This window comes from Eretmochelys imbricata, chromosome 6 (genome assembly GCF_965152235.1).
Source record: "Eretmochelys imbricata isolate rEreImb1 chromosome 6, rEreImb1.hap1, whole genome shotgun sequence".
NCBI classification, from domain to species: Eukaryota; Metazoa; Chordata; order Testudines; family Cheloniidae; genus Eretmochelys; species Eretmochelys imbricata.
The window spans coordinates 120,739,679-121,016,348 of record NC_135577.1 but is presented as its reverse complement, the minus strand read 5'-3'; the positions used below and the strand labels follow the sequence as shown (position 1 = coordinate 121,016,348).

The window sequence follows — 276,670 nt, the reverse complement described above, 5'->3', positions numbered from 1 at the left end:
ATCCTCGCTGGTGGAAACTGATGTAGCTCCATGGAGCTTACTTCTGAAGTGTTATCACTATTTATTCCTAATGAACAAATTCACCATAATTCCATCAGGATACAAAGTAAAAGAAAAGGGATTGATGTATCTTACTGGGTTTTGTGCTGGATTTACTTTCTAACAAAGAATCCAGTCCATCAAAGTTATTTTGTAGCCCTTTGTTAATAAAATCAATCTTTTTCTCTCTCTGATGAAGTTTCATTACAAGATCTGCTATTGCAGCCATGATTTCCTTCTCATTCGCCACAAATTCCTATAATGAGACAAAGTGGAAAAATCATTTTCTTGTAAAGAAAAAGAAATCACAAAACATTAGGATGCTTTTGTTTTGCATTTCCTGACTTTTCATAGATTGTCCAAACACCAACTGTATAGCTCTGCTGGGTTGGCATACCCACTCTTGAGATCCAGAGACAGCTCTTATGTAGATTTTTCATGAGTTTCTTATTGCAGGTTGAGTTTTAAAAAACATTAAAGAAAGATGACAACCTTTAGGTATGTTTGAACCTAGCATGGGGGAAATAGAATCTGAACCAACCTAGGACAAAGAAATTTTACAATCATTATTTTTATGCAGTGCTAGAAAATTTCTAATTTCCTGCATTTTACCCTGTGGCAGAGTAATGGTAGTAGACTATTTACAGTGCCAAATCTTCTATTATTCTTTTTTGCATGGTAACCAAATTATTTTCAATGCTAAAAAATACCTTGTCAAAAAATGTTGAAACCCACCTTTTGCATGCTACTGTCCTCTGACCATCCCTTCAGAAAAAGCTCTAAAATAAATTCAGTTTTAAAATGTTAGCAGACTGTCAGAGAAACAAACATTCTAAAATAGTCTTCCTTTTCAAATACTGAGAATATGATAATTTTTGTTTTTAAATAACTGAACATTTCCTTTGATGACATGTTACTCACGATGAAGGACTGTCAGATCACTCAGAATTTTTACTGTTGTTGATTTGTGGTTTTCGGCTTCATGGCTCATTGTCAAAATATCTGCTTTCATCTGTGCATTGCACTGCAGAGAAAATCATTGCAGCTATGTAAACATTTGTGTTTGGTCTCTTCTTCCTGATCTCTTTAGCTATTTTTGTGACCTACAGATATACAGAGGGTGGTGTACTCCCCAGGACAAAACTCTTTCCATTGCTACACTTTTCCTCAACATCAGGCATCCATTTCACTTTCCAGAACAATGACATTAATGATAACCAAAATAAGTGAAATCTCAGGACCAGATCCTCAGCTCTAAACCAGTCAGTCAATGCAGCTGTGCTGATTTATACCCGCTGAGGCTTTGGCCCTCGCTCTTCACTCGCAGTTTAGTTTCCCTGTGTCTCTTTACTATATCTAACTGTCCCAAGACAATAGTGAAGTACAAAAGCAGGTTCCAAACTCGTATCTTTGTTGTACTTCAGGTACCAGTGGCTCTGGCTTTTGGAGTTGAAACTGATTTTCTTCTTTCTATAGTTCCTTTGCTACATCATCAGCAGTAGAGGACGTAGAACAAGGGTGGGCAAACTACAGCCCATGGGCCACATCCGGCCTGCCAGCCGATTTAATCTAGCCCTCCATCTCCCACTGGGGAGTGGGGCCTGAGGCTTGCACGCACATGCCGCAGCTCCCGGAAACAGCAGCATGTCTCTCCCCCGGCTCCTACGCAAGCTGCCCCCGCCCCAGACGGTGCCCTCGCAACTCCCATTGACTGGGAACTGCGGCATGGGAGCTGCAGGGATGGCGCCTGCGGACAGAGCAGCGTGCAGAGCTGCCTGGTCACGCCTCCACGTAGAAGCCGGAGGGGGAACATGCTGCTGCTTCCAGGAGCTGCTTGAGGTAAGTGCCGCCCAGAGGCTGCACTCCTGAGCCCTTCCCATGCCCCAGCCCCCTGGCCAGCCCTGATACCCCTCCCACCCTCCGAACCCCTCAATCCCAGCCCAGAGCCCCCTCCTGCACCCCAAGCCCCTCATCCCCAGCCCTACCCCAGAGCCTGTACCCCCAGCCGGAGCTCTCACACACCTCTGTGCCCCAATCCCCTGGCCCAGCCCGGAGCCCCCTCCCACATTCTGAACCCCTCAGTCCCAGCCTGGAGCACCCTCCTACACCCCAAACCACTCATCCCCAGCCCCACCCCAGAGCCTTCAGTTCCAGCCAGAGTTCTCACCCCCACCCGCCCCCTACTCCCCCGCCCCAGCCCAGAGCCCCGTCCCACACCCTGAACTCCTCATTTCTGGCCCCACCCCAGAGCCCGCACCCCCAGCCAGAGCCCTCACCTCCTCCTACACCCCAACCCCAATTTCGTGAGCATTCATGGCCTGCCATACAATTTCCATACCCAGATGTGGCCCTTGGGCCACAAAGTTTGCCCACCCCTGACGTACAGCAACCAGCATTTGGGTGTCAGCATGAACAGACCATCTTGAAATTGTTCCTATACTGAGCATCAAGGAGAGGGATAACTGTACTATGGTAAAAGGGCTGTCTTTCCAAAGAAGGCTTATGTTTATATGACGGAAAATAAATTATAAGGTCACATTTTCAAAGCACCTCTTAAGTAGCATCTGTAATATTAGTGCATGCAAATACAGGCAACTGCACTCGTAAAACCAGGCTTCTGTGCATTCAAACAGGGGCACATACAAATACAACACACAATTCAGAAAGCCCTTTGGAAATTTACCTCACTGTGTCTAATGAAGGTGTAGCTTCAGCTTTGAGTTGCGGCCTGACATAGATCAGCAATCAAGACTTTGCTTTCACAATAGTCTAATGTGCTCAGATCTTTTCTGGAGAAGTAACTCCTTTATTCTTGTAGGCTAGTTTGACACCTAGCACAAGACCTAGCAATGGAAGACTTAGGGTAACATTCCCAAAAATATCTAGGAGCCTTAGGAGCCTAAGTCCCATTTTCAGAAATGACTCAGGCACTTATGAACCTAAGTCTATTGACTTTCAATGAAAATTGGGCTCTTAAATGCCTAAAGGTATGCCTACAGCGGGAAGATGTAAACTCTAGCTTGAGGAAACATAAGTTGCACTCTGATAGAGCTAGTGCACTAAAAATAGAAGTGTAGCCATGGTGGCGCGCGGGTCTAACCACCCCAAGTACAATCCCATCTGAGACCATAGGTACGCATGCAGGATGGCTAGCCCCTGTCACTGCTTGTACCGCAGCAGCTACACTTCTATTTTTAGTGTGCTAGCTTGATCGGAGCTAGCGTGGCCATGTCTCCTCAAGCTGGAATTCACACCTCCAGCTTGAAGTCGCTTCTAACATGGGACTAGGCCCTTTTGAAAACTACGTTAACCCTGGAAAACAATAGGCAGCAACAAATGCTTAGCCAGGATAGAACTGACTGATCATGTCATCATCACTCGAGTCCAGAGCTGGATCCATCAAGGAAAATGTAGGGATTCCTACAGTCCCTGAAAGAAAATGCACCTGGAAAGCTGAACATCAGCATGCTGCATGCAAACCTTCTGTATAGTCAAAACAAGTCAGCTTTCCTGTGATCTTTGTTGTAGAGTGGCGGGAGGCACTGTTAACCCTCTCTGGGCAGTAACCACAATGAATCCCAGTGTTTCTCACCTCTCATCACAACAGTGCACCATTCTAAGAGGGGATAGCTTACCACCTAGTTTCAGCTTGAGACCATTTCATATCACTTAGTGGGGTTGGGTTTTCTGGCACACAGTGCTCCAGCCACTGCTCCAGAACAAAAGAATGAGCTAAAATGGCTGTGTAAGTCAAAAGGGATTGTCTCCCTTGTCGCAATACCAAACAACACAGGCTGCTTTTATACCTCAGTTTTCACACAGTCTTCCACAGCTAGCAGGGAAGCCTTTCCCTATATATCTGACTGGATGCACCAGTGCTTTTTCTACTCAATGATGAAAGATCCCTTCTCAGACAAAATGTCAAAGGGACAAATCCTGCCTTTAGATGTTCCTACGTGTCTCCCAACGAAGCTACCGGGAGCCTCACAGGTGCATCAGAAGGCAAAATTTGGCTCCTATTTTGCATGCTGAAGCATTTATAGTGTTTATTCTGTTTCATCCTTCTCCAATTCTATTTTTCCCTGTGAAAAGAAAATTGAAGAGAGACCTGCATGCTGACAAGCTGTGCTGTAAACCATCAGTATATTTCAGTATACTCACTAATTTCAGTCTGCAGTTTTCTGTCTTCACAATGTCGAGCTTCCTGTCGACCTCATAGATGTCCCTCTCTAGCAACTTCAGAACTTCTGTATGCTCTTTCAACTGGTCAAATGCCAGGTCACGCTTTATTCTTAATTCATTCTTCAGCTCAGCCTATTAATGAATAAATCCTTCATTATTTTGCTTCATTTGTAATTGATCTTGTATTTGGACTATAATTGTTGTAACCTAAAAAATTAATAATAATAATAATAATACTTTTCACATATGGGGCACCTTTCGCAGAAAGATTTCAAAGCTTTACAAAAGCTTTACAAAAGGAATCCTAGTTATCTTCATCTTACACAGTAGGGAAAAGAGGCACAGAAAGGTGAAGTGGAATTGCTCAAGGTCAGCAAGCCAGTGGCACAGCTGGGAATAGAACCCAGGTCTCCTGACACTGTCTCATACACTAACCATTGAACCTCATTTCCTGTCTATTTAAATCAGACATGGGGTCACACTGATGAGCTTAGCGACACACACACAACATATTTCTATTGATGAAGGCTTTGGTGGTACACAAATGTTTGGAACACAGATTCTGGGTAAGCTATTGCCTATTTAAAGATGCTTGGAGAAGGAGCATTTCCTTCTCGAATAAGGATTAGCATCTGTGACTGTGGGCTTTTGTTGGTCAGCAACCACAGAGCTCCATCCTTGCAGTATCAGGCCAGCCAGGCACAAACCTTGCGGTTTTGTTTGTGACTCAGACACCTTTCTTTAGTACTGTGTCTTTCACACAAACCATCTGTGACTCTGAATTTCTCTCCCCTTATGCTGTTATCTATTGATATAGTCAAGATAGGCAATGCGCTGGAGAGATCATGAGACAAAGATACCCGACAGTTTTACCAAGAAGCAGCAAAGGCTCTTGCACCAGCCACGGTCAGCTTCTGTACAGGACAGAGCTCACACAGGGCTCAATACTGCAGTCCCTTCCTCACTTAAGTCATCCTTTTAATTCCATTGGGACAGCGCTTATGACTAAGGGTCACAAGATCAAGGTCAGTTTTTTGCATGACAAAGGACAGTGCTGCTCTGAATCAAGCTATGCAAGCATCCTCCAGCCAGAATCTCTGTGCACGACCAGTTGCACAGCAGTACAAGAGTCACCGAAGAAGAAGACATTTTGATTACGAGGCACGGGATAATCCCATAAGATACTCCAGATAACAATTCAAAGTTGAATTCTTTAGCCAGGTGCTACATTATGCAATCCAGTCAGTTGAAGAATATTTCATGCAGCTGAAGGAACTCTTTCCAAAGGCCAATGGCATTTTGGGATGTATAAGTAGGGGCATAGCAAGCAGATTGAGGGACGTGATCGTCCCCCTCTATTCGACATTGGTGAGGCCTCATCTGGAGTACTGTGTCCAGTTTTGGGCCCCACACTACAAGAAGGATGTGGAAAAATTGGAAAGAGTCCAGCGAAGGGCAACAAAAATGATTAGGGGTTTGGAACACATGACTTATGTGGAGAGGCTGAGGGAACTGGGATTGTTTAGTCTACAGAAGAGAAGAATGAGGGGGGATTTGATAGCTGCTTTCAACTACCTGAGAGGTGATTCCAGAGAGGATGGTTCTAGACTATTCTCAGTGGTAGAAGAGGACAGGACAAGGAGTAATGGTCTCAAGTTGCAGTGGGGGAGGTTTAGGTTGGATATTAGGAAAAACTTTTTCACTAGGAGGGTGGTGAAACACTGGAATGCTTTACCTAGGGAGGTGGTGGAATCTCCTTCCTTAGAAGTTTTTAAGGTCAGGCTTGACAAAGCCCTGGCTGGGATGATTTAATTGGGGATTGGTCCTGCTTTGAGCAGGGGGTTGGACTAGATGATCTCTTGAGGTCCCTTCCAACCCTGATATTCTATGATTCTATGATTCTATGGTACTGGAAGGGCGGAGGGAGATCATTAAAAAGCACAAGAACAGAGAGGAAGAAAACTGATTTAGGAAACTTTAACAAATAATGTTAAACAAGGTTTAAACCATTACCATGATCTTCTTGAGTTTACCAATCATCCTGACTGACCGATCAATGGATTTTGTCAGTCTTGTCTCTTCATCTTTTAGTTCTACAAATCAGGAAAAGGTTTCTTTAGACGACAGAACTAGATGTTCCATCAACAAATGATCTTCTGTATAGGGACATTATTATTCATTATTAATGTTTCAGTAGTGTCCAGATGTCATAATCTATCTGGTGCACAAAGCCCTCAGAGCTTTACTGTACTTTACAGTTCATCTGAACTATGGTAGACAGCTCTGGTACAGTCAGACCTCTTATTTATATATAATTTTAATAATTTTTTCAAATACAACAAATATATCAAAATACCAGATTCACCATAATACACAAAGTTAAGTAAAGAGGATTAGGATAAAGATCGGCGAGGGGAAACGAAATACCTATCTTCAGGGTCTATATTAATCTTAAACCTCTACAAAGTCATCTTCGAATTTTTCAGGCATTCCTCTTTTGTGGAACGCCAGTTGCTCATTAGCTTTGAGGTCACCCATATTACCAAGTCAGATCTCTTTCTAAGACAGAAGCAGAAAGCTTCGAAGTGCATCGGAGTTATTTAATACCTACCTGAGACTACTTTTTTCAAGTCTTCATATTTTTCATGCTTCTCTTCCAACTCTTTCTGTCTTACTTCTATGAGAGGGATACTCAGAATTAGTTGTTGTTCTTTTTGATATATCTCTTCAGTTTTACCTTTGACATCATCCTTTAGTGAAAATAAATGTTAATTAATGATCTATTAAAGTGGACATAATCACTGTAGCAAAGGAAGACAAAATGAACAGATTAACTGGAAACTGCAGAGCTGAGAGACATAGATTTGAAAGTGAAGAGTGGCAAAATGAAGGCAATTTGAATATCCAGAATGAGGAGACAGCCTAATTAATTCTTTTGACATTACACATCGTGAATCTCCAGCCACATTACAAAGTGATTTAAATAGAAGCAGTGAATTCAAGTAGCAATACTTGTATTGGCACAGGAATATGCTCTGGGTGCACAGAACACCGCAATAGAAGAAACAGCAGGTAGAGCCATGGGTGTTCACATTGCTTTACAGACAAATAAGACTATAATAAGATAAATAAGTGAGCAGAGACTGCAGCAAGTATGACTGAAATGACTAGGGTGTGCACAATTGGAGAAGAGTACAAAAGAGTAGAAGCCCCAGGAAGAGGCACAAGTTGTTGCAACACCAAAATGATAAAAAGTGAAGACACAGGAAGAAACGGAGACAGTTAAAGAAGAGAAAAACCAGAGAGAGAACCACTGAAGGAGAAATAATAGTTATAATTATTTTTCTACCCCAAAGGGTATATCATTATCTTTGACTTGACTCAGTCTAGTCCACATGCAAAGGGTAATCCTCACATGTCACATTTATTGTGTGATGTTAGAGCAACCCTATTAAAGACAGTAGAGTAGGAGTTAAAGAGCATTTATCATACGTTATGTATGTTTTTGAACAGCACAGCTGCCAGGAAGTGCACATAAGGAGAGATCCAGTGTGTAATTATTTTAGATCCATACACACAAAGGCATTGAAAGAGAGAGAGAAGAAGAGGCTTGGGATATTTCATACATTAAGGATGTCTGGTTTATCCTATTCTTAACCATTAGACTGACGGCTGAGAATCATACAACCAGGAAATGTTACCTAGAGACAGAGGAAATGCTACATACACCGGATGGGAGAAGTGCCTGATGTTTCTGGAAGCTCCAGTCAGTTCTCATTCAGAGTCTCATATTGTCCTCCTTTCTCTTTGAAGGAGGGCTGCTGGAAACTATAATAGAGCACTCAGAAGATTAGTGCACATAGGACCAAACTGCCCTGGATTACGCCTCACACAACACCAGTGATGTCAATGGATTTACAGCTCTGTAACTCCGAACAGAATTTGGCCCATCATGTCAGCAGTGAGACTAATATTTTCATAAAGCCTGTGCTGTTTATCTAAATATTGTGGGACAAATTTCACACTGATCAACTCCAAGCAACTGCTTCAAAGTTAACGGGGTTGCAAATCACGAAAGAATTTGGTCCACTATATTTTATTTTACATTTTTTATTGCAGATCTTTTACACTTTTTATGGGCACTTTCTCGGTATGGAATTCCATTTGATAGATATGAATACATACATATGGATAAGGACACACATGTGGAGGGCATGCCACAATTTAGTAGCAGTATGAGTTGTTCAATCAACTTCCTGTACTAGATGATATATCAGCCACAAAACTCAGACTGATGCCTTTGTTGTTGGTTTGTCTGGAAGACTACTAAGAAGAAACCAGTTTTATTTTATTTCTCACTTAGGTCTCATCTAGCAGTTCAGGGAACAGGTGGGATTAAGGCAGTTTAAACCAAACAATGATCAGACCTCTTTGCCTTTGGCATCTAGCAATCAAGTAACTGTGGGAAAGCTCCCTGCATGGAATCCACCACTTCATTGCTCTTATTTTCAGTGCACACAAAGCCTTGTACCAGTTGCAAAGGAAGACTTTACCCACTGCTAGTAAGTGCTAAGGGCCCAATTCAAAGCCCAGAGATATCAGTGGGCTTTGGATCAGGTCATAACTGCTTAGCAAGAAAAAGAAAACCCAAAAAACCCAACCCAAACCTCTCCTGTTCTAGGAACGTCAGTACAGCATTCAAAGAGTTAATATGGCACTGAATCACTTTTTCCTGAAACTATTAGTAATCATGGGCCAAATTATCTGCTAGTGGCAATTGGTGTAGCACCACTGAAGTCAATAGAGTGGTGTCAATTTACACGAGCAAACATCATCTCCCCATTTAAACAACTCTTTTTAAGAATTTTTTTAAAAATGACATTTACCTCAAGCCATTGTATGTCTTCTATTAAGCTGTTTTCATACTTCTCGCATTCAGCTTCCCTTTTATTTATATCATCACTAAGGTGTTTGACCTGTTCCTCAGCCTGCAAAATTTCTTTTCGGAAATACTCATTCTGGTTGCAGAAAACAAAATTAACAGGGACAATCATTTCTGCAGTACACACTGGCTCACTTGCAGTATTAAACAATAACCGCTCTGAGTAAAATGGATGTAGTCGTCATTTGAAACACAGTGCTGTGTAATCATAACTGCTTTACAATTTTATTAATCATTGGTTAAAGCCAGATTCTCAGATGGTATAAACTGACACAATGCCTTCAAAATCATAACGTACACCAACTGAGGATCTGGCCCTTAAAGTTTAACCACTTTGCCAAGAACCGCATGAAAGGTAGGGGATTACAATGGATAGGCTTTGTTGTAATGCCAACTGGTTAACATACCTCTCCACTTAGCTCAGCATGATGTTTTTTACCAGTCTCAAGTCTTACATTCATTTCATTCATGAATTTCTCCTCTGTTACCCACAAGAGTTCCTTCTTCTTTGCTAGGTGAAGTTGCTTCCACTGAAGCAAAGCTCTAGTGGCAAGTAGATAAACAATATCACCCATTACATGACATTGCATTGTAACTGACTGGGAAATCAGAGCTGCATTGCATGTGTAAAGTAACAAAGCAGACTTGATTCTGAGAGGATCCCACCAACAGCATAAATTCACAGGTTTCCAGGCCAGAAGGGACCACTGTGATCATCTAGTCTAACCTCCTGCATAACACAGGCTGTAGATTTTTCCAAAAATAATTCCTAGAGAAGATCTAGCCATGCAATGGGGTAATGATGTGGATAATAAAGAGGATGGAACAATATGGCCAGAGAGCTTCAGTTCTTACCTCTGTAAGGAAAACAGAGTCAAACAGCTGGGAGGCTCTCACGGAGAAAAGCCCTAAGAGAAGTATGTAGAACTTGCCTCTCTAAAAATAACACATGTCCCTTTTGGTTTGGAAGAGCAGCACGTCTTGAGCACAGCTGAGTAAAACTGGGTTTTAGACCAGAATTTGAAGATGGTTCAGCTTGTGAGTATTTCTCCCCTCCCTACCCCTTAGGTTCACTTGGAGTTCTGAGTTTGCCAAGTAAACTTCAAAGCAAACTGGGAAAATTTTATCATCCTTTCACACACAACTCCAGTTACAATAGTTAATTCAGATTTATCCAACTTGGGGCCTCTTCCATAGCTAGCTTCCCCCTGCCCATACACACTAAAAGAGTGAGACAGGAAAGGGCCTCCTGGCATCTAAATCCAAGCATCAGTGCTTAAACAGAAAAGGAGTACTTGTGGCACCTTAGAGACTAACCAATTTATTTGAGCATGAGCTTTCGTGAGCTACAGCTCACTTCATCAGATGCATACCGTGGAAACTGCAGCAGACTTTATATATACACAGAGAATATGAAACAATACCTCCTCCCACCCCACTGTCCTGCTGGTAATAGCTTATCTAAAGTAATCTTCAGGTTAGGCCATTTCCAGCACAAATCCAGGTTTTCTCACCCTCCACCCCCCCCACACAAATTCACTCTCCTGCTGGTGATAGCCCATCCAAAGTGACAACTCTTTACACAATGTGCATGATAATGAAGTTAGGCCATTTCCTGCACAAATCCAGGTTCTCTCACTCCCTCACCCCCCTCCAAAACCCACCCCCATACACACACAAACTCACTCTCCTGCTGGTAATAGCTCATCCAAACTGACCACTCTCCAAGTTTAAATCCAAGTTAAACCAGAACATCTGTGGGGGGGGGGGGGTAGGAAAAAACAAGAGGAAATAGGCTACCTTGCATAATGACTTAGCCACTCCCAGTCTCTATTTAAGCCTAAATTAATAGTATCCAATTTGCAAATGAATTCCAATTCAGCAGTTTCTCGCTGGAGTCTGGATTTGAAGTTTTTTTGTTTTAAGATAGCGCCCTTCATGTCTGTGATTGCGTGACCAGAGAGATTGAAGTGTTCTCCGACTGGTTTATGAATGTTATAATTCTTGACATCTGATTTGTGTCCATTTATTCTTTTACATAGAGACTGTCCAGTTTGACCAATGTACATGGCAGAGGGGCATTGCTGGCACATGATGGCATAAATCACATTGGTGGATGTGCAGGTGAACGAGCCTCTGATAGTGTGGCTGATGTTTGATGGTACCCATAGCAGTGCCGCTGATCTGAAGGTTTACATTGTCCCCAAATGTGAAATAGTTATGGGTAAGGACAAAGTCACAGCTTCCTCAGCTCTATCCTAAAGGATGACCCAACACTCTCACAAATCTTGGGAGACAGGCCAGTCCTTGCCTACAGACAGCCCCGCAACCTGAAGCAAATACTCACCAACAACCACATACCACACAACAGAACCACTAACCCAGGAACTTATCCTTGCAACAAAGCCCGTTGCCAATTGTGCCCACATATCTATTCAGGGGACACCATCACAGGGCCTAATAACATCAGCCACACTATCAGAGGCTCGTTCACCTGCACATCCACCAATGTGATTTATGCCATCATGTGCCAGCAATGCCCCTCTGCCATGTACATTGGTCAAACTGGACAGTCTCTACGTAAAAGAATAAATGGACACAAATCAGATGTCAAGAATTATAACATTCATAAACCAGTCGGAGAACACTTCAATCTCTCTGGTCACGCAATCACAGACATGAAGGTCGCTATCTTAAAACAAAAAAACTTCAAATCCAGACTCCAGCGAGAAACTGCTGAATTGGAATTCATTTGCAAATTGGATACTATTAATTTAGGCTTAAATAGAGACTGGGAGTGGCTAAGTCATTATGCAAGGTAGCCTATTTCCTCTTGTTTTTTCCTACCCCCCCCCCCCACAGATGTTCTGGTTTAACTTGGATTTAAACTTGGAGAGTGGTCAGTTTGGATGAGCAGCAGGAGAGTGAGTTTGTGTGTGTATGGGGGTGGGTTTTGGAGGGGGGTGAGGGAGTGAGAGAACCTGGATTTGTGCAGGAAATGGCCTAACTTCATTATCATGCACATTGTGTAAAGAGTTGTCACTTTGGATGGGCTATCACCAGCAGGAGAGTGAATTTGTGTGGGGGGGTGGAGGGTGAGAAAACCTGGATTTGTGCTGGAAATGGCCTAACCTGAAGATTACTTTAGATAAGCTATTACCAGCAGGACAGTGGGGTGGGAGGAGGTATTGTTTCATATTCTCTGTGTATATATAAAGTCTGCTGCAGTTTCCACGGTATGCATCTGATGAAGTGAGCTGTAGCTCACGAAAGCTCATGCTCAAATAAATTGGTTAGTCTCTAAGGTGCCACAAGTACTCCTTTTCTTTTTGCGAATACAGACTAACACGGCTGTTACTCTGAAACCTGCTTAAACAGAGAATGCAGAGTGATGCAATTTACATCTTGGCAGATCTCATCAATAGGGATGCATTTAGCATAACTCTTATTATAATGTGCTTTCAGTGGTCTTTGTAGAACATGCTTCCACCCTCCTCCCCACCACCACCCCTCAAACAAAACAAACTCAATGGAAGGCTCTATTTAAAGGCTGAAAAATATGCAGTCCCCAAGAAAGCAGCTGATATAATCCAAGATGCAAAATCATTTTAAAACAGACCATCCTCTTTCCCAGTCCACTGTGCTCATGACAGCTGGAGTCCTAAATGTCTACCAGACTGGTGGCATGATTTTCAAAGGTGCGAGCATTCTAAGTATCCATTGACTTTAACAGGAGTTGTGAGCACTTGGAACTTGAGAAAATTAGGCCACACAGACTCAAGGTCTAATCCTGCTCCCAGTGAAATCAATGGCAAAACTCCCATTGACCTCAATTGTGTAAGATCAGCCCTAAACTGGAAAACAACAGCGATAGCTTACAAGTATACAGTGTTTTTCCATCTGGAAGGATCCCAAAGTGCTTTACAAAATTAAATTGTTACCCAAACCAGAACAATTTAATGAATTGCTGATACAGAGCCACCTACTTGGTAAAGTTTAGCAGCTGTTACCACACAACACCACCACAGGCCAGGAAGTGAAGAATATCTCATCCAAATGAGACAGCAGAGGAATTTAGAAGACAGAATACAATTACCCCAGATGTAATTTGGCCAAGACATTGAGATGAATCACTCCTTATCCAGCAAAAAGGACCACTGGAGCTTTGGGTGGTTAGGACCTTGGTTTTAGGTCTTATTTGAAAAATATAAACAAAGTCACTGTAAATCATTAATATGTTGATCTGTTCCTTATGAAGATGGTGACTTGTAATTTTACCTCATCTCACTTTCTCTCTTTAAACATTGCTCTAGATTCTCTAGTTCTCTTGCATAGGCATCCTTTGTGTTTCTGTAACAAGAATAAAGGTTCAAAGTAATGCTAAACCTTTGCATACTACTTTATTTTATAAGTCATTTTTTGAATATACAATTTTTAAAAGCATTTTCCAAGGCAGCAAGCTAAGCACTCCTACCAGCTGGGGACTCACTTCTCAGAAATGCACCTATTTTGGTGTGCAGTCATGGATCTGTGCTTCATATGGTTTGTTGTTGTAGGCGACATGATTGCAAAGTTAAACAGGCACTTGGTAAAGGCTATGGCAAAGCCAAGAGTCCTGACTTATGCCAGAATCAATAACACTGCAAGAGAAGGCAATCAGAGATCCTATTAATCAAGCCCAAAACACTAGGGCAAAAGTTTAAGAACAGAGATGCTACATTGGTATGATTTAGGTGCAGTAACTAATACAGAAGAACTTGCACAGATTGGAGCCTCAAGGCAGATGGATGCATGCATTCACTTGCACACATTATATATATTTGCTATGTAAAAGTCCCAAGGCAAACACTAGCATGCAACAATTTTTTGTGGACTCAACACATTCAAGAGGATTTTAGTTTAAGAAAATAAAAACGCTGGTAGTTGGAGGCAGATGTAATCCTGCTCCCATATGTCTGACTGCGTTTTCAGGAGACACTGTTACCAGTGACCCGCTCTCCTTTGAGATACAAGAGGGAGATGGAAAAGCGACTACCCAAAGCCCCAAGAAGATTTGGCAGTAGGTGGTAGTGGACACTCTCCTGTGCTTGAAGGGCAGGGCTTACACCAACCCTCAGGCTGCCACCCCAGTACACTTCAAATGTATACACTTCAAATGTATACAGGTGGGGTGGCCCCGCAGAGACAGCTGAACATGCCCTAACTGATATTCTGTCCACGTTTGGTTAGCAAAATAATACTAGTATTTTGCTATTCAGCAATTTATAAAATTCTGTTTGCTCACCCCTCATCAGCGGATTTATTTTTCCTGGATTTTTAGAACTATTCTCTGAGAGAACCCTTACAGACAATAGTATTGTGTATAGGTGGCTCTTTAAAAAACAAACCAAAACAAAGACTTTACCCTTCTTCTCCTTTGTTTGTGTGTGTGTGTTCCCATGCTCCTTGTCATATACATTCATAAAATATCAGGATTGGAAGGGAACTCAGCAGGTCATCTAGTCCAACTCCCTGCTCAAAGCAGGACCAATCCTCAACTTTTGCCCCAGATTCCTAAATGGTCCCCTCAAGAATTGAACTCACAACCCTAGGTTTAGCAGGCCAATGCTCAAACCACTGAGCTATCCCTCCCCACTCAATTTGATAGTTGAAAGTAGCTATCAAATTCCCCCTCATTCTTCTCTTCTGCAGACTAAACAATCCCTCAGCTTCTCCTCATAAGTCATGTGCTCCACCCCCTAATCATTTTTGTTACCCGCCACTGGACTCTTTCCAATTTTTCCACATCCTTCTTGTAGTGTGGGGCCCAAAACTGGACACAGTACTCCAGATGAGGCCTCACCAATGCCAAACAGAGTGGAATGATTGCGTCCCTCGATCTGCTGGCAGTGCCCCTACTTATACAGCCCAAAATGCCAATAGCCTTCTTGGCAACAAGGGCACACTGTTGACTCATATCCAGCTTCTCATCCACTGTAACCCCTAGGTCCTTTTCTGTAGAACTGCTGCCTAGCTGCTTGGTCCCTAGTCTGTAGCAGTGCATGGGATTCTTCTGTCCTAAGTGCAGGACTCTGCACTAATCCCTGTTGAACCTCATCACATTTCTTTTGGCCCAATCCTCTAATTTGTCTAGGTCCCTCTGTATCCTATCCCTACCCTCCAGCATATCTACCACTCCTCCCAGTTTAGTGTAATCTGTGAATTTGCTGAGGGTGCAATCCACACCATCCTCCAGATCATTAATGAAGATATTGAACAAAACCAGCCCCAGGACCGACCCTTGGGGTACTCCGCTTGATACTGGCTGCCAACTAGACATAGAGCCATTGATCACTGCCCGTTGAGCCCAACGATCGAGCCAGCTTTTTATCCACCTTATAGTCCATTCATCCAGCCCATACTTTAACTTGCTGGCAAGAATACTGTGGAAGACAGTATCAAAAGCTTTGCTAAATTCCTACAGAATTGCTAATAATAATACATTACACAGCAGTTTTCATAACAGACTTCAAAGTGCTTTAAAAAGGAGATCAGTATCATTATTCCCATTTTACAGATGGGGAAACTAAGGCATACGGAGATGCAGTGACTTGCTATGGGTCACGCAGCACTCCAGGGCTAAGAACAGAACCCAGGTCTCCTGAATCCCCATCCAGTGCTCTATCCACAATATCATGCTGCCTTCCTGTAACACTGCACATAACACTGGGGCTGATCTTGAGAAATACTAAGTGCCAATTAAGTCAATGGGAGTTCACAGAATTGTATAATAAAATGTAAGACATTAGAGATGGAAGAGACTTCCCAATCCAGCTCTCTGAGTGCAGGATTATTCCATAAGATATAGAGCTCGGTCCAGTCTAGTTTTAAAAGTCTTAACCAATGGGGCTTCTACCACTTCTGTAGGAGATTCCTAGCATTATTTTGGATAACCAAATAATATTGAGACAGTGATAATTAGTTCACCTCCTCTTCTTGTTAAATTTATTCCTTATATTTTTTAAACTGCTGACTTCGCTGCATGAGTACTTCAATACGAGATTTTCCTTCTCTTTACAACATTGTTTGGCTATTCCTCACCCTTTATTTCTCAATTTCATATATACACAGAAGGTATATCCTGTTGGGTCAGTTCAAGTTAAATACCAAGATAGACATCAGACTATATCTATTGGGTCTTTTCCTTTTTCAACATAAAAAGTGAGAACAATTATTTTCCTACATTTTATCCATAACTAGGGCACCTGCATATTTATGAGGTGCAGGAAATGCTCCTGAGAAGGATTCAGGGGGGATAACAGCAAGCAAGGAGAGGCTGGCAGCACAGCTCCTGCCAGAACCATGCTAACAAGAGGCAGCATGAAGCCAGGAAAATAGGTGGCAGTTAAAAGACAAGGGGTGTCTGTGCAGATGCGCTCCTTGCCTCTGCGTAGGCTTAGAGCACTGACCTCCCCCACCCTTTTCTGCAGAGAGGGACAGACCATGCCTTCTGGCAGAAAAATAAGCTCTGAGAGTTGAAGTGCAAGGAGTTGCCACTCCCCCATGTGGGACTTGCCCATTTAGGACAGTTATTAGAGCATAATTCTGTCATTTCACAGCGATTCAAGGATCAGGGATAATATATTCTGATTGCTACATGCTATACAGGGCTATCATGCTAAAAATAGCAGTGTGGATGTTGCCGCTTGGGCTGGAGCTCAGGGTCTTAAACCTATGGAGTCAGATGTGCTTGAGAGCCCAAGCTGCAGGATTCACACTGCTGTTTTTAGCCCCCTGGATGAGTTGCTCTAATGCAGTGGTTTTCAAACTTTTTTTTCTGGCGACCCAGTTGAAGAAAATTGTTGATGCCCGTGACCCAACGGAGCTGGGGATGAGGGGCTTGGGGTGTGGAAGGGGCTCAGGGCTGGGACAGAGGGTTGGGGTGCGGGGGTGAGGGCTGCGGGGTGGGGCTGGGAATGAGGGGTTCAGGGTGTGGGAAGGGGCTCTGGGCTGGGGCAGGGGTGCAGGATGGGGTCAGGGCTCTGGCCTGGGGCCAGGGATGAGGGGTTTGGGCTGCAGGAAGGGGCCCTGGGATGGAGCAGGGGATTGGAGCACAGGCTTACATTGAGTGGCTCCTGGTCAGCGACACAGTGGGGGTGCTAAGGCAGGCTTCCTGCCTGTCCTGGCACCGCGGAACACGCTGCGCCCCAGAAGCAGCCAGCAGCAGGTCCGGCTCCTAGGCGGAGGTGCACAAGCGGCTCCATGCAGCTCTCGCCCGCAGGCATCCACCCCCTCCCCCCGGCCGGTGCTTGGGGCAGGGGCATTTCATGGAGCCCTGTGGCCCCCCCGGCCTAGGAGCTGGACCTGCTGCTAGCTGCTTCCGGAGTGCAGCGTGGTGAGGGAACAGGTAGGGAGGCAGCACCACCAATGAGACTTTTAATGGCCCAGTTGGCAGTGCTGACCAGAATTGTTGTGACCCAGTGCCTTACATTCCGCAACCCAGTACTGGGCCATGACCCACAGTTTGAAAACCGCTGTTCTAATGTACCAGCCAATAACAGGCCCCAAAAAGCTGTGCCAGCAACCACAGATCACAAGAGTGCACCAATGCTCCGTGAACACTCATCCCAAGCACATCCTCTACACCAGGGAGCAAGATGCAGGCTATACCACCACGTCTACACAACCCAGGGACTGCACCACATCAGAGAAAACCTCAGCCACCCAATTAGGGCAGGTTTACAGCCCCTTTGCCCCACCAAAAAAGGGCTCTAGCCTGGACTGGGATCTGAGCCATTACACTTGTTTGATTTTGAAGTTATGTATTCAATACTATTTCTATAATATTTCTCTGAATCAGTGTCTTGTTCTTAATCTTCTTGTTTGTGTGTACTTTGCCTGGCGATAATAAATTGCAGACGGCGTTATCGGTAACTAAAAAAGCAAGACTTCTTTGCATGTAATTTTATACCAATTTGCTGGTATGGTTTATAAACTCATTTGGCTTTCTCTTTAAAGTATCTTTGAATACTTAAGTTTTAGTCTTTCCCAAACTCACATGGGCCCATGATTAAGCTGCAGCCAGGTCATTAATACAGTCAATATTGAAAAGTGACATACTGAAAGATATCTTCGAGTCTCTCAACTTCATCCTCCAAGTTTTGCTCCTCCACCACACGCTTTGACATAATGTCAAGTCTTTCATCCAGCCAACTGGATAATCGTTCAAGCCTACCAAGGGAGAAAGATCAGTTATATCTTCAGTCATAAAAAGAAGTGATTTTACTCTTCAAAAAGAAAAGCTTCAGAAATAAAACTGCCTTCTCTAAAAATCAGGACAAAAGAATGGCCACAGTGGGTCAGACCAATGATCCATCTAGCCCATTATCCTGTCTTCCAACAGTGGCTAATGCCAGGTGCTTCAGAGGGAATGAACGTGAACAGGTAATCATTGAGTGATCCATCCCATCGCCCATTCCCAGCTTCTTGCAAACAGGGGATAGGGACACTTCAGAGAATGGTTGTGCATTCCTACCCATTCTGGCTAATAGCCATTGATGGACCTATCCTCCATGAACCTATCTAATTCTTTTTTGAACCCTGTTATAGTCTTGGCCTTCACAACATACTCTGGCAAAGAGTTCCACCGACTGACTGTGCATTGTGTGAAGAAATACTTCCTTTTGTTTGTTTTAAACCTGCTGGCTATCATTAATTCTTGTGTTATGAGAAGGAGTAAACAACACTTCCTTATTTACCTTCTCCACATCAATCATGATGGGGCAACAAGATCTGCACGCAGTATTCCAGATGTGGGCATACATGGATTTATATAGAGGTAACATGATATTTTCTGTCTTATCTATCCCTTTCCTAATGATTCCCAACATTTGGTTCGCTTTTTTGACTGGCGTTGCACATTGAGTGGATGTTTTCAGAGAACTATCCACAATGACTCCAAGATCTCTTTTTTGAGTGGTAACAGCTAATTTAGACCCCATCATTTTATATGCATAGTTGGAATTATGTTTTCCAATGTACATTACTTTGTATTTATCAACATTGAATTTCATCTGCCATTTTGTTGCCCAGTTTTGTGAGATCCCTTTGTAACTCTTCACAGTCTGCTTTGGACTTAACTATCTTGAGTAGTTTTGTATCATCAGCAAATTTGCCACCTCACTGTTTACCCTTTTTCCAGATCATTTATGAATATGTTGAACAGTCCTGGTCCCAGTACAGACCCCTGGGGGACACCACTATTTACCTCTCTCCATTCTGAAAACTGACAATTTATTCTTACCCTTTGTTTCCTATCTTTTAACCAGTTACTGATCCATGAGAGTACCGTCCTTCTTATTCCATAACTACTTACTTTGCTTAAGAGCCTTTTGTGAGAGACCTTGTCAAAGGCTTTCTGAAAATCTAAGAACACTCTATCCACTGGATCACCTTTGTCCACATGTTTGTTGACCCCCTCAAAGAATTTTAGTAGATTGGTGAGGCATGATTTCCTTGTACAAAAACCATGCTGACTCTTCCCTAACAAATCACATTCATCTATCTGTCTGATAATTCTGTTCAGCACTAGGCAAATTGATTGCAATTACAGTAAAGAAGTGAGGCTTACTGTCTTGTAATTGCAGGGATTGCCTCTGGAACCCTTTTAAAAAATTGGTATCACATTAGCTATCCTCCAGTCATTTGGTACAGAAGCTGATTTAAATGATAGGTTACAGACTACAGTTAGTAGTTCTGCAATTTCCCATTTGAGTTCCTTTAGAACACTTGGGTGAATACCATCTGGTCTTGGTGATTTATTAGTGTTTAATTTATTAATTTGTTCCAAACCCTCCTCTAATGACACCTCAATCTGGGACAGTTCCTCAGATTTGTTTCCTAAAAAGAATGGCTCAGGTGTGGGAATCTCCCTCACATCCTCAGCCATGAAGACCGATGCAAAGAATTCATTTAGTTTCTCCACAATGGCCTTATCTTTCTTGAGTGCTCCTTTAGCATCTCGATCATGCAATGGCCCCACTGTTGGTTTAGCAGGGGTCCTGCTTCGGATGCACTTTTTTTTTTGGCTGTTACTTTTTGAGTCTTTGGCTAGCTGCTCTTCAAATTCTTTTTTAGCCTTCTTAATTATATTTTTACACTTCACTTGCCAGAGTTTATGCTCCTTTCTATTCTCCTCAATAGAATTTAACTTCCACTTTTTACAGGATGCCTTTTTGCCTCTAACTGCTTCTTTTACTTGGCTGTTTAGCCACGGTGGCACTTTTTTGGTCCTCTTACTATATTTTTTAATTACAGGTTTTCATTTAAAATGAGCCTCTATTACGGTGTTTTAAAAAAGTTTCCATGCAGCTTGCCGGGATTTCACTTTTGGCACTGTACCTTTTAATTTCTGTAAACTACATTCTTCATTTTTGTGTAGCTCCCCTTTCTGAAATTAAATATTACTGTGGTGGGCTGCTTTGGTGTCCCCCTCCCCATAGGGATGTTACATTTTCTTACGTTATGGTCACTATTACCAAGCGATTCAGCTATATTCATCTCTTGGACCAGAACCTGTACTCCACTTATGACTAAATCAAGAATTGCCTCTCCTTTTGTGGGTTTCAGGAATATGCTGCTCCAAGAAGCAGTCATGTAAGGTGTCAAGAAAGTTTATCTCTGCATCCCATCCTGAGGTGACTGTGACCCTCTGTAGCCCAAAGCAACTCCCTGGCACCCCCATATTTACCATAGTTTTGTGATTATGATATGCTTTGTACAAAGTATGCCTTGTGATGTAGCATTTTAAAAGTCTTGATCTGTTGAACATTAATACCCTGTTGGACTGTATGTGCTATCATTGTATGGGAAGTTATGAAGTTTTGCTATGTGTGTGTTACTGAAATATGGTGCAAGGTTGGTGTCAACTGATAGCAGTTTCCGGAACAGAGCTAGGCCTCACGGCTTGTTTAGCCTGGCTGCGGGTGACCGTTCCCACCCTCTTGGCCTGCTTCACATGATTGGCCAAGTCTTCCCCCAACAGCATGGGGATGGGATAATCATCATAGACTGCAAAAGTCCACATTCCTGACCAGCCCTTGTACTGGACAGGCAACTTGGCTGTAGGCAAATTGAAAGAGTTGGACTTGAAGGGTTGAATCGTCACTTGGATCTCTGGGTTGATTAAATTGGGGTCCACTAAGGAAGCATGGATAGCTGACACTTGTGCTCCGGTGTCCCTCCACGCGGTGACCTTCTTCCCGCCCACACTCACAGTTTCCCTCCGCTCCAAGGGTATCTGGGAAGTATCTGGGCCTGTGGACCTCTGGTGTGATTCCGGTGCAATGAACTGTAATCTGTTGGGGTTCTTGGGGCAGTTGGCCTTTACATGCCCCAGCTCGTTACATTTAAAACATCGTCCAGCTGACGGGTCACTGGGGCGAGGAGGGTTGCTGGAGAACGGGATGGCAGGACGATAAGGGGTCTGGAGGGTTCTTTGGGAGGTAGGTGGGGCCTTGGGCGGCCCCCGGTAATAGGGTGTGGTCTGGGGTGGTCCCTTCTGGTCTCCGCTCCAACTGCGACCAGTTTTCTTCTTCTCTGCCACCTCCACCCATCTGGCTCCAATCTCTCCTGCCTCGATTACAGTTTTGGGTTTCCCATCTAGGATGTATCTTTCTATTTCCTCAGGAACACCCTCTAAGAATTGTTCCATTTGCATTAGGAAGGGCAAATTTACTGGAGATTCAACACTTGCTCCTGATATCCAGGCATCCCAATGTTTCACAATGTGGTAGGCATGTCGGGTAAATGACATGTCTGGTTTCCACCTTAGGGCTCTGAACCTCCGACGAGACTGCTCGGGTGTTATCCCCATTCTGACTCTCGCCTTGGATTTAAACAGTTCATACTTGTTCATGTGTTCTTTAGGCATTTCAGCTGCCACCTCAGCTAAGGGTCCACTGAGCTGCGGCCTCAGCTCTACCATGTATTGGTCAGTAGAGATGTTGTACCCAAGGCAGGCCCTTTCGAAGTTTTCTAGGAAGGCCTCAGTATCATCGCCTGCCTTGTAGGTGGGGAACTTTCTGGGATGGGAAGTGGTACTTGGAGAAGGATTACTAGGGTTTGTTGGGATATTCTGCTGAGCCTTTATCTTCTCCATCTCCTTCACATACTTCCTCTCTTTTTCCTTCTCCTCCAGTTCTTTGTCCCTTGCTTCCATAGCTCTCCTGTGAGCAGCCGCTTGGTGTTGTTCTGCCTCCCTTTCTTGTTCCTTCTTCAGCTGCATGAGTTCTATCTGTCTTTCATGTTCCCTTTGTCTTTCCTCAGCCTGAAATTTGGCTAATTCGAGCTGTAGTCGAGCCGCGGATTTTGCCATTCTAACCTCTCTGTTTTTAACTAACTTTACACCCGAGGTTTAGAAATAAACAAACAAAACTTGGCTGTAAAATTTTGCTGTGCTGGAATAGAATACCTATTCTCTGATAGTGATTGTCAGCCTACAGAAAAAGACAATTCCCTTGTCTCTGCTCTGGGCCCAAATTAAAGCAAAAAACCTCCAACTACTTGGAAACCTGCTTACCCAGCCCAAAGAAAAAAAAAATTCCCTTTCAAACCCGTGCTCCTTGTAAAACAAAAAAATCAAAATCCTAAAAAAAAACACCCTGCCACTTTTGTCTCCAGGCAAATGGGTAGAGCACACCCCCCCTATTTACTTTTTGGAAGAAAAGAAAAAAAAAAAACTCTGGGTTGGAAGACTGTGAATTTCCCTGCAGGAGTTAAGTACCCTGCCTCCAGGCAAAGAAAACCTGCAATTCACAAAGATAATCCCCTTTTGTCTCTGCTTGGCCACAAAGCAGGGAAAACCCAAGCTGCTTTCAGTTTCAAAGCTGCTTCAAAGCCACAGGAAAAAAAAAATTCCTTTTTAAAATCTGTATTTCTAGTTCAAAAAATCTCAACTGGATCTCAAAATGATTTCAGGTTAATCCCACCACTATGCCACCATGTCAAGGTTCCTCCCCCACTCTGAACTCTAGGGTACAGATGTGGGGACCTGCATGAAAAACCTCCTAAGCTTATCTTTACCAGCTTAGGTCAAAACTTCCCCAAGGTACAAAGTATTCCACCCGTGGTCCTTGGAATGGCCGCTACCACCACCAAACTAATACTGGTTACTGGGGAAGAGCTGTTTGGACGCGTCTTTCCCCCCAAAATACTTCCCAAAACCTTGCACCCCACTTCCTGGACAAGGTTTGGTAAAAAAGCCTCACCAATTTGCCTAGGTGACTACAGACCCAGACCCTTGGATCTTAAGAACAATGAACAATCCTCCCAACATTTGCACCCCCCCTTTCCTGGGAAATGTTGGATAAAAAGCCTCACCAATTTGCATAGGTGACCACAGACCCAAACCCTTGGATCTGAGAACAATGAAAAAAACATTCAGTTTTTTACAAGAAGACTTTTAATAGAAAATAGAAGTAAATAGAAATGAAGAAATCCCCCCTGTAAAATCAGGATGGTAGATATCTTACAGGGTAATTAGATTAGAAAACATAGAGAACCCCTCTAGGCAAAATCTTAAGTTACAAAAAAAGGTACACAGACAGAAATAGTTATTCTATTCAGCACAATTCTTTTCTCAGCCATTTAAAGAAATCATAATCTAACACATACCTAGCTAGATTACTTACTAAAAGTTCTAAGACTCCATTCCTGTTCTGTCCCTGGCAAAAGCAGCATACAGACAGACACAGACCCTTTGTTTCTCTCCCTCCTCCCAGCTTTTGAAAGTATCTTGTCTCCTCATTGGTCATTTTGGTCAGGTGCCAGCGAGGTTACCTTTAGCTTCTTAACCCTTTACAGGTGAGAGGAGCTTTTCCCTGGCCAGGAGGGATTTCAAAGGGGTTTACCCTTCCCTTTATATTTATGACAGTTGGGAACACCCACAACCAGCCTTTCAGGTGCAACAAGGAAGCAGCCAGACACTGATAATGGCCCATTAAGAGGAATACACTCTCTCAAGGACTACTCCAGGAACTGTATACAATGGAGGCCTCTCAGAGAGAGCACATAGACAATGGAGACCGCTTGACGCACCTCTTAGCAAAAGGTCTTTCCAGTAAGCTGGAAGAACTATAAAGGAGGGGAAGTGACATCATCATTTGTCCTCACTCTCTCCACAACTCAACACTTGGAAACATGTCTGGAGAACAAAGACTGAAATGGGGAGGCGGTCTCAGGCTGGAAAGGAGAATCCCAGGTTTTGTATTAAGGAACTATACCATCAGGGTGAGACATCACTTGATTGAAATCCTGTCTAATTTATAGAACTCAGATTGTGATTTTATTTTTATTTCTTAGGTAACCAACTTTATTCCGTATGTTTATTACTTATAATCACTTAAAATCTATCTTTCTGTAGTTAATAAATCTGTTTTATATTTTACCTAAAACAGTGTGTTTTGCTTGAAGTGCTTGGGGAATCTGCTCAGTGCACAAAAGCTGGCACATGTCTGCTTTCCTTTGTAGAAGTGGCAAACTGGGTAATAAATTTACACTGGTCAGGCTGGGGAGCCGTGGGGAATTGGCTGGAGCCTCTCTATTGTTGGTTCATGAGTGGCTAGGAGAAGCATTCATGTAACTCAGCTGCTTGTGTCCCTGCCTGTGGGTGTCTGTGTCAGTGCAGGACCTGGAGAGGTTTGCAGCTTGGCACAGCTTCACAGTGTGAGAGGGAGCCCAGGTTGTTATGACAGAGGGCTCAGTGACACCCCACTTTCAGGCTGTGCCCTGGGGAACCTGTCACAGTGATATGTACCCAGTTAATATGGGGACAGGTGAAACTCCGCATTATTATTGAGTTTATTTGTATAGCTCCTCTAATATCCCTGAGCATTTCACAGTCTCTATCACCATCCTGATCAGTAGTATATCTCTACTGCTATATTCTTATTATTCAAGCATGGAATTACTATTTATAGAGATTCTATGGTACCATTTGGTTCATTTATGATTTTTACTTTATTTGACTCTACACTTTTGTTCACATATAGTGCCACTCCCTGACCAGTATGACTTATTCTGTCTTTCCGATACATTTTGTTCTCTGATATTATTGTGTCCCATTGACTATCCTCATTCCACAAAGTTTCGGTGATGCCTATTACATCAATATCCTCATTTAATACGAGGCACTCAAGTTCACCCATCTTAGTATTTAGACTTCTAGCATTTGTATATAAGCACTTAAAAATTTGTCACTTTTTAGCTGTCTGCCATTATGTGAAATAACTGAATGGGACTCTTTTTCATTTGGCTGTTTTCTTATCAGATCCTACCTGTATTTTATCATATTCCATCCTCTCCTCCTTACTAAGATACAGAGAATCTCCATTAATAGATCCTCCCCTACGGGAGATCTCTGTCCAAACCACATGCTCCTCCACACCTGTCGGCTTTGACTCAGCTCTTAGTTTAAAAACTGCTCTACGACCCTTTTAATTCTCAGAATTAAGAAATTGACAGTTTAAACCTACTCTGTTGCTGCCTCGTCCCTTTTTGCATGTAAGTGTTCCTCTTCCGCCAGTAATATTCGATACTGGCTACTTATAAATTTATTTTCATGTTTAAGTTTTCTATTCAGGCCTTCAGCTGTACTTAATTCTTCCTTAGCCTAGAAATAAAGACCAAAGATAGTTACTAAATATTCATTCTAATTCCCAGTCTATTTTACATATATCTAATAGTCATCGTAATAATACTTTGTACTGTCACATCACCTTCCATCAGAAAAATCTGAGAGACTTTTACTTAATTAAACTTCACAGCACCCCTGTGTGACCCTAAGAAACCCTCAGTACCAACTAGCAAAGTCTATAACATACTGATCTTCATAATTGTTATAAGATGTATGTACAGATACTATTTAAGGAGCTGTGTATATGTCCCAAAATTGGTGTCCAAGGTAGAGCTGACAAACAGGTTTGGGGTCAGACAAAGGACGTTTAGCCACCTGTCTCTCTGTTGACTATGTAGATTAAGCATGATAAGCCAACACAATGGAAGCCAAATCTGCCTGCAGACTAAGCAGGAGTATGTGAAGACACCTGGGAGCCAGCATCCCAGGAAAAGAACCTCAGGGGTCATCCTGACTATGGGGACAAAAACAGCGGTCTTTAGCGTATAAGAGGAAGGCAAGAGGGCAGACATCTTTTTTATCCTTCACCAAGGAAGCAAAAAGAACAGCCCTTTTTGTGTTCATGAAAGTTGGATCCTAGCCATATTGGTTAGTGATGTTGGAAGAAAGCTTTGCGTGAGATAAAACTGCTTTCAGACAGATGTTTAGCCTGTTAAAGTTAAGTTCAGACTATAAGAAGTGTGTTATACTTGTTTTTTTATGTAACCATTTATGTTTCCATCATCCTGACTCAGTATCTCTTAAATCTTAATCTTTGATAACACATTTATGACTATTTCCTTACAAATACAACTCAGCATAGGAATGTTATAAAGGACCGCATCCTGATTTGCACCAGTCAAGCTGTGTGTATACTGTTCCCTTGGGAACAGCTTACCTGGTAATTTCTGAGAGTGTCCCATGGCAGAAGCCAGATACTACTGGGGGACACTTCAGAGGAGCTCAGGGACTGGGTTGCATCTAGTATTAATCTGCAAGTCAAAGTTAGGGCTGTCATAAGCCCAGAGAAGAATGCTTGAGTGGCTGACAGGCTGGCAGTGTAAGGGAGCTGACACCCAGTTATTACAATTTAGACTCCCTCTAACTGGAAGCAGTGGGTAACAAGGTGACTCTCAGTCTTGGGCACCCCAAGAAAATATCACAACCTGGGACACGCAATAACCCTCATCTATTGTTTCACCCAAATCTTCAGCTCCATTGTAGCACAGCTTCTTTGGAACAGACCCTAGGAAACATTCACCAGTCCACTCTGACCGTTTTATGCTGCTCCAGCTCCAGACAAAAGCCACAAACCCAATTTAACTGGCTGGTTAAGTCAGATTTATATCTACTTTGAATCATGGGAGTGATTAACAAAAAAACAACTGCCAGAGCTGTACCAGTGAATTTGGGTCCTTAATTTTACCTGATGATAGCTACTAGAGAAATAAGTTCATTTGCCTAAGAGTGAGCCTGTAGCAAGGTGATGCCTCACTGGTGCGGCGCCTCCTGCTGGTCGTCTTGGGAATTAGCTCATGTCCAGCTCTGGAGCGTCCTCTGCAGGCCAGTGTCTCGCTTGCCACTGGACCCCAGTGCCCTTTACCCTGGGGTTCTGCCCCAGCAGTACCCCCACACTCTGGGTCTCCCCTCCCAGGGGAACCCCCAACCCCTTAAACCCACCTTGCCTCAGTGGCTACTGCCAGTCATCATATAGCCCCCGCTCACTGGGGCAGACTGCAGTCTGTAATGGCAACTCATCACAGGCAAGGGGGTAGGACCAGCTGTCTCTGCATAACCTGGGGCTGCACTTCTGCAAGCCCAGTACCTGTGTAGGCCTTCACCAAGGCCTGCAGCCTGGGGGGTTTACCAGGTGGGAGCTCCCCTTACCCTTCCCCAGCCCTGCTCTGCTTAGGCACCTTCATCTCCCAGGCAGCCAGCCCTTCTCCCTCCAGGTCTAGAGTGAGACTCTTCCCACTCCTGGCCCCCATCCCTCTTATAAGGGCCAGCTGGGCCCCGATTGAGCTGCCCGCAGCTGTGGCTGCTTTCCCAATCAGCCTTTTCTTATCGGCTTTCAGCCTTAGCCCTCTCCAAGGGCTGGCTTTTAACCCCTGTTCTGCAGGAGTGGGACAGCCGCCCCACTACAGAGCTGTTTTAAGGAAATGGCATGTATTGAAAAAGAGAGGATGAAACAGCAGTAAAATCCAAAGGTGAAAACATGCTCAATTTATAGACCATGGTCAGTTATACTATTTCACTTTTTGTCATTGATTCTTGTGCACTGGGACCCACTTATTTAGAGTTTATTACTTCACTCCTATGTAAACAACTCAAACACAATGCTATAGCAGGGTACATCGAAAATAATACCTGCTATAAAAATTGTCTGATTCCCAAGATATGTTTTCTGTGCCCTAAAACAAACATGGATCAAAATAAAAGAAATGTTATTTAAACCCTGAACATGCAAAGGATTGTGCCTTGTCAGGCCCCACTTTTGCAAACAATTGCAGTCAATGAGGCTCTGTGCAAGTGTGATGGCTCAGCCTCTGGGCCCAAGTGATTACTTGAAAAAAATTAGTCCAATTTTAGAATATTAACCTAGAGTGCACCCACAAATATAACAATAAAAAAAGTGACAAAAAGTAGTTCTGATCAAGAAATAAATTTTCTGCATACACACTACAACATAAAATAATGCTGCTTATATAAATTATACCTATTAACAGATCAGATCACAGGTATTTTGCAGTTATTTATGGCTAATAGATTTGCGCTGTATTCATAGTACTATACACCAAAATGGCTTATATACAAAAGCTAATTACAAACGACACACCATCATGTGAAAGTGTAAAAGAAGGCCAATTCTTCATGATTAAGGCTATGTTTTAGTCACAGGTATTTTTAGTAAAAGTCACGGACAGGTCATGGATAGTAAACAAAAATTCATGGCCCATGACCTGTCCGTGACTTTTATTATATACCCCTGACTAAAAGATGGGGGGTGGGTGGGCACGCCTTGGGGGGGTAGCCTGGGGGGCACCGCGGGTGCTTGGGGAGTGGGGAGCACAGTGGCGGGGGGGGGGGGCGTTGTGGGTTCTTGGGTGGGAGGGTTGGCGAGGCTGGGGCAGGCTCCCTACCCGGCTCCTGAGCTCCATGTGCTGCCTCTGCTCCACCCCAAGCCCCGGTTCTGCAGCTTCCAGTGGTTGGGAACCATGGCCAATGGGAGCTGCAGGGGCGGTGCCTGCCGGCAGAGGCAGCATGTGGAGCTAGGAGCTGAAGGAGGGGAGTTCCTGTAGCCCTGCCAGGGAGCTCACCCTAAGTAAGCACTGCCCTGCACCTGAACCCCCAGCCCTAGGCCCTCCCCCACATCCAAATGCCTGCTGCTGGGGGGCGGGATGGATGAGACTGCCCCAGCAGCAGCCGGTGCAACTGGCCCAGGGGCTGCCTGAGCTGCTCAGGCGGCCCCCCGAGCCAGGCACACTAACCGCTGCAGAAGTCACCGAGGTCATGGAATCTATGATTTCCGTGACAAACACTGAGCCTTATTCATGATTCCTGTTGGCTGTTTAGAGGGATTCTCAGGACAAATTTTTTTGGTGGCCTCAGAGTGCAGCCATCAACTCCTGCTGGTGGCCGCTGTCATACTTTTTCCTAAAATACTTAATTAGCTTTAGGAAAAACAAATAAATATGCACATACACGTGTCCAAATCATTGTAATCTATTTATTGCTAGCTAGTAAGCCTGTTATAAAAAGTGATATTAACAAACATACACGTACCACTTTTCACAGAAGGCTTACTCACTCCCGGCAAGCCTGTGAACAAATTAAGCCCTAGATGGGGGGTTGGGGTAAGAAGTAGGGGCCAGGGGTGACCGAGTTGGGGGGGTCCAGGGGAGACAGTGGGAGGCCAGAGCCCAAAGCCAGAGCCCAAAGCCCTGTGGCTGGGGATGGAATCTGAAACTGTGTGTCCAGAGCTGGAGCCCGAAGCCCTGTGGCCGGAGCCTGCCACCACGCCACCCCAGGGGTGAAACCCAAAGCCTGAGCCCCACCACCCTTGGGAAGGTGGGGGAACTCACCAGTTGCCTGTTCCTCCAGCATTGTGCCCCAGCAGTCTCCAGAGGGGGGCAGGGCCCAACCCCTGCTTGCAGCCCCAGCAGACAACACCAAGGCATTTAATCCAGGAGCAACGGGGGGCAAGGGAGGGGGGCTGCTTTGCCCTCCCCCACCCCCAATCACAGCCCAGGAGGCCGGAGCCGCAAGAAAAACCACTGGTGGCTGCATTTTAGAAACGCTGGCTGTTGGTGTAGTTTTTCAGGCATTTTCATAAACTCTGGTCCAAGATCTCATACATTTCATATATATTCATATATTTTAAAAACCAATGAAGTAGTAAAAAAATATCTTCTACTTCTTACCTTTGCTATATCAATATTTAGATGCTCTCTTTCTTGGGCAATTTTTGATTGCAAAAGGAGGAGGTCAGAATCGAGGCTATATCTATGAAGCAAAGCCAATGCAGACATATTAAGGAGTGAACATGAACAAAACACTATGACCAATAGCCCATTAAATATTACGTGGTCTTATTCTTATACCTTTAGTGTAAACACAACATACAATTTTTTTGAATACACCTTGAACTTTTATCAAATACAGAGATTTTTTACTCAGCAGTGGGCGCTTCCCAGGTACACACCTGATTAATATACAACTTATGAAGCTGATAAAGCCAGCCAGCGACAGTGGGTATGTCTACTCTGCAACCGGAGATCTGATAGCGGCATGTGTAGACATACCCGCACTAGCTGTGATCTAGCTAGCTTGCTAAAAATAGCAGTGAAAATGTGGCAGCACAGACTTCAGTGTGAGCTATACTAGACTGCCGTGAGACCCTGGGTATCTATTCATGTTGCTTGCTTGCACTGAAGCCTGTGCAGCTGCATCTTCACTGCTAATTTTAACCAATTTAGTTCTAAGAAGGCCTACCCAAACTGCAATTAGCCACAAAATTAGAGCTAGGAGGCCTACCCAAGCTGCAATCACACCTTTGACTGCAGTGTAGACATACCCAGTGATACCAGCCTCGTGGATGGAATACAAATTGAAAACAAATTCATACTTCTTGCTTCTGATGGACATTGTGTGCTTGTGTGTCTTAGAGAGTGCAGGAGAAGCATGACAGCTATTCACTTTCCTTGCTCCTCATGTAGGATTGACCATGGTCAAGCAAGAAGCCAGCTGGCCCATCCTCCTAGCTAGAGGAAAAATGTGAGAAGTAAGAAATCTGACAAAGGAGGAAAGAATTTAAGAAAGGAAGAGGAGAAAAACTGCTGGCTTCATAACAAAGAAATGTGGAAACCTGAGAACCTCATGTGGCGTGGGCTTTGGGATCTGTGCCATTTACAGAGAAAGAAAGAACATACTACGGCAGGTCTTCAGTTTAACTTAACTGACTAAGGCCCTTGCCCATTATATAATATGAGGTGGAGCTAGAGATAATGGCAAGAAAATGTAGAGCAAAAAAGGCACCTCACACAGTTTGGGGACTACAAAATATAACAATCATACAAAGGGAATGCTTTTGTCATACCAGCCAGTGAAATTCACTGCAGCATGTCACAAAGGCCCTGAGCCTGTGAACATGTATACATGTGCTTCAATTTATTAATGAATAGTCCCACTGAAGTCAACACTCATGGTAGTAAAATGAAGCATGTACATAAATGTTGACAGGTCAGGGCCATGTTCGGGTACTGGACTGCAGCTGGATTTTGAAAAGATGCGCGTAGTCATGCCAGCTAGGAAAAGGGTAGTCAAAATTCAGAGTTCAAGGCAATAAGCTCCCAGGATTAATATTTTCCCTACGGTTAGGTGCTTTTGCCTTCCTCCAAAGCATCAGGTATTGGCCATTGGTGGAGGCAAGATCTTGGATTTCAACTGGAAGTCTGATTTGCGAAGAAAATTTCCATGTTGTATTTTTCCTTTAACTAAAAAACCACTTAATTTCAAAATTGTTAAAAAGCTCAGAGAAATTACTGAGAATGTGTACATTTCACTATCGCCCTTCAGTCGGGGTAATCTGGGAGCCAAATGATGAGCTCAGTAGTACCATTTAAAGTAATCCATGGCTCAGCTTCCTCCCTGCCCCTTTGGGGTGTCTTTCACCTTTGGGAGTACATGGAAGGAGTGTCCCTGCCCTACAGAACACAGGGATTGTAGCTGTGCAGGAGGGCAACAGAGTGCATTGGTGGTGACGTGTACCCTCCCCAGCCCACACACGAGGAGCAGCTGGGCACAATTCTAGCCCTATGTACACTGTATGTGAATATTTATTCTATGGCAACTACCTCAAATTCACCAATATATCATTTGGGTTACTTTTTGTGTGTGTGTGCCCACTGAAATAAATGGAAAGAATCCCACTGACTTCAGTGAACACTCGATTGGCCCCTAAAATATTGCTATTTTGAATGAAGTCAGCCATTCTGTCTTTATAAACAATCACACAAACAGAAAGACTGACAGGTGACCTGCAATATTTTAGAAAGAGGGGTAGTTTGATTCCCAGGAATAGCACTGGATTGTGCAACCAATGAACAGATTAGATACCAAAGCTACATTTATAAATACAATAGCTGACTTGAAGTTACTTACCATTCCATATATTCAATTATTCAAATAATTTATTAAATCTGGCTGGTTACAAAAAAATACTGTTGTTAACTCCTTAAAGATTACAGAAATATTAAATGCCGATACAAGTTTAGCAAAGAGTACAATCAAATCACTTACTTCCTTTTGCAGAGTTCCAGCTTTTCCGTTATTTTAAGTTCTAATTCCATTATTAGTTGTTCGGTTCTTTCTTTCAGTTGTGCTATCTGAACTTTCTCATTAAAAATAGTCTATTAAAATTAATTTAGTTAGTACTGATATACAATATTTCCATAAATAGTATTCACATTATTCATTTACTGCTACTTTTTTTCTTTTTTAAAGACCATGTAATTTTTGCATACGATTTTTGTATAACTTTTTAATATTTATTCTGAAATGTCACAAACAAAACCATTAGCCAATATACAAAAAAAAGATATTTAAGGTACTAGTCAAGCCAGTACTTTTCTATATGTACTCTATTTTATCACTAACAGTGTTAATAAACTGAGTCACAGTGGTAACCAAAAGAGATTTAAAGATCTTTGAGCTACGAACACTATCCTTTAACTTGTCTTCGCTGCAGAGTTAACTTGAATTATAATTTGAGGTTAGCCCCTAACTCAACACCTGTTCACACACAAAAGCCTTAACAAGTGCAGTAGTGCTTTTAACTCAAGTTGGCTGACCCATCAGGAAGTATGAGCCGACCCATCAGCTGCTAATCCAATCACTCTGTGATGCTCATGTGTTATTTCACCATGTCTGCCCTTCAGGGTCCTGTAGCAACATAGCTGTGCCAGCACAACTCCACAGTGTGCTCGCAGCCTACAGCAACAGAAGGAATTTTTCCATCATTGTAGAAACATCACCTTCCCAGCCAATGGTAGCTAAGGCCATGTCTGCACTACAGTGGCCGCAATTCGCTGCTCCAGGCCAACGGGAGCTGCTGGAATCGGCGCTGGCACTGGCCTGGAGCAGCGAACCCTTGGCCTGGAGCAGCGATCGGCCAAACCTGCGGATGCGGCAGGTAAACAAACCGGCCTGGCCTGCCAGGGGCTTTTCCTGCTCAACCAGCAGAACAAGTTTGGGAACCACTGTGCTATAGCAATACTGGTATAATTCCCCCATGCGGACACTCTATTCCAGAACAAAAGTGACTTTATTATGGAATAATTACTGGTTAATAATGCCGGTTAATTTCCTCATGTAGATAAGTCCTTAGCTCTTTCATTCTTTCTTCATAGAAGCTGGTCCCTCCAGCCCTCTTCTCTCAACTCCCTCCAATTTGTCTAGCTACTAAATTCAAAGTTGATGCCCTTTACAGTAAAAATTTGCATTGAAATAAGAACTCTATTGCGAGAAGCTATTTTCTCCTTACCGCTGTATTTTGAGCTATCTCAGACTGCACAGCTGATAGCTTTTTGGACAATTCTTCAAATTCATCCTTTTTTCCTGAAGTTTTTGCCTTCTGAAGATCAAGTTTTGTTTTCATCTCTGCGTTCTACATTTAAAAATATAACCAGTTTTACAAGCTACTATGTATTGCTTAACTAAAGAAGAAAGTCTCTATATTTGTAAATAGGGCAGTCTCTGGAGCCTTTCAATAAAAATTATACTAGAAGAAAAGAACTTTCTACAGGGGCACTGTCTATAATTTGTGTGTACAAACCCTACAGGAAAATCCTATTAATAATTCATTAAAATACAGTATTAATTTAGGCTCTGACCCAGCAAAGACTTACGCACATGCTTAGTTTTATATGCTATAAACAGTCCCACTAACTTACATAGGACTACTCACAGTGCATAAAATTAGGAACGTGATTAGGTTCTGGCAGTACTGGGCCTATAATTTGTTCTACAGAAAAATATTTTTGTCAAACTAAAAGAATATAACATCCTTTAAGAGGTATTTTATGGCATTTTTCAAAACAGAAATCAAGAAAGACAAAATATAAAAGCTATAAAATAAAGATATTTTTCTCCTTTCTCTCTCCTCATATTAAAGTAATTAAACATGAGTCAAAATTCAATAGGCAATTTAAGAGAATATAAGAAATTGTGTGTATATATATGTATAAAAAAGCTCTTATATTCTCTTAAATTCTATCACGTGTGTGTGTTTTGCACCCCCTCTCCAATAGAAAGAGTTTGTTAGAAGTCACTTTTCTGTAGTACTGGTATGAAGACATAATTTGACTCCATGAGAGCAAACTGTGTAAAATGTTTAGCATAAATATTATTATGATTTATTATTTGTATGATCATAATACTAGGGAGCCCTACTCATGGAGCAGGACCCCATTGTGCTGGGCACTGAACAAACATCAACATTTCAGTATAATTCCTAAAACCATTTCAGTTTTGCAGCTATATTAACCTGTATACGCTTATGAGTCTGGAGTACAGTGCATGATATTTACCTTTCTAGCCCACATTTCGTTTTCATCATTAAATATTTTTATTTCTTTAGCTAGAACATCTTTCACTTCTTGCACAGCATTCGTTAGGTTGATTATTTCTTGTTCTGCATCCCTTTTTTTGTTGCAAAACTCATTTAAAAGTATATTTGTGTTAGCTTTTTGTGCCATCTGCTGGTTCAGTAAGGCTACAGCTTCTTCATGCTGGACCCACAGCCACTCTTGCTCCTTACTGGCAAAAATAAATCAGAGACAGATTATATTACATACCTGCCATAAGGATTAAAGTTCTGGTCCAAAGCCTGCGGAAGTCAGTAAAAACACTGCAGTGTAGCTCTAGACCTGAACCTTTATTTTCTACCTTTCAATACAGTAAAGCTTACATTCATGACTCTGACAACTATAGCACCATATAGATATAAAATATAGGTACAGAAGTGCATGTAGAATTGCCTGTCATTAAGACTATCTAAGCCTGTCCATTTTAAAGGTTAATTTTCAGTTGCTTATAACATTCTCAAAGTTTTACTTTTTCAGGTGTGAATATTTTCTGAAAGTTTAATAAAAAATAGATGAACTGTTTTCCAAAACAGAAGGAATGAAAAAAAATCAGTTTTCCTGCAGTAAAAAACTACGCTATGATCTCTTTTTGAACAACTCTAGCTCCTTGGCAGAAAGTGACAGGAACATAAAATCTGGCATGGACAAAGCAAATGCCCCTACATCTCAATGGGACAATGTGGAAAAGGAATCTCCATGAGGGGGTGTTTGCAGAGATTTTGGCCTGGTCTACAATTAAAGTTTATACCAATATAGTTATGTCACTCAGGGAAGTGGAAACTTCACACCTCCTAGCCAGGATAGCTATGCTGACAAAATCCCCAGTGTAGACGCAGTTGTGCTGACAGACAAGGGGGTCTGTTGGCATCACTAATGTTGTTTGCAGAAGTGGTGTTCCCATACTGGCAGAACTCCTCCTTCTGTCACTGTATGTTGCGTCTATACTAGGAAGTTATGCTGACACAACTATGCATGGCATTGCCCCCCAAAGCATTAGGGGACTATCTCAGCATAAACACCTAACTCAGAGCTCTCTCCCACAGGTGGTGATCTGGGGCTGCAAATGTAAAACTATCCTTATTTCTGACTGTCCTCTGACATTCACTGTTGCAGGCAGAAGGCTCTCCCTCTGCCGCTGTCATCATAGCCAGATCTGTAGACACTTTTCCATAAGCCAATCTATCATTACAGCAAGGGGCAGATGGCATCAGGCTCAGGCAGTGACAGCAGCTCAATAAACAAGATCTTCAAAAGCAGGGCTGCTACTGCAGCAAAGAGCTGCCTAGGAAGATTTGCAGCTCGCTGCAAAAGCAAGGGACAAGCACTCATTCACCAGGCTCTGATTCCATTTCATTTCTCCTTAATACTCTATCAATATGATTTACTGAACCTTGAAGCTAATACATACATACCACATAGCAGCATTCTGTGTTTCACAAAGGATTTGTTCCCGATTCAGTGATTCGATTTCACACGTGATGTTTTTCAGTGCAGTCTGTAATTGATTTATCTTAGCAGTACTGGATTCACGGGCCGCAGCAACAAGAGCTAGAAATATAACATGTGCAGTTGTTGCAAAAAAACAAACAAACCTGTATAACAACAATCTGAATATGGCTTATTTTCTGTAATCTTTAATGCATTACTGTAGGAACTGTCAACTATAAGTCCCCAGCTGCGATTCTCTTACTTTATTTATATTTATTTCTATTTTGTCTCCCCACTTATATTCTCAGAGTTGGTTAACTTGACACTACCTTCCAACTCCTTGGTAACCATTTCTGGAAGATTCTGGAGTTTTAAACGGAGATTACTATTTTTTATAGTCTCCTCTTCTAGAAGTTCAAGGGTATGTCTTCTTAATTTTTCCTGACAATTAACAAATAGATGATCACGAAAAGGTTAGATTCAACCTCAATCACTTAACAGAACAATATGTGAAAAAGTGCTTTGGGGCTACTAAACTCTTAATTCTCCCCCTTTATACATGGCTACCGTAGCCTAGGCACTCCCACCCTCCAAAAAACCTTGTCCCATGGAGGGCTGGCCAGAGCCATGTTTGTGTGGCAGCTCCAGACTTCTCATGTGGGACAGTCCTTAAAGGGACAGACCCTCTCCCCACTCTAAAAGCTGTGTTGGGGGAGCAGCTGCGCAAGAACAACATTGTTGGGGCAGATCCTGGCTCTCAGCTTCTGGTTGTTTTTTTTTGGGGGGGGGGGGGGGACATTATTTAAATGTCAGAAAAAAAACCTCAAATCCTGGGCTAGCACACTGGCAGGTCAGCTCCTGGCTATGAACCCCTAGGGTGTGTGTGTTGGAGGCACCCTTAAATAGGCACCCATCAAACCTAGGCTGGAGTCAGTGCTGAGAGGAGCTCTTAAAGGGGCAGACCCCCTGAAACTGTATGGGAGGGGAGGGAGGGTTGGATCAATGCTGTGCTGATACAGCTTCCAGCTGGAGGTGGGTGAGGAAGAGTGGCTGATCCATAAATAAGTGGTGACCTAGGCGATTGCCTACAAGACAATTAGGTGGTTGCCTAATGCCTGACCTGCCTTTTTGTGCCTTCCCTTCAGTTTTGCTAACGGCTATCTTCACCAGCCTAAGCAAGATGGAAAGAAAAGAGGTAGCCCAAGCCCATTCCTCAAATACTCAATTCTACATGCCTACACTTACACCCAGTACACATTGCTCTCCTTAAGTGTAGAAAGACTGAAGAGCTGGCAATAATATACAAGAAACACAATGAAAATATGAAGGTTTCACTGGAGAGGAATTATAGCCTCAATTAGCAGTAAAAGTGAAAAAGAAAACACTTTTACTGAACTGAGCTAGTGACACAAAAATAACTCATGAGTAAGCTGATTAATAAGATGAATAAGGCTAAGATTTAGTCACGGGTATTTTTAGTAAAAGTCATGGACAGATCACGGGCAATAAACAAAAATTCATGGCCCGTGATCTGTCCATGACTTTTACAATATAAATACCCCTGACTAAAACTTAGCAGCTCCTGGGGCCATGGGGTGCTGCTGCCCTGGGGAGCCCCAGAACACTGTTGCTCTGGGGGGGTCCCAGGGACCAATGGCTAGCTCCTGCACTGGCCGAAGAGGCTGACTGCCCTCAGCCACTGGCTACTCCAAGGTCCTGGTGTCTGGGCGTTCCCCAGGGCTGCCCCCAGGACTGCTGCTCAGGTACTCCCTGGGGCCTGTTGCCTGAGGCCTTCCAAGCAGCGGCCAGTGGGACTGGCCTCAAGGCTGCTCCAGCAGCAGCCAGTGCGGCTGGCTGCAGAGCGCCCGAACAGCTGGCCCTGAGGTCAGCCACAGCAGCCGCAAAAGTCATGGAGGTCATGGCAAGTCACGGAATCCATGACTTCTGCAACCTCCATGACAGAATTGCAGCCTTAATGATTAATTACTGAAGAGAAGGGTTGAAATAGGTGCGTTAGAGTAGTATTGAAGTGGGACAGGAGAGTTTTATAAGAGATTTACATTTACCAGCAGATCAATTAAAGAGATTTTTTAAAACACATTTTATTTGAAACCACTTTGGCTTTAAATGTCTACCATGTCCTTATGACAGATGCCAATCATCTATGAACAGCCATTCCCAGTTAAGAAATATCACTGATGACACCCTAACCATGCACATGGGAGTTCTCATCTCTCTGTAGTGAAGGACACTAAGAATTGCTCCAGGAAAGAGTGCACTGGGGTCAGAGGGAAAAACACCTAGGTCAAAATTACTTATTTGCTTTATTTTTTAATACAGGCTTCTCTGTAGTGCTGATCACTGTAGCATCTGGGCACCTCACAATCAATAATGGATGTATCCTCACAATAACCCTTTGAGACACAGAAGTATTCTTCTCATTCATACAGATGGGATTAAGTGAAAGAATAAGGCTCTTATCCTCCAAAGAGCCCTTCACAAGCAGACTTGGCACTCATGTGCAGCCCCATTAATTTCAGTGAGGTTCCACCTACACAAGCTCGTTGCAAGACTGGGGCCTAAATCATTTGCTCTAAACCAAAACAGGAAATCTGTGAGAGCGCTGGGAACCCAGATCTGGAGTCCCAGTCCATTGCATTGACCACAAGAGCATCCTTCCTCTCTTGACTTCAGTGCAAGTGCATACACTTACACAAAGTGTGGACTGGTCCTAGTCCTAGGGAAGTTCTCCAAAGCACTGGCAGCTCTAGTCAGGGTCCATGGCTGCAACTGCACCCATAGACATCGAGCCCACATGTGCACTTCCATGACTGCATCTCATGTCTCCCAACTGGCACCCAGATCCCTTCTCCTGCCAGAACCTGCAGCAGCTCCTCTCAGTGCCAAGCAGCGGCGGGAAGCCTCGAGCCAGCAGGAAGGTATAGAGGGTGGACAGGGAGCACTCCTGCTTGGGGGGAGCATGGCCAGCATCCAGGTCCAACTCTGCCTTCCTGTCCCTCCTGTCAGAACCCACTACAGCTCCTCTCAGTGCCATGGACCAACAGGAAGCCTTGAATAAGCAGAGAGCACTAAGGATTTAGGTGTGGGGGCAGAAGGGGCAAGTCAGACTGTTCTCCTTGTCCAGCCTGGCAGGGAGCTGTGGTGTGGGGAAAGCGGGGGAGCCTGTGCCATTGCCTCTGGGGCAGGGGTACCTCATTAGTACGCTCCTGCCCACTCCAGGCTGCAATGGCAACTTCCTTACATCCTGGGGGGAGATGAGAAGGGGAGCAGGGCTGGACGTGGAGCAGGGGGAGCAGGAGCAGGGCTGGATGTGGTCTAGTACACCCATTGAATTGGGAGCTTACATCTGCCCCTGCTCCAAAGTAACAGAATCCCACATTTTCCCTGGCTGTGTGATTTATCTTGGTAGGGTTGGATTAGTTGGGTTATATTATTAGGGCCAAATTGTGCACATTGCAAAGTGCACGCACAGCTTCCACTGACTTCTTCAGCTGGAGTTGTCTTCCCTTCTCTGATGGGAAAATATGACCTTCAGAGCAGAAAGTTGCTTACGATACAACAGTAAAATATTAATTTCACACATTTCACACTGTAAATCTTTCTCACGTACAAGTGACTCTAAATACTTTATACTTTCACGTTTTATGTTACCAGTTTCTTAATAGCTTCAACAGCATCTTCAAGGTGCTGCACAGCTTCCTCACTGAATGCATACGCTTCATTTTTCAGTTGTATTTCTAAATTAAAAACATTGTAAAATTAAAAGCTTCAAATTTTTTCCCTTAACCTTAAATTATATATTCATACTGCTACATTCTTTTATAAGTGTTATTCTAAAAGAGAAGGCTTTATTCCAAAACTATTTGCTAAATTGATTACTTTCATGGTTCTAAACTAGGGCAGCACCTTTTACATTCCTCAAATTAAAGACATAAGAAATTAAGTATAAAGTTCTAGGGGAACATATCATGACAGACATGACAAAATACTGGATAAACCTTAGTGAACTAAGTTAAGCCCTACTATATTAGGCTTAAGTAGTTTAGGAGTTCATTGTATTAAAATGCAAAGGTTTATGTATTATTGTGGGACTGTACAGAACTTTTTTAGGAAGAAGACACAATTAATGCAATATTTGGGAAGAATTAAGATCTTCAAAGAACTGTTTGGGACAATACATATGAATCTGGTTTCCTAGGACAATGGTTCTCAACCAGGAGTCTGGGGGCCCCTGGCGGGCCATGGGCAGGTTTCAGGGTGTTTGCCAAGCATGGCCAACTTTAGACTCACTAGGGCCCATGGCAGAAAGCTCCATCACCCAGGGCTGAAGCTGAAGCCTGAGCAACTTAGCTTCATGGTGCCCCTGTGGCGTGGGGTCCTGGACAATTGCCCTGCTTGCTACCTCTTAACAATGACCTTTTCAATGCAGAAAAACAGTTGTCATGGCACAGGAGGGCCATGCAGGTTTTTATAGCATGGTAGGGGGGCCTCAGAAAAAAAATGTTGAGAACCCCTGTCCTAAGAGGTACTCAGGGTGCCTTTTGAAGCTACCCCCCAGAGAGGTTCACATAATCTAGTTCAAACTGGATTCTCCAGTGACAAACTGGCAAAGAAAGATTTTTGTGGTTAAATAGCTTGGTAGTAACCTGATCCATAGCCTTCTTTCTGATCCAGCAAATGGTCAGGACCTCTGGTCCACAGAGGGCCCCAATCCTTAAGGAAAAACTGGAAGGACTTTGGTCTATTGAGGTGCCATAAAACAGGGGTACTAGTTCTGAGCTGGGGCTGTCATGAACTTGTGACCACAAAATGGAGGCTGTCTTCACTGGGAAAAAAGGTGTATTCTTAACTCTTAATATTTAACTTAAAGTAAAACCCTAGGCTCGCCCATATTCTTTATTTGATCTGCTAACTTGGGTGAAAACTACAAACTACCTTGTCTTCATTAGAATTTTACGTCAAGTTAGTGGCCTTCATGCCAAGTTCTAACTTACACCCTATGTACCCCACTGTTGTCTCTAGGTCCGATTTTAACAATCTACCACTTTTATGCTGGTGTAACTCCTTTGACTTGAATTAAGTTACTCATGATTCAACCAACGTAAGTGAGATCAGAAGGGAGGTCCATCGGATATAGTTGGCTTGCATGGAGGTAAATCACAGCAAAATTTGGCCCTGCGCTATACGCCCAGCAGTAAGCAGCAATTAGAGACAAGTTATTTCAACAACAACATTCTGTCTTTGCAATCTCTTTACCACTTGCAGATCAACAGATCTGTGAGCTACTTTCCCCAGAAACATGATAAATGTAGGGCATACTGTGCAAAAATAAAAATCAGTGTCACTAATTACATTGCTGCTTGTCAAGTCTTTTCTTGATTTTTCTTTATCTTTTTCCATTGCTTTAATTCTGTCCTCTCTCCCAGATTCCCTCTTGATTTCTTTTATTTATTTGGTCTTCTCTCTCTCCCTCATTTTTACTTCAAAAGCTAACGCTGTCCCCTTTACAAACCATTATAATGTATCCTTCCTATTCTGTATTGCCGTCCTTCCCTTCCCTCAGTATGTCTTTCCTTGTTTCCCCACCCTCTCTCTCTGCTTTCCATGGTGATGGCCTCTCCTCTTGCCCACCCAATTTTGCAGACAAAAAGGCTGAGCTAGGAGGCCCACTGGGCAGGCCTATAGGCAGCTGACTATGAATGCCAAGTCCTGAATGATAGATCTCTAACTTTATACGGGAAAGCTCTTTATGAACTGCTGCTTCCACATCCTTGGGCAAAAAAATAAAATAAAAAAAATTCAGCCATTTATTATCTGACTCAATGCATCTGCCAGTTTTCTGGCATACTTACATTCAGGACTATTTGTTAAACGGGATAGTGCCCATTTACAAGGTGGTATGTAGTTTTTTTTAAAGGAAGTAAATCCCAACCAAACACAGGCTTAAGAAAGGGAACCTGCAAAATGCGGAAAAGTACTCTTTATTCACAGGAAGATTCTGCTGATGACAAGGCAATATATGCAGGTCTCCATCCTCAGCCCCTTTCTTTGCTCCTCCTACACCTTATCTCTGAGTGAATCTCAACCATAATCACAGCTCATTTACCATCTTTATGTTAATAATTCACAGAAATTTCTCTCCCCTCTGGAACCTGAGTCTATCTAAACCCAAAATCTCATACTGTCTTTCTGACATTTCCTTACTGATATCCAGCTGTCAAATGAAACTTAACATGACCTATTCTCCCTCCCCACCAAAGACCTCTATTTTCTCGATCACAATCATTCTTCCTGTTACTCAAGAACATAATCTTGGCTTCCTCTTTGACGTGGCCCTGTCCTCTGACCCTCACACCCAGGCCGTGTCTAAAACTTGCCACTTCTTTCCTCCACAACATCTCCAAAAGTCGACTTTTCCTCTCATAAGAGTAGTCATATTGGGTCAGACCAAAGGTCTATCTAGCCCAATATCCTGTCTTCCGACAATGGCCAATGCCAGGTGCTTTAGAGGGAATGAACAGAACAGGTAATCAAGTGATCCATCTGCCCACATTGCCAAAATTCTTGTCCAAGACCTAACCATCCTGTGCCTTAACGACTGTGATCAACACTCTGACCTCATTCTCCTCAAATCCGTTCAAAATGCTGCTGCTAAGATCATCTTCATGACTCACTGCACTGACTATGCCACATATCCCTTTTAAGGCTCTCCATTTGCTCCCTGTTTCCAGTATATCAAACACAGCCTTTTTATCCTTACTTACAAAGTCCCCACCTTCGATAGTTTAGCCCCTCTCTATGTAACTGTTCTGTTATCATAATGTTGACTCCCTTCACTCTCTCAACAACACCAGCCTTGATCTCCCAATTCTCCCCTTTTCTGACACGCTCTTTCTGCCAGGCCGCCCTTTACACATGAGAAAAGCTCCCAATCAAAATCCATAAAGCTATCATCTTGTCTTGCTTCAAGTCCCTCCTCAAAACTCACCTCCTCTGTAACGCATATGGTAAATTGCAAAATGATAATGGCCAGGCAAGTAGAGAGCTGTGATCACTACTACTGGCTAGGCATTTGCACATCCTATTATATTTATATGTTACGCCATCTCATGCCACTCTGACCCACCTGTTTGTCTCATCCCTCTGTTACATCTTGTCTTTTAGACTGTAAGCTCTTGGGGCAGGGACTGACATTTATTATATATTTGTATGGTGCCTAGCACAATGGGCTCAACCTGGTTGTCAGAAAGCCCTGCCAACTTGCCTCAAACCTAAACTAAAGAAACCTACTCAGGGATAACAACAAGGATATGCAGCCTCCATCCCCATTCAGTCCTTGAGCTCTCAGCTGAGGCTATCAGTGGTAAATATGTTATGACACAGACATCTCACCACAAGGAACTAGTCCAAGACTAACAATTCATGTTTTTCATTGGGCACTAAACAGGTATCAGACAATAACAACTTTCCATCTCTATCAACCAGAGTCAGATTTGACTGGCAACCTAAAGGAAAAATGTTCCATAGCCCATTACCAATCACTAGAGCTGTCTAGCCCTCCTGTGCAATTTATTTTTAAAATGAATCCAACAAAAGGTTTCCACAATTTCCCTTGTAAGGTATTCCACAGTCTAATAAAACTTGAGTTTGGAATTTCCGCCCCCAATATCTAATCTATTTTTTTCTTTGTTCTAGTTAATACCATTACTCTTGGCTATACCTCATTGTTTACACTATTCTAAAACAATGCCTCTCCCTAGATAGTGGTTAATCTTTCCTCCTGAATCAATTTCTTCCATTCTTAGTTATTGCAAAACCTCCTTTCACTAAGGCTTTAGCAGCAAACTCCTGATTGCTGAAGTTTCCCAATGTTGTATCTATCTTCTAGCCCTTTCTGTTGTCCCAAGAGTGCGTTTTATTTCTTGTGACAGATATAGTGATAAATGTGTTTTCAGATGGCAGATTTATTTTCCAGGCCTTTCGGGAGCACCACAACCAGCTTCTTGTCAGATATCGCCTGAACAAAATTGACATTCAAGTCAGTTCAAGGACTTTCCAAACTCTTAAGGCCCAAAAGGAAAGATTCTGTATTTTGAGTATTTGTCAAAGTACCTTCTTCCTTCAGATGCCGTGCCATGTGCTCATTGCAGAAGCTCATAGGAGACCACAGGCGTCTGTCTCACACCACCTGTCTCAGCACCTGAATGCAATATTTGCCCAGTGTGTAAAATGTGTTCACTTCTCCAACGTATCAGCAGAAATGGAGGTCAAAGAAGGATTCTTTGCCATGTATGGTTTTCCCAATGTGCTAGTGCTATGTGTAGGTACAGGGGATTTTACACATGTGGAAACATTACCTGTTCAAGAAGATTTTAAAAGAATGGTTTGCAAAAATAAGAAGCAATAGAACAACATGAGGATCTAGAGACCTAAACAGATCATGACATATATGCTTGCCAAAAAGTCTGAGTCCCACAGAGAAACCAGATGGTTGTGTATGTGACAATCAAACCAAATAAATGTATTGTCTACACATATTACCCACCCCCACAAAATGCTAGTTTCTGAAAGATTAGTAGCTTTCTGATTTACATGCCTATGGCAGTCACATTAATAGACAGACACCTCCTGGGTCAAGTAGGAACAAGACAGCCCATAGCAATGACAGACAAATAATATTTTAGTCATATTTTATAGACGTATCTGAAATAATGTGTAACTGATACTTTGAATAATACCGATTTTCAAAATCAGGCCCTGCTACCATAATGAGCTCTGCATGGATACAGGGGTCTGCCCACAGGAACCTCATTGCAGGATAGGGGTCTCAATATGCCTGCCATAGTGTGGGTATATCTGAACAAATACATAGTGTAAAATACATATAAAGCATCCCAAGTATATGCCTCCCAAGGTAGCTTTTCCTACTTACACATGAATAAAACTCTATAAAAGGTTGTCCTGTAAATAACATTGGCCCAGAGAATACCCTCCTGTGGAAATACTTGTAGGATGGGAATAGAGCAATTGGGGGTTGAATCCTCATGGAGTTGCCCCAAAATCCATCTGGGTGAAGAAGGGAACCCCAGTGGGATGAGCCATTGTTTCACCCCCCTATCGCAGCAAATTACCCCCTCTGGATCCACAGGAGGCAAGAGACATATGCTCGAAGAGCTGTTCCCCTGTTCTGCCTCTGGGACCCCCAACTAGCTGGCAGTGGGGCTGGACAGGAAGACAACTCACCCCCATCCCACTCCCCTACCCCTTTCCCAGCAGCAGGGCTGCTCTTGGTCTGGATCCCACAGTGGGGCTGGAGAGGGGGGCAATTTACACCCCAGTGTCACTAACCCCGTTGACCTTCAGGACCAGAGATAGGGCAAATGACAACTGAGTATTATGTAATCACCCTTTGCTCTGGGGCCATGACCAGCCCGTGCCCCTCCCCCACAGAGCCATGCCCAGCCCGGTGTCCCGCCCCAGGAGCCGTGCCCAGCCTGTGTCCCCTCCCCCACAGAGCCGTGCCCAGCCCGGTGTCCCGTCCCGCCCCAGGAGCCGTGCCCAGCCGGTGCCCCTCCCCCACAGAGCCATGCCCAGCCCGGTGTCCCGCCCCAGGAGCCGTGCCCAGCCTGTGTCCCCTCCCCCACAGAGCCGTGCCCAGCCCGGTGTCCCGTCCCGCCCCAGGAGCCGTGCCCAGCCGGTGTCCCCTCCCCCACAGAGCCATGCCCAGCCCGGTGTCCCGCCCCAGGAGCCGTGCCCAGCCAATGTCCTCTCCCCCACAGAGCCGTGCCCAGCCCGGTGTCCCCTCCCCCACAGAGCCATGCCCAGCCCGGTGTCCCGCCCCAGGAGCCGTGCCCAGCCCGGTGTCCCCTCCCCCACAGAACCATGCCCAGCCCGGTGTCCCGCCCCAGGAGCCGTGCCCAGCCGGTGTCCCCTCCCCCACAGAGCCGTGCCCAGCCCAACGTCCTCGCCCAGGGGCCGTGCCCAGCCCGGGACCCCACCCAGGATCCACGCCCAGCCCGGTGCTCGCCCCCGCAGCGCCTTATTGGGGCCTCCTCAAGCGACCCCCTGGCTCCAGCCCCGCCCCGCCCCGCCCCGCCCCGCTCACCCACGCCGTGCAGGTGGCTTAGGGCCCCGAGCGCGGCCTGGGCCGGGGCCGGGGCCGGGACCCCCCGGCAGGGCGCCTCCATCGCGCCGCCGCGCCCGCAGCCGGCCCCTCGGTTGCCAGGGGAACCGGACGCCGCGAGCCCTCGGGCGGCCCCTGGCGGAGGCCGAGCTCTGGGACTCGAGGGCGGGCGTCGGGCAGCGGCCTTGGGGGCGGCTCCTCAGGGCCAGACAGGCAGGCCCGGCTGCAGGGCCAACAGACGACGCCGCCAGCCTGGGACGGACGGACGGACGGACAGACAGGCTGTGCTGCCAGCCCTCTTTGTTTTATGGCAAGTGCGCTGGCATTGTGGGAGGGCAATTTCCGTTCTGAAGTGACAATGCTCTTAGCTCGTGTAGATTTGCCTGTGTCTGAGCCACTGTTAATTTCCCTCATCCTTAATTGTATATTCCCAGACCAAGCCCAAACTCGTTAAGGTTGAAAATACATATACATTAATTTGAAACGATAGCATTCAATATTGCAATTTTTAAAAAATAGTCTAAAGCGATGACATTTGGAATTAAGGTTCTACCTACAACCTTAGTGCGAACCCTGTTCTTAATTATTGTAATGCATGTGTTACGAACCAACAGTCATGTGCCTCTGTATGCACATTGTCTTTTTAATGATGTACGAGGAAGATTAAATAATAGTGGGTAATTTGCAAGAAGTACAAGTGATGAAGAGTTTTAGAGTAACAGCCGTGTTAGTCTGTATTCGCAAAAAGAAAAGGAGGACTTGTGGCACCTTAGAGACTAACCAATTTATTTGAGCATGAGCTTTCGTGAGCTACAGCTCACTTCATCAGATACATACCGTGGAAACTGCAGCAGACTTTATATATACACAGAGAATATGAAACAATACCTCCTCCCACCCCACTGTCCTGCTGGTAATAGCTTATCTAAAGTAATCGTCAGGTTAGGCCATTTCCAGCACAAATCCAGGTTTTCTCACCCTCCACCCCCCCACACAAATTCACTCTCCTGCTGGTGATAGCCCATCCAAAGTGACAACTCTTTACACAATGTGTATGATAATGAAGTTAGGCCATTTCCTGCACAAATCCAGGTTCTCTCACTCCCTCACCCCCCTCCAAAAACCCACCCCCATACACACACAGACTCACTCTCCTGCTGGTAATAGCTCGTCCAAACTGACCACTCTCCAAGTTTAAATCCAAGTTAAACCAGAACATCTGGGGGGGGGGGGAGGAAAAAACAAGAGGATGAAGAGGTTTTAACGGGCTTTGAATTATGTCCTTAATTAGCAATACAAATCAAAAAGGGAACAGTGGTGGTGATCATAGCTAGAGACATACAAATAAATGAATAATGACAGATTAGTTAAGAGGTGGGTGCAAATAGGGCTAGCGAATTATTTGAGGGTTTAATAACAGATCTGAATTAGCCCACGAGATGAAAAATAGACTAATAACAAACCCAAACTACATTTAGTGCCAGTTAAGGGGGCATCAGGACATACTCCATCCACCCCAAGCTTTAAAAGCATGGCAATAAGAAGTTAAGGAGAAAGACTTCAACATTATTACGTAGCTAAGGCCCTTTGTTTTTCTGAGGGGGATGTGTGTGTTTGTTTGTTGGTTTGTTTGTTTAATTTCCCTGGAATTTATAGGCGTTTATTCAAAAATGTTAAAAAAGGGTGACAATCAGTAAAACCTGAAAATGAAGGGCAGTGGGGTGGAGGGGTGCCTGGTACTCTGGGGGGAGGGGGCGGCGGCAGGGGGAGGATACTCACCACATAGTAGTTGAGAATGGCAGACCACTGCAAGGCTATCTTGGCTGTGAACCCATCCCCCTGCACTTCTCAACTGCATAGAGGAAGCAGAGGAGGCCATGCTGAAGGTCCAGGACAGGAGGGGAGTAAAAGGCTGCACCCTGTGAATATTGAGCCCCTGGACAGAGCTGACCCTGGGGCCATGCTTAAGGGCTGGGATCAGGACGGGTCTCTGCTTTTTGAAACCTTGAAGTACCTGTTTGTTTGTTTTTTTTACTTTCACTAGTGCATTGAACTCAGTTGCCTCACGGGATGAGCTTCTAAACGCTGCAGGATGTGGGGAAGAAAGGGAATGAAGGAGCAGATGTTCCAGCCCTGGAAGTGCTACATCTGCCAAATACGGGACAGGGAGATGGTGGAAGTGACACCACTTCGCTCCAGCCATTTTGTGAGTATTGCAGCTCCACCTCTCACCGCAGTCTACCTACTTAAGTGTTCTAAGTTTGCTGACTAGAGACAAATTAAGCTGTTGCTCTACTGGCAACTGTTCTGTAATTATGTTTATTTTATGCCTGGGGTGGTGTTTTATTGTTCTGTGTAACATCATTATCAATTACATATGTCATGCTTCTTCCAAGTTAGCATCTGTGGAATAATCAAAAATTAAATTGGGTCTGAAACAGCTGATGTCTAGTTTGGAAGCGTAGATTTTTAATGTAAAGAAATCTGACATTAAAGTTGCCTCCACTACCTATGAGAAAAGGTGTCCCATTCTTTACAGTCACATCTATAGATTTCAGAGTAACAGCTGTGTTAGTCTGTATTCGCAAAAAGAAAAGGAGTACTTGTGGCACCTTAGAGACTAACCAATTTATTTGAGCATAAGCTTTCGTGAGCTACAGCTCACTTCATCGGATGCATACAGATGAAGTGAGCTGTAGCTCACGAAAGCTTATGCTCAAATAAATTGGTTAGTCTCTAAGGTGCCACAAGTACTCCTTTTCTTTTCACATCTATAGAGTTATAGATATTTAGGGCCTGATTCTCAGTTACACTAAGGCCATTTTACACCACTCTGGCAGTGTTAAAGGTCTGTAAAGTGGGTGCCCACTTTACAGACCTTTAACACTGGCAGAGTGGTGCAAGTGGGCCATAATATAAAGGGGAGTTAGGCCCACTAGACCAAATGATTCTGCGACTTAAACAGTGACATGAATTGGAAAAGAGTCCGTCATAAAGGGGTGTAAGTTGTAATATTGAACCAGTTTGGTATTGAGTGAGTATGAGAAATGAGTGTGACTTGCTCGCCCAGGGTCCAAAACTGCATCAGGAAAAGCAACTAATGGGAGCCAATGCCATGAAGTGTGGAGGGGCTATTTTGTACTACAATGTTGTTAAATGCTTTTCCCGTTATGCAGCCCTCTTCCATCCGCTTAGCATGTCAGTTATACTCACGTTGCACTCTTCCTGAATGCCACATTGGAGCGAGTTACATCACATTTTTATTGTCCAACCCTCTTAGGCCCTATGGACAATGTACACTAATGCAGAAGCAAGTAATGACTCCGGCTCATGGGAACTGCACCTGTTTTAATGACGTTAACCAGTTCTAAATTTGGGCCATTCCGTATAACCCAGGACTAAACACTCTGTCAGTGGAATGAGACCAGGGATGAATTTGGTCCCTGGCATCTCTGTAGATCTGATTTTATCACCCCTATTTTTCTTCTTTATTCTGTGGTATCTGAGATGCTGCATTTCTGCCAGACCCATGGGTGAAGGGCAACAAGGTACATGCCCTGTGCTAGATTTTCATGTGCATGTAAACACATTTCTATGCACATACTATTGCAGATGCATATTTAGAAGCTACGACTTAAATCTTGCTTGCATTTTTGCAGAGGATGAGTGACAGTTCATCAAATATTTCTGGTTCTATAATGGGAAAAAGAGAGCAGACTGGAAAATGAGCAGAAAGAAATCAATAGGAGAAAGGGAGGCAAATCAGTTGGCTGTAACAAGGATGCTGTTGATAAAGGACTAGATAGAGGTTGGCGTTGGTATAGCAACTAGGCTGGACATGGCCAGGCAGGGAGTAACCTACTTCACTCCCTCTGCACAAACATGAAGGCTGCCCAGATCATCGATTTGGGACATACGTGAAGCTGCCACTCGTCCCTGAGGTGGATGAGGAAGGAACAGAACAATGGCTAGAAGTGGATTTAGGTGGGTGTACAGCAGGAAGTGAGCTGCACACATCTGGTGCCCGCAGTAAAAAACTCTTTCTCGGGAACAAGAGGGGAACAACTGTGACGCTGGTAAACTGCAGTTTCTCCCAGGCTTCGCACACTATCCCCTGCAGAGGATTGTGATCTAGCTCGGATTGACAGCAGTTGGGATTAGGCAAGATTGTGCTGCTGAGCGAAAGGTGGCTGATTTGTACATGTGGCACCTCATGGGCATGTTTGCGAGCCAGCAGAGGTGTTAAACCTCTAGTTCTTGTAGCTGTCTGGCTAGAAGAGTCCTGGCAGCAATACATGAAGAAATGCCAAGTGAGGCTTTGTTTACAGCGTGCTCAAACAGAAACGCTGAAGACTAGGAAGTAGAAAGTCAGATAACAAGGAAATAACGAGCAAACCCCAGCACATACAGGAATAATCAGCCATTCCAAAGAGGTTTATGAAGAAGCATCAGCCACTCTCAGCTGCCTTACCCCCGACTCTGACTGGTGGAACAAAGCTTCTTGGCACAATCTCCACCTGCACCTGAGATCTCTTCCTTTGGACGATGATATTGTAATGATTAGTGTAGAGTATTACAATACACCAACCCTCTTTGGGACTTTTATGGGACCTGCATATACAGTCCTCAGACCCCTTTCCTGTTCCATTTAAGTTGGAGGGGAAACCCCGGAAGGATGTTAAACAGTGTAAACGACAAGGAGTCCGGTGGCACCTTAAAGACTAACAGATTTATTTGGGCATAAGCTTTCGTGGGTAAAAAAACACTTCACGAAAACACCCATGAAAGCTTATGCCCAAATAAATCTGTTAGTCTTTAAGGTGCCACCGGACTCCTTGTTGTTTTTGTGGATACAGACTAACACGGCTACCCCCTGATATTAAACAGTGATGTAGCGCCCCCTCTCCACCTGGTTACCTCCTTTAATGCCAATCCACTTACAGGTCTGGGTTCTTTTGGATCCCGCCACCCACTCAGCAGGGTGTATCTTCTTTCTTTTTTCCTATGAAATTATTTGGTGGTGCCTCCACCCCCCTCGTTCCTTCCTGGCAGGGTCACCAGGGCAGCTTTGGCGGAAAATTCTAACTACAGGGTAATCCCCACTTACTTGCCAGATTACTGGAGACTTCCAAGAAATAACACAAACACATACAATATATTCAACACAATAATTATATTAAACAGGAGACAAATACAACATAACAGGGAAAAACACTATTTTTAGGGTCACTGGTGCCCACATTGAAAATACCTGTGACTTGATGTAGCAAATGTAAAATTAGTGTCCTGTTGGTATGCGTACTTTGCTGAGGCCCTTGATGACCTATAACCACAAAATTCTTCTTTGCAGTGGTTTAGCAGTGTGGCTAACTGGGTTCAGTACAGCCCAAAGGACTCACAAGTGGGAGAAGGTGGTAAATCCCCTCACAGGTGTAATATGTAGCAGGTTATAAAATCCTCAAACACTTACTCCCTGGCTCGAGGACACAGTTCAGGGAGTAGGGGGTCCCCAAAACAAATTCCCTGACTAACTAACTAAAAGATGGTGCACTTACAAACTCCATGAATGATCCTCAGGTTCGAAGATGACTTTGGGCTCCTCAGTCACTGCAGAGGGGCTGCTCTCTGCTGGCAGGGATTCTCCTTAGGCAGGTCCCAGGATTTCCCCTCACCACAAAGGGGTGCAGGGCTCAAGGTGTAGGTTACACAACTACACTAACATCCAAACTGTAGCCTCCTAGCCCAGCCTCCAGACACACACTCAGCAGGCAGCTTCCCTGGACTAGCAGATGGAGCAGAGCTGACCATAGGTGACTGGTCTCACCTAGGGAGCTGGAGGGTGAATTCAGCCTGGCTGGGGAAGTTTCCCAGCAAACTCTACAAATTGGGAATTATCAGTGGGGAAGGAAAAACCCAGCTGAGCGATCTGCTGTCAGGTCCCTAGAGGCCTGTTCTCAGGGGGAACCCTGCATGCAGGCCTGGGACTCACCAGCTCCCCACACAGCCAGTCCTGCCCTTTTCCTGGCTGGCTCCAGACTGACTCCGAAGTGGCTTCTCCCCTTTTCTCAACTCCCTGGAAGGGCCTCTCACTCCCTATTGGTTGCTGGGCAGACTCTGAGTCTGCCTTGGCTCCCCTTCCCTACCAGGGACTGTGTGCCTCTCCCTGAGCTGCCAGCGGACAGGATCCCAGGAATCTATGTAATTTCTTTGTGGGTTACAGTGAAAACAACTAACAAATCCAGCAGAAATCAATGGAAACCACTAGCATGCTTCATTGCTTCTACTCGGTGCCTTTGCTATTCTCCTCCCATTCCAGCATGGCGGAGACAAGTCCTGTTACTGCTCCTCTGCTTAGCCAAATGGAACTTGTCCGGCAACAGCTGGACACCTGCCAGTCTTAGCAACCCTGTTGGAGCTTGCAGCATCACTTTCCATTGCTTCTGTGCTCCACAGGCCGTTAAAAGGTAAGTTCCCTGAAAGAACATTTTTCTGTGGTGGAGAAAACAAAACATTAAAAACAGCTGAGGTGAGAAAAGGGGCCGCTGGGGACTGGAAGTTACCCTGGGCTGATGTCTGGCACTTGCCATACTTGATCCACAGTGCCTGGGTCAAGAGGAAAGGCTGATAGTCTAAACGCGTGAAATCTTGTGTCCTACCAGGGCTAGAAATGTATGTTCCACACCATTTGAAAGTGGGAGGGGAAGAAGAAGGAGGATAGATCAGCGATTAACAGACCGGTACAGCATGCTAATTCCCTCCCAGTTCAGGGACTTTCCTGAACTAATGTGTTTTATATTCCTGCTATCTTGAGATTAATATTAGAAGAGAAGAGGAGGAGTAAAAGAGATCAGTAAAGAGCTTTGAGGCAAGTAAATCTGCAGGTAATAGAAAAGAATATTGTGAGTACAGAAAGAGCCAGGGAAGCAGGAATATTTTTAATTTTGGCCTATTTCAAGGGCCAGATCTTCAGCTGGTGTAAAGCAGTGTGGCTCCACTGGTGTAAATTGCCCAAGTTGTACTCATGAAGCTCCCCCATTCACCTGCTGACAACCTGGCCCATAGAATTTATAGACGATATGACCTGAAAGAAAGGAGTATGCAGTTTAAAGGCACACGTCCTATGACTGACATGGAGGTAGGAGTATTATAAATTAACATTCAACCCCATGTTTCCCCTGATTCCAAATCTCTTTACAAGGATTCCACTACAATGTACTTTTTTTTTTTTGTTCCCATCACAACTGGACGCAGTGGAGCATGCCTGTAATCCCAGCTACTTGGGAGGCTGAGGCTGGTGGATCGCTTGGGTTAAGGGGTTCTGGGTTGCGGTGCGCTATGCCGATCGAGTGTCTGACAGCCTGGCCAGTAGGTGGCTGAAGGAGTGGCTAGAACAACATGAATGATGTGTTGTGCTCGGTGCTCTCTTTGTGAGGGCTGATGGACCGAATGATCAAGGTGCCCATCACCCCAGCACATGGGCTGTTACATTGATTGAAATATAGCAGAATATTGGACAGTATGAAGCACAACTTTCTCTGCACTGTCCGAACGAATCACAAATAACTTAGTGGTGACCCATATCCAACCACGTGCTTTACCAAAAAGCTGCAGTGTGTATAACTCTCTGAAGGTCAGTAACTCTGTATTCTGGTGGATCACCAAAGGAAGTGAATTTCACAGCTGAAGAGTCTGAACTGAAAATGCACTATCTTCCATTCCTAAATGAACATATGTAGGAGTTGTCTGCAATAGCATCAGCCACCTTCGAGGCGGTGCACAGGGAGAGAGAAGCCAAATCCCAGAAACCGTGTCAGACTTTAAGTATCTTGCTGAACCGGGGTCTAAACACACGCCTAACTTTAAGCATGTGAGTAGCCCCACTGAAATCAGTAGGACTTAAAGTTTGACATATGCTTAAATATCTTGCTGAATCCAGGCCTTAATGATTAGAACCAGCACTTTGAATGGCTTCTAGAAGCAATGGGAAGCCAGTGTAATTCATGGGGCTCAGGGGTAGTGTAATTTCTTTAAAGTTCCCCTGATAAGGAGCATGTAGAAAAGAAGAGAGAGCAACACTAGAATTCCCATTTCACCCTGTCTGAGCTAACTCCTAGGTTCCTACTCTCTAGAAACCCTGCAACGTTTGTCTCACTTACCAATCAGGCTTGTCTGCTGTTGTGTTTTACTTTGAATGTAAAAGAGGGATAGAAATGAATGGAGGTAGTAGACTGGGTACTCTGATCTCCCCTCATTCCTGTAATTCATGTCATTAAGTGTTACAGTACATACAGTGTTATTTTGGGCAGCTACATTTTCATGTGAATAGCTCAACACTGCTTTTTGCACTGCATGATTTTTTTCTACTCATTAAAAAAACAAAAATCAACATATTAAAACCCCCAAAATACTGCACCATGAACCTGATCCTGCATGGGATCTGCTAGCATGGACCCCCCCTGTCCAGAGTCTCATTGACTCAATAGTCAGATACTACGGTGATGCTCATGGTACAAGACCTATAGAGAACAGGTCTCCCCAGGAACTCAGGGGTTCTGTGTTAGTAGATCCCATTGAAGGACTGGGCTTTGTAGGATTTTTCAAAGAATATGGCTTATGGAAACCAACAACATGGAGGACTTTTGATAAAGCTGGTTCTCATGGTCACAGGGTGGCATGGAAGGAATTGATGTTACTGCAGCTGGGTAACAATGTAAAAGGGAGATGATGGTTTCATAGGTCAGTGGTCTCCAAAGTGGGGTGCGTGTGCCCCAGGAGGTGCACAAGACAATCCATTGGGGGGCACAGCAGGAGTGCCGCCGCCGGGGGGGGGGAGGGGAAGGGTGGCCGGAGGAGCGCCGCCCTAAAATTGGCCAGAATGCCGCTCCTGGCACATGCTTCCTACGCTGGTGCTTGGAGCCGGCCCTGCGAGGTATCCTCAGGGAAGAGTGGGTGTTCCACAACACAGAGGGGTTGACAGGGGTGCCCTCACTTGTTTGTTCGCTTTCAGCGTATTGCGACCTATTGCAGTTTACGTGTGCCCAGTTAAGTGGATTTATGGATTATATTATCTAGTTTTAACTAAACTAACCCTCACAAAATGGACAAGTAGCTTAAAAAGATTCCTGCAAAGAAACCGCAGATTGAAGATAATACTAATAATGCAAGCACACGCGAACAACAAGAAAATGGCAGAGCTGACAGTTCTCCTACTCCTAGTACAAGCTCTTCGTCAGCCACATTACGAGGTAAAAACAATGACGGTCTAATCAGATCTGACAAGAAGTCGTCCAAAAAAATTCAAAATTATCAAGAAGACAATTTGAAATATGGATTTACATCCACTATCGTTAACGAGGAACCTCACCCTAAGTGTATATTGTGCCTTGAGATATTAGCTAATGATAGTATGAAGCCATCACAATTAGCAAGACATTTAAAAACTAAGCATTCGGAATATGAAGAGAAACCTCTACAATTTTTTCAGCGATGTTTAAAGTCATGTGATACTCAATCCAGTACTTTACAAAATTTCACGATAAATGTTTAGGAGCCTCTTTTGAGGTTTCTTACTTAATAGCAAAAGACAAAAAGCCACATACCATTGGGGAAACACTTGTTCTTCCTGCCGCGGTAAAAATGGATGAAATAATACACGGAAAACAATATGGCGACAAACTAAAATGCATTTCTTTGTCAGCAAATACTGTTGGAAGACGCATAGAAAACATTGCTGAAAATTTGAAGAAACAAGTATTAGAACAAATTATGCAGTGTGGGAGGTTTGCTATACAGTTGGATGAAAGTACAGATGTTTCTAACATGTCTCAGCTTATGGTATTTGCTAGATTCTGTTTCAATAATGAAATACATGAAGAACTATGTTTTTTGTGAGCCACTAAAGGAAAGATGTACCGGAGAAGATATATTCTCAACAGTAAATGACTTCTTTAATAAAAAAAATGTTTTATGAAAAAACTGTAAGTGTAACCACTGATGGAGTGGCTGCTTTGACTGGAATAAAGAAAGGATTCCAGGGTAAGGTTACAGAGGCAGCACCACACGTGAAATTCATTCACTGCATCATTCATAGGCAAGCTATTGCAGCAAAGAAGTTGGAGCCAGAAGTGCACAAAGTGCTACAGGATGTCATCAATGTGGTTAATTTTATAAAAACAAGACCTCTAAATAGTAGAATCTTTACAATACTTAGTAATGAGATGGGGAGTGACCATGAAAATCTTTTGTACCACACAGAGGTTTGCTGGTTATCTCATGGCAAAGTGCTTGAAAGAGTTGTCGAACTTAAAGATGAGTTACAGCATTTTTCTTTTACAAAAAGACAAGTGTTCCAAATTTGCTGACCTTTTCCGTGATGATAAGTGGCTGTCAGTAGTATGCTACCTAGCAGATATTTTCAAAAAAAATAAACACACTTAATCTGTCCCTGCAAGGTAAAGGTGATGTGTTAACAGAGAGAGAGAAATTAACTGCTTTTCGAAAGAAACTCGTGCTATGGAGAGAGCATTTTGAAAATGGATGTTTGGAAATGTTTCCATCGTTATGTGATTTTGTTGCTGAAAACAATGTAAGTGTGTCACCTTTAAAAACTCTACCTGCACACTTAAAAAACTTGGAAACAGAATTTTCTAACCTGTTTAAAAATCTTCCAAATGAAGAGTTTCAGTGGGTTTTGAACCCATTTGTTAAAAATATAAAAATGCAACACCTTCCGATTAGTTTGCAAGAACAACTGATTGACATCAGGGAAGATGGAAATTTACTAGCCAAATTTCAACAAAAACCTTTGCATAATTGGTGGATGGGAGTGAAAAATGGGCATCATGATTTAGTAAGCGCAGCCAATGATGTACTTCTTCCATTTGGATCTATGCATCTTTTTCAGCTATGACAGCCATTAAAACCAAGGTAAGAAATAAACTGAACTTAGAAACAGACCTTTGAATTGCTGTATCACAAAGTGTTAAACTAAGATTTTCAAAAATAATGAAGCATATTCAATCACATTGCTCTCACTAAAAATATTTTTTTTAGTGAGAGCAAAAAGGTTTTTTGTACCATTAATAAAATAAAATATTTTAAATAGTTTCTCATCCTTTAATTTCTATTTTTTGTGTATGTTTTATAATGTACATAATACATTAGTACAATAGTACATGTATAAAATTTATACATAAATAAATATACAAATATTTAGGTGTGTGCTCAAAATTTTTTTTACTGATGGGGTGCACGATCAAAAAAGTTTGGAGACCACTGTCATAGGTAAAGAATCAACATTTAAGTGTTTCTTAAAGGTAGAATTTTTAACACATGGTTCTACTTGAGTCTATAAAAACCGCATTGGGAGTCCCACACGCGTGGGGAACAGTGAGACAATGTCACATTTTCTTAATTTTCCAGTCAAACTAACCACCAGCACCACAACTCATCCCAAAAGTTACCCTGGGATCTGTCCTTCTCACACTCCATCACTGGTGGTAAAAGTGCTGAAGACCAATCTATGCCCTCAGCTACACCCACACGGTCTTCTCAGGAAATGCAGCATAGAACCTGTCCCCCTAGGAGTCTTTGAATATGGAAGTCAGAAATGCAGTTAAAGCACGGATGGCCGTTCTGTTCAAGTTTAACTACTGGCTTCAAATTAAACACTCTCATAACTGCACCAATTAAAAGAAATTTACTCCGTTGGATCAAAAGAAAAATATATCAATCTGGAGTTTTTAGCCTTTGATCTACAAAGATGTTGTTGTAATATATATGTAGCTGAGGTTTATAAAATGTTATAATAAGCTTAAAAAGGATATTTAAATATAAATGTTAAAAAGGGCGAGACTCATCTTGAAGATTAAATAACTCAAAACTGGAACAATGCAGGTGTATTTCTGCAATTGCTGGATCATTTTTTCCCTAGGAGTCGGATTCTCTTCTCATTTATGCTGCCGTAAATCAATAGTTACGCCATTCAAATTGTAGGAGTTTGTAAACTCTTTGGGGCAGGGACCACCTGTTTGTTTTGTGTGCTTGTACAGTGCCTAGCACAATGGTGGCTAATCCATGATTGAGGAATGTGTTGGCAAAGTGACTGGGCAGTTAGAGATAGGAAATAGATGAATTTAAGGAACAATTTCAGTTCACAAAAGACCAGACAAATGCTCAATGCTCCAAGAGCTCATGTTAGATATGAAGCTTAATTTTCTGAGAGGAAATATATACACCAGTGACATCAACATTAAAGCTAGTCAGAAATTCCCATCCCCTTTCCCCCCATTCTCTCTGTAGAAAAAGTCTTCTGGAGAAAATTTCAACTGCAGGCTAAAAACCAAAACCTATAAATGCATGGTCAAAAAGATTCTGGTTTTCAGGTTTAAATGAAAAGTCAAAATTTTTCACAGATAGCACACACTTCTCATGAAACTTTTCATTTTGTCAAGCCTCGAAGTTCTTGTCAAAAAACAATGGACATGGAAAATTTTCAACCAGCCCCAACCAATAGGGATTTGCTTTAATCTATTGGCTCTCAGAAACTAAATTTCAATTTATAAAAGGCTTTGTAAACCAGGTTTGAACTGAAGGAAGTGCTCATTTTGGCTCTCAGCACCTGTGATCAATATGGACTACTCCAGCTTGCCCACTTTATCCCTTGAAATCTGTGCTAAAACAGTCAAAATACTGGGTATGGTGAGACTGAACAATGGCCAGTGCCATTTTGACTGCTTTCCGAGTTGTGTTGTGTCTGATTTGGCCCATGTTTAAGTAGGTAATCAGGCAACTTTCAAGAGAATTCATTGACCATTACATGTGCCTGAAATGTAGTAATGACACCAACAAAATAAACAACTTTTGGCACTAGGAAGTTTGCTTTATTTCCATTGTTTACTCATCAGGATGTGAAACTGCTAAATGAACTAAGTACAGACAATCTTTTGGGATTGAACAATTTTGTCGTGGCAAAACTGCATGGAATAGGCATAAATAGCTCCCAGAGACCAACAAACAAGCCCTTCATGCTTTTTGCAGATGGAGTATTGATTTTACAAATTCTAATGTGACCCCAATGGCAACAAGAGGGAGAACTTTGTACGTTTAGTAACATTTATTTCTGCATTCGGTATCAAGTACATAAGTGCAAATATTCAGAGTCCATAAGTAAGTCCATTAGGAACTACAGAGAATGTAATACAAAGTGTAATAAATTTAACAAGCTGGAACTCTCCAGTTACCATACATGTAAATCAGCCCATCAATCCCTTACAACAAAAGTACTGGGTTTTTGTTTTGTTTTTTAGTTATACAAAACTGATTACTATAAGTACTGATTACTGTTTATTCCATTTGTGCTGGAAAACACTAAAACATTAGCCCACAATTCTATATAGTTAATAAAGATGAACCCAACCAGCGACCCAGTGACATAGAAGCAATTTTAACTATTGCATCAGTGCACTAAGCAGGAAAGCCCTAGCCACATGTAACATTAAAGTTATAGAAGCAATGCCAATAGAAGAAAAAACACTTAAAAAAATCAATATTATTTAGGCTCTCACCATCATGCACTTTATAAGCAACACAAAAACCACATCTAGTACACTTTTCTCTTTACTATACTTTAGTGCTTGACACAAGTGATTGCAAATATTCTAAGAGTACACAAGCAGCAAGGAAAAAGAGCTGCTTTTGTGTTTTAAGAACATGGTGTTGAGAAAAAAAAAGGAACAATAAATTTGCAATAAAGTGTAAAAGCAGAGCTGTTTGCACTCCAGATTCCCCCATTATTCACTACTGTTGTTGATGGATTCTTGAGGTCTGCTTTATTCTGCCTTTCTCTTAGCGCCTGGGATTTTCGCCTGAATCCTAGGTGTAAAAAATAGGATTACACTGTGAGATGGCAATTAATCAAAATCATTTCATAGCATTGTGACTTTTCTTAGCTAAAAGGTCACCTTTGCTTAAGCCTTCATTCTCGGTGCCTTGGTAAAGATGTGTGTGTAACAACTAGAAACAAAGAGGGCTAGATTGTGGGTTAAACTACACACCTGCACAGGAAAGAAATGGGAAAGGGGTAAGAAAGCCTGCCCACATGGATGAGCTGGACCTTGTACCCAGGAGCACAGGAGTGAGCAGTCAGGGTCTAACAGTTCATATATACCCAGGATATACTCAGTGAACTTGCCGTTCCTTTGATTTCCCACCATATGTTATCATCTGTAACAAACTAGAGATACGGTTAAAATACAAAATTTGGAACCTGATTTTTAACATCCCCAGAAGATAGTGGTGCTCAGAGCCAGGGGTTTAGTTTGTTTGGTCAATCTTTATAATACAGCAGATCTCGAGTGCTCAGGAGCGTAGATCAGAGCGGCTCTATACAACCCCAACGAAATGTGGTCAGAGGCTGGGAGAGAGAGGTGGCTGTTGGACAGTTCTGCAACCCGGAGCTCTCCAGCTATTTAGGTCACAGCAAACACTAACTGTTACTATAAGTAAAGGGCTACAATTTGTTTCTCTATGTGAGGTGAGTCCTAAGCCCGGTGCCCAAATGAAATGTTGGGGTGACATCCCCCACTGGGCACCAGCACCAGGTCCATGCACCCGTGAAGTCCCACTTAAGCCCCATTTGGAGAACTTAAAATGGGGCCAAACCCTTGGCCATCTTTCTGCACTTGATGAATTTTAATTCTTCAGCACATGAAGCGTAAGAGTGAGTGCACATATTGGCTTCACACTTGAACATACAGAAGGCAAATTTTCTTGAACAAGAAGATTGCTCATGACAACAGCATTGCTCATCTGCAGAAGCACCTCAACCATCCATGTCAATATCAGGTTAGTTTATTATGAGCCGTTATATTCACAAAGAGTGGATGAAATAAGCCCAGAGTATCAAGGGCCAAGTTGCCTCCAGCCCTTTTGGGGCTGGGCAGTGAGGAAAGGGAGCAAAGAGCATCTTCTCCCTTATCCAGCCTGTGTAAGGAACTCAGGGGAGTGCCAGGGCTGCTCCCTTCATAGCTACCCAAACGGGAAGGAGAGTGGAAAGGAGGATGCAGGGATGTGATTCCTCCCCTGATATCCACTGGTCTGCAGCATAGGACTAGGCCGCAGGTGGCAGTATGTTGCTCTCCAGAAAGGGGTGTGTGGCTTCGGGCACATTCCCTCTATGCACTGAGGAGGTCTGGTGGGCATTCTCTCAGTGGCAGAATTCCTGCTTTTGCTCCCCTTGGGGCCATAACCTTCCATGCCATCCCCAATGTATGGATGTGCCCTAAGGACACAAGTGAACCTAAGGTATGCTTCTTGTAAAAATCTGCTGTTCAACTCACTTTGCCATGACAGTGTTTATGTGGGTCCTCACAAGTCCCAAGTATTGATCAATCTGTGCCTACAAAGAGCAAAAACAGACATCTGAAGATCAACTGGGTCTTGGAAAGCTAGAACCATTCACACATCCAATCTGAATGATAGTTATTGTATAGTCATTTGACTTACCTGATACTTGTCATATACAACAGGTAGAGTAAACATAGAGACCACAGCTAGGGGAAAAACAAACAGTGTTAAATTTCTGCAGTTGAGATTGTTATTCACAGAAAACAAGATGCATTATCTAGTTTCCTCTTGAAAGAAAAGGCAAAAAAGCACATGATGTCATTTTGTCCCAAGAGATGATTCAAGAAGCTGTATTAAAACTGAACCCTGCCTGAATCTTCCAAATGTGAAATTTATATCACTATGTATCCAGCAGCTGAGAAGCCACTAAGCACAGCAACTGGCTGATATATGTCAGGGGCCAACAGAATAAGAAATAAAGATGAATATGTATTAGTAAGTAGAACAAAGATAATTGTCTAACTGTGGAGAAAGCACATTTCAGAGGTGAGACAATGCGGGACTATGCTGGTTTTTCTAACAAAAAATTGCCATGGTTAATACACGTTTAAAAACAGATCTTAAAATAAATGATGATCTTTACCCATGATCATAAGAGTCAGGCCATTGAAGAGAGCTCCAACGTAAGTCAGCAGCCACATTAGTACTGCAAACTAAATTAAAAACAAATCATTAGATCTCCTGACAATCACTGAAATTGTCAGCACAAGAATAAATGGCTTCATTTAACTAGCTAGCATATGGGCATATTATTATTCCGTTAGCTTCACTTAACTAGCTAAAATACCAGCATGCTTAGGAACTAGGGACATCTGCTGTAGGTGACTTTAATTTTTGATAGACTTTCAAAACCAATGCAAAAAAAAAAAAAAAACCCTGCAAATTTTTAGGAAGGGTGCAGACCAAGGTAAGCCATCCCACTGTTTTTTTTTTTTGTTTTTTTTTTACATAACCCCATCCTTCCTTCCACTACCATCCCCCCTGCAGTTCCCCTCCTCATCCTCTTCATTGCGTTTTTGCCTGATCCTGCAATGAGCTCAGCATAGGCAGACCCCTGCACCTGTGTGGAGCCTCACTGAAGAGAGGGGTCTTCCTGCACAGGGTACATTGCACGATTGACGCTTTAGATTGTAAGCCTCGAGGCAGGAACTATGGGTAAAATTTTCAAAAGAGCTCAAGTCCAAATGGCTTGCTTCTTGACAGTCTCCTCTTTGTTCTGAGGGGCATGGGGGCACCTAACACGCTTTGGGGTACTCCTAAAACAACAGATAATAAATAACCATTATGGCTGAGCAGTAACAGGGACATTCTTCTGCAGCAGAAAATGACATAGCTGAGGGATGGGATGGGTTGGTGGGCAAGGAAGAGGTGGAGAATCACATCCCAGTGTCTCATAGGGTTCCAGCGAGTGTATGGGCAACCGCGCTGCTAGCCAAGTCCCGAGTACCTTGCAGGAGGAGTGTAGTATGGTGGAAAACAAAGCGCTCTGTGGGCCAGCTCCTTAGAGGGAGTAACTCAAAGAAGCTCCATTGACTTCAGTGGAGCTATGCCATTTTACATCAGCTGAGGATCTGGACCAAAATCTTTAATAATTCTTATGTCATGGATCACTCAATTCCAATGTGTAATGTTAAATCACTAATGTATATAAAGTTATTGGTTAAAAAAAAAAAAAGAGAGAGAACAAGAGCAGAACCTTTATACTGTCCAGTAACACACATCTAGGTTTTGTCAAGGCACTATCATTATGGAAACTAAGGAAAGCAGTGCTCTGCTCTGCAAAATCTCTCCTCTCCAATGGGATTCAAAATGGTTAAGCAAATCTTACTTTTAAGGAATCCACCAAGTCCTGGACAAGGAAGAGTCTCCTCAGCTCTCTGACTGTGCTGTTCACGTACAACTGGAGACAGTCTGTGTATTTCTGAATCTGGTCCTGTGAGAGAGACATTTCCATCTCCAGGTAGGCTCTGCCAGAAACACAGATCCAGTTACGAAACACAGGCAAGTTGGCAGTTTGTTTACTCTCGTGCTGTTCTCCCCCTGCTGTTCCCTACTACCCTGGAGCTCATTTTCTCTGCAGCTGTAGCAGCCACAGTACTCTCAATACCACAACTACCCCCCTGCATGGCTATTTCACCCTTGGACAACTATGGACCTCATTGCCTCATCCAATAGTAAAATCTATGAGAGGAGGCCAAGGGGAAGAAACTTGACACGGCTCCTCCTGTGGCTCTTCCCGCCATATTTTGCCATTGGGCACGCGAGTTATTCCCCCCACGGGATGGGCCATGGAGCCAGCCTCTCAGACACTGTAGATTCCAGGACAATGGCAGAAGACCAGAGACCAGAGCCATCTGCTCACAGGTCTCCTGCCTCTGCATCAGTTCTGGAACACCAGTATCTCTTACTCCCCTCCTTGACAGCACAGCGCCAAATTCAAGGGCAGCTTGCCAGCATTACGATGGTCCATGTGGAAAAGGTACTCCAACACCAGGCCATATAAGCTTTCTCTCTGAAACTCAGTGGGGAGGCAGGGGAGAATGATTTGTGTCCCCTGGCCCACCCCATCCAATCACCCCTTTCCCATGCCCCATGGAGGGCTCTCTTTAGGATCCTTTGGAAACTGGGGATTCCTTGCCCGCATTTCCACATGAGAGAAAGAAAATCTATCTCAGGCTTCTGTCATCTCCTCCAGCTGACAATCTCTTGAGACTCTCACCTTGCTGGGGTGAAGCTATGACTTTCCCTCTGAAAACAAAAGTATTAACATTTAACACTTATCTTGTGTTATCCGTGTCCAAGTTGCTTTACGGAAAGCTCATTAATCTAGGCATTCCGTAAAAAACAAGTGTAGGACAGTATTCTTGCTGCTATGGGGGGAAAGTATATTATAGCTGGAACACCAGGGACAGCGATAACTTTTACTATAGTTGCTCCTTTTTTCTAGTAGCTTCTAACTTCCTAAATCTTTCAGCTTTCAGACTAAAATTTTCAAGGTCTGAGGGGTGAATTTTTTTTTTTTTTTAAATTTGAGCAAATACAGTTCATGGACTTTTAAGATCCCCAAGCAGCGGAAAATAACATTTTTCCCCCATTATGGGAAAGAAACCCACCATGTCTATAGTCTGAAAGTGTTTACAGCAGATACAGAACTCTGTCACTAACAATGAATAATGCAGGATATACCCCCCTTTGGCAATGATTGCACTCACTTGAATGGATGGCCTTCATCAGTCTTCTGCACGGCCTGTAAAACTGACTTGTAGATTCTGAAGCTAATGGTGGCTGAGAGAGCAGCTAGTGCCAGGTAGGCAATAACACTGACCACACTGAACTGGGTCAGAGAGAAGAGCAGTAGCAGGATGCTTCCGAACACTATCCCAGTCTGCTTGATGTCACGCCAGTACAACAGGTCAATAGCTGGGAAGAGAAGATCTAAATCAGTCAAACTCCAGCACGGCAAGGATTTCAAAGCAAGCTACTGTTGCAGATTCAGGTGACCAAGCACTTTTGCAGAGAAACAAAGGTTACATCTACACTGCAAGCTAGGGTGTGATCCCCAGTTTGCATACACTTATGTTAACTTGATGAAGCTACTTGAGTATAAATAGTGTAGCTGTGATAACATGGGCAGCGGCAGCATGGGTTAGCCGTGCCAAAGACAAACCCACCTGAACCCCTTCGGTAGATACTTAGCATTGCTAAGCCATGTGGCTGCTGCTTTTGCTACCACAGCTATGCTAGTATGTGTATGCAAGCTAGGAATCACTCCCTTTCAGTGGAGTTATTCCAGAAACACAAAATTGCAAACAAGATCAAAACCTGGCCTAATAACTCTATATTAGAGTGTCAGTATGGCTTAGTGGGCAGCATTTTTGCCCTTAAAGCAGATCATCGTATCTGAGTCTCATACCAGCCTCATTACTTTTCCACCATGACTCTTCCATGCAGGGCTATGGGTTATTACTAGGGCTAGTCCAAAATTTCCCATCAAAACTTTTTTCGAAGGAAGACTGAGTTTTTGACTCAATGAAAATTTTTCTAAAAAGTGTCTTCTTTCCTTAAAAATTTTAGATTTTTCATTAGAAATCCCAAATATTTTTCAGTTTTTGGTACATCAACAACAACAAAAAAAATTTCCATTGAAAAGTTTAAATGAGAACTGTTCTTTTTCCCCATTTTCATTGATGCTTTCAGCAGAGAAAAAACAACAACCCTTATTTTCTGACCAGTTCTATTTGTTACATTGTTAGGGAACTAATGAGACATTTAAGGAAAGGTCCAATTTAGTCTGGTGACCGTTCAGCTGGAAGTTAAAAACCCCATGAGACTTCTTAAGAAACTTAGCCAACCTTCTCTAGCTATACAACTTATATGTTTTAATTTGAGCAGGGCAAACACTGCAAAACGTTTTCTGTAACTACATCTTCACCTTTTAAAGTTCACTTTTCCCGGCTTGGACCCATTTTGTGTCCATGTACCACGAACATTGTAGCAAAATGATTTTACCAACAGGAGTATTCACCAAAAAATCAAAATTTAAGCAAACATTGTTGACTATTCCTGTAAAATTCATGATGCCAAATATTTATATCTGAAATCTGCTTCTAACAGTGGCCTTCATCCAATCAGGGAACATGCCATGTGACGTAATGTCCAATCAAAAACAGCTCTAATTACAAACATTGACTATTCATGATGAACTGCTTGAATATGGTACAGATCAAGTGTTATTTATACGTTAGCTGTGGAATAATTCTGAATAAAGAACAAATTCAGTAAAATTATGATCTGTTCAAAGAAAATTCACAAAGAGAAGAAAAAGGCGCAAAATTAATAGAATAAAATATTTGTTGCAGATTATTTGCCCAGCAATAATTATAATCTCCAAAGAGATGTGAGTCATTGCGGAATAAGCTATTACTCATTACCATTACAGTTCTCACTCTTACTCAGTATTGTAAAGTATATTGGGCTAGAGTACAAACTTCGCTATTTAAAGTCAAATTCTATTCACTTTCTATTCCATTCAAGTTCCATTCCATTCCATATACGGACCATAAATAAGAGAATCCTTTCATATTTCTAAATGCATGGATTCAGTCTGGATCCTTCAAACTTTTATGCACAGGAGTAGCCCTGTTGAATTCAGTCGGACTACTCACATGTCAGACCGCATGCAGGATTGGGGCCTAAATACGATGGATTCATTTACACAGTGTGTCCAACTAAGAAGAGATGGATTCCCATGGTGCCAATATGTAGGATATCTGCAGAACTAATTAGATTCACTACTACAAGTGTTTTGCAGAGCATAAGCTGCGAGAGTCTGCATCTGCTTGACTCTAAATATGGATTTGGGAAGGGAGATATTATTTGAAGCCCCCTGTTCATTTTTATACCTAAAAAGTCCTAAAACTGCTGCTTGGGGATGTCATTAGGGGTTTAATGCAAACCCACCGTGCAATACCTTTGATTATATTCCCCTCTCATGTCGTATGTTAATTCATATTCTGCAGACCAGTGAAGTGAGTGCAAGTGTTAACTGCCTAGCTCATGGCATTGCGCATGTACATTCATCTGCAGAAGAAATGGTATGCCCACCCACCAAGAGAAAACACTGCCTACTAAATAGGGAATGGACAGCTATATCAACGTCAATTGGGCAAAAACAAGTAGTTTGAATTGGTTTACACCAGCTAAGGATAAGTCCCAAAGTCAGCAACTAATTCTTTAATTAACCAATGCAATTTAGCACAAATTCCAGCTGTGGTCATGTGCCCAGTACTATCATAGGCTAGAAATGGATTATATTCTCACCTAGATACATAGGGCTTTCCAGGACTGCTACTCCTTTCAATGAGAAAAGGAGCTGAATGGCTAAAGCAATGAGAATATATTCCAACGTGTGCATCATCCTGACATAACCTGTTTTACAACTGAAATTTTTGCTAAGGCATATTAAAGAATTGGCTAATAAAAGAATTACCGGTAGTTACTAGTATTTGGCCTCAGCAACAGCAGGCCGCTCAGTCACAATCTAACTCTGAAAAGTTAAAAGTGGCTGGCATACAGAGGCAGAGGCTGAAAAGTTAAAGCTGCTCACAGATCAGTCACCTTCTCACTGCCTTTTCCTCCCTCAACAGATCATTCTGGATTTCTCTCTTTAAAGAAAAACATTGTATTTTAGAGAAGAAAGAGGCACTTCTTCGTGAGGACACATTGCTGCAAACTCACCGCAGGATGGACATATGTCAAAGGATGTCTGCAGTGATGTAGACATGTCAGTCCTAGGATGTGAGGGAGACAAGGTGGCTGAGGTAATATCTTTTACTGGACCAACTTCTGTTGGTGGACTAGGCAAGCTTTTGAGCTCCGCACAGCTCTTCTTCAGATCAGGTCAAAGAGCTCTGTGTAGCTTGAAAGCTTGTCTCTTTCACCAACAGAAGTTGGTCCAAATTCTTCCCTGAAGGCACAGACGAATGATCTGGGATGGTCAGTATAGTAGAGATTCATAGGGGTTAGGAGAAGGAATCTTCCTCTCCAAACTATGGAGCAGCAGCAGCCTCCAAGTCTCCCTATAGCCCCGAGGCAATGACTCATGGACACGTGTAGTGGTGGATCTGCTGGTCCCGGTCTCACTGATGCCCCAAACTCCTTCTGCATGGCAAAAGGCTGGGAGGACCCACAGAACTGTGATGCATGGGTTCCCCAAATCTTATCCCTCCTTTGTGCAGTGGAACAATGCTGGGTCAGTCTGCACAGCCTCCGAGCCTGTGGGATGCAAAAGGATTTGTCGTAAGGACTAGATCCTCAAAGGTACTTAGGCTCCTACCTTACACCAATTTCAATGGAAGTTAACAGCCTAAATACCTTTGAGGCTGTAAGTGAATAAACCAGGACAGAGGCTAAATTGACAGTAAGGACAGATGGTGTCACTCAGTCTCACGTCCCTGACACCTGGTCATGGAGTGAGCAAGTCCCTGACGGCTCCTTGGACAGGCACAGGGAAGAGAGAGTATGAGATGCTCTAATATAGGTACTTTTGGGGGCACAGGACACGAAGTGCTGAGCTCATCAACATGAGCCCTTCTCTTCCTCAAGCAACACCATAACTCCAGGGTGCAGAGCTAAATGGAGACTGAGTATTTTTGGTTTCCCCACTGTGGCAATCCAGCCCTTCCCCTGGGCAGGTTAGCCAGCTGGGAAGTCAGCATGCAGCTTTCACACTGGCAGGATTTGGCTGTTGTGAGCTGGATCAGGCCCATAGTAATGAATGATATTAAAATGAAGCTGCTTAAAAGACCAGGCTACAAAGTAGAGCTGCCTCTGTATGCCAGCCACTTAAACGGTCTTTTCCAATGTTTACATCTCACTTTTTCTTAAACAAGGGAAATCTCATTTCAAACAGGGCAGGTTTCCGTTTTGCCCAAGCCTGGCTCCCATCTGCAGAGATTCAGAGTTAGATTGTGACTGATACATGGGGAACTCGAGGAGGGATTGTGCTGCATGTTCCAGTGGCATCCAGATAGAATGCACCTACTGTGATGCTGACTGTTCCAGGACAAGTGGATGTCCTAGTTTTCCCATGGGTATGCCCCCTATTCTTGGCATGATCTTGGAGCCACTACAGTGGCTGCAAAGGGGGAATCCTCGGAGGCGAGGGGGCATGCCTGCTTGGTTTATGGCTGCTTTGCATCACCAGAGCAGTGCAAAGCAGCCATAGCAGGACCAACAATCTGGCCCCAGATATTTAGTCTGTGCCTCTTCTACAAAGAGCAAAAGATCTCACGTATGTGGCAGCCAGTAACATGGGGGTTGGGACATGGGTGTTCCTCTAGACAACAAAACCGACCAGAAGTGTCGAACACAAGAGAAGTCTGAGGCTGTGAAAATAACTGTAGCCAGAATCCTTGGACTCTGTTCACAGCGGCCCCTGCCCCTTGTTTAGCCATTTACCCCACCTCAAAGGGGGTGTAAATCATTACTGCCTCAAATAGAAGCCTTTACACTCCCCTGGGTGTAAATGATACACAAGGGGCAGTGCAATGGCTAATCAGCCCCCTTGTCGCCAGATGAACAACAAACAATGGCTACATCCTCTCTTCAAATGCCCTTTTTATTCTTAAGTGTAGTCAAGGTGAAATTCAAAGGGGAAGGATACCAGCCCAGTGTGCACACACACTATTTTGCGGCTCCAAAGGTAATATCAATTCAGTGCACAATATGTTGTACTCTGTCTGCTGGCCAAGTAGGTTTTCTATCATACGAACATAAGAACAGCCACACTGGGTCAGACCAAAGGTCCATCTAGCCCAGTATCCCGTCTTCCGACAGTGGCCAATGCCAGGTGCCCCAGAGGGAATGAACAGAACAGGTCATCATCAAGTGATCCATCCCCTGTTGCCCATTCCCAGCTTCTGGCAAACAGAGGCTCGGAACACCATTTTTGAAGTCTTAAGTTCAAATCTTACCTTGAGTCACCACTGAAATGGCATTTCACAGCCTCACCCTAGTCCCTTTTTGTCCACAACGTAGAACCCCCAGAAAAGCTGTCACAATTAGCAGCCTCTGTTCTAGAAAGCCTCAGTCAATACTAACACAACCAGTTTTCTGGGCCAGGATTCAGGCGCATGCACAGCCGTACAGACAAATTGGTGTAGGATTTACTGTACCAGCGCTATACCTGATCTAAGACTACGTCTACACTACAGCTTATGTTGACAGAACTTACATTGCTCATGGGTGTGAATAAACTCCTCCCCAAGCAATATAAGTTACACTGACCTAAGCACGGATGTGGACAGCTCTATGTTGGCGGGAGAGTTTCTCCCGCTGACATAGCTTCTGCCGCGTGTGGAGGTGATTTTATTATGCTAATGGAAGAGCGCTGACCTGTCGTCTAAGAGTGTCTTCACCAGACCCGCTGCAGCACTATATGTGTAGACATGCCCTAAGACAGCATTTAGGTTTCTGTCTTTCATGAGCACAAAATTCACTTATAAATTAAAGAGGGATGATTCATAATACGAATTAACACCAACAAATGAATTAGATCCCCAGTCATATTTCTAGGGAGGAAGTGACCTGCAGAAAGAGAATGAATGACTTTACTCCAGTCCACATAACCCGTCTTAAATAAATTGCCATGCTGTGAGCAATGGGTTTACTGCATGATTTTTATGACCATTCAATTACCCAGACCCAATTACAGTCGCAGGATTCTGAAAAGTCCATATTGAATATACATGAGGTGGTATGCTCCTGGCATGCTAGACTACTGACATGTGATTTGCATATAATTTGATAGCAGAGCCACATGCACAGCTCAACCTGATAGATCTTAAACAGACAAAGCTATAGAGCACCTCACCTTTGAGGATGATATTTTCAAAGGAGTGTAAGAGAACAGGCACCAAAATTGCATTCCATTTCAATGGGATTTGGAGCCCTAACTCCCTCGCGCTTCTTTGAAAACCTCAGCCTAACATTATAACCTCAGCTGTTAACATGCAAAAGCTGTTTAGCAGTAGCTCCTCATGATTGGTTTTTAATTTACTGTAACAAGGGTGACATTACTTTCACTCCATATCTTTGTATTAATTCCAGTAGAATCCACTGTAGGCCCTATTTACTTGTGGAGGTATAAAGCCCTCTATGATTTATCAAAACAACCTCAAGTTCAGCACCATTTCTCTCTCCTCATTAAAGGCCAGATGCTGCACCTCTGAATTTAAGAGGAGTTTTACCACTGACTTTAATGGGAGCAGGGTCGGGCTCTCAGGCTATGACAAATCAGTATTGTCACTTTCTTTGAAGAGTTTTCAATGGAGAAACGCATTTACTAGCGGTCTACTTTTAGAGTCTAGCTTGTTCATTATTCTGAGTTAGAAATGAACGCAGGAGAGCTCTGCAAAGCATAGCTCAAACAACACAAACCTTAGGTTTGAAAGAAGAAACTTTGAAACTCTCAGCCATCATTTTAAATATAACTTCATCTCATTAAGCTAACCTGAATTCTCCATTCTCTGCCATGCAGTCGCACTAGCAGTCCAACTAGGTGAACTTAGTAGCAACAGTTCCAGATGTCTTAACAGGTAGGAATTAAATGTATTGCTTGCAGTGTAAGTTAGACCTAAGTTCTCAAAAATAAATAATGTCACTAGCCTGTGACTTTTATCCCATTGAGGAAATTTCTTGGGTACAGGGCCTGAAACTTCTCCTGGCAGACGTCATTGCTTCTTTTGGAAAATGTTTTTTGTTATTGGGCATCTAGCATCTCAAAAGTTGGAAAACACACCATATACAACACTGATGCACTAGACAGCATATACTTAAACAGGGACCGAGGACAGGGACAAAGGACCTGAGGGCGCTGCTGTGAGCTATATTACTATGCACATTCATCAAGGGTTGTGATGACCTCATGGTAACCATGAGAACAGAGCTTTAATGGTTTGTGTGGTCACCAAAACACTCATATTGCTATATCCCCAGTTTGCCTGTGTTATCTTTTATATTTGAAGGACATCCCCAAATTGCATCTGGAGGATACATGATTTTAGTCAAATTATGTCTAAAATGTCCCCATGCCTTCAAACTCATGCATGTTTCTTCTTTGTAAAATATTGTTTTAAGAGAAAGAGACAGGAGTGGGGAGACAGAAAATGAACATTTTTGACTGATACGATTCCTGTGTATAAATACATTAGAGTCAATTCTGCACTGACAGGATGAGTTATTTTGGACCCACAAGGCATCTCCCTGCTCAAGTCTGAAAATCATACATATTTGTTTCCCCCAGTTCTTTCTCTACAAATCAAAATTGTCCGAGCAATTGTAACCCATGCGCTTTATGTTGCAGCGTTTGATTTTGTTCTTCCAGAGGGAGGGGACAAGAATCTTCTTTGTTGGATACTCAATGTCTGATGAGACCAGGGCAGGGTGTGGCAGTTACTGGATGTACTCTGCAGCTGTTAAATTTTTGTTGTGGGCAGCCCACCTGGCAGGTCATACCCTAGCCAGCCTCTGAGAGCAGAGTGCAATCAGAGTGCAAGGGGAGGTAAGGTTATAACTACAGGAGTTAAAGACAACCCTGTGGACTCAGTGGCTGATTGACACAGGACCAAGAAATGAGCCTGCTGTGGTCCCAATGCCTGTGGACATAGGTCAGTGCAATTCCAACTTTCCTTACTAGTGAAGCATCCACTAAGATACCAGTGGTGTTTTATGGCATTAAGCTGAGGTGCAGGAAGAAGGGGAGTGTATCATTATACAGAATATTGCACAAGCATTCCCACACCTGTCCCCGTTACACAGTAAACATGTGGGAGGGCAGCATTTTCTCTGGAATTTTAATAAACCAGTGATCTTTGTAAAAATTCTGGGTTAGCCTGCAAGCATAAGGAATGGCCCACAATAGAGGAAGACCACGTACAAGCCTATGCACAGCTCAGCATAGAGATGGCATCACAAGACACTTTCCCTCACATGTGAGCACCATAACCAGAGGACCCGTATGGTATGCATGTGGGGCAGCGGGGCTTATGGCTCACCATTCCCTGGGTAGCATTTTTGTGGATGAGAAATTAAGAAAAGAATTTCGATGCACATATACAAACGCTAATTAATTGTCCAGTGGCAGTAGTGACACTGGAAAGCTAGGGAAACCGAATGTAACAATGAAGGTCTTGTTAATTAACAGCCTTTATTGGACTAATATTTGACAACTGTGACTTATTACTAGGACAAAGCCTGAGCCACAGAGCAGCAGAGATCACTCACATGGTGGGAAATTTTAGCTCAGTGGGTTTCGCTGGGCTCATTATAGACCAAGGTCCAGGTGTGATCTGTCAAAGTTTTGCAGTCTTTGGATCCAGGGTTTTGGTTTGACTCCATCTCTACTTCTTACCAAATGAATTTTTAACCCCCTGAAAAATGGATGCCTTGGGACTATCATGATAAGCACATTAGAAACAGTCAAACAGACAAACCTAGATGTAACAATAGTATTTAAAATCCCTCCTATGCTCCAGTAAAACATACACTAATTTAAAACTTCAGAAAATTATTTCCATTGTTTAACTATATATATTTTACAGGGTCAGATTCTGACCTCAGAGAAATGGGATGACGGCATGGCCCTAATGAAGTCACTAGGAGTTTTGCCGTGGACTTCAATGGGGCCAGGATTTCAATCCTGGGGCACAGAGGGCACTGCTACAGATCCACTTACATGTTTGTGCATGTTGGCAAACTAGTGGATTCTCCACATGATGAAGGGTGATTAAAATCTGGCCAATAGTATCCAGCTATTTATGCATTGATTAGCAGAGGGTTCCCCCAGTATCAAAGCATATCCAAAGGCTACCTGCTCAGTGTTTTCTCTCATCACTTCGTTAAGACATCTTTCTATGCCAATATATCATTTCCCCACCTCTGCCTCCCCCCCCCGCCCCCCCCTGGCCACCAGTCATCTGTATTTAAATGTAATACAGAGGGATGCAACTTCTGAAGCTGAGACGTGCCAGCCATTCTCCGGAAGACTGCTACCATGAACTGCAGAACCGACAGAGCATCTTTGCTATTTTTATAAGGGTTTTTTCCCCCCATTCTTGTTGGACCCCTCTGGATCCCATCCTTTTCTCTTGGGTTACAGCCCTTCATCCTTGAGTCCCATATCACAGAGACCACCCTTCTCCCTGAGGGCAGGATGCCCCTGAGAATCCACCTATGCCAGCTCTCAATAAGCCAGAGAGGTCACCCTTCTTGCTCTCCCAACCCTTGGGACAAAAGACCAGGAGTGGGAGTTGACCCTGGGTTTGTAGCCTGGCAATAGTGTGCATTATCCCTATCCAAAAGGGCCTCCCATCCCTTTCAGAGCAATGGCTTTCAGGGCCTGGGTTATTCTGCAATCTTAGTCACTTGGTGTTATGAGAAGACAGACAAAGACATTCCTAGACCTCAAGGATGACAAACAGGAGTTTCAAGATGAGTTAGGGTTTCCGGCATTCTAGATAACTCAGCATGCATGACATACAGCATACTGACAGGAGACACAAGAGAACAGGCATACAATTAATGAATGCCAGATCTTGTAACCCCCTACTCCCCTGAGTATTCCTTAATCCCAAGAATGGTCCCTCTGATGTCAGTGGGATTATTCGGGAGAACTAGGATTGCTTATGTGATTAAATGTGACAGGATTGGCCCCATACATGGTAATACTAGGTGGTTGATAATAACTAAGGAACCAGTTTTGCCACTGCTCCTCATGTGACATTCTCGTTGACGTCAATGGGATTTCTTCACACAAGGAAGGCTGCAGGATTAGGAATGACAACTATTGTTTTTTAAAAAAAAAAAAACCCACCTATCTGTAGACAAGAGGCCCACTCCATGCCTTATTTGCTAATAAAACAACAAGCCTGCCTGCCACTTGCAGATTTGTGTACAGGATTTTATTAATAGGAACCTGCCTAATCTGCAATGGAAATGAAGGAAAACAGGCAGAATTCCTGCCACACCTCGTGTAATCAATGTTAATTTTAAGTAGAGATGGGCATGAACCAGGACCACAGATCCAGCCCCCCTCCTCATCCCTATCAAACTTTCAGAAGCTTAGATATGGATCCTCCACCAGATCTCAAATGTCAGGGCTCAGGCCCATCTTTAATTGTAAGGAAAAATTAACATCAGATTGGTACAGCATCCCATGCAACTAAAAAGGGCCCAACTTTGCTCTCACTGAAGTCAGAGTTAACCCCACCCGCCGGACTTCAACTGACCAGCTCCCAATGACTTCAGCCCTTGCATGCACAGCTAGCTTAGGTCCCCAGCATAGCCAGAATTACTCCTCCGTAGACCATTTTCAAGGAGATGTATTTTGAAATGGTGTCAAGTATCAGGGGACAGCTGTGTTAGTCTGTATCCACAGAAACAAGAAGTTTCAGAGTAACAGCCGTGTTAGTCTGTATTCGCAAAAAGAAAAGGAGTACTTGTGGCACCTTAGAGACTAACCAATTTATTTGAGCATGAGCTTTCGTGAGCTACAGCTCACTTCATCGGATGCATATCGTGGAAACTGCAGCAGACATTATATACTCACAGAGATCATGAAACAATACCTCCTTCCACCCCACTGTCCTGCTGGTAATAGCTTATCTAAAGTGATCATCAAGTTGGGCCATTTCCAGGTTTTCTCACCCTCCACCCCCCACACACAAACTCACTCTCCTGCTGGTAATAGCAGGAGAGTGAGTTTGTGTGTGGGGGGGTGGAGGGTGAGAAAACCTGGATTTGTGCTGGAAATGGCCAAACTTGATGATCACTTTAGATAAGCTATTACCAGCAGGACAGTGGGGTGGAAGGAGGTATTGTTTCATGATCTCTGTGTGTATATAATGTCTGCTGCAGTTTCCACGATATGCATCCGATGAAGTGAGCTGTAGCTCACGAAAGCTCATGCTCAAATAAATTGTTAGTCTCTAAGGTGCCACAAGTACTCCTTTTCTTTTTGAGAAACAACAAGGAGTCCGGTGGCACCTTAAAAACTAACAGATTTATTTGAGCATAAGCTTTTGTGAGTAAAAACCCCACCTCTTCAGAAAGCTTATGCTCAAATAAATCTGTTAGTCTTTAAGGTGCCACTGGACTCCTTGTTGTTTTTGTATTTTAAAAGGCATTCTCATTCTGACAATGAAGGAAGTTGAAATGTATTGTTTAAGTTGATTTATTTTCAGACAGGACATAAAATGAGCAGGAGCCAGCAAATGCCAGGCCGTTAAAATCTCACTTTTTTTTTTTTTTTTTTTAAATCTCAGTGGTTTAAATAAGCATGGTGGCTTGTTAAAACTGGAAGCAATAAAACATCAAAGTTGTACACATCTTCCCGGGTCTGCCCTCTAACCGTAGGCTCTTAATCCTGCGGTCCCATTGGGATCGATGGGAATTTTGCTTGAGTAAGGACTGAAGGATTGAGCCTATAGCTTGGCATTTTGGGACTCAGAAAAAATAGAAGTTAGTGGTGAAGCCTCATTTTGAGTACAGGAGGTGCTGAAGGACATCTGGAGGGTTACGATTGTCCTTGTTTTTAGTGGCTTTCATCACAGCAGTCAACTTTCTTGGTTTTAGTTTCAATTTCTTAATCAAAGAATTTGATTATTCAAAAGGAAATGAGAAGATTCTAAAAGAAGTTTACCAAAAAAACAACAACCCTGTGCTCCCGGAGTACAGGTGTTCTATGATTGATTTCACTCCAGAACATAAATAGGTCTCGGCTCTTTGGAGGTTGCCTCATGTCAACGAGAATCCACAAGCAACTCAGATACGCAACACTTCTGCTGTGGAGGGAGTTTCTGAAGATAGTTTGAAGCTGGGTCTCTTTGGTGAGACTTAAGCTGCAGGTATCCTCTTTCCTCTCCACTCAGGACCATTGCCTGTTCTTTATTCTATCTCCTGGATCTTAGCTCAGCAAGTTGAACTTACTCTCAGCTAAGAAAACCACCACTGCTGTGTATCTTGAAAAGGTTCTGCACACCCACAAAATGTGGAACAGTAATTAGACCTACTCTACACAGAAATATGTGCCTCGCCGGCTTTTCTAAAAGCCAGACTGAGATCCTGGGCCATGCTCAGAGATTGCATCTCCTGCACTCTGGTCCCTTGCCTGATGTTCTTCTGGTTGGCGAGGGTTCGGTTCTGATGAATGACATGTGAACGCCGCAAAAGATATAGAAGTTCAGTTAAGCATCAAAGGGACAAGTTCCAGCCTCAGATGTGCATATGCAGTTTATGCAGAAACCTGGGGGAGTTGCACATGCACACCAGTGGGCAGAATTTGGTCCTGAGAATTTAGCTGCTTATTATCCAAAAACTCACCTGAATCTTTGTCTTGAAATCAGTTTGCAAATCTCATGAGAAGAGAGTTTTGAACAAGAAAGATTAACAATAATTTATACCTGCCCAGTAGATTCGTGCTTTTCATCCATGGTGCTCAAAGTTACTTACAAACACTAACTAATTCCAGCAACACTCCGACAAGGTGGTTTCTATTGTTGCCATTTTAAAGCTGGGCAAACTGAGGGTCAGAGAATGCAAGTGATTCAGCCAAGATCCTCAATGGAACCAGAGGCAACTATGTGAATACAACCCAGGAACCCTGACTCCCAGTCCAGGACTCTAACCACTAGACTCTACTGCCTCTGTTTCCAGCACTCCATTGTAATGGTCAGGGTCAGGTCAGAAATACCATCAGAAAAGCCTCTCTCATGGCATTGCATTGTTAATGCTTCTGGTCCTGACTGAAATCAAGAGCAGACAAAGACAACATTTGAGAAAGGAAAGAAAGAAGGTTAGATGAGCTTTTCCAAACTTCATGGTCAGGGTTTGGTCTGGTCAAAGGTGTGAACTATGTAAACTAGTTTGCTCACCCCTCATTTGCACACACAGAGCTCTCCCCTGAAAGGTTTGTGCAGGCTTGTCCCATTCTTCTCGATGAAACTAACAGCTTAGGGCTCAGTTGTACCCGACAGGCACAGCCCTGCCTTGTGAGAGGAGTGGAGAGGCACCACCTCAGGGAGGGACTGTGTGGTCCCTCCTAAAACTCCTGGCGCACAGCACCCCCAAGGGAATGGGGAAACCCCACCCACCTACACCTGTGCACCCCCTTCCAGAGCTGCCAGGGGCATAGTGGGAGTGCACCTGCTGAACTATCACTTAGGATGGTGCAACGAGCTCCCTCCTCCCCACTTCGCTAGCTCTACTAGCTAGTGATGCACAGAGGTTGGTGTGGCCAGCAAGAAGGGGCTATCATGCCTGGGCCCTGCTGAGGCAAGGGGGCACAAAGTGGGGCAGTCGCTTTGTGTCCTCCCCCACACTGCAGACATGTGCAGGGGGGTCCAGGCACAGTCTGGCCTTTAACCTTGGAAGGTTTGGTCATGTGAACCTTTCCTGTTCCCAAATAAAGCTGCCCACCCCTAAGTGTGGGCTGCTAACCCTGACCAGCCTAGCAAGCCACAAAGTGCTGCTCCACCCCCTCCAGTACAGTGCTGCTGAAGAATTGTCTGTGCAAGTCTAGCACGGGCCTACTTTGATAACGCAAACCCCGAGGAGGGCAGAGCGTGGCTGCTTATAGGAGCTTATGCCTAGTCACTAGAGCTGGCTGAGATTCTTTTCACTGAAAAGGGGTTTTTGATGATAAAAAATGACTTTTTGAGTGATATGTTCGAAATGTCTCAGTGTTTCGTTGAAATGAAAAGCTGGTTTTGATTAGAATCAAAGTGAAAGTGGTTTGGTTTTTCCCCTCCCCCCTCTTCTCCAATGGGAGAAAAAAGGGAAGAGAAACAGAGGGGGAGAAAGAAAAACCCCAAATTTTCACTTTGCTTAAAAGCAAATGGAAAATTTGCACTTAATCTGAAACCTCTTCCATGCACGTTTTCAAGAAAAAGTTCATTTTCTTTCAAAAATGTGTGCTGAAATTTTTAATTTTCTTATTCAAACAAAATTAAAAATTTCAGCACACATTTTTGAAAGAAAATGAACTTTTTCTTGAAAACGTGCATGGAAGAGGTTTCAGATTTGTTGACTGGCCCCATTATTCAGAATGCCATACAAAGGCAGCTTACAGGAACACCACAGTGAAGAGGAGAGGAAAAGCTCCTAGGCTATCAGGACAGACAGGATGAGAGCTCCCAGGGTATTGCACCAGCCTTGGTCCAGGGATGGGGTTGTCAGTGTAACTCTTCAGTGTGCCAGTGAGATGGACATTGGGAACGGGTGACGGGGCACATATCAAGTTGAAGGAGGAAACAAATTGAGGAGAGGTAATAATAGTGACTCGCAGGGCGACGACTCACCGGTGCGGTGCCTCCTGTCGGTCGTCCTGGGAATTAGCCCTTTCAGCCAGGAACGCCCTCTGCAGGCCAGTGTCTCACCTGCCGCTGGCCCCCGTGTTCCTCCCGGACCCCGGTGCCTTTCTAGATTAGGGTTCTGCCCCCTGGCAGTACCCCCTCAGTCTGGGGCTCCCCTGCTAGTGGAACCCCCAATCCCTATCCCTCCCTTGCCTCAGTGGCTACTGCCAGTCACTGTCTAGCCCCCACTCCTTGGGGCAGACTGCAGCCTATGAACTACTCATCATCAGCAAGGGGGGTTGGACCAGCTGCCTCTGCCTATCTCTGGGCTGCCCCTCTGCAGGCCCAGTACCTTTTTATAGGCCTTTAACTAGGCCTGAAGCCTGGGTTTTTACTAGGCTGGAGCTCCCCAGCTCCCTTTGCCCTTCCCCAGTACTGCTCTACCCTAACAAGGCCTGCAGCCTGGGGTTTTGCTAGGCTGGAGCTACCAGCTCCCTCTGCCCTTCCGCAGCACTGCTCCACCCTAGATACCCTCCTCAGCTTCCCAGCAGCCAAGTCCTTCCCTCTCTAGAGCCAGAGAGAGGAGGTCTTTCCTTCTGGCCCACCGCCCTCTTATAAGGGCTACAGCTGTGGCTGCTTTCCCAATCAGCCCATCTTTTCCCCTGCCACAGCCCTCTTCTAGGGCTGTTTTAAGCCCTTCAGGGCTGGAGCGGGGTAACCACCCCACTACAGTGACCATATTGCGGGCTTCCGTCCTCCCACGTCCTGGAACCCAATAGTAACAGTGACCATATTGCGGGCTTCCGCCCGCCCACGTCCCGGAACCCAATAGGTACAGTGACCATATTTTTCATAAGACCTGGATTATCAAATAGCTAAAACCCTTTTTCTGAATTTGTATCTGATCCCAATAGAAGTCTGTGGTGAACCTGGGTATAATTTTCAAATGGGACCCTAAAATAATACCTTCACAAAGTTTGCTCATATAACAACATTTATGCACACAAATCAGGTCACTGCATCTAATCACCCAATTTGCAGGTGAAATGTTACAGGCAGGGTTGAAAGTTTGGCCCTTAATCTGTTTGCATGTTAATGGAGAAACAGGGTTTGTTTATTTCAGTCTGCTTAAAATGCAATCTACTCAAACTTCATAAACAAACTTTATTTTGTGCTAACCTTCAAAATGCATCAGCCCAGGTTAGGGACTAAATACATCCTTAATACTGATTTTGGTAAGCTTAGCCTTATAATTTCTGCAAAAAAAGAACACCTGAAATTGGAAGACTGTTCTTCCCTTAAACTACAACTTGACCACATTTGTTCAGTCTTTACAGGACACCCTCTGAAAGAGAAAAAGGGGCTAGATTCTCAGTGGGTCAGAGTCATTGTAGCTCCATAGAACTCTTGGCATCTAAGCCAATACACATCAGCTGACAACCTGGCTCCAAGCATCTGTATCTATAAAGGTTCAGCACAAGACATACAACAGATCCTCAGGGACAGATCCTTAGCTGGTGTAAACTAGCCTAGCTCATTTGGAGCCACACCAGGTTGCACCAGATGAGGATCTAATCCATGACGTCTGTTGAAATGATCCACCTCTGAAAATGTGAAAAGCATCGACAGTAACAATAGGCCGAAATTACTATTTTATGACAAGGTGGCTGATTAGAATGGTTTCAAAGCTGCTAACAAGATTACACTTTAAATGCACACATGAATATTATTACTATTGAACACTGCTATCAGCACTGAAAACAGAGAACATAGCCATGGAGAAATGCTTGGTCTAGCTTTTCAGAACCATTTTAAAGCCAGCTCCTACTTTAATTGAAAAAGTAAGATAATACTCAGAAAACAGGTGCCAGTACAAGCCCTGTTCATAACATTGTTCCAATGAAGCTAAGTAAGATGGACTTCAAAGACACCTGCATTCCTTAGTCACCCTTGGCCTTCAGGTGCTACAGAGATGAATGCTATAGTTAGTATTTAGTGGCATTTCTATAAAGACTCCACAGGTTCTTTACTTGCAATCTTTCACATTTGTTTTTTAATTGAGACTTGTAGGTCAACAGACAAGCAGACAGAAACTTATCACTCATGGATATCTAAGAAGTGGATTGTGGAAGGGGAAATGAAAGCAGAGGTGACTGCCTGGCTAGAGTATTGCAAATAACTAGCTGTGCAATGCAAGGCGTTTGGGGGTCTTTTCTAATGTAACTGGTACATGCCGTAAGTATTGATTACAGGGTATCCTAGAGCAGTGGTTCTCAACCAGGAGTACGTGTACCCCTGGGGATATGCAGAGGTCTTTCAGGGGGCACATCAACTCATCTAGATATTTGCCTAGTTTTACAACAGGCTACATAAAAAGCATTAGCGAAATCAGGACAAACTAAAATTTCATACAAACAATGACTTGTTTATGAGGTCTATATACTCTACAATGAAAAGTAAGTACAATATTTATATTCCAATTGATTTATTTTATAACTACATGGTAAAAATGAGAAAGTAAGCAATTTTTCCGTAATAAGTGTGCTGTGGCATTTTCGGATTTGTATGTCTGATTTTGTAAGCAAGTAGTTTTTAAGTGAGGTGAAACCTGGGGGTACGCAAGACAAATCAGACTCCTGAAAGGGGTACAGTAGTCTGGAGAGGTTGAGAGCCACTGTCCTAGAGCATCATGCCACATCTTCATAGAAGGTCAGGATGCCTGGTCTAGCAGCCCATATATCTGAAGCGCTAGATGCTGCCATCTTATGTTCTTAAGCCACTCTCAGAAACACAGCTTCCAACAGTCACACGTCTGGAATGACTTCAGAGCACTGCACAACGTGACTGCCTGGTGTTGTGACATCATTTCTGAAGTACTACCTTCTGCAGTCAGCTCTTCTGACTGTTCGTGTCTGGAGGCCCGCAGTGGCTGGCATACACAGTGGTATATCTACCTCTGCACCATCATACATACTGGATAGCTCAACCCCAGTCTATTTCAGACACATCACCTTCTAACTGTGAAAGATGCGAACAAAACAACAGTCTGCTGTAATTCACCTTACTCTCAATGATAATATTTTAAATGGGACATATGTCTAGCAGGGGAGAATGACTTTGGTTCTCCCTTAGGATTGTAACATCATCTGTGATTGATACAATCATGTCATACTTCCAGTATAGAGGGATAAAATTACACTGCGATATATTTGAATATTACATACCAACATTGAATGTATTTCCATTACCACAAAAAATATTTACAAAAAGCATGTTAAGATGAGCAAAACGAAAGCAACAACTACTTTATTTGCTGCTTTTCAGAATAAACACCGCCTAGCTTTTCACTACCCTACCCCAAAATAGTATTGATATATTACATTGCCTAGTCCTTAATTTTAGTTAATTACACACCTAGTTTTCTAGTAAATTAAAAGTTGTGCTAACTACCACTCAAGTTTTCCATAACTTCAATCAAAATTCGTTGTATTATTTTATCTTTGTCTGTTATGTACATAGACAGCCCTATGAAAGGAAAAAAGTTACCTGACATGAAGCAATAATTAATGAAGATGGAAAATTTGAACAACTTCATTTTTCAGAAAATAGATATTTGGGGGTGAGGTCTGTGGGGGGGGGGGTGTCAACACAGTCTATTGTTGACCATATAAACCCCCCAATGTTTGTTCTTCTTGTGTCTATTTTTGAGGGGGTTACAGTTCTGCAGCCATGTGAATTTGGGTTTGATCAGTAGAATGTTACAGACATAGGCAATATCCTATGGCTATTTTAGTATCTTCCCTCTTTTCATCACAAAAGTCCCCACTTCCTATTCCCCAGGCATAAAAAGCTACATCAAGGGAAAGGAAAAGATAAGTAAAGGATAGTAATCATTTATTCCAACTAGGTTCTTTCTCACCAACATGGGTCATATTGTGTCATTCAATTTTAAGTCAAACTGCCTACTGATTTCAAAGGGCAGACTGCAAAAAGACAGATGGCACAAGAATACTATTAATTATTTGTTAAGCAAAGATAGCATACCCTGTGTCCCTCTATTTTGTAATTTATGTATATATTTTTTTGTTTTTGGTAAAGATGGACAAAAAAATCCAATCTGGCTTTAAGTCAAGATGAGCTTGACAACTTGACTCAGCAATTTTCTCTTTTCCACAAGAATAGGTAGCATTTTAATATCTAGCCTTGTTTTAAAGTAACTCATGGAACTTAGTATACAGAATTCATGTTGTTATAATAAATCTTGGTGGTGAAAAATGGTTCTTTATTAACACAACGGAAGCTGTGATCTGCCGGGGGCTTATATTAGCAGGTGCCTCTGTTTACTTTGTAGCTGCCTGACTTTAGGATAAATCCCTCAGAATGTGGTGATGATTATGTGCAGAACCAAGGTTTAAAATATATCAGAAACAGCAATTGGATGGATCCAATTAACCTCCCTGCTCCCCAAACACATTCAGAAGGCTTTCCAGATCACATTACAATTACCAGGGTTTATATTCTTTTGAGGAGGAGAAATTACATCTGAAAAGAAGCACGGGCTCTTTAAGCAGATGCTGCTACAGTGTAATTCACTCTTAGGGATCCACCAGAGATCATTAATAATATACACAATATGTTCAAAGTAAAAAAAAAATGAACCTTGCTGTCATAAAGATTATTACAGAATTAATAAAACAAAGCCTGCCACACACATACATAAGATGACAAGACTGGATCCATCTTTCCATCTATTTTTCTGTAATCTGCTCCCCAAGCAGTGTCACATAGACAGTCTTTTAACAAAACAAAGGATAGATGCTCGCTATTAAGTGTGAAGCTGAATAAAAATGGCTGAAAAGCTGTCAGGCGAGCTGAAAGGTAGCCAGCCACACCCAATGCTAACATGGACCATCTCAAAAATAAATTTGTTATAACAGAACATAGCCTCTATTGTTCTTGTCAGTTACACAACAGATGACTAAAACAGCGCAATATTTTACAGCAGGTGGTTTAGGGGTGTGCTAGAAAAAATAATCATGGAATAAATTTAAAGGCTACCATACAGCAAACTGACAAATGTGTGGCAATGCAACAGTATTCTGAGTATTATTACAGTTATTGCTGGGGCTACATTTTCTTTGTGTTGACAGTGGACACAGATCTCAAAATGGGTGTGTCCCATCCAAAAGGATGCACTGAAGCTCCAAAACAGGACTGTCAGTAAACCTCAGGAGCCTAAACAGACACAAATTCACAATTACTGCCCTCTTCTAAAAGCCCACGGCATACAAAATCATGCTGGGCACAGTCTGGCAATGATCCTCAAAGATGAGGAAAGAAGCTACAGGATCAGGGAAGAGTGGCATTGATAGGAGCTGCAGCGTGAGAGGAAAATGTCCTGCGTTATATGTTTTTAAGATGTAAAGCTGGGGACTGGAGAAATAAAAGAAACTCAAAGCGTATAATTAGAGTTGTTTTTCAAAATTACTTCAAAGAAAATCTTCTGGGGAAATAAAAAGCATGCAAAGACCCACAGGTGAACAATGCAAAATGGATGGATGCTGCCTTTGCCTTCTCTCCCATGCAGTCTTTCTAGGCATGCAACACTAGAATAGATATAATACCCTGACATTTCCAGTTGCTCCACAGACAGTCCATCTTGGTAGAATCGGCACTGGCTTGCATCTTGAAGAATTAGGAATTGCGGCTCCTTTCCTGGGTTCTCACTGAGGCATTCCAAAGCATGAATAGGTTAGTGGGTATCACGGCTGCTTCCTTGCACTGGCTACAGACCGATGCTGTAAGCAGAACAGGGAGAGGGGGGAGGGCATATTGTACGCGCTGCAGTCTTCACTGCAGCAAATCAGCACTGTGATGTGGTTGCCCTAGGGAGCAGGCTCCTTTGAAAAAGGGATGCAGTTGCCTATCAAATCAAAAGCATTCGCTTGGAGGCTGAGCTCTGTTAAGTCATCGAAATGGTTAACTGAACCTGACAGCACAGAAACAAAAACAAATTGGGTGGGGTGGGGTGGGGTGGGGCTCAGCTTCCTATGTATTTACTCCCCCTGTGACTATTAATGTTCCAGAAATTTCTGGAGAACATTAAGAAATCCACTGTTTTCTTCAGATGGATGGAGGGCCAAATCCCCCTCATTTACACCTGTCCATCTGCAGGAGTCCTGCTCCTGGTCACATCTGTGCAGGGCCAGAGAGGGCATGGCTACAGCTCAGGGCAGAAGCCAGCTCCAGAAATGCAGCCCAGTCTCTCTTTATTTTTTTTTAAAATGGGCTGCGAACTGAGATTTGACCAAATAGTCCAGAGACGCAAGGAAACGACAGAGTAAATAAACCACCAAAATGTTCGCCGCTTTCCAAGTCTGGGTACAGGACAGAGCACAAATGAGCAGAGACTGGATTCCAGTCACCATGCCCAAGCCCCCCAGTCTGTGCATCACACAAAAAAGCAAGCGCAGAAAAGGGAGTGTGTATGATAATGGGACTTTGGAGAGACGGAGTTAGGAGACAGCAACGACCTGGGGCTATGTTCCTAGGAGATACATTAGACAGTTCTTAAACAAACGTTGTATTAAAGGTGGCCCCACATGATGTACATGTGGTACGAGCATCTTTAAATGTAAAGAGGGCCTGCTCTCTGCATAAGGCATGGAAGCCATGAATTCTTGAATTCTAATCCCAGCTTGGACACTGATTTCCCCTTAGCCAAGTCACTTACCTTCCTTGCCTCAGTTTCCCCAGCAGTAAAATGAAGGGTAGTACTTCCCCATTTCCCTTGCAGAGACATGGCAAGGGTTAATTAATCTAGCATCCTAGAGATGAATAGCACTGGCAATAAGCAGACTTAGCATTTACACAGTGTTTGGCCTTTTCAAAGCACAGTCCATATATTAATCAATCCTCAAAACATCCCCTAATAAGTGTTATTATCCCCATTTCACTGATGGGAAAACCGAGACATGGAAACCCATCATACAAGTCACTGTCAGCACTGGGATTAGACTTCAGGTGTACCCAGCTCCCAGACTGGTATTTAATCTTCTAGACCTGTGGTCCCCAAACTGTGGGGTGCGCCTTCCTAGGAGGGCACGGAGGAACATTTAGAAGGCCATGGTGGGGCCTGGGCCAGCCCACATAGTGGATGGGGAGGGAATGCCACCCAGCCCTGCTCTGTTCAGCTCTGCTCTGGCCCCAGCCCCAGCTCAGGCTCTGTTTTCTGGCCCCCGCCCTGGTCCCGGCCTCGGCCCCCAGCCCCAACAATAGCCCCACTCCCAGCTGTGGCACCTGGTTCCAACCAAGTCCCCGGCTGTGGCTCCCAGGGTGGGGGATAGGGTTGCCAACTTTCTAGTCGCACAAAGCCAAACACCCTAGCCCTGCCCCTTCCCCGAGGCCCTGCCCCTTCCCCGAGGCTCCACCCCACTCACTACATTCCCCCTTCCTCGGTGGCTCGCTCTCCCCCACCCTCACTCACGTTCACTGGGCTGGGACAGGGAGTTGGGGTGCGGGAGAGGGTGAGGGCTCCGGCTGGGGATGCGGGCTCTGGGGTGGGGCTGGGGATGAGGGGTTTGGGATGCAGGAGGGTGCTCTGGGGTGGGGGGGCTCAGGGCTGGGACAGGGAGTTGGGGTGTGGGCTTACCTCAGGCAGCTCCCAGTCGATGGTGCTGCGGCGCTAAGGCAGGCTAGTCCCTACCTGTCCTGGCTGGCACCGCACTGCACCCTGGAAGCAGCCAGCTGGTCTGGGTCCTAGGCGGAGGCGCAGCAGGTGGCTCTGTGCACTGCTCTCACCTGCAGGCACTGCCCTCCCCCCCGCTCCCATTGGTCAGGAGCTGGCCAATGGGAGTGCGGAGCCGGTGTTCGGGGTGGGGGCAGCACGTGGAGCCCCACAGCCCCCCTGCCTAGGACCTGGCTCAGCTGGCTGTTTCCAGGGTGCAGCACGGTGCCAGCCAGGACAGGTAGGGACTAGCCTGCCTTAGCACCACAGCACCATAGACCAGACTTTTAACGGCCCGCTTGGCAGTATTGATCGGAGCCACCAGGATCCCTTTTCGACCAGGTGTTCTGATTGAACCGGACACCTGGTCACCCTATGGTGGGAAGTGGGCAGCAGTAAGGGGGGGCATGAGGTAAAAAGTTTGGGGACCACTTTTCTAGACCATGCCATCACATTAAATATTGTTATTGATACATTCTAATTGTACATTAAACTCAGTCTCAGTGTAACAGCCACATAAATATCAAGGGCTAAATTCTCCAGTTTTCATCCTGGATACATTTAATTCCCACTGAACCCAATGTATTGTAAAAAATCCTTGTGTTGCAGATACAGCTTTGTACATTGCGCACCCACCCATCGGGAGCTGGGACTGGACTGCTTCAGAGAAACAGGCCTCTAGCGCTTAAGCTAACAGAGATCCCCTAGAGCTGGCAGTAGCAGGTCACTTATCTTCCTCTTGGACAACTTCTCCCACAGTCAAAGCCAATATCTGGCGAGAATCTTAATATGTAACCCGTTGATCTTTACTCAGTAAAATCTGCTAGTGCTACTATAGCCAAAGGCCTGATGACCTCATTGTTTAGGTTTTAAAATAATTTTCAAAGGCCAGAAAGGCAGACCTGATCCCTCTCATGCAGGAGTCATTGTAGAAATGAGAGGGATGAACTAATGGAGAAGATGATCAAAGGCAAGGGGGAAGTGAGGACTAAGGAATACATAAAATAAGGGTTGCATTTCCCTCAAGTTAGCCCCTGATTTACAGTATTCTCTGGCATGGTTAATAGAGGTGAGTGAGCCATTACTGTAGGGATCACTACCTGACTAATTTCTGTCTATCCCTCTAATCCCAAATCTTGGCTCCCCACAAGTAGTCAGTATGTTAGTTTAACGTCTCCAGCTGCAGGATGATACCCTGGGCAGCACAGTGCCCTGTACCACCGTGCTGTGGCATGGTTCTATCCTGATTCATAGAATCATAGAATCATAGAATATCAGGATTGGAAGGGACCCCTGAAGGTCATCTAGTCCAACCCCCTGCTTGAAGCAGGACCAATTCCCAGTTAAATCATCCCAGCCAGGACTTTGTCAAGCCTGACCTTAAAAACCTCCAAGGAAGGAGATTCTACCACCTCCCTAGGTAACGCATTCCAGTGTTTCACCACCCTCTTAGTGAAAAAGTTTTTCCTAATATCCAATCTAAACCTCCCCCACTGCAACTTGAGACCATTACTCCTCGTTCTGTCATCTGCTACCATTGAGAACAGTCTAGAGCCATCCTCTTTGGAACCCCCTTTCAGGTAGTTGAAAGCAGCTATCAAATCCCCCCTCATTCTTCTCTTCTGCAGGCTAAACAATCCCAGCTCCCTCAGCCTCTCCTCATAAGTCATGTGTTCTAGACCCCTAATCATTTTTGTTGCTCTTCGCTGGACTCTCTCCAATTTATCCACATCCTTCTTGTAGTGTGGGGCCCAAAACTGGACACAGTACTCCAGATGAGGCCTCACCAATGTCGAATAGAGGGGAACGATCACATCCCTCGATCTGCTCGCTATGCCCCTACTTATACATCCCAAAATGCCATTGGCCTTCTTGGCAACAAGGGCACACTGCTGACTCATATCCAGCGTCTCGTCCACTGTCACCCCTAGGTCCTTTTCCGCAGAACTGCTGCCTAGCCATTCGGTCCCTAGTCTGTAGCGGTGCATTGGATTCTTCCATCCTAAGTGCAGGACCCTGCACTAATCCTTATTGAACCTCATCAGATTTCTTTTGGCCCAATCCTCCAATTTGTCTAGGTCCTTCTGTATCCTATCCCTCCCCTCCAGCATATCTACCACTCCTCCCAGTTTAGTATCATCCGCAAATTTGCTGAGAGTGCAATCCACACCATCCTCCAGATCATTTATGAAGATATTGAACAAGAGGGGAACGTGGCAGCAATTGGATCATCAGTACCACTTCCTAAAGGTCTGCTCATTTAAACAGTGACCCAGACCAACCTACATTGCTTACGAGATCTCGTGAGATCAGAGCTTGAGATGGTAATGCTTCTAGCCATTTAGGTACATGGACCCAGACTCATAGCATCATAGAAACATAGGGCCAGCAGTGACCTTGAAAGGTCAGCAGTGACCTTGAGAGGTCATCTAGTCCAGTCCCCAGCCGTGAGGCATGACCAAGTAAACCTGGATCATCCCTTCCAGGTGTTTGTCCATCATGGGGATTCCATAACCTCCCTTGGGAGCCTACTGCAGAGTTTTAACTACCCTAATAGTTAGAAAGTTTTTTCTAACATCTCACCTAAATCACCCCAGAATGATATTAGCCCTTTTCGCATCTGCATCACATTGTTGACTTATATTCAGTTTGTGATGCACTACCAACTCCCACGTCTTTTTCAGCAGTACTACGGCCTAGCCAGTTATTTCCCATTTGGTAGATGTGCATTTGATTTTTTCCTTTCTAAGTGAAGCACTTGTCTTTATTGAATTTACGTGACAGACCACAACAGCTCTGAAGCACCTGTTACAATCTAGCACATCAAATCTCATGTACTCATGCCATTCATTGAAAGGAGGTGGGCGTGTGACAAGCTATATTTAAACAACATTTAAGGTCTTACACCAGGGGTTCTCAAACTGGGGGTTGTGACCCCCCAGGGGGTCGCAAGGTTATTACATGGGGGGTTGCGAATTGTCAGCCTCCACCCCCAAACTCCACTTTGACTCCAGCATTTATAATAGTGTTAAACATATAAAAAAAGCGTTTTTAATTTATCAGGTGGGGTCGCACTCATAGGTTTGCTGTGTGAAACGGGTCACCAATACAAAAGTTTGAGAACCGCTGTCTTATACCCTTAATGCACAGGAATTCAAAAATCAGGCTAAAACTGTCTTCAGCTCAACCCGGGGTGCAATGCTTTTGAAAGAGTTTCCAAATGGTATGATGTTTTCAAATTTAACTCGAGGTCTCTCAATCTCAAGGCATACTGTGTCACATTAAGGACAAAGCCATATCTTGATTTTATGACATTTATCACTTTGATTGTCTTCCTTAATATTGCTATGCAAACATTTTGTCTCATTAAACTGTTTTCAGAATTAGCACCAGAAATGGCCGTGATGCATTGTCAGAAGTTATGTAAAAATATCCCAACACTAAAGAGATTTGTGAAATGTTTGAAGGATATTATAGACAAAGGGCATCCAATAGACATACAGTTTAGTTATGGGTCTGCCAATATTTCCATGAAAAACCCTTGGACTGCATGCTGGCCCTACTCCGGCTGCTACATGCTGTTCTGGGGAAATGCTGGCATAGGGGCCATGCTGGGTACAGGGCTAGGGGCGTATTCATTGTATTAATCAGCACTACGGATTTTCTGGGCTGCAGAGCAAGTCGTAGGCAGCCCAGCAAAAAGGCCATAAGTTATTGCAGCCCCTGGGGCCACTCTAACTTACACCAGACTCTATTTCAGCCTCCACAATGGTCCAGAGCCTGGGCTGCACAAAGTCACCTTTGCCCTGACTCTCTCTGAGCTGTGTATCTTAGGAGATGCCATTTTTCAGGGTTTTAGCCCATAAACCCATTAAAAAGGTGTTTTGGGCTTACTGGTCAAGTTCATATCTGTAGCTGTATGTCTATGGCTAAAGAAACCATAGGTCTCAGTTTCCAAGAGATGCCTCAGTCTCCCAGGAACTTCCTTTGGGAGGTCTGGAATGTCTGGGATTTTCATATCACCAGTCAAAGTGTTTGGGTTGTTTGCAGTGACAAGAGTTTTGTTTGAGACAAGCTGCCTCACTGGTATAAGATGATTTACACACCTCTGTTTCACTCCCTACATAGCAAGTATGGTTCATGTACCATTGTTTAAGGCCAAAGCTTGCCATAGCATCAGGCAACAGCCTCGCAATAGAAGTCCAGTCAATTGATGGTCCAGGCTAGTCAGGGTAAACTACTTTGCTTTAGCCCCTCGGGTGGGATGGGGACTGGAGAGCAAGGGGGGGTGGGTAACAGGTGGTCCTTCTAGCCCTCCTTTCTGAGGGGTCTTGGGAGGAGCGGGGGGAAACTGACAGGGCTCAGCCTCTCCTTGATCCGCTCTGCTGCTCCAGCTGGAGATTGCCCAGACCAGGCTGGGCAGACCGGAGAATGGAATCAGACTGCAGAGCACCTGAGGATTTCATTGCTCCAAGAACGTCCCAGTTGTTGATTCTGAAAATATGTTCACCTTAGGATGCAGGCGCCATTAATTCCCAATTGCCCAAGTACTATATAAATTGTGGTTTGTGACCAAAGTATTTTTTTAAAACCACCTTAATACAGGGCCACAAACATCTCCCAGTAATACCGAATACAATTTAAGCAAAACAAAACCAAACAAAAAATACCCCTATGCTTAAAAATGACCTTTTAGGGGTAAGGTGCATCATGGTTCATAGATCACTACTGCTGAGCAAGCAGCTATGGCCCCAGTCCTCACTAAACTCAATGGGGCTCCATGTGGGAAACCAGCATCCACCTATGTGGAGCCCACTGAAGGATCGGGGTGTTTGTTTGAACCCCTGTCATTTACAGAAGAGATCCAGTACTTTGTCTGTATTTGGGGAAATCTCTGGGGTCTGGTGACCTACCTATTAATATTCAGCGCCAGTTTTCTACTCAAACCATTGGCTTTTGCTACATGGCATGAGGCACATCAGCACTTAATTCACCCCCATACTCTAAAGAAACCATCATTCCATTTTTTTCTTGTCAACTTAAAGATCCACTTCACTGAGCATCCTACATCCCCACTGTACTTCTAAACTCCAAACTTAGCTAAGATTTTAGCCCATGGACTAGAACAGGTCCTCTGGGTCTAATACATAAGACCAGTCAGGATTTACTCCTGCCTTTTCAATTACAGACAATTTTCCTTGGCTCTTTAATGCACTGTCTGCCTCACAGAGATAATAAAAATAAGGAAATTATTCCTGCCACTGACTAGAAAAATCATTTGATTCCCTCCAGTGAGGCTAACTATTGCAAATGCTTGGAAACCTTGTAATCAGGTGTTTCTTTTCTCAGATGGATGCAGTTGTTAACATTATCATTTCTCCTTCAAGGCTTGATCCTATAGGGTGATAAGTTCCTGCCACTCCCATGGACACATCGATTTGCCTAATAGGACTGGGACCTTTTCTGAAGGGGCCTGCATGAAGGCTGTTCCATGTTCCCCACATTCTCACCATGCTATTGCACTTAAGCCTCTTGCTGTTAAATTTATATAATTTATGCCATTGTCAGGTGCAGCAGTTGGCACTATGGATAACCTCATTTCATTAATCTCTCTCTTAATGCACCAGTAATCAAGAGGAAGGACAGCTTTGTGGTTAAGGTGCTGGCGTGGGACTTCACTGATAATTCCCTGTTCTGCCACGAACTTCCTGTGTGACCTTGTGCATCACTTAGCCCTTCAGTTCCCTCCCTTTCTCTGTCTTGTCTATTTAAATTGCAAGCTCGTTGGGATATCAGCTGCCTCTTATTATTACGGCACCGAGCACAATGGGGCCACAATCTCTGCTCAGACTACTGGCCACTATTGTGATTTGAATGATACTAATGACATATAGGAAGAGGAGTATAAAACACCTAACAGTTGGCTGGAGATCATGCAAACTTTTAAAGAAGCCTGGGGATTGCCTGTCAGGTGGCCAAACTCCTCTTCCCACTTGGACAGGGCTAAGTGCTGCACTGAGGGGGTGGAGAGAGGAAGAGAGTTAAGGAACCGCTTCCTTCCCCCAACATACCCAACCGTGGCAGGGAGGATACACTTCTAGCAAGCTCTGATGGCACACCAGGGCCCTGGGCACATTCCACATTTGGCAGCAGTTGTTAAAAGTACCTTTTTGGTGCAGTGGCGATGACTGCTACCGAGTGCATCCCTCCCACTCGGTCCCTGAGCCACCCTCCTCCTATGCTGGCAGCTTAGCTGGCCTAGTGAAGAACCACTAACCCTCCTCTATCACCATTTTCCACTTGCAGAGCCATGAGGAGGAAACGCAAGACCATGCCTGGAGGCGGGAGCACCCTGGTTCATTTACTGTCCCCAAATTCCAACCCACATGCCTCGGGGAGTCAGGGTAGAGAACCCCACTTGCCTCCCAGTAAGCCCATCCCCCTGGATTCTCTCCCACAACCCTCAGAGAGAGGCAGGAATTTACCCAGGAATAACTGCTGTGCTTGGGTAGAAAGCCAATGACTTTATATCCCCTCCTAGTAGGCTGGGACCCAGCCACAATCAGCAAAAGGGATCAGCAAGGGACCACTGGGGGAGCCCCAAATACAGCCCCAGCAATAACACAACACACTGAGCCCCCCACACTTAACAACAAAAGAATCCTAACGTAACCAACAAACTGTCCAAATGGCCCAGTCTCTGAGTCTCCAGACAGGGCACCTGGTGCCCCTTGCAGAGGCCACATATGATCAGGAGTGGTAAGTTCTGGTCTCTACTGCATCTCCAGGTGTCTGTCCCTGTGGTCACCATGCTGGTCAGGGCTTCCTCTGCAGGGTCTGGAGCACTCTTGCAGAAGTGTGCCTGGCCCGCTTTCTGGGCCGATCTCTCAGTCCAGCCTGCATTTGGGCCTGCTCCTTCTATCAGCATGTGCTCTTCTCCCACCCAACTGGGCCAGAGGCAACCAGGTAGCCTGAACAAATCCCCTCTCCCCAGGCTGGCTTGAGCTCCCTCTTTGGAGTGGCATCCCCCTTTTCCAAGGGGAGGCAAGGAAGTCAGGGGTGGGATTTCTTCCCAGGCTTCTAGCCAACCAGAGCTCTGGGGGTCGAGGAGTCAGCTCTCGTCCCACCACTCATGCTCAGCCAGTGCTTAGTCGGCAACTACTGAGCATGGAGGACTGTGCCTTATGGATTAGCACGTAAGCTGACACCTCTCTCTGCACTCCCTTGCCCAAGGGAGCCAGGACTCAAATGAGGGGGTGCTGGAAGGGCAGATCAAGTGTAGCTGTGACACAGCTCATCCAAGCTCATCCAAGCAGCCACGCATTCGAAAAATATGGTGCTCCTTCGAAACGCAGGAATACAGCAAGCCAGTGGCACATAGCTCCACATCCAGCCTTATAGGGAGGAGAGTGGAGCAGCTGCCTCTCCATCTGCACCTCCCTATACCTCTATTGGATGAAGCCCAAATTTTAAAGCTCCTAGTGCTAGTATCTATTCGGATATAAAGAGTAGGGGTAGTTTGACCATCATGTGCAGAAATAGAACTGTAACTGAGTCTAGTTAAAGAGTGCACAAGTACAAGGTACACTGTGCTTGTTTATGGCAGGACAGAGAAATTAGACTGATGGGCTTGTGGTTAAGGCGTTGGACTGGGAATCAGGAGATCAGGTACCATTTTCCACCTCTGTGACTTTGGGCAAGTTATGAGGGTTGGCATTTTCAAAGGTATCTCTGGAAATTAGGTGCTAACCTCCTACTGAAATTCAAGGGGATTGGGGCACCCAGCACCTTTGAAAAACTCAGCCTTAATCTTTCTGTGTCAAGTTCCCGCCACGTCCGTAACAGGAAATAAGAATTCCCCTACTTCACAGGGACAATATGAGAGTAAATATATTAATGGTAGAGTGCTGGAGGCCATATAAGACAATTGCTAAAAGTGCCATAGCAGTTTCAGCTATTTCAGGCAAATGGCAACACAATACTCATATTAAACTGAATTTAAATAGCAGTAAAATGCCTTTTATGTCATAGTCCAATCATTGGCCTCTTTGGGAGTGAGACATTTTGAGACAGAAAATTCTCTCTATGAATCACAAAGGGAAAGAACGGGTATGAGCAATCATGTGCTCTAGATTGTTCTCATGCAGCTTGGGGTAGCAGGGAAGTCACAGCAGGCTGCATCTCAGAAATAGGGAAGCCTATCTGTCGGCTGCTAATATGGGAAATTTGGCAAGGCTTTCAGATTAGTGATGAGGGAAGGAGGGAGCTCAGCAGGAAGCTGTCTAGCTATATCCTAAGATAATGCATCTCCTGGAAACAGAGAGGAGGAAGAGGATTATTACAATAACAGGGCTATGAGTAAACAAGGACAACAAAGGATAGAAAATACCAGAACACAGAGCATACACAAGTGCCCTGAGAGAGGGGCAGTCTAGGTGGAATAGGGTTGAGTGTGTGAAGAGAAATCATACAAACATTTTGGGCTGAGAGATGCTACGGCCAGTGAAGATAACCGGGCTGATTCTTAGATGATGTTATGGACCCTGAGGGAATTAGAAATCATAGAATATCAGGGTTGGAAGGGACCTCAGGAGGTCATCTAGTCCAACCCCTTGCTCAAAACAGGACCAATCCTCAACTAAATCATCCAGCCAGGGATTTGTCAAGCCTGACCTTAAAAAACAAAGATTAGATCAGGAAATGATCTTCCAGAGCCCGAGACTGTAAAATGGTTAGAATTGTGTTTCCCGGTGGAAAAAAAAGTGTGAGGACACTTTTGTATTACTTTGTGATGGTACCTGGGAGAACAGCCATAAAAAAACAAAGCACGGGCACGCGCTTCCACAGGCAGCATTGAGTCACTATAACCTGGGATGTACCCATTCAAGGGGGCCGCTGGCATGAAGGCATACCCAGGAAATAGTGTGAGCAAAGCAAAACAGAGAGAGATTCCAATCCTGATTCAGCAAAATAAATACTGAATTTCCACACCATTGACATTGACCCTTAGGGTCTTCCATGGCTCAGCATGAAGTTGAATTTGGCATGTGCAGGCATGTGCTAAATCTGGCACTAAATTCAAACTGAAACGAGGAAGGAGAGAAAAGAACAAACAGATAATAGGGGAGGCAGTAGAATTTGCTGGAAGTACAGAGACCTTCATGGTGGAGAGAGGTAACCAGGGATCTCCCACATGAAAATCGATTCAGTCTCAGGGTATTTGAATAAAAAGGGGCATCACCGCCCCCTTTGTAATACAGTGACAAGGGGGTGCCAGATTTGGAAGTTTTCGAAGTTGATTATATGAGAAAATTTCATTTTCTATTCTGTAGGCAAAAGGGTTAAAATTACAATCACAAAACCATATAAAGTATAGAGAACAAAGCTATAGTAGTCAGGGAATTCAGAGTTGCATAAGAATACAATAAACCCAATTACTAGCATATCCTATTAAACCCACAGAGGAAGCTTAGCGCAGTAGTCTATGACTTGGGAGACTGGGTTCAGTTCCCTGCTCAGCCACAGACTGTGTGTGACCTGGGACAAGCGTCTAAGTTTCCCATTTGTAGAACAGGGATAAAATACTTCCCTACCTCACAGATCTTTTGTGATACTGCTATAACTGGGGCCATATATGTACCACAGATAGATAGCATTAAAAACAATGGGACAACTTGAGAAGCAGTTGTTACTAATTATGAGTAAGGGTAGCAGAATCTAGCCCTGAAAATGCATTCAGTTAAAGTTTTCTGTCCAGAACTACTGGATAAGGTAAGTATGTGAGTTTCCTGGTGCATAGGTGAGAAATATTGTACTACTTCTGTAACCCTTTCTATGTAAGAGTCATTATATGGTGCTGATGCAGGTTGAGTGCAACTCCTTTGAAGTTCGTGGGTGTGACACATCTATCCTTCATTCAGGATAAAGGTAAGAAGTAGGGCTGTCAAACGATAAAAAAAATTAATCACGATTAATCGCACTGTTAAACAATAATAGAATACCGTTTATTTAAATTTTTTGATGTTTTCTACATTTTTAAATATATTGATTTCTATTACAATACAGAATACAAAGCGTACAGTGCTCACTTTATATTTATTTTGAATACAAGTATTTTCACTGTAAAAAACAAAAGAGATAGTATATTTCAATTCACCTAATACAAGTCCTGTAGTACAATCTCTTTATCATGAAAGTTGAACTTACAAATGTCGAATTATGTAAAAAAAAAAAAACTGCATTCAAAAATAAAAAAAGGTAAAACTTTAAAGCCTACAAGTCCACTCAGTCCTACTTCAGCCGATCGCTCAGACAAACAAGTTTGGCTACATTTGCAGGAGATAATGGTGCCCGCTTCTTGTTTACAATGTCACCTGAAAGGGAGAACAGGCGTTCGCATGGTACTGTTTGTAACTTTGTAAGTTACATTTTCATGACAGAGACTGCACTACAGTACTTGTATGAGGTGAATTGAAAAATACTATTTCTTTTGTTCATCATTTTTACAGTGCAAATATTTGTAATAAGATAATATAAAGTGAGGACTATACAGTTTGTATTCTGTGTTGTAATAGAAATCAATATATCTGAAAATGTAGAAAAACATCCAAAAATATTTAACTTTCAATTAATGTTCTATTAACAGTGCGATTAATCTCAATTAATTTTTTAAATCACAGTGAATTTTTTGAGTTAATTGAACGAGTTAACTGCAATTAATTGACAGCCCTAGTAAGAAGCAGTTCAACTCCGTTTTGCAGTAAGATGTTTGAAACAACAGGAGTCACTACCCAACACAGAGACAGCATGCAAGGTCAGTCAGGAGCTGAGCTATGTGGGGGAAAGGTTTTGCACGGTATTGGTGGGTGGAGCTGTGTGTGTCTACAAGCAGAAGCATCCAGATGCAACCAGAGAGAAGCCGCGAAAAGCCAAGTAGACACCAAGAGAAGCATTGAAAATATGGTTCAGCGAGAAAGAAAAGAGGGGAAGCTTTTTGGGCAGAGTGCTGGATGGAATGAGGATTGGAATCGTGAGCAAAGGAATTGCCTCCTGTTTGAGTCCTACTGTGTTCAGGGGCACAGGACCTTGTACACTCTTTGTAAATAAACAGGATTATATGAAAGAAAAAAACAGCTCCATCCTCTATTGTCCCCCTGATGGAAACAACCCTCAAGAACATAAATCTTGGCTAACTGCTCAGGCCAAAAGGGATTACAATATACATAGAAGCTTCCTAGAGTAGTTACCATTTGTATAGGGTTACCATATTTCAAGTTCCCTAACAGAGAACACTGCCGGGGGGAGGGAGAGCTTGAAGAGGAGGGAGTACAGTTTCTACTTTGAATATTTAACATTTATAAATAACAAGTGTAATGGCCTAAAAAAAATGTAAATGAAACGTAAATGTACCTTTTTACATGCAGTCAGACCTTTCCTACTGTGCTTCTTCCTGTTGTGCCCATGCATATTTCTCTGTAGAGCCTCTCTTTCTCAGCAGTGACTGATTGCTCATCAGGTAGCCATGAAAGTCTTTGCAAGGTGCGTGCCTGAAGTTGCACGGAACAAGCAGGATCATTTTCAGCGACTCGTCAATGCCATGTCACCCTTACTTCTGCGCGGGGTGCCCAGCTAGTAGCCACCGCTCTCCAGCCGCCCAGCTCTGAAGGCAGAGCCGCCACCAGCAGCAGCGCAGAAGTAAGGGTGGCAACCCAGTAAACACGCATGCCGCTGCTAGGGTACGCCGGGAACTGCAGTTCTACCAGAATCAATGTTGGAAAAAGAACGAGCAAGGAAAAAATCAGACATTTGTTCATATTTCAAAAATCCTTCTGGACGAAGATCAGAGGACTAAAAAAAAGAGGTCATGTCCAAGAAAACCCAGACAGACGTATGGTAACCCTACATTGGTAAGTAATACAGCTGAGGGAACCTTAAACTGCAGCAATGCTAATTGGGTGTTCAACCTTTTGACAGAGACCACTGTACATTAATAAGCTGTCCAATTAAGATGAGACTGAGGTGGCCTGTGTATCTGGAGCATGGGTGAACTTAACAGCGCCACTGAGGGGTACTCAGGCACTCCAGAGGCTAAAATCATTGATATCCGCAGCACTGGGGAAAAGTAAACTAGTAAAAATCTCCCGCAGAAATAGGAGGTTTAGTGTCAGATCACAACAATGAGGAAAGGCACGGGAAGACGTTCATAGGTGGACAGACGGAAAAAATTGGACCTAAAAAAGTTTAGAGAGGAAATGAAAACAAGGCTAGAGTTATACAATTAATGGTTTAGAGGAAGTAGATCAGATGCTCCAGTTTAGCATCTGCCATACAGAAAAACACAAGGCCACTCAATTAACTTCAAAAGCAACACATTTAAAACTGATCCAAGGAAATGCTCTTTGCACAATGCCTAACAAATCTATGATACTCCTTGCCACAAGAGGTCATCAAGACTAAAAGCTTAGTATGATTAAGAAAAAATCCAGTTACACTAAATAGAGTAAAATACATTTTTAGATGCCATATAAATCCTCATTCTCCAGGCCACAACAAAACCACTAATAGATGGGGGTTAGGAAGAAACTTCCTTTAGCGGCAGGATATTTCCAAAATGTCCACTAGGGGTTCTAGCACCTTCCTCTGAAGCAGCTGGTAGTTAGTTGCTTCCACTGTCAGAGGAAGGAGACTGAACGAGATGGAGCACCAGTCTGACCCAATGTGACAATTCATATCTTCCCAAATGCTTTTATAACTGGAATGCAAAAGGAAGAAAATACCCTTCACCCTAGGAAAATTTCAATTCAGTGATGCCTGAGAAGTTTCCCCCAGTCAGTCTACTTCCTCAGGAAGAGGAATTCTACTCAGTACACTGGTCTGTTGTGCATAAGGTAGAGAATAAACTGAACACAAATTTAAATGGAATTATTTAGACTTTGTTAGCCCATAAAAATCAGCAAGAATGTACACTGAGCAAAACTGAACTAGGGAATAGTTTTATCAATCATGGTATATTCAACCACATAAGCTTCAATAGTGATTGGTAGATGATACCGTAGGAGCAGTAGTAATTGAAGAAGGCAAGTGAACGAATGAAATATGGAATTATAACATGTCATATAGGGATAGCGAAACAACATTTAGACCTGATCACTGTATCTAAATGGAGCAAAGTGGCAGATTGATTCATTACATTTCCCATTTCACTACCCTTGAGAATTCCCTAGATACAGTGAGCTGGTGTGTTTGCAGGAGCTGACTGTAACATGGAGGGTTCTTTTAAATGTAATAAATCATGCATTTGTTTTTTAATTTGCACATTGAACACTGTTGGACTCTGAACATACATTTAATCACAGTTGGAGTATAAATCTACAAAATGCCATTTAGCAAACCCCTAATTCTGAATGCATGTACAATTTGCACTTGTAGGACTCTTCCTAAATTATTTCTGAAATAACAAGAAATGTGTGACCCAGCAAAGCTATGAAGATGTGAACCTAGCATTTCAGCATGCATAGCAGTGTACAAAACCACAGCTGGACAAATACTGAAAAGTATTTGTTGGAATTTTTAAACAAATTTGCTCCACTTTCCATTTTACTTTCTGAAAATATCCCAGCAAGTGGTGGTTTGCTGAAACTGCCAGTCCTAAACAAATACTGCAAAATATTCCTGGAAAGCGAGTTTTCAATTCCTCATCCCATGTAATTGCATGATGTAAACACCTGATTTTAAGAGTTACACTCTTGCAACCAGAAGACCAAAAACTATTAGGTGTCTGTGTCCAATCTAGAGAGCTCATATTTCAGATTTCTTGCAACCACATAAAGACCAAGAATTAATTTATAAACACTTTTAGTTAATTTCTAGTTTATAAATATATTTGAGAAAACCACGATCTGTTTGTGGACTGTCAGGAATGGAAAAAGAAGAGGAGAAAAACCATCAGATAAATTACTTAGTGTGAGTGTAAGGGGAGTGTTGTCCCCTTACTAACATTCAGTGGGAGTGTTTTAGTTGCTAGCTCCCAGTACTAAAAATGGGGACGGGTCAATGGGGAATCAGGACCTTGAGACTGACAGCCACCAGGAACAATGGGGAGAGGCCAATGCTCCAGATCAACCTGGCTAATCAGGGAGTCAGGAGGCCAGGGAGGTCCCGTCCTCCATGTGAGCTGGATTTGCCTGGGTTAGACAGTGGGGCCGAGCTAAGGAGAAAGCAGGGGCCCAAGCTGTCCTGGGAGCAGAGCTGTGCCAGATCCAGAGAGAGCACCCCTGTCCTGGGAGCAGAGCTGCAGACCCAAAGCCAGAGGCACAGCCCAGAGAGAGCAGACTTGCCCTGGGAGCAGAGCTGCAGCAACCAGAGCCAGAGGGGTCAGAAAAGCACCCCAGGAAGCAGGTCAGTGCTGGGAGCAGAGTCACAGAAGCAGCCTGCAGAGCAGACCTGTCCTGGGAGCAGAGCTGCAGCAACCAGAGCCAGAGGGGCCAAAGTAGCAGCCCAGGGAGCTGGAGGCAGAGCAGCAGCAGTGCAGAGACAGAGTGGTGCAGCTGGGGCTGGAGCAGTCTGGAGCTGGGTGCGGTGAGCAGCTGGGGAGAGCGAAGGGGACCCTGGGCAGCAGGCCCAGCACAGGGGGTCGCCTCAGCCAAGAGGCTCTGCAGGCCAGGCTTGGATCGTAACCCCGACAGGGCGGGGGCGACACTGGGCAGAAGGGTCCTACCACTTAGAGCCTGAGAACGTGTGGCCACCACCAGAGCAAGTGTCCAACCCACAGCATCCCTGCAGCACAGCCAGGGCCTGAGAAGAAGGCCTGGGACTTACAGGGAACAGACTGAACTGCCCTGACATTCCAGAGACACTGTTTGTGATGTTCCCTGCCACAGAGCGGGCTGATGTGTTTCCTTTCACCTTTCCCATTTTTCCTTATTCTTTTTCAAATTAATTGTTGATTAAATAACTTGCATTTGCTTTAACTTGTACGTAATGGTCAGTGGGTCAGAGAAGTGCCCAGTTCAGAGAGAGTACCCCGGAGTGGGGACACCCTAGCCCCTGTCCTAGGTCGAGCCCCCCAGGAATCCTGGGCCCAGCCTTGTTGGGGTTACGAGGACTCTGCCAGACAGGAGAGTGGAAGGGGAGTCCTCAAGGGCAGGGAGGCCACTGGGTAAAGGAAGTGGGAGCGAGGACTCAGATCCTTTCGCTAGCCCACTTCACCGGGGTAGTGCAGAAGCCAGGAAAGTTCCCCACAATAGCGGGACTGTTTCCCTGCTTACATGAGCTGTTTGCCTGGCTCTGGATCAATGGCTCTCGAGCTTTTCCATGGCTCCATGGTAGAACAGGAAAAAGTTCCAGGATCCTCCTGCCATCACGCAATACAGAAAGGGAAGGTGGTCACGACTCTCTGGATCTGTTTGTGTCCTTCAGGTTGAGAGCCTGTGCTCTAGACATATGGATTGAAGAAGGCATAAGAACTGCTGCATTAGATCATGTGCTCTAGCAGCCTGTGTGAAGTGACAAATAGAACATGACACTGTGCATTTCTGCTCCTCACCATAAACAGCCTTAAATGGCATTAATCTGTCTTCTCTTGACTCAGACTGAAGCAAATATTGGACTCAGTATTGGCTCATAGGAGCTTAAGCAATGCTGAGGAAGGGAGGAGGCTCAGGGTGGTGTGGTGCATTGGAGGTATTATTCCTTCAGAGGACTTGGGGAAGCACAAGGAGGGGCACCTCTTACTGCATATGTACGGTAAGTGTAGCTAATGCCCCTCACAGTGCAACCATCCTGGTGCAATGGAGAAGGGGTCACCCCGCTCCCACCCAGACATGACCCCTTCAGGGATGCTAGCATTGCAGGTGATGCCTAGGACACAGCTTGTCCCAGGCTCCTGCTCCAATGCGTAAGAGGGGAAAGAGCTAATGCTCTGGCATAGGGAGAGGCAGAACTCAGCCTGGCGTGGCTTATTTTTGACTCCCAATTAGCTGGCAAGTAAAAGTGATGATTCCGTTGTGCGTCTGAAGTGTCAGAAACCCCTCTGCGGATTTCCCCAAAGCAGAGTAAATAATGCAGGTCTCAGATTCGCATGAATCACGCAGAGCCATCAGACAGCTTGAGGTGACATTTCTGACCAGCGCCAAAGAAAGAATGTAGTGAAAAATGTTTAAAAGGACAGTGCTGTGCTTTTGCTAATACAGAAAAGTGGGAGGTTCTACTGCAAGAAGGAATTCCTCTCTGTTTAAATGACCTCATTACTATTAATATGTGCTACCTCCCAAATAGACCAGTAGCACTTTTCAGAGTTTGAAAAGCCCTTCATGAATTAGTGGGGGGGGGGAGGAAATGATTTTTATTAAGAAAAAACAACACAACAACAACAAACCCTCTGCTTATTGCGGAGTGATGAATTCATCTCAGTGCCGCACTTGAACCAAGCCATAGAAGGTGCTCTCTCTTATGGCACGGTAATGAACAGTAAGCCTGGGATCAGATGGAAAACAGTGGGTCTGACTCTGCTCTCAGTTACATCGGTGTAAAGCAGGAGTCACCCTACTGAAGGCAAACTCAGCTAATGTACATCTGTGTAGCTCCACTGAAGTCAATGGGACTATGCCAGTTTACTCCGAATGAGGATCTGGCCCAATGAAGTTCCTCGGCTGTCTGAGCCCAGAATGTGGTCCAAAAGCCCTAGTAAATACAAAGAGCTGAAGGGTGCAAGGTGGGGCAGAGGACATGGGAGCATGGCCAGGCACACTGGGAAAGAGGAGGCTGCACCACTCTCTCTGCAAACCAGATAGCTGGGTGGGAGAGGCCTGTGCTAACTCAGGGCTCTGGCTTAATGCCATAACCAGTGTAAACAAAACAAAACAAGCTGGTCAGTTGTAATGGAGATCCACTTGCCTTGGGGAACAGTGCTCAGCATTCATACAGTGCTTACCCTCTTCAAAGTTTTCTAGCGTACCATTACCCTCTGAGGCACTGCAGGGAAGAAAGTTCAGTACTCTTCATCTCACAGATGAGGAAAGCGAGGCAGAGAGATAAAGTGACTTCAAGAGAAGATCGTCATCAAAGCTGTGAGTACGGCTCAGGAATTCCTGGTTCTCAGTCCCACGTTCAGACCACAGCCTCCATCTCCCTGGATGCACAGTGAAACAGCTGGGTGCGATGGGCTTTCAGTGAGTCCAAGCCAGGGCACCCGCAGAACACTGTCTGGGTTCCTGGAAGGCTGCTGCAGACCCCAGCACTTCCTGGGTCTGTGGCTCAGCACCAGAGACCCGCCACACCAGGGCTTCCAGCAATGCCAGGGCTTCCTGTGGGAGCCGGGAGGTCCTGGAACAGGCTCCCAGAGTGCAGCTCCAAGGCTGGCTTGGAGTCTGGAAGCCCTGGTGTCCCTGTCCCTGGGGCAGTCCACTTGGCCAGGCTGCCTGCGAGCGGCAGACCCTGGGAGCCGCGGGGCAAAACTGGCATTCTTGTGTCATTTGCAATCAGCAGCTACCACTCCGGTTTGGGAGAAAATTTCACTTTGGACACACCACGCTCAGCATCTCTGAAATAATTTTTGTTTCTGGTTTCTCTTTTTGATGAGAAAACCTGAAAAAATTCAGCTTCAGTTAAATCTGAACCAATTATTTATGTTTGGATTTTTGAATTTGGTCCCCAGTTGTTATTCACTCAGCTCTAGTCTCAAGTCAGACCTTCAAACCCAGGAGTCACTGTTGAAAATGCAGGGCACCCCAGTATCTTTCACAGACATTTGTCAGAAACAGACATATTGCAATTAGTTAAAGGAATTTAGTCACTTTGGGCCAGATTGCAAGCCTCCCACTTATATCAATTCAAAGACTGCAAGGCCAGAAGGGACCATTGTGATCATTTTTCATAACCACCTGCATAACACAGGCCATAACAGAAACAACATTAAGGAGATCCCTTGATTAGGCTTACTGTGGGGATTCTCCTCCTGCCTTCTATTTTGTAAGTGAGAGGAGGATCGTTCAACATAAAAGAAAGGCAAATATTTTAGAAGTCATTCCGTTAAGCCGTTGCCCCATTTCCCCTCATCCAACCTGTGTTTCCATGGAAACAGAAGAGGGAATTGACAGCTGACAGCAGTAAATCAGAATTAGCTTCAATGTCTGCTTCTCGCTGCCCATTCCTGCTTCCGAGTCCAAGGAAACAGATAAAACAATGAGGAGTCCTTGTGGCACCTTAGAGAGTAACAAATTTATTTGGGCATAAGCTTTTGTGGGCTAAAACGCACTTCATCAGATGCATGGAGTGCCAATACATTTGTTAGTCTCTAAGGTGCCACAAGGACTCCTCGTTTTCGCTGATACACACTAACACGGCTACCACTCAAACAAGGAAACAGATGTATCATTTAAAAAAATAAAATAAAAAATAAAGAATGGAGTGTTTTTTGATGATGGGTGCTTAGATTCAGCCTTTCTGCTGCCAGCCTTGGGCACTGGGGACTGCATCGTGTTGCCTCTGAATGAAACTGAATTTATCTTCGTTCTCAGTGGAAATGGAGCATGCTGTGAACAAAAATGTTTTTTGTTCTTTTGTTGATCGCAATAGTGTTGCGATAGCCTAAGCAAAGAGGGTAGAGTGCAGCACACAAAAGGGAAGTCACATAAAGGGGGAAAATATATATGGTCTCATCAGAGCTCAGGAGAATGTGCTGCTTACAGAGAGCAAAGAAAGATTCACATTGTTTGTGAAAAAGGAAGCTTTGCCTATAGACACCAAGCCTGATTCTGATCTTAGTTGCACTACTGGAAATCAGGAGTAATTCCACTGAAGTCAATGCAGTTACAGTGGGGGTCAAACCAGTGTCAATAAGAACAGAATCATGCCCAAAGTCTTTGTTCTATTTGCTAGAAAGGAGAGGACAAAGCTGGTACAGTGTGAGGATACCCACAAGTAGAGCTTCCCCACAACCAGGGAGTACATCTGCCTGAAGTGAAAGTTTGTCGAGCATCTCCAGGACAACAACTGGTCATGGACCATTTGCTCCCACAGGAAAGGGAATGATTCCTTGGTCGTATGGTCCCATCTACACAAGGAAAATGCCAATATGTCCTGGATTAGTTTTCAAGACCCAAGTTTGGAAATGGCTCCAGGGACCATCAGGCAACACAGATGGAGCCAATTTTTTTAAAAATATTAGCTTTCAGGGGAGAAACGATGGTTCTAAGGTTAATGCACTATGCTGGAAATCTGGGTTCAATTCCCATCACTGCTACAGCCTTCTTGCATGACATTGGGCAAGTCACCCATTCTTCAGTGCCTTAGTAACTAGTTCCCACACCTGTAAAATGGGGATTGTAATACTTCCTTCCCCCCCTCATCTGTTTGTTTTTCCTATTTAAATTGCCTCTTTGGCACAGGAATTGATTCTCACTGCGTGTAATTACAGTCCCTAACACTATGGAACTTTGATCCTCGTTAAGGTTTCTAGGCTTTGCTGTCATGCAAATAGAATGATGAAAGTAATAATAATGAATGTTCCTGGCAGTTTGCAAGTATGGCTTTCTGCTAACAAAATGGTGAAAATCCTGTGCTCTCCTGAACTTTCCCCATGAAAAATTTGCCAGTTTTGCAGCAAGTGCCCTTTTTAGGGTGAGAAACTGCTCTATCATCTGCTGAAAGATGTGTGTTTTGGGTCTCTCCCACTCCAGAAACCTGCAAAACAAATACATAAATAAAATGAATAAAAAAAAAATCACGTTAAAACTTTTTTATCCTAGTGGTGAGGGTTCCTTCAGACAGCCCTGTGATGGATGTGGAGCAGCTCTGTAATGATTTAAAAATACTGTTGACCGAAGTATCAGAATGTTTACTGTATGAATGCTGATTGAATTTAATAGAGGTTTTTAAGGGAAAACAAGCTCAAGATAAGCTACTTCTCCTTAAACACTTGAGGGTTGTTAGGAGACAACACCAGGAAACAGCCCTGGAATGCAGGAGATTAAAAAACTATAAAAAACGATTTAAAAAAGGGTTGTTTCTCTCTCTCCCCCTCTCATGGATAGGTGTGCGGGAAAACCAGGCTGTGACACAGACACCCACTGGGGTGTCTGAAGAAGTTAGACCTGCTTAGGTTACCATCAGAGGATGGGTATGGTAAGACGTAAGGTAACAGACATACGAGTAGATGGTTTGAAAATTCTCCCTGTCTAAATGCTTTGTTCCCACTGCAAGACAAACAATACTCTGGGCTTAAGGATGCTCCTTGATCATTGTACACCAGTGGTCATAGACTTCCAAAGAGAAGAACTGCAGGTGCCCAAACGCAGTCAGACCTGCTAGGTAAGTGCAGCTGCTACACTGCATACTGTAACCCAGGGCCTGGGCCGAGCATGGGAGACCTTCAGAATTCCGCTGTGGGTCGGGTAATGGCAGGATGCCTAGGACCTGAGGAGGTGCACTCAGAGACCCGGAAGGGGACAGGGCGTAGCTAGTCCTGTAACCCGGACAAGCCCTGCTTCCCAGAGTTCACAGAGGCTCCAAATGAAGAACCACCCGTAATCCTGCCATGCAAGTAGAAATCCCAGCGAGGGGCATGAATGTCTTTCTTCTCAGGTGACTTGAGTACTGGTGAGAGGTGCCCAATTGACAGTCCCGGATGGTGACTTGCTCCACAGCGCACAGAAGCTGTACAACACTAATGCATGCTTTTAGCTGCTGCTCTGCAAAGGTGCCTCGACACCACGTGGGGGGACTGTCTGGAGTGGTGCTCAAATACCACAATGCCGTACACCATTATAAGAACCTAGACAGACATGCAGATAGTGGTGAAAAAGTTGCTTCGTGATCCATATCCACTCAGTGCTTGGCTTCTCTGCTGAGACTGCCAGAGGAGATGCCAATTGGTATCAGTTGTGATGGTGCTGCCTTTTTAATGTGGACCCTTTGTCACTTGGAACTATACAGTCTACCGATTAATTTCACATATGCCACTGACCAGTGAGACAGCTGGACTCAAAACAGTGGCCAGAAGGTGGAAGGCTCTGTATCCCATTACTGATCCTGTGAGCCATTAAGCTTCTAACAGGACAAGGTTCTTGGAAGATTTACAGATGTGTAATTTAGTAAAGGACAAATCAGTGTACTTGTATCCTTGGGCTACACGGCTGAATTGCAAGACAAGCAGGAAAACAGTGCAGATAAGTGCTGAGGATTTCAGAAAAGCATTTGCTACTGTGCAACACAGGAGATTGATTTATAAAGTCATAAAGCCGGGTATGCTGGGCAGGAGGCAACTGAAATGCATTAGAAATTGGCTTAGGGAAAGGAAACTGTGGCTGTCAATAAAATCAAACAGTACAGCAGAGAGACTAGTAACCAGAAGGGTACCACCATAGTTAATGAGAACCCTGATGGTGTACCTTGTACTGTGTATAAATGACCTTGAGGAGAATGCCATTATCTAATGACACCATGTTGTCGGAGGCAGCAGAGGACCAGCACAAATTAATCACAAATGATAGATTAGGCTTGTGCTCTGATAAGCAGCTCATGGAGTTCAATGAAGAGAAGTTTTAATGAGATTAAGTGACAAAATCATCCCTTAAAAAGGAAGTGTGAAACAGTATACAGACTAGGAAGGAGATATGGAGGGGGGTGAGCACAGATGTGCCACTAAAACCATCTGTGTTATTAAAAAATGGTAAACAATGTCTGCACAGAGAGGAATGAAGAAATGTTTCTGCCGCTGTATGGGTTAGCCCTAGTAGTCTGGAATGCTACTGTGTGTAGTGTTCCGGATCTTCATGTTGTAAACAGGAAATTGCTACGATTGTCTACAGCCAAACTCTAAGATACAACTGCATTTGCTCCAATCCCTTAGACAGAGACAAACACCTACAAGATCTCTATCAAGCATTCTTAAAATTACAATACCCACCTGATGAAGTGAAAAAACAGATTGACAGAGCCAGAAGAGTACCCAGAAGTTACCTACTGCAGGATAGGCCCAACAAAGAAAATAACAGAACGCCACTAGCCATCACCTCAGCCCCCAACTAAAACCTCTCCAGCGCATCATCAAAAATTTACAACCTATCCTGAAAAATGATCCCTCACTCTCACAGATCTTGGGAGACAGACCAGTCCTCACTTACAGACAGCCCCCTAACCTGAAGCAAATACTTTCCAGCAACCACACAACAAAAACACTAACCCAGGAACCTATCCTTGCAACAAAGCCTGATGCCAACTCTGTCCACATATTTATTCAAGTGACACCATCATAGGACCTAATCACATTAGGCATGCCATCAGGGGCTCGTTCACCTGCACATCTACCAATGTGATATATGCCATCATGTGCCAGCAATGCCCCTCTGCCATGTACATTGGCCAAACCGGACAGTCTCTAGGCAAAAGAATAAATGGACACAAATCTGACATCAGGAATCATAACATTCAAAAACTGGTAGGAGAACACTTCAACCTCTCTGGCCGTTCAGTGAAAGATTTAAGGGTGGCAATTTTGCAACAGAAAAGCTTCAAAAACAGACTCCAAGGAGAAACTGCTGAGCTTGAATTAATATGCAAACTAGATACCATTAACTTGGGTTTGAATAGAGACTGGGAGTGGCTGGGTCATTACACATATTGAAGCTATTTCCCTATGTTAAGTATGCTCATACCTTTTTGTAAACTGTCTTAATGGGCCATCTTGATTATCACTACAAAAGTGTTTTTCTCCTGCTAATAGCTCATCTTAATTAATTAGCCTCTTACAGTTTGTATGGCAACTTCCACCTTCTCTGTATGTGTGTATATATCTTCTTAGTATATGTTCCATTCTATGCATCTGATGAAGTGGGCTGTAGCCCATGAAAGCTTATGCTCTAATAAATCTGTTAGTCTCTAAGGTGCCACAAGTACTCCTGTTCTTTTTGCGGATACAGACTAACACAGCTGCTACTCTGAAACCTATCACTCACTGTGTTTTTGTCAACCAGCATCACATTCTTGAGGCAAATGAAGAATGATCAGTCAGGCCCATCTTGTACAACGAAGAGAAAACGAGCCCCAGGGAGATCTTCCAGATATATGATCCCAGAAGGGAAGAAATGGATTGACTGTGATCTTGGCAACGGTAACATATTTGAACAATTGGAGAGGAAAGGAGGCAGGGGATAATATATATAAAAGACCCAAGCATGTAAGAAAGGGCGTTGAGCTATGGAAACATTTGACACATGGCCTGGGCCAGCTCCCCCTGGAGTCAATGGAAAGGCTCCCTTTGCCTTCAGAGGGAGTTGGATTGGGCCCATAGCTGGCTGCGGCAATGAGCAGTGCACAGCAATGCAAACCTTGGCCAAAGTAGGAGAGAGAGCTATCCCCTCAATGGCTGTGGTTACGATGACATAATACTGGCTAATATGTAATACTTATGTCAACAAAGGCAGGCTTGATAATAATAAATAGCTAAGGTTGGACCATAGTGTCCCCCAGCCATTACTGGACTGAAGTTCCTAGAATACATAGTACAAAGTCCTGGCAGCGTATCATTTCCCCACCCTTAAGAGACAGAAAGAGGCAGAAGATTGCATGGATTCATTTTGATGTCTGCCATAAAGGGATGCCCTGGGTCCAGAATGCCTGCATTAATCTGCACATATGTTCATGCAAATGTAATGGACAAAATGCAGCAACTGAACCAAGCTGATATGGTACCTCAGGTACGCAGGCAGGCCCATGGCCTTGTGTAACAAACAGCCGGGCTACACAGCACCCTGGTACTGATTTGTGTGGGGGAGAAAGGGTGTTGACAAATATCCCTCTTCAGGAGAGGTGTTAGTAGTTAAGAAGCACAAACCGACCGTTTCCTGAAGAGGCAGCGTCTAGCGTTTCAGTCCAGTGTCTTACAAAGTAAACGTTAGGCATGTTTCCTCAGGCATCCTCGTCATTATGAAAGGGGGACACAGTCAGATTACTTGAGACCATATACAGTAATTGGTTGCGATCATGGTATTTGTATGGACTTGCAGGTACAAGCTGTAGCATTTATGAAATTTTCTCCTGACCATTCCTCACGTCAATCTAATTAAGGAAGAGGTTTTGGAACTAAACAATGGTTCAGAGCAGACTGTAGAACACTCCTCCTGCCTCTAACTGAAGCACGGTGCATATTGGCCTGGATTTTTCCATTGTTTTTTGACTGACATTTTCCACACTGTGCTCTTGGTACTGTAGACAATGTCTAGGAGACATCTTCTACCTGGCATGCTCTGATGTGACACGCATTTCAAAGGGTGCACAGATGGCACTCGAACCTGTTCATGCTTCTTGGCAGCCGTCAAGGACGGACCCCAAAATGGGGCACAGTACACGTGAAAACAAGGACAGATGGTAATAGCACTATATGCAGAGTGGCTAAGTGCTCTGGGTTGAAATACACTGCCATGGCCTGGTTCCTGAAGCAGGGAAGGGTGGGGATGCTGATTGGATGGCTGGTACTCTATTTTGCCCAGCAGGAGTGACCGAGGAGGGATTTTGAGAGATGGGAGGACGCAACATTTCTTGAATTTGGGGAGCCAAACTTCAGCCCCTGCTTAGCTCTTGATCTCCAAGGAGCTCTTTATGGAAGAGCAGCTGACGCTGGAGGATATTAATAAGAGATTCATGTGAACCCATGCAGATCATTTGCCAGGGAGAAGTGTTCAGTATCCCAGAGATGCTGGAGCAATCCACCCCTTACCAAGAGGGAAAAGTAGGGAGGGAAGGCTGGATCTGCATGAAAAGGATACTGACCACACTCTCCCAGCTGATGAAATGACAGCTGGTCCGCAACAGGAGAGAGGTGAAGCCTGGGGGTTTAAGAGAGGGCTCTGCTCAAGGAGACATCTTCAGGAACTAGCTGAAATATATAAGCACACCATGCTTTTCTTGGCCACTTCCAAGCCATTATAATTCCCTATAGCTGCTTCCTCTTTCTCTTCCTTGCCACCTTGTGCCCAGGTCAGCGAGGGACCCCGAAGGTGTAAGCAGGTTCATTGTATGGTCCACAATTAGCCTTGCTTCCTAGAACTAGAAGGTAACATTGGTGAATCTCTGCTGAGCTAGTGAAACCGGAACAGAGTGGCTAGTGGTAAAGTTCCAGGATGACTGTATGTACCACAAATCACCATGGTGAAGTCAGCAAATATCCTCAACATGAGCAGAGGGGACTGAAGTAAAGGTGAAGGCAGCAGCTGTGCCGGGCCTGACCCTCTGCTGGCATAAAGTCAGGTAGTTCCAGTGAATTCACATCTCACTTGAGCAATCTACATGTTTCTTCCCCAGAGGGAGTGAACAGAACAGGTCATCATCAAGTGATCCATCCCCTGTCGCCCACTCCCAGCTTTGGCAAACAGAGGCTAGGGACACCTAATAGCCATTGATGGACTAATAGCCATTGGCTAATAGCCATTGATGGACCTATCCTCCATGAACTTATCTAGTTGTTTTTGAACCCTGTTATAGTCTTGGCCTTCACAACATCGTCTGGGCAAAGAATTCCACAGGTTGACTGGGCGTTGTGTGAAAAAATACTTCCTTTTGTTTGTTTTAAACCTGCCGCCTATTTAATTTCATTTGGTGACCCCTAGTTCTTGTGTTGTGAGAAGGAGTAAATAACACTTCCTTATCTACTTTCTCCACACCAGTCATGATTTTATAGACCTCTATCATATCAGATCATGAATTGTTCACCCCAATGTAAGTGCTAGCTGACTACAGCTTTAGCCAATCAGTCTAGAAGATGATGCCCCCTTGTTGTGTGTGGCATACTGGAGGGTGAAGAAGCAATCTTCCTTCATGGAGCTGTCCCGAGGATTAGGTGCAGATCTTGCCCTTCCCTTGCATGAGGAGGTTGCGGAGGTGTGACACACTGTACCGCAAAATAACACCCTGTAGCCCCATATTTACCACTTGTATATGGTGGTTATATTTTGTAACAAGCATGCCTTGTGAGAGATCATTGACATTTGCTGAAACTCATTGTCCTATTTAAAAGTGCGTATCATCAATGTATAGGACGTTATGACACTTTTCTATACGTTTGTTACTGAAATGTGTTGTGAGACTGGGAAATGCCCACAGACTAACCCTTAAAAGTAACTATAAACAAAAGGCCTGGAGAGGGCTCAAGCCTCACACAGACACAGGGGTGAGTGAAGAATTTGCTGTTCACCTGAGATACACTACATATCTCACCATACACCACAGACTGAACATCTGCACCGCAGTTGGAGTGGAGGGGGGTATTCCAGAAAGCGAGGAGAAGAGTATACATAGGGGACAGTGACATCATCATTTCACCTGCCTCTCCTCCCACTTCTCTACACAAGGAAGCAAGATCGTCTGGAAGACAAAGACATCTTCATTGAGACTACAGGAGAGGTTGATCCTAACTAGAAGGCATTCTAGTTAGCAAGAACCTCTGAAGTTCTGGGTGTGAGAAATCCTTTTGCTTTTAGAAATACTAGCACGGAAAAGTATAGGAATTAGCTTGCGATTTTATATAATATTTCCTTTTGTAACCAACTTTGGTCTTCTATGCCAGGGGTGGTCAACCTGAGCCTGAGAAGGAGCCAGAATTTACCAATGTACATTGCCAAAGAGCCACAATAATATATCTGCAGCCCCCCCATTAGCTCCCCGACCCCAATCCCAGCGTCTTTCACCCACCGACAGCCCTGCCGATCAGCGCCTCCTCCTCCTTCCCCACACCTCCCGATCAGCTGTTTCATAACGTGCAGGAGGCTCGGGGGGTGGGGGGTGGGAGGGGAGGAGCAAGGACACAGCAGGAAGGGGGCGGGAAGAAGTGGAGTGGGGGCAGGGCCTGCGGCAGAGCCAGCGGTTGAGCCGTGAGGATCCCCCAGCACATTGGAAAGTTGGCACTTGTAGCTCCAGCCCCGGAGTTGGTGCCTAGACAAGGAGCCGCATATTAATTTCTGAAGAGCCGCATGCGGCTCCAGAGCCCAGGTTGGCCACCCCTGTTCTATGCCAATACGACTTAATCACTTACAAATCTATCTTTCTATAGTTAAGAAATCTGGTTTATATTTAATCTAAACCAGTGTGTTTGTGGCTGAAGTGTTTGGGGAACCTATTCAGGTTACAAAGGCTAGTGCTTGGTCAATTTCTTTGTTAAATTGATGGACCTTATGACTTGTACCACTCAAAAAGAAAAGGAGTACTTGTGGCACCCTAGAGACTAACCAATTTATTTGAGCATGAGCTTTCGTGAACTACAGCTCACTTCATCGGATGCATACTGTGGAAAGTTTAGAAGATATTATATACATACAAAGCATGAAAAAAATACCTCCTCCCACCCCACTCTCCTGCTGGTAATAGCTTATCTAAAGTGATCACTCTCCTTACAATGTGTATGATAATCAAGGTGGGCCATTTCCAGCACAAATCCAGGGTTTAACAAGAACATCTGGGGGGGGGGGGGCAGGGTGTAGGAAAAAACAAGGGGAAATAGGCTACCTTGCATAATGACTAAGCCAATTCCAGTCTCCATTCAAGCCTAAGTTAATTGTATCCAATTTGCAAATGAATTCCAATTCAGCAGTTTCTCGCTGGGGTCTGGATTTGAAGTTTTTTTTGTTGTAAAATAGCGACTTTCATGTCTGTAATCGCGTGACCAGAGAGATTGAAGTGTTCTCCGACTGGTTTTTGAATGTTATAATTCTTGACATCTGATTTGTGTCCATTTATTCTTTTACGCAGAGACTGTCCAGTTTGACCAATGTACATGGCAGAGGGGCATTGCTGGCACATGATGGCATATATCACATTGGTGGATGTGCAGGTGAATGAGCCTCTGATAGTGTGGCTGATGTTATTAGGCCCTGTGATGTTGTTCCCTGAATAGATATGTGGGCACAGTTGGCAACGGGCTTTGTTGCAAGGATAGGTTCCTGGGTTAGTGGTTCTGTTGTGTGGTGTGTGGTTGCTGGTGAGTATTTGCTTCAGGTTCGGGGGCTGTCTGTAGGCAAGGACTGGCCTGTAACTCAACGGTACAAGATAGCACATTTCTGGTCTTGTACAAGGCTGGGACTAGAGATATGCAGGTTTCACCCTATATGTAATTCAAGAGTGGCTGAGCACAGCACTCAGATATAAGTCTGGGGGTGGCTTCCATGCTAGAGGCTGGGGTGAGTGGCTGGGTGTCAGCTCAGACAGCAAAGCAGGGCATAGTGAACACCAGACTGGAGAATTAAAGAGGCCACAATGATCCAACAGTTCAGATTGTACCCTGGGGGATGTCACAGGAGGGGAGTATAGGCTCCCCACTTCCTATTCTCCACAGTGAGTGCCCCCATGGCACAGGGACATGGCCATTTGTCTTGAACTTCATTTGAAATTCACTCACTGGTGACATTTGGTTGTTGTTGTTACGTTGACTCAGCCAGCAGACAGGCTGCTGAATTCATCATGGTTGAACACATGCACCAAAGCAGCTTCAGTGTTTAGTAAGCTCAACTCATCAGTTCTTTCTTCATCTGATTTCACTCTAAAATAATCTCCCCTTGGTTGCAACCAGGAAGAACAAAAGCCAGCTTTGCTCCCAGGCGTAGGGGGAGCATGTCGTCCAGTGCTAACGCAGGCTGGCACAGCATGACGGGACTGCTCATTTGAGAAGAGTATTTTTCTGCTAATCATTTGGAGGGATGCACAGCACCTTGTTACTTGTGCTCACTGCCTTTTTAAATGAAAGAAGTAGTGAAAACTACTTCAGTGGCTGTACTTTCTCTGTGTTAGGATTCTGGAGGGTTTTTTCAAAAAAGCAAAAATATGCTTAGGATCTAGCTAGAAAGGAGAAAGTTTATTTTATTGTGACACTTTCCCCACACAGTGATCAGAATGATTCAAGTAGATTAAATCTCTATATCAAAGATCCAGAAGAAGGGCACATTTGCTAGCTAGAGATTTCCTGTCTAAGGGCTGGTCTTCACTGCAGAGTAAACTTCAGTTATCTACACTTGAGTTACTTCTCTTGAGTTAGCCAAGCTCAAGTGAGAACAGCCGCACTGCAGAACGCCCAGGGTGTTGTGTCCATACTAATGCTGAATTCACTTGTGTGAAGCACATCCCATGGTTCTTTGCATTGAACTGCCCTATGAATTCTCTGCCAATAAATTGTGGGAAAACGTGTGTGTCTTTTCTGTGCATATAGGGGGAATTGTGGGAAGACACTAAAGGACTAACAGTGCTCAGTTGGAACTGGCCTGCATCCACACTGCAGAACAGTTGTATTAGCAGCTGATGAGCTGCGTTAATGCAGTTGTGGCCTATCCCCTTCTAATGGGCCAGCCAACTCAAATTAAGGCACCAGTACGCTCGAGTTAAGGGGTTTTACGTGTGGAAAGGAGTTAAGTTGTGGGCAATGCTCAAGTTATAACTCAAATTAATTTTGCAATGAAGACAAGCCCTAAGATAACGCCCCCTGAAAAACAAAATACTTTTCATCTAATGACTACACAGCTTTGTGATTCCCACCCCCGTCCATGGTGTTCTCTAGTTTCTTGTGTGCTTTTGAGTTTCACATATGGTTATCTAGAAGACGTGCAAGTGACTCTGACTTTAACTATGTACGATTCTATGCCCACAGCTTACAGCACATCCCTCTCATTGACTTGGTTGAAAAGGTGTCACCACTTCCTGGAAGTGCTGATACTGTCTGGAAAAATAACAAAATGAAGAGAACCCAGACCACCGCTTATGTGGACATGCTAAAAAACACCCTTTCCAAAACTGTGAAAGGATCAATAAGTATAAGCCTTTCGGAAACTCGAATGTTCCTTTCCCATATAACTGAAGCATGTTATCTGAAAGAAACATTAGTTTTGTAATCTGGAATGAAGAAGTTTGTGTTTTAGAAGACTGGGGAGCTTTACCATGCACTGTTTCTGCACAGATGAATAGGAGCTCCAGTGTAAATTCTGGTAAACCAAACTTTCCCAGATTGCAAAGCTATAGTTTAATTAATAATCATTACTTAAGTCAGAAGCCTCAGATTTCATGACAGATTTCATGACCAGCTTTGACACCAAACGTTCACCACTACTGCCACATCAAGAATCCAATTAAGCTGCAGTGGGGAAAAAAAGCTTGTTGCAAATCTACACTGACACTTATTTGTGGTTGTCACACTTGTGCAAAGTCATGCTGGCCCCTTGCATTTGTGTCTTTTTGCTTGTTTGTTTTTAGTGCTTTATTTTAATAGTCTCCGAGTTGTATTTGAGGACAACCATCACATTCACTACTAGTCAGTCTTAATAGATTCTATCTCCTTCCCCCACATAAATTACTGTCCAACTGATTGACCCCAAATCTGTGATCCAAGTCTGAGGACCCAAAGCCCTGAAGGGCCTGACCGTAGTTAGACAGACATAAGAATAAAATAGTACCATGTGTGTCTGGAAGTAAAGAGACTCATGGAAAGGATTGTAACCCAAAAGGTAAAAACCAAACAAGCTAAACACAACGTTCAAAGCACAAGATTCAGGGGGGTTTTGGGTGGGGAAAAAATAATCACACCCTAATGGATTTGGGAGGCTAGTGTGTGGGGATTGGGGTTCTCTTAATGGACATTTCAGAATTTACATGATCATATCATGTGTCCAAGGGTAGGGGGGAGAAACAAAAATCTTAAATCCTTCCAACACAATCCCCAAAGATAAAGGAAGTCTCCAATTAAGCCAAGATCCACCTCCACGCCAAATGAGAACCATGCTACCCAAGCTCACTCACAGGCTCCATAATTACACAATGGACTTGCTGTCGCTCCTAACACAGAACAGTGCACAGGACCACTTTGAAAAAATCATACATTTAAGTGTTTTTGAATCAGGGCTTTGGCCAAATTGATCTAATTAATGGAGCCAGCTTAAACTCAGAATTGCTTTTCTGTGGGAAATTCCAGCATTTTGGAATTTGTTTTCCAAATAATAATAATAAACCCACCCCTAGAAATTTCCCTTGAAGCAAAATATGTAAAAAAAAATTGCTAGCCAAATTATTCCATTCCAATAAGATCCAAATTGATCAACCTTATCAAAAGGCTTTTTTCCCACCTAAATGAAATTGTCAAAATCAACATGTTCCCACAGAAAGTTTTGATTTTGACAGAATGGCATTTTCTGACATAAAAACTCCAAAACAATCCATTGTTTTCAGCCAGCTCAGCTAATTAAACAAAGGACTGGAACCACTCAAGGACAGAACAAGAAAAACCAACCAAACAAAAAGAAACTCCCCACCAATTCAGAGAAGCTATGCAGCCTTTCCATTACTTTGCCAGCATGGCTGAGCCCAAACACGAAGGTCAGAAATTAAGCCCAGAACAAGAAAAGGTTGACAGAATGTAATTCTGATCTCTTCCCTTTCTCCTAGCATTTAAAATAGAAGACCCTGAAGTCCACCCAAATCCGTTTGTCAATGAGGCGAGGCTACAGTTCATTGTATTAAAGTGAAGAAAAATTGAGGAAATAAGATCACGGGAGACAGCTGAATTCAGAACTTAGTTAGTGAAGAGGCCTGCACTCCAGCCCAGTATCACCCATGTGGGCTTTTAGCACATTCAGTTTGGTGTAGCCAAAGCTTTGTAGCAGGCTTTCAGGCACTGGCCCACCCACTCAGAGTTCACAGCAAGACTGGGGCCTTATTCATTAATTTGTGTATCAGTTTCAAAATGCAGATACCAATGAGTGTAAGTACTACCTAGCTAGACAATGGGAGAGCTGGTTACTGTGTAACTTGCAGAATTACAGTTGTGATAGCTGCCATCTTGGCCAACACACTGGGGGACTGAACTGGGGACCTCCAGAGCTAAAAGCACGAACCACTACAGTTTGAACTAGGGAGTGCCAAGGCTCCTTTGCTGGGCTGGAACAGACTCTCATCCTCTGTGGACTGGGTACAGCTGGGGAACTTGTAACACTCTTTCACCAGTGGGTGACCCACGCTTTTCATTTTGTGCCTATTTACGTCTAAGGAATAAATATGCTAGTGAAGGGAGTCACGTGTTATGTGCTTTGTTTCTTATTTCAGAACGTCTTTTGGGGACTTTTCCCCACAGTGGTGTTCTTTCTAAGGAAAATAAAAAGAGTCGGGTCATTTGGGCGGATGACAGGATGTCTATCCTTAGGAGACTGGGAGACCTGTCAATCACGCAGAAATAGCAACTCACTTCTATGGGATTTACATTCAAATTCTCCAGGTACATCTACACCGCAATACAAGACCCACAGCACAGCTGCAGCTGGCCCGAGCCAGCTGACTTGGGCTTGCAGGGCCTGGATGCAGGGCTAAATCTTATAGTGTAGACATTCGGGCTAGGGCTGGAGCTTGGGTTCTTAGACCTACCACCCTCACCAGATTAAAGGGTCTGGGTCTGAACATCTACACTGTGATTTTTAGCCCAGGAGCCTGAGACAATTGACCCAGGTGCTGAGATTCAGAGCCACAGGTCCATTAATGCAGTGTAGACATCCCTTGCAATTTTTAATTTCCCTTTTTTCCTTTTCTGTATGACTAGAATAAATGTGCCTAACACATGCATATGTTACAGCACTCATGGAAATGCTAACTGGCCAGCACCACCAATAAGTGTTAGGGGTCTCTGCTTGTCAGTAGTGACTCTGTTCTTGAGTTTACCTAGGTTATCTGAACTCCAGGCAAAGCATCTCTAAATCCAGGCAGCTGGAGACATTGTTTTAGTGGCAAAGATGCAATAAACACACAGTAGTTAATGCCACAGCCAAAACAAACAAGTGACTTGGCCTTCAAAGAATCACCTTGTAGGAAAAGCTGAGTCATTAATCTCTCCGATTGCCAGGACGCAGTTAAAGGGATGCAGTTAAGGTTCTAGGTACCAAAAGTGCATTTAATTTAAAAGCAACGTTTCACTGCAGATACAGCACAAGACAGAATTGCCCCCGTTTTCTTCTCTGTTTAAGTGATTACTGCAGTGCAGAATTATCAGAACACACCACCACCACTCCTCCTGTTCAAAGCACTTGAACACAGAGGCTCGAATGATGGCTTAAAGCCACAGCCTGCACTGGGTAATGCAGAGTGGCCACTTTGCAGTCGGATTCTGTCGGACTCAGCCAGAATGCTTCCTGAGGAGTACTCGCTGCACAGGAAGCTTGCCCTTTTTACTAACAGATTTTTACTGCTTTCTTGAATAAACCCTCTGAGATTTGCTCTCTTGGCGTAGACATTATAATTCATAGCTTCATAGGTTTTGATATTTAAATGTTTGACAAACAGCTGGCCACTTGTTTCTAATTATACAAAGTGCTGCGGTTTTTTTTAATTATGGCAATTTATAAACACAGCCCAGTCTGGTGGGGTACCGGACAGCTCTCCACACTGGTCTGTGTGTGACCTGGCCTTAAGACAAACCTTCAGAGCCTTTCACTCTTAGAGGCGATGCTTCCTGCCATATCACATGTGAGTGTTTTTAAATGTACTGCCATGCCTAGCTCACACACAGGTAGTGAACTGATGGCAGCCCTGAGAGAAGATGTGTATTCTGCTCTATCTAGTCTAACTACTTTGAAATATTTTTGAAATATTTTGAAATATTTGAATCGCCATAGGCCAAAGTGCTTAAACCTGGGGGCTTAAATCCACGGAACTACAGCTGTGGCCTGAGCACCCGCAGTTCCTGTCGACTCCAGTGGGACTGGTGAATGCTCAGGCCACTTGCATTTAGGTGTCCAACTGAATTTAAATGGCCTTACTTCAGGTACCTACGTCTGAAAAATTTGACTTTCGCAACAATCTGCATGGCCCATTTGTTTGGCCTGCCTGCTCTAATATAGAAATACATAGCAACAAGTACAGTTAACAAATGAAAACTCTCAAAGACAAACACCCTGCCAAAACAAGACACGCCCCTGCACACTCTTCTTGCTCTGAGAGAGGATGAAAGAATAAACGTGTCGCAGATGTTGGTCATGCTGCTTAACACATGATTGGAAGGTGCTCAGATACTCCTCTGATGAACATGTTATAAAAACCTCAATAGAACAGTGTAAGCCGCAATGGAGACCAAGTATCATGCCTACAGCCAGGTATTAGGAGAGCGGGTTGGGATAAGGAACAACCTGTGGCCCAAGACATTGCTGTTTTGAAGGCTATGGACAAAAGTAGAGTTTTACAGGGGATGTGAGGAGTGAGACATTTCTCAGGGTCACATCAAGGGAAGTTTCTGGGTTGGAGGGGGTGGAGGCGCCGTTGTTCTTGCAGGCTAGTGATCCCAGACGGTGGCACAGAGGAAGAGGAACCCGTCAGCCACCTGTGAGCAGGGTTCCAAAGGGGTGAAGGAGGAGCGCCAGTGGTTGGAAGGGTAGTGTGCAGGCTGTGGGGAGCGCTGCTCTTTGACATGGTCCCCACATCCCCTGGTTCACTTTCTCACACTGGGGACTGACTGGTGGGACCTTCTCCCCCCTGTCCACATTGGGGCAACATCCTCCCCCGGGGAGCACACTCCCTTAGATGCAGGAACTATGACCGTCCATGGTCCCTTTGGGAGGGGGACAGCGCCTCAAGCCTGCTCTCACGCCCTGCCCTCTGTGCGTCTGGGAGGGCGATGCATTAAAACAGCAGAATGAAACCGAACACCGTAAGATCTCGGCTGAAGGCCCAGCAGTTTTCCCGACAGGGAGGCAAGTCGGACTGCCAAAATGTCTCCTACACGGACTGGCGGGAGCCCCTTCCCTTAAATCATTTGACACCACGAAGAGCCACTCTGCATTAGTGAGGAGATAGACAAGATAATCCATAGGTGTTTCCCGTTGCTCTAACATGAGCTTACTAAATCCTTACATAGATCCTTGGCAGGCTTAGTCTTGGTTTCATTCCACCAATCCCTCCAGGCAACAAAGGATGGCTCTAAAAATTGAGAGAGCATGTGAGCAACAGCCTAGGAGCAGAGGAAGCCAAGGGACCCTGCCATCCTGGTGCCAGCCTGTGCTGAAGCACTGCCACTAACATGCCTGTCAGGAGAAGGGCATTTCGTAAACAGGAGAGGAGTCCCTGAAGAAAAGAAAAGCCTGGCACGTGATTAGCAGCTGTTCCCTCTCACCTTCACCATGAGGAGGTCAGCCTCACATTGGGGGAGCTACCCCCAGTAAGAATAAGCCATAGCAAGCGACACCGATCCGTCTCATCAGCAGCCCTGTACGCTGCAGAAACCCTGATTTGATGCTTGTTTTCTTAACCCTTGTGCAACTGTCTGGCTTCCTCGATCCTGGGAAAGAAGGAGGGGTGTTCACAGCTGGGAGACAAGAGCTGGCTGGGATTCTTACCAGGAATGAGTCCTAGCCCATCCCTCCTTTCCACTCGCACAGCAACTTCATTCACCCCTGAAGGAACAACCCACCAGGCCATCCAAGTCAGGGACTGGAAGGAAAAACTGGGCTGGCCAGCAGGACACCAGAGGATGCCCGGGCAGGAACAAGTCAAGAAGGTGAGTGGATCTCAGAGCACAGGCACAGAGATCAGCAGGCAATAAGCCCAGGTGAGTGGGGTCAGATTGGGGTGATAGGCAGGGCAGATAAGGAAGGGTTGGGGGGAATTCATCTATAAGGGGGAAGCAGGAATTGAAAGCAGGGGAGGGCCAGTCTTCTGTTCCGCAGCATAACTTACTGCGGAGGAATATATAGCAGCGTACTCTGCAGTTCTGCGAGTGCTGGACCTCACCTCCACAAAGCCACTGGTGGCAAAACCTCATGCTGAGGGTCACAGGCAGCCACACAGTGCTCCTCACACAGCCTCGGCACAGTACTCAGCAATGCAGCAGACGTTCTCTCCTTTGTGGCCCTCTGCCCCATAGCTATTTCATCGGGCAGCAGCTGAGAGCCCTCATCACCTGCTACCATTTGCTCCTGATGGCATCAAAGGGTTAACAGAGACTGGGTAGGAGACAGACCCAGAGTACAGCAGCCACAACGGGAGATTTCTGAACCGAGATGGAATGCAGGGTCAGGACCATAGTGCCTGTGCGAGCAAAGAAGAAGTTGCCCAGGACAGTGGGATGATTCAATAGGAGCAGCCCTGGGAAAGCTGCAGAGCAGAACCCTACTTTGTAAGGACTCTATGTCCCACATAGCAATGTGACCCCCTCCACCCACCATTTGCTCTAATATAGTGAGTTTGTCACTTGGGCTTCATCCCTGGGGGAAGAGATGTCACCAATGGGGTCCAACCCCATCTGGGAAGTGCCCAGCCTGGTGTGTCTGCTCAAAACAAACCCAGTCACACAGACACTGTCAGCTTTCAGTGCAGAGCCACACGCAGCGTCTGCTTCTTCAGAAGTGAGAGATGCTGCCACGATAAACTGATTTTCCTCCTTTTCTCTCTGGATCCCTGCCAGAATTCCTGTGTTTTAACACAAAGAAAATGAACATAGGTTGTTGGAAGCAAGTGGAGAGAGTAAGTTGTTTTACCACAGCCTGAAAAAAAAAGAGTCCGAACATACATAGAATCATAGAATATCAGGGTTGGAAGGGACCCCTGAAGGTCATCTAGTCCAACCCCCTGCTCGAAGCAGGACCAATTCCCAGTTAAATTATCCCAGCCAGGGCTTTGTCAAGCCTGACCTTAAAAACCTCTAAGGAAGGAGATTCTACCACCTCCCTAGGTAAGGCATTCCAGTGTTTCACCACCCTCTTAGTGAAAAAGTTTTTCCTAATATCCAATCTAAACCTCCCCCACTGCAACTTGAGACCATTACTCCTCGTTCTGTCATCTGCTACCATTGAGAACAGTCTAGAGCCATCCTCTTTGGAACCCCCTTTCAGGTAGTTGAAAGCAGCTATCAAATCCCCCCTCATTCTTCTCTTCTGCAGGCTAAACAATCCCAGCTCCCTCAGCCTCTCCTCATAAGTCATGTGTTTTAGACCCCTAATCATTTTTGTTGCCCTTCGCTGGACTCTCTCCAATTTATCCACATCCTTCTTGTAGTTGGGGCCCAAAACTGGACACAGTACTCCAGATGAGGCCTCACCAATGTCGAATAGAGGGGAACGATCATGACCCTCAATCTGCTCGCTATGCCCCTACTTATACATCCCAAAATGCCATTGGCCTTCTTGGCAACAAGGGCACACTGCTGACTCATATCCAGCTTCTCGTCCACTGTCACCCCTAGGTCCTTTTCCGCAGAACTGCTGCCTAGCCATTCGGTCCTTAGTCTGTAGCGGTGCATTGGATTCTTCCGTCCTAAGTGCAGGACCCTGCACTTATCCTTATTGAACTTCATCAGATTTCTTCTGGCCCAATCCTCCAATTTGTCTAGGTCCTTCTGTATCCTATCCCTCCCCTCCAGCGTATCTACCACTCCTCCCAGTTTAGTATCATCCGCAAATTTGCTGAGAGTGCAATCCACACCATCCTCCAGATCATTTATGAAGATATTGAACAAAACTGGCCCCAGGACCGACCCTTGGGGCACTCCACTTGATACCGGCTGCCAACTAGACATGGAGCCATTGATCACTACCCGTGATCAAAGTTACTTCCTTAACTTGCTGACAAGAATATTGTGGGAGACCGTGTCAAAAGCTTTGCTAAAGTCAAGAAACAATACATCCACTGCTTTCCCTTCATCCACAGAACCAGTAATCTCATCATAAAAGGCGATTAGATTAGTCAGGCATGACCTTCCCTTGGTGAATCCATGCTGGCTGTTTCTGATCACTTTCCTCTCATGCAAGTGCATCAGGATTGATTCTTTGAGGACCTGCTCCATCTCAAAGATCCCCAGAGTCTAGCTGAAATCAATGCAGTTGCACCCACTTACACCAGGTGTGAATTTGGCCCATGCTGTTTCATTCCAAATGAGCAAATCCTTTTTGCCTTACAACTGGCTCCCAGGATTTGACGCGGTTGGTGCAGAACTTGGATCAAAGCTGAACAACTTTTCAGGAGATTTGCCTACATTATATTTTCAGTCAGTGTTTTATTATTACTACAGCAGTAACACCAGAGGTACCAGCCGAGGTCAGGCCCCCATTGCGCTAGACACCCACACACACTAAGTTTCTGACTCTGGGAGCTTCCAACCTAAACAGACAATGTGTGGGAGGGAAAAGCACAGATGGATAAAATAACTTAAGTTACATGGCTGCTCAGGGGCATATCAGTGAAAAGAACCCAGATCTCCTGGCTACCAGTTCAGTCCCCTATCCACTAGCTCACACTGTCTTTCTATCTATAGCTATGCACACAGACAGACTTTAGTATCAATATTATGGGCCTGATTCCAACATCTTTACTCACATTCAATAGGACCCTACTCCATAAGTAGTCCCACTGGCATCAATGGGACTACTCGCAGAGTAAGGTGCTACTAAACAACATCCAAATCTGGGCTTATTTTAGCCAACTAAAAGGACATGTGGATCCCAGAGGGCCCCATCTTCAAATACCCCAGTTAAAACGTTAGAGACATGGGATTGTTAGCAAAGTAAAACTCACACTATTTTAACTGGGATTAGCAGCTTCATCAGTGGGGCAGCTTTAAAGCAGAAAGTGCTTCATGATTAAGGAGTCTATTATTCCTCAGCCTTATGCCTGTAACCCCAGTACCATGGACATTGCTAGAGATCTCTTCCCATCCATCCCACTCCCTGCCATAGGACACCCATTGTCCCCCAATGCAGACATGCCGTAATACACAATGAGTCTGACTTGGATTAGCAGTCTTCCATTTTGCACTTGTAATTATGTGTGGATTCAGCCAATGTTATTTAGACATCTCGCTATCTCACTGTGCCTGGGAGTGAGGCCGTTAGTTGGATGGCTACATGTTACCACTGGCACCCCCAAATAATTTCCAGGGCAAAACGGGAGGCGACCTGAGGCCCTTTTCAAAGCCAGGCCTAGTCCGAAAACTACACTGGGAGCAATCAGATGGAGAATGACCTAGCAATATGCTAATTAAGACCTGATGAAGAGCGTGTCGTTTGCCAGGAGACAGTTCATTTGTTCCGGTGAAGGTCCCTGTGACACATGGCCCAGTTTCCCACATGGCTGAGGTTTGTTGCAGTAAGTTATCTTCTAATTATGTTTGCAATTGCCTCCTTGGCATTATCCCTGTACTCCCAGGTAGTCCTATTTATTACGGCACAAGGGCAGTTTAACTCTCCACCACCAGGTGCAGCTGTTGCCTCAGTTCCCCCACTGGAGACTCTCCCTTTGAGGTTGGTTGGGTAATTTGGCCAAAACTCTCTCCTCCAACATAAACAGGCTCAACAGGAAACAGAGAGCTTCAGCAGAACAAGTTGTCCTTCACCCTCCCTGGGCCATTGCCCCCTCTTACCAGGGCATCATTCAGGCTACAGTTTCCTATCTAAGTTCTTCCCCTTGGTTGCAGGGCCCCCACACCACCACTAACCCACCTCCTCCCTCTACCACAGGCTCCTGCCCCTAGATCATGAAGCTGCTCTCCACTCCATTCAAAAGCCACCGTGTTTCACTTATCCCCAGGGGACTTCCTGTGTGTAGGCCCTCTCCTTAGACCTTTCCCAGGCATCTTCAGCCAAGCCCCTCCAAGGCTCCCTTTTCTGTGGGGTACTACTGGTGGTCTTTAACATAGAGTGTGATAACATGTGGACCCCATCAACAAGCTACTACTCTGTCTCCAAGTCTCCCCTCTCACTAGGTAACCTCTCTTATTTCCTGCTTTCCCTTCCCAGCAGGCCATGTTACAGCTTATCAACTGAGGAACTACAAGTCCCAGAACTCCCCTGGCCTGGGAGGAAACTAGTCACAGGTCAGAGCTGGAACCTGAGCTCTCCTTAAAGTCTGGCTGGCTTACCCTGTGATAATTACAGTGGCTGAATGCCTACTTCAGTATTTAACCATGTTGATGGCTCGCCTCTGCTTTTTGTCCTTGTAGACACTGCATATAGACAGGCAATGTCTGGGGGCCAAATTCTGTCCTCCACTATCTGCATGCATTGTCACCAAGGGTTGTATGCCCATAACCAAGGACAGAATTTGGCCCTGCACTCACATTATTTATATTTCAGTAGCATCTGGAGGTTCCATCAAGGAGATTGGAGTCCCAATTGTGCTAGGTGCTAGAGAGTCCCTACCTTGAAGTGCTTACAATCTAGGACAAAGGGCAGAAGAAAGGAAGTGTTAATACCTGGCTTTACAAATGGGGAATGAGGGTCAGAGAAGTACTGGGATTTACCCAATGGGTTTGTGGCAAAGTGAAAACTGAACCCAGATTTCCCACTCCAGTGTCTTAACCACAAGAACATCCTTCCTCCCTACATAGATTTTTAATTACTTTCTGTAAGATGTGTGAAGATAAACAATGGTGCCTCCAGGAAATTTAAACACGATGCACTGTGACAAAGGAATTGTTTGCACTCACTGCATCCCAATGCCACACAAATCAAGGTCAGAAAAGACCCCTTCATTTACACCTTTTACAAATGGGGGTTTCTGAATGATGCAAAGCACGATAAAAAGTAAAGTGATGCAAGTAAACCAAATGGGCCAGGATGTGGGAGAACTTACAGCAGACGGCACTAAAATATTAACCTAACGTTTCCTTATGTTCAAAGCTCAGCCACAGATTACTGCTGATGACAGAGTCAGTCTATTTAAAACATGGCGATGAAAAATGAGTCCCAGATTGTTAAATCATTCTACCAAACGTCTCCCTTCTCCAAAACAACCTCACGAGCAACTAATGTGCTTTCAACATAAGGGATGTGTTAATGTTATTCCAGCAAGGTTACTTCTAACAAAAACACTCCTGATAAATAGGACTCCCAAGCAGCTACTGAAAAACAAATTCATTGTGAAGCTGCAAAAATCTGCTTCTCCATGACAACAGCCCTAGGTAGACACAGACATTAAAATAATAATAATTAAAAAAAAACCCCAACCCTGACAAAGGTTTGTTTCCATTCTTTTTAAATGCCTCTGCATGATAATGTTTGGGAAACGTGGAGCTACAACTGAAATGTCACTTGGGTGGAAACAGTCACTGCCTGCTCTATTGAGTACAGGCTACCGAGGGGTCTTTCATAATGTTATCACTGAAACAAATTATTCTGATAGGTTCCTTGTGGCTCATAATGCAGCAACAGGGAGTCTGGGGCTCCCCCTGCAAAGATTAATGGAGGAGTTCCTTGCTTCTCTTATCTCCTGAAAGCATGTGGCAGGGTGCCTCTTTTGCCACTGTACTCGTTGCGGTAAGGTTCAAGAGAGGGCTTTAAAGGGCATGAACAGCAATTCATTGTTCAGCACAAACAGAAGCCATTTTATGAGCTCTTCGGGCCGTTTACGGCTGTTACTCTACAACTGCTTGCAAAGAAACAAATGGTGCTTAGCTACTGTGACGGTAGGCATATTGCTCATTTCTGTGATTAGATGGAAATCATACAGAGATGGGTGCTGGGCTCATCACAGACTCTGCAGCTGATCCACTGCATAGACTGTGATCTGGCTCTCATTCTCCACTGCCCTGGTGCCTCCATCTGCCAAAGTCTACACAATGAACTCACCTGAGTCCGGGGGGGCGCTGTTCTACAGGAGGGGACCCAGCAGGGCAAAGGCCAAACTGCTCGAGGGCAAAATAAGTCATATCCCTGAGAATAAATACATGACTGCTATGGAGCCCATCCAAGACGCACTGAAGTCTGTCTACGGTACTTATCTGGTCCCCCTTACCGCAGTATCTGAGTGCCTTACAGTCTGTAACAGATTTATCCTTACCACACCCCCAAGAGGAAAGGCAGTGCTATCACCCCATTTTACAGACAGACCGAAAGCAAGAGACTGACTTACCCAAGGTGTCACAGGTAGCCGCTGACAAGGTTGACCAAGCTGCAAGTGTGAAAAATCAGGACAGGGGTGGGGAGTAATAGGCACCTATATAAGAAAAAGTCCTGAACATTGGGACTGTCCCTATAAAATTGGGACATCTGGTCACCCTACCTGTGACAGAGGCAGGAATTGAACCCAGGTCTCCTACCCCTAGGCACTCAAGATAGTCACTGGACCACCCCTCCTCTGTGAGGATGAGAATCCTTCCATAATAATGTGTTGGTTCAGTCTATCTGGAGTAGCCAGATATGAAGTGGGAGAACCCATGCTCAGAAGTCTAGGAGAGGACATAGAGACTAAGGAAAAGTTACATGCATAGGACTCAAGATTTTTTTTTAAATGATAGAATAAACCTCTGTTTTATTTGCCCTTAGTATAAAAATAAAAGGGCGGATAGTAGATTTTAACACATGAACAGCCACAGTGAGTGGGGTTAAGAGAAGCTGAGGTGTTTTCTAACAAATGGGTAAATGCAGAGGACTCGATTTCCAGCTGAAGTTACATATGGCGTCAGATTCTGCCCTCAGTTACAACTGTACAACCCCATTAAAACCCATGGAGTAACTGAGGATAGAATTTGACACCAGGTCCATATACACTGTCATTCAGAATTTGCTCATATTTACAAGCATTGTGTGGTTTTCACCATAGATCTCACCAATGCCAGAATTCTTGACAATAACAATATTTTGCATTTTACTTGGCTTATATATATGGCAGCAAAGTGCAGTGTACAGGGAGTGGGGGAGAATGAACTGTAGATCATGGTAACATAGAATATCAGGGTTGGAAGGGACCTCAGGAGGTCATCTAGTCCAACCCCCTGCTCAAAGCAGGACCAATCCCCAACTAAATCATCCCAGCCAGGGCTTTGTCAAGCCTGACCTTAAAAACCTCCAAGGAAGGAGATTCCACCACCTCCCTAGGTAACCCATTCCAATGCTTCACCACCCTCCTAGCGAAAAAGTTTTTCTTAATATCCAACCTAAACCTCCCCCACTGCAACTTGAGACCATTACTCCTTGTTCTGTCACCTGGAGTACCTTGAAATGGGATTACATCAACACAAACTAGGTACCTCCTAGTTCATGCCAGCAGGGTCTACGTGCGGCAGCTAGAGCACTCCATATTGGCATACTCTACAATTCACAACCTCATGCCATCACATAGACAAGTCTTATGAGAAATAACTCTACACAACATCCCAGAGAAGTAGGTGAGTAAGTATTATTATCCCCATTTTACAGATGGGGAAAACAGAGAGAAAGGCAAAATGATTTATACAAAGCAAGGCAATGGTAGAGCTTGGACTAGGGCTCAGGAATGCTGGACCCTTGGAAGGCAAGAGACTGCCTTCATAGCATTCAGAGTCAGTGTTGGGGAGAAAAAAGAGAAAGGTAGAGAAGAAAGAAACATTTATTTTTCCAGAGACTGATGGCTTCCCAGCTGCATCGCCCCAGCTATGATCCAGATTAGTGGACAGTGTTCAAGGAAGCAGTGTATGACACACTTACAGGTGAGAAGAAGGTGCTTCACTGACGGTGAAGGCCTTGATTTAGCAAAACACTTGATCATATGCTTAACTTGAGGTTAACATGCTAGAGACCAGTATATCAAGTCTGTTATACCCATCCCCAGATAGTTCCTCTAACTTTCCCTGAAATACACTCCTTGTTTGGGAGATTTTTTTTAATTAATGGGAATACAAGAGCTGGACAGAAAGCCACTGATCTGACTGGCCTTCTTTTGGCTTGATTGCAGATGCCCAGAGTGCTCAAGCAGGCCTATTTCCATAGCCAATAGGACTTTTCTTAATCGGCATATAAACCTATTTAAATCAGTTACTGGGCCTGATCCTCAGCAGGTTCCGCAGAAATCAAGAGCACTGTGCCCATTCATGCCAGCTTCAGATCTAGCCCTGCCTGTTGTTCAGTTTTTCCTGATATATTGAAATCTGAGATGTTGCAAGCCAGGATTTTCCTAGAACAAACCAGAGACTCCAGGTTACAGTTACAGCGAGAAGTTACATGTCAGTTCTTCTTTCTGTTTGGCTTAATATAAAATATTGAGTATAAATAAAGATTTGATATGAATGAGCAGACTAGAGTTTCAGTATTAAAAAAGCCAAAGTCACCTGAGCTGGCAGCCATCTTCATCTATTTGTTCTGCAAAAGGAAAGGGAGGGAAATAATGTAGCCAGTGATTATATGACTCTGACCAGAGCACATGTGATCAGATGAGTGTGTGCCACTGTCACAGAGTAACTCACTGCTCACATCACCTCCTGCTGGCCGTCCTGGGAATTAGCTCAGCCAGTTTACACTCTCCCTCCGGTGGCATCTTCTTCCATCCTGTCTCACTTCTGGATCTGCAGCTCTCTCTTCATGGCTTGGCCCTCCAGCCAGGTCACTAAAGTCCTCCCCTTCTGGGGAAGTCACAGTCTTTCCATATCTGCTGGCTGGCTGGAGTTCCCAATGTTCTTTGCCACTCCCCAGTGGCTAGTAGGGGAACTCAGGCCCACCCTCTCCACTGGGTTCCAGCCCAGAAACCCTAAAACAAGCAGCCATGGTCCCCATGCAGTCCTACCTTTTCTTGCTGTTTCCCTAGGCTTCTTCCTTCATCACTAGCTCCTACCCTCTCTGGGTTTACCAGCCTTCAATTCCCTCCTCTAAGAGGGTGACTACAGCCTACTTCCCTACAGCCTTTCCTAGGCAGCAACCCAGCTTTATACAGGCCCCATCTGTTCCTGCACAGGTAAGTCTGTCCCTCTAATTAGAGCTTTCTTCTCAGCCTCCAATCTACTAGGTTATTTGGCCCATCTGGCCTCCATTAACCCCTTCCACTCCTGTGTGGAATGCACACCCCACTATAGCCACACAGAGAAATAGGATCTTTGATCAAATCTTATGATCTTTGACAAAAGCTGGCAGGGCCTCTCCATGGCGAATGAAATGGGAATGTCTTTTATCTTACAAAAGATGATTATTAGACATGGTAAAATGGAACTGAGAAATGAATGGCTATTTTCATCATTACCACTGGATGGCAATAGACATTAAATAGAGACTTTGAATTAGCACCGTACAAATCACACATCTATCTGTTGTGTTCCACAGTACTTCTTTGGCGTGCACCGGTGCAGGGAGGGGAGAGAGAGTGGTTATAGGGTACCAAGCAAACACACAGATTCTCTGAAGGTATGATACACAGCAAACTCACAGTAATGTAGTCAGCCAGTGAGACTATGAACTTGTTTCAAGTAAAATGTTGTGATTTCACATTGACTCACTCCAGAAGCTATGAAATCTGTGCATTTATTCCATGGAGCATGAATTCAAAATCAATTTGCATTTCCATGTTCAGCCCCAGAATTAATCCAGTCAAATCAGTGTAACAGAATGCCCGTTTAGACCTGTAAATTGATATTGTTTATGGACATTGGTACTTTGTACACAATACACAATAAAGATAAATTGCAAAATATGTGAATGTTTATATATGAAGCTAAATGGTTGATGACTGACAGTTCTTGGACTACATTTACCCTGAGAGTAACTAACTAGAGTCATGGAACAATCTAAACTATAGTATGGACCTAAATTCATGCCGGGGTAGCTCAATGACATCACTGACTTTACTGCCCACAAGGATGAACTTTGCCTTATTATTTTTTCTTGCAGTTGATAAAATTCCAATATTATAGACTTTGAGGATCAAAAGCTATTGTTCTGGCTACATGATGCTTTTTATTACAGCCCCAGTTCACCTCTAATTATTTTGCAGAATATCTTCTTTGAGGCTAAAAGAAAAGGAGTACTTGTGGCACCTTAGAGACTAACCAATTTATTTGAGCATGAGCTTTCGTGAGGCTGAAATTTTGAAGGCTCGGTCTCCCAGCCCAAAGATAAATACTGCAGAATATTTTAGGCTAGCCCATTCAGCCCCTTGTGAATTTCTCCAAATGAGAAACAAATGAACTGTTCACAGGTTGGAAAAACAGACATGTACCACACTTCTTAAGGGACCATTTAATTAGATACAGTGATGGGTGCATTAATCCCTCAGACAGAAAAGCATTATTGGCCAGATCCCAGCATCACTAACCCCAAGAGTTCAAAAATCATGAGTCAGCCTCCCAAAAGTCTTGAGATTGGCTTAAAAACAATGAGATCTTAAAAACAAAAACAACAACAAGAAACTCAGTAGTTTTTAATTTATCTGTGTCATAGCCTTTGGGGTTCACATTTTCAAGCACTGCTCCACAATGCTGGGGGCTAAAAGCTTATCTTATTTTTCGTGGATGCTGATAATCACACGCCTTCTGGGGTTTAAGAAGAGCAACAAATATTGCAAGACTATCAGTGAAATTGTGAGTTAGCAACATTGGGATCCTCAGCTGCTGTAAACTAGCATAGCTTTACTAAGTCAATGGAGCTACAGTGATTTATGCCTGCTGAGGATCTGGCCCTATTTCTGCATAAAGGGTCCTGATCCTGGTCCTGAACACCCTCTACTCCCTTAGTGGGCTGCATAAGTTTATTGGCACACTTGCAGATATATCAGAGAGTTCTCTGGAGTGTCTGCCCAGGGAAATGGCAGCTACTGAAATACAGAGCTGAGCATATATGTATTGTTGGCTAAGCGGTGACAAACGAGAATAAATTAGTTAGTAGCTGTCCCGGGTAGGGAAAGTTTCCACCACCAACCGTGAGGGGAACACAAGTGGCAAATGCTGACTTAATGGGAGACAAGTGGGGAAATCCACTGGTGTTTATAGGAATCCCCTGTGTGAATCAAAAAGGGATATAGCCCTTGGTAGTGAACTGGCATCAGTTTAAGCAATGAAAGGGTGGGAGGAATTCATCAAGGGAAAATACATGCTGAAAATCAAGGAAACACATATCAGGCCAAATTCATCCTGGGTGTAAGTCCACTAAATTCAGTGAGGTTACAGCAGGGATGAGTTTGGCCTATGGAGGCATTAGATACCATTAACTTAGGTTTGAACAGAGACTGGGAGTGGCTCGGTCATTACACTAATTGAATCTATTTCCCCATGTTAAGTATCCTCACACCTTCCTGTCAACTGTCCGAAATGGGCCATCTTGATTGTCACTTCAAAAGTTTTTTCCCCCTGCTGATAATAGCTCCTCTTAATTAATTAGCCTCTTACAGTTGGTATGGGTACTTCCACCTTTTCATGTCCTCTGTATGTATAAATATCTTCTTACTATATGTTCCAGTCTATGCATCCGATGAAGTGGGCTGTAGCCCACGAAACCTTATGCTTTAATAAATTGGTTAGTCTCTAAGGTGCCACAAGTACTCCTGTTCTTTATTCTGCTCAAAGACACTCATGTGCAATTCCTGTGGAACTCAGTGGGAGATTTCTCTCTCTCTCTGACAGTAGAAACTGGCCCCGTATCAAGCGGTAATGCTGAAAAACTACAGTAGGAATTGCTCAGCAAAGCGTGAGTAAGTAATCAAAAAAACCCTCTGGAAAAAACTATCACCGCTAATGAATATTAAAAAAACAAAAACAAAAAGTCTTCAGTGTTTACAGGGAAGAGATCTAGCCAGCTGTTTAATGCCATCCCTGGCATATCCCAGATTTGAACAAGTGTGTGTGTGGGGGGAAGGGGAACGGATAGAATTTATCCCAACTGCTCTTCCACTGGTGCAGAAATTCATTTGTCAATTCCTCAGTCCAGTACTCCTGCAGCACAGAGGACCTAAAGTTGTATGAAAGGGGCAGCAGGGCACTCCTGTATCATAGCACCTGTCTCACAAGGGCCCAGCCCCTGTCAGAATGTCTTGGGCCAGCGGAACAATCCCTAGACGAGTGTTCTAGCTAGCATAAGTTCAAGCAGCCCTGTGGCTGCTCTGATTTCCACTGGGGCATGGTGTGGTCCCAGGATTAGAGAAGGCAGGAAGATAGCTTAGAGCCACTTCTGTGCTCTTGTCAGCTGGGCTGGGAATGAGCTCACTACAACGGAGGAGTGAGCCCTCCAACTCTGAAGTATTAAAATATAAAATCAGGTGCTTTTTAAAATCCAAAATTTTGTTAACTTATTACCCCCAAAATTTACAGTATCTCCCATTGCAAGCATTAGACCTGATCTTGCAGCCCCTCACTCACCTGAGTCAGTCTGCTGGTTTTGGTTCACTGTAATACAATAGGTTAATTTTTAAAGTGTTCCCCATAAATTCACCATACAGGTCCATGGTAAGTCCTGGAGTTAAATCCCCTGCACGTGTATTTTACAAGGTGTGGCTATGCCCTAAAAAGCTGCACGGTAACAATGCTACTGTGAAGTTTCCATATTTGTTGTGTCACATTGATTTCCATGTCAAACTTGCTCTATTTGCAAATAGAAAGGTGGTCCCTAACTGCCAGCGTCACAAACTCAATCTGAGCTCACCCAGTCAGGGTGGGTATCTTCCCTTTTAGACATCACCAACGGTGGTGTGAACAGGTGGACAAGGGGAGAGGTCGGAGCTCCAGCAATCCTCAGCAGACAGAGTCCCTTGGGAATGACCGACAGCTGGGGTAGATTAGAGAAGCCCCTAGGCAACCCTAAGCTGTTGGCAGGACCAGCCAGTCAGGGAGCTCCCATATCCACTCCCTCTCTGCTGCATCCTGTGGAAGCAGCAAAGAGTCTGGGCCATTGTCTATTTAGAGATGAAGTTCCCCAAGATCTTAAACAGCAGACAATAAAAAGACAGATCCATTCTCTCTCACATGCCGTGTGAATTCAGCTCTGTGTTTGCATTGGAGGGAGATCTAGACATTCCCCCCAACACTCCCAAGCAGATGTCCTGAAAAAGAATAAGGCACAGTGATAGCGTGAATTAATGCACTAGTTCATCACCTTAACAGACCTCAGTTCAGATTTGACTGAGGCCATAAATTTGGTCATGTTATAGGTTTGGTGCTTCCAATCTAGTCTCTACTGGGCCTTTGTTCGTAGCATAAAAGGCAGCACACCAACTCAGTCTGGTTGTCTCAGTTTTAAAGGGACCCTAGTAGCTCAAGCTGTTGCGGATCTGGATTCAAGTGCATTTGCCTGACCTGAGTAATGGGGAAGCCGCTTTGCCCCACATACAATTACAGTACCTGGTTGTAAAACACCTATCTTTACGCAATGCCTCCTTTTCACAGACACTAGGATTAGACTCCCATTTCAGTATGTTTTATTTAAGTAATCTCCTGCTCTCCCAACCCCCAGGTTAACTGAGGGAACAGCATTACACTGATCTCTCCTTAACATAGCAAAGGTCACCCAGACATAAGACCCTTGAGTGACAAGAATAACAGGTGAAGTGGAAGCTAGACTGGAGGCTTAAAACCCTAAAATCTGAATTACTCATGATCGAACGATTCCTTTTTGATCATTACAGGCCAGGTCCTGAGATTATTGCTATGGTTTTTACTCAACACTAGACTAAGACCTTTAGCATTTGGCCCGACAGCAGCAGCAGGAACATTTCCCAGGATCTGAGCATTAGCAAAATGAAGTTGTACTCGCTCCATTCACAAGACTTGAGATTGGCCACCATAAGCCAGCTCATTATTATGGATGGAAGGGGTTCTAACAGCACCATGGGATTCTTTCAGGCGGACTGTTCCAGCCAGCAAAAAGCTATTTGTTCATCTGAACTATTTTTTCCAATCTGGTCATCCCCCCACCCCCATTCCTGTGGCCAGCACAACTCATGGAAGAGCCTGACTTGTTGCTTCCACTGCTGAGTTTGTGTAGGGTTAGCACAATTTCAGAGCATACAGTAGAACCTCAGAGTAACGAACTGACCAGTCCACTTCATACCTCATTTGGAACCAGAAGTATTCAATCAGGCAGCAGCAGAGACAAAAAATAAAGCAAATACAGTACAGCACTGTGTTGAACATAAACTACTAAAAATGGAGGGAAAGTTTTAAAAAAAATTTGACAAGGTAAGGGAACTGTTTCTGTGCTTGTTTCATTTAAATTAAGATGGTTAAAAGCAGCATTTTTCTTTTACATGGTAAAGTTTCAAAGCTGTTTTAAGTCGATGTTCAATTGTAAACTTTTGAAAATACATCATAACATTTTGTTCAGAGTTGTGAACAACCTCCATTCCCAAGGTGTCCGTAACTCTGAGTTTCTACTATATTTGTTAATGGTTATTTATTTCTTCACCAGATCCCTGACTTATGAGCCCGACCTATGCTCATAGAGCTGATCCTACAAACATCTTGGCATCTGAATAAGGTTACTCACATGAATAACTGTTACAGAACCAGGCTTGTTGTTTGTATTGATATGTTTTAGTTTGTTGATAATGAGGTCATGAAAACAAGCAGATATAAAATTAAGACTAAACTATGAAAAGTTCTGATCTTACTGTCCTAGTTTAGGGTAAACATCCAACGGGTTGCGTGGAGGTAAAGGGTCTAAGAATCAACACTACCTCACCGCTTTCTTTTCCATCTGCAAGGAGTGCTTCTCCAACCTGCCTTGGCTAATTAAAAGAGTAAGCACTTCACACCTAATTGTGTTTTCAAAAATCCAACCACAACCTTCTCTCAGAGGAGCGGAAAGGAGAAAGAAGGGAAGAATCCTCAACTGGTATGAGTCACACTGCTTAATGCACTACTAGATTGTGCCCACACGCCAGGGTTGTGGCACGATATATGACACTGAATAGAGTAGAAAGGCAGTTTGACTACGGTCAGGACTGCAGGATTGGACCCAAGTAAATTCGAATGAAAATGATATAAAGGCACAAGGGCCCAGGCCATGTCTACACTACAAAATTAAGTTGACAACTTACGTCGGCGTACAGCCGCCACAGTAATTGCATCGCTCGTGCGTGTCGGCACTTCGTTCCTGGTGTCGGCAGCGTGCGTCCTCACCAGGAACGCTTGTATCAATTGTACTGTCAGTGTGGGGCATTGTGGGATGGCTCATGAAAGCCAGTAACAGTTGATGAAAGCAACACAGTGTGTACACCGACACTGCGTTGACCTAACTACATCAACCTTGACTCCACGCCGCTCATGGAGGTGGAGTTATTAAGTCGGCATGGGGGGGGGGGGGGAAGGGAAGAAGTTATGTCAGCGGGACTGAAATTTAAGTGTGGACACTTCCATAGCTGAGGTAAGCTGTCTTGTGTCAACCGAACTCTAGTGTAGACCAGACACCAGTCTTTCTATTAATTGTATAGAGAGATTTTTAAGAGCAGAAGAGACCATTGTGATCATCCACTCAAACCTTCTGCATAGCACAGGCCATAGGACTCCACCCACAGATTCCGACGTCAATTCAGTAACTGGTGGCTGAGCTAGTATGTTCATTTACGAACACATTTAAAGCGATGACGAATCAACCACACCCGTCGGTGAGCCGTTCCAGTGGTTATTTACCCTGCATTGTTAAAGATACGTGCCTTGTTTCCAGCGTGAACTGGTCCAGCTTCAAACTCCAGCCCATTGATCTCGTTATGCCTTTGCCTGCTAGATTAAAAAACCCTCCTACGTTAATCATACACATCCCCCATTAGCGGCATTCAAGGAGAACGTGTTACTGAGACAACATACATTTCGGCATTTACCTTTTTGCTTATTTAAAAACGGCAGCGAGGGGGAAGCCAAGGGACTTCTTTTCCCAGAGTCCTTGGAAGGCAGTTTACTTTGGTTAACAACTGTTGCTTCAAGTGGCTTCTTCTGAATTATTTTTTCTTTTAGTTCTTCTGTACTGGTGGCAGAGGTTGGTGGCTCCACACTTACTTTGGGTGCAACAAAAGAGCATTTCAGATAGGAAGCAGACTCAGCTAGATTTTCCCTGTTCATCCTACTCTCTGTTGTCTTACTTACTTCAAAGTCAGAAGCATCAGGTCTTGAACCACTCTCTTCCTGGATTATGTCCATGATTATTGGTTTCATGAGAGGAGAATCTTGCTCCCTCTTGGGACTTTCTTCGGAAGCTGAAGAGGCATCGCATGACTCGATAATCAGTTCGCTGTCGAGTTCAGCTTCACGCTCTTCCCTCAGGATGCTGTACTGTATTGAAGGAGAAGCAGGCGAAGGGGGAGGTCCTCCGATATGACTGAAGGTCATGTAGCTGGAGTGTAGCACCTCTTCAGCAGCTAGCGGGTCTTCTGAGACCAGCTCTATCTCAGAGTCGCCAGACTCAGCACTGCTGGCTTCGTTATCTAAGGGGGATGAAACAGCTGGACGCCCTGGCTTGCTTTTCTGATCTTGTTTTTCTGTGTAAAGTCCTGGTGAACGCTGGACTTCAGAACGCTGGACTTCAGAGCTTTCAAAGGAAAAGCCCTTTGCTTCTTTAATGGCACTGATAAGCTCATCTTCTGACAGGCTGTATTTACCTTGAGATTCTGAGCCAGATGGTTCTGTTATCCCATGCAGAGAGAGATAGAAAGAGAGAGAGAGAGAGAGAAAATACAATGTTGTTAACAAAGATAACTTCTGATTGCTCTAAATCATTGTCTGTTGCCTAATCAAACACAGATTCAGCTAAAGTATTATTAAATGTATTTAATACAAGCCGGCAAAGTTACATTTAATAATAAACAATTATATATAGCTCTGAGATCTATGGATGGACATAAATGTGCTTTACAAGGAGGTCTGTGTCATCGTATGTCCAAGGTCTCCCAGCAACATAAGATTAGCTATTTTTTAAATGGGAAAATCATCAAGATAAAAATTACACATATAAATATACACTCGGGGCGTGCATGTACAGGGGCATGCATGCACGCACAGAATAAGTATTTTGGAAACATTTTCTTGAATTTATGGAGGAAAAAATTCTTAGCAACCTCTTGCAACAGACGTTCATTTCAGTGTTTTGTATGCAACATGCAATATTCTATTTAATAAGGCAATATTCTCACTCGCACTGCAATTCACACTTGGGATTGAATTTTCAGTACCATGGATTAGAAAGACTCAGATCCAATGTGAGCTGCTTGTCAAATACCTTGTTCATGATGCACACAGTGTAACAACGGAAATTAACCTTATTCAAGCAAAGACCCACTAAAGCCAATGCGGGCTGTCTTGGGTAAAGGCTCAGTGAAATATGAGGAAAGATCTCATGATTTGGACTGACATAATTTGACCCTTTATATTTAAACCATTTTTAATATTTATATTGGTCACTCTCCATCTGGATACAAAGGAGCAAGCCTCCTGTTGTCTACACTGGGAGTTTTGGGGGGTATAAGGAATGCAGAATCAGGTCCCTCCCAATATATTAAATTTGGATAATGAATAATCATCTGTTCTGGAGTCCCAGATGAAGGGCCATATTCTATAACAGCTACTTGGATTTATGTAATTATAAAACTTTTTTTAAAACAGCAAATATATATATGCAGATCTGAATTCGAGGAATGGCTGATCACACCACCTATTAAGGTTGCCCGACACTTCCATTTATAAGATTCTGTTTTTAGTTGCCTATAATTTTGCCTAACTTTAACCATTTGGGCTAAAATATTCCATGCTAGGTGTCTGCTTCAAGCCAATATTTTTTTTAATGTTTCAGTTAGAACGGTTCAGCTGTTTCAGAGAACAAGTCTAGGGAAAATATGTTGTTTTGCTCATGTTAAAAAAAAAATTCTGGCAACCTTTTCTTTGTAAAGCTCTACTGCCTCCATGTTTTGGAGCAGGGACTTCAAATTTGATGGGGGGTGGGGGGTAGCCTTTGTGTCAGGGATGTGCCTTTTGCTGTCCTGGTGAAAATCCGCCCAAATGTGGCCAGGTTCTAAGCCTTTGAAAAAAACCCTTCAGTTCACACATACTCTACAGAAACTTCATAGAGTTTAGCAGCTAAAGTCTCTGAAGATTCTGTCCTCACCAAGCATATTCCAGCCCTCACAGCTCCAAGAGCTGACCAGACCATAAATGTGCTATCCCCACACAGCAGCTGAGCTTGCTCCAGTCCAGGGCTACAGGGGTAAAGTGAGACTTTCCCTATAATGGTTGCTTCCAGATGCTCAGGGCCAGGGTGGGACCACGCACTGGAACTCAGAGCAAGGAAACGTCTTTTCTATGCTCTCACAGTGACCCCTCTGCTGGCACCCCAGGCCTGACTTGAAGGCAGAGGGGACAAGGGTCAGACTGGTGTAGGGTGTGACAAGGTGCCTGGTGAGACTGGGATGGGGGCGGATGGGGAAAGAAAATGACAGAGTTGGAGAAAGATGGAAAAGGATAGAATAAGGGTGACAGGGACTGGAAATTGGGGGAGAGGAGGCCTTGGGTCCCAGTCTCCTTGCACAGGTAGTCAAGGGGGGAGACTGGGAGACAGTAAAGGAAATGGCAGACTTGGAACCACTTGGCAGAGGGGGAACTGAGATTGGATGAGGAGTGGGGGGGAGACTGAGACTGACTAGACGAGGAGACTGGGAACAAGCTGGCGGGGAGAGGCCGGGGGGAGGGGGCGGGACAGATCTGACAGGCACCTGGATGGTGGGGGAGAACAGGGATTGGCTAGGCAAAGAGACTGGGACAAGGAGCTGAGGAGGGGAGTATGAGAAGACCGAGATAGGATGAGGAGAGAGACTGGGAAGTGGGGGAGGAGCAGGGAAGAGAGGGATGGCTGAAGGTTGTAGGGAAGGAGAGAGACAGATCAGACAAGGAGGTTGGAAGGAGGAACTGGAACTGTCTGGACAAGGAGACTGGAAACAAGGCACTGGGCAGGGTGGAGAACTGGGATTGGCTGGGGAAGAAGACTGGGAGGCAGGGGAGACTGGGACGGGCTGGGGAAGGACACTGACATGGGGAAGAGAAGCCTGAGTAGTGAAGACTGGGTTTGCGTAGGCAATTATAATGGGCCTGGGATGAGGAGCCAGAAGTGTGGAAGAGATGGGACTGGGACAAGGACAGGTTAGAGGGCACAAGGCAGAAGGTCAAGCTTGGGAATGGGAGAAAACAGGCAGAGAGATCTGTGCCCACCAGTACACACTCCTCTTCAGAGCCTGGATTGGAACCCAAGACTCCTGAGTCTCAGCATTCCTCTACTGTCAGCAAATATCTGTGAAACCCTCTGGCAAAGTGTGCATCCTATCCCCATCTAGTGCTGATCCCCACAGAGGACGGAAACCTACTACAGCTATCAGTTACCCCCTTAGCTCAAGTGGCAGAGGTCTGTGTGGTGGATCTAAAGGTTACATCTCTGCAGAAGAACCAGATGGATGTCAAGATGCCACCTGATGGCATTTCCACGTTTTGTAAAATGGGGATAATACCACAACACCCCTGGGAGATGAGAGGAAGGCTCACATTTGTGAAGCACCCACATATAATAGTGATGAGCACTACATAAAGACTCATGAGGAAAGTCCTAATTCTGCTCTAGAGTGGGCTTTGAACAGTGCGCAGTGAATAAGACCTGGGGCCACACATTGGGGAGGAGTCTAAAATGAAATACTAAATAGCCGCTCACTAAGTGAGGCTGGGTGGTGGGGGAAGGAATATGTTGTGCCCTATAAAGTTCTCCCCTCCCCAGTACAAAAAGGGAGCCCAGTTTCTCTCAGAGGGGTGTCACGGATCCACGATGACTCCCTAGCCGGGGGCAGCTTTCCCCCCTCCCCCCACTGGGGCCTGTGCCCTCATTAAGCATTAAGAGTTTTGTTAGGGATGTGTCCTCCAGCTCACTCTGTCCATTTGGTTTCGGCTCTGCAGTGTGAACAGAAGCAAAGAGCAGTACAACGTTGACACCCTCTAAGGTGCTGAGCACCTGACATAGTTCAGCTGACTTCAATGGGAACTGCAGGTGCTCAGCCCCTTTGGAAATCAGGCTATTAGTTTAGATAATGATAAGTCTCTGAACACACACAGAGAGCTCACCTGTAAAGTAAATGGGGTGCTTTTTTAACACAGTCGGTGAAATCCTGGCCCTGCTGAAGTCAATGGGAGATTTCCCATTAACTTCAATGGGGTCAGGATTTTACCCAATCACTTTCTAGCATAGTAAGATACTGGGTGTCGGACATCTTACCTGTGCCAGAAGATGGTGGTGTGAGAGAACCTGGGCTATCATCTTCTGGCTCTGACACAGTCACTGTTGGAACCACTTCATGGCTTGGTTTCAGCCCTGTTTCTTGCTTATTTGGAGGTGACTCTTTGTTTGCAGGTTCCCCTACGCTTTCTATCTCAGTGAGTGTAATCTTGACCGGTGCTGTAATCAATGAGGCACTGTGTTGGTCACCAAATATTTCCTCTGCATAGGATGGAACAGTTGATTCTTCAAAAAAGTTTTGTCCTTTGGCCACTTTTGTCTCCTCAAAAGCCGGTTTCTTTGATCCAGAAATATGCTCTAACTTGGCTGCTGTTTCAGGGCACTTATCGATAAAGCTTGTATTCTTGTCTTCTAAGCTTGTGTTGCATCTTTCTTGGTATTTTACCTCTTCTGATCTACTTATGTCCATGTATTTATAAGCTTCTACTTTCATGGGACCTGCTAAGGTTTTATTGACATCAGTGGATTCTGCAGGAGTCATCTCTATTCCTGAATCTGAGCTAAACAACCCACGGGACTCAAATCCCATCACATCTTGAATAGAGTGCCCTAGTGTGTTAAATCCTTCTGTGCTGTCTGAACAAGTAACATGGCTGTTCTCTTTTTGCAGTATTCCCGAGAAGTAGGTAGAATCTGGTGGAGAGGTGTAACGGTCATCTGATATCAGAGATGTGTAAAAGGACCGGTCTCCTCCTTTAGATGTTTTAGTGGAACCGTAATCAAAGAGGTGAGAGGCCTCTGCATCACCTAAAGAAAACACACAAAAAAGAACACATAGTGAAATGGCAAAGTGACTCCTTTTAATTGCTCTTTCTGCAAAGTTTCCCTTTCTCCAGAGATTGAGGAAAATAATCTTCAATCCGATTAATTTTTAGAAAAAATAAAGGTAAATGAGCTCCCAGTCTCACCCACATGTTTGAAAGGAAACTCCAAGCACTGTGAGTGAAAGGCCCAGTTTGAATGTAATTGCAAAATGGTCAAATAGACACACAGACAGTTATCAATGACAAATGAACTTGGAACCTTCATCAGTAACAGTGTAAGGGGACTGTTGCCCCCTTACTAACATTCAATGGGGGTGTTTTAGTTGCTGGCTCCCGGTACTAGAAAGGGGGAAGGGTTCATGTGCAGAGGCAATGTGGTTCAGTGAAATAAGTCAAAAGACTTGGGTTCTATTCCCGGCTGTGGCACTGACCTGCTTTGTGTCCTGAGGTAAGTCATTTCACCTCTGTCTCCCTGCCCATCATCTGTCTTGTCTACTTAGACTCAAAGGGCCACACTTTCAAAGGTATTGGCTTCCTGACTGACTTGGGTGCTTTTGAAAAGCACATGAGATGCCTATATGTACCTTTGGACACCTAAATATCTTTCAGAGTAACAGCCGTGTTAGCCTGTATTCGCAAAAAGAAAAGGAGTACTTGTGGCACCTTAGAGACTAACCAATTTATCTGAGCATAAGCTTTCGTGAGCTACAGTGGAGTGAGCTTCCACTCCATGCATCCGACGAAGTGAGCTGTAGCTCACGAAAGCTTATGCTCAGATAAATTGGTTAGTCTCTAAGGTGCCACAAGTATTAAATATCTTTGCAAATCTGGCTCTAAGCTCACTAGGACAGAGCCTGGGGCAACACAGCACAATGGGCTAACTGATCTCAGCAGGGGGCCTCTAGGTGTTATTGTATCATTAATAAATACTAATACTAATAATTAATAGTTGCTGGGGCCAGCCACTAGAAGACGCAATGATCACATGTGCTAAATTAATGTGTCAAATGACAGGTTTCAGAGTGGCAGCCGTGTTAGTCTGTATCAGCAAAAACAACGAGGAGTCCTTGTGGCAGTTTAGAGACTAACAAATTTATTTGGGCATAAGCTTTCATGGGCTAAAACTCATTTCATCAGATACATGGAGTGGAACATACAGTAGGGAGGTATAAATACACAGCAGATGAAAAGATGGGAGTTGCCTTACCAAGTGAGGGGTCAGTGCTAATGAGCCAATTCAATTTAAGTTGGAAGTAGGCAATTCTCAACAGTTGACAAGAAGGAGTGGAAATCACTTTTGTAGTGTTAATGAGGCCAATGTAAATAAGGTGGCCCATTTCAAACAGTTGATAAGAAGGTCTGAGTATGTAGCAAGGGGAAATTAGTTTTTGTAAAAACAAGGAGGCATACTTGTGGCACCTTAGAGACTAACAAATTGATTTAGTTTCTGTAGTGATCCATCCACTCCCAGTCTCTGTTCAGGCCTAATTTGATGGTGTCCAGTTTGCAAATTAATTCCAGTTCTGCAGTTTCTCGTTGGAGTCTGTTTTTAGAAGTTTTTTTTTGTTGAAGAACTGCCATTTTTAAATCCGTTATTGAGTGACCAGGGAGATTGAAGTGTTCTCTGACTGGTTTTTGAATGTTTTTAAACGAGCACAGCCTGGAAATCAGCCACTCCTGTGTTCCAGTTCCATCTCTGAGGCCCTGGGTAAGTTGTTTAGACCCTTAACTTTCACCAGTGACCTCTAATTATAGGCATCTCAATTTCTGGGTGCCCAGCTTTTAAATGTGGGGCTTTATTTCCAGGGGGTGCTGAGCACCCATGACTACAATTGAAGCCAATGGAAGCTCTGGTTCCTGAGGACCTGATTTGTCAGATGCTAACTGCCAGATTTTCAAAAGAGAATGTTGGGTGCTTTCACCCAGAATTTGAGGTCACTTTGGAAACTTTTCTGCCTTAGTTTCCCCATCTGTAAAAGAGAATGTTGGGTGCTCAAAATTAATACTTACCTATCTCAAGGGAGTGTGGTGTACATCACTTAGTAACTTCTGTATGAGCTACAAAGTATGAGTGTTGATAATTGTTAATATCAACCTAAACAGTTGGATGGATTAATTATTATTTAAGGATTTTAACTCATCGTTAAGGGAGATGCAGTAGTATAGCATAAGTATAGTATCATAGTATGGAGTTTACCCACCTCTCATTTGGGGAATATGGTATTTATCCCCCTCTAATTTAAGGAATAAAGCAATTAATCACTCCTACTCTCCTGTGATGAACAAATCTTGGCTGTATGACCATCACAACTGATGGGTGTGTTATCTACCAACTCATTATGCTCAGCCAAAAATGCATTTTAATAGCACATCCAGTTTTCACCCTGATGTCATTCTAGCCTAAACCCATTCTGAATAAGGGCACTGCTTGGCCTGGAACACTAGAAAGGTTAGTTTACCCACTTCTTGTTTTACCACCACACCCCTGGGGAGAACTATGCAATGCAATGATAGAACAATATGCTCATGCCTTCCCTAAAACATAATGCTGTCAAAACATAACCACTGCCATCACTGAGTGTCAGAAGAAAGCCATTAAAACAGTAACAAAGTGCAGTAAATAACCACTCCATGGCTTTGTGTTGAGGAGAAATATAAATATTCATGAATATGCCTTTCTGTTTCATTTTACTTTCCAGGCACAGTTTGTGAACACATTTCCCAGAAAAAAATGTATTGTGTACATTAAAGTCCCTAGCGCCCAATCATAGATTCATAGATTTTCCTAGAGTTTAAGGCCAGAAGGGACCATTAAATCACCAAGTCTGACCTCCTGTATATCACAGACCACAGATTTTTACCCAGTTAGCCATGAAGAGAGCCCAATAACTTGTGTCTAACACATATCTTCCAGAAAGGCATCCAGTCTTGATCTGAAGGCATTAAGCCTGCAATCCTTCTGCATATGTCCCACTGAGATCAGTGGGAGTCCTGCACCTGGAATGAATGGCACTGCCAGGTTTTTAGCCTGCAGAAATACTGCGAGAGGTGGGATGCTTCTTGGGGTATCCAGGACTGTGAGCCACCTGGTTATCCCCTTAACTGGGTTTCAGTTTCCTAACATCACCAGCCTGTTAGTCCTCACACACTCTCCTCTGGGCTATGCCAGCCCTTGGTTTGTCTTGAAAGGTAACAATTAGCTGCATCCCAATCCCCCAGTTCATTGAACCATTCCCCTGTAGTGTTCAGCCCCTTGTCCACTGAACACTCACAGAAATACCAGGTCAGCTGTCCCTGGAAAAACAGTATACACAACAGTTTCAACTCAGGAGTGGCACCAGGCTTAATATCACAGTACTGAGATATAATTATAGTGAAAACAACAAGTTTATCATCAAAGATTCGCAATTCAAATGACAGTAAGAATGTTGGAAACAAAGAGTTACATATAAAACAAAATCATATCATGCTCTCTAGAGACTAAATTTGACAGGTTAACCTCTCGCGTAAAGAAGTTTTATCCCACTCTTCTGCAGCGTTTAAACCAGAGTTAATGGAGATCCCATTTTTATGCATGTAAACACACGGCCTGTTTACTTCCTAGATGCAGAATAAAGGTGTTTTTTCTTTGCCTTCTGCTTATATCTGCAAAGTTCCTTGTTTGAACTCAGAGTCAAGATAACCACCTGTGGATCATTTTTCCCATGTGCTGCTTGCCTGTTGTTTTCATATCTCTCCGACTTCACCTGTAAATGGTTAGTCATTGTATTAGCTTACAGTGGTTAATCTACATTTCTTGTCTGACAAAAAACCTATTGGTCAACCTGCCTTGAAAAAAGACTAAGAACATATTTTCAGCACACCTGCCTAACTCCTTACCTAGCATCTGTACATCCATTTCACAGTGCTATTGATGAGCAGTGTGGCCCTGGCTTTCATTTAGGACCTCACATGATATTCTTTGAATCAGAATGTACACATCAGAATCAAGACATTTCTGTAACCCCCCTGCCAGTGAGCACTGAGAGGTTATTGGGTCACAATAGGCATCGAGTGGGACTTTCAATCATGCAATAAAAACTACCACACAGACAAGTTCACACACCACTAGAGAACATGCTAGCCAGATTCTGATCTCAGGGGTGGTGGTGGCTTGTGAAACGAACATATGGCTAGGAGTGAAGGACATCTGGATTCTATTCCAGACTCTCCTATTGACTTGCTATGTGACTCTGGACAAGTCACTGCCTCTCTCTGCTATAGATTCCTTCTTGGTTACATAGGGCTAATAATGTTTCCCTGACTTTGTAAAATACCATATAAAGGCAGATAATTATTTATTTTTATTACACGGGTGCAAATCCAGAATAACTTCATTGTCTTCTGTGGAGTGACTCCAGATTCACACCAGATTAGAATTAACCTAAACCCTACTACCATCAAGCAGACTCGAAGGTCCTTGGGTCCAGGTGAGCTCCATGTTGCACAGGACCCAAAGGGAGAAGCAAAACCAGCTTTATGTCATTTATGTCCTCATCCTGAGGCAAGCCAGGGGCTGATTTGTCCCTCAGTTTCAGAGCTGCTCTAATTTGCACCCAGCAGCCAATGACTCTAAGGATCTGATCTGGGGATGGCACACAGGCTTACTGCAGTGTTCCAGCCAGACCCCCTCAGCTTTGTCCCTTCTATGCCTCCCATGCTGAGGGCTCCACACTCCAGGAGGACCCTTAGGTCACTGGGTAAGCCAGTTTTATGACCCTTTTGTGCTGAAGGGCAGGATTGAGGAGCTGTCCCCAATGCACCTGTGTTCAGGTGCCCATCCTTTCCTCTAGGAGATAACACCCACTGCAAGACAGGCTTATTGGAGCTGATTGGGAGTAAAAAAATTCCTGCAAAAAATTCACCTTTTCATTGAAAAAAAACAAAACATTTTTAGCAGAAAACCACAAAAAATGGAACATTTTCAATTTTTGTCCAAAAATGTTCTGTTTTCTGCTGAAAATTTGGAGCTTGCCAGGAAAGCAGATGCTTGTCATGGAAACGTTCATTCAGCCAAAACCCCAGTTTTCCATAGCCCTCATTTTCAATTTGCCTTTTCTGGGCTCCTCTATGCCCTCTCCCCTATGAGTGGTGCACTCCTCGGGCTGGTGCTGAAAGAACACACAGGCACACCTGCCATAGCTACTCACTCAATAACTCCCCCCCACACATACACTTTGCTGACCAAATCACTCTCAATATGGTTGGAGCCAAAAGCAGTGTTGGGCCTAGGAAGTTTGAACACTTTGGCTGATATTTAACAACAGCTGTATCTATCTTAGCTACTTATATAGCCTGTAGTATCCAAATGCCTTACAGATTTTAATGTATTTATCCTCATGACAGCCCTGTGAATTAGGGAAGTGCTATCATCCCTATTTACATAGAATCATAGAATATCAGGGTTGGAAGGGACCCCAGAAGGTCATCTAGTCCAACCCCCTGCTCGAAGCAGGACCAATTCCCAGTTAAATCATCCCAGCCAGGGCTTTGTCAAGCCTGACCTTAAAAACCTCTAAGGAAGGAGATTCTACCACCTCCCTAGGTAACGCATTCCAGTGTTTCACCACCCTCTTAGTGAAAAAGTTTTTCCTAATATCCAATCTAAACCTCCCCCACTGCAACTTGAGACCATTACTCCTTGTTCCGTCATCTGCTACCATTGAGAACAGTCTAGAGCCATCCTCTTTGGAACCCCCTTTCAGGTAGTTGAAAGCAGCTATCAAATCCCGCCTCATTCTTCTCTTCTGCAGGCTAAACAATCCCAGCTCCCTCAGCCTCTCCTCATAAGTCATGTGTTCTAGACCCCTAATCATTTTTGTTGCCCTTCGCTGGACTCTCTCCAATTTATCCACATCCTTCTTGTAGTGTGGGGCCCAAAACTGGACACAGTACTCCAGATGAGGCCTCACCAATGTCGAATAGAGGGGAACGATCACGTCCCTCGATCTGCTCGCTATGCCCCTACTTATACATCCCAAAATGCCGTTGGCCTTCTTGGCAACAAGGGCACACTGCTGACTCATATCCAGCTTCTCGTCCACTGTCACCCCTAGGTCCTTTTCCACAGAACTGCTGCCTAGCCATTCGGTCCCTGGTCTGTAGTGGTGCATTGGATTCTTCCATCCTAAGTGCAGGACCCTGCACTTATCCTTATTGAACCTCATCAGATTTCTTTTGGCCCAATCCTCCAATTTGTCTAGGTCCTTCTGTATCCTATGGAAACCTGATACACATAAAGGGTAAGTGACTTGCCCCAGGGTGTCTGTTAAAAGCAGGTAATTCAATCTGCATCTCCCAAGTCCTGTGACAGTGCCCTAACCACGGGACCATCTGATTTGCCAATAGGCCCCATACCGTAGCCTGTTATGTTCACAGCATACACAGAGAAGGTAGAAGTAGAATAAAAAACATTTATATTCTCCCTGAAAGGTTACAAGATAACCCTACTTTAGTTCTTAGAACCCAGAAATCTAACACACAGCAGCCAGTCACCAGTCACATGAGTATTCACAAACACTTTCTCTTTCTGCAAACACAAAATTGTTCCTGTGAAGATTCATGGAATGCTGGGGGTGCTGATCCAGACAAAGCAAATTCAAAACCAATATTCACAAATGCTTGTTTGCAATATTCAATCAGCTCTACCCACAGCATACATATGTCAGATGACCATGCCTTAGAAGATCTTAGCATTTCTGGTCAATAGCTTAGTGCAATGGTAATCGAAATTGTTGGCTTAGTATCAGGGGCTTAGCAGCAAGTCACTTATACTTAGTGGTTATAGCACAGCAAAACAGATGATTACTAATATTTTTCTTAGAGGCTGGTATCTATTTAGCTTTTCAGCAAAAAAGTTAAAAATAAAACATGTAATAATAACTGCTAATAAATATTATTTACACTTTTTGAAAACAAACAATAGTGTAGTTGATGGTATCAAACATAACTGTCGCTTTTTAATAAGCTCCCTGTTGATCCTTGATCATTTCCCAATGCCAGATCAGAAACCAGACTTCTAACTGATGTTACTAGGGTGAAACTAGAGTTGTTTCTAGGTTCAGTAGCGTTTTGAATTAGCATAGCGCACTGAGAAATCCCAACTCCCAGGACCGCTGCAGCGTTCATAAGATTGTGTATGATTAAATTGACTTATTACAAGGATTCAGTGCAGATCCACATTTATATAGGAAATGACTGTAGAAACTTTAACTCCAATTGTAAAAGTGTCTCTTAAGAAAATATTAATACATAAGCTACTAGTCTGGCCATTAAAGATCGGGAAATCTATAACTGCTGGCTAGATGTATCTAGGATCTAGCTCAGTGCAGATAGCTACCCTTTTATCAAAGAGTGGTGTATTCAGAGCCTAGTGATTAAGCAGACTCCCTCTAACTTTTTAAATTTATTCAGATTCAGTTCAATATCCGTGGGAAAGGGAGGGATGAATAGCCCTAGTAACTGACACTGAATTTAATCTTGTTTCAAATGTTCCCCCAAAACTTTGCTTGCCAATTCAGGTAAAGCAAAGCAATTCACTGACAGAAAGAAGCAGTCATGATGTCCTGTAATACAAGTCTTGGAGAAATAATATATCTGAGTGTTGATCCAGCACATTTGTGGAGATGGCTAATGGAGATTAAAATGTGCCTGTCTAGTGTAATGGTTTACTCCCCAAACTGTAGGGAAATCAGCTGATTTTTAAATCTCTCCAGAAAACTCTAGTTTGCTAACAGGGAACTTTTATCTTTATCAGAAAGAAAGTTGTCCATTATCTAAAGCAGTGGTGGGCAAGCTTTTTGGCCCGAGGGCCACATCTGGGTGGGGAAATTGCATGCAGGGCCATGAATGTAGGGCTGGGGTAGGGGGTTGGGGTGCAGGAGGGAGTGTGGGGTATGGGAGGGGGTGCAGTGTGCAGGAAGGGGCTCAGGGCAAGGGGTTGGAGCGGAGGAGGGGCGAGAGGCATACGAGGGGGCTCAGGAAAGGGGGTTGGGATGCAGGAGGGGTGCAGGGTGCGGCAGGGGGCTGAGGTGAGGCAGGGGCTCACGGCAGGGAGTTGGGATATGCAGTGCAGGAGGGGTTCAGGCTCCGGCCCAGTGTCACTTACCTGGAGTGGCTCTGGGGTGGCAGTGGCATGCTCCAGGGCCAGGGCCCCAGTTCCCCATTCCCAGCCAATGGGAGCTTCGGGGGAGGTACCCACAGGCAAGAGCAGCGCATGGAGCCCTCTGCCCCTCAACAGAGGTCACAGGGATTTGGTGCCGGGCACTTCCCGGAGCAGCGCGGGGCCTGGGGTGCCACGGGGGTGGCAATCCCACCGGCTGGATCCAAAGCCCTGAGGGGCCAGATCCAGCCCGCAGGCTGTAGTTTGCCCACCGCTGATCTAAAGGCTCATTGTTTGTATTCTCCCTATGAGAAATTCACCCCTTTTGCAAAAGGCCAGTCCAAGGATCATGCACCACGTAAATCCCACTTAACCTTTGTTTTGAGAACTGACTTAAGTGGTACATAGGCCTTGACTTTCTGCACAGGGTGAATTTTGCTCCTGAGGCAAAATACTTGTCCCAATGAAGTTAATGGTAAAAGCCCCATTAATTTCGCTGCTGGTATGTAGCTAAGAGACTATGTGACTGATTAAATGGCCATGGAACTCTATGGGAGTTCTACATTTATGCTAAACTAACATTTATTAAATGTGTTTTCAGGAATTGAAAAGAATAAGAGATTTTGAAAATGGCTATTTTGTGTCATCAGGGCTAAGTTATTGACTGAACAAAATGGTCTCCATTAAAGGCTAAATTCTGAAGCTATTAAACAGTTGATGACCAAACTAATTTAGAAATCGTTGGTTCCATATAGAGTAACTTTCTGAATTTAAAAAAAGCCATTGATGTCCAATTTGGATCAATGAAAGATTAAGTGCTCCATGGTAATGGAACAGAACTAAAAAATAGCTGAGGATAATAGCTGAGAAAAATAGCTAATTCAAATGAGTGATTACTATAGTTTCTGCAAAGTAGGATCTGATAAATCTCCCCCAGTGAATAGTTTAGAATCTTTTGCATGTGCCAAGAAAATTATTAGGCGCATGTATAAAATAACCAGGATCCATGTTAACAGGTCTTTATCAAGTTGTCAAAAAGGTAGGTTATTTAAATATAGACAGGCACTCAGATACCACTGTGATGGCCTCCAATATAGAACTGCTGGATTAATTCATATGAATGTGAAAGTCTAGTTCTATTCTGAAAAAGAATTGTAAAAATAGCAACACCAGGTTCAATGTTGATTGTACCTCATTGATCTTTTTTCAGATCAAATCTACTAAATTTTCAGAGGGGGAGGCATTGGCCTTGAGGCCTTCACCATTACACTGTATCTACAGATACTACCTGTTCAATGCAGATCAGCCTTTTGCTGTGCAAAAACAACTTTATTGAACTTACATCCTTTACAACAATGCTAGATATGCCTATCTACCAGCAGATGGTGCTCTTTGTACTAACTTACTATTTGCAAATCCAGCTTTTACATTCACACTTCTCTACAGAACTCTCATGAGCCTGCCTGTATGAAAGATTTAACTCAGCCATGTACAGTATGGTCAAATATGGACAGAATCAACGGCAATTGGCTGGCAATCACTTTGTGATACATTTATGAGATGAGGAATACTTGTGGTACCTTAGAGACTAACAAATTTGAGCATAAGCTTTCGTGAGCTACAGCTCACTTCATCGGATGCATTCAGTGGAAAATACAGTGGGGAGATTTATATACATAGAGAACATGAAACAGTGGGTGTTACCATACACACTGTAAGGAGAGTGATCACTTAAGATGAGCTAATACCAACAGGAGAGCCGGGGGGGCGGAAGGGGGAGAAAACCTTTTGTAGTGATAATAAAGGTGGGCCATTTCCAGCCGTTGACAAGAACGTCTGAGGAACAGTGGGGGGGGGGGGGGTGGGAAATAAACATGGGGAAATAGTTTTACTTTGTGTAATGACCCATCCACTCCCAGTCTCTATTCAAGCCTAAGTTAATTGTATCCAGTTTGCAAATTAATTCCTATTCAGCAGTCTCTCATTGGAGTCTGTTTTTGAAGTCTTTTTGTTGTAATATTGCAACTTTTAGGTCTGTAATCAAGTGACCAGAGAGATTGAAGTGTTCTCCAACTGGTTTTTGAATGTTATAATTCTTAACATCTGTTTTGTGTCCATTTATTCTTTTACGTAGAGACTGTCCAGTTTGCTCAATGTACATGGCAGAGGGGCATTGCTGGCACATGATGGCATATATCACATGGGTAGATGTGCAGGTGAACGAGCCTCTGATAGTGTGGGTGATGTGATTAGGCCCTATGATGGTGTCCCCTGAATAGATATGTGGACACAGTTGGCAAGGGGCTTTGTTGCAAGGATAGGTTCCTGGGTTAGTGGTTCTGTTGTGTGGTTGCTGGTGAGTATTTGCTTCAGGTTGGGGGGCTGTCTGTAAGCAAGGACTGGCCTGTCTCCCAAGATCTGTGAGAGTGATGGGTCGTCCTTCAGGATAGGTTGTAGATCCTTGATGATGCGTTGGAGAGGTTTTAGTTGGGGGCTGAAGGTGATGGCTAGTGGCATTCTGTTATTTTCTTTGTTGGGCCTGTCCTGTAGTAGGTGACTTCTGGGTACTCTTCTGGCTCTGTCCAACTGTTTCTTCACTTCAGCAGGTGGGTATTGTAGTTGTAAGAATGCTTGATAGAGATCTTGTAGGTGTTTGTCTCTATCTGAGGGGTTGGAGCAAATGCGGTTGTATCGTAGAGCTTGGCTGTAGACAAATGGATCGTGTGGTGTGATCTGGGTGAAAGCTGGAGGCATGTAGGTTTTCTTCCCCCCACCCCCTGCTCTCCTGCTGGTATTAGCTCATCTTAAGTGATCACTCTCGTTACAGTGTGTATGGTAACACCCATTGTTTCATGTTCTCTGTGTATATAAATCTCCCCACTGTATTTTCCACTGAATGCATCCGATGAAGTGAGCTGTAACTCATGAAAGCTTATGCTCAAATAAATTTGTTAGTCTCTAAGGTGCCACAAGTACTCCTTTTCTTTTTGCGAATACAGACTAACACGACTACTACTCTGAAACCTGTCATTTATGAGATGGACATTATCAGATCTCCCAACAGTCCTGGGTTTCATGAGATTATCCCCCTTTGGCCTCCAAGCCCTCCCTGTCCCAGCTGATGGGTAATTTGCTCTGGGCTCATTTGAGAAGGCCCCCAAATTGAGTGGCATTGTGATCTGGCGCCTGGAGTCACAGCACCACTCAGGTTTAGCTCATCTGCCCTTCTGTAGATGGAGGCAGAGGGGTAGACAGACCAAATTTAAGTGGCGTTGCAACCCTGTGCACTAGGTTGATTGCCAATCAAATTTGGCTTGTCCATCCCTCTGTCTCCACCTACAGAGGAGAGAAGGGGCAAACCTGAATGGTGTTGTGTCCTGCTTTAGTCTCTTGAAATGGTGGGAAGTCTGCATTATAAAAAAATGAATGTATCGCAGCAGAGGCAAATTGCATTCACATCCTGGACGTTCGTTTCCCCAGCTCTCTGTGAGTCCTGAATGCAGGGGCAGATGGGAGGATGCTTTGTGCTAACTCAACGCAGCTGGCTAGACTTTGCTTTAGTTCCCTGAGACAGGACAGAGACCATGCATCCGATGAGAAGGAGTGAAGCTGTGACACAAGTTATCCTCCTCAAGGAGTTTCCCCCCAGGATCCCAGAAGGAAAGCTGCAGTGTGGAGAGACAGGGAGGCTGTGGGTCACAACCCAAGTGATGAAGGGGCTCCAGGGCAAAAGGATGGGGGAGGAAACAGCAGAACTGAGTCTCTTCTCTCACTTATACTGGTTTTACATCTGGGTAACTCCATTGCCTTCAGTGGAGTGTCTCCTGATTTACACCCACATGATAGGAGGAGCAAGCCCTGAACTCTTACAATCTTGCATTAGACAACGGTGATATCATTTGCATGTCGTCTTTCCCATCCGAAGGTCCAAAGAAGACAGCCCAGAGCTGGGGCTGGGTGGTTTTTCCTCCCCTTGAGATGCCTACTGACTCTATCTCAATAAGACTCCTGAGCAATTCAGAAAACCAACCTGGGTAAATCATAGCACTGGCTAAGCTGCTGAGCTCAAGAGCATTTTCTCTGGGAGGGTTGTGTAGAGAACAGGGACACTCAGGAACACAACGAGGGGCTAAATCCTAAGCAGCACTGAGCTCCCAACTCCCATTGTCTTCAGTGCGATTTGTGAGTGCTTTCCCTGACAAAGCTGTGTACCACAGCCACAATTCCTATGCTAGATTGTTAAAAGGAGAGGTCTCAGTTTGGGGCCCAATCATTGGAGGTGTTGAGCACCCTGAACTCCTACTTACATAAACAGGTGTCAAGGTGCTTAGCTCCTGCCAGGGGGTGCTGAGGGATCCCAGGATCAGGGCAAAGTTATCAGCCAGGCTTGCAAAGTGAGTGTATAATAAATGATTCCGCATTTTTCCCCCCATGGAGAGAGACCACATGCACAGCCTGCAGGCTTTCCACTTCAGCAAACAGGCTGAGAGAAATAAAACTCGTCCTGGCAGTAAAGTGCGGGTATAAGTGTCTTTGACAGCTCTCACCAGTGGATTAGAAAACATAAAAATAAACAGCCCCCAAAAGAGTCCCCCCTCATCAACAAAAAATCTTCCAGCGTTGTAAGGGTGAGTTTTAAAAGGAGGTGATGACATCCTCTAAATAGGAACCAATAGTGCTCATTGGGCTAAATCGCCATGGTAATTATCTGACAGAGGATGACGCTCATATCACTTTGCCATTTCAACAGAAAGCCGAGCATCCTCAGAAATGAAAAGACAGGTACAGGCAGTATCATGTATTTGTTATAACAATAATATTAGTAACCTGAGTTGTAAGGTATGGTTCAGGGATACGAAAAGTCTTCCTAAAAAACTATCCAATGTACTTCTCTAGGGCTGATTAAGCTCCGATTAAGAGAGATAATGTACTCTTATTTCGTTTTACTCACATGGTACCACTAGAGTGATCAAACTTAGGTCAAAGGATAAAATTTTCAGAAGCACCTATGTAACATAGGTGCCTAAGGGCTTGTCTATATGGGGACACTCAGGAAAATTAATCTGAATTGGCTAAAGGTGTGATTTAAAGTGGATTAGTTCAACTGCATCAAATCCCTGTGTGGACACTCTCATCCAGAATTAAAGTGCCCTTAATTCTGCTTAGTTCAATTCACTGAATCAATGCCACTTCAATTCTGAATGAGAATGTGCACACAGGAGTTTAATGCAAAAATCTACTTTTAATATACATCTTCAGTTAATTTGGATTAACTTTCATGCGTATCCTTGTGTAGACAAACTCTAAGCCCTATTTTCAAAATGATGTAGGTACTTAGGAGCCTTAAGTCTCATGGGCTTTCAAAGCTCCTAAGAGAAGCTTGGTGGGGGAGGTGGAAAGAGAATTTGGATACGGTTCAAATAAACATCCAGAGAGATCTGAGTTGAAACTCTGAACTTTTGCGGGCCAGCCATGACTGATTGAACCCTGCACAAAATGAAGCCCATTTCTTGTCAAACATTGAGAGGAAAGGGTACCCTTCTGCTCTGGGCTTGGTTTAAACTCCCTGAGGTCTACTAAGCTGTTTCAGCAACATAAATGCTTTGAAGAGATAGAGGATACATCTACACAGCAAAACAAAACAAAAAAACCCACCAAAACCCCATGGCAGTGAGTCCCAGAGCCCAGGACAACTGACTTGGGCTTGCGGGGCTCAAAATAGCAGTGTAGACGTTCAGACTCAGGCTGGAGCCCGTGCTCTGAGATTCTGCCCGCTCACTGGGTTTCAGAGCTTGGGCTCCAGTCCAGTGGAATCACTGAACACAGAAGAGAAAACTTAATTTTCTAATACTGCATACCACCTACAGCAAAGCATTAGGTACAATACAACACAGACAAGAACTTAGGGCTGGGGTAAATTAGGAGTGACTCAATTGAAACTAGTGGAGTTATACCTGTGGAAAGCTGTCACAAGAGAGACATCTCAGACTCCTAGAGCAAACAGAGTCTGAAGATTTGAAATCATCAGCTTCAAGTCAGGATCAAATCTAATGCCCAAGGGAAAGCAGCCAAATCTAGGTCAGAGAGGCCATGGCTTTGTGAGCCTAGGCTCAGAGTCTAGAACAACTGTCTATGTATTTTTTTCCTATAGTGTCCCACCATTGCTCCAGCAATGCAGCACCACTAATGAGAGCAACAAGTAAGTGGAGCATTAGAACAGACCGGCCACTCGTGGCTGCTGTTATTTTGTCTACGACAGTGCTACTCACTGGTAGTACTAGTGAGAAATGTTGAGAGAAAACAGGTCGTATAGATCCAGCCTAGGTAGGACCCAGGGGAAGAGATATTGGGGCAGAGTGAAGAAGACAAGGCATCACGAGCAATTAGCATCAAGAAACACTAAAAGCAGAAACAGTCTGATGCAGACAACCAGTCACCTGGCCACTCACAGGGCCAGGGACCTAAAATGCTTGCATTGTTTGTTCCTGTGTTAAGTGATTTCTCTCTATTTTTAGGAGCGGGAGGAGGGTGGTCAGAGGATACGTCTAACATGTCAACTGAACATTTTTTGACAGTACATTAAAGGAAGAGTAATCTCCAAGGCAGTGGCAGAATATGAGTCAGATTTACAGCTGGTGTAACTGGCATAGCTCCACTGGCTTCATTTTACACCTGCTGAGGATTTGGCCCCTATACGTTTTGACATAGATGCTACAAAAACTTCTACTGTACATTTAAAGTTAGATATATGAAAATCAGTTCCTCCTTTACTTACCTGCCAAGATTGGAATTTTGAGTTTTGTTCCTGCAGGAGATGAAGCTCCAAGCAGGGATAGGAAGACCTTTGTAGCCATTGCACATTTCTGATGAACATACCAACCCATGTGCTATTTCAGGAACAAAACGATACAGCCATGAGACACTCCACATCATTTGTGTCATAAGAGCTTTTCAAAATGAAGGAAAATAAGGGAGTAGAACCATGAATCTCCAAAGTTCTGAGGGGACACCAGAAATATGCAGATAATTAATGAGCCAGCCTGGCAAGCTTTGGAATCTGCGCTCCGGGCCAGTGGGCAATGAAGATTTCAAAGCCACCTGGGCTGAGTGACTGCCCCACTTATTGAAAGGTTTCTAGGCTTTCTAAAGACCTTAGATAATTAGGGTTTTATTGTGCTGTTTGCCTTCGTTCTGAACTACTGTTTCTTAAAATGGCATGATGTGGGGCTAGATTGTCCTTTGGCCTAGCCTGTGTGATGATCACTGTGATACCCTGGCACCCCCTTATTCACCACTGTCATATAATTAGGATATGTTTTGCACAAAGTATGCCTTGTGAGGTATCATCCTAAAAGTCTTGATCTGCTAGACATTAATGTCTCATTGGATTGTATGTGCTATCATCATATGTGAAGTTATGAAGTTTGGTTATGTATGTGGTACTGAAACACGCTGTGAGTTTGAAAACACCCACAAGCAGCCTTTCCGGTACAACAGTAAAAAGGCCAAGCAATGTTAATGGCTTATTGAGGAAATGCACACAAGCACGAGGATTACCCCAGGAACTGTGTGCAATAGAACCCTCTCAGAGATAGCACTACACAATGGGAACTCTTTGACCCAGGTCACAGAAAAATTGCTTTCCAGCAAGTTGGAAGAAGATAATAAAGGGGGAAATGACATCATGATGGTATCTCACTACAACAACACTCGTGGAAACACCTGAGGAACAAAGACTGAACTGGGGGAAGTGATGGTCCCTGGCTAAAAGGATTTCTAGCCTGTGTATGAAAACCTGAAAAACTCAAGCTGCAAAGCAAAGGCAGCTTGTGCCTTACGAATCTGCCAGTCTGTTTATTTCTCAGGATGAGAATTTGCTAATTCATATCCTACCTATCTAGTGTGTTAAGATCAGTTTGCATTTTTGTTTAGTTACTAGGTAATCTGCTTTGATCTGTTTGCTATAATTTATAATCACTTAAAATCTATCTTTTGTAATTAATAAACGTATTTTATGTTTTAATCCAAACCAGTGTGCATTTGACTAAGGTGTCCGGGGAAAACCTCAGCTTGGTTACCACAAGTGTGCATGGTCCTCTTCACATTGAGGGAGTGGTAGACCAGGTATTAAACCCAAATACTGGCCAGATTTGACCAGGGCAGGACGATACTGCTCTGGGGGTCCTAGACTGGGAGGCTGGTGGGTAGAGTGTCTGCATGTAACTGCAGCTGGGTGTGTCCCTACCTGTGTGAATGCTGGTGAAAGTGCAAGCTTGGAGGGCTTTGTAGCTTGTCACAGCAGCACAGTATGAGAGGTAGCCCAGGCTGGTGGGTCAGAGGGCTCAGTGGTACCCAAGCTCCAGGTTGCACCCTGAGGGAACCTGTCACAGTCGCCACCTTGACTGACACACTGGAGACTGAACCAGGGACCTGGACAGCTAAAATCATGAGCTGCTACAGCTTGAGTTAAAAGGTCACTGGGGCTGTAGCAGACTCATATCCTCTGTGGATTAGGCACAGAGTATGGGGTAGGGGAAGACACCTGAAACACATACTCCGCAGCGGGTTACACCAGTGCAAGAGGCATAAAGATCATTGCACACACATCCCTACATCCCTCTGACTACCCAGTCCTTGGGTCTAGCAATGCAGAAGCAAGGAAGTGCTGCAGACTCGCTACTCATGGTTTGGAAAATATGGACATGGATTGGACAGAGCCTTGTCTCAGCCCCACCCCCTCCTCAACAGACTGGCCTGCACAGCTGAGCCACTGCAGATATCATCATTTGCTTACAGTATAGGAAAGCAGCAAATTACTATGCCCCTGTTGCAAGGGGGAAGCAGGGTGGAAATTGTCTTCCCTGTGTTGCGCTTGGGGAGACACAGCAATGTACTGCCTCATAAACAGGGTTTGTGGCAAAGTCACAATCTCTCTCCCAGGGATCTTACGCAGTGTAACTGGTATTTAGTAAAGCTTTCCTGTTCGCTTTCAGAGTAAGCCTAACTTCAGGTCTATAATTTGTTGGAATGTATATTATTAAAACAGGTGGGAGTGAACAGCTGGATCTAACACTGTGCACAAGCCGAGATTGGTTATTTGGATGTACCACCCTCTGCTCAGCCCTTTGTTTGGCTTTGCAAATGAAAAACAAACAGAAGTGCCCAGATCACAATCCCTATTGTCACTTTAATAAATTCCCTCCATGCACAGGGAAAGCAGGTAGCTATACAAACCAGCACACAAGGTAAAAATGATTAATATCCTCATTATCCGCGGTGCATTCATTTTCTTTCTCTATCTGATTTGTGGGCAAATAGCTCCTGTGCAGTGAAAACAGACTAGTAGCCCACCCTGCTAATATGCTAATCATGGGCCATACTGATCTCAGTGACTGCGAACTGATATTTGAGCAGAAGGCCACAGCATTTTCTTGCCTCTGAAAACAAACAAGATGCTGGGAGGCCACCAGGCTAAGGAAGAACAGTACACGGAGGAATTCAAAACATGCATAATTGATAACAATGCTGCACCAGTTCAGCCCATTGCATGTTGCAAGCAGCCAGTTAAAATCTGCAGTAGTTGGCAGTAATATCTGACCCAGATACTAACTTCAGTTCAACATGGCAATTCTATTCTTAGACTACTCAGTGTAGCAAGCCGTTCTTGCAGGGTGACCGCGGAATGTGATTGCCTGAATCTGTCACCTTTGTGCCATCACTACATATGCGTGCTGTGTAATTATTGTTCACAATACACAGCAGCTGGCCTGAGCAATGGGTGACAGAGAGGAGAACGAACCCTGCCTCAGAGAGCCAGAGTCCCTCCCCTGCTCTCTCCTTCTACTGGGGAGGGAGTCAGGGCCAGATTTTTAAAGGCACCAAAAGATGCAGATAGGCTATGGTCAGCATCTCAATCTGAGCAGGGGAACGCAGGGGCTTACTCCCCACTACAGTCCTGTACTGCCAAGTAAGGACTGTGACAATCTAGCCCCAGAAAACAAAGTGTCATGGATACTGTGACATTTTTAGGCCTGATCTGATTTAGTGCTGATTGCTTCCAACAAGCTGCTGATCCCCTTCCTCTCACAGTGATCTCCAGGGGCACTGAGAGAGCCCAGCACATTTCAGAGGGTGCCTAGCACTTTGCAGCATGTGTCCCTTTATCCCTTGGCCCATGCAAGGAGTAACGGAGACTCTCATTTGGACCCTACCAGCTCACCAGTTTCAGCAGGGCTCTTTCTTTCTCATGTTGAGAGTTGCTACGTTTCCCAAATTTCACAAGACCTTGCTGGCTGTAAGGGGCGTTCCCATGGCATGAGAGCCTTGCTGGCAGGAGAACGGGCCCAAAAGATCATTTTGAATGACAGTTGTCAGTGCACCTAGTTGAGTTTATTTTTCAGGACAAAAGGAAATAGGTGTGTAATGGGGTGGCACCCACCTCTCAGGAGTGCCCCTTGGCTGAGTGTGTGTGCCTGAAGTCTCTCAGTTTGTGGTGACTCCTGTCAGTGGTTTCTCAGGCGGGTTTTCAGTGACTCAGCCCTCTGGTTGAGTCACACACACTGTCGGTATGTGAAACAGAACAGATCTCTTCTAGGGTATACAGTCCACCACGGGCCTATCCCAGTACCCCTCTGTTGGTATCTCTGTAGCCCTCCACGGGCTCAGTCTTTAACTAGTCCCAGCCCTGGTATGTGGCCATACCCCCAGAACTTCCTCCCTGGAGACATTGTCTTAGAATCATAGAATATCAGGGTTGGAAGGGACCTCAGGAGATCATCTAGTCCAACCCCCTGCTCAAAGCAGGACCAATCCCCAATTTTTGCCCCAGATCCCTAAATGGCCCCCTCAAGGATTGAACTCACAACCCTGGGTTTAGCAGGCCAATGCTCAAAACACTGAGCTATCCCTCCCCCCGATAGCGGTCTTCCTGCAGCACTCCCTGGGCTCAGTCCTTACTTAGTCCCAGCAGCCAGCCAGCCAGGAGCTCCCTCTTGCTCCCCAGGTCCCTACCAGCAACTGATCTGTCCGTGGTCCTGCAGCTCCTTCAGCCAACCAGGAACATAGTTCTCACTCCAATATCTCCAGGCAGCAACTAGCTGACTCTGGCACCGAAGCTCCTTTTATCTGAATCTGCTGGGCCCTGATTGGCTGCTCCCTGCAGCCTCCCTCATTGGCTGCTTCCCCGCAACTGCTCTAGACCTTGTGGAGGACTTGTCTTCCGCTCCTCTCGAGGACTGGGTTGGCGGGGGCCTCTGGGCCTAGTCTACTCTGTCACAAGGTGGCAATCTTAACAGAAATCTTACAGGAAAATATTGTTCTCTAACAGAACTGCAGGACTCCCAAGACCTCCATCTACCACTGCTAAATTTATCTGTGGAGCTAAGAATCCCCACCCCTGTTTTTCTCTAAGTTGTTTAAGGAACATATGCTTTAACAGACCTGCAAATTCTGAGCTTGACATTAAGAAGACACCAACTGCTCACCATCTAACTTAATCTATTCCATCTGTTGTACTTGCAAGGCACCCATCACCATGGTATCTGTGATAACATTTTGAGTTCAACCTCCTGAGGAAAAGGAAGCAAGAAGGCCTTTTTGAACATGTTCAGCATTGGTCTAATTCTGCTCCTGCTGAAGTCACAGCTAGGTCAACGTGAGTGCTTTGGAAAGGCCCACCCACACTGTTCACAGCAAATCCTTAGGGAGATCAGTTAATGAGGCTTTAGTCACCTGGCTAGTCAAAACATTTCTGTTAAAACTTTTTTTTTGACAAAAAGTTGGATTTCCAACTAAAGTGTTTGTGGCAAGTATTTGTTTCCCTCAATGTTTTTCATTTCAGTTTTTCATTGGAAAATCAAAATCCCCCAAACTGACCCCTTTTAGTTTTCTGCCAGTTTTCAGCCAAAAGTTTTTGGTTTTTGACAAAAAGTCAAAAGTTCCTGGGGGAAAAAAAAAATTCAAATATCCAACTAGCTCTAAAAGTAAGTTGTGTTTTGCCTGTATTGTCTAACATTTGCCAAATGGTCAGAATAGGTGGAGAAAGCCAAACCACTTTCTATTCAGTCCTTTCAGTCTCCTCAGGAGTCATTGTGTCAACTCAGAGGCTGTACCTGTACAGTGCCAGGAGACACTTGGGATTTGATTATTGGAAAAACAGTGCCAAATAAAACTGGCCAGTGGGTGAGGGAGGAATGCCTTAGAATTCTAGTTTGTGGGACTTGTTTTGCAGTTTAGAAACTCTCTTTTTTCCTCCCACTTTTCAGCAGTAGGAATGGAGCTCTCAGAGCTGCACCACCATGCTACAATATGGTGCCCGAAGGGACACGTTGACTGCTTGGTTCAAATGGCACAAAAGAAGTCAGACTGCAGCGTTGCCAGACAGAATATATGGTCTTTTTTCATTGTCTTGCCTTTTTTTCAGTGAGGTCGTTTGTCTGATTGTGTTTGGAATGGCTGCATTGCCCCATGGCAGCCTACATCTAAAGGAAAAGTCTACAGCAGTGTTTCTCAACTGGTTTGATACCAGGGACCAGCTTGTTGCCTTCCTAAACTGTGTCAGGGAGATCTCAGGGACTGGTCATTGAGAAACACTGAATGGCAGAGGATAAGAAAAGGCAAGAAAAAGTCAGCTGAAGATGTGAAATCCTAAAATGGTGGTTGGCTGGCTGATTCACAGCAAAAGGACCCATCAGTCTGCACTGCTGATAACCAAGTCATGGAACACACAATTGTGCCACAGATCTTCTAATCATAAGCAAGACTGAATACCTGCATTTCTATTGTTCTTGCTCTGCTAGCTTTTACTGTGGAAGTTCCTCCATGTCGTCTGTTAACACCATCCACGTTTCCACTGTTAACATCATCCTCACTATGACAATCACAACATTACGGAATTCAGGAGGAGATTAGCACACCGGCATATGCTGCAAGATGGCAGATCGGTACAAGCTAGTCATAGGGGGATGTAGGAGCCAATCACTTTCATTTTCACCTGAAAAATTGTGATGTAAAGAATAAAGAGAATGTGTACTGCGTGCCTGATCCCAAATGAAAAACAATGAGTAATGGGGGCATTTGATATGGGTTTATGACAAACATGTATCTACAAATATCATTATGAGAAAAGACCTTTTATCATCACCAGATGCAGCAAACAGCACATAAATAATTTCCCATTGTATATTGTACTGCTCTGTAGACAGTGTTAAAACATCTACACATTGATGCATAAATTATAAATGCAGATGACCGGAAAAGGTCAATATCTTTAAGAAAGCTAGGAGGAAGGATCTGGAGAACTATGGGCCAATTAGCATGATGCCTATTCTGGGAAATATTTGAGTGTGTTCCGTAATAAGTGAGTCAGAAGGACAGTTGGGAGAAATGTGTCTAATAACTGACAGAAATAGATTAATTAGAAACAGGTGATGCTAACCAAATCTAACAGCCTTCTTGGACATAGCAACTGATTTAGGAGAGAAAAGGAAAGAAATGGATGTCGTATACTTGGATTTCAATAATACATATGGTATAGTGTCATCTACAGTCAAACATTTAATACGTGTATTAGAAACTGATTGAACAGGTACAGAGAGTAGGAATTAATGGTAAGGTCTCCAAGTGGAGGATGTTTGAGGGTTTGGAAACAGAGATCCATATCATTAAATAATTGCATTAACCATTTATAACGCAGGAAGTGTCAATTCACCAAGATGATTATCTGCAGAAAACACCCAATTCAGAGAAGTAGCAAATCAGGTCAGAACCAAACTGCAAAGAGTGGGCTGTGGGCAGTGAGCTGAGATTCAGTATGGCAGAATGTAAAAGATTGCACCTAAGAAGAGGCTCTAAACAGCACAGATACAGATTATGGGGACAGCTAACAGGGAAGCCTAAGAAAGACATACAGACTGACAGCCAGCGAAGGAAGAGCTCATAGGTCAACACAGCATTGAGAAAAAAGCTAACTGTGGCCCAGGAAGCTAGCTTAAGGTATTTTCCATAGCAGTAATGCAAGAAACCTACAGCCTACATCCTGTAAGACATTCACCTAAGTAGTTAGCATAAGACTTTGAGGGCTGTGAGCCTTAGCATAAGTGAGTTACCTAACAGTGACCCTGAGTTATTGGGGAACTGCGAATATTACGTTTAGGGGATTTTTGTATAAGCTGATACCAGGTAACTGCAGAAATATGAACTGATATCAGCTTTTGGATATGTTAGGATAGAAACATCTGCAAAAGTACAACTCCAGACCTGGCTTGGCAATGATAATAGGCTGAGATCATTAATATACTAACCTCTAGGATAAGGGCACTCCAACATTATTACAGCGAGGAAGTTAGTTATGAACATGGAGGCCATCCATCCATAGGAATATTCATGGCAGTAACGAGGCTCTATAGTAGGCCAAACCACTATGTAAGCTTTGAGATCTTGACCATTGGATTTGTTTGGCATGCCAGAGGCAGGGTAGGACCCTGTCTCCCATTACTAGGTCTCCAAGAGAAGGCTGCGACTATATGTAAGGGGATGGTGCAGGACATGGCCACCTTAATGCTTTGCTACAGCTATATTCACATTTGGGTTGGAACGTGGTTTTTTTACTAATTATGCTAATAACAGTATCTAAAGCTTTGCTTTGCCCTCAGTATGTCATTGCTGTGCACATCGGGGTTCCTAACCAGATACTGAACTTAATTCTGTTGTGCCTGATTCTGGGACTAGAACCTTTTAAACATCAGAAATTTAATCACTGGAAATAACCAATAATCAATAACCACTCAGTGAATCGGGCAACATAACGCTATTCCTGGATACCCTGAATATACAGGAGGAGTCACATTTTAAACTGATGTGTTTCTATAGACCATTTGCACAAATAAGTTAGAAACGTTGTTTGGTTTCCTACAGTTTAGGAAAGGTGCAGGAAAAAACCCCTAGAGAATCCACAAAAGAAGGCACCAAAAAATGGTACGAGTGTTGGAGGATAAGGCACATGGGACAAGTGGGGAGGGTAAGGCACTGTGGCAGCTAAATTTATGTAGTGTGGAAAGGGGAGGACTCGGAGGACACGATCACAGTCTATATATACCTCTCAAGGTATCAATATAAATGAAGGAAGGGAATTAGTTACAGTCTCAGAAGATGGAGCAGTGGTTTGAACTTAAGGAAGAAAATATTAGCCTAAATGTGAAGAATTTTTTCCTAACAAAGCAAGAGAAGTGATCAATGCACCATCATTGCATTAGAATAGAACTGAGCAGACGTTCCTGAGAGATGACATAGGATCCAAAAGGCAAGGAGTCCGGCTGGATGACCCAGATGTCTTTTCTGGCCTTACTAACTAAGGGCCAAATTCTGTCTTACTTACTCATGCTGAGTAATACCTTAAGACACAGGTGGTCGCCTGGATCTAAGGTAGACTACTCAGAGATTCTGAGACACTTGCTCATGGCTAGCTGTACCTTGCGCTGAGAGTCACTCCACTGAGGTCAATGGGCTTGCTGAGGTCAATGGTGTGGAGTGAGGTACTACTGAAAATGAGGAAGAGTATCAGGAGCTGATGCAGAGCCTGGTGCTACTTGAGGAAGGGTTGCATAACCAGGATCTATGTTTCCAGTTTCCAACAAAGAGAGTTACCCACTTTGAAGATAAAAGTCAAATGACATGCATGAAAGAGGCCAAATTTGGCATGAAAACAGGACTGTTTTAAAAGCACTTTTTTAGCATATACAGGAAATCACAAACAGATATGCAGTTATAGCACAAGTCAAGAATACAACGGTGCAGAGCAAGGACATTAAAATAGCTCTGAATAACTGGATTTCAAGAAACTCAAAAGACCTCCTTGGAGGTTTATCCCCATTGTTTCCCAAGGGGCATTACCACAAGCAACAGAAAGGTTTTACTGGAATAGGATGCCATAGTGAAATTGGCTTTGGGATCACTATGCCACTGTCTGTGTTTTACTAAGTAGAAATTTGCAAATAATTAATGGCAGATACCCACTGAAGTTTGCTCAGGAGAAAAGGTTACTCCATGAGGAGTCCCAGCGTGCTTTTTACATGGACAGGGCAGGCAAACTATGATAGACAAATCATCTTGAAGACACATGGTCAGAATCCTCTGCATCTGAAAATACACTATACTAGAGACTTTACAGTAGGACGCTTCCACGTGGGAACTGGAAGGATATTTCCTCACCAGTTCCCTAGGGAAAGCATCTCCTTTATACTGCTTTCAAATTCTCCTCCTATCAGAGAAGAGGGCAGAGACTGTCTTAGCAAGGAAGGAGGGTGTGTGCACTAGAGGGTGTGGAAAGAGCCTGTGGCAAGCACTTCCGAGAGGTGACTCACACTCGCCTGGAATACCAAAACCACAGCAGAAGGAAGCAGAGACGTCTCGTGCAGAACCATCCAGACCACCAGTGCAGAAGGATTCTCTGATGAAAAGACACTCTTCCCCACCTAAGGAGTTTGGTGAGCGAGACCATCTAGCCTACATCCCAGAAGATCTGGAGCAAGTCCAGTGATGGGAAGCTGGAACAAACCTCCACAAATAAGCCTTGTTCACGGGATGTGGAATGGTGTTGGGAAAGAAATTCTGTTTGAGAAAATACGGTACTGTTCAGGCAGGCTGCCACAGCTCTGTGAGGGAGAGTAAGGGCAGTAACGGGGTAGGCACAGAAAGTAAGAGAGAGAGAGGGCTTGGTCCTCGACCAGGTATCTGATCAGCAGAGCAAACCAGCTGGAAGGATGCTCTAAAACCTCAGCTATAGATTCCCTCTGAAACAGGGGGATTCATAGATTCCCAGATACCAAGGCCAGAAGGAACAATGGTGATAATAAACTCTGATCTATAAAACACAGGCCAGAGAACTTCCCCCAAATAATTCCTAGAGCAGATCTTTTAGAAAAACATCCAGTCTTGATTTGAAAATGGGCAGTGATGGAGAATCCATCACAGCCCCTGGTAAATTGTTCCAATGGTTAATTACAATCACTGTTAAAACTTTACGCCCTATTTCCAGACTGAATTTGTCTAGTTTCAACTTTCAGCAACTGGATCTTGTTATACCTTTCTCGGCGAGATTGAAGAGACCATTATTAAATATTTGTTCCCATGTAGATACGTATAGACTGTAATTAAGTCACCCCTTAAACTTCTCTTCGTTAAAGAGTTTAATCTATTTAGCTTGAGTCTATCACCATAAGGAATGTTTTCTAATCCTTTAATCATTCTCATGGCTCTTCTCTGAACCCTCTCCAGTTTATCAACATCCTTTTTGAATTGTGGACACCAGAAAATGAAACAGCATTCCAGCAGTGGTTGCACCAGTGCCAAATATAGAGATAAAATAAGCTCTCAACTCCTGCTCAAGGTTCCTGTTTATGCATCCCAGTATCGCATTAGCTGTTTTGGCCCCAGAGTCACACTGGGGGCTCATGTTCAGCTGATTATCAACCACAATCCCCAAATCTTTTTCAGAGTCACTGCTTTCCAGGATAGGGTCCCCCATCCTGTAAGTGTAGCTACATACTTTGTTTCTTGATGTATACATTTGCATTTACATATATTAAAATACATATTGTTTGTTTGTGCCCAGTCTACCAAATGATCCAGATTGCTCTGAGTCAGTGACCTGTCTTCTTCATTAGTTAGCACTCCCCCAATTTTTGCATCATCTGAATACTTCATCAGTGATGATTTTTTATTTTCTTGCAGGTTATTGATAAAAATGTTAAAATAGGAAGAGCCATGAACCAATCCCGGAGGGACCACCCTGGAAACACATCCGCTCAATGACGATTCCCTGTTTATAATGACATTTTGAGACCTATCAGTTAGCCAGTTTTTAATCCATTTAACGTGTGTCATGTTAATTGTTCTACTTTTTAAACCAAAATGTTATGTGGTACCAAGTCAAATGCCCTGCAGAAGTCTAAGTATTTTATGTCAGCACTATTACCTTTATCAATCAAATTTGTAATCTCATCAAAAAAAGATATTAAGTTAGTTTGACAGGATCTAGTTTCCATGAACCCGTGCTGATTGGCATTAATTGTATTACTCGCCTTTAATTCTTTATTAATCAAGTCCTGTATCAGCTGCTCCATGATCTTGCTCAGGATTGACATCAGGCAGACAAGCCTATAATTACCCTGGTCATCCCCTTGGCACATCAGCTTTCTTCCAGTCTTCTGGAACTTCCCCAGTGCTCAAAGATTTATTGAAAATCGACATTAATGGTCCAACAAGCTCCTCAAGCAGCTCTTTTAAAACTCTTGCGTTCAATGATCTGGACCTGCTGATTTAGAAATATCTAACTCTAGTAGTTTCTGTTTAACATCCTCCAGAGATACTATGGGACTAGAAAGAGTGCTAGCATCACCAAATGATGAGACTGTATCATGTGACACATGAGCGGAATAAAGACTGTATAGGCAGCTCTATGTCACATACTTGCCCTACTCTGCAGGAGGACGATGGGGCATGCCAGAGGGGAGAAGGGCCGGCTCAGTGTGAGAACTCTCAGGCTGCTCTAAATTATGCTGAGGGCCATTTTAGTCCCTGGCTGGTCCAGGATTTGGGGAGCAGCAAAGTGATTTAGGACCAGATTTTTCAAGGTAATGATACCAATGGGATTTATATGCTGACACACCTTTGAAAATCTGGCCCTGAGAGCATAATCTCGGCCCAGCTGAAGGCTGAGCCCCGAGAGAAGGATGTGGGCATCATTTGTGTGAGATGTATTTCGGGCTTTAACCCGGGAGGCTACTCACCACATGGCAGTGTGGTTTCCAAGGTAACAACTTATCAAATATTGCCAGAATCACTGTCTTAAAGCCCCATGCATTGGAACTAAGTGTGATATGGGGGCAAAAGCACCCCCGAGGCTTCTATTATATGATGCCTTTTTCCTATGCACATTGCATACTCTACATAGAATCATAGAATATCAGGGTTGGAAGGGACCTCAGGAGGTCATCTAGTCCAACCCCCTGCTCAAAGGAGGACCAATCCCCAATTAAATCATCCCAGCCAGGGCTTTGTCAAGCCTGATCTTAAAAATTTCTAAGGAAGGAGATTCTACCACCTCCCTAGGTAACGCATTCCAGTGTTTCACCACCCTCCTAGTGAAAAAGTTTTTCCTAATATCCAACCTAAACCTCCCCCACAGCAACTTGAGACCATTACTCCTTGTCCTGTCCTCTTCTACCACTGAGAATAGTCTAAAACCATCCTCTCTGGAACCACCTCTCAGGTAGTTGAAAGCAGCTATCAAATCCCCCCTCATTCTTCTCTTCTGCAGGCTAAACAATCCCAGCTCCCTCAGCCTCTCCTCATAAGTCATGTGTTCTAGACCCCTAATCATTTTTGTTGCCCTTCACTGGACTCTCTCCAATTTATCCACATCCTTCTTGTAGTGTGGGGCCCAAAACTGGACACAGTACTCCAGATGAGGCCTCACCAATGTCGAATAGAGGGGAACGATCACGTCCCTCGATCTGCTCGCTATGCCCCTACTTATACATCCCAAAATGCCATTGGCCTTCTTGGCAACAAGGGCACACTGCTGACTCATATCCAGCTTCTCGTCCACTGTCACCCCTAGGTCCTTTTCCACAGAACTGCTGCCTAGCCATTTGGTCCCTAGTCTGTAGCTGTGCATTGGGTTCTTCCGTCCTAAGTGCAGGACCCTGCACTTATCCTTATTGAACCTCATCAGATTTCTTTTGGCCCAATCCTCCAATTTGTCTAAGTCCCTCTGTATCCTATCCCTGCCCTCCAGCGTATCTACCACTCCTCCCAGTTTAGTATCATCCGCAAATTTGCTGAGAGTGCAATCCACACCATCCTCCAGATCATTTATGAAGATATTGAACAAAACCAGCCCCAGGACCGACCCCTGGGGCACTCCACTTGACACCGGCTGCCAACTAGACATGGAGCCATTGATCACTACCCGTTGAGCCCGACAATCTAGCCAACTTTCTACCCACCTTATAGTGCATTCATCCAGCCCATACTTCTTTAACTTGCTGACAAGAATACTGTGGGAGATCGTGTCAAAAGCTTTGCTAAAGTCAAGAAACAATACATCCACTGCTTTCCCTTCATCCACAGAACCAGTAATCTCATCATAGAAGGCGATTAGATTAGTCAGGCATGACCTTCCCTTGGTGAATCCATGCTGACTGTTCCTGATCACTTTCCTCTCATGTAAGTGCTTCAGGATTGAATCTTTGAGGACCTGCTCCATGATTTTTCCGGGGACTGAAGTGAGGCTGACTGGCCTGTAGTTCCCAGCATCCTCCTTCTTCCCTTTTTTAAAGATGGGCACTACATTAGCCTTTTTCCAGTCATCCGGGACTTCCCCCGTTCGCCACGAGTTTTCAAAGATAATTGCCAATGGTTCTGCAATCACAGCCGCCAATTCCTTTAGCCCTGTCGGGTGCAACTCGTCCGGCCCCATGGACTTGTGCACGTCCAGCTTTTCTAAATAGTCCCTAACCACCTCTTTCTCCACAGAGGGCTGGTCATCTATTCCCCATGTTGTGATGCCCAGCGCAGGAGTCTGGGAGCTGACCTTGTTCGTGAAGGCAGAGGCAAAAAAAGCATTGAGTACATTTGCTTTTTCCACATCCTCTGTCACTAGGTTGCTTCCCTCATTCATTAAGGGGCCCACACTTTCCTTGGCTTTCTTCTTGTTGCCAACATACCTGAAGAAACCCTTCTTGTTACTCTTGACATCTCTTGCTAGCTGCAGCTCCAGGTGCGATTTGGCCATCCTGATTTCATTCCTACATGCCCGAGCAATATTTTTATACTCTTCCCTGGTCATATGTCCAACCTTCCACTTCTTGTAAGCTTCTTTTTTATGTTTAAGATCCGATAGGATTTCACCGTTAAGCCAAGCTGGTCGCCTGCCATATTTACTATTCTTTCGACACATCGGGATGGTTTGTCCCTGTAACCTCAACAGGGATTCCTTGAAATATAGCCAGCTCTCCTGAACTCCTTTCCCCTTCATGTTAGTCCCCCAGGGGATCTTACCCATCTGTTCCCTGAGGGAGTTGAAGTCTGCTTTCCTGAAGTCCAGGGTCCGTATCCTGCTGCCTACCTTTCTTCCCTGTGTCAAGATCCTGAACTCAACCAACTCATGGTCACTGCCTCTCAGATTCCCGTCCACTTTTGCTTCCCCCACTAATTCTTCCCGGTTTGTGAGCAGCAGGTCAAGAAAAGCTCCCCCCCAGTTGGCTCCTCTAGCACTTGCACCAGGAAATTGTCCCCTACGCTTTCCAAAAACTTCCTGGATTGTCTATGCATCTGAGGGCCAATCTTTTTTCTGCAGTGTTTCAAAATGGAGGGTGCGGGGGATTTTGAGAATTATAATTGTAGGGACAGGGGATTGTATGCAGGGGGGTCTGCAGTGGGTTATCTAGGGAACGTCTACGCTGCGAAGAAAAAGCCACGGCAACGAGTCTCAGAGCGCTGGTCATTTGACTCAGGCTTGTGGGGCTTGGGCTGAGGGGCTACAAAGAGCAGTGTAGACATTCCCATTTGGACTGGAGCCCAGTCACCGAGACCTTCCCCCTCACCGGGCTTCAGAGCCTGGGCACCAGCCCGAGTGGGAATGTCTCACTACTTGTTCTGGCCCTGCAGCCCAAGCTCACAAGCCTGTGTCAATTGACCTGGGGTCTGACCCTCGGTGCTGCAGGTTTTTCTTAGCCGTGTGGACATGACCTTCAATGGCTGCAGTATGGGCTTGATTCGCATTTACAGAGGGGGTGATTCAGACAGGTGCCAGGATCCTACCCTTGAGGATGCACGTGACAATGTCAGGGTGCTGCAGTCTGTGATGAGTTAAGCTAGGGGCAGAGTATAAAGGGAGGGGGAAGCGAGGTCTAAGGGAAGGCTGGGTCCTCTCCCCGCTGGCTAGCTGGTGCAGGGGAAACTGATGGGAATTGGTGCCCAGGGCAAGCCCTGAGCAAAGGGCCTTAAAAGATTAATGTCTGAAGCATTATTACCCTTCCCTGGCAAGTAAAATTGCCCATCAGTTAACAGGGCATCATAACACCCCTTGCGTACTCTGTGCTGCCCCGTTCCTCCCTCCCAGCTCTGCGACTTCTGCTACTACCCACGTGTCTCTAGCAAAAGGCTCTGCAGTCAGGGAGCCGAGACCCTACTCCTCTGCCCAGCTCACTCTAAGTGCAGAGGGGAGCTCCCTGCGTTGCCTCAGAAGGATCTTTGTGTCCTGGGTGGGAGGATTTTTACAAGCTGGGACGGTCTGACCAGAGGGACCTGGCAGAAGAGGTGTCAGGAGGGAAAGAGAGTCAAGTATTTGTAATGGCAATTTAGGGATGGAGGGAGAGAAAGTGAGAGGAGAAAACAGAACGGGGGCCAGAGGCTAACAACTGGGGAAAGGGAAACTTCCCATGGAGTGAAGTAGGTGGAAGGGAATGAGCCTGTGTGAGAGCCGGTTGGAAATAAAAGGGGGCAACAAGATACAACAGAAGAAAGAGAATGTGACCTGGCAAAGGGGAAATGAGAATTGGCTGAGGGAGAGAAGAGAGAAAGAGAAACAGGGGAAGAGGAAAATGAATTAAAATGGCATTGAAAATAGACTGAAGAGAAAAAGGAAAAGAGAAAGAAAAAGTAGGAGATGGGAGAAAAGAGAAGGAACTAAAGAAATGGAAACAGATCTACAAATGTTAGAACGTACACATATCCTTATACATACAACTTCAAGGTTAGTTAATTTAATTTCCAGTTTCCTATTCATGTTCATTCCAGACAAAGTTTTAAGGTTTTTTTTTTAACTATATACAAAGTATACGATGAGCCTATCTCACTTTGGGATTGGAGGAAGGGGGCAAAACAAATCTTGGTCACAGGGAACCCACAGACATAAAGGGCCCTGTCTATCTCCTTTTCAGAGTAAATCCGGTAAACCTATCAGACTACCAGAATAAATCCAATGGCTATGAATAAATAACTAGGTTCCTGCGGATGAAGCTGCAGCGAAGAGCTATTCTCAGACCTGTGCGAGACCCAAAGCAAAATGGTGTTCTGGAAAGAACACAGCTTGAGATTGCACCTAGCTGTATATATAATAATGGACTGTAAATGCTGCACCATCATAAGGGTTTTAACTCTTCTAAAGGGCCAGATCTTTCCCCCTGCATCAATACTGAGCAGTGGAGCTCGGCAAGGGTTGGGGATAAGAGATTCCACGGAGACGAGTGCAAAGGAGGAACTTTTAGAGCATCCGTAGAGCTCTGGCAGAGTCGCTCTGTGGATGCTGCGGAGAGCGCTGAGGCTGCCAGAGCTCCACAGGAGACAATGGCTGGGGGATTGGCATAACTTGGTACCTGCCTGGCTGACACCTGACGACCCCTCAAGCTCTGCTGTGCTTTCGTGCAAGGGGGAAACCCGATGGAGCAGACCCTCCCCAGCACAAGTTCCAGAAAACCTGTCCCCACCCTGCACAGTGGAACACGCCTAATAGTTGCAACCCACAGAGGGGAATGAAAGGGGACATGCCCTTGCCACATTTTATTTTTAATGTGTTGGAGAGAGGGCTTTGGATTCTTCAACCATGGGATGTTGTTCCAGGAAGAAGGATTGCTAGGAAGAGATGGGATCCACCTAACGAAGAGAGGGAAGAGCATCTTTGCAGGCAGGCTGGCTAACCTAGTGAGGAGGGCTTTAAACTAGGTTTACCAGGGGATGGAGACCTAAGCCCTGACGTAAATGAGGAAGTGGGATCCCAGGAGGAAACACAAGGAGGAGGGTGCCCCAGGGGAGGCCTCTTGATTCATACTGAGAAAGTAGGGCAATTGGCTTGTTATCTTAGGTGCCTGTACACGAACGCAAGAAACCTGGGAAACAAGCAGGAAGAATTGGAAATCCTGCAACAGTCAAGGAACTATGATGTGATTGGAATAACAGAGACTTGGTGGGGTAACTCACATGACTGGAGCACTGTCATGGATAGTGTAAACTGTTCAGGAAGGACAGGCGGGGGAGAAAAGGTGGAGGAGTTGCACTGTATGTAAGAGAGCAGTACAATTGCTCAGAGCTCCAGTATGGAACTGGAGAAAAGCCTGTTGAGAGTCTTTGGGTTAAGTTTAGAGGCAAGAGCAACAAGGGTGATGTCGTGGTGGGCATTTGCTATAGACCACCAGACCAGGAGGATGAGGTAGCCAAGGCTTTCGTCAGACAACTAACAGAAGTTACTAGATTGCAGGCCCTGGTTCTCATAGGGGACTTCAACCACCCTGACATCTGCTGGCAGAGCAATACAGCAGTGTACAGACAATCCAGGAAGTTTTTGGAGAGTGTTGGGGACAACTTCCTGGTGCAAGTGCTGGAGGAACCAACTAGGGGCCGTGCTCCTCTTGACCTGCTGCTCACAAACAGGGAAGAATTGGTAGGGGAAGTAGAAGTGGGTAGCAACCTGGGCAGCAGTGACCATGAAATGGTCGAGTTCAGGATCCTGACAAAAGGAAGACAGGAGAGCAGCAGAATACGGACCCTGGACTTCAGAAAAACAGACTTTGATTCCCTCAGGGAGCTGATGAGCAGGATCTCCTGGGAGGTTAATATGAGAGGAAAAGGAATCCAGGAGAGCTGGCTGTAGTTCAAAGAAGTCTTACTGAGGGCACAGGAACAAACCATCCCAATGTGCAGAAAGAATAGCAAATATGGCAGGCGACCAGCTTGGCTAAACAGAGAAATCTTCAGTGAGCTTAAACACAAATAGGAAACTTACAAGAAGTGGAAACTTGGACAGATGACTAGGGAGGAATATAAAAATATTGCTCGAGCATGCAGGGGTGTAATCAGGAAGGCCAAAGCACAATTGGAGTTACAGCTAGCAAAGGATGTGAAGGGTAACAAGAATGGTTTCTACAAGTATATTAGCAACAAAAAGAAGGTCAGGGAAGGTGTGGGACCCTTACTGAATGGGGGAGGCAACCTAGTGACAGATGATGTGGAAAAAGCTGAAGTACTCAATGCTTTTTTTGCTTCAGTCTTCACAGATAAGGTCAGCTCCCAGACTGCTGCACTGGGCAGCACAGTATGGGGAGGAGGTGAGCAGCCCTCAGTGGTGAAAGAACAGGTTAAGGACTATTTAGAAAAGTTGGACATGCACAAGTCCGTGGGTCCAGATCTACTGCATCTGAGGGTGCTGAGGGAGTTGGCTGATGTGATTGCAGAGCTATTAGCCATTATCTTTGAAAACTCATGGCGATCAGGGGAGGCCCCGGATGATTGAAAAAAGGCAAATATAGTGCCCATCTTTAAAAAAGGAAAGAAGGAGAATCTGGGGAACTACAGACCAGTCAGCCTCATCTCAGTCCCTGGAAAAATCATGGAGCAGGTTCTCAAGGAATCCATTTTGAAGCACTTGGAGGAGAGGAAGGTGTTCAGGAACAGTCAACATGGATTCATTAAGGGCAAGTCATGCCTGACCAACCTGATTGCTTTCTACAATGAGATAACTGGCTCTGTGGATATGGGGAAAGCGGTGGATGTGATATATCTTGACTTTAGCAAAGCTTTTGATGCTGTCTCCCACAGCATTCTTGCCATTAAGTTAAAGAAGTATGGGCTGGATGAATGGACTATAAGGTAGATAGAAAGCTGGCTAGATTGTCAGGCTCAATGGGTAGTGATCAACGGCTCAATGTCTAGTTGGCAACCGACATCAAGCGGAGTGCCCCAGTGATTAGTCCTGTGGCCGGTTTTGTTCAACATCTTCATTAGTCATCTGGATGATGGGATGGATTGCACCTTCAGCAAGTTTGTGGATGACACTAAGCTGGGGGTAGAGGTAGAGACACTGGAGGGTAGGAATAGGGGCCAGAGTGACCTAGACAAATTGGAGGATTGGGCCAAAAGAAATCTGATGAGGTTCAACAGGGACAAGTGCAGAGTCCTGCACTTAGGACGGAAGAATCTCATGCACTGCTACAGGCTGAGCACAGACTGGCTAAGCAGCAGTTCTGCAGAAAAGGGGAAGCTGGATGAGAGTCAACAGTGTGCCCTTGTTGCCAAGAAGACTAATGACATATTGGGCTGCATTAGTAGGAGCATTGCCAGCAGATCGAGGGAAGTGATTATTCCCCTCTATTTGGCACTGGTGAGGCCACATCTGGAGCATTGCATCCAATTTTGGGCCCTCCACTACAGAAAGGATGTGGACAAATTAGAGAGAGTCCAGCGGAGGGCAACGAAAATGATTAGGGGGCTGGAGCACATGACTTATGAGGAGAAGCTAAGGGAACTGGGATTATTTAGTCTGCAGAAGAGAAGAGTGAGGGGGGATTTCATAGCAGCCTTCAACTACCGAAGGGGGGTTCCAAAGAGGAGGGGGCTAGGCTGTTCTCAGTGGTGGCAGATGACAGAACAAGGAGCAATGGTCTCAAGTTGCAGTGGGGGATGTCTAGGTTGGATATTAGGAAAAACTATTTCACTAGGAGGGTGGTAAAGCACTGGAACGGGTTACCTAGGGAGGTGGTGGAATCTCCATCCTTAGAGGTTTTTAAGGCCTGGCTTGACAAAGCCCTGGCTAGGATGATTTAGTTGGGGTTAGTCCTGCTTTGAGCAGGGGGTTGGACTAGATGACAGTCTGAGGTCTCTTCCAACCCTAATCTTCCATGATTCTATGACATGGCAGTATGTTGTGATGATGCCATACCAATTCTCAACGGCAGTTTCCACCCGTTAGGGATTAGCAGCTGGTTGAAATTAGAAGAGTCTCCAGGCTGCTCTAATTCCGTGCAGTGGGAGTAGCCCTGCACTCAGTAGTGGCAGTTGGGCTGTAGCTGAGGATCCAGCTCTATATGATTTGAAATCAAATTCCTCCTTACATCTAGAAAGGTGAAAAGTATAGTCATCAGCCGAGAATCTTGAGAACTAAAACAAGGCTTAGCTGCTCTTTGCTCATTTACACCTTTTTTTTTTAAAAAATGTATCCACCTTCTCTTCTTTCCCGTTAGTTGCAATATTTCACAGCTGCCCTGTACTATGCAGGTTTACACATCTGGAAATGTGTAGGGGACCACACACTGATACATTTTGCAAAGCTTCAGCAGCAGCTTAGCTTTCAAAAAAAGCTACTGTACGAACAACCTTGTCCATCTGCCTTCACCCAACCGACTCTCACTAGATCTGAACTGACAGAATGAAGATGTGCCCTCTTGGTAGTTCTTATGCTAAAAATGCCTGTAATTGCACCAGGGACTGAGCTCCTGCACAGTTTATACTGATCAAAATGTGGTGAGATTACAACACTCTCTCAATTGTCTTTTGACGAATACAGGATCTGAAGAAGTAGTTAGGTTGCCCAAATCTGCCCCACCCCCTACATACCTGCTAGCCTTTTGAATCAAATGCCAAATGAATAATGGGAGTTGCAGCTCTGCTGGAGAATAGCTTAACACAGATATCTCAACAGAAAGCAGAACCGCCTGGAATGGCAAAGAGAGCACCACAGTGAATTGGGAACACATCTTGAGAGCTGAGTAGGACAAAAAGACTATCACAACAGTATTGCTGGATCCCCAGAATAGCAATATGGGGTGTGTTGAGAACTGTGTTAAAATTAATTCTCAGGGAGTTGCCTGGTCTCTCTAGCAGGCTAAAGAAGCTCTGTAGGGAAGCGTGTGCTCTGGGCCTTGAGCAATCAGTCTGGAAAGAGCCAGCCTACAGCAGCAAGTAGGGTGAGTTGCGCCTGCTTGCCTTAGGGAGCAGCCTGCTTTGTCCCCCTCTATTTTTGGTCCTTGTGTGTTAAGGTTCTGGGTTTTGAGAAATAAAGTCATGTTACATTGCAACCTTCTAGCGAGGGTATTTTATGTTTATATCTAACTTCTCTGTTTGTATGCTGTGAACGTAACACTCTGGTTCAGTGCTAAGGACCTGATCCTGGAAACACACATGTGGTTCACATTATGCATGTAAGGAGTCCCGTATAATTCAATGGACTGCCCATGCAAAGTTGGGAATGTGTATGAGTCTTTACAGGATGGGGACCTAATACTCTTCCATGTCTTACCATTACGTTGTTCTGGCAGCCATCCCCCAGGAGGCCACCCAAACGCTGTACAGGTCAGGAGTTAGTGAATGAAAACTTTAACAAAAGCATGTAAGGAACATTGCTTGGGGCCAAGGATTATTCATTTGTGGAATGGGGTTTGAAACACAGCAAAGGCCCCCTGTGACTTCATCCCAGGCAAAACCAGCTTCAGTTAAGAGAGTCCCAGAAGAGGCCAAGGGGTGTAGGGTGACCCTATGCCAAAACACACACATGAAACTGCTGGTGGAGCTCCTCTCCCCTCCAGTGTCTTTTGTCTTAAAATACAAAGCTGCACTAATACGGAGCTCCAGAATATCCTGGGGAGAAAGGCACTAGCCCACTTAGGCAAAGTTAGCCACATTGCTGAAAGGGGACCTATGCTGGCGCATAGGTCTAAGTCATGCAACTCACCTGAATTTCACCTGCAATGGCTGCTGAAGGAGATGGCCATACTGTCTCGGGCTCAAATCGCCTTACACGGAGCAAGGGCGAAGAACCCAAGCATATTCCAGCTGCTCCCAGCAGTGGGCTAGCCGACTCAGCAGATTGGGCACTGGTTTTTGGGGCCACTGCACTGTTGAAGGAGCTGCCTTTCAGATGAGATGTAAAACTAAAGTCCTGACCACTTACGATTTTAGAGGACCTGGGTAGCGGCATACTGACTGCTCACCTCCCCTTCGCTGTTTTAAGTAGATATACTACAGCACTCTTCACTTCCTGTCCCAAATGACCATGTAGCATTACTATTGCCACATTACACTCCAGAATGGGCTGCACTTCACTGTTGGTGAAGCCATTCTTGGGCCTGTAAAGGGCCGAAACTTTGCACTACTGGAGTCAATGGAAGTTTGGCCATTGGCTTCAATGTGACCATGATTTGGAAGTAGCTGGCCCCTTCAGGATCCCTGTGGGTGAAAGGTTTTATATACCTGGAAAAGATGATTATTTTCCTCTCCCAAAGCCTGGCTCCTCGTCTTCAGAGACAATCGGGCGGTCACTCGTCCCTGAGAACACTCTGTGCTAGCAATTTTCATGTACATCACATAGAATAATAACATAAGGCACTTGTCCAAGGAAATCTACCTGAAGTGTGTATTTATCAACAACAGGGAACCTCTCCAGTATTAAACAGAGATGTAGGTCCAATAAAAGGGGGGGGGGGGGGCGGCGGAGAGCATGAGAAAAAGAATGTAGATTCCCTCTTTTTTTCTTCTTCTTTTTACAAAGGGTATTTAAATAAAACCCAAAGAGTCTGATTGTCTGTGCCACACTAAGATAACAAATATAAAAGATGTACCCAGATCTAACGATCAGATGGGAGTTGTTATATTCTGCTGTCTAAAATTCCCCTCATCATTTTAATAGTGTCATATTCACACCTGACTTCCCCTGGCAAGCCCAGGAGCAAGGTTCCAGTGGTCAGAAGCCTGCACCTGGGACTGCTACAGAGACACAAGGCAACCTTCTCTCCCCTTTACCCAGAGGAGTAAGGAGAAGACCTGCAAGAAGCGGGTGGTGCTGGCCAAAGGTGGGGTGTGGCCAGTGTTGTTCTGGATGCTTGGATTCAGTTAATCCCTGCAGCAACCCACACTGAAGAACCTCCTATATCCCCCTGGCAGAAATTTGTTACGCCCAAGTGGTGGTGGTAGAAACAGCAAATGCTTTTGAGATGAATCTCCCTGGGTGCCAGGGAGAAAACATTTGTACCTCCTTGAACTGACCTGGGGGAACTCTGGTTATTCTCTTGACTTCCTGTCCTAAACTCTTCTACAGCATTGCTCTGTTTTCATAGCAGTTTCCTGCCATGTTTCAACCCCAGAGAGAGAGAGCTGTGTTTCATTGGCGGGTGAAGCACTGAAATCATACCACTATTTTATCTATCTGTGGGTTAGAAAGCACTGCTATCGAGGAGTGAGTTTCTAAAGGAACTGGGGATCTTTCTGTGATGAAAGGCACTATATTATCGCCATTGTTAGAATGATTTTCCAGCATGGAGATGGGGAAGCACTGAAAAGGGTCCAGAATGACTCTTTGTGTGAGACTTTATGTTTGAAATCATGCTGGAATGTAACTTGACATGTAGGATACTGTGGGAATGATTCATTGTCTCTGTATTCCATTTGTGATCATAGAATATCAGGGTTGGAAGAGACCTCAGGAGGTCATCTAGTCCAACCCCCTAATCAAAGCAGGACCAATCCCCAAGTTTTGCCCCAGATCTCTAAATGGCCCCCTCAAGGATTGAATTCACAATCCTGGGTTTAGCAGGCCAATGCTCAAACCACTGAGCTATCCCTCCCTCACTGATGACACTTGACAAATAGCAAACACCAATGACACTGAAAATGCTGGTTGTCTGACAAGGAAGTGCCCTTTGAAAGGAGCTAAGCCAAGCTCCATTCCAAATGGAAGAAAAACATTTTCCCCTAAGAGCTCTCAGAGTGATTCATTCGTTTCTTTCCAGAATTCTGGAATAATCGATGACAATCAGGCTCAGTGCAGGACTTGGAGCCGACGCTGTGTCATTGCCATGCTGCACTTAAAATGGAAGGCTCTAAGAAAGTCAGTGCGCTCTTGCTGAATTTTAGCCAAGCCACCCTTGGCCATCTGTTTGGGATTAAAACTAGAATGGAACAGAGCATTAATAAATGAACTGCAATTCATACCCTCCTTCACTTTGCAGCACTACAAACATTCCCAGCATTGAAATACATTTGGCAGCAGTAAATAATGATGAGGTTTAATATTAGGCTTACAAGAAGCATTAATCTTTAACATCACATTCCAGGGACATCTTCTTTTGTAGGGATAGTGCATGAACTAGAAAAATTATATAGACAACAGTATCTTTTTAAGATTAATTCTAGTCTTCATTTGCTTCAGCTGCTTAGATTGCCTCAGTGCGTCCTTTCAGAATTAAGGTCAGCTTCTGATACCCACAGCTATACTTATGATGGGTAATCTCTCTCCAATATTCCACTGTGAAAATCATTATTAAGTTCATGTGTCGTAAAACAAACATGATGAAATGGATGATGAATAAACAAAACCCACTGCAGAGAGTGGAGACGCAGGATGGTTTTCACAGGGATCTGGTTTTTCTAGGTCATTCGTGTCTGAGGTAAGGCAGATTTCTTTGTTTGGAAGTTTTCTAATGAATGATGTAGCTGCTGGGAAGATCCAAAACTCTAATCTGCAGGGAAAGAGTTTAGCGGCCTTACCATCACTGCCCCTGAGAAAACCTGCGGGGGGTAGGGTGGGGGGTAATCCACTTGGGCAAGCTCATGGAGTCCCAGAGCTCTTGCTCCATCAGGAAGGAAGGAGGAGTTCTGGGAGGGAAGAGTTATGGATGAAACCTCTCAACCACACACAGCGTGAGGACCTAAGTGCCCATGGGAAATGACAGCCTCCATCACGGACACTCACGCAAATAAACTCCTCCATGTTCCCTCTTGGGCAAGTCCCTTCATATTGGCAGCACAGCTCCCTGAGGAGACGTGGCACCATTGACACATCCGGGCTTTGCATCCCTGCCGGCAGGAAAAACAAATCACTTAATGCTGCCCTGCTGGGTTCAGAAGAATGCATGTTGCAGAAAGGAGCTGCTGCCCCACGCTACCTCCCACCACTGCCCCGTCGCAACATGCCCCCTCCAGATTCAGAAAGCCCCAGCTGTGTGGATTCAGAGGGGTGGGAACAGAGTACCACATTAGCTCCATTATCCTGGAATTTAGGGCCTGCTGTTCTCTGTTCCTTTGCTCCCCTTCATGCTGCAGAGAAATGGGCAGCTCAGGGCCCTGCAGGCTGCTTGCTTTTTATATGTGTAGCTAACACCAAAGAGCATTGCTTGAAGGAAGCAGAGCGAGTCACTTCTCACAAACGGTTGCGCATAACAAGATGCCCAACCCAAACTCAGCCCTAGATGGCACCATGAATAGGATCATGAAATGACTTTCTAATGTGGGGGCAAATTGCTGCTAGAAATCCAAATTATTATCGGAGTTCCTGGAATTAAATTCAGGGCATGGAATAAACTAAGCTGCCCCACCCAATGAGGACTCCACATTTGATTAACATGTGTTCAATTTCATCCGTATCTATAAATGAAAGACCTACTATATTTAGCATTGCAGTTTTGGCCTCGATCCTGGAAGCCACTTTGGAGACATGTAACTCCTTCACCAGGGCGTTGCACAGGTACCGTGTGGGGTGGGGTAAAATCAGGCCCGGCCCACAACATTTCGGCACCTGAGGTGGGGAGCTCAAATGACGCCCCAATGCCTGCTCGCTTGGGCCAAAACTTTGAAACTCCGGGTCCTAGTGGTGCCCCCCCATAGTCTGGCACCTGAGGCAGCCGCCTCAGTTTGCCTCATGGTAAGGCCAGCCCTGGGTAAAATCAGCCCACACAGACCAGCAGGATTGCTAGGTTTGTAGCAAGGCATTCTCAGATTGTGGAATGAATCCAGACACAGAAGAGATGTCTCCAAACCAACAGTCTATTGTAATAGCGTAACTGCATCAATTGGTGTAGGCATTTTCACTCGACTTTCATTTCAATTCACAAACAATAAGCATTGTTTGCCATTGCAACATTTTAACCAGTGATGGGTGAAACTCAGACACTCTAGAGCAGTGGCTCTCAGCCTGTCTAGACTACTGTACCCCTTTCAGGAGGCTTATTTGTCTTGCGTACCCCCAAGTTTCACCTCACTTAAAAACTACTTGCTTACAAAATCAGACATAAAAATACAAACATGTCACAGCACACTATGACTGAACAATTGCTGACTTTCTCATGTTTACCATATAATTATAAATCAATTGGAATATAAATATTGTACTTACATTTCAGCGTATGGGACATACAGCACTATAAACAAGTCATTGTGTGTATGAAATTTTAGTTTGGACTGACTTCGCTAGTGCTTTTTATGTCACCTGTTGTAAAACTAGGCCAATATTTAGATGACTTGACATATCCCTAGGGATACGTACCTCTGGTTGGGAGCCACTGCTCTAGAGGCTTGTTAGCGATGAGCCCCAGAAAGTTTGGCTGGAACTCTGGGCTAGGAGTCCCAGCTCTGCCACTGGCTTGCTATTACTTCCCCTCTTTGTGCTCAAGTTTCCTTATCAGTAAAATGGGTATAAGATGAGTCACCCGCTTTAGCCTTGGGATTCAGCAAAGTACTTAAGCATGTGTTTAACTTTAGGCATGTGAGTAGCTCCACTGAAACCAGTGAGACTTAAGCATGTTCTTTGCTGAATCAGGGCCTTTGAGAAATATAGTGAAAAGTATAATTAGCTGAAGTCTGTGAGGTCTTCCTTTCCCTCCCAAGTCTACTAAACCGTTTCCCTTTCTTTCTATCTCCCAGCCCTATTGGGGAAGCTCTCTCCGTTTATATCAGCTGTATGGCTATTCTCCCACCTGATGCTTCTTTCCTCACCTGGCCCCAATGAGCCCATCTACCATTAACAATATCTTGCCAAATCCATTGCAAGGTCTGGCATTTTTCTATCCTCAACTCTCTCCTGCTTTCAGGCTGCCCTGGGCCAGTGCATTCAGAGTCCCCTCTAGCCCAGGTGAGATCCAAGAACATAAGGTCCAAAGAGTGCATACAGCCAAACAGAGATTTCTAGACCTGCTGAGATGGTGTGGCATGCAGGATATCAGCTTGATGGCCTGTTAGATATTAGGCCATGTATATCTGAACCCATCAAAACCTTAAAGGTTTGACTCAGTGCATGGGTGAGTTCTTATTTTCCCAAATGAGCATGCCCAGGACTTAACTTCATTTACAATTTTTATGCAAATCATTTGAAGAAATCAATCAGTATTTTTCTGCAGCTTCCTCAATGGCTCAAATATGAGCATGTTCCACTATTAAACTTTCCACCTCAGAACACAGGGGTGCTGTTGATTACAGAAAGTTAGAGCTTTTTGTCTGGGACCGAACATTACATATTAGCACATCCAAAACACATAGAGAAGAATGCAAGATGCAGCCCCTAAAAAGTGCACCCATAAGCTGCCAGGGCAAGTGCCGACCAGACACCAATGTGTCTAGAAGGTTCACCTCTGAATTTTTGACAGCTGACAAGAGGACTCAGCATCACAACTCCCATTGAAGTTATTGAGAGTTTTGTAGCTAAATCCACTGGTCGGCTTCGAAAGTCTCAACTCAAGTCTTGTACATGTTGCAAGAAGAAGTGTGTGGACTGGGCTAGGCAAAACCAAGTCATGGACCTCCTGCTTTCTGCTCTCCTACAGAAGAATCAAGAAAAGAGTGAATCAAGAACCAGCACCTTATAGATACCCAAAACACCACTGAAATGGTCCTTCTATGCATGAGAACGTAGATTTAAAAGCCAAAAGGGACCATTATGACTATCTAGCCTGACCTCCTGCATAACACAGGCCAGAGAATTTCATCCAGTAAACCTCTGTACCCAGCCCTGAACTTCTAAAAGATATGCTGTTGCTCAAACAGAAAGACATCCAGTTGGGATTTTAAAACTTCAAGAGATGGAGAATCCACCACTGCCCTAGGAAAGTTGGTCCAATTGCTAATTACCCTCACTGTTCAAACTCTGTACCTTGTTTCTAGTATGAATATGTTTATGTGAAGCTTCCAACCACTGGTTCTCATTGTGCCACTTTGTGCTAGACTGAAGCGCTGTCTGCTATCAGAAATCTTCTCCCCAAGTAGGTTTTTATAAACCATGATAGAGTCACCTCTTAACCTTCTCTTGGGTACGTGAAACAGATTTTGCTTTCTCAGCCCCTGACTGTCAGGCATGTTGTCCAGCCCTCAAATCATTCTTGTAGCTCTTTTCTGAACCTTTCCATTTTTTCAGCACCCATTTTGATGTGTGGACACTAGAATCAAGTAATTGTCTCACTGTTGCTGTATGCACAGGGAACACCTCCCTATTCCTACTTGATATTCCTCTCCTCATACACCCAATGATTGCATTAGCCCTGTTAGCTTCAACATCACACTGTGAGCTTGTGTTCAATTGATAATCTATTGTTATAGCTAAGTCCTATTCAGTATCACTGCATTCTAGGATACAGTCCCCCTTCTTCACCTGCATCCCTAGATGTATGACCTTGCATTTGGCTGATTTGATATGCATGTTGTTGAAAGGATGCCACCTTACCAAGTGATCCAGGTCACGCTGTATAACTGATGTGTCCCACCATTATTTACCACTTCACCAATTTTTGTGTCATCTGCAAGTTTTATCAGTAATGATTTTATATTTTATTGCTGATGACTGATAAAGAGCTACAGATTATCACTGAGCCAAGAACAGATCTCTGCAGGACATCATTAGAAACACCTGCAAAGGATGACAATTCTGCATTTACAATTACTTTTTGAGATCTACCAGTGAACCAGTTTTTGATCCATTTAATATGGGCTGCATTGATTTTGTACAGTCCAATTTTTATTAATCAGAATGTCACACAGGACTAAGGTGCCTTATGGAAGTCTGAGCATAATATATCAAGTTACTTTTATCAACCAAACTTGTGACCTTAGAAAAAAAATAAGTTTCTTTGACAAGACCTATTTACAATCAACTCATGTTTATCGGCACTAATTATGCTACCATCCTTTAATTCTTTATTGATTTTGTCCCATATCATCTTTCCATGTTTTTACTTGGAAAGGATGTCTGGATAATGCCAGCCTATAGTAACCTGGGTCATCCTGTTTCTCCTTTATAATATTGTTATGACATTAGGTTTTTTCCCCAGTCCTCTGGAACGTCCCCAGTTTGTTCAGAGAGCTCCTTGGCCACTTCTTTTAATACTCTTGGGTGAAAGTTATCCAGTCCTTCAGATTTAAAAAACATTCACTTTAAATAGTTGGTGTTTAACATCCTCCCTAGTTATTGAGGGAACCAAGAGTATTTCATCAGCACTAATTAACATCTTGCTTCTTTCCAAATATAGAACAGAAATATTTATTGAATTCTTCAGCCTTCTCCGGATTAGGATAGAGATAAAGATGGCAAAATTGTCAAACACCAGAGGCGACTGCCATGGTTACATGCAGTCCGCTGTGTGTTGTTTCTTCAGAAACTTTAAATAATAAAGATGATGCTATGGTTGCTAATTTGGATGTTCCCCACTAGCCATACTACTTTCTACTCATATTACAAACTCGGCAAGATTTAATAAGACGCCAGGAGCACATTTCGTGCTGAGCCAACAGAGTGGTTTTTGGACCATTTTTTCACTCTATAGGATTTTTTGAAAAACAGCCCTGGATTTGTAAATGCTGCCTATTTGTGACTGGCCTGAAAGGCCATTTAAATTACTATGAGTCTTTCCCTTTACCTCACTGAGCTTCGGGTCAAGGGCTTGTTCCCTTATGGAAAAATCCTATAGAATTCATCAGGGATAATATCAATAGGATTCTATAGAAATCACTGTAAACATGTCATAGAGAATTATATTCCTGTTACTGAATTCCATGGGCTGGTCTGAAAATTCTATAGACAGGTTAGCAATCTTTAGTCAGTTTTTGTAGGACTTTTCCATACAGCAGATAAATAACTGTGGGTACCATCTGCAAGACAGCCACATCCGCCTGAGTCACAAACTGGTAGTTGAGTTAATTGAGCCTCAGGAAGGCCGGCAGTGGATCAATTTTACTTTCTATGCTAAGTGCAGCACAGAGACTCCATCTGCAAATCCAATTAGCCAGTACTGGGACTTGTCAGAAGAATTAGTCTGGCAAATGCATCTTCAGGGGCCACCAAAGTCAGTGGCGATATTATAGGGAGAAAGGGGGAAAGAAAGAATAATTGTGTACTCACAAAGTGAAAGAAATTAGAAACGAATGTGTTTTATAAAGCACTGCACAAAGCTGTAATGAATAATACAGCACAAGCCAAATTTTCAGAAAGCAGCCTCTCTTTGTGTACGTGCAACTTTGTGCACATGGTCTCGCTGAGCACAGTTTCTTTATCTCTTGGTAGTGCTTGGAGGCCCAAACTGAAACTGGGGCCCTCTGTTCTTGGTGCTGTGCAGAATAAGAGAGTGTCCCTGTCCCAAAGAACTTGCAGTCTAAGAAGATAAGACAGACAAAGCAAGTGTTGTTATTCCCACATTACAGATGGGAAACTGAGGCACGGAAAGATTAAGTGACTTGCCCACAGTGAGTCTGTGGCACAGCTGGAAAATAAGCTCAGATCTCCTGCGTCCTAGTCCAGTGCCTCAACCTTGCAACCATCCTTGCTCATTGATGTACCTTCACTGGTATGTGCAAATGGTTGCATTCAGTATGAAAACTCAATTTGCAGATACAAGTTCAGTACATGAGGAATTTGTACACTCCAACATCTGCATGTGCAAACAGTAGCACTCAAAAACTGTGCGCATACAAGAAAGGGCTGAGGACCCTTTGAAAATAGAGTCATAGAGTTTAAGGCCAGACGGGACCACAGATCATCTCATCTGACCTTTTGAATATCACAGGCCATTAAACACCACTCAGTCGCTCCTGTAACAAGCCCAACAACCTGATCTGGACCATTACAGCCCTAAGAAGACTAAACTGTTGCGTCTCACAGACAGAGAACAGGAAGGACTGAGGAGCACCAATGCAATGCAATACAATGTTGGCTTTAAAACTAAAACATCAGATAAGACATTAAGTGTAGCATACTCAAATACTAACATAAAGCAGCATCAGTAGAAAGGGGCTTCCCACACAGGGTTCAACAGTGATTAAAATAGAAACTACTTCTGAAAAAGAATTCTACTAATCTGACACATGGTAGAATAATAAAAATCTAGCTCTTATTTAGCCCTTTTCATCGGTAGGCCAAAAACCCTGAAGTGCTCATAGTATCAAAGAGGTACCTGCCAGGAAAATGGTAAAAAAAAAACAGAGGGGCAGGGGTGTGTCTGGAACATAGCTAGGTGCACTGTGTTTTGATTAGTGGAATATCTATGTGTTTTACAGTCAAGGGCTTGATCCAAAGTCCATTGAAATCAATGGGCTTTGGATCAGGTGCCTAGGGACCATTTTCACTTCTACTGGAGTTATTTTGTGTGACCTAAAGGCACATTATGGTAATTTTTATGTTTTAGTGTTTGCCTTCCGTTGCCCTCCCATGCATAGGTGTTAAAAATGGTTGCTTTCTTTTACCAGCTCATTTGCAATATTTCTTTCTACATGCTGCGCTGCACACCTGGGTTTGTAACTATTTGTCCAAAATCGAAAACAGCTTTCTGAACAGACTTTGAGAATATTACCTTAATAAACCTCCCGTAACAGGCCGTTGGCTGTCCAATCCCAGCAGTGTATTGTCTATACAATGTTGTTTTAACACCATTGAGGATGCTCTATCATGAGTGGAGTTGGATGAGTAATGAATTTTGTTGGTTCATTGGCAGTTATGAAAAGTGAAGAAGAAAACTGTGTCGAGCTGAACTGAAACCAAACTTTTGCAAAATTTGCAGCAAAATCTCAAAGTTTAAAATTTTGTTTCGGGTAAGAAAATGTTTAACTTACACAGAAATCAAAATGTTTCGTTTAGATGTTGAACATTTTAAAAATGGTTTTGAATTTTTTAAAAATAAAACTAAAGGAATTTTTGAAACATAAAGACATTCCAAGCCCCCACAGCAAAACATTTCAATTTTTCCCAGATTTTTGTTGGGGGGGGAGGGAAGTACGGGGGAGAGAAGAAAGGGAGGTCCTAAATGAGCAATTTGGTGACATCTACACACATTGGTGAAATTTGTCACCAAATCTGAATTTTTCAACAAAAAAACCTTTGGACAAGAATTTCACTCAGCTCTAATTATGTGAGCACCATTTGAGCATATTGACTGCACAGAAGGAAGTGCTTTTTAAATGCAATGCTGGGGCCGACCATGATCATGCACCTGAAAATCAGGATACCAGTTGTGGCAGCAAATTCAGAGGCATCATGGTGCAGTCAAAAATTAAAAATCTTTGTTTAAAGGTTGTCTTTCTGGGATGTGCATATGTTTGTGTAACACAGTAATGGAGGACAGGAATTAATATTCTTTTAGCTGCAGCAGGTCCCTCAAATGACATGTACATATTCTTTTTAATTTAACTTGAAAATGATGAGCTGCACACTCATTTTCAGGATATCATAGCTACGCAGCAGCATATTAAAAGAAAAGGGGAAGAAGAACCATACATCCATTCCTTGAAGTGGTTGCTCCTTTGTAAGGAAAATTTGAACAATAATATCCTTGAACCAATGTCTGACAAATTACCAATATTAGAGCGACAAGGTGGGTTAGGTAACGTCTATCATTGGACCAACTTCTGCTGGAGAGGAAGACAGGTTTTCAAGCTTACACAGAGCTTTTCTTCAGGTCAGTGATCATTCTCCACTGGTTACATAAAATGAAGGGTTCCCATTCTGAATTAATATGATGGAGCATGACATTCCAAGCATATGACAGAGATTATGCATATAAAGGGAAAGGAAAACATGGTGGCAGATGCCCTATCCGGGACAGGAAGTTCTAACCTATTGTCTCCATTTCAGCCAGTGGCTACCCCTACTGAAGCTTTTTAAGGAGGAGAGGTATGACATTAAGAACAACCCAAAGGCAGAGTGCCAGGGCAATCTTGATATCTGGTAACGAATTTCAATTGGCTTAACCAATTCAAGTGTACCCCAATTCTTTAATGTTATGAAACGTATCTGAAAAGTGTCGTGCAAGGTGCCAATGAAAAGCTCTGACTCACTCGTCATAAATATCATTGTGTAATTAGGTGAAAGCAACTGATGTCAAGTCATGGACGTAAACTGAAAATATGATTCTTAAAATGTGTTTGCCAGCCAAGCAGGAGTTACCCCACCCTAGACAAAGGAATGTGCTTTCCCCACCTGGGAGTTACTTTCAAAGCGCTTTGAAAGACAATGAGAATGTACACTGCATAAACAGACCCATCAGGCTAACAAGGGATGGAGGCATACATCACGCTATCATGGCAGAGGGAGGAGATTGACAGTCACATGTCTAACGTTCACTTAAATGCACTGGAGGGAGGGGAGAAGGAATTAAATAATTTGCATTTGAGCAGACAAATCCATGGGGAGAAAGCAGCAGCGGATCACTTCCTTCACAACACACTCCATGTTGCCTGCCTCACATCTGGAAAAGACTTTCAGCTGGAGATATCTCTCAGAATAATCCATTTCAGTGGTTCGTTGGACTATAAATGAGAGGGGCAAAGAAACCCAAGTGATTTATCTTTCACCTAAGAAGACAAAAGGTACCAGCCCTTTGACTATGGGGGATAGATCCTGACCTAGGGGTTCGGTCAGCCATCTTGCTGGAAACGAGTTGAGGATTTTAACTTGAACTAAGTCTAGATTGTTAATTTTAGTTACTAAAAAGCATTTGCTCCCTCTTTCTCTTGTAATCATTTCTGAGTTGACTCCCTATACTTGTACTCACTTGCAGCTTCTTTGGAATTAAATGAACTTGCTTTATTTTTAAATCTAAACCAATCCAGTGCTGTGTTTGAACTGAACTGTTCGGGAACTCCAGTTAAAGTAACAAAAACTGTTGGATATTGATTCTTTAGAGGAGCAACGACTAGGCGGGACATTTCAGGGCACACATTTTTGTGGAAATTTGGAGCTGAGGAGGGTGTGGAGTCACCGTACCAGTTGGCCGAAGAAGACCTCTGCATAACCTCACCAAGAGAAGTTGGTCCATAGAATCATAGAATATCAGGGCTGGAAGGGACCTCAGGAGGTCATCTAGTCCAAACCCTGCTCAAAGCAGGGCCAATCCCCAACTAAATCATCCCAGCCAGGGCTCTGTCAAGCCTGACCTTAAAAACCTCTAAGGAAGGAGATTCCACCATCTCCCTAGGTAACCCATTCCATTGCTTCACCACCCTCCTAGTGAAAAAGCTTTTCCTAATATCTAACCTAAACCTCCCCCACTGCAACTTGAGACCATTACTCCTTGTTCTGTCATCTGCTACCACTGAGAACAGTCTAGATTCATTCTCTTTGGAACCCCCTTTCAGGTAGTTGAAAGCAGCTATTAAATCCCCCCTCATTCTTCTCTTCCGCAGACTACACAATCCCAGTTCCCTCAGCCTCTCCTTAGAAGTCATGTGTTCCCGTCCCCTAATCATTTTTGTTGCCCTCTGCTGGACGCTTTCCAATTTTTTCACATCCTTCTTGTAGTGTGGGGCCCAAAACTGGACACAGTACTCCAGATGAGGCCTCACCAATGTCGAATAGAAGGGAATGATCATGTCCCTTAATCTGCTGGCAGTGCCCCTACTTATACATCCCAAAATGCCATTGGCCTTCTTGGTAACAAGGGCACACTGTTGACTCATACCCAGCTTCTCATCCACTGTAACCCCTAAGTCCTTTTCTGCAGAACTGCTGCCCATTCGGTCCCTAGTCTGTAGCGGTGCACGGGATTCTTCTGTCCTAAGTGCAGGACTCTGCACTAGTCCTTGTTGAACCTCATCAGATTTCTTTTGCAATCCTCTAATTTGTCTAGGGCCCTCTGTATCCTATCCCTACCCTCCAGTGTATCTACCTCTTCCCAGTTTAGTGTCATCTGCAAACTTGCTGAGGGTGCAATCCATGCCATCCTCCAGATCATTAATGAAGATATTGAACAAAACCGGCCCCAGGACCAACCCTTGGGGCACTCCGTTTGATACCGGCTGCCAACTAGACATGGAGCCATTGATCACTACCCATTGAGCCTGACAATCTAGCCAGCTTTCTATCCACCTTATAGTCCATTCATCCAGCCCATACTTCTTTAACTTGCTGGCAAGAATACTGTGGGAGACCATGTCAAAAGCTTTGCTAAAGTCAAGGAATAACATGTCCACTGCTTTCCCCTCATCCACAGAGCCAGTTATCTCATCATAGATAAAAGATCCAATAAAAGATATTACCTCACCCACCTTGTCTCTCCAGTATCCTGGGACCAACATGGCTACAACACTGCATAAGTGCAAATGTTTGTTTGAGTGGATTCAGTCCAATCTCATCTCTGTTAATATGACTTTTGGTGATTAGAAGCTAAAAGTAACATGCACAATAACCTGCAGAGAAAGAGACCATTTACTGTGTTGGTTTTTGGATGAATTATTTGCACACAATAAGGAATTGAACAAAATGAATTTTGTGCTTTTGCTTATTACTAAAGTCAAACTTCTCCTGTCATTCTTGCAGGTCAGATCTAGATACTTCTAGAGAGAAGGATTCTTCTCTTTCTACTTGGGACACATAGGTGAAACAGAATGTCTGTTCTGAGATCCAGCCACACAGATCTGAGAGACCCTTCCTGTATGCAGTTGTAAATTTCGTCCTGTCTTTATTCTCTACACAGCTTCCTTGCTATTGTTCGTCTACCACCAGAGTTCAGGCAAGCTTCCGAGTAGATTGTTTTAGCCGTTTGCCCTCCAAAGGAACATCACTAGCTTAAAAAAAATCAAAATACTTCCTGTTAAAACGAGTAGGGGAAAACCCTTACAATGCTCAAGTAATTCTTACTCAGGAGAGTAGCCCATTAATTTTAATGAGACTATTTGTGTAAATCTTGATCTTGCTCCCCTTGAGTGCAATAGGAGTTTTGCTACTGACCTCAGTTGGAGTAGGATCTGGGCTTAAGGAAGGACTGTTCATGTGAGACATGGTTGTCAGGACTGGGCCTTAGGTTAGTGATAGATCCCCTGGAGAGAGCCATAACAATTGGTAGCCAGAAAAGAGAACCAAGGATTAGGTTAAGGTGCTCAGATACTACAGTGACTACAGCCATCACTGTACCTAGATACATAGGACTGCAGAGGCATGGAGATTGAACTACCCTCTCAGCTGGGATGATTTAGTTGGGGATTGGTCCTGCTTTGAGCAGGGGGTTGGACTAGATGACCTCCTGAAGTCCCTTCCAACCCTGATATTCTATAATCACTGGAGATGGTTCTAGCTTTGGACAGGGCAGCGTGGGGAAAGATTGCACTACTTCTGCCAGTGGGACAGCATTTCTATGGATAAATACAGGACTTCAGTGTCCAGAGCTGACACTTTAGCACTTTTCACCGGCACTCAATTAACACCCACTGGGCCAGATCACCGGCTGGTGGAGATCAATGTAGGTTCACAGATTTCAAGGCCAGAAGAGACCATCTAATCTGACCTCCTGTATCAAACAGACCGGAGAATTTCACCAAGTGATTCCTGCATCAAACCCATAACTTCTGGTGGAACTAGAACATGTCTTTGAGAAAGACTCTATTTTAAAGGCGATGGAACGACGTTGATTGACACCAGCTGAGGATCTGGGTCAAAACATTTTTTTTTAAAAAAAGAATACCTTTTAGAAAATGAGAAAGAATTTACTTAGGACTTGACTCCAACAGGGAATTCTGTGACTAAGCAGCACAAGATCAGGAACTCAGCTACATTTGAAAATCACTTTGTTCTCGTTCCATTTTATCATTGATTAAAACGATTTACTATTCAATTTTCAAAGCAAAGACAACTAAATATGGTGTTGAATTAAGTGCCTTACAGGCATGGTGCCAAGAATAAGTTAATGAGCATAGTACCAGGGCCGGCCGTAAGGAAAATGGTGCCCTGGGCGAACTTTCTTAGGCACCCTTTAAGTACTGCTCCCCAAGTAGCAGGTTTCCATTCAGCAGGAGAGCAGCAGCAGGTGGAGCATTGGCGGCGTGGCGGGAGGGTAGAGGGGAGGCATGTGAGTACCTCGCTCCCGCCCTATAGACCTCTTTATCCCCCCCACAGCCCGCTGCCCAGCAAGGCAAAGCCCTGCCGCAGCCTCTTGACCATGGCGCCCACCCCATCCCCAAACATGTCACCCACCCATAAGGCCGGCCCTGAATAGTATTGAGAATGAGTCATACAGCATTGCCACTGAAGGTAAAAGCTATTTTCTGATGAATAACACACTACGCTACAAAGGGCTAATCTTTTTAATCAATACAAACATTCACTTTACTGTACTGCAAGATATATTCTAATTTTTATGCTAGGCTTTAAATATTACATGGAAACAGAATTTTTCACCCCATTCCTTTTTAACTGAGAAAAGTATTTTTTCCAGGCCCGTAACTGGAGTTTAACTTTTCAAGTGTTTTGTTTTGAGAATGTGGAAGTTGACCTCAAAAATAAATAATTCACTGATCACAATAGAGAATAGTTTGGATTACCAAAATTTTACCTAACAATAAATATTAATGACGCAGAGCTATTAAGGTGTCACCTTTAATTAATTGCAGATTGTCTGTTTCCGCTCAGTATAATGTACCACCATTTCCAAATGGATGTCTATTTCTTTTCTGATTCTTCTTTATTTCCATAATTATTTCAAATCCCAGTAGCGCCTCTCAAACAAAAATTAAATAAAATCACTTCCTCTACTGTCACTTGCTAGAAACAGCTCACTAAGGTAAATGCAGGTCATCCTGACTTATTCCCAACGCACTGGCTCAAATACCGGAGGAATGTCTGCTTGTCAGTGCTGACACAGTAGAGACAAAGGGCTGTTTGTTTGAGACAAGATATGCTACTTAGTGCCCTGGGCATGCGTTGAAGAGGTAATGAATGCATGCTCTGGGTAGATGAAGCTACTTATCGCTTGCAGGCTCACTCTTTCCAACTGCAGAGATTCAGTAAGCAGTTGTCTGCCTCTCTTTGCTGAAGAGACCAATCAAACCATAAACACTTTTGCTGAAGAAAATTAAATTCTGATTTATCTTCTGGGGATTAAGTAATTATTTTTTTTTTTACTAAAGAGCTTTATCATAATGTGAAAATACACTGTACCCCTCACCCCTTTACCCATCCACTAGCATTTCACCTCCATTTGCATTTAGGAGACAGACACTTATTTCAGATCTTAAAGCTACAAGGCCAGATCTTCAGCTGACATAAATCAGCATAGATCCATTGAAGTCCATGAAGCTACTTGGATTAACACCAGCTGCGGATCTGGCCTGGTGACCTCAAATACTAAAAGCTGGAATAACTATATGCCTGATTTCTTGCTCCTTGGAATAAGCCTTAGTTGTCTGTAAAGCTGAGCTCGTATGTGCGGCGAACACTTTGAAAAGCCACCCACAGTGGTCACACTTACCATGTTAGCTGTGGTAGTTCCCATTCCAAGTACAGAAAACACCACAACTACGATTGAGGTAAACACCGCTGTGCAGCACACGTTCAGTGTGTAGCAGCAGGCACTGTGGGCTTGTTGTGTCTTTGCTCTCTACACAACATTAAGAATGTGAGGACCCTCCCGGCCATGACTGTTTCTAAATAACTCTGTTTCCTAATGATATGCACACATTCAAGGCCCAGCTACACACACACACACTGCTGCTCTGTTAGGCTCTGGTGGCTTCTGCAACAGAAGACAAGGAGGCCTACAAGAGAGGTCCCAAACGATTTAAAGGAATAGTGCCATAACCTATATACTAAGCAGCAGCGGATTCCTTCATCCATTAAAACACGGTGGTGGTCTATTGCCCCCTAAAAACATACAACTCTCTCATGAGCATTAATGGGAGTCACTTAGTCATCACGAGGGAAGAGTATGGACCCGAGGAATGAACATTAGGTAACTTGATGTTGTGAGCTCTTCAGGGCAGGGACTGACTCAACCTGTGTGTGTGTGCAGTGCCTACTGCTAGGGAGCCCTGACCTTAGTTGCAGCCTGCAGGACCCATTTAATATAACTAATAATAGAGAAGGGCAGGGTGAGACGACAGGGCCCTGTCTGCACTACAGCTTCCGCCATGGCTACCACTGGTGGAGCAGCACCCATGAAGAACAGCGCTTACAAGTTCTCCCAGCGTAAAAATGTGTGACAGGGTGTAATGGTCTTTTAGCAGCCCTTGGAGATGACCCCAAAGCCCTGTCACCTCCTATCCTGGAAGTGTCCCTAAGAGGGGGCCTTGCCAAGCCAGACAACTGCCTGGGTTCTCACAGCGTTAATTCCTAGCCAGAGCTCAGAAGGAGCTGAGGGAGGCACAGGCCCACCAATGGGGGCGGGAGGAGGCAGCAAAAGGGGCAATTGCCCAGGGGTAACGGCAGTGGCAGCTGGAGCCCTTGGCCCTTTTAAATCGTCTGGGCAGGCCGCAGGGCTCTTAGGTGCGTGCAGGATGGTACCGGCAGCGGCGAAGGCAGCCAAGCAGGCATGTGGAAGCCCTGGCCGTGCCGGAAGAGCGTGCCCAGCAGCGCAGCCAGCAGCTGCCCGGCCATCAGCAGTGCAGCTGGCATCAGCTCGGCCCATTGACTGTTCTGCCCTGGGGCCCGGAATTGCTGTCGGTGGGCCTGGGGAGGCACTCCCATAATTAGCTGATGCTAAGCTTATGTAGGTTCAGCATCTTAAAAGAAGGAAGAGTGTTAGTGTCTGAGGAGTGACAAGGAGGCGGTGCTGACCGGAAGACCCATCAAGGAGCTCTGGGGAAACACAGGAGCTACGCTGTCCGGTCTGTAGACTTAAACTGTGTGGAAAGAATGTGCAGCTGTAGGCTTCTGCCAAGTCGGTGTCAGTTTGGGTTAAACCAGAAGCCCTGAAATACCACCCCAACCCAGGCTGACTTTACGTTCAAAGCTGAGCTGCAGGTGAATTTCCTTTGTCCTGTCATTCCACCCTGGCCCTATGACAATGCACTGAGGAGCATCTCACAAGGCACTCTGGAGGAAGTTACCCAGCAAATACACAGTCAGCATTTTCAGCTGTGCGCGCTGACATTTTGATGGGTATAATTGATTTATTTGCAACATGCAGCATTGTAATTCTCCCCTGTACACAGGGGGCAGAGCGTCTGTACTCTGAAAAATGCCCCACGAGTCACTAACACAACAGCATTGTCCAAGGTGGATTCAACTTCAAACATATTTCCCTGTTTGTACAATGCCATCCCACTGGGCAGTTGTGCTGGTGGCTGGTTTATTATGGCAGCAAATTCAGATTGGATATAAAACATGGTTGAGTTACACTTCTAATAAAAGGACCAGATCCTAAAATCCTTATCCCAGCAAAAAACTTCCAGTGAAGTCAATGGCATTGCTTATGTTCTGCATGCACCCTATGATAAGGCACAGAGAAATATACTGCTGAGGTCCAGAGAGGGACCTTTTTACTGATATATCAGACGCTGGCCATTGCCAAAGAAATCGGGTAGCTGGATGAATGGTCTAATGCAGTTTAGCAATTCCTACGGTGTGTAATAACTGAGATATTAAAAACTTTTACATGTAAGTGGTTATTTTCCAAGTCTGATTTAACCTAGAAATGCTCATCGCTGCGAAAACGTAACTGACTAAATACCATGCTGCTTTAATGAGCTCCTGCTTTGTATGCACCAGCACTATTGTTCTGTTGTCAAAATGTGCTTCTGCTTAATTAGCACCCTCTGTCCATCCTGTTTTGAGTGTGGATCTCAAGGTAAAAATAAGGAGGAAAGGCCATAAAGCTGGCAATGCTCCTACAGGAGTGCCCTTAGTTAGGATTATGGACGGACCCTGGGAGGGCTTTTTTGGCATGGAGGAGAAAAGCTAAAGAATCAAACAGAGACCGAGTTGGATCTGGTCCTCCATTTTTTATCATCCCATTGGGTTCTCAGGCTTTGGGTCTAGAAGACAAAGGGAATTTCCTTTTCTTTAAGGGGAAGGGGAGGGACAGCTGCTTGTCAAGATGGAGAAAAGGCAGCACAACCATCCGTTCAGAACTGCTGTAGAGAAGGAGCAGGATATAAATCAGTGATCACACCACCACATCTCCCCACTACAGCTGGTCTGAAATCCTCCCCCCACCCCGAAATTTTCAATAAAAAACAAGTTGTCAATTGTCCTTGGAAACTTTGAAGTTTTTAATGAAAACTCTAAAACCAATGTTTTGGCCAATATTGTGATGAAAAAATGAAGTTCTCTGTGGAAAACAGAGACCTTTTGTGACAAATCTCATTGGGTCAAAAACCTACATTTGACATAAAACAGTTTCAGTGAAGAGTATTTGAGCTTTTCTCCTCCCTACCCCGTTCTCCAACACCATCACTTCTGTTCTCTGTCCACCACCTCCATCCATATCACCTCTCACCTTCTCCTCTCCTTAACTTTAATGCTTCACCAGCACATTCATACTGGCGCTGGTGAGGGGACACTAATAAGCAAACAATCCTGTGCACCTCACTTTTCATCTGCAGATAGAGGACTTTCAAGGTGGGGCATCGTCTCTATTTTAAAGATGGGGAGGGTGAAGGGCACAAAGCAACCAGGGGAAATGCAGGGAGTAGAACCCAGGAATCCTGAATACTACTCTTCATTTTGTAGGAAAGCTCTATCGATGACTTGCTTGGGCCCTTCCACAAAATGGAGGAAGCTGGAGGTCAGAGGTTCTCCCTCACTACATAGAAGAATACTGAAATCCCTGTATTGACATTTTACAGCATGTCATGTTAATGCAATACATGAGACAGGATGAATATGAAATTACAGAACCACAAACTGTGGTATGTAACATTGCTTAAAGCAGCTTCTGTACCAGATGACTGGAGGATAGCTAACGTGATGCCAATTTTTTAAAAAGGTTCCAGAGGTGATCCTGGCAATTACAGACCAGTAAGCCAAACTTCAGTACCAGGCAAATTGGTTGAAACTATAGTAAAGAAGAGAATTATCAGACACATAGATAAACATGATTTGTTGAGGATGAGTCAATGCAGCTTTTGTTAAGAAAAATCATGCCTCACCAATCTATGATAGGGGCAGGGAGTCAACAACCACGTGGACAAGAGTGATCCAGTAGATATAGTGTTCTTGGACTTTCAAAAAGCCTTTGACAAGATCCTCCACCAAAGGCTCTTAAGCAAACTAAGCAGTCATGGGATAAGAGGGAAGGTCCTATCATGGATCAGTAACTGGTTAATAGACAGGAAACAAAGGTAAGAATAAATGATCAGTTTTCCGAATGGAGAGAGGTAAGTAGCAGGGTCCCCAAGGGATCTGTAGAGGAACCAGTGCTGTTCAACATATTCATAAATGATTTGAAAAAGCTGGATAACAGAGAGGTGGCAAAGTTTGTAGACGATAAAAAAAAAATCACTCAAGATAGTTAAGTCCAAAGCTGACTGCAAAGAGTTACAAAGGGGCCTCACAAAACTGAGTAACTCGGCAACAAAATGGCACATGAAATTCAAAGTAATGCACATTGGAAAACATAACCCCAACTATACATACACAGTGATGGGGTCTAAATTAGCTTTTACCACCCAAGAAAGATCTTGGAGTCATGGTGTATTGTTCTCTGAAAACATCTGCTCAATGTGTAGCAGCAGTCAAAAAACCTACCAATGTTAGGAACCATTCAGAAAGGGATAGATAATATAACAGAAGATATAATGCTACTATATAAATCCATGGTACACCCACACCTTGGATACTGCATGCAGTTTTGGTTGCCCCATCTCAAAAGATATTAGAATTGGAAAACGTACAGAGAAGGACAACAAAAATGATTCAGGGTATGGAACAGCTTCCATATGAGGAGAGATTAAAAAGACGGGGACTATTCTGGTTGGGAAAGGGACAACTGAGGGGGCATATGACAGAGGTCTATAAAATCATGAACAAGATTTTAGAGAGAGTAATTTACCCCTTCACATAACACAAGACCAAGGGGCCAAAGAAATTAATAGGCAGCAGGTTCAAAACAAACAAAAGGAAGTATTTCTTCACACAACACACAGTCAACCTGTGGAACTCATTGCCAGGGGATGTTTTACAGGCCAAAACTATAACTGCTTCAAAAAAATTAGTAAAGTTCATAGAAGATAGTTCCATCAATGACTATGAGCCAAGATGGTCAGGAACGCAACCCAATGCTCTGGGTGTCCCTAAGCCTCTAACTGCCAGAAGCTGGGAGTGGACGACATGCAGATGGATCACTCAATTGCCCTGTTCTGCTCACTCCCTCTGAAGCACCTGACATTGGCCACTGTCAGAAGACAAGATACTGGGCTAGCTGGACCATTGGTCTGACCCAGTATGGCTGTCCTTATGTTCTAGTATAGTAGCAAACCCTTGTTGTTGGAGCCCATTTCAAAGGACATGATGGCAGTGCTGACCCCAGCTTTGCCAAGGGGAAGGAGCCTGACAGGTGTCTGTGTGACACTAACAAAATATGCCAGTGCAATATACAAAATTGCCTCATCACAAAGAACATTAAGCCACTAAACACACTTTAAAATATAACAAAAACATCAGTTCTCAATGGGATGGCATGCTGGCATCTTGCCAGCCTGATTGTGCCAAACAGGCAGAGAGAATTCAGATTCCACTGGAAAGCAGTGGAATACAAGGGTGGTACAGCCCCTCAACAGAAATACTGAAGGAGTGAAACTAGGCTTCTGCCCCCTCTCCCATATTTCCCCCACTGCAAGCCAAGTATGTCCCCTCCCCGCACGCAGCACTGGGAGGGACAGTGTCATGAGCAAGACCTGGAAGAGGAACTAGAGCAGCAGTCAGACCATGGCGCAGAAGATCGGGCCAGCCGCCAGGGAGCAGGTAGGACTCCCAGGCCCGGCCCAGTCTAGCCTTGTAACCACCACGGGTCCTGGAAGAGATGCCCTGTCTCTGGGAGGAGCAGAAGTAAGAATGCCAGCCTCCAGGGTGGGGTGGGGGACAGGACACTGACATCTGGGCAAGGGGCGTCAGCGCACAGAGCACCAGTCACCAAGGAGCGGGGTGGGCAAAGCACAGGGCACCAGCTACCGAGGCAGGCAATAGGAGTTACTGGGATGCCCCTTCCCAGGCTGGAGCTGGCTGCCCCCTGCAACCAAATCTTAGTAGCACCCCCTCGTATCTTTCTGCCCCCCTCCCCCCAACAAGGAGCTTCCGCCTCCCCTGGCGGACCATCAGAGGCTTTCCACGCTGATGTAAAATGTATTCTATAGTTTTTTAAATTATTTTGCTGATGGAGTCGACGGTTACCCTTTTCTTGTCTAGAACGGTAAAGCTCACTTCTCCACACCTCTGAAAGACTCCGAATTTCCAGCCCCCTCTAATTATTTCTGTATTCCCCCAGTCCTGCTCTATCACCGTAGGCCTCTGGTGAAGGAGGCCATTATTGCACCATGGAAGCAGTCTCCCTCAAGATATCAGGCCTGTTCTTCTGATGCAGAAATGGGTACTCCTAAGTATATCATAGCATAGACAGCATGATCCAGTAGTGAGAGCACTGGACTGGGTCACAGGACACCTGGGGTTCTCGATTGCTGGTTCTGCCTCTAACCCTCGGGGTGACCTTAGGCTAGGGTTGCCAACTGTCTAATCTCAAAAACCCAAACATCTTTACCCCGCCCTGCTCCTGCCCCACCCCTTCTGCAAGAACCCGCCCCTGCTCACTCCAGTCCCCCTTCCTCAGTCACTTGCTCTTCCCCACCCTCATCACTTTCACCAGTCTGAGACATGGGGTTGGGGTGCAGGAAGGTGTTCGGGGTGTGGGCTCTGGGAGGGAGTTTGGGTGCAGGAGGGGGCTCAGAGCTGGGGCAGGTGGTTGGGGTTCAGGAAGGGGTGTGAGTTGGAGGCTCTAGGAAGGAATTTGTGTGTGGGAGGAGGCTCAGGGCTGGGGCAGAGGGTTGGGGTGCAGGAGGAGATTTGGGGTGCAGGCTCCGGCCAGGCAGCGTTTACCTTGGGTGGCTCCCAGAAGTGGTGGCATGTCCAGCTGTGGTTCCTAGGCTCAGGGGCTGACATGTGGCTCTGCACTCTGCCCCTCCTTGCAGGCACCACCCCAACAACTCTCATTGGCAGTGGTTCCCTGTTCCAAGCCAATGGGAACTGCGGAGTCAGCACTCAGGGTGGGGGCAGCACGCAGAGACACCCTGGCTGTGTCTTCTCTTAGGAGCCACTGCTGGACATGCCGCCACTTCCAAGAGTGGCATGGAGACAGGGCAGGTAGGGAGCCTGCCTTAGCTCGGCTGTGCCGCCAGACTTTTAGCTGTCTAAAATCTCCCGGATTGGCTTCAGTAGCCTCCAGGAGACAGAGTCTGATTCCAGGAGACCCCCAGCCAAACCAGGAGGGCTGGCAACCCTACCTCAGGCAAGTCACTTTCTCCCTGTGTTTCACTTCCCATGATGTCCTTATCTATCTCCCATCCTTTATTTAGGCTATAAATTCTGTGGAGTAAGTCTCTCTATTGCTTTGTACCTATGTGGTGTCTAACACAACAAGACTCCCTTCTTGATGGGGCCTCTAGAGTCAGTGTTTCTCAAATGCAGCCACCAGAGGCTTTTCTTGCAGCCACAGCTTCCTGGTGATTAGGAGGGGGGTGCAAAGCAGCGGCACATCCCCTTGGGCTGCCAGCAGGGGCTGGTCCCTGGTCCCTTCTGGAGCCTCAAACACAGTGTAGAAGTAGACGGCCAGTTTGAGCTCCCAGGGGTGGTGGGCGGCACACACGGTACTGGCCCACACCCTGTAGTGTGACTCTACAGAGGTGCAAAGGTCTGCATGAGTACAGTGGGATGGGGCTAGGTGTGTGTAATACACATGAACACTTTACACTGTGGGGCAGGGTGTCTTAGGGCTAGATCATACTCACCATGGTAAGAGTGAGCCAATCTCGCCCTCAAGCTCTATTTTCCTGTCTAAACTGTGATAGTTTTCTAAATAGTTGTAACTCTCACTGCGCATTCTCTTTTCACCACTTCAGCAGCCATGTCTTTGCCCTAAATTGCTAAATAGAGGCACAGAAAAATTAAAGCCAAAAAAGAGGTCATGAATATTTGCCAGTTTCTTGGTGCAATTTCCTTCAGGGCGTTTAGAAGCACCAACGACTGCCTAATAAAACACACTGTGGATCACTAAGCAAACATACAGCAGTGTAGTCATCTCTTTTCACAAATCCCTGGCGAGAATTAATGATTAAAAACTCACGTTGTGAGAAATTGTTATGTAACTAAATGGATGAGGTACAATAATCCCTAATATTTTTTCCCCCACAACAAAGGTCTAGGATGTTCAATTTTTCTTACCTTTCAGAGTCTTTGCTTTGAATATCCATGTAATTGTTTGGGAAAAGTGGAGACTTGTATAACTCTGCAGGCAACAAGCCAACTATTACTACTGAGAGCACAGAAAACAGAGCAGCCCTGCATTAGGCCATCACATTCCCGACATGGGATGTCACCACCCTGCACTGAGATGCAGAAAGATGGGGAGGTAAGACAGCTGGTAAGTTGCTCATTGATCCAGTAATCACAAACAGAGCTGGTAGTTTCTTAACGACACCATGTCTTGTTGACATGGCTGGAAGAATCTGCTTTAGCACTGATGTACTGCCAGGAGGATGAGGAGCGAGACCCGTATGCTGCCCTTAAAAAGACACCTTAAAAAGCGGGAATCACGTGCATGAGTACAAAGCGTGTTGTTTGGCAGCGTAACGCCATGAAAGGCCAAGTTTTAGTGATTGGAGGAGGGAGCAGTTTATTGAGTTGGGGACTACTGGGTATGTTCCAACAGAGCCTGAAATAGTTACTGAATTTGACTCTGGCATTTCAAATACGCTGCAAAGGGACTACGTTTAACTAGCAAAATTAATTCTATATAAAGTGTATGCAATCCACGTAAAATGCACAAGTGCCATATGCAGGTACACTAAGTAGACCGTTTACTTACTCTAGAGCATTTTTTTGCTCAATAAGCAATAGCAGGTCTTTGCAAAGGGGATTAGCACATCTATTAAACTCTGACGGACAACCCCTTCTTCCAAAAGCGCTCCCATCACCACCTCCTTTTTGGTAGCTCTGGCAACTAGCCTAGTATAAATCTTCAGCTGAGGCCACATTAGCTCAATGAGGTTTGATCAGACCTAGTGTTCTGAAAAATCCATTTAGAATGAATAGGTAGGCAAACACCAGCAGTATGTTATGGAAAATTGTTACTTTATGGGAACCAAACCGTATCTGACAGATGCAGTATTCATTCAGTTGGAGTCCAAACCCCATCTAGCCCAAGTCTCAGTATGTGTTATATTATTTGGGTCATTGTCTAAAAGAGACAAAAAAACAGAGGATGTGATTAGTGACCTTAAACATGCTTCGGGCATAAAAATCACTGTGTTACAGTTCAGTGTAACTGAGGGCTTGTCTATATCATGTGGCAAAGCATGCCAGAGGGATGCAATTTGTAAAGCTCACCAACATGTTGCTCTGTAACTGCCCCGTGCAGACCCTGGTGGTGCACTCTAAAAGGTACCTACTTCACATTAACATGTCCTGTTTGAAACAGGAATACATCAGCGCAACTAGGTTGCCTTTAGAGTGTGTCCACAGGGTCTGCATGGGGCAGTTAGAGAGTAACAATATAGAGCACTCTACAAATCACACCCCTCTAGAGTGCTTTCCCCGAGCCATGTAGACAAGCCCTTAGTTGACCATGCTTACCTTGCAAGAACGTGTGAAGGCCACTTAGAATATCAGAGTTGGAAGGGACTTCAGGAGGTCATCTAGTCCAATCCCCTGCTCAAAGCAGGGCCAATCCCCAACTAAATCATCCCAGCCAGGGCTTTGTCAAGCCTGACCCTTAAAAACCTCTAAGGAAGGAGATTCCACCATCTCCCTAGGTAACCCATTCCATTGCTTCACCACCCTCCTAGTGAAAAAGCTTTTCCTAATATCTAACCTAAACCTCCCCCACTGCAACTTGAGACCATTACTCCTTGTTCTGCCATCTGCTACCACTGAGAACAGTCTAGCTCCATCCTCTTTGGAACCCCCTTTCAGGTAGTTGAAAGCAGCTATCAAATCCCCCCTCATTCTTCTCTTCTGCAGACTAAACAATCCCAGTTCCCTCAGCCTCTCCTCAGAAGTCATGTGTTCCAGTCCCCTAATCATTTTCGTTGCCCTCCGCTGGACTCTTTCCAATTTTTCCACATCCTTGTAGTGTGGGGCCCAAAACTGGACACAGTACTCCAGATGAGGCCTCATCAATGCCACATACAGGGGAATGATCATGTTCCTCGATCTGCTGGCAATGCTCCTACTTATACAGCCCAAAATGGCATTAGCCTTCTTGGCAACAAGGGCACACTGTTGACTCATATCCAGCTTCTCATCCACTGTAACCCCTAGGTCCTTTTCTGCAGAACTGCTGCCTAGCCACTCGGTCCCTAGTCTGTAGCAGTGCATGGGATTCTTCCATCTTAAGTGCAGGACTCTGCACTTGTCCTTGTTGAACCTCAGATTTCTTTTGGCTCAATCCTCTAGTTTGTCTAGGTCCCTCTGTATCCTATCCCTACCCTCCAGCGTATCTACCTCTCCTCCTAGTTTAGTGTCATCTGCAAACTTGCCGAAGGTGCAACCCACGCCATCCTCCAGATCATTAATGAAGATACTGAACAAAACTGGCCCCAGAACTGACCCCTGGGGCACTCTGCTTGATACCAGCTGCCAACTAGACATGGAGCCATGATCCCTACTCATTGAGCCCAACAATCTAGCCAGCTTTCTATCCACCATATAGTCCACTTTTTCTTATGTCGGGCATCATTGCATTCCTGATCATCTGCTCCAAGAATTCTTCTCTCATGCGTAGGAGACAGAGCTATGTTGGGGGCTGGTCCGAGACTGTGGAATGAACTCCTACAGGACCTAAGGGCAATCCCAAAATCTTACCACCTTCTGCTCCAAGTGGAAAGGTGCACTTTTCTAACAAATACATAGCAGCATGTACATCTGACACCCTTCACACAAACACCTCCAAATAAACAAAACAAAAAACCCAACAACCTACCAAAACACTACTCTGCACACACAATTCTTCTCCAGAAGAGGACAAACGACGTGTGACAGATGTTAGTCATGTTGCTTAATGGACTATTGGAAGGTGCTCAGACACTATGGGGATGATGGTGTTAGAAGAATCAGTATAGAGTAGAATAAAATCCAAAATCCATTATCCCCATACATAAAGCAGGTAACGTAGTAGTGTATTATGAATTTCACTGTAGGTTTCCACTTGCATAGTGAATTGTAGAAACAGTATTTTCAGATATGAGCACTGGCTGACACATGATGCTAAGTGCACCCTATACATGAAGCTTCAGCAGTTGCTTAGCTTACAGCTTAATCTGGCAAACTCCACAGTGATAGAAACACATATTGCTATTTCTCTCCATTTTTACAGTGGTCTCATTTGTGATGGTGATGTCTTTGAAAGTATCTAGTACGAAATCATATTTTTGCCTGATCCTTACATTTCTCCTTATGCATGTCCTGAATTAGCTGATGTTGCCTGCAGAAAATAAAATGACAAACTATTAAACAGGGTATGCATATATATATATATATATTACACAAGTGTACTTGCATATGTTGTGGGTAGACATACACACAGAGAGATATATCTTACTTGGCCTTTCCTCTTTTGCTGGATTCATGCTTGCAGTGATTCCAAACTTCTCATGGGTACACACACACACAGACACAAACACACACAGATGAAAGCCAGCCCATTGTCCTCATCTATTATCTTTGTAAGTTCACTTGCATTTCCCTACCTCTAGGGCAAAGAGACACAGATGCATTAGGCTTGATTTATCACCATAATTAGACTTCACACTAGATATATATAATGTATGAAATGTGATAGCTACTGTGATTTACAGATGCTACTGCATTCTACTTACAGTAGGTATTTACGAGAAGCCTCTTCATAGACCTCTGATGAAGTCCAGATCTAATGATGTCCACATCAGTAGTTTCTGCTGGAGAGACACTGAGGTCTTGCGTAAAAAATGCTTTTTAAAGACAGTGGCAGAAATCAATTACTGCCACTGACCTGTTCTGTGATTAGAACCCCAGTCTCCATCATAGGCCACTGTCATAGCCACTGTACCACACTGACTCTCAAAGCTTCTAGAACAGCAAACAGGCCTCTTTTTATCCTTCATTGCAAAGTAATGTGTGGCTGATGTGAATTAAAACAAACCAACCAACGATTCTGAACATCATGGATGCTAGATATATGCCTTGGGTAAATAGCTCTATTCGGGGAGTGTTTAAATTTGAGACAAAAGATAAAAACTTAAATATAGGGGCAAAAGGTTGGGGGAGATTAAAACATCTGTTTATTTTGTATCATTTCCCTACTTTAACTGTAAATATCCTGTAAAGCATTCCCAGGGTGAAGTCCTCGCCCTAATGAGTCAATGGGAACTTTACCACTGACTTCAACAGGGCCAGGATTTCACCTAAGAGTAGAGGGCTGGATTCCTTGACTAAAACACTTCCTTTCCTCTCTGCTCTGGCTGGCCTCCAGCTTCCAGGAGGTTTCATTTCACTGGGTTTGTACCTAGCTTGTGAAGTGCTTAGGATGAAGGGTGCTACATTAAATATTATTATTCATTTACAATTGTATTTCACCAGGTGAGGGGTAAAGTATCAGGCTATAAAGACACTCCACTGTGACTTTAACTAGGTTTCTTTCCACTGGTGTCTGTGACTATTAGTGGACTATCAAGTGGAGATCTGAAAAAAGGAGGAGATGGAGGAGAGGTCTACGATATAAACGTCTGCCAGGTATGTCGCTCAGGGGTGTGAGGAGGTACCATCCCGGACCAACAGAGCTGCAATGGCAAAAGTCCCTAGTGTAGACCCTAGCGTAGTGTAGTTCTAACAGCAAAAGCAGTTTCGGCAATATAGTTGATTGTGCTTGGAAGAGGTGCTGGGGCTTGGAATACAGTAAACCATCAAAAGTTTGCTGATATAAGCTGTGTCCACACTAATGTACAGGGATAGCTGTACAGGCAAAGCACTCCTAGTGTAGACATGGCCAGAATTGCTCACAGGAAGCAGAAGGACATAAAAATGGTCTTCTAAACAGGAATGTTTCAAGATGGGCCATCCGTGCCCCACAACGCTCGCTCATGGAATGGAATGTCAGTGAGGAGACCAGCACTTCAAGCGCTACAAGTAAAGCGGATGGTTCATCACGGGACACGCGAAAATAAATACATCATGCTGAAACAGAGAGGAAGAATTCTATTGATCTTCACAGGAGAGACGCAAACAGTGTTTGCTGCAAGACTGTAGTGCTGCTTGCGTTTCCGTGTGTGTGTGTGTGTGTGTGTGTGTGTGTAAATATGAGAAAGCAACAGCCTGCAGAAGAGATTCGAGTGCGTGGGATGCAGCACAGAACTAGCTATATCTTGTGGGGTTTTTTTAAAAAAACTGGGAAAGAATAAGTGAGTTGGTAACACCAAGGGAATTTTAGCACATGCAACCCTGTCACTACAGAGCTTGATTCTTGCTTGGGTGCCAAACATAAAACAACCACCAGCTAATCAATTCATTTATCTTCCTATTTACTCTGTATTATCTTCACTTGAGCAAATATTTGTGCTCTGCAGAGACTCCCTTTGTCAATATGTTGTGGATTAACGACACTTGTGTCTGTCTAACTTCACTGGTGACTAAAGCTAGAGCCTACTCTCTGTGGACCCGGGAAGCACTGCTGATTGGAGTTGGTCAAAACTAAGAATTTCTGTTTCACTAGCAATTCTGTCAAAACTATAGGATTTTGGGAAAAAAGACTGGTTTGGTTGAAATGGCATTTGCCAATGGAAAACTTTTTACAAAATGTTTCCAACCAGATCTATTGTTAATCTCTTAAATGGCTAGACAGGAACACCAGGTGCCCTGCATTCAACACACCAGGGCTCCTGGGAGTTCATTGTAGGTTGTGTTTTACTCAGTAACAGGAGTAGCATGGTAATTATTTTAATGTTGTTGTTCCACGTGGCATACAGTAACCTCCCCTTTGTTTTTGGCCATACTGGGTTGTAACAACTTAGAATCATTATAGAATCATAGAATAACAGAGTTGGAAGGGACCTCTGGAGGCCATCTAGTCCAACCCCCTGCCCAAAGCAGGACCAATCCCAACTAAATCATCCCAGCCAGGGCTTTGTCAAGCCTGACCTTAAAAACTTCTAAGGAAGGGGATTCCACCACCTCCCTAGGTAACCCATTCCAGTGTTTCACCACCCTCCTAGTGAAAAAGTTTTTCCTAATATCCAACCTAAACCTCCCCCACTGCAACTTGAGACCATTACTCCTTGTCCTGTCATCTGCTATCACTGAGAATAGTCTAGATCCATCCTCTTTGGATCCACCTTTCAGGTAGTTAAAAGCAGCTATCAAATCCCCCCTCATTCTTCTGTTCTGCAGACTAAACAATCCCAGTTCCCTCAGCCTCTCCTCATAACTCATGTATTCCAGTCCCCTAATCATTTTTGTTGCCCTTTGTTGGACTCTCCCCAATTTCTCCACATCCTTCTTGTAGCGTGGGGCCCAAAACTGGACACAGTACTCCAGATGAGGCCTCACCAATGTCGAATAGAGGGGAACGATCACGTCCCTCGATCTGCTGGCAATGCCACTACTTATACACCCCAAAATGCCATTGGCCTTCTTGGCAACAAGGGCACACTGCTGACTCATATCCAGCTTCTTGTCCACTGTCACCCCTAGGTCCTTCTCTGCAGAACTTATATTGCTTCCCGCAGCAGCACCAAGACAAAAGGACAACCAAAGCCTCCTTTGTCACTGTGAGACAAACTCATATTGAGAAGCCTAAAAGTGTAACATATTTTTGCCAATTGGTCAAAACGGAATTTTGAGCCATGGCTTCTAAAGAGAAGAGCTCTAAAAAGGCAACCTACCACCCCACTATTTAAACCTTGAGTGTATATAAACACGCACACAGTATATTTCACTTAATTGTGACTTACATATTATTCGCAGTAAAAAAAGCTGGCCCCTCTGGTCAGACTGTTAACTGTGAATAAGTTATCCAGCAAATTAAGCCCTTTCAACAATTGCAAATTGATCCTGGTTTGTGTGAATATATTTGTTATTTTTCCAGTAGTCACTGAGTCACATGGTATTATTTCTGCTCCCTGCCTGGATGACAAGAATAACCAATGAGTTATGAATAGCAAATACTCTTGTAATCGCTAAATACCCCCTGTTCAAATGAAGCCATTGCCCAAATACTATTGGGAACATAAACCTGGTTTCCCAATACGGAACAATAAAAGCAAGTGTAACTGGAACTTGAACGAACGCTCATGATGCTGTTTCGCCCCAGTATTCTACCAGCTCTATTTTTAAACACAGAAGGTGCCAAAGAAGATTAAGACAAGAGTGTGCTCACTTTGTCAAATCTTTCCCAGTTCGGTGCCATACAGCAGAAGTGGACTTGATAAAGAAATTTCCAGTATGTTCTCACTCCTGTGTGGTGCGGAAGAAAGAAAGACTCTGTTTCAGGGTCTTAACACACACGACAGTGAGCTGCAAACTCTTGGGAACCACCCCTGACTGCGTCCTACTCTCTCTAGCACTGGGCAAGTCACTTAACTGAAAAATTGGAAATAAGATTTACTTACTGGCTACTCAGGGCAGCTGTGAGGATTAGTCCATGCATGCTTGAAGAGAGGAGAGTGAATTACTACTAGGACTAAACACGTGACAAGACTGCAGCACCACACGAACTAGGGGAAAAACATTGATTTAAAAAATATCAGCGCCTCAGAAGGGCTGCAGAAGTGATCCTGCAGCTCCACCCCCTCATCCTCTCCCTCCCACACACGCTCACTTCCAGGCTAGTTATGGCTTGATGCAGGAACCATTTGGTGATCTTCTCTAGCCTATTTTATGAAGGAGGTCAGATTAGAGGATGAGAACAGTCCCTTCTAGCCTTCAGTCTATGAAGGGAGCTTTTCCTTCCTCTAACACCCCTCCAGCCCTAAACAGCAGAAGATCTTTTCTCCTTCCTCTTTGTTCTTTTCTTAGTTTCCCCCATCCATGGTATGAGATAAAAGAGTTTGGGAGGAAGACAAGGTCTGTCTGTATGTCTGTTATGTCAGCGGAGATAGGAGCAACCCCACTTGTCTGGGCTGCTCTGTGAGGATCCTGGGTGCCATTATCTTATAACGGGGGGTTTGCCATATCCTTCAACTCCACTGACTGCCGCAACTTAACAAGAGACTCGTTCTGCGGTGGAGCTCTGTAATATTAGAGACCAAAAGCAGCACCCGAGTGGGTTGGGATGTCATAAAAGCCTTCAGTGGGATTCATTCCATGAGAACCGCTGCAGCCTGTTTGTTGGTGCTTTTTTAATAGTATGTGGATCCAAGTCTATCAACCCCATTTTTAAGTTTGAAAACAAAGCTGCGACTGCAGCCCCCCATGTCAGAGGAGTAAGAAGTAAAAGGGTTATATAATCAGCACTAGGCACAGAAAATGGGCCAAAAGCCTCAAGTAAAAGCGGGCAGGGTTTGGCCCATTGTAATTTAAGAATAAAGGCAGGGGTTAAGATGTCTGCTTTCCCCTGTGTGCACCTAGGTAACTCCCCCTAACTGGTTCAGTGCTGACTAACGTACCAGAAGGGTAAAGAAGATCCCTCGGACATCACCTTTGACGGTTGCTGTACTATGGCATTTCAAAGACTACCGCCTTGTTCTTCCCACACCCGAAAGGCATGGCAGGAACCAGCCATGAAAGGTTAAGTCACAGAGAGCCAAGACCCCTAAATGTATACCCAGGCAGCTGCAGATCTTCCCTGGGTGCTGATGACAGATATGAATCACTCCGGCTACACTCACGTGGTTGATATTGTCACCAGAACCAAAAGTGCCTGGCAATACTGGGCTATTTTTAATTTTCATCTTGAGCTTTCAGGGAAGTTACAGGCATTTATGGCTCAGCTTAAGGAATTCCCCCAGGATATTTCCTTGCAAAGCTCAGAGGGAGCATAGCGATGTGGGCACTTACTGAGCACCCCTCGTAGCCGGGTGCCTCTGCCCTGCCCTGCTAATCGTTTCTCCCTCAAAGGGCTCCTTAGACAGATGCCATACATTTTTTCTGAGGTCCAAATACCCATCCTTGGGGTTTGGGTTTATTCACAGATAATAGCACAAAGTCCCCAATTAAAGTCCCCAAACCAAGCATTTCTCTTCCTACACCTTACCTGGAGAACTTTTCCATGCTTTCACTTGCTTGCCCAGGGTCTCTCCTGGTTTAGCAGGCTGCTCCCAGCCCTTCCTGGCTTCAGTCTTGATCCCAAATCCTAGGACTCTGCTGGAGCCTGCTCATTCCTAGCTGTCGGTTCTTCCTGAGCGTCTCCCCTTCACTGCAGCCCCCTGCTGCCCTTCACAGAAAATTACCCAGTCCCAGTCTGGTGGAGTTCATCATAGATTTAGGGTTGGCTTAGCCCCCGGCATGGGGCAAGTCATCCTGTTACAGGGAGACAACTCCTAGATTTTACACTGAGAGCGAAGCATGAGTGAGATGGTACTAATTCTATCATGCACGAATCCAACCTGTTCAGCAAAGCAGACACAGGGCCGCTCTTATGGTGACTCATCGTTCATCAGGCCCGTAGTGAAGAAAAAAAGGAAATAGGGAATTATTCCACCCTCTGAAGTGTGTTTTAACAACACTCAAAGATATGGGCCTGCAGTCAGTCCAACTGAGGCTGCAATTCCATTGTATCTAACAGCTAAGAAGAATTGGGCTCCTTCTGACTGACACTGACGACCCAGGTACTTAAATGTAACACTGGTGATATATTTCAGCGTAGCAGCCGTGTTAGTCTGTATTCGCAAAAAGAAAAGGAATCCTTGTGGCACCTTAGAGACACAAGAAAGCTTATGCTCAAATAAATTTATTAGTCTCTAAGGTGCCACAAGTCCTCCTGTTCTTTTTACTGGTGATATAGGGAGTCAGTCATCTGAGAACTATGCCAGGGAGAATTGTACTGTGCTAAATAGATGAAATACGAAAATAGAGCTCATTAAACAAAACAGCTTATGGTCATTAAAGATCTAGAGATACATTATACAACAGAAGAGCAACTGGGTGGATTCCAGCATAACACATTTCCCCTATGGTATTAACTGAACAAGTGTTATATCATCATCGTCGTCGTCATCTTGGCATTGCCAGTGCCATTGAATGGTACCCCACTCCACTGAGGCAATGAAGCTATGCCAGTTTACAGCAGCTGAGGCTCTGGCCCATTATTTATCTCAGGGGTTTCCACAGCACTCATTTGAATGTAAGTGATTATTCTGCAACTACCTCCTGTCACAATGGACAATTCAGCACATGGATCAAAGGTTGACTGTGAACTACAATCTATAAAACTCCTGTCTAGATTAAAGAGGCATCCTTAACCTACATATACAATTACAGCCAAACAGCTAGGTTACAAAAACAAAAAAAGGTTGCAAAGTCAAGTGATCAAAAGCTAGACAATGCCAGAGTTATGAATTAATGTTATGTGTACAGCCTTTATTCGTCACCTTCACGTTTATTAGAGATGGTCAACGTTTTTGAACCAAAAAAGGTTTATTTTCCTTTAAAAATGGTCGGTTATAGAAAATAGTTGCCATTGTTTTTCCACAAAAATGCAATGCCTTATTTTTGAAAAGAATCAACAAAAATCAAAATTCTATCTTCACTGAAAAGATAAATTTGGGTAACAACCTTGACAAATAGGAGAACTGGTCTGCATTCAATGAGTCGAAATTAGTGATGACAAGTGCAAAATACTTCACTTAGAAAGGAAAAATCAAATCCACAGCTATACAACTGGGAATGAGTGGGGAACAACTGACTAAGTGGCAATACAGCTGAAAAGGATCTAGGGGTTCTAGTGGATCACAAATTGAATATGAATCAACTATGTGATGCAGCTGCAAAAAAACTCATTCAATTCTAAGGTGCATTAATAGGAATGTTGTATTAGATACAACAAATCCTGCATCTTTGCAGGTGGTTAGACTAGATGACTCTTGCGGTCCCTTCTAACCCTAAGATTCTATGTAAGTCATGGGAGGCAATTGTCCTGCTCTACTTGGCACTGATGAGGTCTCAGCTCGAGTTTTGTCCAATTCTGAGCACCGCATTTTAGGAACTATGTGGTCAAATTGGAGAGAATCCAGTGGAGAGAAACAAAAGTGATAAAAGGTTTAGAAAACTTGACCTATAAGGAAAGGTTGAAAAAAGTGGGCATGTTCAGTCTTGAGAAAAGAGGATTGAGGGGGGGACCTGATAACAGTCTTCAAATATGTTAAGCTCTATTATAAAGAGGATATTGATCAGTTGTTCTTTATGTCCACTGAAGGTAGGAGAAGTAGTAATGGGCTTGATCTGCAGCAAGGGAGATTTAGATTAGATATTAGAAAAAACTTTCTATCAGGATAGTTTAGTTCCGGAATAGCCTTTCAAGTGAGGTTGTGTTTCAGAGTAGCGTGGAATCTCCATCACTGGAGGCTTTTAAGAACAGGTTGGACAAACACCTGTCAGGGATGATTTGGATGGTATACTTGGTCCTGTCTTAGCACAATTTAAAGACCAGGAGAGAAAAATGGCCCAAAATTTGAACAGTTGGAATTGAAAACAACTTCCACTCTTTTTCCTTAAATAGGTTTTCATTTTTTGAATCAGCTCTAGTGCAAATACTGGGCGAGACTATCAGAGTGTATCATTCAGAAAGTCTGTGGCAGAGCCAGGGAGAGGGCCTGGTTAGTTCTCTCCAGCATCTTCTTTCTTCTTGCAACCCTCTGCCTCATTCACTATCCATCCTGTGCACTGAATGAGGCAGGGTCCTGTAGAATAGCATGAGGTCATGGAATTAGAGACCATAGCATAACACATATACACAAAAGGGGGCCAAATTAAGGTGGCACACGTTATGAGAGCTGTCCATAAGTATGTAAATAGTGAATAGATAAATTGCCAGCAGATAGTGCTCAAAAATATATAGCATATTTCCTGGGGGTGTAGGACCAATAAAACTTATGGTTGTGCCCTGCAAATGGCTTCTTTTGTTACAGCTCCTTACAGCAACCTTAATTCTGGCATTTCCTAACTTTTGGTGCTTGACTTTGCACCCTTAATAACATTCTTTTGCCATCGTTTTGTGTGTGAGATTTTCTAGGTTTTTTTAAAAAGCAAACTTGGAAAACGCAGAGATTCCATCATTCAGAACCATATTGACCCTTCAAATGGACCACCATCAGGATAGGAACCCAAGACCTTTAAACCCACAGCACCCCTATCTGAAGGAGTGACTGGTAGCAGTAACAAGATGTTAGTCTCTATGTGGACCAGCCTCTAGAGGGGAATGTGACACACTCGTTGACGGTAGTTTACATAACAATTAGCTATATGACAAAGGAATATTGGGAGTCAGGAATCCTAGTTTCTATTCCTGACTCTGGGGAGGAGTCTAGTCCAGTGGTTACAGACAGGACAGCCACACAGATTTGCAGACTCAAGTCCATACCCTTGAATAGTGGAAGAGCACACAATTTTATTCTTGTTTTGAAAAAATATTAAAATTTATATTTTGACAAGTTAGAACCCAGATGAGAAACTGAAGGCATGAATTCCTCTCCTTCTCGGGTAGGAGTCTTACACTTAAAATAATTCGTGCAGCTTTAAAAGTACTACAGTAGGTGGCTTTAAAATGACTCAGTATCGTGTTCTGAAAAGCACACATGAATTGCTAGTGCCTCAGAGCTATTCATAGTCTACCTGTCAGGAAAACTCACAGATGAACCAACTAGCAAGAGACATGTTATCCAAGTTTGCGTTTCTCTGTATTTGGAATTGAAGAAACACACAATTACATAAGGGGGTGGATTCCGTGGGTTCTGTTCATCACAGAGAGATGCTGCCACTCATTTTATTTCTCTGTTTAGTTTTGTTGGGGGTACAGTTCTCTTACTCAAGTGAGCCCCAATTACACTTTTTTGAACTTGAAATGTTACAGTATTTCTTTCCTGATGTTGCATTATATTGTGGGACTCATTTTATAAACCGTCCATGTGCAAGAATTATTCATACACCTTTATGTGTAATTTATGCATGCAATTACCCATACATACTAGGCAAATTGCCTACTGAAATAACTAGTTTTGCACCTAACTGGCCCTGGGGGTGTACTGTTAACCTATGTGTACATGTAACTGCAGTAAATGGAAGTGTAAGTTAGGCACACAATTACACATGAATTTTTGCAAGCCCAGTTGCATGCAGTCCCAGTTCAGAAAAATCAGAAGTTTGGTGTTTCTCACTGGGCACGCTGTCAAACAATCCTAAAAAGCTTCCCTGTGAGTAGACAGCTGACTCCAAGAATGTTCAGAGTAGCTGTGACGTTATCTAATTAAAATATAATCATGCAAATCATTGTTGCTACCACTGTTATATAAGTGCAACGAATCTTATACGAAGTATGACACATGGGAAGAAAGGGTTAAGCATCCTGCAGGCTAACTGACCTACAGTCAACCTGTAGAGACATGTTAGACGTGGTAATTATGGCCATTCCTCGCTAGGTAGGCTAGAACTTTGAAATGCAAACCTGTACTGTTAGAAATTAGAGGTAATGCTAATTGTATGTATGTACTCATCCTGTTAAATGTTAGCCATGTAAACAGACAGTTCCTGTCTGTCACTATAGCTGTTGATTCAGAGATCAAAAGGGAATATAAACATTTAGATGAATCTTGGGTGAAATAATCTCATTGTCTATATATCTCTTTAAAGTTTGTGATAGACTGCCTAATGGATAAATTGCCTTATGTTAATTCATGTAGTTAATTACCATTGAGGTTTGGGAAAAAAGAAAGTTACATCAAAGGCCTATTGTTTGCCCAGGACTGTCTGGTCAAGTGGCTACTAAAAAACTGTATTAAAAGACCCTTGGGTCCTGATCCTGTCATCTCAGAACTGCTTAAGCTTCATCAGGGGAAGTTTGAGTTGCAAGATTGAGACCCCAGTCCTAAAATGGAACACCCTGAATATAACCTATGGACTATCTCTGCTATGAATCTGAATTTCAAGATTGTACTCACATCTGTATGTATATTGATCTTTGAAGCAATATGCTCTTTTCTTTTAAAATAAATTTTAGTTTCATTAATAAGAATTGGCTGTAAGCGTGCATTTGGGTAAGATCTGGAATATTCATTAACCTGGAAGGTAATGTGTCCGATCCTTTGGGATTGGTAAAACTTTTTTATATGATGAATATGATTTTCTGTAATCCTCATCATGTTTGACTTGGGTGTCTGGGTGGAGACCTGAGGCTGGGTTATGTTAAGGGAATTGTGTTGTTGGCTTCTGGGTAACCAGTGAGGTATTGTAGAAGCTGTTTTGTGCTGGCTTGGTAAATCTAAGTATTGGAATATCCACCAGCTTTGGGGATTGTCTGCCCCATTCTTTGCAGTTTATCCTAACTGAGTGACCTCAGTTGGCTCCCGTGGGACTCCAGCCACAGTAGCCCTTGGGACATCATCTCTCTACAGGAGAAAACTTACAGGAAAGTCTCCTAGCTCTACCCAAATGGAGGGGCAGAGTAGAAAAATCAAAGCCCAGAGTCTAGATCAGGGGTCGGCAACCTTTGGCACCTGGCCCGTCAGGGTAAAGCTGTTGGCAGCCAGGCTGGTTTGTTTATCTGGAGCATCCGCAATCATAGAGCCCTGCAGCTCCCACTGGCCACAGTTCACCGTTCCCAGCCAATGGGAGCTGTGGGAAGTAGCGCGGGCTGAGGGACATGCTAGCCACTGCTTCCCACAGCTCCCATTGGCTGGGAACGGCAAAATGCAGCCCGTGGGAGCTGCGGGGCTCTGTGCCTGTGGATGCTACAGATAAACAAACCAGCCTGGCCTGCCACAGGCTTTACCCTTATGAGCCAACCCCTGTCTAGATTTTCCAAAATAGGCTAATGAATTTAGCTACATTTCTTCCATTAGGGTTAGAAGCTTATCTTCCATTAATTGTAATGGAATTAAAATTAATGCAAGACATGTGCCTAAATCCCCTAGACAACGCTGCCAATCTCAATCTGGGCATCTAACTAGCATTTTTCTCCCCTGCCCAGTCACGAAAGACTGTGGCTCTTCCACAGCTCAGCATCTGGCAACAGAAGTTCACTTTCCTGCTGACTACAGAGCCAGAAGTTCTAACACTAGCCCAGAACAAAGGGTAGGACGTGCTCATTGTAAGGGGCAGCAGGCAGCTGCACTATCCCAGAGGGAGCGCCAGGAGCCATGCTGCCTAGGAGAAGCAGAATGCCTGTGGGAACTCCCCCGTGAGGAGAGGCAACACACCTGTTTCTACACCTCCTGCAGGTGGAAATTACCCCTCACCTGTAAGCAGGGGGGAGGAGGGAGCCACGCCCCATTTCCTTGGTGCCATGTGCCTCCACAGGGAGTAGGGATGCCTCTGCACTCCAATGGCGGCAGTTCCACCAGGTCTCACAGCTAAAAAGCTTCTGTGTCTGACCTACAAAGTCATCCCACGTCCGTAATGAAACAATTCTGGTGCCCTGCCCATCCTGCCCTGGAGCATTAGGGCCAGACTCTTCCTGGCATTCAAGCATTAGGGAAACAGGTGAAAGATTAGCTCCAAGTAATAGACGTTGGGTCAAATTCTGCCCTGACTTGAAGTCAATGGGGCTGCATGGGGCTTTAAGTCAGGGCTGAAATCTTTCTCATGAGAAATCCCACTGACTGTACTGAGCTTTGGAACAGTGCACGGGCTAAGCTTTCATCACCTTACTCCATTAGAGTTATTCATGTGAGTAGGGAGAACAGGACTGGGTCCTAGGTTCCATTTCTTGTGGAAAAAAATATATTAAAAAACCAACTCCTCCAAACCCCTTGGAGTTGTTGCCCAAAACGGTAGCAGCATTTCATGAAAGCTCAGCAATGAAAGAGCAAACATTCCCATACATGTGCACATGCGCCCATCCTCCCTGGGATGTCACAGGACCAGGGCGAAACTAAGGGCTTCATTCTTCCTAAGCCTCATCCTTCGTGTCCCATCTCTGTTTGGTGTATAAAGAGGAATGGACGCTGCAGGGGTTAGTCACACTCGAGATACAAGCTATAAAGACACATCTGCCGGTTGCTCGTCTGAACTGGGCCCAGATCAGAAGACAGAGCCTCCTTTATCATCCAGTGGCCATTTGTTGGCATGCGTGGAGACCATCCTCTCAGTCCAGTGGACAGGTATATGTATTCCCATACACACAAACCACCACAGCAGTTGAGACTAGTGCTCTGGGCAGAAGCTTCGATCATAAGCTTCTTGAGATAGGGACTGTGCCTTGTTCACACAGCACTGAACACACTGTTTGGGCTCCATACGCAAGCGAAAGGACAAGAATTGGATGGACACGGAGACCCAACTGCCTTTTCCATCTTTGCAGGGGATTTTTAGCTCAGGGTTCAGGAGCACTGGCAGGGCAGCACGGGGTGCACCTCACTGCAGTGGATGGACAGAGCCTGTGGGAACCCTGAGTTACCAATCCAGCTCATTTTACCCCTGTGGCCTCTGCTCAGTGTCCCCACTGGCTCCCTCTTGCACCTCAGACCGGTTCCCCCATAGCCCATTTTTCTTGTTAACCAAAATTTCTTCGTGGCCCCTCCCCCTCTGACTGAGGGAGGGACCTGTTGCCATTCCCTAGGCAGCACCTCATTCTGAGGCCCTAAGGACATAAGAACAGCCACACAGGACCATCAAGCCCAGTATCCTGTCTTCGGACAGTGGCCAATGCCAGGTGCCCCAGAGGGAATGAACAGAACAGGTAATCATCAGGCGATCCGTCCCCTGTCGCCCATTCCCAGCTTCTGGCAAACAGAGGCTCAGGACACCATCCCTGCCCATCCTGGCTAATAGCCATCGGTAGACCTATCCACCATGAGTTTATCTAGTTTTTTTGAACCCTGTTATAGTCTTGGCATTCACAACATCCTCTGGCAAAGAGTTCTACAGATTGACTGTGCGTTGTGTGAAGAAATACTTCCTTTTGTTTGTTTTAAGCCTGCTGCCTATTAAATTTCATTGGCTGACCCCTAGTTCTTGTGTTATGAGAAGGAGTAAACACTTCCTTCTTTACTTCCTCCACACCAGTCATGATTTTATAGCCCTTAATCATACTTCACCCCCACCCCCATCAGTCTTTTCAACTGGGGTCAAAGAGGCAGACTTAATCAAAACTTCAGTTTACTTTTTAATTTCAGGTCACACTAAGAGGTTATATGTCAAGTAGATTAATCCTAAAACAAGCGTTTTTAAAATTTGCAGACAATCTCCTATATAGCAAAGATTTAACCTATTAAATGAAATGAGCATATTATTCTGAAAATGGTTCTTCAGCAGCAGTTTCTCCTTAGGAAGTGCACAGCCCTCAACTATAGGAGGTGGGGTGGAGAGTTGATAAAAGAGGACGCATAAATTAATTCTCTTTTAATGAAGAAAAAAATTGTGCCATTTACAGGCTGTACAAGCTGTAAACAAGCTGGAAAGACGAGGTCACTCCTCTGACTTTCCCAAGCAGCCTGGTCTGTCAGACTGATCTGCTCTGATGGATAAATGGAATCTACACTTAACTGATTCTTCACCTACAGAAAATGTTCTCCTGACGAACGAATATGCACAGATATTCCAATAAACTTTGTTTTCTCTAGGCTGGCAGACTGAACTCCTGCTCAAACCAGCTCAAGAAACTATACCTTTTTCAGCGGAGATGCCCCTGCACTCAGTGTGCAGATAGGGTCTTCAGAGCAGGATCACACATGCAGTTTACACAGAACCCTTCATCTCAGCGCCCCCTGGAACAAAGGCAGCAGGATTTGCACAGTAGACAAGGGGAGTTAAATGCCCAACTTTCACTGACATTCAATGGGAGTTGTGTGTCTAATTCTAGTAGGCCCTTTTGAAAACTCCAGCCTGTGTAGCAGATGCTTATGAATATTCTACCTGCAGCGTGACAAAGAAGAGGACCAGATAATCTGCATGCAGTGAAGTGTGTTCTGGGTTGAAGTTACAGTGAGAGGAAAACAAGTCTCTCTCAGAGGCTCTGTCTGGGAGATGAACTCCCACATGCCCAGCACAGTCAAACTGCTGTCAAAATGCACAAGAAAAAAAAACCACTTTCCTCTATTCTTTTGATTACAGTGATCTTAGCTGTTAGTAACCGAAGATAGAATGTCATTTTCAGAGCTGGTTGAAAAATTAAAAAATAATAATTGAAAACAAAAGTCAGGGCTCATTTTATGACCAGATCTAGTGATTTTTAAGTTGATGGTGTCCCTAAGACATACAAGCTCTTCCTATTCATGCAGAGTTAAGTTGCACATTGAAAAGTCCCTTCCCCCACACAAACACTTTTAAACCGAATAAGAAATGAGCCGAACGAACATGCAGACACTGTTCATCTACTATAATAAGCAAACATCATCAGGGAAAGAATTTCAAATCCACTACAAAAGGTAGGGAAGAGATCCCTAAAGTGAATTCAACCACCCACCTCCCATTAACCTTAATGGGAGTCAGACAACACACCAAGAATAAATTCTAAGGCCTCAGTCCTGCAAGGTGCTCTGTATGCGCAGACTTCTACACCTGCATGGTGCCACACTGGGGTCTATTTTCATGGAGCTACTTGCAGGTCTAAAACTCCAGCTTCAGACGGCATCAGTGCTTCTTTAGCTATGAGACCCTAACGAGGGGAATCAGACACTCACATGGCTCCTGAGAATAATGGAGCAGCCATTCTTGTCAACAATTTCACCCTTTTAAAGGTGACCTGCAAAGCAAACAATCAAACAAAAGAAGTGCCAACAGCAGCACGGCAAGAAAGCGTGTTTGGTTTGTGCTCTTTACTGCTCATGACACAAAAAGGGTTTTTCCCCCTCACACTGCTTGTGTAACCCACGCCCACTGAAGGTCCTGGGTTCAATCACCACACAAGCCACTGCTTGTAACGCTGCACCCTTAGGAGGGTTGTCAGCAGAGGGGACTGAGAACCTGGGACCTAAGGATGTGCTTACTGCCTAAGCTAAAAGATGCACCTCTGTCAGCCACACCCTCATCACTGTCTAGAAATGTCCCAGACCCTAGTAGAGGAAGACAAAGGAACACACAAAGGTCATTGGTCCCAATTTCCTTCCCTCCTCCACCCCCAGAAGACTGAGGTCATTTCTAGGTAGGGTGATCAGACAGAAAGTGTGAAAAATCGGGACGGGGTGTGGGAGGGGAGGAATAGGCACCTATATAAGGCAAAGACCCAGATATCGGGACTGTTCCTATAAAATCGGGACATCTGGTCACCCTATTTCTGGGGGACTGGGAATATTTCACAAGAGGCTGAATCCTGGGCTGACAACAGCCGCAGGAAAGATGTGAGAAGGTTCTGAAATCATAGAATATCAGGGTTAGAAGGGACCTCAGGAGGCCATCTAGTCCAACCCCCTGCTCAAAGCAGGACCAATCCCCAATTTTTGGTCCAGATCCTTAAACGGCCCCCTCAAGGATTGAACTCAGAACCCTAGTTTAGCAGGCCAATGTTCAAACCACTGAGCTATCCCTCCCCCCATTCATCAGATGGGCCCCTTTATTTTTAAGTATTTACCTTGCAGTTCAGTGCCACTTTAGCTGGTTTTGGACAGACAACACAAGAACATAGACAAAATGGAGCCTGGTCACGTCACCATCAGAATTTCCAACATCTGGCTCGGGACCAAATACTTTCAGGTGAGGCCACTCCTGGCAGGGGACAGGACTCTGTCTAGGATGTGGATTGGATTTTATTATTTGGTAGGCAGCTTACTGATTCAGAGTGTAACACACTGTACCTATGGGGCCAGATCCTCAGAGGGTGTAAATTGGCATAGCTCCCACGTAGCTGAGGATCTGGCCTATAAACTGTAGTTATATTCCCATACCTCTCAGGCTCTTTTCTTTCCCCCAGATTGCACTGTTGTGTTGAATCTCTGCTATTCTAACACTGGAGGGGAAAGCTCTCTTGTTTGTTTAAGAAATCTTCTCGTTCATTGTCTTCTTTGCCCTTCTGCATATTGAGCACTGTCACAGCAGACAATGCCCTTTGCACTTTCCCCCAAGAGACAGATGAAAAAGAGCAATCAGTTCTGGGGAGGAATCAGAAAGGTATTTTCTCTGTGTCAGAAAGTACTGTCTATAAAAGAGCTGATGGAGAGGAGGGCTGTGTAATAGCTGTGGCCAGCAAACCATGAGGAAGACGCCAAGAAAGGGCTAATGGTACCTCTGCCACAGTGTTCAGAGTAACAGCCGTGTTAGTCTATATTCGCAAAAAGAAAAGGAGGACTTGTGGCACCTTAGAGACTAACCAATTTATTTGAGCATGAGCTTTCGTGAGCTACAGCTCACTTCATCAGATGCATACCGTGGAAACTGCAGCAGACTTTATATATACACAGAGAATATGAAACAATACCTCCTCCCACCCCACTGTCCTGCTGGTAATAGCTTATCTAAAGTGAGTATCAGGTTAGGCCATTTCCAGCACAAATCCAGGTTCTCTCACCCTCCACCCCCCCACACAAATTCACTCTCCTGCTGGTGATAGCCCATCCAAAGTGACAACTCTTTACACAATGTGCATGATAATGAAGTTAGGCCATTTCCTGCACAAATCCAGGTTCTCTCACTCCCTCAAGGTTCCTCCCCCACTCTGAACTCTAGGGTACAGATGTGGGGACCTGCATGAAAAACCTCCTAAGCTTATCTTTACCAGCTTAGGTCAAAACTTCCCCAAGGTACAAAATATTCCATCCGTTGTCCTTGGACTGGCCGCTACCACCACCAAACTAATACTGGTTACTGGGGAAGAGCTGTTTGGACGCGTCCTTCCCCCCAAAATACTTCCCAAAACCTTGCACCCCACTTCCTGGACAAGGTTTGGTAAAAAGCCTCACCAATTTGCCTAGGTGACTACAGACCCAGACCCTTGGATCTTAAGAACAATGAATAATCCTCCCAACACTTGCACCCCTCCTTTCCTGGGAAATGTTGGGTAAAAAGCCTCACCAATTTGCATAGGTGACCACAGACCCAAACCCTTGGATCTGAGAACAATGAAAAAGCATTCAGTTTTTTACAAGAAGACTTTTAATAAAAAATAGAAGTAAATAGAGATAAAGAAATCCCCCCTGTAAAATTAGGATGGTAGATATCTTACAGGGTAATTAGATTAAAAAACATAGAGAACCCCTCTAGGCAAAACCTTAAGTTACAAAAAAGATACACAGACAGAAATAGTTATTCTATTCAGCACAATTCTTTTCTTAGCCATTTAAAGAAATCATAATCTAACACATACCTAGCTAGATTACTTACTAAAAGTTCTAAGACTCCATTCCTGGTCTATCCCCTGCAGAAACCAGCATATAGACAGACACAGACCCTTTGTTTCTCTCCCTCCTCCCAGCTTTTGAAAGTATCTTGTCTCCTCATTGGTCATTTTGGTCAGGTGCCAGCGAGGTTACCTTTAGCTTCTTAACCCTTTACAGGTGAGAGGAGCTTTCCCCTGGCCAGGAGGGATTTCAAAGGGGTTTACCCTTCCCTTTATATTTATGACACGCCCCCCAAATCTCAGCTAGGGTGAAACACTGGCTGGGATTTCTTCCTGGAGCTCTAGGAAAAACAGAGTTAATAAGACATATGCATCTCTAAATATACTACCAAGTACATAAAGACTAACAATAGTTTCCACATCTCAAGGACGATTTTAACCAGTTGATTCTGGGAAACTTTCACGGGAGAGTGCATCAGCCACTTTGTTAGAAGCTCCTGAGATGTGTTGGATGTCGAAATCAAAATCTTGGAGAGCTAAACTCCACCGAAGAAGTTTTTTGTTAGTTTCTTTGACGGTGTGAAGCCACTTTAGTGCAGCATGGTCGGTTTGCAGGTGGAAACGCCGTCCCCAAACATATGGGCGTAGCTTTTCCAGAGCGTAGACAATGGCGTACCATTCTTTTTCAGTGACTGACCAGTTGCTTTCCCTCTCAGACAGTTTTTTGCTGAGAAACACTACAGGGTGGAATTCTTGATCAGGTCCTTTCTGCATTAAAACTGCTCCCACACCACGTTCGGATGCATCTGTGGTTACTAGGAACGGTTTGTCAAAGTCTGGGGCCCTTAGTACAGGGTCAGACATGAGTGTCGCTTTAAGCTTGTTAAAGGCCTTCTGACACTTTCCGGTCCACTGAACAGCATTTGGCTGTTTCTTTTTGGTTAGGTCTGTCAGTGGGGCAGCGATTTGGCTGTAGTGCGGTACAAATCGTCTGTAATAACCAGCCAAGCCTAAGAAGGATTGAACCTGTTTCTTTGACCTTGGGACAGGCCACTTTTGGATAGCATCCACTTTGGCCTGTAGGGGGCTGATAGTTCCTTGACCCACCTGGTGTCCAAGGTAAGTCACTCTGTTTAGGCCTATTTGACACTTCTTAGCCTTAACAGTTAGTCCTGCCTCCCTTATGCGCTCAAGGACTTTGTGTAGATGTTCCAGGTGGTCTGCCCAGGAATCCGAAAATATGGCCACATCGTCAAGGTAGGCGACTGCATATTCTCCTAATCCTGCTAGGAGACCATCTACAAGTCTTTGGAAAGTGGCGGGTGCATTTCGCAGCCCGAAAGGGAGTACATTAAATTCATACAGCCCGAGATGTGTGATGAAGGCTGACTTTTCCTTGGCAGATTCATCTAGCGGTACCTGCCAGTACCCCTTGGTTAAGTTCAAGGTAGAGATGAACTGGGCCCGTCCCAGTTTCTCTAATAGTTCATCTGTGCGTGGCATTGGATAGTTGTCTGGGCGAGTTACAGCATTTAGCTTACAGTAGTCCACGCAAAAACGTATTTCCCCATCTGGTTTGGGAACTAGAACCACTGGAGATGCCCATGCACTTTCAGAGGGGCGGATTACACCCATCTGTAACATATCCTGGATCTCCCGTTCTATAGCAGTTTTAGCTTGAGGAGACACCCGGTAAGGTTGGACCCTAATTGGGTGAGCATTACCTGTGTCAATGGAGTGGTATGCCCGTTCAGTCAGTCCTGGGGTGGCTGAGAACGTTGGCACGTAGCTAGTGCACAGCTCCTGGATCTGCTGTCGCTGCATACGCCCAAGGGTCATGGAGAGGTTCACCTCTTCCACACCACCAGCACATTTCCCTTCGTAGTAGACACCTTCAGGCCACTCAGCATCATCTTCTCCCTGGGCTGTAAACTGACAAACCTTTAATTCTCTGGAATAAAAGGGCTTTAGAGAATTAATATGGTACACCTTAGGCTTTCGGTTGGAGGTGGGGAATGCTATGAGATAATTAACAGCTCCCAGGCGCTCCTGGACCATGAATGGCCCTTCCCACGATGCTTCCATTTTATGGGCCTGGAGCGCCCTTAAGACCATGACCTGGTCTCCTACTTTGAAGGAACGCTCTCTGGCATGTTTATCATACCAGGCTAGAACGATCCCCCCCACCAAAGACATTGCCAGCAGTGGGTTGGGAGGAGGTAAGGAGCCTTCTCCATGCTTATTTCAGTCTTCAGCAGAAGCAAAGTTACGTGGTCATTTGCAGCTGGGACCACCTCAAATGACAGAGATAGCCTGCAAAAAATTGCACTTTGCATCACTTTGGAAGTGCCCTGGAGATGGTGCACCAACTACTGATAATATTAGAGAACTGGACTGGAAATGGCTCTGTCTACTGGCAACGTAACAGATCACTGGTCGGTCCAGTATCCTGTCTCCAACTGTGGATTTCACAAGAGCTTCAGAAAAAGGTGAAACATCCCCCCCAAAATGCTCCTGGCTAATCGTACATCTGCTCCCAGCTGGTGATGAGCTTATCCCGGAAGGCTGAGTGTGTTCATATTTTTATCCTAGCTGGTGTAATCACAGTTTCATAACGAAGGGATAGAGGACAATTTTTTCAATTTGCAGATTAGAGAAAGGTCAACGCCAGATTAATCTTCTACTGCTACAGGTCATGAAGCAGAGTGGCTTGTAAACAGTGTGAAATGAATAAAGTCTTTAGTGTACTGCGCACCGATTTCTACACCTCCAAACCAAAGAAAACAAAGGGGAAACCAAAGACTTCCCGAGTAGCTGCCAAATATTTTCTAATGTGGAGAGGGGAATTTATCAGTGAAAAGTCAACAGAGTATCAACTACTGAACCCCAGGCCTAGCCTCATAAAGGACAAAGCATCAGGCAGAGGTGACTTCCTTTGCAGCTTTCTGCAAAGCACAAGATCATACAGAGGCTGCTGGGAGTGTGGTACAGACCTGCACTTGTTTTCCTTCCAAAGTGAGGGAATTGACACCAATTTACACCAGCTGAGGATCTGGCCCTAGGTCTTTCCCTTGGTCTTCAAAGCAAGGCCTTGTTCTACGTATGGTGGCAAAAAGACTTTTTGTCCTGCCCAATAAAAGAAATCCCGCTGGGATTTTCAAAGGAATCTAAAAGAGCTGCAGCCTAGTGAACACAGAGCCTGTAAATACCCTCCAAAAAACTTCTCTGTTTTATATAACCCTCCCTCCAAAATGTACTTGGGGATATAAAATACAAGTGTTTTATTTATGGTTAGAATAGGTCTTCTTGCTTCATTCCACCCTATTTAGGGACTCCCGGGGTTTGTACATTAGAAAGAATTCTGTTTTGTGCAGATGAATGACTCTGCAGATTGTATTTTGGGTAGGCTATATTGGGAAGTTAAGGACCTGTGAGTATAGCTTGAGTTCTGGAAAATGGCATTTGTGAATTCAGTTTTACACCAGAAGGTGCACACTTTGTTGCCTGCGCCTCAAGGCCAAGTGCATTATACACAGTGGAGCTCCCTGTGTGCTACCCTCCTGACCCACAGGCCAAAGAGGCCACCCAGGCCATTGCTTGACCACTTCTTTTGGCCAGGCCAAAAATGGGTGATACTGCCACCTCACATGCCAGGTCACAGAGCCACTCACTCAAAATTTGGAGGGAGTAGGGGTTCATGGGGGGCAGGCATCTCAGACGGGGAGAAGATGGTCAGGCACAAAAATTGCTGAACAAGAAGTAGGACTGAGTGGACTTGTGGGCTCCCCAATTCTAAATGGCACTCTGCAGCCCCTACTCCAAATCCCACTCTATTTTAGGGATTCCCTGCAAGCCCACCAACCCCTTCCCTCCTTCCAGGGGCTCTCTGTGCCCACCCCCTCACAACCATTATTATTTCTTTTCCTTCTGTCTTGGAAATAAATCATTCAGGGTGTCAGTTTGAACTCTCTTGAGACGATGGGCAGTGTTAAGAACCTAAGAATGGCCATACTGGGTCAGACCAATGATCCGTCTAGCCCAATATCCTGTCTTCTGACTGCAGCCAGTGTCAGAGCTTCTGGAAGTCAGAGGCTTAGGGACACCCGAAACATGGGGTTGCATCCCTGACCATCTTGGCGAATAGCAATTGATGGACCTGTCCTCCATAACCTTATCTAGTTCTTTTTTGACCCCAGAGAGAGGGACGTTTCTGCACAAGGGCCTCATTCTCCTCCAATTTACACAAGTAACTGCACTGGGGGCTTGTCTACATGGTGCTTTGATCCATACCAGAGGGGTATAAACTTTAGTCCACACTAGTGTGTCGTGCTCTAACTGGACTACATGGATCCTGCTGGCGTGCACTAGAAGTTCCCTCATGCACGTTCATGTCATCCTGTTTCAAACAGTACTGTGTTAATGTGCCCAAGAGAACTTCTAGTGTACACCAGCAGGGTCCCCATGGATCATTTACTGCACAATGATTGTATGTTTTAGTCTGCACTATCATGCAGGTTGGAAAATGTGTAGTGTTCCTTTAGCTCTGCAGCAGACAGGCAGGCAGGTGGGGTTTTAGACAGAAACTCTGCAGAGAAGCAAAGAAGGTGACACAGAGTAGTGTTAGGGACATTGTTGTTTCCTTATTCTAATGAAGTTCTCTGCTCACTGTGTAGGGATACTTCTTTATTATTGTCCCATGACAACCAGTAGGCAATGGCAGAAGGTTAGGAACCCCCTCAAATCCCTCTGAAACCATGTTTTTGTAGGACAGCCCAGCCCAGCTGTAGGACAGCTCCTGCATCAGGCCAGCCATCTCAAACTGTTATTGACCATTAAGTACCACATAGGATTAAAAATTTAAATTCCAAGGCTGATGGGAACAACAAAGTAAGTATAGTTCTCCTGCCACTTAATATGTACTGAATTATCAGATGTTCTAAAGAATATTTTTTAACATTAGTCTGAAGACATTGATTTTGGGAATGCATTATTTGGAAAATACATTTATTGTGAATTGTTGCTTTTTGTGGTTATACTGAATGAATGTTTCCTTGCCAAAGTCGAAAACAATGTTATCCCCAAGCCAAATCAAAATGGTATAGAAGATAATTTTTTAAAATTGAATATCTCCTGGCCTTACAATAACGGTTGATGGTAGAAAGTAATGTCTGTGGCTGCAAACATTTGATCAATAAAACCTTCCAATACAGGAAGTGTGTTATTTTCCATCTCTCCCCACTTACTCTGTACCTTTCCCCACTCTTTCTCATCTGTCTCTAAAGCACAAGCAGCTGAGAAACTGACAGGTCTCTGCAATACCAGACATGGAGTCAGGATTGATGGGAGAGTCAGCTCTGAGCAGCAAGCTTTCACTGCAGTGTCAGTAACAAGGCGAAACTGACAAGGATGATCCTAGTCAATGTCATTCGGGTACCAACACAGCAAGGGAAATATTGCTATGTAGGAACCTAAGCCAACACTTTCTGAATATGGGTGTCTAAAGTTAGGCCCCTCAATAAAACCTGATTTTCAAAGGTGCTGGGCACCCACAGAGCCCACTGATTTGGCCTATTGGTTCCCAGCACCTCTAAAACCAGGCTACTTTAGCTCTGAGTCAGCAGTGTACTCCAGCACATGTCTAATTTTAAGCATGTGCTTAAATTCCATTTGAGGCCTTATTCTGATGCTTACATTTTAGGTGCTTAGATATAGAACTCAAGCTTGAAAACTGGGCCTTAATATTTCACTCAAAAATGCTAGTCTATCATCAATAAGGAAACAACCCACTGACACTGCTTCTGCCAGGTGTTTTGCTAAAGTGTTATTATTATTTAACCCCTCATTTACAGTATCGGTTTGCTCCTAGGACTCTAGTGAGCCCCTCTTCACTAACATAGCTCAGCTGAGAGGTGAACTTGAATATTTTAGGTCGAAGATTTTCAGCGGCTATTTCTTTGTTCTCTTCTTACCTGATCTGTAATTCCTGTTGGACAACAACAAGCCCCAGTGGAAGAACTTCAATACAAAGCAAGTTGTTGTCTTTACAAACAATTTACCCTTTATCCGGTTTACAGTTCAAAGAGTTGTGGCCAGACTTCTCACTGAAGATTTAAAGATCAGCAACAACTGTTAATAACATAACCTCACCAGTAAAACAACTAAGGAAAATCATCCAAGAAATGCCTGAGATCAGCAGGATGACCTTCCAACAGATCACTGCCGAATTACAAAATTACTATCTGTTTAATCAGTTAACTCAAGCAATTAATTCAAAACAAATTAACTCAATTGAAAAAATGAATCATGATTAATCACAGTTTTAATCGCACCGTTAAACAATAATAAAATACCAATTTAAATTTATCATAAATATTTGTGGATAGTTTTCAACATTTTCAAATATACTGATTTCAAACTACAACACAGAATACAACGTGTACAGTGATCACTTTATATTATTTTTTATTACAGATATTTGCATGAAGGGGCATACGAACGTTTCGCATATCTGGAATGTAAATACCTTGCAACACCAGCTACAACAGTGCCATGCAAATGCCTGTTCTCAGGTAACACTGTAAATAAGAAGCGGAAAGTATTATCTCCCACAAATGTAAACAAACTTGGTTGTCTAAGCGATTGGCTGAACAAGAAGTAGGACTAAGTGGACTTGTAGGCTCTAAAGTTTTACTTTGTTTTGAGTGCAGTTATGTAAAAAAATTCTACATTTGCAAGTTGCATTTTCACAATACAGTACTTGTATGAGGTGAATTGAAAAATACAATTTCTTTTATCTTTTTTACAGGGCAAATATTTGTAATAAAAATATAAAGTGAGCACTGTACACATAGTATCTGTGTTGTAATTGAAATCAATATATTAGAAAATGTAGAAAACCATCCAAAATATTTAAATAAATGGTATTCTATTATTGTTTAACAGTGTGATTAAAACAGCAATTACTTTAATTGTTTGATAGCCCTACTACCTAGCTTGGTGAAGTCTGTGTTGCAACAGAAACTAGGTCTATACTCCACAGCACAATCACAGTCTTGCCAGGTAGAAAAATATCCTGGCCGAACAGCCCCCACAGACTTTTTCACATCCAGGTATTATTGGTTCTTCAATGCATCATTTAATAGAATAGAATACCCCTGAAAGGGGCACTCACCTCTTGAGCAGATCTGAGCAGCAAGGCGCAGTACCCCATTCTCCTCTCACTCCTGGTTCCCCCTGCAGGCTGAGCCTGGTGGGTCTTCCATGGCTTGACCATTTGGCCCAGCCACACAGTCTGAATGAACCCCTTCTCTGTCAGGGAACCTGGGCCCACCCACTGCTGCGGGTTCCAGCCCAGGGACCCTACCCACAGCAGCCAAATTCTTCAACCCTTTGCTGTTACTTCCCTGGGCCTCATCCTGCTGGGCCCTTTTATCTCCAGCCCTAGCTCAGGGCCAACCTCCTCAGATTCTTTTCTCTGCAATCCCAGCTGGGTAAATTCAGCCAGTCAAACTCTGGCTACTTGATGGGCTCCATTAGCCATAGCAGAACCCCCTCCTTCACACCTCTGCTCCTAGCCAGGGACTAGCCTGCTAAGGCCAGGCAGTTCCTTTTATCTGAGCCTGCTGGACTCTGATTGGCTGTTGCTAGCCCTTCTAGGCCTTGGAGGACCAGGTCTCTCTAACTTCCAAGATGGCTGTTCCAGTGAGGCTTCTGTAGAAAGGCCTGGAGGACTCATCTAGTCCAGCGACCTGCGCAGAGGCAGAACCGAGTAAACCTAGATAATCTCTGACAGGTGTTTGTCCAACCTGTTCTTAAAAACCTCCAATGATGGGGGTTCCCCAGCCTCCCGTAGAAGCCTATGCCAGAGCTTAACTACGCTTATAGTTAGAAAGTTTTTCTTAATCTCTAACCTAAATCTCCCTTGCTGCAGATTAAGCCTATTACTTCTCCTACCTTCAGTGGACATGAAGAACAATTGATCACATTCCTTTTTATAACAGATCTTAACATATTTGAAGACTGTTATCAGGTCCAGTCCCCTCACCCCATCTTCTTTTCACAAGAGTAAACATGTCCAGTTTTTTAACCTTTCCTCATAGCTCCGGTTTTCTAAACCTTTTATCACTTTTGTTGCTCTCCTCTGGATTATCTTCATTTTGTCCACATCATTCCTAAAGTGCGGTACCCAGAATTGGACACAGTACTCAAGCTGAGGCCTCATCAGTGCCAAGTAGACAATTACCACCCATGTCAATCCCGTTAAAACACCCCAGAATGATATGAGCCTTTTTCACAGCTGTGCCACATTGTTGACGTACATTCAATTTGTGATGCACTAAAACTGCCTGATCTTTTTCAGCAGTACTACCACCAAGTCAGTTATTCCCCGTTTTGTAGTTGTGCATTTGATTTTTCCTTCTTAAGTGATGTACTTTGTACTCGTCTTTATTGCATTTCATTGTGTTGATTTCAGACCAATTCTCCAATTTGTCATGGTCATTTTGAATTCTTAATTCCATTGTGTTGAATCCTTCATAAGTGGACTTCAGGACTGAATGCTCCGTTCTCTACCAAATTCAATTTAACAAACAAGATTCTTCTTGATTGCAGTCATGGCATCAAGCCTTCTGTATCTGCTAACATTATTTCAGTCTCTTCTCTCTGTGATCTTTTGCTATTGTAGATTCCACATTGCTGCTGCTGCATGCAAGAAAGAATCTAGAGGATGGCAGAAGATCTTAGCCTTTAAGCAATTAGCAGAGTTGAAACACCTTGTGTGGTTATAGCAGAGTAAAACTAAGTGCAGAGTAAGCCGCACCTCACCCAAGAGCAAAACTGAATATACAAGAGATATATTACAGAATCATAGGACAGGAAGGCACCTCAAGAGGTCATCTAGTCCAAGCCCCTGCACTCATGGTAGGACTAAGTATTATCTAGACCATCTCCGATAGGTGTTTGTCTAACCTGATCTTAAAAATCTCCAATGATGGAGATTCCACAACCTCCCTAGGCAATTTATTCTAGTGCTTAACCATTCTGACAATTAGGAAGTTTTTCCTAATGTCCAACCTAAACCTTCCTTGCTGTAATTTAAGCCTATTGCTTCTTGTCCTGTTCTCAGAGGTTAATGGGAACAATTATAACAACTCCTTGTAACAACCTTTATTGTACTTGAAAACTGTTATCATGTCCCCCCTTCAGTCTTCTCTTTTCCAGGCTAAACAAATCAATTTTTTTTTCAATCTTCCCTCACAGGTCATGTTTTCTAGACCATTCATCATTTTGTTGCTCTTCGCTGGACTTTCTCCACTTCATCCACAATTTCCTGAAATGTGGCACCCAGAACTGGACACAATACTCCAGCTGAGGCCATATCAGTGTGGAGTAGAGCAGAAGAATTACTTCTTGTGTCTTGCTTACAATACTCCTGCTAATACATCCCAGAATTATGTTTGCTTTTTTCCCCAACCATGTAACACTGTTGACTCATATTTAGCTTGTGATCCACTATGACCTCCAGAGCCCTTTCCGCAGTACTCCTTCCTAGGCAGTCATTTCCCATTGTGTATGTGTGCAACTGATTGTTCCTTCCTAAGTGGAGTACTTTGCATTTGTCCTTCTTGAATTTCATCCTGTTTACTTCAGACCATTTCTCCAGTTTGTCCAGATATTTTTGAATTTTAATCCTATCCTCCAAAGCACTTGCAACCCCCCACGGCTTGGTATCGTCCACAAACTTTGTAAGAGTACTCTCTATGCCATTATCTAAATCATCGATGAAGATATTGAACAGAACTGGACCCAGAACTGATCCCTGCAGGACCCCACTTGTATGCCCTTCCAGCTTCACTGTGAACCATTGATAACTACTCTCTGGGAATGGTTTTCCAATCAATTATGCACCCACCTTACAGTAGCTCCCTCTAGGTTGTATTTCGCTAGTTTGTTTATGAGAAAGTCATGCGAGATTGTACCAAAAGCCTTACTAAAGTCAAGATATACCACATCTACTGCTTTCCCTCATCCACAAGGCTTGTTACCCTGTCAAAGAAAGGTGATATCAATGAAATAAAACTTCAGACTGAAGCCAGAGCCAAATAAGCAACCAACTTATCATACACCTGTTTTTCACTTCCCATGATAAAACTTTCATAGTCTAAGATATACACTCTGCAATGTACTGTGCTGCCACTGTCAAGTATTTTATAAATGAATTACATCATTCATTTAAGATACAAACATCTCAACCTTACTACCTTAATTTTGATACTAACAAGCACGAAGTCATCAGAGCTGTAAATATTGTTCAGCAGATACTTCAAGTTTTAATGATTTTATTTCAGCCAGTTTCATGCCTCAATTTTTAATTGAGAAATGATATTTTACTGGCATAAATGTCTGCAGAGATTTAATTTCAAAGTCGCATGTGTTGATATCCACAGAAAATGAGATTTAAAATTGGCATAAACAAGTATTAATGAAAGACATGTTTGCATATTTATCCAATCAAGGAACAGGAAAACAACTGATCTGATATGCTATAACTAAGGAACACAACTCAAATTTTATATATTCATGATGAGAGTAAAAATATAAAGAAAATATTTTCAGAATGTGGAATGAATCTGATAAAGTGTAATCTGCTCCTGGACATTAACACAGTTGGAAAGAGGTGCTAAGTTTCTCGAACAAATGATTTATTATGAACTATTTTCTCATCACTAAGGTAAACTGTATATACATATGGTATACAATACAGATATTAATCTTATATAAACCTGTTTGGAAATGTGCTGATACCAATGACAATCACATACACCTAACTATGGGCATTTTCCTACATTACCCACCCAGCCCACCTGGGTTGGATAGTTTGGACTATGTACTTGAACAAGGGTCAGAAACTGGGGGTGGATGCCACACAAAATTTTGACTCTTGGTTGAAAAAGCAAAACTTCTTTTGGGGTGGGGTTGGTGGTTTTAACAAAAAACAATAAAAGAGGGACCAGGATGAGATCTATGTGGGGGATAGATTACCCCACATCTGCCTAACACAAGGTTTCTTGGACCTTCTTCAGCAGCTTCTGGTGCTGATCCCACTTTGAAGAAGGATGCTAGGTCTGATCCAGTCTGGCAGTGTCTATGCTCCTAATTCAATGAGGGTGTCACAGTGTGACTGGCCCCTTTAATGGGAGATGGGGCCAATCACACCTGTGTCATAATTAAGTAGCTGTTTCTCAGCTGAGGGGGCAGGGCTAAGGGGGTCAGGATGGACACCTAGGTCTTGGAAAAGGTCTGAGTGTACGATCAGTCTGGAGTTGAAATCGCAGGGCAGATTCCTGTGGAAGATCCTGAGACAGGGTCTGCAGAAAGCCAGGTACTCAGAGGAACCAGCCTGTGAGCCTAGTGCTCTGTACTGGAGCAGGAAAGGAGAGCCTCTGAGAGGCTGAGAATAGCCCTCCAGGGGAAACAGCCAGGGGGCTGAGTGTTCTATTCCAGAGCCAGGAAGGCTTTCTCAGGAAGGGGCTGGGAATAGGGTCCAGAGGGTGGGCTGAAGAAAAGCCCTGAAGTACAGAAGAATCTTTTCATTGTGGGGACTTTTTAGTTTGAATCTTTGCTACCGTGAAAGAGGTTATCATTGTTGTGACTTGGCCGGAGGACTAAGTCACATCTCCAGTACAGACTGGTTTCTGAAAAGCTAAGGAGACCAACCTCAGGGAGTGCCTGCCATGCCATGCTTGGCCAGCAAGGTTGCTACAGGGCAGCCAAGCCCCACAACGGGGGAGGGATACCTGAAATTTCTGGAACAGCTGAGTTTTTTTCCCCGAGATGGATATTAAAGCAAGCAGCACAGCAGGGATTATGAAGCACTGTCTACATAAATCTAAGTGTATGGATTGGGAAGGGAATCAAGTGGCTTTTTAAAATTTTATTTCATATATCATGCAAGAGTGACTGCTGTAATTTCACAGTCAGATCTTATCATTAGCCCAAAGTAAAAAGAGGATTTTTTTAAAAGTTGTGTTAGGTCTAGTCTAGGAACACTGGGCATATCTGGGCCCATCACTGATTTTGGTTCCGTTGCACTGTACTGACAGAGAAGTCACATTAGTAAATGAGTAAGAGATGAAATACTGTAAAATATATTTTCATTTGAAAGCTCTGTCGTGTCCACTCCAGGCGTGCTGGGCACTTATTATACTGGAGACTGGCAATGATTTTATGCCCTCAGCACTGCCCTGACAGCAAAGTCACATGCAGTTAAGAAGGGAGAGACTTTGCTTGGTTTTAAAGTTCTGTGCCAATCAGGCACACTGAACACTGCTGCTGACCTAATTTCACTGCATCAACTAGAAAGAAGTGATCACATTTGTGTTGACTAAATTAAACATACAATAAGTGGACTTTCTGGGGTTTAAAAATGTCTGTAATTTCTTGCTGAAGGTATAATTGCTCTCCAGGCTACAGATGCAAGAAACAAGTCATAAATCCATGGTGGTGTTTGCTGTTTTAGATTGAGTGCCCTGCATTTTATTGTTTGTGTTGCACTCATGTTAGCTGGAAGCAGATCTGGTCAAAAAATAGATTTATTTTGGTCCCATGGGAATGTTCAATATATCTATATTTGTTTTGTCCCAAAAAATTAGGGGAAAAAGTCAAAATATCAATTTTTTGTAGAATTGAAAGGTGTGAATTTTTTATTTGGAAACATCAAAATGTTTTGTTTCTGTTCACTTCAACATTGAGCTGGACCCACCTGACTCAACCATCATGGTCACAGGAGTCCCCTGATCCACTGCGGGGGTTCAGCTAGAGGGCTGATTGCAGTGCATCATGGAATATGTAGTACAGCCAGGGAGCTCAGCCCACAGAGGACAATTGTGGCATGAGACATCTGAACTGCAATTCCCATGCAGCACCATGACAGCTCAGACAGACGCCGAACTGACCCAAAATGTTTCAATCCAGTTGGACAAACCAAAATGTTTTGATTCAGGTTTGTCTGACCCAAAATTAAATATTTTGTTTTAATTGTCCTAATGGAAAAGAAATCAAAACATTTGAGTAAAAACTGATTTTCATGGAAACTGCATTTTCCATGAAAAAAAAAAACATTTTGATGGAAAATTCCCAACCAGCTGAAGCTAGAAATAAAGCTACATGACTGCCGTCATCTTAAACCCTCATGGTGCAATACATCAGGAGATTGTCCCTGTAAGCAAAAATGTATGTAAGTATTCTTAACACAAAATAAAAAGAAAATAAACCCAGGATTTTCAAATTTGTACACCTAAAATTTGGCTTCTAAATCCACATTTAGGCACCTAAATAAAAGTAGCCTGGACCCCCATTTTCAAAAGGGACTAGTGATTATTTGGTGCCTTATATCTTAATTGCTCACCTTGAGATACTGGTGACCTACTGGATAGAGCACTGGACTAAGCCTCAAGAGATCTGAGTTCTATTCCTAGATTGGCCAGTGGGTGTCCTTAGGCAAATCATTTAGCCTCCCTGTGTTTCATTTCCCCCATTTGTAAAATGGATCTAATGATGCTTACATATGTTGTAAAACACTTTAAGATCTACAGATGACAAGTGTTAGATATGAGCTAGGGATGATTATTATTAAAGGGTCCCGATTTTCAGAAAGTGCTGAGTACCCGTCCTCTGAAAAGGAGACATGTGAAAGGAGCCAGAAGCTGGGACCCCAAAATCAAAGACACTCGTCACTTTTAAAAACGTAGGGCCCTATTTTCAAACTTGCTGGGCACCTGCTGCTCCCATCAAGATCTGTGAAATTGTGGATACTTGGCACTTCACTGGCCCATGGTCATGGAGGTCTCTAAACATGAATTTAAGAGCCTAACTTTAGACACCCAGGTCTGAAAACTCTGGCTTAAGTTTTTGCCGTTACTAGGAGACACCTGCACAATCTTGTGACACAAGTTTTATCTTCTGAACTTTTAATTAGGTTCTCTTTCCTGTGTGCATCAAACATACATCTGAGCAAAATCCCATGGTAACAACCCCTTGTCAGAAGTTACTGGTGTGTAACAAATTTCAGTCTGAAAAGTGTCTAAGCATATTTTTTAAAATGGCAATCTCACAAGACAGAAAAATGACCACTTTGGGTTTCACTCTCCCAGGATCTACAGGTTCATTGAGTTGATTAACCAACCCTAACATAGAAGAGCATGATATACCCTCCACCATCTGTACTCGTGTTGTCCAAGGCCACTGAGTTGTGATCTGCCTAAAGAACACCTCCTAGAGAACAGCAGCATGTCAGTGCTAGCAACCAACCTGAGAAAACCACTGTTAAACACCAAAGGCCATATCCCCAGCATGGCACCAACCAAGTCAGCAATTTCCCACTTACACCAGCAGAGGATTTGACCCCAGGAACCATATTTTCTAATCCTGCATTCTGTGCCCCTCCCCACTTTCCTCCAGCTCTTAAACTGGGCATTGGCCAAGAACAGTTCTAGACAAAGAACATAGAAACACACAGGCATTCTGAATAAAGGCTTTTAGCATTAAAATATTGGTGCACTCTTAGTTCCTGCCCCGAATGATTTCCTTAAAGACTAAAGAATCTAGTGGGTCACAGGGTCAGAAACTGTAGCGGATAAAATCAATGTGTACGTAAAGTGCTGGAGGACATGACAATCCTCTTTCCTCTCTTCAGAGCATGCAGCCAAGAACATCTTATAAAATCAATGGTCCGCCAGGAAGTACAAACATAAGAACTAGAACTGTGCAGAGACAGGTATCTCAGTTTCATGGAGGATTTCAATATTTTAAACATTTTGGTTTTGTTTTGATTCGGAGCAAAAAGCAAAAATTTCTAAATTCTCTGCAAAAAGGAAAGGAAGCCCTGGCTCCCAGGCAGACCACCTGGCAGGCTGCCCCAGAGCAGTGGACAATGGAAGCCCTGGGTCCTCCCGCTCCAAAGCAGCCTGTGTGACAAGTTCCTGAGGATCTGGGCGGGAGAGGTGGCAGAAAACCAGGCAGGTTTCAAACACTGCCTAGCAGGCAGGGATGCAACAGAACCTTTGGAACATCATAAAAATTGAACTATCCACACAATTTTTTTCAATTTTGATGAATCACCAAATTCCAGTGAAAAATGTTTCAATGGAATTTTTCCTATAACTTCTAGTAATAACCCCCCTCTGGGCAGCCAGCAAGCTGTAACCTGAGTCTTCATCACCCAAGCACATGCCTCTACCATTCTAGTTAAAGGACTAAGGCCCAGATCCCCAGGGATAGTTAGGCTCCTAGCTCCCATTGATTTCAGTGAAAGTTAGGAGCCTAAATACCGTTGATGATCTGAGCCTAAGTGCATTAGCTGGCAGCAGGGGTAAGTGGTTATTCTCTGTGGACCAACCAGAACGGAAGCATGGAACACTTTACAAGCATGTTCCACAGAGACCAGTAGTGGAAAAAAGGAGCAACCAGCTTGATACTGGGGGTCCCAGCAAGTGTTCACAGTACAGTATATGGCAGAGGTTGCCAATTTTGGTTGGACATATTCCCAGAGGTTTCATCATGTGGCATAATCTTTAATTAAAAATTAATCTTTGATTCCTGAAGACTCCAGGACAGTCCTGGAGGGTTGGCAACGCTAATATATGGACAGTGTACACTATGATCCTGAAAACAACAATCCAGACAAACTTACTCTGCTTTTATACTATTAGAAAAATATTGTCATGATGAAACATCCACCGGTATCACTGCAAGACCCTTTAGTACATCAAAAGTGGGAAACTGGTTGTGATCAGTTGTAGCAAAAACAGCTTGTGCCTTCCCACCTTCCAACATGTAATCGGGACAAACCTCCAACATTGCTATAAGACCATTCTGCTAGACCAAAGGATTCTGCTTAGCATAGTTCTTAGTGCTGGGTTCACATTTTTAAAGATAACTCTGGAAAGCTTCTCAGATTACATATTTTGCTCTTTAATTTACGTCTCAGAGGATAAAGCTAATCAAAAGGGCAGTGAAGGTAGTTCAACTGTTTCAGGTCCAGGGCTGATTTATTAACAGTAGTTGCATTACTCTTTCTTTCACGGAAGCTGCTGTGAATGATTCCACCTCTCTACTCTCCAAAAAAAATCTTTTTGCTGGTGATCATATACAAGCTGACATACTTGCATACTAGACATGCACAAGTGCACTGCACAGTCTGATTCATCTGCGAAACATCCAACATGCTATCTGCTTGATGTAAAGTAGGTTGGAAGAGTGACCTATTAAAAGCAAGAGGAAAAAAAAGAAAGTCTACTGCAGAGCTGTGAAACCATTAATTTTTTCTTACTCTTTGTTCAGCCTCCTTTCCTTAGGTTGCTTTTCAGTTGCACTCAGATGTCCTGGTGAGGGACAACCTTATACAAACTTATATAGATAGATGGACTTATACACTGTCCGTTTGCTATGATCAAAGTGCAAGTATAATTCTTACATATTATAGAGCATTACACCGCAAAAAGTGTCACCTTAGCTCTGACCTGTGTATCTGGAAACTGAATTACAGCATGTCAGAAAGACAAGACAAAAATCCAAAGAAATGGCAATGGATCCTTGCTTTTAACCATGCTAGCTGCTCAAAGTCATCTACCTAGGACCCCTTACAGTAATTTTAAAGTATAGAAGTTCCACTGTTGCATGTGATGGTAATTCTAAAATAGAATATAGAAATTTACTGGATAAAATAAAAATAACCTAATGCTTTAAAAATATCATTTATCTTGCTCCAATTTTGACAGATAAAGATTGTATTTTCTGTTACAGGGCCAGCAATAGATCAAGTACATTTCTAAATCTTACTGACCTCTAGAGCTGATGGGAAAGAAGAAGAAAACATGAAACTTTTGAGAATTTGGCAAGAATTTATTAATTTTTTAAAATAGTTTTTTCAAACTATGTCAAAATTTCTTCTAAAGGTTTTGATTTTTGAAAATGTCAAACATCTCAACAGCTAGGTCAAAACAAAACACACTTTTTACTAATTTTTTTGTGAAAGTTTTCAGAGGGAGGGGATATTTCAAAAATTAATATTAGTGATGACATTTTTTTAATTGAAACCTCAAAATGCAGGAAATTTGGATCTGGTCAACTGGCATCATCAGGGATATTGGTCCACATTTTCAGTGGGCCTTCACAATAGCTGTTTATTTTGTCCATGAGAAAAAATGAGCATGCACTCATTTGCACTCAGTGATACCACATCTGTGCAAGCAAGAAACTGTTTGCTTGGCCATCTTCCCATTTGTGCATGCAGTTTATGAAGACAAGTGCACACGAAATTTTGAAAGTGCAGAATTGAACAGAACCTTTTAAAAATTTGGTCCAAAATGTGCAAGGGAGACACAAGTCTATATTTTCTTCTTTGAAGAAGGTGGCAGTTGTGGGCCGCTTTGTTATAAAGGCTTCTGATTGTGAAGCAATAAACTGAGATCTACTCCACTGCCCATGTTCTGAAAACAAGTATATTTTCATTCATAAAGAGAGTTTTCTGAGAAGGTTAATTGCTTTGGGGCTTGCTCTGATTCAGATGCATTTTCTTAGAACTTTTACTTTTCACCCAAAACTTTTTCTGCAACCTGCAAATCTAAGAGTTTTATATGATATCTGCTGGCTTTTGGGACAACCTGGAACTCATAAGACACAATTATGCATTAAATGTTAATGATAATTTTACAAGATCAATAAAGAGAACAGCTACAACATTAACTCAATATTATGATAAAAAGAAATGGGGAAAGTTACCAAAGGGAATAAAACAATCAGCTTTAGAGGAACTGGACAGTGAAGGCTGATGAGGAATGGAATGTTAATCTGTATGACACTGTTCAGCCACTAGATAGCACTGTGTGAGAACACTTTTTTTAAAGGTTTCAGAGTAACAGCCGTGTTAGTCTGTATTCGCAAAAAGAAAAGGAGTCCTTGTGGCACCTTAGAGACTAACCAATTTATTTGAGCATGAGCTTTCGTGAGCTACAGCTGATGCATCTGATGAAGTGAGCTGTAGCTCACGAAAGCTCATGCTCAAATAAATTGGTTAGTCTCTAAGGTGCCACAAGGACTCCTTTTCTTTTTATCAACATGTCACTCTTCAATGCCCCCGAGAACCTTAGCTTTGAGAAACCTTCAGAATGGACAGACTGGAAACAATATTTTGCAACATTTCGCATTGCTACCAAGCTCCACAAAGAAACTGGAAATATATAGATATCTTCTTTAATTTATGCTATGGGGAAGGAGGTAGACCATATCTTTAACTCCTTTGACTTTATTGAAGCCAGTCACAAAGATGACTATGAAAGGGTTCTGGGTATTTTTTGTGAATACTCTATACCTCAGAGAAATGTGGTTTATGATAGAACATTTTTCCATCTGAGAATTCAAGAACCAGGTGGAAATATTGAATGTTTTATAAGAGCTCTGCATACACTGGCTGAAAACTGTAGTTTTCAGAATGCAAAATATGAAAATATTAGAGATAGGCAGCTCAAGCTATTGGGTTCATAGATAAAAACCTTTCACAGCAGCTACAATTGAAGAAAGATTTAACCCTAGCCACAGGTATTCAAATAGCAAAACAATCTGAAATGATGAAACAGCAAAACCTACAGAAAACTGATAAACTTCCTTACCTTAGGGGTTTTATGATAATGACTTTTAACACTCAAGGTTTTGCTGTTTCACCAGTTCAGACTGTTTTGCTGTTTGAGTAGCTGTGGCCCACATTACCCATAAGTGAATGGAGAGGCTGAGAGCTATACAGACAGCCAAGAAAATCTTACAGCAGGAAGATCTATTCCTCGCTCTTCTGAGTTACAGATCACACCAATAACAACTACCAGACATGGTCCAGCACAACTCCTGATGGGAGGACAACTCAAAAGTGCTGTTCCAACTTTTGAAAAGAACCTATTTCCAAAGTGAACAGGCATGAAGAGAGTAGCCAAACTGAATAAAAATGCTAAGGATGTGTCTACATTGCAATTAAACATGCACAGCTGGCCCATGTCAGCTGACTCAGGTTCATGGGTTTGGGCTACAGGGCTGTTTAATTGCAGTGTAAATGTTCAGGCTCAGGCTGGAGCCCAGACTCTGGAACCCTGGTAGGGGGAGAGACCCAGAGCCTGGGCTCCAGCAGAGCCTGAACCTCTACACTGCATCTACACCCCATAGCCTGAGCCCAAGTCAGCTGAAATGGGCCACCTGATGGTGTTTAACTGCAGTGTGGACATACCCTAAAAGAGCTTATGATCCCTTTTACAACAGACGTCACTCAGAGAACTGTCAGATCTAGAACCTGGTGACCGTGATCATGTCAAATTGGATGGAGAAAAAGGATAGATAACTCCAGCTCTCCTAAAGAAAAATAATTCAGCACCCAGATCAGAGGTGATTGAGATTGACAGGGGAGAGTTCAATAGAAACTGTTGACATCTACCATTTGTTCCTCATAACGAACAATCAACAGAGCAAACTCTACAGATGACAGACGCGGAACAAGGAGAAGACTCAAGGATTCCAAACCAACCACAGCCAGTCACTGCAACTAATGGACAGCCTGATGACCAAGTTGTTACATGGTCAGGTCATGTAATTAGAAAACCGATAGGATTTGGAGACACTTAACAGACTGATACATACTGAAGTTCAAAGACAGCGTGATAGTGTAAATATTGTAATGGAATGTGCTGTAATGGAATGCTAAACTGTATTATACTTTTCAGCTAGTAGGTGGTACTGTGTGTAAAATACCTTTTTAAAAGAACCTCAGCTATACCTGGCAGAGCATTAAGCGATCTTATGATGAACACATGTGGTGTGTATAAGCAAGTTCTGTGACCAGTCCATATCTGGGTGCAGAAGTGTGACAGCTGTATCAATTAAAATTTAGAGCAGAGTAATACTCCAATTTACATCATTCCCTTGGTCTATGATGTTTATACCAAAGGTACATAAGATCATTTCTGTGATAACAATTAATGACATGATTCTGTGAGGTACATAGCATCTCCTGAGATGGGCTGAACACTGATCAGAAGATGTTTCATACCTCATAAGATCAGGAACTACATTTTTACCAATTATTTAAAAAAAATTCCCCTCCTTTCTGTGCCTGCAATTAGCAGGTGTAAATATTGGTGACACAACTTAAGTAATTTAGATGAAGCTGTATAGCAAGTATTTAAGGCTCCAATTCAGCAAAGTTCTTAAGTCAATGGGACTACACATGCTTAAAGTGAAACATATGTGGGCCTAAGAGTAGTTAAGCTCTATAAGGGTAGTTAAGCTCTTGGATAGGCTTCCAAGGGAGATGTGGAAACTCCATCATTGGAGGTTTTTAAGAACAGGTTGGACAAATGCCTATAGGGGGCTGGACTTGATGACCTCTCAAGGTCCCTTGCAGCTCTACATTTCTATGATTCTATTTGCTTAAGCACTTTGCTGGATCAGGGCCTTAGTGTCTAAATGATCTAAATTGCACTTGTGATTATTTGTGCCTACAAACTGCAGGCACCAGAAGAGAGGTCCCTCACACCAGCTGCACAGAGATTAGCCAGAAACACAGAATTCTGCAAAATAGAAATGGGCTGCACCTGGTAATGCTCATGTTCCTGCCCCAGCACATCTGGGGAGACCACTCCATTACAGGAGCAGAGGCCAGGCATTCTGGGGTTGGTCACAACAATCTATCTGCCTGTCTGTGACACCTCATGACCCAGCAATGCTCCCTGTGCGCAGCCCACACAGATTATTTCTGCTGCTGGAAGGAATAATTTGCAGATTGGGAGGGGACTGCTGCTGACCTGAATAAGGCTGAACATCAGTGCTGCTTTGGCAGAATATATTGAGTCTTGTTCCAGAATCTGGCCTTTTTCTATTGCTACTGAGTGCTAGTTTAAAATCAAACTCAGTGAGAGAGATGCTCTCGCTGATGTGAGTGAGCTGGGATCTGTTCTTGGGTCAGGTGCTTTTCACATCCCAGGTGTACAAGATGCTATCTTTGGATTGCTTAGTCATAGTGCAGGCTGGGGGTGGCATTCAGATGAGCAACAAGTGCCTGCCAGCCCTGAGAAGCAGAATTTAGTACAATCCTATCTCATGCTGACACAACAAACAACTTTGTTCACATACTGTGGATTCAGTATATGTAGCTCCTCCTTCCCTGCACTGCCACAGACAGAACAGACGGTAGCACAGAAGAGGGATTGTATTAAAAACAAACCAACCCTTCCTTCCTAAGCCGTCTTGCTTCCTTCCTAAGGGCCTAATCCTGCTCCCATTGACGTCAATGGCAAAACTTGTCAGGGACGGTCTAGGTATACTGAGTCCTGTGTCAAAGCAGGGGGCTGGACTGGATGACTTCTCGAGGTCCCTTCCAGCCCCAAATTGCTAGAACTTTAATGGTAGAGGATCAAGCCCTAAACATAGCCCTTCTCTCATTCTATTCCTTGAAAAAGTCCTCTGCATATTTTTTAAGCCCTGATTGAAGGTTCACATCAGGCAGGGACCATATGCTCACTTGTGTAAATCAGCAGGGCTCCATTGACTTTGATACCTGAATTCATTCGCCTTATAGTCGTGCTGCGAAGCCCGTTTGTTTAATGGTAGAGGGCTGAGGATGGGATTTCTGTCCATTTTTTTAAGTTGTATTAGTCACTTGACTGGTGATGGAATGATATGTGATAGAGGGGAGCAAGGAGAACGGCTGCTTTGTAACTCTGGGGTTATTGTGCTTAGGGCTTCAGGGGTGGAGGTTTTAAACCAAAATCTAACGGATCTGGCCCAACTCTCCTAAGGCGTCTACAATGGAAAGTTAATGTTAAAGTCAGTTAATGTTTACAAGGGAAGAGGATTCTGGTTCCAGGAAACCACAAAATGTACCACATGGCCCTACGGACCTTTTTCCTACTATGTTGTACAAAACTGCCCCATTCATTCGCTCATTCCTGATCAGGATGAAGATGACTTTAATGTTACTGCTAATAATAATAATTCAACTGCAGTTAATAAATTCAGCCCTACTCAAGGGAAAAAAGTTGGGTATGATCCAGTGCAGGGGACCCCACCATATAAGACCCAATGCAAGCCAGAACTTGCATCATTATATGGGGTTTACAGGATTTTCATGGTACAGAAAGCCACGCCCTCTGGTTAATTCCACCCTTCTTCTCCCCCTCATTTACATTTTGGGGCATACACTTCTGTGTGGCATATTTTTTGAGGGCCATGTCACTGCGGCACAAAGAGATGCTAACAAACAGCTAGATGTTTCCAAATATTGGTGTTAATGGCAATTGTGTCAAACTAATCTCAGAGCAAATGGCGACATTATCATATAAGATCTCATGATCATTGAATGCTGTAGCAAGGGCAGGCATCTAATAATCACAATAACTGAAATATTCTAAGAATTCCATGTTGGCAGCTATTCAATTAAATATAAAAAAACCCAATTCTCAGCTATATTAAATTATAAAGAACACATACACTGTTCCTAGTATCTGAAAGAGACTGGCTCGTATAGGTTATGCTTTGAAACCCTTTTCCACTCTTTGCTGCCTTTTTCTTTTTAACATGACCTTGAGGCATATAATAGATTAAATTAAATAACAACAACTTTCATTCAAGGAACTCGATATGCTTTATAAGTGTGAATTCTCTCAACATTCTAGCAATGAAGGTAAGTATTAGTACATCCATTTATACACTGATAAACTGAGGCAGTCAGATCTCCTGGGTTCTAGTCCCAGCTCTACCACTGATCCATTCAGCGTCTTGATTCAGCAAACTACAGTTTTAACTTTAAGCACATGCTTAAATAAGCCCATCCCTATTCCGCAAAGCATTTAAGAATGTGCTTAAGCCCCACTGAAGTTAGGAACACACACTTTAATACTTTGTTCAACAGAAATGAAAGCATGTGCTTAACTGCTCTCATATATTAGAACCTAAAATTTGTAGGTAAGTCTCAGTGAATTTACTTGCCTACGCACATAATATTCCTATAGATGGTTAGAAAGATAACTGACCCTGAATAAAAACTGTATTTAGACATGAAAATACTATGCACTGAAAAGTCTCTCTTCGTGCTGGAATCGTGCTAAACATATACTGCTATGTATCTTTACTTCATCTGATTTACAGTATTCATTACAAATAATATTCCATTCTTTGGAAAAAAAGTTTTGCTATGTCATATTTTTTCGGTTTAAAATACCTAAGCATTTGTAAATTGCTCTAATCTGGTAGTAAGAGAAGAGAGAGGGAGGGAGTACAATAAAAACTAGAACATAAATGTCCCATTATAATGCAAAACTTGAATATGCTTTTGCACCACTTTGGAGGAAAAAGAACTACAATCTCAACTGATAAGTAAGTACATATAAAACAGATGTATCCATAAACAAGTCATAGAAAAGGTGTCTAGTCCCCCCTAGCATGTAATGACCCCAGCAACGTTTGTAGATGCAAAGGGCCTTATCTCTCCAGGTGCTGTAAGTCTCCTGTGAGTCAGTGGGATCTACCCAAACTTTCCCCTGGGTAATAAGGTACAGTAAGTAACTGGATACAGACCTTATAAGTAGAATGAGAGCATCTGTCACTCTTTCTTCCTCTCCCAGACTTGAATCCACCTGTACACTATGATCTTTTGGGGCAAAACCCCTAAATAGTTGCAAATCTTAAGGGTTTTTTTTTTAATTTCATAGATTCCAACCCAGAAGGAACCACGGTGATCATCTAGTCTGACCTCCCACATAACTAAAGCCATAGAACTGCCCTGAATTAATTCCTGTTTGAATCAAAATCGGATTTAAAAATTCAAAGTGCTGGTGACTCCACCACTTCTCTTAGAAGTTGGTCCCAATGGTTAATTATCCTCTGTCAACAATTTGCACCTTATTTCCAGTCTGATGTGCAATTTAAGCGGCAAATCATGACATGAAAATATTTATGGCAGCCACAACAACTACAGACAAATGTGATTAGATGCCCCCTCTCCCACACCCCTCCAACCAGAATTAAAAGGGCAGAAGTAGTTCACTGACCAGAGAGACAGACAAACAAATGAAATTATGTCACAAGATTTACTGGTCCACAGGACGATGGAATTGGGACATCTAAAGTAGCTCCTCTTCCTCATATCTCCTTCCACTTCGCTTCCCCCCACCCTCCCCGATATATAAAACAGCTCGTTACTGATTTATGGGATTAATACATCAGAGGTGAGTGACCTCTCCCCTCCCTACCCATCTTGTCTCCTTCTTCTTCCTGGTCCTCCTCAAGTCATTTGCAACCCTTATTAGTTAAGAGTTAACGTGGGGGGTGAGGGCAGATACACGAACATACCGGCTGTGACCAGTTTTTTCCCCAGAGTCATCAATTTATTTAATAACACAAAGGCCATTGCATATAAACAGGCTGATGCTAGCTTTCGCAGGATACCCTCCACAGCAGTAGTGGTGGGGAAATGGCAGAGTTTTCCCTGGAATTTGATTTCCATGGGCTTGAGAAATCCTATTACTGTACAGATTTTATGCAATAACAATAGCAACAACACTTAGCTCTTACATACCACCTTTCTCTAATAACCCTCAAAGCATCCTACAAAGGAGAGCAAGTATCATTGTCCCCATTTTTACAGATGGGGAAACCGAGGCACAGTGCTGGACAGTGACATTCTGAAGAATTTTGTTTGAATGGCTGGTACGCTAAAGAAATGCACACTGTACTGGCTTGCCACAGACTGGAGTGCACAGTCAAGCTATAAGGGAACTTTAGTAAGGTATAGATCCAAAAATAAATCTACTTTTTTTTCCATATCTTTTTGCAAATTTTACATCAAATCATAGAATTGTTTGGGCTGCAAGGAGCCCCTTTAATATAACCTGGTTCAACCTCTTAATTTGCAGGGGCATTTCTAAAATTTTCAGGGATTATCCAAGGGAAAAATCTGGTTATCTAGAACAAGAGAAGCCAAATACTGTATTGGCATAAGTATGTACAACTCCACTTAAATCACTTTCAAACTAGGGCTTAATTCACCCTTAAGGCTTTAACTAGGTTGTGAACAAGACCGTAGTGGACATTGTGGATGTATTTGAAAGTGGCTGCTTTAGATACAGGGAGGTAGCATTTAGGGCAGGTGTCACTACCAATGCCCTTCTTTCTACAACAATTCGATAAATAAATGCCAGGAGCCCAGTATTCACATCGTGAGCAACCCCCAGTGGCAGGAGGATGAAAAAATCTGCCAAGAAAACACATTTCAATATCTGACATTGAAAGGGGGAGGGGGCAGAAATGACTATCACAGACACTACGACCATGTCCTTACAGCAACCTGTTGATTCGCCCATGTTCTGATGTTCAGGGTAGGTGCACAAAGCCTGTGCAGTGTAGCTACATGGGTTGCAATCCAACTCTCCAAACTCACTGACTCCAATGAGAGTTTTGCCTGACTAGGACTCCAGCATCAGGCCCAGCGTCAGTGTGTTCTCAAGAGCTTGTTGCCCTGAAAACCATTTAAAATTCTCTTCCCGTCTTTAGTCATCGTGCTGCCCTCGCTGTCTCTGGCACCCAGATAGCCCCAGACACAGGGAAAAAGAGCAAATGAAAATGATTTACGAGCTAAGCTGTATCAACATGAAGGCAGGCGTATTCTAGGCCGAACGGTGCCGCCGGCTCATTCACAGCCCAAGCGAGCAAGCTTTGTGCAGGGGAGCCAAGGGGAATGGTGGGCGGCTGCAGCAGAAGCTGCAGACCCACTGGCTTTGTGCCTATTTTTTGGAGCTGCCGTGTATATGTTGGAGAGGGCACGATGCAGCTGTCAGCCTTGCCTGAAGATTTGCATCATTTTCCCTCCCTCAGTTTTAATTTTGAGCTTTCAAATATGCATACCAATCTAATCAACAATCTACTGCCCTTAAGGGCTTGGCTGTGCAGCGATTTCTGCTAGGGACATTTGTCACATGTCGAGCTGAAGGAATCAAGTAGGACCACCGTATTTAAAAACAAAAGGGCTATGCAGCAGGAGTTAAAGCCACAGCTGTGTTAGGGAGGACGTGAGGGGCAATACGCCGGCTATGGGACACACATTGCCTGCAAACGCAGGCAGGCTGAATGCCACCATGGCTAAAGGCAGGAGAGCCAGCTGCTACACCATCGCGAGGGTACAGTCAGGGCCGGATTAAGGCAACATGGGGCACTCTGGTTCTGCCTGTGCCATGCCCCATCTCTCCCAACTTGGAGTAGCAGTGGCAAGGGAAGCCCCTCCCAAAGGAACAGGGGCTGTCACAACAAGCCCCCCATTTCCCCTCAAGAGCAGCAGTAGGGTCCTTTCTTTACTTAGAAGAAGGGGTCATAGAATCATAGAATATCAGGGTTGGAAGGGACCCCTGAAGGTCATCTAGTCCAACCCCCTGCTCGAAGCAGGACCAATTCCCAGTTAAATCATCCCAGCCAGGGCTTTGTCAAGCCTGACCTTAAAAACCTCTAAGGAAGGAGATTCTACCACCTCCCTAGGTAACGCATTCCAGTGTTTCACCACCCTCTTAGTGAAAAAGTTTTTCCTAATATCCAATCTAAACCTCCCCCACTGCAACTTGAGACCATTACTCCTCGTTCTGTCATCTGCTACCATTGAGAACAGTCTAGAGCCATCCTCTTTGGAACCCCCTTTCAGGTAGTTGAAAGCAGCTATCAAATCCCGCCTCATTCTTCTCTTCTGCAGGCTAAACAATCCCAGCTCCCTCAGCCTCTCCTCATAAGTCATGTGTTCTAGACCCCTAATCATTTTTGTTGCCCTTCGCTGGACTCTCTCCAATTTATCCACATCCTTCTTGTAGTGTGGGGCCCAAAACTGTAAATAGTACTCCAGATGAGGCCTCACCAATGTCGAATAGAGGGGAACGATCGTCCCTCGATCTGCTTGCTATGCCCCTACTTATACATCCCAAAATGCCATTGGCCTTCTTGGCAACAAGGGCACACTGCTGACTCAGTCCCCTCTCCCTTCACAAGGAGGCGAGAATGGCCACAGGGGTGAGCCCTAGCTCTTACCCAGCAGCAAGGGTGTATCTGTTTGGGTAGGTAGGGGGGTTAGGCCTGCTGTACTCTTCTTCTTCTGCCACACACCAAATCCTATTGGGGTGATGTTGGCAGGGCCCCGAGAGCAATGGCTCTTGGAATTCACACCTTACTACAGTGCATGGAGCAGTTCTCCCATCTTGGAGTGATTGTTTCAGGCTCTCTGCAGACTCAGGCAGATGTCCCTGCATCAGTTAAATTCAGGTCACATTTTTAAGCTTTTCTTCACAAGCATGTGGGCTAGAAATGTACTCTTTCAAATAAATAAATAAATGCATAAATAAATAAATAATGGAACCTGAGATTCTGACCTCCTCTCATGATCCTGAGAATTGGAGCCCTGAGCACAGGCCTGTAGTGCCTATACCCTTAATCCAGCCTCGAATGCAGTATGTATAACTTTCAGTGCCAGCCCTGACCTGCCAATCTGTGTGGAATTGGAGAGAAGCCATAGTTCCACTTCTGCCCCACTGGAGATATCAGTTGGCTGCACCAACCTACACCCTACTTGTTCTCCCAGGGTTCTGGTGTGATTCTTCCTGCATCCTACTCCCTCCTCACCCCACTAACACACCCCAACTGGGGGCCAGAATCTACCCCTAGCCATTCTGTCTTTTTGTGTTTATCCCAGGAAACGCCCGATTTCAGCCTGTGCAATATTTTTGGAAATGTTTTTTTTCCAAAGAATTTTAATTACTGTCAATGGACAAAAATAAATAGCAGAATCCATGTGCAGATGGTGTGTTGGGTGGCATGGAGCTTTCTTCAGAAACATACAAATGCTTAGCAATCTCTCACTGCTGTTTTAATCTTGCAAGATCAGCCTACAGTGCTTCCTGCCCTCAACCAAGTTCACATTTTAGGAGGGGAAGACCATTCTCAGCACAAAGGGCTGAGCCACATATAAAAGAAGCAGTACCTCCCCTCTTTCATCTTGCCCCTCCAGGGATGAAGAGTCACCCTAGTGATTTCTAATATAGCAGCCATGCAGGAGAATTAACAGATGTGGAAACCGTAGCTTCCCATAGCCCAGATTTTGCTTGAGAAATCTCAGGGTCTAATTATGAGAGTTCTATGCAGTACAGCTATATCTCACTCCAGCTCCCCATCAGGAATTCACGTGAACCTTTTCTTCAGTTTCAGTCAACCCCGGCTTTGGTTGAACACAAACGCTCGGAGTAAAACCCCTGTAAAAATTGTTGTATTTCACTCCTAAATCACATAAAAGCAACTAACATCATTTTGACATGCAGCTGGTTTGGCTCAAAACTGAGCCCAGGTTGGCTTGAAAATATTCACATACCTTTCAACAGTCCCTGACTGCATTTCAAGTTTATAGCAAAATCCAAAGCCAGGGAAAGTTTGCGAGGTTCAGGTTTCATAACAAAAAAGTTTTGCACAGCTAATGATGAAATGCTGTTATTATTCTTTGTTATTTGTATGTTAGTAGCATCTACAATGTGCAGGGCACTTTTCAAACACTTAAGGTTACACAGTTCTTACCTGAAGGAGCAGATAGCCTAGCAAATGCAAAACAACAGATCCAGGGTGTAGGAAGGGGATATATAACATACAAGCAGGATGGCTAGGGGGTGACTGGGAAACATATTGGTGATTTTTTGTTTTGTTTGCTTGCATGTCTTATTTATTGCATAAACTATCCCCAACTGTCTCCACAACCTAGTGACTATTAGCTGGCTAACTACTCTATGATGACATTTGCTGCATCTATGCATCTCCCTGTTGGCCTATTCCCACAGCTCTTGGGTTTTAATGGAATTGCGCACCTGAGCAAGGCATGCAGGATGCCACCCTATAAACAACAGTGTCCAACTGTTTTTAAGAAACACAAGACAGTTCCACATACTCTGCAACATGCGAATGCCCCTTATTTGCTAACTTAAAAATAATCACACAGAAAGCGTATGTAAACAACAAGCTTCCCCTTGTGAAAGGAGACCACAAGTGCGATGATCTATGTACTTGAAACGTAGAAACCACTGATATTATAGCAACAAAAAGAGAAGGCTGTGTGTGAATGCAGTGGATTCACTGGATGGAGTGCTGTAGAATGCAGTGCTATCGGCTCTCCCCCCCCCCCCCCCGGGCTTTTTTTAAAAAATTATACAATACACATGAAGGAGTATACTCATTTTAAAATATTTTAAAATGTAACAACATTAGCGCATTTATTAGCTAATCTGAGGTCTCATCAATCTGCAACCGGTAAGCATCAGTTAGTATTTGTACTGCTGAGTTCTCTCTCTCCTCCCACCCACCCCTCCCCCGAGTTTGGCACACATACATATATTTATAACACCTCTGTGTAAATTACTCCAAATGCAACATCTTCATGATTTTCTTTACCAGCTAACTATTCTCTTTCTAATGCAGTGCACTCTGGAGAGCATCAGTGGCACCTGACAGATAAATTCAACACCAAAGAAGCTTTCATTAAATGTAGACAATATCACAGTTTTTCAGCTGAGTGGGGATTTGATCTGTGCTGTGCAAGAAACCACCCGTCTTTGTTCTTTATATAGTCTGAGCTTCAGGATTGCCATGTTTCTCTCCACAAATGAAGAAAGAAAGATTAGGTCCCCATAGCCATTTGTATAATTGTACTTATAAGGAAAATCTCTCTACTGAGGGATCCCCACCCTTCACACACACACACACACACACACACCTCCCTTACAATTACATTACAAGCCATATACCTCCCTCATCAGTATAAAATCATGTTTCACAACCTACCACCAAGGTTAGCTAATGAGCAGCACATCAGGCAGATTTTACTGCCTGCCCAAAGCTCTAAAACAGTATGACAGTGTCTCCATCAGCTGATGGGCATTAGACCCCATGTCACTATTGAACCCAGAAGAACCAAGCAGCCAGGAAGGCTGCAGCAAAACATCCATGTTGAGCACACACCCACCGAGAAGGCCAGGGCTGTGTGTAAGTGGAATCATGCGCCTCCACAATAGAGCTGGCAACAAATGGCCATGTAATGTGGGTTCCTCCTGGACAGTAAGTCTTTTGTGCTGAATGATGGTAGGAGATCAGAGAGGGACCCAACCCAAAACGCTGCTCCTAATGGATCTGCGGTTATTGCATAACTGGGACTCGTGTTGATCCCAAGCCTCTCACCTCCAACTTAGTCAACCTAAGTTTAATACCGTACAGCTGCAAATGGGGGCATCTGTTTCCCAGTGGATAAGAATTTAAATCAGAGCAGCCAACTTCCCACATGTAGATGGTTAGTTAGATTCCCCCACCAGTTGGCAACTGAGAAAGGAAGGGAGGGGGGGGGGGAACCACAGAGAAAATATAGAAGCACTTTCCTCATATAATTCTCCCATGAACTCCCAGAAGCTGAAGTCTCTGGATTTCACGGATTAACAGATGTGTGCCTGCTGCTAACCCACCTACCAAATGAAAGGTGTTCCCAGGCCTAGGGAAACCAAATACATCCCCAGAGCAAACCACATGAAATACACCCCTACAAGAAAATGGGAAATAAACACAGCAACAAGAAATATTTAAATTAAGCTGTGTCCCAAGAGCAAATAGAAAATACACACACTCCCCTCCTCCCAAATACTGAAGTTCAATTAATCAAGTCCACATGTTGAAATTAAACAAGGGCCAAGTTGGGATCTCCGAAGCAAATGCGAATTAATTCCTTGAACTCAGTCAATCAGCCCGAAATGACCCAGGTGAAAGGGAGATCACGGTCTAGCCCAGGCAGTCCGGACAGAAATACCCCTACCCCCCACCCCCACCCCAGAGCTGCTGTAAAAGCGCACTCCCTCGCCTGGTTATTTTTAAAGGCCAAGCTCTCTGGTTCTTTAGCATTTCCCTCCTGGCAATCGCCAAGCAGCCCGGCACAGATCGGAGCGGGGGGGAGGGGAAGGATGCTGCCTGCCACCCTTTGTTGAGCATCTCTGGGTACCTCGCCTTTTACCTGTGGGTGCAGTCGCCGTGGCAACGGGCGGGTGTTCCCTGGGGGAGCCGGCCGGCAGCTGCTGCGCCCCGTCTCCATCCCTCCGCTGCGCCCCAGCTGCGCGCTCCTCCGCCCCGGCCCCAGCCCAGTGCGCCCCGGAGCCCGACAGCGGCAGCTCCCGGCGATCCGGCGGCGCAGACATGCTGGCTTCCCGGCTTTGGCTCTCAAGGCAGCGGGAGGAGGCGCTGGCCGCTCGGAGTCCGGGCGGCTGCGGGTAGCTCAGAGCTGCGGCTGCTGAAGCTCCGCTAGCGTTGATTACGCAGGTGAAAATGGCTTGTTTAGCTGGAGCCTTCCAGCCCTTGCGTCACCCTGTGGCTGGCATATCACAGGGCAGCGATCTGCCAGCCGGGCTCTAACTCTGCCCCATTTAACTGCTTCAGGCAGGCAGGCACCGAGCGCTTTGTACAGAGGGAGAAACGTGCCCTGCCCAGTCTCCCTCTCTGAGACCCCCCCCCCCGCATTGTTACCAGTTGCTCAGCACAAGAGAATGCAACATGGCAGAAGAACCTGGCTCTGCATGCTTGGGGCCAGTGCCATTCCCAGAGAACTCCAGGGAGTTGCCGGGGGGCATAGGCACCCAATAAAAGATGTGCGCTGCTCCCAGAGCATTTCCATGTGTTTACAGAATACACTACTGTTTGCAGCTAGGCTGAGATGAGATTACAACTAAACGACAGCTGTCACAATAAACTCATGAGTGGCACTTACTAATTCAGGGACTGCAGGAACTTACCGTGGGCTTCCCACAGGCACAGGGTGGACCAGGTAATATCTTTTATTGGCCCAACTTCTGTTGGTGAGAGGGACAAGCTTTCAAGCCACCCTAGAGCTCTTCTTCAGGTCTGGGACCAAGAAGGCTACAGCCACACTGCATACAACATTGGGCTTCCCAGTCATTAGCTGTGAACTACCAAGGTTTCCTTGTAATTAGTGAGAGCCTAATTGGTTTTTTTATAATAATGGCTGGGAATTATAGAGCCAAGGATCTCCACCATGAAACTGCCCAAAACCCTTCTGACCTAGTGTCAAGGTTCCTCCCCCACTCTGAACTCTAGGGTACAGATGTGGGGACCTGCATGAAAAACCTCCCAAGCTTATCTTTACCAGCTTAGGTCAAAACTTCCCCAAGGTACAAAATATTCCACCCGTTGTCCTTGGACTGGCCGCTACCACCACCAAACTAATACTGGTTACTGGGGAAGAGCTGTTTGGACGCGTCCTTGCCCCCAAAATACTTCCCAAAACCTTGCACCCCACTTCCGGGACAAGGTTTGGTAAACAGCCTCACCAATTTGCCTAGGTAACTACAGACCCAGACCCTTGGATCTTAAGAACAATGAACAATCCTCCCAACACTTGCACCCCCCTTTCCTGGGAAATGTTGGATAAAAAGCCTCACCAATTTGCATAGGTGACCACAGACCCAAACCCTTGGATCTGAGAACAATGAAAAAGCATTCAGTTTTTTACAAGAAGACTTTTAATAAAAAATAGAAGTAAATAGAAATAAAGAAATCCCCCCTGTAAAATCAGGATGGTAGATATCTTACAGGGTAATTAGATTCAAAAACATAGAGAACCCCTCTAGGCAAAACCTTAAGTTACAAAAAAGATACACAGACAGAAATAGTTATTCTATTCAGCACAATTCTTTTCTCAGCCATTTAAAGAAATCATAATCTAACACATGCCTAGCTAGATTACTTACTAAAAGTTCTAAGACTCCATTCCTGGTCTATCCCCTGCAGAAACCAGCATATGACAGACACACAGACCCTTTGTTTCTCTCCCTCCTCCCAGCTTTTGAAAGTATCTTGTCTCCTCATTGGTCATTTTGGTCAGGTGCCAGCGAGGTTACCTTTAGCTTCTGAACCCTTTACAGGTGAGAGGAGCTTTCCCCTGGCCAGGAGGGATTTCAAAGGGGTTTACCCTTCCCTTTATATTTATGACAACTAGGGAATTATTACCACCCCACTTTTAGTTGGATGGGGAAACTGAGACAGATGGCTACTAAGGGCCTGATCCTACAACAAGATAAGTTCTTCCGGCAAGATACTAAGCACCCTTAAGTGAAGCTAGCGGGAGTATCTTGCAGGAGGCAATCATCACCTCACAGGATTTAACCCTGGGGGACATGTGACTTGTCACAGGGTAAATTAGTGGCAAAGCCAGGAGTAATTATCACATTCATGTGACTCTGAGACCTGTGCTTTGCCTGTTGGAGGTGGTTTAACTACCAGCAGTGGGCCTTAACACCAGTTTCATTGTATTCAAGGTCATTCCTAGGCACTGGGCTACTGTAGGGAGATGTCAGCAGAGGCAGGGTTTAAAGTCAGTATATATTTTCAAAACCTAAGCCCCATTCTCCCAGATCTACCTGCAGAAGAGGAAGTTCAGCATGTCTGACTAACTCCATCAGTTCTGGGAGTTGCCCCCCTCCTTCCAGAACCCTCCCTCAAATCCCCTTCAAGATCTGCTTAATTCTTGGGGGGAAGGCAGTTCTGCAGGAGGCCCAGTCAAGACAGCTCTGCCACCCAGGCCAAGTGGCTTCCTCTGGTCACTGGAGATCATGCCCCCATGGGCTCCCCTCAACCCCGCTGTCACTAGAACACACCTGGAAGTTGTGTGTAGAAAGGCAGAGGGGAAAGCAGCACAAATTACACAAGCTCAGCCTCCCCTTGCAGGCTGGAGTGGTGTCCGGTGTGAAACCAGAGATGCCCAGAGAGCTTCAGCTTGCAGCCAGGATGGCCAGTCTAAAAGCTTTGCAAGCTTCAGAGCAAGAGGGAGGGCTCATTTACTCTGTTTTCCATTGGACAGACCACACTTGTTTTTGCATGGGGCCTGTGTCATTTTAATTTTAATTTTTATAACAAATGCCTCATGGCCATAAAGACAGACACACTCCAAATTAATAAAACAAACAATAGCGGAAGCATGGTCATCATCTGAAGACCTTATCAATCACAATTGCCAGAATTGCATACTGACATGGGCCAGGTGTGCTCCTAGAGCAGCGGTAGGCAAACTTTTTCGCCTGAGGGCCACATCATGATGCGAAACTGTATGGAGGACCAGGTAGGGAAGGCTGTGCCCCCCAAACAGCCTGGCCCCCGACCCCGACCTCTATTCACCCCCTCCCACTTCCCGCCCCTGACTGACCCCCTCAGAACTCCCAACCCATCCAACCCGTCCCTGTTCCTTGTCCCCTGACTGCCCACTCCTGGGATCACCCGCCCCAACCACCCGCCCGGGATCCCACCCCCTATCCAATCCACCCTGCTCCCTGTCCCTTGACTGCCCCGACTTATCCACCCCCGCCCGCCGCCCCCTGACAGGCCCCCCGGGACTCCCACGCCCTATCCAACCCACTCCCACCCCGTTCCCCAACCCCTGACTGCCCCAGAACCTCCGCCCCATCCAACCGCCCCCTGCTCCCTGTCCCCTGACTGCCCCCTGGACCTCCCCCACCCCTCCTACCACTGCACGCATGCCACCGTCACCCCATTACCATGCTGCTCAGAGCGGCAGGAGCTCGCAGCCACGCTGCCCACACGGTGGTGTGGCTGCGTGGAAGGGGGAACAGCGGGCGAGGGGCCGGGGGCGAGCCTCAGGGGGTGGGTAGGACGGTTCCACGGGCTGGGGAGGGATAGCTCAGTGGTTTGAGCATTGGCCTGCTAAACCCAGGGTTGTGAGTTCAATCCTTGAGGGGGCCATTTAGGGATCTGGGGCAAAAATAGGCGATTGGTCCTGCTTCAAGCAGGGGGTTGGACTAGATGACCTCCTGAGGTCCCTTCCAACACTAACCTTCTATGATTCTATGTGGCCCATGGGCCATAATTTGACCACTTCTGTTCTAGAGGCAACATGTAAAAGAGCCCCTGTAAAAGAAAGCCTCTTACTGGCCCTTCCAGCCTAAGAATGAGATCAAACAACATAGAAGAGATTCCATGTGATGGGGCATCCGCCCCACACTGGCAGAGAAGGAATTCCTAGAGCCCCAGGGAGGCTGCACAGGAAGAAGCCAATAGGAGAGGGGCTGTGAGGAACAGCCCATCGGGGCCCAGCAGGCCCATATAAAAAGAGTTGCTGAGCAGAGCAGGGTCAGTTGCTGCTGGGAGCCCAGGGAGTAAGGCCTGTGTCCCTGGAGGGCTGAGAAAACTATAAGCACCTTGGACAGAGCAGTAGCTGGCTCCTGGGACTGCACAGCTGAGGCTTGAGATAACAGCGAAGAAGGTGCTGGGGCCATGGAGAAGTGGTCCAGGGAAACAGAGTGGCATTGAAAGAGGTTACAGAGGAGCAGCCGGAGGATGCTATTTACAGGGTCCCTGGGTTGGGGCCTGGTGTAGTGGGTGGTCCTGGGTCCTAAGTTCCCTCTAAGCCGTGCGGCTGCAGAGCAGCCTATTAAGTGCCGCTCAGGGCTGCGGCGGGGAGAGATGCCTCTCCCCTAGCCCCAGACCTGCCGCCTCTCCCCTCCGGCCCCAGCCCCAGCCCCGGCCGGCGGGGAGAGGTGCCCCAGCCCGGACCTGCTGAGGAGCTGTCATGGCGGGGAAAGGCGCCTCTCTCCCCCAGCCCAGGTGCTGCTGCGGGGAAAGAGAGCTGGGGGAGTCCTCTCTCCCCACTGTAGCCTTGGGGCAGCCTGCACCACAAACCCTGCATCCCCGGCCCCACCCCAGAGCCCGCACCCCCCCGCATCCCAACCCTCTGCCCCAGCCCTAAGCCCCCTCCCACACGCCAAACCCCTCAGCCCCACTCCCACCACATGAATTTTGTTATGTGCACCAATATGGAGGTGATGTGTCAGCTATCACCTCCATATTGGTGCACATAAAATTCATTCTGCACATGCGTGGGGAAAATTAGAGGGAACACTGCCAGGGTCCTCCCTGCTTGCCACTGGGGTAGTGGCTGGACTGTTGCCCAGATATACCTATCCCCGGAAGGGGGGAACACAGATGATGATGAGCTAGAGGGCTGAGGCGAGAAGAGGATGCTGCAGTTCTGGGAGCTGAGAGAGGCGCTGTAGGTGGGAGCAAGGACAGTGTCAGTGTGCAGACTGCGAATGTAGGTATTGGCCTTGAGGTAATCTCCATCACAACCAGGAGGAGGTGCCGGTCTGGCAATGAGGGCTCTACCCCATGACAGTCCAATCCAGAAGAAGGGTGGTCACAATGCAGAATCTCAAAACATCCACACACAAATTGCTTCGCTTTGCATTGTAGCCCTTTGTGTTTTGGGGCTGACATAGGCTGCTGGACCAAAGCGACTGAGCCAAGCAGGGCTTTTGGTCTCAGAAGCAGCATTGCTGGCAAAGAGCATGGGGCTTGATGAAAGGGATCAGCTGATACAGCAGTAGAAAAAACAGCCTCTCTTCCTGAAGGATTTATTCTTGAGGCTTTAGAGCAAATTGGCTACGATATTAAAGAGAAAAGTAAAAGGCCTTTTGACATAACTGGGAAACCAAATTAAAAACCATCAAACTACTGGGGCAAGGGTATTGCAGGCCCCTGTTGCAGGCAAGGCACTGCACGCTGTGTTTGCAGCACGGTATTCTCAGTGCTAAGATGCCTCACTTGCTCTTGCAGCCATTGGTTGTCTGAGATCAGCTGGGCGACTTGGGCCTGCCATGCTTGATTCTCTGCCTGAAGGCAGAGGGCCCATTTGGGTGAGTCCAATGCTTCTAGTAGTGGCTGCTGTGGTGCTGCTGAGTCCATTCTTCTCACATCTGTCTGTCCAGCAACTCGCACCTGAAGAAAAGGAGCAGCGGTGTCAGCACCACCTACTGGGGTGAAACTGGCCATGCCAGCCTGGCAAAGAGCTTGGGGAAACAGGCTGGCCCAGGTCTGGTGGGAGGAACCACCTTGGACCTTGAGAGACGAGAACTTCCCTGCACCCTTGTCCTCTCTGAGATGCACCCGGAGCCCCATTCACAGGCTTCCCATTTGCAGGTGTCTATCTAGCTGCACATCCTGGGAGACACCACACACACACACCATATTGCCCTCCAACAGGCCCTCATTGATTCAGGAGCAGCAGACAATTTAATGGATGCAGCTTCAGCTCCTACAGATACTCCTGCTATGCAAGGCCATGCTCAACACAACCAAAACTACAGATGATTCCCCACTGTCCTCAGGTCCAGTTATGGAGGAGATTGTTGCCCTAGAGGCCATTATTCAGGGACATGGAGAAATGACACAAATTGCTGTGATCCACTCCCTGCATTTTCCCGCATTTCCTGGCTGGACCTTCATGACCCCCTCATTCACTGGTGAGAACATAAAGCTACCTTCCTGTCCGAACTCTGCTGACAGCGTGGCCAGGAACCAATGAATGTTGCACCCAGACCCAATCAGGCTCAAGTAGGGGTAGTTGTGTGCACTGAAATGTCTAATAGGAGAACTATGGAACTTCCCCCGCAAGCATCGTGATTACACTGATGTCTTTGAGAAGAAGAATGCAGAAAACCACCCCCCCACATTGGGACTATGATTGCCCCACACAACTTCAGCCAGGGGCAAAAATATCAGAGATTTATTTTTAATTTTTTCAAAACAAGACAAACTCCTCACTGCCCTACTCTGAAAAAAACACCAAGTTCCATGCCCCGGCATGCGTATGAGCAATTGCAGCTTGCCTCCACCACCGCTTCAGTACTGGCCCACCCTGACATAGTGCAAGCTTCCATTGTGGAAGCAGAGGCCTCTAGTAGCGATAAGGGCAGTCCTCTCCCAAAGGCATGGACACAAGCAAATCCTGCATCCCATCGCCTATGACTCAAGGATGCTCACACCAGCTGAGTGAAACTATGAGATCCTGGACAAGGAACTCCTGGCAATTGAGACTGCCTTTGAAGAGTGGAGACTTGACTTGGAAGGAGCCCATCATTTGGGTCCAAGTGTTCACAGACCACAGGAACCCGCAGTACCTATACAGGGCCAAGACTCTGAACCAACGACAGCTCTGATGGGCCCTAGTTTTCTCCCAATTCAACTTTACCCTGATTTACCACCCAGGAACGGCAAGGCCAATGCCTTGTTCCAAAGATATGACCCTGACTCATGAGGCCCCAGTCTGGAACCAGCCCACATTCACAAATCCCGTAACTTTCTTAATGCAACTCCCTGCTCGGACCTGATTGCACTCATCTGCTCTGCCTCTGACTGCAGAATTCCATCCAATGAGTTGGCCAAGAACCACACGACACCCAGAAGGGGATCATGTTTGTGAAGGACTGCATTTATATTCCCCCTGGACCTGCAAGGGTGGCAGTTCTCCAACTGTGCACAGCAAGTGTCCTGCGCAGCACCTTGGCAAGATACTTAGGGTGATATAAAACTCAACGATTAGCATATCATTTCTTCTGGTGGCCCCGAATGAACACCACGGTAAAGACCTTTACAGCTTCCTGCCAGATGTGTGCCCGCATCAAGATCCCTTGCCAGAAACCCTGCAGTCTCCTCCAACATCTGGACACACCATCGTGGTCCTGGGAAGCCATTTCCTTGGACTTTGTGGTGGAACTACCAGAATCTAGTGGTTCACTGCCATCTTAACAGTAGTAGATTGTTCTTCTAAAATGGCTCGCTTTATTCCCTGCACAGGTTTACCCTCTGCAGAGGAAACTGCCCGGCTCTGGATAAACAACGGAGTCCAGCTTCATGGCCTCCAAGGTCATACCAGCTCGAAACGGGGACCCCAGTTTACTTCCCACTTCTGGCATGAAGTTAGGAGTTACATTTATTAGGAGTCCATATGCACCTGTCCTCTGCCTACAATCCTCAGTCAAATGTCCAAACGGAAAGATTCAATCAGATCCTTGAACAATACTTATGAAGCTACATCAACTGTCACCAGGATAACTGTTCTTTACTGTTACCATATGTAGAGTTTTCATACAATAATGTGGACCAGCCACCATAGGCCACGGCCCTTTCTTTAGCAACTATGGGTACCACCCGTACCTTCACCCACAACTACCACATCCTCCCCCAATCCATCTCGCTCAGACCTAGTAGAACACATCCATTGTATCCAAGAGGAGGTGAAGGGACATCTTGAAAAGGAAAAAGGCACGTGGACAAACACAGACAACAGGGTCCCACCTACTCTGTAAGACAAAAGGTATGGCTTTCAACAGAACATCTCTGCATGGGCAGACACTCCTGGATACAAGACCTTTGATTCCTTGGCTAATACTGCATTCAGTGACAAATCAACCTAATCACCTCTAAGCTTCAGCTCCTTCAATCCATTAGGGTATGTCTATGCTGCAATTCAACACGTGCAGCTGGCCTGTGCCAGCTGACTTGGGCTCATGTAGCTCAGGCTAAGGGGTTGTTTAATTACAGTGTAGACTTCCGGGGTTGGGCTGGAGCCTGGGCTCTAGGACCCTGTGAGGTGGAAGGGTCCCAGAGCTCCCGCTGCAGCCAAAGTCCAGAAGTCTACACTGCAGTTAAACAGCCCTCAGACCAAACCCTGGAAGCCCAAGTCAACCGGCATGGGCCACCCACAGGTATTTATTTGCAGTATAGACATACTCTCAGGGTCCACTTTATGTTCCATGTCTCACTTCTGAAAAGGTACACTGAGAACACATTCCCACATAAAGTCCAATCACCACCCCCACCAATACAGGAATACATTAGGAGTCCACATGCACCTTGTGAAATACATTGTACATGAAGTCCTCGACTCTAAGGGCAAATTATGATACCTGACTGATTGGCAAGGTAGGTTATGGCCCAGAGGAATGCACCTGGGAGCCAGAGGAAAGCATTCATGCTCCTGCCCTGGGCCTTCCATACGGACCATCCTGAGAAACTTGGATCCACATTGCCTAGAGGACACTCCTAGGGGAGGGTGTGATATCATGACCCACAGGTCTCGAACCTGTGTCTGGAGTGTTTTTAGAAGCAGCCTCACTACAGCCCTCCATCTGGAAGGCTGCTGATGCTTGCTTACCTGGGACCCATGAAGCCCAGCTCCTGTAGTCCTATTGTGGAAACCCGGAGCAGCTGACTGGCCTGCTGGCCCTATGACTGTTGAACAGCTGTGTCCCCTCAATTATCCAGCCTGGGGTGCCTTTTACACTGTTTTGCTCTGAGAGCAACCACTCGTGGTCTGCTCACACCCAGCCTCCAGCATGTAAATCATTCCCAGCTACATGGTATGCAGCCACCATTTAATTACACTGCAGAGAAACACCAGAAAATTCCCAGTCCCAAACTTTCCCCCAGAAATCTGTGTCTTGTACTGCCCAGTCCTCTCCTGGACAACACAAGCTCATATAAAGTCCATCATTTTATTAATGGAAAATGATATGCACAAATCCTGTTATCCCAAACACTTCAATCCAAACACACTGGTTTAGATAAAACAATAAAACAAGTTTATTAACTCCAAGAAGATAGATTTTTAAGTGTTTACAAGTAATGAGGCATAAAAGTCAGAATTGGTTACAAAGAAATAAAGGGTAAAATGGCACTAATACCTAACTTAAAGTGAAGCTTAAGTAAGGGTTGCCACCTTTCTAATTGCTGGTAACCAGACCCCAAGGCCCTGCCCCCTTCCCTGCATCTTTCCCCCAAGGCTCCATCCCCTGCTCTGCCTCTTCCCCCCAAGGCCCTGTCCCCATTGTTTGCTCCTCTTCCCCCCGCTGCCCATCGCTCGCTGGAGCATCTCCAACTCCCTATCTGGCCCCCAGCTGGGCTGCCTCTGCTCTGTGGCTGGGACAGGAGTTGCTGCAGCCTGACAAGGAGCCTGCCTACAGGTAGGAGGTGGCCCTGGTTGATCAGTGGCTGGTGCGGGTTAATGACCCGGCGCCTCTCCCCGCCCCACACTTTTGGTGTCCAGTCACTACATCTGACCAGACACGGCCAAGTTCCCTTTTCGACTGGACTTTTTGGTTAAAAAACAGGTACCCGGTAACCCTAAATGGCACCTGGACACAGAAGCCAAAAACCGGACTGTCCAGGTAAAACCCAGATGGGTGGCAATCCTAAGCTAAAGTGAATTCTAAGCAAAGGGTCTCTCTCACCACGTTACAGGAGTCTTACTGGCTGAGTCTTTTAGCCATGATCCCTCCCCAGTCCTTTGTCCTTCAAGTGTTTCAATGCCATGAGCAAAGATGAAGGGAGAGATCATTTGGGGCATATATTCCCTCATTTTTATATCTTTTCCTCTTCTTTGAGAATCATCTTCAGCTATGGTTCTGGAGACAGAAAGTCTGTGGGGCCGGGGACCTCCCAGCTGTTTCTTTCCAAGATGTAAATTTCTCACTCACACCTTTTCCTGCCAAAGAATGGCCACTTAATGAGGTGATGATCTATTTGATTTTGTTGACACCTGGCTGAGACATCAGTTTGCTTTTGGCTCTGAGGAACTGGTTTGTGATTGCTCTTAGTAATATCATACAGAATAGCATGTTATAACTTTACATACAATGTTGCCACACATTTTACCAAGACAGTAATGATCAGCAAATTATGAGTTTTCAAATGATACCTCACAGGCCATACTTTGTACAAAATTTATCATAGTCTTGAAAAAGGGGTGGACAGAGGTGTACAGACTGTTACACCCTACTTAAGCCAGCAGCAGGAACAGGAAACTGTCTGAAAAGCTTGGCTCTATCCTGTTCTTGACTATGTGACTCTCGCTTCTGCTCCCTGATTTCCTGGCATCTTGACCTACTGTGACTCCTAGCATCTGATGCATGGTTCTGACCTCCAGCTTGTCTCCTGACTCTGACCTCCTGGTATCCTGACCCAGCCTGATTCTGGTGCCTGACTTATGGTTCTGATCTCCAGTTTGTCTCCTGCTTTTGTCGGGTATCCTGACCCAACTGATTCCTGTCTGGTGACCACAAACTCTGGCTCTCACTCTGACTACTAGGTCTGGTTTCCCACAACCTGGCAGTGACTTTGAGTGGTGTTCAGTGATGGCTCAGAGCTTCAGGTAATTTTAACAGATGCGATTTATTCTGTGTCCAATTCCAGTTGGCTGTGTGCAACAAGAGCTTCACCCCCAACCAGAGTCCCTTTCCGGGAAGCTCAGCCCTTAAAGACACAGGTCCCAGTTCTACTGACTGTATTAAAGTAATGATGCAAAAAAAAATCTCTAATTTTTAACTTTCAATATAAAGGAGGGAGAGGTAAGAAGTGGTTAGAGCACTAGGCTAGGACTTTGAAGATCCAAGTTTAATTCCTTAGTCTGTGACAGACTGACAGCTTTGGCAAGTAACATAAAGGCCTAGATCCTCAGAGGTATGTAGGTGCTTAACTCCAATTGATTTCAATGGAAGTTAGGTGCCTAAATACCTTTGAAAGCCTTGATCTTAGTCTTTGCAGTCCCAAGTTCCCCATCTGTAGAATAAGCATAATAGTACTTCTCCACCTCACATGGGTGTTGTGAGGATAAATAAGATTGTGACGCATTCAGCTACTACAGTACTGGGAGCCTATAAAGTATTCATGAGTGACTGGACTCATTAAATACAAGGCTAAATTTGTGTGGGTGAATTACAGTACTATGAGAAATTTAATCATTTTATAACCTTAAAATTGTGTTCACATACAGGTTGTAGAAGCGGGCCCGATATTACCTTTGGAAGTAGGCCCATTGACTTTCAAGAAATTGTTCTCCTATAACATTTGCAGGGTCAGGATTTGTTTGTGCCTTTACTTGATATGGTATTTAGCACTTCAGATCAATACTTAAAAAAAAAGTTTTTGCTTTACATTTTAGAATCACTTTGTAGTATTTTCTGCAGACTGCATTATTCAAATGGCAGGCAACAAGCTGTAAATTTACATCTGTTGTACCAATCTGCTACTTTGTTCCTTGAATTAAAATATTGATAATGGACCCAGTACTACAGTCTTTGCACACCCAGTCCTCCAACTAACATTACTCATGCAGTTTTCAGTTCCACTATGAATAACCTTGAAAAAATAATTTTTATTCTCAGCATTTTACAGTTGTGTAAACGTTTTTGACTATGTTTTTGTAACTTGAACGAGTGGCCTGTTCTTTCTAGACTATAACTTCACCTTAAGTGCCTTTTTGAAAACATGACCCATTGGAAACAGCTGTGCTGGTTGTTACAGTTTGTAAACAATCTCGCTCTGTCATTTAAGTTACCCTGTGTATCATGTACCACATTCAATGGAAGGCTCTCTAGTGGATTTGAACAAACATATTTTCCTCCCATTAAACAGCATGAAAAAGAAAACAACAGAACTGAAGATGCTGTATAAGGAAATGAGGTTTTGCCCTTGAAATAGAACAGTTGGTTGAATAATATTTAAGAAAATCCAGGAAAGCAAGAATTATTCAAAGGGTACAGTGATTTAAGTAGTGGCATCACTAGAATTAGGAAGAAGTGAAGCCAGCATGAGACAGACATAACAGAGTCTGAAGTGAAGGTATAGGGTAAAATTTCTAGAAGTGTTTAGGCTGACTTTCAATGGGACTTAGGCTCCCAAGTCATTTAGGTGCTTTTGAAAATGTTGTCTATATACCAAGATCTTTGGAGGGTGTAAGTTGGCATAGTTCCTCCACAGTCTGCACATTAACAGTTAATTTTGCCACCTTAAGATTTTCATAGATTCCAAGCCCAGAAGGGACAATTGTGGACACCAAGTCTGACCTTCTGTATAACACAGCCCATAGGACTTCCCCAAAATAATTCCAAGAACATATCTTTAAAAAAACCACCTGCCAATCTTGATTTAAAAATTGCCATTGATGGAGAATCCACTGTGATCTTTACTAAAATTGTTCCAATGGTTAATTACCCTCACTGTTAAAAATTTATAACTTATCTCCAGTCTAAATTTGTCAAGCTTCAGTTTTCAGCCATTAGATCGTATTATAACTTTCTCTGCTAGACTGAAGAGGCCATTATTAAATGTGTTCCCACTGTAAATACTTATAGGCTGTAATCAAGTCAACACCTTAACCCTCTCTTGGTTAAACTAAATAGACTGTGCTCCTTGAATGCATAAGGCATGTTTTTTAATCCTTTAATCATTCTCATGACTCTTCTCTGAACCCTCTCCAATTTACCAATATCCTTTGTGACAAAGTTCCTCCTTTGCCTTGGTGGGTCCTGCGCTTATTGGCAGATTTGCTTGCCTCAGAGATTCACGGCAGCCCGCAGCTTGGCCACTTTTGCTAGTGGCTCAAACCTGCCATCCACTCAGCTAACCTCATCACTGGCCAGCAAGGGGGAAGCAGAGAACAATCCCTGCAGTCTCTGTGTCCCACCTAGTGGGTAGGGGACAGGCCAGATCCCTTTCCAATTTAGACCTTCCCTTCTGGTGTTTCTCACAGACCAGGTCAACTCCTCCTGTGTCCGACGATCAGGAGTTGGGGGGATGGGAGGAACCCAGACCCACCCTCTACACCGGGTGCCAGCCCAGGGCCCTATGGATAGCAGCTGTCTACAATGTTCCCTGTATCAGCTGTGTGACAGCTACAACTCTCTGGGCAACTTCCTCATGGCCTCCTCCCAACACCTTCTGTATCCTCACCACAGGACCTTCCTCCTGATGCCAGATAGCATTTGTACTCCTCAGTCCTCCAGCAGCACACCCTCTCACTCTCAGCTCCTTGCACGCCCCTCTCTGACTGAGGTGAGGTTCTTTTTAAACCAGGTGCCCTGATTAGCCTGCCTTAATTGATTCTAGCAGCTTCTTAATTGGCTCCAGGTGTCCTAGTTAGCCTGTCTGCCTTAATTGGTTCCAGCAAGTTCCTGATTGTTCTGGAACTGCCCCTGTTATCTTACCCAGGGAAAAGGGACCTGCTTAACCTGGGGCTAATATATTTGCCTTCTATCACTCTCCTGTAGGCATTTGGCTCGACCCTGTCACACCTTCTTTAGTTGTTGACACAAGAACAGGACACAATATTCCAGCACTGGTTGCACCAGGGCAAATACAGAGATAAAATAACCTCTCCATTCCTACTCAAGATCCCCCTGTTTATGCATCCAGGGATCGCATTAGCCCTTTTTGCCATAGCATTGCATAGAGAGCTCATGTTCAGCTGATTATCCACATGACCCGCAAATCTTATTCAGAGTCACTGCTTCCCAGGATTGAGTCACCTGTACTGTAAGTATGGCCTATATTCATTGTTCCTAGATGTGTACATTTACATTTAGCCATATCAAAATGCATATTGTTTGCTTGTGCATCGCTTACCAAGTGCTCCAACTTGCTCTGTATCAGTGACTTGTCCTTTCATTAATTTATCACTCCCTCATTTCGGGGGCATCTCCAAACTTCAGCAGTGATGATTTTATGTTTTCTTCCAGGTCATTGATCCAAATTTTAAATAGCGTAAGGCCAAGAACAGATCCCTGTGGGACCCCCATTAGAAGACACACCTACTCAATTATGATTCCCCATTTACAGTTACACTGGGAGACCTATCAGTTAGTCAGATTTTAATCCATTTAATGTGTGCCAGGTCAATTTTACATCATTCTAGATTTTTAATCAAAATGTTTTGCAGGACCAAGTCAAACAATCTTACATCGACTACATTTTTAATCTCCTAAAAAAAATCAGATTATTTTGACAGAATCTATTTTCCATAAACCCATTTTGATTGGCATTAATTATATTAATCTCCTTTAATTCTTAGATAATCTCAGCTGCTCCATTATCTAGCCTGAGAGCAATGTCAGAGTGACAGGCCTATAATTACATGAGTCATCCTGTTTATCCTTTTTAAATACTGTCATGACATTAGCTTTCTTCCAGTCTTCTGGAACTTCCTCAGTATTCCAAGACTTATTAAAAATTAACATTAATGGTCCAGCAAGCTCCTCAGCCAGATCTTTAAAAGCTCTTGGATGCAAGTTATCTACCCATGCTGATTTGAAAATGTCTAACTTCAGTAGCTGCTATTTAACATCTTCCTGATATTCTAGTGGAATGGAAAAAGTGTTATCTCCCCCCACAGTACAGAACAGAAATATTTATTCAACACTTCTGCATTTTCTGCATTATTAATAACTACCATTTTCATGTAGTAATGGACTAATACCATTGTCAGGATTCCATTTGTTCCTAATATACCTAAACTTCTTATTATCCTTAACTCTGCTGGCCATAGATTTCTCCTTGTGTCCCTTTGCTTCCCTTATCAAGTTTCTGCAATTTCTACCTTCTGATTTATGTTCATTACTATCACCTTCTCCTTCTTTCATTTGTTATTTTTCATTTTAAAATTTCATTTAAAATTTTTCATTTTATTTTTTAATGCTACCTTCATTTCTGCTCTAAGCCACATAGTTTTTTTAAAAAGAAAAGGAGTACTTGTGGCACCTTAGAGACTAACCAATTTATTTGAGCATGAGCTTTCGAAAGCTCATGCTCAAATAAATTGGTTAGTCTCTAAGGTGCCACAAGTACTCCTTTTCTTTTTGCGAATACAGACTAACACGGCTGTTACTCTGAAACCTGTCATAGTTTTTTTAATGAATACAGTCTTCCTCCTCGATTGTGCTTTTGGGGCGTCTACTGAAGTGTTCTTAAACAATTCCCAACTATCATTTATGTTTTCCTGATTAAAGTTCTTTCTCCCAGCTGATTTGGCTCATAATTGTTTTCAGCTTCATGAAATTGGCCTTTTTAAAGCACTATATATAAATATATAGTGCTTTAAAAAGGCCAATTTCACATATATATATATATATATATATATAACTACTCTGGCCTTTATTCAGTTTGCACATCATCATGTGATCAACTCAAGGTCACTGGTACCTAAGTTACCATTAAGTTTGAGGTCTGTGATCATTCCTCTTTGTCTGTTAAGACAAAGTCTAATATAGAATTCCCTTGTGTTGGGTACAACATTTTTGAGTTAGGAAATATTTAGAAAGTCTAAGGATGTTTTAGTACCTGCAGCATGAAACCGCCAATACGTGTCACTCAAACTGAAGTCCCCCATAATCATGCAACTTTTCCCCCTACACATTATAGACAAGCGTGCAAGACGGCAGTCATCCTGTTCCCTAGTGTGACTTGGTGGTCTGTAGCAGACACCAACAAATACCCCCACCTTGTGCTTTATCTGTTACAACATTGATCCACAAGCATTCAAGATAATTTTCTTCAGAGCTATCAGTGACTCAAACAGATAATGCTATTTTTGACACAAAAGTGTCACTCCCCCTTCCCATTTGCCCACTCAGTCCTTCCTAAATAGTCTATTATCATTGATTTTTAACATTCTGATCACGGGAATCATCCCACATGTTTCAATAATACCAGCTAGATCGAATTTATGAACAATTGCTCTTGTTTGTTACCCAGGCTTCTCGCATTGGCATAGAGGCAATTAAAGAATTTCTTCTTTTCATGAGCTTGATTCCTTGAATAATAATGGTCTCAGTGTCTCAATTTTGTGCCGAGTGCTCATATCTTCCTCCTTTTTACCCCAGCATTTTGTTATTAATTTCACTCCCTCCTGACTATTCTAGCACCCCAAGGAAATTGGTTCCCCTTCTACTGAGGTGGAGGCCATCCAAACTATATAGCTCTCTCTCCCCATAGAAGGTGGAGCAATGTTCCACGAAATGAGAACCCTACACCATTTACCTAGCCAGTGGTTCATTTCCAGAATCTTCTGCCTTCTGTCTTCTTTTGCTTATGGACAGGAAGGATCTCAGAGAATGTCCAAGTGATGATCTTCTTCTGCACGCTTCCAAGTTCCCTGAAGCAATCTATTCTCTGAGAGAGATCCTACAACACACGGTCATTAGCACCAATATGAACCATCACCAATGGATTCTTGCCTGTTGACTTCAAAAGCCTATCCAATCTTAGCGTGACATCTTGTGTCTTGGCTGTGGGAAGACAGCACTCTGTCCTATTATCCTCTTGTCCCTCCCAAAATGTTCTTTCTGTTCTTCTGGGTATTGAATCCCCAACAAAGATCACCTGTCATCCTCTGGAGGGTTGGAGAATTCTTTGTGTCAAGTGTGATTTTCATACAGGTTAGGCTGAGCTGCCATCCATAGGTGTGTCCTCTACATCTCTCTGTTCCATCAGATAAGCTGGATCTTGAGAGGTATCTTCCATAGTTTCCATGTTGAGGACCTGCTGTCAATTGGAAACTTCTAACTTTGGCAATTCCTCCTGGTCCTCTTCTCCGTGGTGGCCACAGCCTGCCCATCCTTGTCTATCTCCCCTCCATCCCCTCTGCAAAGAATGCCAAAGTGACCGATTGCCTCTGGTGGTTATGAATTGCCAAACCTCCTCTCCCAGACTCCTTGGTGGCCAACTGCTTTCTTCCTTGAACAAGAGGTATTGACGTTTCCCAAACCTGGCTGTCTAGGAACTCCTCAGCTTCTCAGTAGTATCTCTCCTTGCCCCTCCAATCCAAGAATCTTTTCCTACAAGAAAGCCACCAACTTGCGTTTCATGCACAGGAAGTCCCTTCTGGCCTCTAGCCTCATGGCACATCCTTTGCAGGTCACCACCACTGTTCCATTGCTGACCATCTTGAATTGCATGAAGAGCTGACCCTGACAGATAAGCCTTTCACATTCCCTCTCCAAATGCCCTCCACAACTTTCCTGTTATCTGCTTCCATTTGCTGCTCTTGAGTTCATCTAGCAAGTGATTTTTTTATATACTGAGTCTCTCTGCTTAGTTCAGCTCCACCCCTCACCATCAGGGAGCAATTAATCACTCACAATTTAAAATCCCTGGGTATAGCCTTCGGAGGTAGAACTCTATACAATGTTGTTTCAATTATTATTTATCTCTCTGAACCTAGTTCTGAAAGCAGTTTTTCTGTCAAGTGATCCTGGGTTGCATTTCTGATTGAGAAAGTAGAAGCCAACATTAGTGACAAAACGATGTAGCATAGATTTCAACAGCTTGCAAGCCTTCAGGGACTGACTGAGGTTTAGGGCTTATTTTCCCTCTGTTATCTATAATGATGGTTATTTGGTTATCCTCAGATTTCTAACAACTAATTCTCTTAGGTTCACCAATTTCCACCTAGTCTTTATTTTAGTGTTCTCTAGCCTCACTAGCAGTCGGTATATCATCAAATCAGTGCTTAGTCACCAGCATCAATAGCGGAGCTTTTCAGTACAAGGGGACAGTACCAGAAGCCACACTTCAGAGAGCAACCTCCTTCTAGGAAGGCTATCGCCAGTATGTACTCATGATGGTAGAACATATTTTCCTATGCCAGTTGCTATAAATAGGGTTGTCACACCGGTCTCCCCTCCCCCCATCATGACACCCTCATTTGTTTAAAGCCACCCTTATCAAGGCAAGGAGCCAAATTCAGCAGAGCTTGTACAGTGAACTGTAAAATACAGCAAAACCCAGTACATTTGAGCCCATTGCATTGAAGGATAGATTTACCCCTCTGTAGGACAGCCAAAGTTCTGGACATTCTCCCCCCATCCTCTCTACAATCTTTTATAATTTGTGGGCCTTTAAGGATGTGGCATTTTGCACTACCAACAAAACATGGTGGTAATGGAGCAGAGGGGTTTGGGATCTAGCAGTGTCCTCTTTTTGTAAGGGTGAGAGACACTAGAGTGCACTAACTCTGCTCATGGCATTCACATCACCATGTTCCCTATTTGGTTCTACCTTCCGTATGCTCCAGTTCTCCCGTTCACACTACACAAGCATAGCACAGTCCTCTTCCAAAGCATGGAAACTTTCAGTGCCTTGAGATGCCACTTTCGCCTCTAGCCAAGCTGCTGGTCCTGTCACCATGAATAGGCTCCTCCTTTTTATAGCCCATAGTGACACAGCAGACTCCCAAAAGGAAAAACCGTTGTGGAGTTGAGAGACTTTGAACTGGAGTTTGGGGCAGCTGCAACGCTAAGGGTGTAATGGGATGGCAGCAAATAAACCAGCCTGTCTCCCA

At 44.3% G+C, this 276,670-nt stretch overlaps 1 protein-coding gene across 2 annotated transcripts; it reads right to left on the bottom strand.

The window, feature by feature from the left end:
• Positions 1-60,358: 60,358 nt before the first annotated feature.
• Positions 60,359-257,894, bottom strand: RTN1 (reticulon 1). 2 transcript variants are annotated; one of them, XM_077820587.1, is made up of 9 exons: positions 257,714-257,894; positions 143,393-144,160; positions 138,978-139,775; positions 65,147-65,354; positions 63,763-63,901; positions 62,518-62,587; positions 62,034-62,080; positions 61,868-61,926; positions 60,359-60,401 (listed from the first exon to the last, which is right to left on the bottom strand). In XM_077820587.1, exons 1-9 carry the CDS (start codon positions 257,892-257,894, stop codon positions 60,359-60,361), a joined length of 2,313 nt encoding a protein of 770 aa, XP_077676713.1. The 2 variants fall into 2 exon arrangements, with proteins under 2 accessions (XP_077676713.1, XP_077676714.1); XM_077820588.1 differs by lacking the exons at positions 138,978-139,775; positions 143,393-144,160; positions 257,714-257,894 and adding an exon at positions 85,408-85,468.
• Positions 257,895-276,670: the final 18,776 nt, after the last annotated feature.

Excerpts from the sequence above, each read along its gene's own strand:
- RTN1 (XM_077820587.1), bottom strand. The coding sequence starts at position 257,894 with ATGTCTGCGCCGCCGGATCGCCGGGAGCTGCCGCTGTCGGGCTCCGGG. Across the intron at positions 144,161-257,713 it reads CACGGCGACTGCACCCACAG|GTGATGCAGAGGCCTCTCAC; the intron begins GTAAAAGGCGAG and ends TGTTTTCTTTAG. Across the intron at positions 139,776-143,392 it reads ACCACCATCTTCTGGCACAG|AACCATCTGGCTCAGAATCT; the intron begins GTAAGATGTCCG and ends ATGGGATAACAG.